This window comes from Lethenteron reissneri, chromosome 30 (assembly GCF_015708825.2).
Source record: "Lethenteron reissneri isolate LAM-NWPU_2019-01 chromosome 30, ASM1570882v1, whole genome shotgun sequence".
NCBI classification, from domain to species: domain Eukaryota; kingdom Metazoa; phylum Chordata; class Hyperoartia; order Petromyzontiformes; family Petromyzontidae; genus Lethenteron; species Lethenteron reissneri.
This window is the reverse complement of record NC_083808.1, coordinates 14686211-14926248: the sequence shown is the minus strand read 5'-3', so window position 1 is coordinate 14926248 and position 240038 is coordinate 14686211. Positions and strand designations below refer to the sequence as shown.

At 45.9% G+C, this 240038-nt stretch overlaps 1 protein-coding gene across 1 annotated transcript; it reads right to left on the bottom strand.

Moving 5' to 3' along the window:
* Positions 1-11722: 11722 nt before the first annotated feature.
* On the bottom strand, positions 11723-229173 carry LOC133349569 (complement C3). The gene is made up of 42 exons (XM_061563138.1): positions 229094-229173; positions 228110-228293; positions 205543-205729; positions 203633-203709; positions 196622-196722; positions 187133-187215; positions 186449-186536; positions 184907-185003; positions 172929-173049; positions 171404-171519; positions 157328-157492; positions 143276-143461; positions 141044-141238; positions 138295-138447; positions 136091-136220; positions 129503-129571; positions 128777-128974; positions 115885-115987; positions 113981-114063; positions 113081-113220; positions 106621-106699; positions 105990-106123; positions 104311-104359; positions 96579-96665; positions 94004-94207; positions 80578-80653; positions 77892-78051; positions 72626-72721; positions 69470-69647; positions 59135-59316; positions 56720-56878; positions 56126-56185; positions 51519-51609; positions 47346-47454; positions 46626-46728; positions 35420-35494; positions 33617-33722; positions 26784-26873; positions 20375-20464; positions 17726-17809; positions 15938-16076; positions 11723-13059 (listed from the first exon to the last, which is right to left on the bottom strand). The coding sequence occupies exons 1-42, from the start codon at positions 229162-229164 to the stop codon at positions 12918-12920; spliced, it is 5040 nt and encodes a 1679-aa protein (XP_061419122.1). The 5' UTR covers positions 229165-229173; the 3' UTR covers positions 11723-12917.
* Between the last annotated feature and the right edge of the window lie 10865 nt (positions 229174-240038).

Here is a 240038-nt window from a genome sequence, read left to right as displayed (position 1 = left end):
TGAAGTTGAAAAGATCCCCCAAATAACCAGGTCCAGATATATAAATACACGGTTTAGAGAATACTACCAATCCCTCCACAATTCTGAATCCCCCCGGAAGAGGACATTGATGCTTTCATGACAAAATCTCCCTCCCTAAATTGAGTATACACTTTATCACAGACATGAGCAAGCCAGTTGCCCCTCGAAAATGCCATGATGTCTTGGCCACATCGCTGGAAGGATACCAACAGAATTCTATAAAAAAAAACGTAGAGCCCTCCTTACTACCCAACTAAAATATGCAGCCCTGAGCACAGCCCGCCTCCCCTGTCCTGTGAACAAACCAAGGATATCGGTTCTCCATAAACCAGGTGCCCCTGAAGATGCCCTGGGTAGCCCATATCCCTCCTAAATACAGACCATAAAATGATATCCAAAATCTTGGCGATGAAACTTGATAAAGTCCTGAAGATTATAGGTGAGGCCCATACAGGGTTCTTCAAATGTATGGACTCAGCAGAGAATGTCAGAACACTGATCAATACGGTGGGAATAGCCACAGAAGAAAACTTCACAGCATATGCCCTTACACTGGATGGGGAAAAAGCGTTTGACAATGGAATGGGCTTTTTTAATTTAAGGTAATAGAAACATTTGGCTTCCCCTCCCAATGTGTCGATATGTTTAGACTCTTCTTGGTTCTTTCGGTAAAGTCACGTAGAAGGGAAATAATAAAATGATAAAAATAAAACATAATAAAATACAATTCTCACGACGTTTCGGCCACAACGCAAGCAGCCGTCCTCAGGTGAAGAACAGGTCTGTCAGAAAGACAGCGTCTGAATGGGCACCACCAGGCTTGGCAGCGTATATTTAAGCTGGGTTAGAGGGGGAAGGGGTGCCTTGACAAAGGAATTTACATATCAACAGAGGAATTTAGCATATTTATGGGAAATGCAGATATGGGATTATTCACTACTTGTGGAATGCGTAGGAGGTGGGGGGGGGTCTCAAAGTAATATTATACCCGTGCATTATGTAGGATTAGCAGCAACAAAGGGAGAAAGTGGGGTTAGCAGTAATAAAGGGAAGGAATTTTAATAGGAGCTGCAGCAGCGATACCACCAAGTAAAAAACTAAATGTAAACTACATCAATATTATCAATATACTAAATATACTCTCCAATAAGCTGAGCTACTAACAGTTTATTTGGTATAGCCCTGTGAGCCATTCGGCTCTTGAATCGGGTGCAACCGCAACAAACAAAAAACAAAAACATGAACAAGAAAACATCTTACAGTGACTATGTGACTAAGTATAACCAGAAAAACCAAGAAAAGACAGCAAAATATTGCAGAAAAAGCACCGTACACCAACACTGTGTGCAAACGTACACCAACGCTGTGTGAAATATGAGTTGGTTATAGAGTTGATATAGACTGCTACGAACGGGAAATATCCGGCGTTGCCCGGGGCAAAAATATATTTAAAAACTTTAAAACATAACATATACAAATGAAAAGAAAACTCATTAATTAAAGCACGCCAAGAATCGATTCTTTGAATCGCGCAAAGGAATCGAAGGTTGTAGATTCCTTTAGAGTCGCCCTATTCCCGTTTAATATACTGCGTGTCGCCAAGTTTGCTTAACATTTCCAACAGACACACACATTCACACATTTAGCTTTTACATTTAACATACAAAACGTCAGCATGTATTGCTGTCATCATAGGCAAAAATATATACACCCTCACCACTCTCCCTCGCCACTCTCCCTCACCACTCTCCCTCACCACTCTCCCTCACCACTATCCCTCACCACTCACCTACACCAATCACCCTCACCACTCACCATCACCACTCACGCTCACCACTCACACTCACCCTCAACACTCACCCACAACACTCACCACTCACCATCACGCTCACTACTCACCCTCACACTTACCACCACCACTCACACTTACCCTCACTCACCCTCACCCCTCACTACTCACCACTCACCCTCAACACTCACCCTCACCACTCACCCTCACTACTCACTAATCACCCTCACCACTCACCCTCACCACTCACGCTCACCACCATCCTCACTACTCACCCTCACCACTCACCGCTCTATCTCATACACGATTCCGAATCTAAACGCGATTCCGAATCTACTCACTCTCACCACTCACCCCTCTCCCTCACCACTCACCCTCACCACTCACCCCTCTCCCTCACCACTCACCCTCACCACTCACCCCTCTCCCTTACCACTCACCCTCACCACTCACCCCTCTCCCTCACCACTCACTCACCACTCACCCTCACCGCTCACCCTCACCATCCTCACTACTCACCCTCACCCCTCACCGCTCTCTCATACGCGATTCCGAATCTAGACGCGATTCCGAATCCAAACGCGATTCCGAATCCAGACGCGATTCCGAATCCAAACGCGATTCCGAATCCAAACGCGATTCCGAATCTAATTACGATTCCGAATCTAAACGCGATTCCGAATCTAATCGTGTGAGGGATTTGCGAATTCATTGTCAGCGGCCCGGATCGTTTCCTGAAATGGAATTTGCTGAATCGAGACGCGCCCCCCGTCCCCACCCTGATCATGGAAGTGTAATGCGGGCGTAAACGGCCTCACGGATATGACGTAACGGGGGGAGGAGTTAGGTCACGTGGGGGAGAAGGGAAAGCTCTTAAGGGCGGGAACCGGAAGAGACGGGAGGAGAGTGTAAGAATAAAGACGGGAGGAGGCCACGCAGGGCAGAGAATGGAGAGTGGTGTGATCGCCACAGGACGGGACTCGGCACCGTTGGCCAGCGGTGTCCGGGCACGGGGGAGACGGAGAGCAGCGGTGGGGCTGCAGAGAGAGCAGCTGAGAGACTGCATAAAGGCGGAGAGGCTGAGAGGAAAGCCAGCAGCGGAGCTGCATCGGGAGCGGGAAGAAAAGGCTACGTGAGCGACGGCAGCTGCCAAGCTGCCAAGCGGGAGGTGGAGAAGGCTCTGAGCGAGGGCCGTGTGGGGCAAAGTTGTAAGAACCCAAATAAAGGACAACGGAGACAGACACAGTGAAAGAGTCCTTTATTACAGAAGGAACGAACCGTCGAAATGATTCGTCACACAGCGGCCCGAACGCGTGTCAGCTGACTCAGGCGGGTTACCCAAAATCCTCCAGACGATCGGGAAGCACACGCAACACAACATACACACGCGATTATACACACGTAACTCAACATACACACACGATTATACACACGCAACTCAACATACACACACGCAACTCAACATACACACACGATTATACACACGCAACTCAACATACACACACGATTATACACACGCAACTCAACATACACACGATTATACACACGCAACTCAACATACACACACGATTATGCACACGCAACTCAACATATACACACGATTATACACACGTAACTCAACATACACACACGATTATACACACGCAACACAACATACATACACCATTATACACACGCAACTCAACATACACACGCGATTATACACACGCAGCTCAACATACACACACGATTATACGCACGCAACACAACATACACACGATTATACACACGTAACACAACATACACACGCGATTATACACACGTAACTCAACATACACACACGATTATACACATGTTGAGTAGCTTGCGACGACTCACTCAGAGACGGAGATGATGTTAAGGGCTTTCGCCGTTTATTAAAGGGATTCCCAGGGGTTAGGAGTCCCTGGCTAGTTCCCACTGGGTCCCAACACAGCCGGCTGCCCTGTGCTGTCTCCTCTGCGCCAGCCGTGGGATCATCCAATATGGCCGACCGAGGAGCACAGCCACGTCCAGCCCTGGCGCTGTGCTATTTCCCCTGTCCCTACCCTCTTGACCCTGGCTCCCCGTTTTACCTTCTCTCGACCCTTGACTCCAGCTACGACCCCGCTTACGTCACGGGGTCCCCCTTTTAACCTCCAGGAGCTGTGTCGTCATGTGCACTGTCCAGCGCGCGTGACCCCACGTCCCGTGACGTCATCGCACTGGACAGCGCACACGACGCCACTACTCTCCTCTACTCCTCTACATCACACCCCCCCCCCCCCCCGTGAAAAAAAACAGCCGACCCGGTTGCAATCACCCCGCAAGCGGGGCCCCACACCAGACCGAAGACCGAACAATCAAGAGTGCGTGTGCCTGAAGGTAAAACTGGCTGCTAGACAACTCAACTTTAGGGTAGCACGGCCCCTCAAGCAGAACAACAACCATAACAAAACAAAACAAATAGAGCCCGAAGGCCTCATCCGCTGGATAGCGCCGAACGGGCGCCAGGGGCTGGGCCCGCTGAACGGCCACCAGGTCCGTCACCGGAGCCGCATCCCCCTCGAGCGGGTATGCGCCGCCGGCCCGCTCCCCCGTGCGGCGTCCGCCACCTTTGCAGGTGGCCCGTCAGCGGGCAACAGGCCCACCGCCGTGGCCTCCGGTGACCGGGGGGTCTCTGTCGGCCTCACTCGGGAGGGGCCTGGGGGCGCACACACACAGGCCGGACGTCACCTCCGTCAACGAGACCCGGCCGGTCGCTCCGGAATTGGGGGTGGATCCCCCAGGGTAGATGGAACATAACGTTTAAGCCGGGACGGGTGCACTATCCACTGCCGGAGACCGAACCGAATCCGGACGCATTGTGGCCGGCGGACCTCCACAACCTCCATGGGGCCCTGCCAAGGGCGATGCAATTTGGCCGATGTGCCAACGGGGACCTGGGGACAATGCAGCCATGCTTTTTGGCCCGCTACCCACGGGAGGCCAGCTGCCTGGTGTTTGGGCAGCCGCTCATGAGCCACCTGCCGGCTGGCGGAATTCTCGGCAGCGGCCTGTCGCGCCTCGCGCAGCCAGTCAAGCACGACCTTCAAAGGGGCCGGCACCGCCGACCCCTTCCTGGAGGAGCAAGAGGTAACACATCTGCAGCTTGATTTTAAAATTAGCCGCCTACATTTTAAACAAATACCACACGCAACCGCTGCAGATGTTCCCGGAACATGCGACCGAAGACAATCACGTCATCCAAATAGATCAGACATAACTCCCATTGGAGCCCTGACAATACCAACTCCATAAGTGCTGGAACGTGGCTGGAGCTGAGAGAAGCCCCATTGGAAGCACGTTAAATTGAAATAGCCCTTGCGGTGTCCGGAATTCGGTCTTAGGTTTAGAACTTTCATCCAGCGGAAACTGCCAAAACCCTGACAATAGACCCAGGGTGGAGAAAAACCGCGTCCCCGACAGGGCATAAAACGAATCATCCATTCGTGGGGGCAGATATGTGTCTGCCACGGAGAATTGATTAAATTTTTGAAAATCCACACAAAAACGCAAACTCCTGTCCCTTTTAATGGGAGCACGACGGACTGGTGGATGGGGAGTTTATATCGGCAGCCAACATCTCGTCGACCACCTGACGAACGTAGTCCTCCTCCTTCAGACTAAACCGAATTGAGTACTGACGAATGGGAGCGGCGCTACCCATATTAATATGGTGATGCATCAGGGACGTGCGGCCTACATCGAATTTACCATTTACTAAATACATCTGAAAATTCCCGAAGCAATGCCAGCAACTCACCCCTCTGTTCCCACGACAAATCGGGATTACCCACACACAATGAGTCATACCACACTGCTTCCTGTTCAACAGCGGCCACGAACCGAGTGGTTACATCATCCGTTTCTCCACAACATGCCGCCGTCGCGTGGATCAACACCATACCCGCCTATATGACCGCGGTACACAGCCAAGCATTTAATACATGCAGGAAGGGCTCCTGATCTCCCCTCACTATCGTCTGGGCCCCTATCAAAGTGAGACCACGAACCGCTCTGTTCGAAGGGGTTAAAAGAACCCCACCCCCAGTGATTTCCTGGCCGAGCCGCTTCCACAGCCTCAAGGATACGAGCATCTGTGCACCCGGGGGAACCCTAACAGTTTCACGTACCAGGGCCTGAACCACAGCGTTAGCCATACACAACCCAGTAGGGGACTCCAAAAATCTCAACCGAGGCCTCAACGGTAACTCAACACAACCCTAGTCAATCAAAATCTGGAGGGGCATTTTCTTAAAAAAATCGGTCCCCAATAAACACGGCACCGCCAATGAACTTGAAACTAACACTGGGCCCGTGCGTTTGCACCCAACACTGACTGCTATGGAGATGCATGAGGTGGCTGTGTCGGCTGGGTGAGTGTATCACCACCTGCCTTTGGGTCAAGAGGAGTGGAGGCCTGCGGGGTGCAGGACGGTGAAGCCGGGAAAAACTATCCCAAATCAGCACGGCCGCCCCTGGATAATGTGCGTGAAAACTGGAAAGGTGGCATGTCTACAAATTAAAGACAGACCAACCATATTGAATCGCCTCAGGTGAATAGTCGCGATTGCTCTCGCTCTTCCTCCCCCCTCCCCCATGTGTACAGACACTCCTGACTATTGTATGTAGGGAGTGTAGGCATATATATTCCTACCAAATAAAAATACATTTTGGGGGGGAGGAGGGGTTGGGGAGTGAATATTTTTTTCTATTCAGGCCATCTGAATGCCTCATAATTTGGTTGATGGACAAACAGACAAATGGACACACGGAACGCCGGGATTTTATAAACACGTTCCTTCGGAGTGGGCAGGTAGGAACTTGGTTCGACAGCGCGGCGTTCGGGGGGGGGGGGGGGGCAGTTGGATGAGTGGGCATGTTGACCCTTCCCCCCCACCCTCCCCGACACCGTCAACCAATCGCGGCGTAGCTTGGTGTTCGGTGGGGAGGTGCATGGGTGGGCGGAATTCCGGATATGCACGACAGACAGACAGACACATAATCCTTGGTGGGCAGTGTGGAACCTGTTGTTCCTACCTGTATAACACTCTAGGTAACTAAGACTCACACACACATACACTCACTCTCACACTCTGAGACGCACACACACACTCACTCTCACACTCTCAGACACACACACACTCACTCTCACAGCTCACACTCTCAGACTCACACACACACTCACTCTCACACTCTCCGACACACACTCTCACACTCTCAGACTCACACACACTCACATCTCACACTCTCAGACACATACACTCACATCTCACACTGTCAGACTCACGCACACACATTCACTCTCACACTCTCAGACTCACACTCTCTCTCACACTCTCAGACTCACACACACACTCACTCTCACACTCTCAGACACACATACACTCACTCTTACACTCTGAGACTCACACACACACTCACTCTCACACTCTCAGACTCACACACACACTCACCTTCACACTCTCAGACTCTCACACACACTCTCAGACTCGCACTAACACTCTCAGACACACACACTCACTCTCACATTCTCAGACTCACACACACACACTCTCTCACACTCTCAGACTCACACACACACACTCACTCTCAGACTCACACACACTCACTCTCACACTCTCAGACACACACACTCACTCTCAGACTCACACACACTCACATCTCACACTCTCAGACTCACACACACTCACTCTCACACTCAGACACACACACTCACTCTCACACTCTCAGACTCACACACACATACACTCACTCTCACACTCTCAGACTCACACACACACACTCACTCTCACACACACACATGCACTCAATCTAACACTCTCAGACTCACACACACATACTCTCAGACTCGCACTCACACTCTCAGACACACACACTCACTCTCACACTCTCAGACTCTCAGACTCACACACACATACACTCACTCTCACAATCTCACACACACACACTCTCAGACTCGCACTCACACTCTCAGACACACACACTCACTCGCACACTCTCAGACTCACACACACACACTCACTCTCACACTCTCAGAGTCACACACACACTCACTCTCACACACACATACACACTCTCACACTGTCAGACTCACACACACACACTCACTCTCAGACTCACACACACTCACTCTCACACTCTCAGACACACACACTCACTCTCAGACTCACACACACTCACATCTCACACTCTCAGACTCACACACACTCACTCTCACACTCTCAGACTCACACACACATACACTCACTCTCACACTGTCAGACTCACACACACACTCAGCGCGGCGTTTGGAGGGGGGGCAGTGGGATGAGTGGGCGTGTTTACCTTTCCCCCACCCTCCCCAACATCCTCAACCCCCTTAACTATCGGCCCCTCCCCCTTGCTTAGGCACCTCCCCTTACCACCCTCTCTCAGGCCCCTCCGCTGACCCCCCTCCCTCAGGCCCCTCCCCTGACCCCCCCCCCCATATCTTTAGGCCCCTCCCCTGACCCCCTTCCCTTAGGCCCCTCCCCTCTCCATACCCGGCAGTAGGTCTCCACCAATCAAAGAGCTGTTTGTATTATATATGTATTTATGCACGACAGATAGACAGACAAAAAATCCCTGGTGGGCAGTGTGGAACATTGTTCCTACCTGTATAAGAGCTGGGCTGAGTTGGCCCGCTCAATTGTGATGGACACCTTAATGGAATGTGGTCTTCCACCTGTTTCGAACACAATAGCCCAGCTTGCTGCACACCTTTATCATTTTCAAATACCCCGTGCACATGATTATATCCTCCCCACTTCCCGGAACCTGCTTTTCCCCAACACTCTTTCCCTTTTCGGGTGGACCACACCCTCAATATTGTATTTTCCCTTTGGAATTATTTGTGTCATATGACATCATGCAACAGCTTCATCTGCACTATCTATATCACTAACAATAGTAAATTAGTGGTTGTGCCAATACTTTTTGCTACTAAATGCCTATAAGACCGAAGCCATATTCATCGGTTCCCATCCGCATTTTTCTAAAATTAGTTCGTCTCGTTTGTGAATTGATGGTCACAATGTCAGTCTCACATGGGAGGTCAGAAACCTTGGTGTTCAGTTTGACCAGTCATTACAATTTGAGGCACATATATCAAAGGTGGTTAAAATTCCCTTTTTCCACCAAAGATATTGCCAGAATGCATCGCTTCCTGTCACCTGCTGACTTGGAAAGCCTGGTTCATGCATTTGTTATCCCGACTCGACTAATGCAGCGCCTTTATTGGCTGGGATTTCGAGAAAAGTATTGGGCTGACTCCAGCTTGTTCAGAATGCAGCTACTCGAGTGCTCACACATACACCATTCTGTGAGCACAGTACACCAGCCCCCTTAACTCTTAATTGGCTACCAATCAAATTCTGAGTGGATTTTAAGATAACGCTATTAACCTAATATGCTTTATATATTAAGTCACGGTCCTTAAGATCTTCTGATGTCCAACTGCTCAACATTCCAAGGTCTAGGTTGCACTCTTTTGGTGATCGGACGTTTGTTAACGTGGCATCCAAACTATAGAACGCTTTGTCAGTTGAAATCAGGAAATCAGAATCGGTAGATATGTAGTGGCTTAGTACTGGCTGCTGGCAGGAAAGGGGATCTGCGGCGTATGGCAGCCCTGACGTCAGCAGCCTAGGATATACACGAGAGGGCGTTCGAGGGGAAAGGTCACAGAAGTGGCCCACCAGGAACCCGTTATTAGGTTCCAGAAAGGGGGTGTGGCCGGGAGCGTGGGGGACCTCGGGGCTGTTGTTGGAGTGGGATCCCCGTCGTGTTGCTGAAGTCCTTCGTCACCGTTCTTCTCGTCGTCTTCACCATTTCGGGGCACCGCCAATCAGGCAGTCTACCAACTGTCCTGAGTAGTGTCGTTTACAATAGATAGACTAGTTCAATTATTGAGTGTTAACCCTGATGGTGCTTTTTAATAAGGAAATGCCTCCAAGTGTTATCGTCTCCGAGTTAGTCACTATAGATATATTTATGCCTGCTTTGAAAACCCATAAATTTAAACTGGCCTTCCCTCTTTAGTTTGGTCAGTTGTCCTGGTTTTGTTGTTTTTGTTTCCTGCTTTTCATGCATTGTGCATTGGGATCCTAGGATGAAATGCGTATTATAGTTTAAATTAGTATAATTAAAATAAGGAGTGTTTCACTGAGTGCATTCCTCGTTTAAAATTGTGCCTAATTATTTGCACAATATTTAAAAACAACGCGAATGTGTTACATTACATTTTTGAGGATATATTCACTAATTGGCAGCATAAATGTGAACCAACACATTATGCGACAACTTATTGCGGGGGCGGGATGTTCTTGGTGGCCACCCCCTGCACTTGGTGGCCAGACCAGAAGAACGAGACATAGTGGGTACGGGATACATTCACAACACATACTATCAGCAGTCCACGCGTAGGGAGATTTTCAACGGACCACGAGCTTTCCTCTCTTATCCTTTATATACTCTAACAATCTACCATTATTGAACTGTCTTTCATCTCTTAACAACTCCCGCATATTCCAACTTGAGTTGCCCAGCCAATCCAATGTCCACCAGTTGAATAGACAGACCATTGATCATTAGTGGCTGTTCTGCCTGACCAATCAGGATTGTCCTGGAACAGCAATCAGCTAATGGGTAACTTACAGCGGCCAATTCAAATGGCTATACCACTGTTTTACGAATAGTAATGACATATTTCAATAACGGAACACCTTTGGCCTTTAAAAAATTCCTAATTATACAACACACGGTACTTAGGGGCACTCTCACGGAAAGGTGTAAAAGTAGGGGGGCGACACGTGGGAAGGGGGGCTATTGTCGGGCCTCACTGCTCAGGGAAGGGTTCGTCCAGGGACAGGGGCCCCGATAGGAGCTCCTGATCCCTGGATCGGGAACCGCCACGCGGTGGAGGTGAGAGGGTGGGAGAGTGGGGGAGAGAATGAATTTATGACAATGGCGAGTGGAGGTCAGTGAGGCGGGGAGTGAAAGTCACTGATGGGGTGGTCAGGAGGGGGGATGGAAGGGGAAAGAGGGGGAGGTCACAAGGAGGGGGCCCAGAACTCCAGGCCCTGAGCCCCGCGCTCCGGTCCCCCGGGACCCTCTCCCTGACCCCCAAGTCGTGGTTGGGCTGCCACGGCAGCCCAATCCTCGTCCTGGCATCCCACGGTGCAGGGTGGTACTGACGCCCCACCCCCCTTACTGAGAAGGAAGGGGGGATCTCATCCATCATCGCTGCTCATGTCTGCCGCCACGTGTTAAACACAAGGTGGTCGACGTCTGGTTGAGGGGGTTGGGGAATGAGCGTGGCAGATGTCATTACCGGGTCCGGGTAAAGGGGAGGGGAAATAACGCTCAGATCTAGGTCAGGGCCAGTCCACAGGGGGGGAGAGGAGGGGGTCGGAGGGGGGGGCATGTCATGGTCGTATCTGTGGGAATGGGAGAGGGGGTGATGGTCAGGCTCGGCTCTTGCTTCCCAGGTGCTAGGGTTTAGTGTCTTGTAGATCGTTTCCGTTGGTTTTGGGTGGGGAGGTTCATTTATCTGAACCTTCCTCCATATCTTCAAGGTTTGGGGATAAAAAAATCAAAACTTTTGATGGGTAAGAAGTGGAATACCTGGTTTAAAAGGAGCCCGATCGTTGAGATGGGGAAGGAGCGGTCGGCTTCGAGTTGTTCACTCAGCCATCACGTCACTGGAAGTCCAGAGCTACTGTATGTACTTTAAAATCTAGATTGAAAACTAATTTATTTAGAACTACTTTTTGTGTTTAGTTTGGTTGGCAATATATATGCATATCATCAGTGCGTGTGAATATCTCATGAAAACGCTGAAGCGCATTACAGTATATGGCAATATATTTTTTAATCAAAACAGTAAAGTCAGAATTTTAATAGAATACTAACGATTGTATGACTATACTAGTTTAGGTGAGACCTTACAGGTGATGGCAAATATATGCGGAGGATAAAATTAATTTCAAACTCGTAATTATTGTCAATATATTGAACATTACCTGTTTACACGTAAAATGCAGTGTGTGCTTAAAGTCAGCAAGGGTTAGAATTATTGCAGAAGACTACATTTTTCAAATATTCGCAGGACACTATTGGCAAGGACTAATCTAGGTACCACAATGCATGCTTGTAGATTCTGTGTATTGGTACATCTCTAAGTGATTTAATAACAGGTCCCTGTGGGGTGGGCTGGTAGGAACGAATAACCAAAGAATATAAACATAATGTATTATTACACTTATTTAGCCAGGAAAGCCTCACCGAGTGTAAAGGTTTTTGTAGGGTCCTGCCAAGTGTTTGCAGTAGGGGGAGATGTTGCTACACCTAATCGGACGATACGAAGGGAGAGTTTGAGGCCTAGTTCTAGGCTTTAGGCCTAGCTGTAGGCTTTAGGCTGCTGTGAGTTAAATTTTAATTTAAATGTTTAAATTAAAAGCTATCTCAGGGAATTATAAGGGAATGTTACACTTGTTTAGCCAGGAAAGCATCTAAAGGTTTTTGTAGGGTCCTGCCAAGTGTTTGCAGTAGGGGGCGATGTTGCTACACGGACGGACGATATAATCTATTGTAGGCTGGTTCACTTCGTTCCTACCAGTAAAATAACAACTTATTTGGTCATGCTGCTCCTTTGGCAGTGGTGTACATGAAAAATAGCAAAATAACATATTTGTCAATCACACTATGGCCTTCAAAGGGAAAACATATATATAATAAGTAACATTACGGGAAAATTGAGGTTGTGGGAATAATTATTTATCTTCCTGGTGATAATAACGATAATAATTGGAGCAATAAACGCATGTATATGTGATTATTTGATCTGTTTGACTGTCAGGTGGTGGAGTGCCTTAAAGACACACATTGAAAGATCATTACAAGGCCTAAACCAAAATCAATTATGAATCATATAATATTGGATAAAAAAACCTGTGTGCTAAGTTATATTGTGTTTTCTACTTTGTGAAGACAGCTAAATGCACACGGTAAAATGCGTTGTTGCAGTCAATGGCTGCCCCCCCCCCCTTTAAGAAGAACAGCCTTGGATCTGCATGCTAAACTCATATTCGCGTTTGATGGCGCAAAATGTCTGCACGTTTGGTTGGTTACACTTTTCATCCACGGGCCATTGCTCCACCCACGAACTTGCGTCCAACACGTACTGAAACCTACACATGCAAAAACACAATGGGTTAATGGAACTCCAAACACAGGTACACGTGTGTAAATGCTGATGTCCCCGTGTGTACTACCTGCTATGACATGGTTCGGAAACATCATGGTCATTTTGCAGTAATATTCTGTTCACTTAATAGGCTGACTTGAATATTATCAAAACTGTGTGCAATCTTGGTATCCTCATGGGCTCAGAGCTATATTTATCTCATCATATTTCTCATATTTTAAAAACTGCTTCCAACCACCTATATAGTATTTCTCAGATTAGCAACTCGCCAACTCAAGACACTGCTCAAACCTTAATTCATGCTTTGTAACTTCCAGATTTTATTTTTGCAATGTTTTCCTACTTGGTCCTTCCAACTCTATCATTCAACAAACTGAACTCGTACAAAATACTGCTCTTAATTTTTTGTTTAAATGGCACCTCTCATTTCTCTGGATACCTTATCTAGACTCCTTCGCTCATCTAGTCGAGTTGCTAGTCACAACAAAGATCAGGTGCACGAGTATTGTTCGGCATGCCTTCTCGTTTGCAGTTACATCTGTGTGGAATGCACTCCCACTGCACATACGTCATCAGATTAGCTCCTTTTCACACTCAATGCATGTAAGTTGAACTTCTTTTGCACCTTATGTAGCGAACCGTGCTAATCGGAGGTGCGAGGGACAGACAACAAACTAAACACAAAAAGCAGATCACATGACTTCAATTTTTCTTTTCGATTTAAAGCTTTCGTGACTGCAGGGATTCATCTTCTTGGTTCTTTCGGTAAAGTTATGGGAAAAATATGCTAAATTCCTATTGATATGCAAATTCCTTTGTCAAGGCGCCCTCCTCCTCTAACCCAGCTTAAATAAACGCTGCCAAGCTTGGTGGTGTTCATTCAGATGCTGTCTTTCCGACAGCCCTGTTCTTCACCTGAGGACGGCTGCTTGCATTGTGGCCGAAACGTCATGAGAATTGTATTTTATTATGTTTTATTTTTATCATTTTATTATTTCCCTTCTACGTGACTTTACCGAAAGAACCAAGAAGACGTTCTTGTTTACTGTAGTTTATAACGGATATGTGCGAGGATTTGATGATGTTCAGTGATTTAGGTGACTCTTTGCATCTGTAGTGCCATAAGAGGGGCCACTGTGCCAGCCCAAGAGGGGAGGGGCTGCTGGGGGCTCTGGGATCCTAGACAGATAAGCCTCAGCGCCAGGCGCTAGGATCCCAGGCAACCCAGACGCTTAAGCCCCTTGGCGCCACCAATGGGGGGGCTATCTGTGGGATATCTGGGGGCGCACACAACCCTACCCCTCGTTGGGGACGAGGCATAAAAGGGCAGCTCCCTGGCCAATCGGGGCCAGTCGCAGCTCAAGACCCAAGACCCGCCAGCCAGCCAGCTTAGGACCCTGGACCCCCTCGTCCCGCTTGTCCTTGTAAGGGCCGGGACGCTGTGAGGGCCAGTGGTGGGACTCTGGGACTCCTGGCTCTACATCCTTGTAAGGGCGAGTTCCGAGGAAGCCAGAGTCCAGACCCGCACCATGGCTGGGTCGGGTCAGATAGCCTCCCCTAGGGTAATTGTAGCCGGAGGACCCCAGAGCGTAGCCAAAGTAGTGTATCTAGGCTGTGTACCTAGGCTGTGTACCTAGGCTGTAACAGAGTATCAGGACTGTTGGAGTGTTGTATTGTAATAAAGAAGTTACCTCTACAAGTGTCTCCGGAACCCATTACACATCCATTACACAGTAAGCAATCCAATTATTACAATTTGCATGAATAAAGCATCGTCCAATGTATGCTTCAAATTGTACTTAGAGGGAAAGAAGAATGCATGGATTAGAGAACAGATAGAGGTAAATTAAATCATCCAAACTCTTAAAAGTAAGTCAGCTTGGGAAGCACACATGACTAGAAGGCTCGAGGCATTAAAAACCATAATTGTCGAAAATAAACTGGAATATAGTTGATTGATAATACATTTTGAGTTAGACCACTGCTGCAGCAATGCATGTGTGGTTTGCATTTAAAAAAATGCTGCGGTTGCAGACTTCAGGATTAAATTTTCTATTCATCTAATGCGCCTTGGCACTACAGTCGACCAATATATGTCGTTTGTAACCATATGCAATGACTAGATTAGTCACATTCGACCACTATTAAGTCGTGACATAGCCAACACGTTGGCGTGTAGCATAATATCGACAAGGCTCGAATTTTGCAACTTACTACTCTGTGGGACATCTGGAAAAACATTTACCAAACTGCAGTGTATACAAAACTCTCTGGCACATGTCGTGACGAGTATTGAAAGATTCGACCATGTCCGTTCAGTGCTCGCCAAGCTGCATTGGCTTTCAGTTGCTGAACGAATATGTTATAAGGTCACACAAAGTGCTTGCTGTAAATTAACCACAATACCTTGCTAATTTCATCAATCAGCACAAACAATAACGCAAATATTGGTCAGCCCCGCAGCGGCTTTTGGCTGGCAATCGAACAAAAATGGTTACTGCATCGCAAACTTTCAGATGCACTTCTGTGGCTGTCAGGAGTACCTTTCCTTCTGATATTAATTTTAAATCGATATTTAGAAATCATTTATTGAATGCTGTGTGTAATTTGAATTGAAACATTTTTGGAAAATATTTTGAAAGTGGCAAATTTGTACCATGACACCAGCAAACAAAGTCCTACTCATTTCACATTAAGTCACAGAATATTTAATATCCCCTGTGAAGCAGACAATACATAGTATGTATGGTTAATGCACCCACAGTAATAGCCAGGGCAGCCTAATGAATTCAAAACATGACCCATTGGAACAAGCGGCAGATACAATACTGCTGGGCTGTGCCACCGCCCCCATCACTCACCTATCATTCCTGTCCTTCGTCTCTCCCTTGCGTCCCATCAGGAGGTACTGTCGCGGTGTTTCCATGCCAAGACGTCCATCACATGAGCGGGTCACGATGAATAGGCGTGTCGCTTTAGGTTGAATAGCCTGATCTTGGCCTTTGTGATGAAAGTTTGGAGAGGCACACACACATTCATATAACCCTGAGATAGCCAACGTATGCAATTGTGTATTAAAAAAAAACTGTTTCTAAAGCAGCATTTTGTGATCATAAAACAACACCATGCATTTAATATGCCAAGTATTATTGTTTCTGCTCACAACCATCCTGGATTATGTCCTGAGGATGCTTGGGACAGTTTACAGTCTTCTTCTTCTTTGATATGGCTGATATAGATGGAGAGCAACAACTACAAATTCACATTCAGATGGTCAAGCCAGATAACCGCATCAAGAGTAGCAGAGTATCACTGTGATGTCTTCTTCATGTTTGTGGATCGGGCATTTCATAGTTATATGTTGTATGGTCTGTTCTGAATGACCACAGTCGCACACTGGAAATTTATTAATTTTCCATATGTGCGTCAGGTATTCGCATCTGCCATGGTGTGTGCAGATGCAAATTACGGTGGACCATGAGCTTTGTGGAAGATCAAACCCAGGGATCTTCTGCATTGGGTCTTTCACAAGGTGTGTGTTCGTGAGTTCTTTGAACTCCATTCAGCTCTCCAGGCTTCATCGGGGCTGAATTCGCATTGTTTAAGATTCAGCACATGTGTCCACAATTGCTTGGACCAAGTTGACCCTTGTTTTGGTATTGGGAACTACCTTTTTCAGGTGGTTCTGTAAGGTTAGCGTATGGTCCACCTTAACTCTGAGATAGGTTGGAGTGGGGTCGTGTCGCAGTAGGTCACTTTCAGAGTGTGCTTGCTGCTCCTATTGTCAAAATGAAATGCAGTAACTGTTGTTTCATGGGGATTTGACTTGAGCCTCCAATTGCAGAAATATTCCCCCATGGTGTTTAGCTGTTGCTTCAGAGTAGATTCAATGTCGTTGAAAGTGGCTCCTTGCGTTGCCAGGGGAAGGTCATCCGCATATATAAATTTGCATGACCTGGTTGGCGGCATGTCGTTAGTGTAGACATTGAAGAGAGTTTGCGTGAGTACTGAAACCTTGAGGCAATCCATTGTTGAAGAAATGGGTAAGCACCCATATAGGCACGCAGTCGCCTATTGCTCAGCATCTTCCATATCAGGTGTATTGTTTAGAGCTTCAACATCAGCCATTAATCCAGACTATGTTGTAGGCTGATGACAAATCCACATGGCTGTGGATTTCGTCTCGAATCAGGCCTAAATTTTCGTTGCAAGGGACAAATCTTGGTCACAAGAGAAGCGTCCAGGCCAGAATCCCACTTCTTCTTCAGGGATCACTGACTAGGCAAAATGGGCTGATTCTCCGGAGGATGATGCGTTCCAGGAGTTTATCAGTCATGCGCAGGATTGATATTGGCCTATAGCTTCCCTGGTCGTTGGTTGGCTTTCCCGGTTTGGGTATTGCAATGACTATCGCCTTCCACCATGCTTTTGTCTAATTAAGTGAAACGTCACGTTTAATTGATGATAAAGTTGGTTGTGAAAATTATTTCACGAACTGCTTCGCTGAAACAACAATTTGTGTGTTAAAGGCAATGTAATTAGTATGGAGGGTCTTAACGACACAATATTGGCTGGATCATTACATAGCCTAACCCAAATATCGATTATGGATCATATTTAATGCGAAAAAAATGCCTGTTCCCACTTACCACTTTTTATTACAGTTTGAATGTTGACGGTGTAGTATACAAAACTTCCAACTTCAGTGCGGTTATCAACAATCCCCACATATGCTGCAAGTACAGAGGTCAACGTGGAAAGTAAGAACATGATACTTATTTCCATCCTTTAACACAGAAGAAATGCCAATATCACTTGCTTCCTTGTTTCATTTGGTGAACTGCTTAAATATGTAAATGTAATTTCGACACAAATTGTATCATAGGTTTTCAATTATAATTTTGTATTACTCCAATGTAGCAGTTTACAAATGATAACTTAGAAAGCAGCAGATAAATGAAGAATGTTTGAGTGAAGTCTACACAACGTAATGATTTTAAGATATTAATGGCAGCAACATTCTGCAGCAGTAGCATGTATGTACCTTGTCGCTGAGGATTGCTGTGCAAATCTGGTAGGCCACCCTAGATAATACTGCGTATATATTAACCATATAATACTATGCATATTCTGCTTCACAGTGGATGTTAAAGATCATCTGATGTCTTTCAAAGAAGAGTGAACCATTTTGTGCGGCCATCATGGCTAAAATTTGAAAAATTACCTGCAAATAACTACTGCGAAAAATGATCGTCACCCCCTTACTGCAAAAATGACTCAGTGAGGTTTTCCTGGGTAAGTATAAAAAAAAACCTCAACCAAATTTTTATTTTTCCAGGTAAAACCTACTGAGCTATATAACTCTTTTCAGAAGCGACTTGGCCACAAATGATATCTCAATGAAATGGATGTCGAAATGTATATCAGCCAAATACTCTAAACACATCTTTATAAATGTAGAAGGAAAAAACTGGATGACCTGGAGAGTAATCCACGTGATCAGAGAACACGCAAACTCCAAATATACAGGTGTCAGGGTCGGGATCGAATCTATGAGGTAGTTAACATCTTGCAACTCTGGCGTCCCATTTGTAATAAACAATAAAATGAATACACTGAAACACTTTCCAGAAATCATATAAGAAATGTTCTATTAATGTTATAATGTAGTGTAGCACCTTATATAACTGCCATAATTATATCTGCTGTTTATGGACTGGTGGATGAAGGCCTCCCCATGCCTATGCCATCCGTCATGGCCCACTAGTGGCTCACTTGTGTCACACAGCAAGAAAAGCCGAGAGTTAATTCCCATTTCGAACGCCATTCTTTGTGGAGTTATTTTGGTCTCCCCCTGTTCTGCGTGGATTTCCTCCAGATTCTTTAGTTTCCTCCAATAGCTTAAAACATCTGCACTGTTATTAATGTTGGCCAAACATACCAATGCAAACAAATTACCTGCAAATTACTCAAATAGGACTACACGCACAACAACAATATTTCCCCCAACTTTAAAAACTTGGCAGGACCATCCTAAATCGTATTGAAAATCGGTGAAGCTTACCTGGGCAAACAAGTAGAGCAATACTAATACAACATATTGCCAATTGCAAGAATATAGTAGAATAATAACTAAATCTGACACCAATCTTGTGCAATGGCTATCATCCCATCTAACAATATGTCTTGTCCAAGCCACACACATTCCTCACAGTGAATTGGACATCTTTGATTTTTGTTTGTTCCCTGATCCACTGGTCCTCGTTCTGCATCTCAGTTTAATGACGAGCATGCATTTCTTTATTTCTTCTTTGCACACTTTTCATATTCTATTCAATTTAGCCAGGGTCTGTGTTTCTAATCCCTGTTGTAGCTGGTATTATGCACTGATTTAAAAATTTCTTCTTCAGTTGCATCGCCTTCATATTCTTCATTACCGAGTTCAGCTTTTCTACAATGATTCCTCTCCTGCTCTTTTGCGCTTATTTACATATTTACTTATGAAATTTGATCCCAAATTTTCAATAATTTCCTGTAATCCATAACTGTGTATTTTATGAAAAAACGTGTAACCAACCATTGCAAGCAATTATCAGACCCATTCACACATTGTGTACACAAAAATCAAATACCTCAAATTACATAATAGTTCCTCAGTCATTCCTCAAAAACAAAACCTCATTTGAATATTTGCAGACTTCTAAGCCTCCTATCGTACACATAGAAACTGTTCGCGAAAATCACAAAAATATAAATTACATACATGTTTTAGGCAAAACATGCACAGATAAATTTTCTAGAATAAAAAATTGCTCCATTAAGTCATGAACATAAATAAGATGGCCCTTTATGGTTTGCTAACTCTGTTTACTTCAACGTTTAATTTTTTTTTGTGCTTCCAAGGCACAATATTGCAAATTATCATTCAAAATATTCTGCCATCCCTCTGCTTTCAAACATTAAATGTTGGCATGCTATATATATATTTTTTATATCATAACGCAGTGTTTATGATTATTACCAGTGAGCTTAAACAATCATAATTGGAGCATTAAAATTGGAGCATTAGACTCATTGCTTTCTGTATCGGGTGGTGGAGGGTTTTAACAACACAAATTTGGTCAGATCATTAGATTGCCTAACCCAAAAATCGATGATGAATCATATTAGCTCCGAAAAGATACATGTTGAATCAATGATGATTGCCGAGTTGTTTTTGGTCCAAGGCAAAAATGTCAAACTGAGACCTAGGTCCTGTTGTAAACGTGTGTGCTAGTATCAGTGACACAAAGCGTTACCATAGTCGATTCCTGCAACACAGGCCGCTTCTTGTCTGTGTAGGACAGTGATTGACGTATCGAACTTTGGTTTCTTGGCCGGGCAACTCACTGACAAACACAAATAAAATATATTATTGCATTGCAACAACACATGAATAGAGAAATTAGATTTATCAATCAAACCATCAACACACATCATGATTTCCAAAAGTTCAATGTCAGCTTTTGCATTTTTTTTTATAACCAGTTGCCACAATTGTCAGCACACTGGATGTGCAATCCAGAGGGCGTTGGTTCGATTTCTGATTCCAGCATGGCAGTTGAAACAGCAGTAGTTTATTTCACCCCCATCTTAATTCCTACCACGCAGTATGAATGAGTTCACCACAATGAGTCGATCGGCAAGTCACGTGTTGTGGGGTAAAGTGTTAGGTACGACCACCTCTTACAACACGTCTGGTTAACATAAACGTATCGGAAAAATACCCTCTGGAGTTTACTCTTGTGGAGGCCCTTGTGCCAGCAGTGGCACAAGCAAACAATTGCAGGACTTTACCGATACCATTACCTTTTCACAAAAAAACGTTAACAAAGCAATTCTAGGTTTCGCATAGTAAGGTTTGAAGCTCAGTGTTTCAACTGTTTCGTACAGCTCAGTACCTATGTGTTCTTACGGTATAGTGTACATATGCATATTATATATTTGTAACAAAAACAGCATTGCATTATCAGTAGTGCTTGCAACTCTGTAAAATAGCACACGTTTTATATGAAAAATACCCTGTAAATATAATATAACGTGTAAAAAGCTGGTGTGAAAGATTTGTTTTGGTGAGACTTGTTTTACGTGTGGTGTAGCAACGGCAACTGCGGTGGACGAATGGTACACACGCCGAATGGAAACAATAAAAATAATAAAATAAAACAATAAAATAATTGTCACGACGTTTCGGCTACAACGCAAGCAGCCGTCTTCAGGTGAAAAATGAGACACTACCAAGCTAGGAGCTTATATATAAGCTGGGTTGGAGGTGGAAGAGCGCCTTAACAAAAAGAATGTGCATATCAAGAGGAATTTAGCATATTTATGGGAAATGCGTAGGAGGTGGGCGGGGGGGGGGGGGGTTCAAAGTCATATTATGCCCATGCATTATGCAGGATTAGCAGCATCAAAGGGAGGGGGTAGGGGGTAGCATTAACAAAGGGAGGGAATGTTAATAGTATGTAGAAGCAACGAAACATGTCAATGGTAGAGCGGTGGTAGGAGACCCGCGGCGGAGCAAATAATCCATTCCCTGTGGAGAACACAAGATACACAGTCAATGCCAGTGAGTGGACTGCAGTCTGAAAGTCACCGTAAATGTGAACAACAATCAGTTAAGATCCGAAATGGTTTATTACGTCCTTCCAATGATTGCTGAGCCAGAATCCATCTTCTCGGTTGAAATTGTCTCTGTGTTTGTATATGTGGATCGCCTCATGAACGAATCTCTCATGGTAGCCAGATGGCTTGCAGAGAACCTCTGCCTTAGAGAAGTCAATGTCATGTGAGCCCACTGAATTGTAACAGTGATCTGCTACTGCTGAGTTGTTTGTCCTACCGTGTTTCAAGTCTGCTTTATGTTCACGGATGCGGTCCGAGACATGTCGCTTGGTTTCTCCAATGTAACTGCTACCACAGAGGCAACTCAATTTGTAGACGCCAGGGTACATCTTTTACAGACGGGACCAGATCACGGATTTTATGTACTGTGTTGAATCGGACCTGGATCTTGTGTTTTATCAGGATTTTGGAGATCTTTTTTGTGACCCCAGCAATGTAGGGTAAGGTGATGGTCTTGAAAGGCTCCTCAAATGGATCCTTCTTGATGGTTGGAGTGATGGCTTTGCGGATTGTGTAGTCGGAGTAACCATTAGCCTTAAGAGCTTGGCGTACGTGTTTGAGTTCACTGGCAATGTGTTCCTGGTCGGAGATGCATTGGGCTCTATGGTATAGAGTCTTGATGAGGGAATTCTTCTGGGATGGATGGTGGTGGGACTCCGGTTTTAGGTAAGCATCCGTATGAGTGGCTTTCCTGTAGACAGAGTGGCTCATTGAACCATCAGGTCTTCTTTTAATTAGGACATCCAAAAAGGGTAGCTTGCCATCTTTTTCGTCTTCCATGGTGAATCTGATGGCTGGGTGTATAGAATTGATGTGGTCGAGAAATTGGTCTAGAGCAGGCCGGCCATGTGGCCAGATGACAAAAGTGTCATCTACGTACCTCTTCCATAAGGTCGGGCGTAGAGTGGCAGTCTGGATGGCGTCAGTCTCAAATTTCTCCATGAAAACGTTGTCTACAACCGGAGATAGGGGGGAGCCCATTGGGGTGCCCTCAGTCTGTTTGTAGAAAGTTCCATTCCAGGTGAAGTATGTATTAGTTAAGCAGTGTCTCACCAGTGGGGGTACCCCAGTATTCAGTCCTTGATGAACCAAGTCTTCAATGATTGCGATGGTGTCAGGTACAGGAACTTTGGTGAATAAGAAAACCACATCAAAACTGACAAGCAGGTCGTCTGGGGACAGGGAAATCCCCTTGATTGTCGATACCAGGTCAGTAGAGTTTAGTACCGCAGAGGTGGTTTTTCCAGTGAAAGGCAGTAGGATTTCAGACAAAAAACGAGCCAGTTTGTAGGTTGGGGAGTTGATAGTAGAGACAATGGGACGAAGAGGTATCTTCTTTATGTATCTTTGGCAAGCCGTATAATCTTGGTGGCCTAGCTGCAGAAGGTTTCAACGAGAACTGTTTGGTTTGATCAATTAATGCGGTTGAATCAGAAATGATTTTGTTGGTTTTGGTGACGAGGCTTTTGGTGGGGTCTCTTTTTATTTTTGTATAGCTGCCATCGTTGAGTAGTTCTTGAATTTTGTTGTTGTATTCTATTTTGTCCATGATGACAGTGGCATTGCCTTTGTCGGCTGAGAGGATGATAATGTCATCCCTCTTTTTTAATTGAGTTAATTCAAAACGCTCATCTTTGCTGATGTTGCTAGCTGGCATCTTAGCGTTTTTGAGCGTTGCAGAGATTTCAGATCTTGCTACGTCTGCAGCGATGTGACTCAGGCCCTTGAGAGCCACATCTACTCGGGCAATTATATTATTAACTGGTATGTGTCTAGGTGTGACTGCAAAGTTTAGTCCTTTAGCTAAAACAGACTATCAGAAGGAGAACTGTTACTGCGGTTAATTACGACTTTGTTAACGTCTAGCTTTTTAATGTGTGGGTCCGGTCTCCTGTTTGAGAGGCGGTTGAATTTGGAAATCAAGTTGTCCTTACATTTGGTCGACATAGCGGCAGCTGAAGAGGCAGTCATTTTGTCTACATGTTCCCAATCCGATGTGGAAATTGTTGCACTCAAAGATAAGTGTGATTTGTAGAGTGTCTTGTCTAACTGATCTAGATCAGTGCGCGTAATTCTGATTTTCTCTGAGATAAGAGCGAAGCTCGTTCTAGACAAAATTCGTTTAGCATTAGAAGAAGTTACAGCAGCAGATGTTAGTGTGAATACAATTGATATTACCTTAGAGTCGCGGCATCTCTTCAGAAAGGTGAGAGACTCGATTAGTTGAGCCTTCTTATCTCGGAGCTTGTTGAAGGATCTTAAAGTTTTGTAGAATCCCACCCCGTAGTGGCGGTTAAATTTCGATTTAAAGCTTTCTTCTTGGTTCTTTTGTTCATGAGGCGATCCACATATACAAACACAGAGACAATTTCAACCGAGAAGATGGATTCTGGCTCAGCAATCATTGGAAGGACGTAATTAACCATTTCGGATCTTAACTGATTGTTGTTCACATTTACTGTGACTTTCAGACCGCAGTCCACTCACTGGCATTGACTGTGTATCTTGTGTTCTCCACAGGGAATGGATTATTTGCTCCGCTGCGGGTCTCCGTCCACCGCTCTCCCATTGACATGTTTCGTTGCTTCTACATACTATTAACATTCCCTCCCTTTGTTAATGCTATCCCCTACCCCCTCCCTTTGATGGTGCTAATCCTGCATAATGCATGGGCATAATATGACTTTGAAACCCCCCCGCCCACCTCCTATGCATTTCCCATAAATATGCTAAATTCCTCTTGATATGCAAATTATTTTGTCAAGGCGCTCTTCTTCCACCTCCAACCCAGCTTATATATACAGTGATACCTCGGTTCACGAACTTAATTCGTAAACTGACTCTGGTCGCGAACCGAATTGGTCGTGAACCGAGGCACATTTTCCCATAGGGTTCAATGTAAATCCGGTTAATCCGTTCTGACCTTTTTTTTTGGTTTTTGAAGCACAAAAATATGAAACAAATTACAATACACATTAGTACTGTACAGTATAGTAATGTATAAAGAGAGAACACTAACCTTGCTTGAGATGACTTCAGTAAGCACTCAAATGGGTGAATTGTACAATACAGTAAGTACAGTATTGTACAGTACAGTAGTACAGTACAGTACTGTATGTGCTAAAAAGCACACCAAAAAGCAAAAAGTCACTGAAAGTGTCTTCACAGTACTCACAGTACTTCTTTCTGTGTCTCTTCTTCTCTCCACGATATTCCTACAGGAAGTCACGACCATGTGACAGCCTGGAAATAGCATTAAAATGGCCGCGGCTCCTGTTCGTGAACTGAAGCGGAGTTCGTGAACCGGAGCATATTTTTATGAACTTTTCTGTTCGTGAACTGAGTTGTTCGTGAACAGAAACGTTCGTCAACCGAGGTATCACTGTACGCTCCAAGCTTGGCAGTGTTTCATTCTTCATCTGAAGACGGCTGCTTGCGTTGTAGCCGAAACGTCGTGAGAATTATTTTATTATGTTTTATTTTATTATTTTTATTGTTTCCATTCTAAGTGACTTTACCGAAAGAACCAAGAAGATGAATCCCTGCAGTCACGAAAGCCTTAAATCGAAATTTAAGTACACACGCCGTTGAGCACTTACGTGGGTGTGTCAGCAGGGCGGAGGAACTAGGGCAATTGTCACTGAGACCCTGTCTGGAAGACCCTGAAACCCGCTAGTGGGTTCGAGAAGGTAGGATAAAAGCAGCGGAGAGCAAGAAGTGGCCTCATCTCGTCGTCACTGTCGTCTTCGCCGCCTTCATCGCTGCCATCTTCGCTAGACAATTGCGCGGCCAGAGAGTTGTTGACTGTCTCGGTCGCCACCGTCAAAAACCCGCATGGTTGTGTCTAGGCAAGGCTATACAACTTGTGAGAAGCGAGGGCGAACCTGTGAATCAAAAATTCTGTCTCCCGCTCTGTGTAGTGTCTGTTGACACTACACATGTATCCGTGCTTATAGAAGGACTTGTACAACTAAACACTGGAGGTGGCACAGAGCCTACGTTTTTTTTTTCCATATTGATCTAGACTGTCTCCTATTAACTCTCTTTCCCACCTCTTCTCCATTAAACCTACTGGGCGACTTTAACCTTCATCTAACATCAGCATCCATCTCTGCTACTCTACTGTCTCTTACTGGCTCCTTCCACCTAAAGCATATCTCCACTCCCCTACTCATTGCTCAGGTAGCACACTTTATCTCATCTTAATTTCGGGTTGGTCAGCCTCCAATCCTTAAGTTGATCCTCGCCCTCCATCTGATCACCTTATTCTGCCTTACCTATCCCGGCAACATCAGCTCCATTCCCAGCCCCTGTATCTCTATCTATTCCGTCACCTCCCTCACTGAATGTCGTCGGCTTGCACTTTAATGCACCCTGAAAAGGGCGCTATATAAATCCGAAAAAGAATGAAATAGACTATTTTAGCTCAAGAGTCTGAGTATGTATTTCTGAAGATGATATAATAACATTTGCATGTGAAAGGTGTTGTGATTTAAATAATTGTTAAGGTCTAGACACAATGATGAATACAAAATGTATTGCTGGTAAGGCTAATACATAATGATCTGGCCAAATTTGAATCTTAAGGCTGACCACCTGACATAGCCACATACATTAAATTGGCACGTTTCAAAGCATATAATATACAAACTATTATTGCTTTCAGCTCACCAATAAGTTAAATAACCTCATAACCAATTTATCAGCAATACACTTAAGGACAAGATACATAATTAAGATCCAAAATGACATCCTGAAGTCAGAATGACTTGTTGGATTTTATTCTGACTTTGTATATAATTTCAACTTACCAGTGAGCTAAAACAATAATTGGCACGTCGGTAAACGCTTGTACATGTGCCAATGTAATTTGTTTGGTTACATCGTGTGGTGGAGGGTGTTACAATACTAATTTTTGCCAGATCGTTACATAGTAGCCCAACCAAAAAAAAAATGACGAGACGTAACAATGGCTTAGAAAATGAAAGTATTAAGTTAATAATAATATATGTAGCAAACAACAACAAAGCAGAGAATACTCACCCTCCACACACTGGCAGAGATCATTTTGACAAAGCGGAGACAGCTCAACATATCCCCCAGGTAAGTTGTAAAACCTGGTGCATTTGTCCTCTGAAAATGAAATTAACAATAGCCAATGGAAATTGGCAGTTATAGAGGTTTACATCATCAGCAAGGTAATTGTAGCCAGTGCACAATTGGTCTGTTCACAACTCATCTCTAAGTGCAGATTTGTGAGCCCTCATCAAATTGTCTGAGAGATATTTGCACGACTGAGTGATTGTTGGAACACATCAACTCGTGAGCTTCATAGTATACCTTGTCTATGACTATGTGTGCCCACAAGGCTCTTAGGCCTTGAGTACAATAATCAACTTTGACCAATGCTCACGAAGTCTAAAGTCAAAATAATTTTCTGCTAAAATAAGAATTGAGACAGTGCTCATCTGTTTACAACCCTGAGAAAGTAGAGGACATTTCCCATTCATTCATAAGATCAGGCCAATGTGTTCTGATGTCATGTTCCCAATTTGAAAAATTACTCACAAACTATTCAATTGGAATATTCACCATAATTGCTCCCTCCTGTGAATACTTGGCAGGGTCATCATGAAAATTACTAATGAGACTCAGCAAGGTATTCAATAAACGCGATAATATGTGGGCAGGTTCTTAATTTGACAAACACTGTTGGCTTCCCCACGAAGTGGTACCTAATTATTGACCCTGAAAGAATGATGGGCTAGGTCAACCATCCACCTTCCAATTGTGTACCACTCAGTCTGCCACTGACCCACCAGGCTGGGTCAATGCTAAAGGCTTGAAGCAACAATGCTCATTCACTCATCTTGGACTTATTTGACAATAACTATAATTTATTTGATAATAACTAGATTATTATGTTTAGCTTTTTAGAGAAGCAGACTTAATGCAAGACAAGTGAAATGTTTACTTTCAAATTAGGCATCTCTCATGACAAATAACATATATCACTTCAATATGTTTTTATTATGGTTGCTTTATATTTCATATACAATTTGAACGATTGATTTGATAATTATGAGGCCATACATTTCCTTAAAGGTTTGGATTCAATAATACATCCCCTGTTGTTACAAGCAGAGGTAATAAAAACCACCACCTTTCTTAACACTTTGATATAGCAATATTTATAACTGCCCTTCTTCAGGACAGAGCAGTAGAAGATACACAGTAACCCCTTCATTTTTCGATTTAAAGCTTTCGTGACTGCAGGGATTCATCTTCTTGGTTCTTTCGGTAAAGTCACGTAGAAGGGAAGTAATAAAATAATAAAAATAAAACATAATAAAACAATTCTCACGACGTTTCGGCCACAACGCAAGCAGCCGTCCTCAGGTGAAGAATGAGACAATGCCAAGCTAGGAGCTTATATATAAGCTGCGTTGGAGGTGGAAGAAAGAGCGCCTTAACAAAAGAATGTGCATATGAAGAGGAATTTAGCATATACATGGAAAATGCGTAGGAGGTGGGCGGGGGGGTTTCAAAGTCATATTATGCCCATGCATTATGCAGGATCAACAGCACCAAGGGGGGGTGCAGGGATTAGCAGTAACAAAGGAAAGGAATGTTAATGATATGTAGCTGCAGTTACTCAACAACCACGTAGAAAACTAAAGTATAAACTACATAAAAAAACTAAAGTATAAATTGCATAGCACCATCAGTATACTTACTATACTCTACACTAAGCTGAGTTACTAACAGCAAGTAATACATTACAATTCTACGTCGTAAAAATTATATAATATGCTTCCATCTAAACTTTATTCTATTGTATCACACGAGCATATACCGTACTATATACTGCCAACATTAAATTATATACTGTATTGCTGTAAACCAACCTATACCTTATACATTTAATATAACACTATGTATTATTCTACCCACCCTAATGTGTGTCGAAATGGTTTATTACGTCCTTCCAATGATTGCTAAGCCAGAATCCATCTTCTCGGTTAAAATTGTCTCTGTGTTTGTATATGTGGATCGCCTCATGAACGAATCTCTCATGATAGCCAGATGGCTTGCAGAGAACCTCTGTCTTGGAGAAGTCAATATCATGATATTGACTTCTCCAAGACAGAGGTTCTCTGCAAGCCTCATGAACGAATCTCTCATGATAGCCAGATGGCTATTGCCTTCTCCAAGACAGAGGTTATCTGCAAGCCATCTGGCTATCATGAGAGATTCGTTCATGAGGCGATCCACATATACAAACACAGAGACAATTTTAACCGAGAAGATGGATTCTGGCTTAGCAATCATTGGAAGGACGTAATAAACCATTTCGACACACATTAGGGTGGGTAGAATAATACATAGTGTTATATTAAATGTATAAGGTATAGGTTGGTTTACAGCAATACAGTATATAATTTAATGTTGGCAGTATATAGTACGGTATATGCTCGTGTGATACAATAGAATAAAGTTTAGATGGAAGCATATTATATAATTTTTACGACGTAGAATTGTAATGTATTACTTGCTGTTAGTAACTCAGCTTAGTGTAGAGTATAGTAAGTATACTGATGGTGCTATGCAATTTATACTTTAGTTTTTTATGTAGTTTATACTTTAGTTTTCTACGTGGTTGTTGAGTAACTGCAGCTACATATCATTAACATTCCTTTCCTTTGTTACTGCTAATCCCTGCACCCCCCCTTGGTGCTGTTGATCCTGCATAATGCATGGGCATAATATGACTTTGAAACCCCCCCGCCCACCTCCTACGCATTTTCCATGTATATGCTAAATTCCTCTTCATATGCACATTCTTTTGTTAAGGCGCTCTTTCTTCCACCTCCAACGCAGCTTATATATAAGCTCCTAGCTTGGCATTGTCTCATTCTTCACCTGAGGACGGCTGCTTGCGTTGTGGCCGAAACGTCGTGAGAATTGTTTTATTATGTTTTATTTTTATTATTTTATTACTTCCCTTCTACGTGACTTTACCGAAAGAACCAAGAAGATTAACCCCTTCATATTTGTGGGGGATATGCCTTCCTGGAGAATAGCGTGATTAAATCTGCGAATATTAATACTTAGAGCTGATGAATAAAATAGGGTTAGGGGGCATATAAACTTTATGCATATAATCAATGGATACATACATTGTATAGCAGTGTTATTTAACTTATCTTTAATATTGATGAAAATAAACATATTAAGTGGAAATATAAATCAATAAATATTATATCAATAAGTTCCCAAAGAATGCAAAGGACAGCACTCTTTAGTAAACTTTGCAGCGGACAAAGACAGACTGAGAGGGGGAGCGTCTTTCGTGCTCTCACTGTCCACGCCGCCCCCATGCACTACTACATCTTGTCGGGTAGTCACGAGATATTTCCGCGAATGTTAAAAATACAACCCCGTGAATTTCAAATAGCGCTACAATATAATAGTCTTGAATACGCAAAACCGTGATTATAAAACCTGCAAATCTTAAGATTTACTGTATATTGACTTCTATTTGGATAAATTACAAAACAGTATTTCCAGTGTAGTGTAAATGGTGCAAATATTAAAGAGTAGGCACGTATTAGAGGTATGTGGATCTAAACTAATTAACATTTAACATGCTAAGTAAATAAGCAGACAATATGTTTAATTCCCCATATTTGTCCCTCCAAATGAAAAACTGCAATTTTTAAACAAGCATTCAAACATAAACAACAATCTCAATGGAACCCCTTTTGCCAGTATCAAGATGATGAAGAAGAGGTTCATATACACAGGAGACGTTATTTTTTACGTATAATTATTAGTTTGCTAATTTACAAGGAAAGCTTCAATGAGTCTCAAAATGTTTTCCAGCCAGGTACTGCAAAGTTTTTATAGTCAAGGGTGATGATGCTGTGTATCCCCAATTGAACGATTTGTCGGTAATATTTCAGCATTTGGATATTTTGCCAATACCAGTTACATTGGACGTGTTTTTTTGCTAATGGAGGAAACCGGAGAATCCAAAGGAAACCCATGTAAAACAGAGGGAGAACATACAAACTCTACACACGAAAGTCGCCTTTCAGACGGGAATGGAACCCACCCAGTAAACATGCAACGTTGGGCCAACGCTCTTCAATGTTTATACTAGTGTAGTGAGTTCAACTGAGTCGTAGACGTACTCTTGGAGGCAACACATTTATTTAACACCAACACACGGGGTAACTGCCCCTTAACAGAATAACAACCTATGGTGGTGACCACCAAGCTAACCATGCTAATTACAATATAACTAGCTACTACGGACCGGGAACACAGCTCGGGTCCAGATCCACATGTTGAAGACTCGGTAGAACATAGACAGAGACGAAGGTTTCTTCAGGATGAACAACAATGCCGGTCCCTCTGGTGGACCAGGCTTATATTCTCTCCGGCGTGGCTGGCTCTGCCTTTGGCCACGACCACCTTCCAGAATCCTCGAAGCAGGATCTGGACCTGGACCACGTGACCACCCCTAGACCCCACTTGGGGCCCCTTTGTAGACTTAACTGGTCACGTGTCCTCTCGAGTCAACCAGAGTACCATGGCCTTTAGTAACCTCATTCCTACGGCCTGCAACTCCCACACCCTATCCTGTAGGGCTGACACTGCACGCCAAGCGTGGTGCCACCTAGTGCTATCAACCAGCGCTCACTGAGCTCCTCTAGGGCCAGTACTACACCCATATCATAGCGGTGTCCGCAATGTCATTACATCGCACGCCGTGCCTCTCTCGGGCCGGCACTGTACAGTGACATCCCGCGATGTCCCTACACTAGTGACATGTCGCCAACCAGGTCATGCAAATGAATATATGTGGATTACCGTGCCTTGGCAATGCAAGCAACCACTTTCAACGACATAGAATCTACTCTGAAGCAACACCTAAACACCATGAGGGAATATGTCTGGAAATGGAGGCTCAAGCCAAATCTCTGCAAACAACAGTCACTGCATTTCATCTTGATAATAGGAGCGCAAAGCACACTCTGAAAATGACATTCTGGGGAAACACTGTCCGACTCAACCCCACTCCAACTTACAGTAGAACCTCTGGTCACGACCATAATTCGTTCCATAACTTTGGTCGCAACCGGATTTGGTCGTGACTCGAACCTAATTTCCCCATTGGATTGTATGTAAATACGATTAATCCATTCCAGACTCCTACGAACTGTATATAAATATTGTTTTTTAAAGATTTTTAAGCACAAAAATAGTTAATTATGCCATAGAATTCACAGTGTAATAGTAAACTAAATGTAAAAACATTGAATAACACTGAGAAAACCTTGAACAACAGAGAAAACTAACATTGCCGCGTCAAGGTTTAGAATCGTTCAACAAGATGATTGTTTCGTCTGCTACATCAGTCGGTCGATTCTGAGAGAGAGAATATTCGTATGAGCAATTCATGTTTCTATTGAAAGTAAGTTAACAGTAATATTTGGGTACAGTATTGTTTTTGGAAGCATCACTGTAATATCGTATGAACGTTTACTTCACCGCATCATCGTATGAATGATGCGAGAAGAGATTAACGGGTTCTTATGTTAGCGATTTACGTACTCAGCGCTTTCGCTCTCTAAATTACAGCTTGAATGAGGTGGGAGGGGTATGACTACACTCACAAAATTAATATCTTACTAGGAATTTTATATAACAAAAGTTATATATATAACTGCTACGCTTTGTGTTGTTTGTTGTAAACAAACATGAAATTTGGCGCTTTAAAAAAAAATGGCGCGGAAGGGGAAATCGGCCGCGGCCGTGTTTGATCGTCACCCGAATTTGTGTTCGTGACCAGATTAAAAAATTTTGTGAATTTTTTGGTCGTAACCCGATTTGGTCGTGGTCAGAAGCGTTCGTGACCAGAGGTCCTACTGTATCTTCAAGTGAAGCTGGACCATACGCTAACCTTCTATGACCATCTGAAAAAGGTAGCCGCCAATGCCAAAACAAGGGTCAATCTGGTCCAGAAACTGGCAAGCACAAGCTGGAAAGCATCAGGACCAGTGCTACGGACTTCAACAATGGAACATTGTATACTCTGTTGCCAAACATTGTGCACCAGTATGAACCAGAAGAAGTCGCACTCGAATTGTTAATGTCCAACGCAACACAGCAAAGTGGTGTGTCATGGGAATCCTCAAGTCGACCCCAATCCCTTGGCTGCCTGTGCTGTCACACATCTTTCCACCCCCGCCCCCATCAGCCACAATGCTGCAATCCTCTTAAAAGTTCTGCGAATCCAGGAAAATAGTCATCAACATCCATCATCATTGCTTCAAGTCGCACAAGCCATTTTGGAACCATACGTTTAACCTTCAGACTTGGAGTTCAACCGCAATGAAGCTTGGAGAGCTGAACAGAGTTAAAAATAATTCACAAATACCTGGGTTTGATCGTCCACAAAGCTAATGGTCAACTCTACACCGCATCCACATAAACGACAGCAGATGATGATACCTAATGCACAAATGTCAAACTAAAAACTCTCCAGTGTACAACTGTGGTTATCCAGAATAGACCATCCAATATATTACGATACAATGCCCAATTCACAAATATGAAGGAGACACCAGTGATACACTCCACTGCTGCTGAAGTGGTTGTTTGGCTTGACAACCGAAATGTGAAATTGTAGTTGTTGCTCTGCATCTATATCAGCCATACGAAAGAAGAATATTTCACCAATGTTGGCATGTGGTTGGAACTGTTGGCCCAATGTTTACTAAGCACACCCTTCATTCTGGCTGTTTCCAATGCACCAGCCTGCCGTCCAATTTGGGGAGTAACCTTGAGCATGTTGGTGTACTTACGCGGGCTGTAGTAGTCATAAACAGAAGCAGTTACGGGTTGTATCATATCCGATCTCAGCATTTGCTTGATCTTGAAAGCAAAGCAATAATCCTCTGTGCTGGGAACCTGCAACAAAGCAATTGCACACACTACTAATGCATGATACAATGCAAACTTACCTTAATAATTGTTTAATTGTTCAGTACATTTGGTATTGGCGCTATTGTAATAATGCAGAGCTTTCACAAAGGAAGGCACTGTGTTTTGTAGTCATCTGCAGTAGCTTGTAATGTATAATCTCAATTGAGTAATTCGAGGGAATTTCGAATTTTTCAAATTTGGACCATAACGCATGTACACAATGGTCTACTTGTTTGGAATGATGTTAGATGATCTTTAGTCTATTTTACAATTAATAAACCCATAGTAATAACTAGGGCGGCCTGCCAGATTCAAACCGCAAAACCTCTGCAACAAGCGGCGAACTTGCTACCATGATGCCGCCTCTGCCAATTCTTAATGGAATGCCACATACAAATGGCAATTTGAGGAAGCAAAGACAATTTAATTTTGAAATGCTAAGATAAAAACTTTCTCCAGGTAATCTGGTTTACTTCCACATGGATAATCACTCATCAATTTCCTGAAAACATCTCAATATATAGAGGACTGCAGAGCTTATGCCATTGTTGGTGTCGACTCATTGCCTGGCTGCGAATCAACGTCTAACTGAATAACTGCTGGTTCCCCTCTTCAGTCGTGGCTCGTAGCAACAATCAGGGCCTCATTTGTAGCCACGGCTCAGCTCTGGCTTGTGCAATAGTACGATTTGCTGTGGCATTTTATAGCTCTGTACACAAAATATAAGTGACTAACATTTGCACCTCCGGTTAGCACAGTTGGCTACGTACGGTGTGAACAAAGTTCAACATGCATAAATACATAACATTTGAAACTTATATTTCAAACCATTTTAAGGGGCATCCCCAGAGTCATCTTGTGTGTGGCATAAGGTGAATCAGCACTTGTCCTGTAAGCAGGTATTTGTCTGCCAGAAGGCAGCGATGACTGCCATGTGCAATCCTCATTGGGTGATTTGTGGACAAGTTTCAAATTTGGACCATGACACCAGAACACAATAACCTACTCTTGCGAATGATGTCCCGGGACCTTTAACATCTACTCTGAAACAAATGGCACACGTTTCACAATAAACATGCATCGCATTGATAACGAGCACGGCCTATCGAATTCAATCCACGAACTACTATTGCTGTACCATTTCACCACTCCAACAAGCTTTAAGCTCATGCCAGCCAGTTCAGAACACAAGACATTAACCAATATTGAGCAAAGGCCTTACCTTTACAAATCATTCATAAATATGTAGGGACGTAAATGGCGTCCCTGGGTGTGACTATTGTGAGGAGACGCGCTCCCTTACCTGCACTTGCCTGCCGATGGAGACTCGAGGGGCCTGTCACGTTGGCTCGGGTGCCATCGGGAGAGTCAGGGGAAGTGACGTGGCAAGAGGCGGGGTGGGGCCACGCTCGCGGAAGGGAAAGGGTAGAGGCGGGGCCTTGGGACAGTGTGAGAGAGTGAGTGTGGGGCTCGGATGGTGCATGGTTACGCCGGTGGAAGCGGGAGCCGAGAGTGTTGAGGCTCCGAGCATGAAGAATCCTCCCTCTCGTTGGGGTGTAGACTAGCCTTGTTGTAGCTGTTACCGTTAAGTGAATAGTGTGGTGCCTCCTATCCCAGTGTGTGCCTCGTCAGACACGCATTACAAATACAATAGGTAAACACTTAAATGAACAATGGCTTACCTTATCCAAATATATAATGAGCACTGAGTCTGTGATCTCATAATTACTGATGTACTTGTCTACGGATTCCTTCAGCTGTAAATGTAAGCGAGCAGAGCACATGGAAACATGTGAGACCAGTAGAGAATTGACAATCATTGCACATTTAGCTTTATACCGACGGGGTGACTAAACATTGCATGAAACTTCACATGTAGAGCATTTTGGATAATACATTCAATAAAATGTAATTCCGGATAACACATGGACTGTCAACTCAGGCCTCTTTCTGAAGGGCGTTTGTAAGTTCTCTCCCCCTGTTTTTCATGGGTTTCCTCCAAATTCTCCAGTTGCCTCCCATATCTAAGCAAAATGTCATGTTGATTTGAAGCTTTCGTGACTGCAGGAATCCATACTCGTATGTATAAAATGAAATAACATAAATCACGACGTTTTGGGTGCAACACAAGCGTCCATCATCAGGTGGGAAAGCATGGTCTGCTGCTGAGGCAGACTGTTTTAAAAGGTTTAAAATGGGTGTAGCCCAAGGGTCATAAAGAAGTGGCTGGGGCTAGTGATGTTAATGTGAGAAATTAGCATGTAACTGTAAGATAGGAGGAGAGCGGCCACCTGGACGAGGGCACGGAAGTGGCCATGTGTGAATGTGAGAGATTAGCATAAAATAATAGCTGACAGGCAGGTAGGATGGAAACATCACAGTCAGTTAAGACATTACCTGGTTAATAACGTCCTTCCAATGATTGCTCAGTTTGTACCCATCCTCTCGGTTGAAGTTGTATCTGTGTTTATATATCTGGATGGCTTCATGAACAAATCTCTGAAGGTAGCCAGTAGGTTTGCAGAGTAAAAATCTATTTCGCGTGAGCACACAGCGTTAAAACAATGATCGGCAACAGCAGAGGTATTGGTCCTACCGTGTTTCAGATCTGCCTTGTGTTCACAAACACGGTCCGAGACATGTCGTTTCGTGTCCCCAATGTAGCTGCTGACACAACCACAACTCAGTTTGTAGACACCAGCGTATTGCATGTCAGGAATCACATCCTTCACAGATGGGATTAAATTACCGATATTGTGTACTGTGTTGAAACGAACCTGGAACCTGTGTTTGTTTAAGATTTTGGAAATCTTTTTGGTAACGCCTGCTATGTATGGCAAAGTGATGGTTTTAGTTCAATCCTCAGAAGGTTGTCTCCCCATGGCTGGGGAGGCAGCTTTGCGGATTGTACGGTCCGAGTATCCGTTCTTCCTGAGGGATTGGTGTAAGTGGGAGCAGCGGCACGGGGCGCAGCCATCGTCTTCCGAATTTGAAAAAATTCAGCGCAGGAGGGGACTGGAGTGCTTTCGCTTGGCGCTTCGAGTCCGCTTTTCGCTCCCTCCGATGGACGGAGGGGAAGGCGTTGGAGGCCTTGCCTACGTTCCTCGACGATGTTTCTCTCTCGGTATTCCGCTCGATAATTTGCTTAGTTTCGTTTATCCAGAGTTATCAATCAGGATAACACGATTATCATAGATTCATTTACCGATTATCCTAGTGTGTGTTATAATATTTTAGGTCTCCATTTTCATATCTCATCGCAGGTAACAGCTCTTATGAATAAGACAGTTTTGCATGGACTTGGAAGGAACACTCGATATGATTCTGTGATAATTTTATTCTAACAAGCATGTGACATTCTATCATGCAGGTCAAACATGCGTCAATAATTCATGAATAACCAAACACTTATGCATTTGCGATATCATGCATTCGATTAATATGAATAACTAAAATTCTTATGCAATTACGAGACTATGCATTTGACTAAAATGAATGAATAAACACTTATGCATTTAACGAACTGAATGACTAAAAATCCTCCTAACAACCAGACATCTCATTAGTTCGTTTTTTTTTCGATCACAATCGGCGACTGGCCGAGTTTGAAACAAGCATGACACACTTCATTTTGCGGTAATAAAAAGCACTTATTGTATCCCAAAGGCGAAAGTGTATGTATATACTGGTGGGTGAGGGCGTGTTGGGGAGAGCTAATCTGGCTCTGTTTTAATTAATTCTTCGGCGAGACTCTTTGACAAAGGAACTGGTTTGACAAGATTTTCTCTGTTTCCTTGAGTCTGTATGTGGGGAGCGATACGACCTCTCTGCTGTCTGTGCGAGCGGCAGCTGAGACTTTCTCCGCTGTGATGTGAGCGGCGGCGCTCGTTCAGAAGACTTTGACTCTTTTTCTCCACGGCGGGATGACGAGTCGGTTTTGGTTGATGCTGGTCGATCCGGGTGTCGCTCGTTGGCGCACGGTGGCGCACGGTGGCGCAAGGTGGCGCACGGTGGCGCACGGTGGCGCACGGTGGCGCTCGTTCAGCGATCTCCACCTTTCCTGCGGGTTGTTCGCTGGTCGTCACTCTGACGAGGAGCGATGCTTCGTTCGTGGCAGGGTGGACGTTGGCGTCTTTGTTGGCTTCACTCGCAGCTCTGCGACTCAGGGTAGCGATTCTTCTCAGGTGGTGCAGACCTCGGCTTGTAGCTACGCGTCGCTACTCCGCGAACCTCGTCATTCTGGATGACGAAAACTTCTTCGTTGTCGGCGTTGAGATGAGAGGGGGCCCGTGGCCCGGACGATGTGGTGGAGCCGAAGCCCTGGCGACGAGATGGGGCTCAGAGCCCTGGCGATCTGCTGGTGGGGCCCGTGGCCCGGATGAGATGGGGCTCGTGGCCCGGACGATCTGCTTTGTATGGATTTTCCTTCGGTTTATATCTGGAAATTCCACTCAGTTTCCCGAGTTGTTCAAAGTCTGTCATAAAACATTCCTGTGGGTGTGAACCATCTGCGTTCGTGTGTGTGTGTGTGTGCGTGTCCGTCCGTGTGTTTCGCGTGCGTGTTTGTCCGTGTGTTTATTAGCTTTGAAGACACATCTGTGTGTTGTTCTGGAAGGGGGGGGGGGTGGGGGCCTCGTGACGGCGCCACCTAAGTTATTCATTAGCCAGACCGATGGTTCGCGTCGAGTTATATATAAAAAAAAAATATTCGAATCCATGTTTTTGTTACTGAATAATATTTGTCGCGAAAACCTTTCGCGTTAAGTGAGCTTAATTATTCCCTCCCTCGCTCGGGGATCATATCTTTTGTCTCACACAGCTTAAGTTGTTTTGGTTTGGAAGTTGAAATGCGATTTATTTCCATTATGCCCAAGTTATGCTGAAACCGTGTTCACGATGTTTCATCGTGACCCGATCTCTCATGGAAATGTTATTTCCTTGCGTGTGCAATTTTTGCTGTCCGTGTTGTGGGAAGACAAAGACGGTTGTTTCCACGGTGGAAGCACCCGGCGCATGCTTTTATTTATTTATCTTCGAAGACGTGTTAATTTCCTTTGAGCCATTGCCCCCTTTATGGGTGTCATTTCCTAGCTTTGTGCCTGCGTGTGGAGATCCTCTCGGAAAGACAAAGACGGCCGTGTTGCTCGCTTCCCATGGGTTGTTGTGTTTGGTTAATTTTGAGAGCCTTCTCCGCCCTTGATTCCTCTTCTACTTTAATTCCGTACTTATTATTTGACTTCTTGTGATTATTTAATCTGATATCCCGGCTTATCTTTGTTCAGAATATAATTATCTCTTCCTCCGTGGTGCCTGGTTTGAGGTTTTTTTAACAAAAGGATGTCCTGCTGACCCCCCCGCCTGCCATTCCCCCCTCCCTTGTTCCTCTTGTGTGAAATTCGGGGAGTTTATGACCTTGATTACCCTCTTTCATGCCGTCTTTCCTTTGAATTGAGGTATGCGCGCATCTGTGGAAGTGTGGGGGCGTGTTCGTTCCACGTTGCCCCGTGTCTATTAAAAAAACAATATTATATATGATGGCAGAATAATTCTTAAAAAAAATAATATTAAAAAAAAAGAAAAAGGGGGTACATACACAACATCATGCATCTTCGACCGCGTATGATTCGTATGTCCGAGGTTCCAATGGAGCCGCCGGCGGTTCGCCTTGTGCGGTTACCCAATGGAGAAAGTTGGCACGTCGTGTGATAGCGGCCGCGACGGGGTCTTCTACGGTGCCGGGCTCTATTCAAGAGGTGGACGTGCGGATATTGGTGGATACGGGTGCGGAGGCCACTATCATCTCCGATGTCATATTCCACCTCCTTTCCATCCCCACTTTTTGCGCGTGCGGCCGGCTTTCGATGCGTGTATTGCTGCTAACGGGGGTAGTATGGGCATTGTGGGTCAGGTCGAAGCGCATGTTTCAATTGGGAATGTGGCGGCTTCGGGAATGGTCTTGATTTCCAGGTCATTGGCAGTGCCTTGTTTGTTGGGTACCGATTTTCTCTGTCAAATGTCGGTTAAGATACTCGTGGATCAGGGTTGCATTGAGCTTTCTGCAGGACGCAAGATTTTTTTTTTGCCGTCTCCGTTGACTCATTCCACGCCGGACGTTCCGGTGCAGGCGCTTGCCGATGTCTCGGTGGAAATTCCTCCGGGCTCACAAATGCTCGTCCCGTTGCGGTATCGTAAACAATTTCGCGGGATAGACACGGCGGCGGGCGTGCTGCTGTCCCCGTCTAACACCGCTACCAAGGCTCTTGCGCTGGTTGGGGCCCAGACGATCGTTCGGCCGGGTCAACCCCTATTTTTGCAGGTTTTGAACGGGGGGTCGGAAGGCGTGCTGTTTGCTGCCGGCACGGTCCTGGCTCATGCCACTACCACGTTTACAGTCCACGATGAGGATCGGCAAGCAAGGGTTGGCGACGGCGGTTGAGCTTCGGGGAACGTCCGACGATCGCTGGATCGCCGAGTTGTGTCAGGAAAATTCGTCTGATTACTCCGATGTTTTCAGCAAAAGCGATTTCGACCTGGGGCGCACTTCGCTGTTGTCTCATCACATTGATACTGTGGGGGCGAGCCCTATACGGATGAATCCACACCGGCTGAGTCCCTCGGAGAAGGACCATGTGCACGGCGCGGTGGATGACATGCTAGCCGCTGACATTATCTCCCCATCAAATAGCCCATGGGGTGCTCCTGTTGTCCTCATAAAGAAAAAGGATGGCAGCCTCCGCTTCTGCGTTGAGTACCCTCTGCCACGAATGGATGACTCCCTCGATGCCTTGTCTGGGTTTTGGCAACTTCCCCTCGACGAGTCGTCGAGGGAAAAGATGGCGTTTTGTACGCCTCAGGGGCTGTTCCAAATTAACTATCTTCATGTGGGAATGAATGCCGTTCCCGCCATGTTCCAGTGGTTGATGGAACGGGTGTTGACCGGGTTACAATGGGAAGCGTGCCGATATACTTAGACGATGTCATTGTGTTCAGTCGTACGTTCGAGGAACACCTTCGGAGATTGAGGCAGGATGCGTTCCGCGAATCTCAAGTTCAAACCTAAAAAGTGCCACCTCTTGCAATGCTCCATGCGCTATTTGGGACATATTGTCAGCTTGGACAGTGTAGCCACGGACCCGGACAAGACATCGTGTGTCCGGGACTGGCCGACCCCCACCTTAGTGGGGGAGGTACGTTGGTTTGTCGGGTTCGCGTCCTACTACCGTCGATTCGTACCTAATTTCACCACTATCGCTAGACCGCTGCACCTCCTCAAGGCGAAAAATCAGAGGTTCAAGTGGGGACCAGAGGAGGAGAAGGCGTTCTGCGACCTTCGCAATCGACTGGTGACCGCGCCGGCGCTCGATTACCCTGATTTCTCATTGCCCTTTATTCTGGACATGGACACCAGTGATACGGGCATTGGCACCGTCCTGTCCCAGTGTAAAAATGGCGTCGAGCGCGTGATGGCGTATGGGAGCCGCGTTCTCTCGTCGGCAGAAACCCGCTATTGTGTAACTCATTGGGAATTATTGGCGATTGTTCATTTCGTTCGCCAATATCGGCCGTACCTATACAGCAGGAAATTCCTGGTGCGCACAGACCATGCCACCTTGCAATATTCCTTGAATATTGAACAGCCCTCTGGCCAGCTGTCGCGGTGGTTGGAGACGCTGCAGGAATTCTCGTTTGACATACAGTACCGTAAAGGTTCTCGTCATGGTAACGCGGACGCGCTCTCCTGCTTACCGCTAGGATCTTCTTGCGTGTGCGCCTCGGGCACTAATCTGTGCACGCGCCCCCCTCAGCCCCTTCGGCCGGTCATGTCCGCGATGGTGGATCCCACGGACCCGACCTGTCCGGAGCCGGCTGATGGGGTGTTGAACTTGCCGCGTTCGGTGTGGGTCCGTGAGCAACTGTTGGACGAATCACTGACTTCGTTGCGAAGTCAGGCGGGTAAGCCGCAGGTGTACTCATCTGCAGACACTTTTCCATGAGCGGCCCTCCGGGACGGGTTGCTAATGTGGAGGGATGATTTGCTGGGCCGTTGGCGCCTTGTGGTTCCACTTCGTTATGAATTGATTCGGGTACTGCACGCCGAGAAGTTGTTACATCTTGGCGTGCAGAAAACCTTGCTCACGTTACAGCGATACTATTTTTGGCATGGCATGACGGCTGGCGTCGCCAAGGACATCCAGGCCTGCTCCGAGTGCGCTCGCCGGAAGCCACCGAAACGGCGTTGAGTTCCTCCCTTGCAATCGATCCAGGTAATGCGCATTAACGAGCTGGTGGCTCTAGACATCCTTGGGCCCTTTCCCCCATCCGCCCGGGGTAACAAATTTCTGTTGGTAGGTGTGGAATATTTCTCGCGGTGGCCGATGGCTTGGCCCTTGCCCGATCAGTCGGCGTCGTCCATCACGGAGGCATTTTTATACGGGTACGTGATGGACAAGGTGGCGCCCGAACGGCTGCTTACGGACCAAGGCCGCAACTTCTCCTCTAAGTTGTTGCGTAATTTGTGTGACGCATTGGGCACCAGGAAAATATGTACTTCGCCCTACCACCCGCAAATGGATGGGATGGTGGAGCAGTTGAACCGTACCCTGTCGGCTATGCTCTGCCATACGGTTAGCTCAAAGCAGTCCGATTGGGATCTGCAAATCCCTGGGATGCTCTCCGCCTACCGGATGGCACAGCACGCATCCACTGGGTACTCACCTTTTTTTCTCATGTATGGGCGTGAGAACGTGCCGCCTGTTGATGTACAGCTGGGTGCGTGCGCTAAGGAGCCCGCGCAGACTCTCCCCGAATACATTTGCGACACGGTTCGACGTGTCACGGAGGCGTGGTATGTGGCACGGATAGCCACATCTAAAACCCAGGCCCGTAACGAGCGGTGTGCTCAGCGCTTCCAATGCGCTTTGCCATGGGCTGTGGGGGACTGGGCCTGGCTCCATTGCCCACAGGTGCCAGTGGGGACCTCTCCTAAGCTGCACAGACTTTGGCAAGGTCCTGTGGAATTGATTGAGGTTCCTAGTCCCCAGTGTGCACGCATCCGGGCGGGGTCGCGCCGTTGGTATGTCCACACTTCTCGGTTGAAGGCCTTCTTTGCCCCTCGCATCGGTCCGTCATCCCCAAAAGTTGCCTTGCTGGTGTCTGATGTGTGTGGCGTGCTGCACCCCATGACCGTGTACAACCCCCGAAGGGGCCTGTTTTGCCTCCCAAAGACTCGGCGGGCCTGAGCCAACCGGACGCAGGTCATCCTGCACCGGCCGGGCCTTCACCAGCGGCGAGGGATGTCGATCCCGCTGCTCTTCCAACCACGCCTGGATTGCAGTCAGGGAAGCCCCCTGTTCATGCAAGGGATGGTCCGGCGTCGCGTATCAGATCAAAGTCTCTTCCCTTCCGTTGATTGTTACTGCTCCTTGTTGTTATGCATTACTCTTATTCCAATTGTCCGTTACTGCGTTACTACAGTATGTCTTTCGCATTATGGTCTTGTCCTGAATCAGCCAGGATGGCTAGTCTTTTACACCGGGGGGGGGGGGGGTGATGTAATGCAAGCATATGCTGGGGAGTTGGGGTGACGTGGGAAGAGGATATAAGGGGGACCCGGGAGGGGCTCGGGGTAAATTGGTGGAAGCTGGAAACTGGACCACGTCGGGAGTCTCCGCGAGCCATCGGCCACGTGGCGACGCGGAGACGGCTCCCAGCGCGCCATCTGCCAGCGGTGCATGGGAGCAGAAAAACGAGAGAGCGGCACGAGAGCTAGACGTCAGCTCCCGCGACGTGCCGCGGAATGACCGGGAGAGCGGAACGTGAGCTGTCCAGATAACGAAGAAATAAAAAGATGGAGACACAGTCGCTTGTTGTCGACCTGTTTTATTACACATGCAATACCCTGGTGTCTACATACTGAGTTGTGGTTGTGGCAGCAGTTACATTGGGGAAACGAAATGTCTCGGACCGCGTTCGTGAACACAGGGCAGATCTGAAACACGGTAGGCCCAATACCTCTGCCATTGCCAAACATTGTTTTAATGCTGTGGGCTCACACGAAATAGATTTTTCCAAGACGGAGGTACTCTGCAAACCTACCGGCTACCTTCAGAGATTTGTTCATGAAGCCATCTAGATATATAAACATAGACACAACTTCAACCGAGAGGATGGGTACAAATTGAGCAATCAATGGAAGGACCTTATTAACCAGGTAAAGTCTTAACTGACTGTGATGTTTACATCCTACCTGCCTATGTCAGCTGTTATTTTATGCTAATCTCTCACATCAACATAGCCACTTCCGTACCCTCGTCGAAGAGGCCGCTCTCCTCCTCTTCTACAGTTATATGCTAATTTCTCACATTAACATCATGCTAATCTCTCACATTAACATAGCCACTTCCCTGCCCTCGTCCAGGAGGTCGCTCTCCTGCTATCTTACAGTTAAATGCTAATTTCTCACATTAATATCACTAGCCCCGGCCACTTCTTTATGACCCTTGGGCTACACCCATTTCAAACCTTTCAAAACAGTCTGCCTCAGCAGCAGACAATGCATTCCCACCTGATGACGGACGCTTATGTTGCACCTGAAACGTTGTGATGTTTTTTTTTTCATTTTATACCTACGTGAATTTACCGAAAGAACCAAAGAGTATAGATATGTACCGAGCATTGACCAAACATTCTAATGGTAAAAAAATTACCTGCAAGTTACTCAATTTGGATTATGCACGATAACATTACCCCCGATCTCAAAACCTTGGCAAGACCCCCTTCCAGAGTCTTGAGGCTTAATGAGGTGTTTCTGAGTAAATAAGCATCATAATAAAATTAACCAATTTCCATTCTGTATCTCCACATAAAAATGACATATCTTTTAGTCTGAATTAACGGAATTAACTTCCCAAATGTATGTCATGAAATCCTCCACCACCCAACATAGCCAAGCAACTACATCATCATGTGTACAAGTGTTTAACGAATCAATTATTCTTTTTTCAGCTCATCAGTAAGTTGAAGAGCAATTATCACAGCTAAAATTGTACCTACGATAACTCTAAATCTGGCTATGAGAAATGGTTTTCAACTTACTAATGAGCTGAAGCAATCGCAATTGGAAAGTTAAACGCTTGTAAAATAGCAGTTTCATTTGTTTGACTGTCTTGGGTGGTAGAGGGTTTTAACAACACACATTTTAGGCAAATATTTACATGGCCTCACCCAAAAATTATTATGCATCATGATAATTGAGGCAAAAACCATGTTATATTTTAGTCTGAGAGCCATTATTTGCGCAGTGATGGTCCATGTCGAGACAGGGCACGTGCTATGCTAAGACATCTGGTAAACGAGCAGTACCTGTTTAGAGGAGAGATATATGCAGTGCGCGTGCTGTTAAGCGGGTGCAACTGAGGTCGAACAGATGTGTGCGCTGCAACATGAGCTTTGCACTGACAAACTGCCAGTAATTAAGGGGAGAAGCGGGTGCAACCGAGGTCGAACAGGTGGGTACGCTGTGGCCAGAGGTTGGCGTTGGAGAGACGGGAGATAGGGGGTGATGATAAGGAATTAATGGGGCAACAGGCGCTGGGTTGGCGGCGGCTTGAGGGGGAGCACGTGAGGACTCGGAATGAGGAGGGATATATAAGGGGAGTGTGCGTAAGGGGAGTGTGCGTAAGCAGAGAGGAAGTTGCTTGGGAACCAAGAGTGAAGAAATCTCGCCGCTGCCACTCAAGCTGTCAACAGGACCTCAACCCTCATACCGTCGCCGGGCGGGTGTTGGCTGAACCCCCCACCCGGGACAGACGGGTGAGTGGGTATGAAGGAACATCGGTGAGGGCAGCCATGGAGATGCAGAGTCGCTGAGTGTGGAGCTGCTGTGTGCGGAGTCGCTGAGTGACTTGTCACAACGTGTCGGTGTGAGTCATTTAACAAGACACTACAGTTGGTTAGCATGCCTGACTGCTGATTATCTCCAGAAGGACGAACCTGGTCCATATTATTTTGCTTTTGTTTATACTTTTATCGTGTCTATATGCAGCCACGGGCTCTACAGAATCACGGACATATTTTCTTTATAAACAGACAGTCGTATGCACAGGAAAAAAAGACAGCTGGACAGGGAGTCGACTACAAGAATGGCTGTGGAAAGGGAGTATATATAGGAAATATATACAAAGCGATGTTAATTATCTTAATTTGCGCTGCTTTACCCAGAAAACTTCAAGAATGTCAATACTTTTTTCAGGAGGGGTCTGCCAAATGTTTACAGTAGGGGCCATTGATGTAACATATCATTCCAATCACATAATTTTCAGGTAATTTATCAGCATTGGGATATTTGTCCAATAGCAGTTTTAGCTATGGGGGCAAACCAGAGAACTCTGAGGAAACTTATGCAGAATAGGGGGAGAACATACAAACTCCACAAACTCACACCATTCTCGCACAGCTTTACATAAATTTTCTCGCACAGCTTTACATACATTTTATGCACATTCACACTTTACAGCACATCGGTAGAACATAAAAACTGCACGTAGAAGCCACCCAAGTAGGGAATCAAACCCAGGGCCTTCATTGCTATGAGGCACAAGTGTTACCGCTACACCACCCTGCTGACCCAAACATTATGCCAATTATAATTATGCTTTTAAAAGGATAGAGAACTGAAATGTTGGCCATATATAGTTCAGACAATATTTAACTAGGCCTCCAAAGGTTTGTATCTGTCCATGCTAAAGGATGCTGCATCCAAACATGATATTAGGTATCCTATATTTCTGCATGTCTGATAATCATGCCTTATTAACATTACAAATGCCATTGTATGTCCACTCTAATTCACAATAACAGCTTTCTCAGTATGGTATGTGTTTGTCTTACCTGGATGAGGTCATTTTTATCTGGAATAAATCCAGTTAACATGTTCACTTCTATAATTGTCATTCCAGATTCACTTGAAAGGTCCTCTTTTCGTGGCTTATATCTGCATCACAAAACAAACACATAAAGCAACTGCAAAATTATCTTCAAAATGACTAAACCTATCACTAATTAATAAATTATGCATAGTCTATCTTATGTTATATTTATAGAGCACCTTAGCTCAAGAAGCTTTACATAGTTTAAAAGCGGTAACAGAGGAATGAGTGACTACAACAAAGGGCACATAGAGGTCACGAAATGGTAGGGGAGGGATGGGAAGGAGTGGAGAGGTGAGGAAGGGAATGGGCAACAGGCACACCCAGTGGCAGCTATCCCTGTGTCAGACAAGGTGACTCAGCATCTGACCTGCAAGCGGGAATTAGTCTGTTAGAAGTTTGATGATGATTGCTGTGTGCAAAACAAATTGAGTAATCTGCAAGTAATTTCGCAATTTTTACCATGATGTACTGGCACACAATGGCCTACTCGTTTTCAATGACGTAATGGGTTCTTGAGATTTAACGCGCCTTGAAATTTTATGCATGGCGTTATATCTGTAATTTGTATGTGATGTTGGTGGGCAGCTGAAGGTACACAAAATGATAGAATGGGTTCATTATGAATTATTTATTCAAGAAATGAGCACAGGATACACAGAGTGCTACTGCTGAGACACACCTGGTACACATGTTCATTCGGTACACTGCTTCAACGCCTCCTTCGTCACCAATATCTCTCCTCCGCCGCCTCTTTCCATCAAACCAACCCAAGCGTCCTTGTGGGCTCTCTGTGCACAACAAACATTGGGCATTCACGTAATAATTGAGTACATTTGGTATTTGTGTATAGTTTGTTGTCCTTCCCCTGCACCACTAATTAGCAAGGTTGGCTACAGTACGAAATATGTTCAACATATATACATATCACGAAGGCGCAGTTTGCAGTAGTTTTACAGTAGAGGGAGATTTTGCCATGTGTCCTCCCAATTGAGTTATATGTACCGCAATGGTTCGAATTTGGCAAATGTGGAACATGAAACTGGCACACAATGGCCTTCTCTTTTAGAACAATATCACAGGATATTTAATGCCAATTGTGAAGAAGACAGCACGTATGTTTTGGTTGATTCACATAAAGTATTAACCAAAGTGGTCAGCCAGAATTTTAAATGCTAACATTATGAGGCAATGTTGATGCCAGTCAGTTGTGGCCAGGTCTCTCAAAACAACTTCTGTGAAGCTTCACCACCACACGTAGGCTCACCAAGATGTTATTTGGCTAGGGATTTCCTGGCTACTTTAGACTGTTTCAATTTAACTCAGTATGTTAAGTCCGCCACCCATATTCACAATTATATTTTGGACTTGGTGTGCATTCGAGAACTATCTTTAGCCAACCGTTCCATTGTTGACCCTAGTGTGTCCGATCATTCATGGTGTAATTTGACCTTTTGTTTCCTTCACTTACTCCAAATTTAAAGCAAGATTATATTAGTCCCAAATCAATCACTTCAGACATGCTTTTTTCAGCAATCATGTCTCCACTTTCCGATTTAAATCATACTTCCTTGAAGTTAACAGTTGCAGTCTATTACGCTAATTATATCGTATACAAGAAACCATGGCTCCCTTTAAATTCTGCTGGATCTCAACAGTTAAACCCTCACCCTGGAACACAGCTGAGTTATGTACACTGAAGTTTGCATGGCCTCATTTGCACTACTGTGGCTTTTCTTAAATGTTAAATATATGAACATGTGAGCATTGGCCTGGTGTTGATATTCTCATGCAGTTTATGGTTATACCAGTAGCTTATAGGAATGGGAAAGCCAGGAGGTGTGATGTTTGGGTCTCAAATTACGCATTTATTCTGGATGGCTACGTTGTTCCACTATGTTCTCCAGCGTTATTCCAGATCCAGATGAGATTCTAGGATGTGACAGCACGATCCCAAAAGGGGGATTCGGACTTGAGTTGGTGGCAAAGTAGAGGAATCACTCGCCAACCACAGACTTGCCAACCGCGGTTTCATGTATACATAGTTTATTATTTATATACTAATTTAAGTGATTTTCTTTTTTCTTCCGATTCCGGGAAAGGGTTAATATTGCCCTTTATCATGGTCCCCGGAGTGTGCATGAGTGGTGAAGGTGAAAGTCTTTTGTCTGTGGCCTGCAGGAAGAGGGTGGGCTCAGCCCCTCCTCATTCTAACCAGCCTTTCCCCTATCATCTCATTGTCATCATCGTAATTATTAAAGGTATGTAGAGTTAATGTAATGTTTATTTATGTTTTATGATGTTATTGTGTAATTTACTGTATTTTATTCGGTGTTTAGTGAATAAACAGGCAACTAAATTAGTTAATCTATGACGAGTCTGACCGCAGCTGCGGTTCCCCTAACCCCGTATTTCTCATAGGCCCAGTACTTTACCAACCGCGGATTTGCCTAACGTAGCATTTTCCAGGAACCTAACCACCGCGGTTGGCGAGGGATTGCTGTACAATGTTGAGGTCTAGGTCGATTACGTAGGTTGTCGTTGGCAAGAAAATGTGTAAACTCCTTTAGTTTTCATGTCTATGTGCATGTTTGATGGCAGAAGATTCGTCAGAACAAAGAGGGAATTTGTTCCAGTTATTATTCGCATTGCGTTATGTAATTGTGCATCCAGTAGTTTTATGTATGAGCTTTAGGATTGGCTGGAGCACAAAACTCTGCCACTAAGTGGATTAGTGATATGGAGGCAGTTCGCAAGTTTATGTTTTATGTGGGGCTTGAAGGTCAGGCTACTGTGAATTATAACCTCAAGATATCTTGGAGTGGGGTGATAGCAAACCGGACTACCACAGAAGGACACATCATGACTATTCAGGTGGAAAGCACTTATGGTGGCTTTGAAAAGGTCTGGTCCGAGTATCCAGTGATGGAAATATACATTTAATTAAGTTAGAGCAGCCATTCGTTTTTTGGTAATATTCGAAAGATGTGTGTCCTGTGCAGCAAAGGTTATGTTATATGCATATATGAATTTGCAACATGATGTACCTGGCAGGTCACTTATCTTCAGTAAGTCCTCACTTAACGTTGCTTCACACAAAGGGTAGTTTCGTTATAACGGCTTCAGTATTTTATTGAACAAACTCACTTAATGTCCTTTTACGCTTCACTATAACATCATCAAGAATGGACTATGGGGAGTACTGTACGTACTGTATGTAAAATGTGTTATGGTTCAACAAAAAAGAGAAGCATTGTCAAACTCATAAATAAAAAGACATTGTATATTTACACATAATACTGTAATACATTCCTATGGGAATATGGTTTCGTATAAAGTAGTTTTGTTTAACATCGAAATTTTCAAGAATGCATTCGCGATATTAAACGAGGACTTCTTGTACATGGTACATAGTGACAGTGCCAGTGTAGAGGTGTTACGGGAGGGCGAAGAAACACACCAGGGGTGGTTATGCCCGCATGCGGAAGGATGCTTACATCCACGTCCGCATCGTTTAGCCTAGGGCAGCGGTCGGGAACCTATGGCTCGCGAGCCAAACATGGCTCTTCCAGTGACGGCATATGGCTCCCAGACAATTTAGAGTTGAAAAAAAAATCAGTTTGGAACTGATTTTAAAATACTTGCGATATTACTTAATAATACTGTGTCATTTTAAAGTAAACAGAAATTAGTTTTGAAGATAAATTTCATGGGTCACGCCTGCATGAAGCTCAACCTCACCACGTATGAACATCAGCAAAACCATGCAGCACCAGAAGTCACATTAAAAGTAAAACATCTTTAATTTATTATACGTTAAAAATACTATATGGCTCTCAATGAAATATATTTAGAAATATTTGGCTTTTATGGCTCTCCCAGTCAAAAAGGTTCCCGACCCCTGGCCGAGGGGGCTGAAACGGCGCTGTGATCCCCCACGGCCCCACCCCTCGGGGGGGGGGGGGGAGTTGCTATATAAGGCGGTGAGCCGGTGGGCTCGGGGTTCAGTGTATAGCTTAAGCCAGTGAAGAAGGAAGACCGGCTAGATAGGCCCTGGGACTCCCCTGGATCGCTGTCCTTCTAAGGACCGACCAGGGCAAGCCAGTGGCGTGGCCCCGAGAGCCCAGAGCCGATGCTCTTGTAAGAGCCGGTCTGGTGACTAAGGGTGCTGTGATCCTAGCTTGGCTAGAGCTGGGTCAGCTAGCCTCTCCTAGCTCTCGAGTGGAGGACCTGGGAGTAGGCTAGCCGGGATAGAGATAGTGGGGTCTCCCTGTTAGACGGGTGAAGGGGCCGATACCCCTTCGAGTGTTGTATACCTTGGCCTGTATTGAGTGAAACGGTTAATAAATAAGTGTGCCTCCGACTACGTCGTCCAAGTCCCATTGAACCTACTACACCAGTACTGAGCCTTTAGGGATGTCATTATTCATAATCCTCTTGCGCCTGTGTTCCACAGCAAGGTATACAGTGAAAGTATGGTTGCTAAGCATCACGTTGATTAGATGTACAGTAGAACGGCATTTGATGATGTTGGCCAACTTCAGCAGCAGGTCATGATGGTTCTTTCGGTAAAGTCACGTAGAAGGGAAATAATACAATAATAGAAATAAAACATGATCAAATACAATTCTCACGACGTTTCGGCCACAACGCCAGCAGCCATCCTCAGGTGAAGAACAGCCCTGTGGCCGAAACTTCGTGAAAATTGTATTTGATCATGTTTTATTGTTATCATTTTATTATTTCCCTTCTACCTGACTTTACCGAAAGAACCAAGAAGATGAATCCCTGCAGTCACGAAAGCTTTAAATCGAAAGATCCCAGATTACCCATCTAAATCAAGGAGAAAATTCACCTCCGTCATCCGCTTCGGTCATCGTGACTTTCAAATCAAATGTGGAGCAGGATTTGCTTGAGGGAGCCACCTTGTTGAATACACTCATAATCTATGGAATAACAAACACACACAGACACACATTAAAACTAGGGTTGTTTAATGGTAATTGGGAAACCGGTAGTAGTGATTTCAGAACCATTTGCCCATTTCAAAAGTCAGCAACTGGTAACCAGTTGAATTTAACAACGAATGCACCAAATGAACTTGCACCATCGTTTCAACGGCAGTGCCGGAATATTGACTTGAATCAGCGACCTCTAGATTACACATCCAGTGTGCTAATTATTACACCACTTTGCCAGCTCCCTACATTTCTCAGTTAGCAATGTAAATACGATGTTGCGTTTGCTTATGGAGACATTTCTACGCGTGAGAAACCAGTCACTGCTTTTTTCACGCAGTTACCAGCAATGAAAAATAAAACCCCAGTAAAGAGTGTCGCACCTTGGAAATGCAGATCCCACATTACCCAAGCATTGATCACAACACCTCTCCCAACACGCATGCAATCCACTTGGTGTTCATGCAAGCATGCAACACTACTAGAAACACACATTAGGAGTAAAATAATAGTTAGCATAAAGAAAACACATAGCTGAAGGGATGAGGAGTAAGAAAGCTTAACGTAAGCTTTTGAGACCAATATTATTCATGTTTTTTGGGTTAGCAAAAAATCACATATCCTGTGCACCCACATCCAGCCGATAGCCAATTAGTGATGTTTGTCACATGAACAGAACATGCCAATTGTTTTATATTTCAGCAGCATCGGTTGTGTGTTAGAGTAATCCCATAACATGCATAATTAAGTACGACGTTTCACTGGTGATTACAACCAGCATGATCAGGTGATTGCTATAAATGTGAAGCTGCCTTCCTGTTTTCAGTCTTTAATAGGGGAAGGTGATGTACTCACTGTGCACCTACAAGTGAGGAGGACCCAGGGGGGTTAAAGTATTCATATCAATTTTAGTAGATCATGTTCTTATGACATTATACACGTTAGACATGACATTAGTCACAGTTAACCAAATATACTCAGGTGATAGGTTATTCGAGTGGTCGACAGTATTGCATTCATGGTGATTGTGTTAAGTGCAGGGAACATGGTGTTAGCTAGGTGCAGAGTGCTGTGTGCATGGCAAATGGTGTGTCATGTAGAAACATACTAAATGGTTCGTGGTGTTATAATATAGCTGTGTCAATTTCAGTCGGAGTACATTAACGAGTGTTGCGATTGTACTTAATTATACACTTCCAAGCAGCATTCAGTCTTTTTCTATGAAAATTGTTGAAATTCTCTGTATTCCTCTCAATTGAAATTTCATAGTCTTGGTCAATACAATTTAAGCTAGTTTTTCATGAACTATAAATGTTTTCTAAATAAATTGAATGGCTAGGTTGGCAGACATGTGTTCTAGAACTGCTAACAATTGTGTTTGTGAGTATTTAATGTTTATTTGGTTTTCTTGTGCCAATCTCTCGTCCTGTCTGACCAACATAGCATTTATCACAGGAGCAAGTAATCTGATAAACACCTTTTGTTGATAGCTTCGGCAGTTTATCTTCAGTACCAGATAACGTTTTTTTGGATTATTGTGTACTGTGCCAAATCTCACTCGGATTTTTTTGTTTTTACAAAATTCTATCTAGTTTATCAGTTACTCCCGGAATATATGGTTATTTGTTTTAATAGCATTGTCATCATTTGTACTATTTTATTTGTTTTCGGCACTCAATGCTCTGTTAATTGGTGAGATTTGTAATCATATAATAGTGCTTCTTTGACATGTTTAATCGTCCTCCTCAGACGTTCATCATCGAACACTTTTTGCCTGATGTATGAAGCATCTTTCTGAGAGAAGATTTCTGTATGGAATGGTGTGATTATGCATTCAGCTAGGCGTAAGTGTGCATTTTCTATCGATAAAAGCCGTGTTATTTTTCCATGTGGGCCGTGTCCAAACAGAATATCGAGGAATAGGAGGAATTGCTACACCTCCACTTCCATGATAAACGGAATGGCTGTGTAAAACACGGGTCGTAACGTCTGCGCGATCGTGACGTCATCGCATAGTGATGACGAGGCCAACCAACACTGCTGCGCCACCAGTAATCCATGATCTTGAAGAGCTCATGAGTGATCTTTTGTAGAGCCGTTTCAGTGCTGTGGAACTTCCGGTACGCCAACTTCAACAGATTTAATCTGCCCATCGCAATGACGTGGGGAAGTAACTGCTTCAGACAAAGGTGCTTTATGACCTATGCAAGGGTTTGCAGGGTTTGCTATGGCTCAAGCTGCCCTCAGGAGTGGTGTTTTTGCACCATTTTGAATCGGTGACATCTTATTTGGCAGCAATGCGATGAACATTGTCACATTTGCCAACGACGTTGGCGCCAGGGTCTCGAGTTTTGAATTGGTTCCAGGATGATCAAACTCAGATGGAAGATCGGGAAAATGCGTTGCCTTCAAGTTGAAAACTGCCAATTTGGTCAGCACTATTGTCGAAAGTACTGTGCATAGACCGGGTTGACTAATTGATCGGTGGTTGGAGTACAGCAAACCCTTCACGACGTGCAACAGAGCATGGGGGTCGCAAGCAGATTCATTGACACAGAGCATAGAATGATTTGCGAGACTCAATAATGAGTCGGTTGGCAGATCTGCAGGCAGTCTCAAAACCGGTTTTCTTCCAAACACGCTCCAGCCTCGTCCGTGTCTGCTTCGCACTTTCAATTGTCAGGAGATTTTTGGTAGTTTGCCGGTGGCCATTTAAGTAAGGATGGATGATATCCAGTTGTGGCCCTTTGGCCCAAGATATTTAAGCAAGTTTTGGAGGACTCCATTGACGCCTGGAGCTTTGCCTGGCTTTATAATGATTACGATTGATGACATGTAGACATGCATTAAAAAGATACTAAAAACTTTAACTAACTATGAATGATCTTAACTTTGGAGCTTTCGTGACTGCAGGAATTATTCTTTGGTTCTTTCGGTAAAGTCACGTATAAAGAAAAAAAAATAATAAATTAAATAATAACATACGACGTTTCGATTGCAACACAAGCAATCATCATCAGGTATAATGAAATAGCGACATAAAATCTAACCAGAAAAAATTATAGACAGACATATAAGCAGACAGATATCACCAAGATACACACAGCGGGCAACACAGGTACAGGGAGGGGTGATCGTCTCTGTGGGGTGGCCTTAAATAGACAGAGGGGGGCGGAGGCAGCGAGAGGGAGGGGTTAGAGACAAAATTTACATGTCAACGAGTGCAACAAAAAGGAGTGAGCAGGCTTAGGGGGAGAAAGAGACACACTAAAATTAAATAACCTAGCAAAGTATCGAAATGTTATGTAAAACGACACAGAAAGTCGGTCAACACACAATTAACGCATAGCCTGGTCGATTACGTATTTCAAACATTGCTAAGTTAGAATTTAAGTGTGAAAATTTCAAAGAAAGACAAAACATAAAAACAAGAGGAACGGAGACAAAGCAGAACCTAAGAACGACAAAAAACGAGTGTAGACAGAAAAAATTACACTAAATAAACAGGCAGAGAGAGAGAATAAAAACCCAGAGAGAGAGAAAAAAGGTAAACTTGGAACTTCCCCGTAGAAGTGGTTCAATCTTAACTTTGGAGCTTTCGTGACTGCAGGAATTATTCTTTGGTTCTTTCGGTAAAGTCACGTATAAAGAAAAAATAATAAATTAAATAATAACATACGACGTTTCGATTGCAACACAAGCAATCATCATCAGGTATAATGAAATAGCGACATAAAATCTTGGTGATATCTGTCTGCTTATATGTCTGTCTATAATTTTTTCTGGTTAGATTTTATGTCGCTATTTCATTATACCTGATGATGATTGCTTGTGTTGCAATCGAAACGTCGTATGTTATTATTTAATTTATTATTATTTTTTCTTTATACGTGACTTTACCGAAAGAACCAAAGAATAACTATGAATGATGACAGCATTTTAATCTTCCACAGAAGTATCATTGTGAGCAGAGTGCAGTTCGAGTACCTGTAGAGTACTTCTTTACGATACGTACTGTATAGGAATCTCGCAGCCAAACCCGCGAGTGGTCGAGCCAGAGGGGCCTGATGAATGAAGTCTACCTCAATAAATATTGTGCAAATAGTCAAATTCGCAATGGAAAACCCACGATGGCAAGGTTTTGGTGTATTGTATCCATTCAGACTTTTAGTATCTGACAAAAATTGTACCTGATGTATGAGCATTTTCATGAGAGGATTTTTGTTCTGGGTGATGGTGCAAGTGTGCATTGAGATAAGCATCAGTATGCACTATCTTTCCTATTTGTTCAAGTGAAAAATTGTATTAACTGGCTTTGTCGGTTGGAGGATGGTTTACAACACACATTTTACTTCCGCGATGTAACCCAAAAATAAATTATGAATCATATTGGTCGCGATAGCCTACATGTTAAATTATTATGGGCTTGCTGCAGTCAGTCAAAGTGTATATGCATGCGTATACAAATGTAACACATTTATTAGAGGTTATGAGCAAGTCTTACCGAAAGGGTAAACGTGCCTCTCCCCGAAGCCTTTATAGTGATGTTTCCTCCAGGTGGAATCTGTACACAACGCAAACGGTTCCATTTCTAGGTTATTTAATCAGTCATCAGCCCCACCTGTGTGTAAAGGGTGCAGGAAGGCTAATTTCTAAATATTGGCCAATTTGTATGAATATAATAGATTTAAATGGCAATGCCTTTCATGATAATTTAGTACATTTGTTGTAAGCGTCATTGTTATAGTGTAAGGATATCACATAATGATTTTGTTTGCCAGTCTGCAGTAGTTTCACAGTAGAGGTGATGTTGCTGTGTCTAATCCCAGTTGAGTCATTTTCAGGTCATTTCTCAGTATTGGGATGTTTGGCCAATGCCCCAAACATTGTAAGGTTTTGTGCTTCGTTTTAGTTTTGGGAGGAAATCGGAGAATCTGCAAGAACTAATACAGAACAGGGGGGAGAACATACAACCTGCACATTCAAGTCACCCAAGTCGGAATATAATCTAGGCACTTTTAGCTGTATGGCAAGAGTGATACCACTGCATCATCCTACTTCCAAATTTTCAATGAAAAACATTAACTCTTGCGCCTACCTTATGAGGTTCTTGCACAAACCGAGTTTCTTCAGTAATTTTCATTTTCTTCTCAAAATTGTTTTTTGGAGATGTTATTTCCAGCTGCACATCAATCAGTTCTTTACTGGAAGAATCCATCTTGTATTGAGCCATTGCTTGCAAGGCCAAAATAGTGTCCTGCATTCACAGCACACCACATTACTCAATAATAATCAAGATTGTGCAATAGTTCGAGTTCATTAATAGGCAGAGGTGTGGACTCGAGTCATGTGACTTGGACTCGAGTCAGACTCGAGTCATGAATTTGATGACTTCAGACTCGACTTGGACTTGCATAACAATGACTTTGTCCCACCTCTGAGGTGTGACTCGAGTCATGTGACTTGGACTCGAGTCAGACTCGAGTCATGAATTTGATGACTTCAGACTCGACTTGGACTTGCATAACAATGACTTTGTCCCACCTCTGTTAATAGGTAACGATTATTACAAAAACATTTTTGATAGAGCCCACTCCCTTAAGCCCGGGCATCTCAGAGGACTTGCCACACAATAAGCGACTGTCATCACATCTTATCTCAAAATATTTTATTGGTCACCCCCAGTGGCAGCTGGCCCCTATTTGGCACAAGGTGAAATGTCACTAAGAGTAATCCAATTTGAGAAATTTGCAGGTAATTTTCCCAATTGGACCGTGATAAGAGAATATAATGATCTGGTATTTCAATTAATGTTGGGGGATCTTTAACATCCACTGTAAAGCAGATGTCATGTAGTCGTGGTTAATAATCAACGGTGGCTTGCTAGAATTGAAACACAAACCTCTGCTACAAACGGTGAACGCGTTACCACTGGGCTATGTCACCACCCCAATAATGCACATTCCTGCTGAGGAATGTGCATTACAAATTCGTTATTTTATTGTGCTTGTGCACCTCTACTAACGTACTCTTTTAACCATTGTTATATGCTTGGCGTTGCATAGAATATAGGTGATGATGACTACCACCACTATTACTGTATGGGAACACATCGTAGGTGAATTAACATCTGTATAAAGACGTTCCTTGGAGACGTTAATTTTTGTAGAAATAGAGCTTTATTTATAACTGAACGTATTTACAGTTCCGAGTGTAACAACCACCTTACAAATAATCTCGTTGATCTCGAACAGTCGGCCTGATGTCATCCACTTCTTGTCATTGATTAGTTCCCAAGCAAGCGCCCCGACCGTCAGTGACGCTCCCTTTTTACATCTCTCTCCCCGCCCTCAATTAACTACCACCTTAGTCTCCTGCTACAGTTCCTTCCTCTCTGGATGTTAGACATCCGGCCACCTGTGTTAACGTGTTTTATTATATAAATTAATAATTAGCATTTATTTGTAAGGTGCCTTCCACTAATGTCTCAAGGTGCCCTGTGTAGTTCCCTACATCTGTAATTGTGTTCAGAGCTGGTAGCAGCTGCTCTTTTTGATGATGATATTGATGTGCGCTTTTCGCAGTCACTGATGATAATGCCGACAATCGTGGTTACAGTAACGATCATCATACCCTTAGCAGCATTCTCAGCATGATTTCATCATTAGAGTGCAAAATTGTGGGACATTCCATTTGCAATCATCAGTTCCAACATCAGCAACATTCACATCATCAACAGTATAATTGATAGTGGATGTAGGTTAGGCCATGTGATCAGATTTTGGTTTCAAAAGCTTTCACCACCACACACAGTCAAATAACTGAAGCATTTAATGCACCAATTATCATGTTGTAAACTGTTGAAGAGCAATTTTCTAAATCAAATGTAGAAATTGGATATGCGAGGTCAAGGGCAGAATGCAGGATGCTGAATTCTAGCCTGAAGATGCTTGTGAGCTGAAGCCATACTAATTGGCACGTTAAACGCTTGTACGTGCATCAATCCAATGGTTGGCTATGTCAAATGGTGGAGGGTCTTACAACACAAATTTTGCTCGATCATTAGGTTTTCCAACCCATAAAAATTACGAAATTATGTTGGTCGGAAAATCTTCCTACTCTCTCTGCTGTGGACCAATACCCAAAATGCCAACTGATTACAGGGATAAAAATGTGTGACTTAATGGTTTAGTTCGTAAATCTCGAGTACGTTATGGCAAGGTACACGTTACATTAATTGGGATTGGGTATTAATCAGTTGAGTACATTATAGTGAAATTATATAAAGTGGGAGGGCGTAAATCGGGGCATTACTGTATATATGTTAATTGTATAATGCAACGTTCATGACAAATGTGGCGAGTCTTTTAATTGGGTTTATTTAACTTATTAATGCATGTAAGTTTAACTTATTTCGCACCATACATAGCCAACCATGCTAATGGGAGGTGCGGGGGAAGGACAACAACAATCGCTGGAAGTGCCAGTTTATTTATTATGAATTTGTACACACCTGTGTGGATTGGAAGCCGCCCCCGTAGTTTCGCTGCTCGGTAAGCCAGTCAACAATTTCTCGAGCGCTCTCATAGTCCTTCTTGCGCAGATACGTCAGTAGCCCATACGCGGTGGCCTCCACTGAGATAGCAGACATCCGAAGCACATGACTTGTTTCCTCCGCCTTCCAATACCGATGGCCTTAAACATGTGGTACAGATACATCCACAAATGAGTGCCTCTTCACTCGTATGTTGTGTTGCAGAGATAGGTAACTGATTTTTAGAACAGTAACATTGATGTGTAGTGAGCGACTTCTGAGACATAACGTGTAGAGGGATTCTTATTTATTTCTCACACTTCAGGCACAATCACTGGGTGACATATATATATACACTAGCGGGAAGTACCCGGCATTGCCCGGGCGAAAAAGACAGACAACCTTCATTTCAAAGTTAGTACCAGGTCAGAGCGTAGTTTCAAATCCACCATCGTCAGAATTTCTGCAACAATATAGAGGATAGCGATCGTGTCCTGCCTGAGTAAATTTTAAGAAGTTTCTGGGATACTTATTGGTACACTTGGGGTCTTGCATGCATGGGGAATTTGGATTGAAATCCCCACATGGGCCATGGACCATTTGCTTGCAGACGACATCAAACAGGGCAGGGTCGTGATTCGGGTTAGGTAGCTCGGCACTAATGAAAGTGTCAATATCACTGGCATTATTTTATCCCACATCCCTAGCAATATGTGAGCATGAGGAAGACCACGTTTTTGCCACTCAATGGTGTGCAAGTGACAAATTGTCTTCACAAAGACGCCGCCTTCCTTTCTCGTGAAAAGCCTCATGAGTGCATCAACTTTGAGTTTAAACACCCTTGCAATGATGTCATGTCTATCGGTTGGTTTTTGGTTTTGATAAAGCTCAACCTGGATCTCCGTCTATTTAGGATTGCAAATAAAGGTGATAAAGAGACCTGGCCTGCCATATTGCGTGATATACGTCATGGAATCCTGAGTCCTCTCATGCATGTATCTTGATCCACCAGTGAATAATGAAGGCAAAATAACAAATCTACCCAAATTCAGAGCATTTGCATCTCAGTCAGCATTGATAGCATCCCTGAGATGAATGCACTGTTCTACACGCAGGCGTTTTTGATTGAGTTGAATGCCGAGAAGGCGTTCACTCTCAATTTTGGCATACTCATCGACAACATACTGGTAAAAGAGGTTGGCGCACCTCACTATGTGGTTTCCTCCTTCTCTGTGCATGATCATGAAGGAATAGAAGTCCTTAGAGAAGACAGTTTTGTGAGGATGCCTTTGTCCTGTTGCTTTGATAATTTGTGGAATCTGGACGTGGTACCCATCTTGCCCATTCCACAAAATACGAGACATTGTAGGGCATCATATGCTCTCTTTGTCTCAGGAATGCGTTTGACGGTGTTGTCTTGGTATTGAAGCACAATGTCTCTCCTACCATGTTCCTCACCCACCATAAGAACAGCAACCTCACCACAAGTAGGGGCATTGTACCTCAGTGCATGCTCCCGCTTGGGACTTTGGATGCACTGATGACAACCTGATAATCATTGGAGGTGACTTGTTGTGCTGCATGTTTGAAACTTGAAATCAATAAATTGTGTTGTTTGAGCATCCCTTCGAGAGAGAGGACAATTTGTAGTCGGGCACCAGAAACATTGTTGCATCGCTGGTTGCCTTGCTGACTCTCATCTCCCATGAAGAATAACTCAATGAACTTGGGCTCTTCACCGGTCAGTGACTGCATGGATCCGATTTGATGATAAACTTGGCCCTGAACCTTAAATGTGGGCATAAAGTCTGGCTACACTATCTCCTTTGTCGCACCAAAATAAGTCATTTGAAAGCAGCAATTGTACTTTCTGTTGGTCAGAAAGTGTTTAGACTCAGGAGTATGGACAGATAGCAATGATCTAAGTGGCTCAGGGGGCATCTGCACAAGAGGAAGTTTTACTTTTCCATGACTGCAGCACATTCCCTTGCATTTGTCTTTCCACTTTTTAGCGCTGCAATCTGTGCAAGTAATAGACATGCAGCCTATTATGGCCATAGATTGATAATCGATATCTGGTTGGTAAATAAAAGCAGCTATGTTCCAGTTGGGGTTATTTGCTCTTGTTCTAGATGCAGCAGCATGACGGACTTGTCTTTGGCGTGCCATTTGATGATGTTATAGTTCCTCTGCCTATGCTGTTGCAGTGACTGTGCGGTCCCTTGCCTGTCGAGATGCATGATGTTCAGGGTTTTCTACAACCCGTGCTGCTTGGAGTAAGGTCACTTTACCAGAGCGGCGGAAGATGGTAATGCAGGAAGTACGCCATCAGGAGGAGGCTGCAAGGTGGGTCAAGGCAGTCTCTCTTGCCAAACAGGGACAGTGGACTCGATGGGACAGTGTGGAGAAGAGGAAGATCAGCTGGAAGGATCTGTGGGCCATGGAAGCGAGGCGGTTGAGCTTTTCCATCAGAGCAACATATGACGTCCTTCCAACACCAGTTAATCTTCACCAATGGTATGGTGAAGATCCGGACTGTGCCCTCTGTTCCATGCCAGCCAACCTCAGGCACATTCTCACAGGGTGTAAAACAAGTCTCACCCAAGGACGCTACACTTGGCGTCACAACCAAGTCCTTAAAAACCTTGCGTCCGCCCTGGAGGACAAGCGAGCTGCCACCAACTCCCTACCACCCCCAGCAGCATCACACCCCTTACGGACGACCTTTGTCCGCGAAGGGGCTAAACCACCGAAGAGTGGCTCTACACCATTAAAGCGAAACCAGCTGCGCTTGGCCCGCGACTGGAAAATGCTAGCTGACATTGGCCGGCAACTTGTGTTTCCTCCAGAGATCGCAACCACCACCCTAACACCTGACATGGTGCTCTGGTCCCGTTCGCTCAAGAAGGTCTTCATCATTGAGCTCACAGTACCCTGGGAGGACTCAGTAGATGAGGCTTATGAGCGAAAACATCTGCGCTATGCCGATCTAGCTGCCGAAGCACGGCATCATGGCTGGAACACAGAAGTCCGACCAGTGGAGGTGGGCTGCAGAGGTTTTGTGACAACATCTACAACCAGACTGCTTAGAGACCTGGGAATTAAGGGCCAGAGCCAGCGTTCGGCAATCAGAGCTGTATCGGAGGTGGCAGAAGGCAGCAGTCAGTGGCTCTGGATGAAGAGGAAAGACCCCAGCTGGGCCCCAAAGTGAGAGGGCCAGGAGGTATGCAGTCAACAATGCTTGACTCAGGGAGGAGGACGCCCCTGCCATGCATAGTCCCAACAAGGCAACTCCTATGACTAATTGGGAATGGGACGCAAGCGTAGGATTGATCACCCTGTCGCTGGCCGCCTTTGGGGAGGGTGTATAGTATGAAAGGCCGAAACACCCTAGGAACCAAAGGTTCACTACTGACGATGCGCTCCCCAAATTTCACCAGGCTCACTGTTCATGAACTTTTGGAAGTGCTTGCACAAAGGATAGTACCATCTCATCCTGTGTTTTTTGGAATCTGCGGTCCCTGGCTTGTCGAGATGCACGATGGTCAGGCGTTTCTTCAAGGCATGCTGCTGCAGTGACTGTGCGGTCCCTGGCATGTCGAGATGCACGCGCTGTTCAGGAATTTCTTCAGCCCGTGCTGCTGCAGTGCATGTGCGGTTGTGGCTTGTCGAGATGAACGTTGTTGAGAGTTGTAGGAATAAACACAAAAGAAAGTGAAAGATATGTCGTTTGTGGGTGGCAAGTGTTATTTTGTAAATGCTATTGCCTTACAAGAAGCAAAAAGGCAAGATTTCTCCCCAAACGTATAGTTAGTGTGCGAAACAGTGGTAGATACGAGAGGGTAGGTCTTGGCACTGTTAGAAGGTGTATCTTCTTCTTCTTATGTTACGCTGTGTGGAAGCTACCTGGTCTCTTGCTTCCAATGAAGGTCTTCTCGGCCACAGTCATTCCCTCCATTCTCTACGCTTGCGAAACGTGCACCCCCCTAAAGGAACATCTACGCCGGTTAGAAACATTTAGGCTGGCCTGCAAACGATCCATCCTGGGTTTAAGCATATATGTGTGTGTGTGCGTCTAAGTTGATGTGTTTCTACGTGTGTGGGTCAATGTCTGTGTGTAAGTACATGTGTGTGTCTGCCTTTTTCACCCGAGCAACGCCCGGTACTTACCGCTAGTCTTCTTTTCTTCTTATATATAAACTAGCGGTAAGTACCCGGGCGTTGCCCGGGCGAAAAAGGCAGACACACAAATGGACTTACACACAGACATGGACCTACACACATAGAAACACATGGACTTACACGCACACACACACACATGGACCCACACACACAGACATCGACTTTAGACACATGTAGTTACACAAATCTACTCAAACACACAGAGTTACACACACATATCGACTCACACATACATACATAGACTGATGAACAATAACAACCGCCATTCGCCACTAAGTGTGCACTTGAGGTCACATAAAGTGTCGAACGCCTGCTGGCAGGAGGTCACGGGGTAGACCCAGATGGCACAGGTCGACTGACTGAGACGACTGGCTGATGCACCACCTGTGCCCCCTACTGTGCCAACTTTCTGTGCTTTAGCCACCCGGCGCTCTGCTCATTGTTGTGAGCGTCGCTCCTCCACCCTCCGTTATTGTTGGAGGGCAACTGCCTCCAACTGCCCAGTAGCGTCCTTCACGAGCCTCCTCCACAGAGGCCGATCTTGACACCGCTGGTACCAGTCATCGGCAAGTCCACTCAGCTCCACGTCCTCCTGTACCACATCACTCCATCTCTTCTCTAGCCCGTGCCACGCCCGTTTAGCCCCCTCGATCCGGCCGAACAAAAACTGTTTAGGCATGCGGTGGCTGGGCATGCGGGCTACATGACCCAGCCAACGCAGCCTTGCCTGCCGGAGGAGCTCACCGATGGGACTTTGCCCAGATCTTTCAAGGATTTGTGAGCTCCTCACACAATCCAGCCTGGTTAAACCCAGGATGGATCGTAGGCAGGCCAGCCTAAATGTTTCCAACCGGCGAAGATGCTCCATTAGGGGGGTCGACGTTTTGCAAGCGTAGAGAAGGGAGGAATGACTGTGGCGGAAAAGAGCTGAAGCTTCGTGCGGAGCGACAGACCAGGTAGCTTCCACACAGTGTCACGCAACCGATGAAAAGATATTGCCGCTCGACTGATTTGGAGTGAGACCTGAGCTGTTAAACTGGAGATGGTCATAAGCACACTGCCCAGGTATGGGAAACTCTCCACTCTCTCCACTACTGCCCCATCACTGATTGGGAGTTGTGGGGGTGGAGTGTCCGATGGTACAAAATACCCAGGCAAGTGCTTAGTTTTGGTGGGGCTGATGGTAAGGCCCCACCTCTTAGTGGCACGCTCCAGTCTCAACAGCAGCATCTCCAACTCCTCCTCTGAATGAGCAGCTATTACCAAATCATCAGCATACATAACGTGGTTGACCAATAGGGAGCCATCCCTTGATCGCACCCGGGCATCGATCAGCCTCCCATTATATCTGTAGCAAATGGAAATTCCCCCGGTACAGCTATTGAACGCTTCACAAATTACGTGGTCAAAATAGATGTTAAATAATGTGGGAGCCAGAGGACATCCCTGTCGTACCCCAAGGTGTACAGGGAAAGGCTCTGACTCCTGGCCACGCAGTTTTACCCGGGCCCGTTCATCATCATGAAGGTCCTTAATGATCGTGAGCAGAGGGTCAGGGACTCCGAAAGCACGAAGAACAACCCAGAGCCCAGGCCTACTGATAGTAGCATAGGCCTTGACCAGGTCAATAAAGCAGAGATGTAGGTCTTGTTGGAATTCCCTCCATCTCTGCTGTAGCAGACGGACAGAAAATATGGCATCTGTGCAGGAACGACCTTTCCTGAAACCGCATTGGGGCTCCGCAAGCCTCTCCTTAGCGTGCCTAGCAAGGCGATGTTGAATAATCCTTTCCAGGACCTTTCCCGGCACACTGAGGGGTGAGATGCCCCTGTGGTTTTTACAGTCTGTGCGGTCCCCCTTCTTAAAGTGGGGGACCACCAGGGCATCCTTCCAATCCTGCGGAACCCATCCAGTGGTCCAGACCGTTGTTATGATGTCATATAGGGCAGTCTGTGCACAAACGCCACCCTCCCTCAGCATTTCGCTTGGGAGATCATCTCTGCCCTGTGCCTTTCCTGGTCTCAGACTCCGGATTGCCTTCAGTACTTCTTCAACAGATGGCACCTCAGCCAGCCACTCACAGGGGGTGACTTCTTCCAATATTTGAGGCACCGCAGCCTCAGCAGGGTTATCCCCACTTTGTGCCATGATATTTTCCTGGCTGAGGGATTTCCCCTACCCCAGGATGTCACAGAAATGCTCAGCAAATCTGCAAACCTGTTCCTGGGGGTCGGAGATTGAATCACAGTTTTTCCCCTAATGATTGTAATAGGTGTGGCGCTCCAGGTTACTTTTGTGATGGAGTTAAATAGTGATTGGTGATCGCGGGCCACTGAGGCAGACTCCATCTCCTCAGCAACCCATGACCACCAACCATCCTTGCAGCGTCTTACGGCTCTCCGAACCTCCGAGCGAAGGCTGCGGTCAGCCTCCTCATTCTCTGACGTGGGATGCTGTAGCCGATGAGAGTGGGCCTGTCGCTTTTTCTCAACTATCCTGAACACCTCCTCTGTCAGCCAGGGTTTCTGGGGAGGTCTGGACCGCGTACCCAAAGCAGCCATTGCAGCTGCATGAGTCACAGTCCTAAACCTCGCTCATTTACCCTCGACATCAGGAGGATTGGGGGACGATGCCAACCCCAGCTGCAAGCGATGATGAAATTCTCGCTTGCAACTTTCATCATATAACTGATACCAGGCCACTTTAGGTTGGAATGGGGTCCTGGGTGTACACCCACCACCGGAGTGGAAGAATGGCAGGCGCATCTTACAGATGACTAGTCGATGGTCAGAGGGCAGATCAGCTCCACAGTAGGTCCTGGTGTCAAGGACATGGGCTCGCATCCGCTGGTCCGTCACTATGTAGTCCAGCAGATGTTCTTGCTTGGACCCGGCATGCATCCATGATGTTGTGTGGATGCGCCGATGCCGGAAGAGCATGTTGGTAATTACAAGCCCATGGGCTGCACAAAATCTAGCAGCCTCCTACCGTTGTCCCGAGTGGCCAGTTTAGCCAGCACCTGTGATAGGAGGTCATAGAAAGCATCTGACTCATCGGCTTTTCCTGCATCCCTCCATGGATGTTCGTCTTCGGTGGGGGCATAAGTAACCACGACCACCACTGCTCGCCTCCGGTTGATGGAAAGGCGAGCCCAAAGTATCTTGGGGCTTACAGCTTCCCACACCTCACCGCCACGCTCCCACGCCCCCTTCATTATTTTGTTCAGAAGAAGAGCCACACCCTGTTGTTTGGCAGTCTCCTGCCCCGAGTAGAGGACTGTCCCCCCCTCATGGTGGCAGGAGCCAGAACCGGTCCACCAGACCTCCTGAATGCCACAGAGATCCAGGCGGTACCGGTCCAGCTCCCGGCAAAGGAATGGCAGCATCTCCTCCGCAGTGAGCATTCCAACATTCCACGTGGCCATCTGTAGTGGCTTTTCGTTGTTTCTGGAAGAACCCCGAGGGTGAAGATTAAATCTCCTGGCTCCACCAATTGGGGTTTGGCCAGGAGACGTCATAGACGCCTGTACCCCCGGGGCCTCTGGCACAAGCTTATTAGTTACACATTTATGTTTAAGTCGTGGTTTTGTGGTAATGAATTGAAGGTGGAGGGATTATCAGCCCCTCGCACCCGTCCAGAGCCCCCGTTTAGCCATTGTGGTGGTCACAGACGCCATGAGGGGAGAGGCCAATGGGCATTGGCCCTCCCCCCACAGCACTGTCCACGACAGAGTTGCCCGTCCGGCACCGCGAAGAGGTAGGGGGTTGTTTTGCCGCCCTGAAACACACACATCGACTCACACACACACACACAGATCGACGTGCAGAGCAATCCTCGATGATGGCACAGCTATCAGCATCGCAGTACTACGTATCAGTACATTGCGGGACGTGAGCAATCGAAACAATATAAATGCATAGAAGAAAAAAATCTGAAATAAGTGTACATGAAATAGCAGTACGCACAGGTAAGTAGAGAAGCAGGCTACAGTCTAGATTATAGACTGCCAGTACACTGACTCAATGACATAAGCATTGCTACAGTGGATATAAAAAGCTGGCAATACAGGTGTAGGACTTGAGATAACACGCGTCACGCGTTTGGTTGTGATACGAACATGCAGCGAACAGTGGGGGCAACTGGGGACACGGATAGTGGGGCGCGCGATACAGTTGTTGTTGCGCCAATTAAGGGGTGAGGTAATTAAGGGACGCTGCAGTTGTTGGGGGTAACTGAGGACGCTGGCGGGTGATTGGTCGAGAAGGTGAGTGGTTGATGACTGGCGCCGGGGTGTCCCCGATAACAGGATCACGTGAGGCTGGGGGCCTGGGGGCCAGTAGCGAAGTGTGGGATGACATAATTAATTGGGGCTGATTGGTTCGGGGATAAAGGCAGTGAGCGTATGGAGATACGGGAGTCATTGTTAGGGTTGGAGTCGCAGTTGGAGTTAGCGTTGGAGTTGGTGCCTGGGACAAGAGTGTATAGTACAGGGTAGCAGTGGACAAGAGTGTAGCAGTGGACAAGAGTGTATAGTATAGGGTAGCAGTGGACAAGAGTGTATAGTATAGGGTAGCAGTGGACAAGAGTGCATAGAATAAGGTAGCGGTGGACAAGAGCGTATGGTATGAGATAGCAGTGGACCAAGAGAATACAGTATACGGTAGCAGTGGAGAGAGAGTACGGACGGAGTAGCAAGGACGGAGCGAGTAGAGCATAGGAAGCAGCGGAGTAACGGACCTTGGTGGAGAGAGAGAGAGCGAGCGAAGCAGCGGAGCGAGCGAACGGAGGAAAATCGAGTGGGGCTGATGGAGAATTGTGCATAGAAGAGTATGAAGGAACATTGAGCGATGCTGTCGGAGATGTGAACTATATGCAAAATAAAAGGAATGAGAAAGACAAAGAAGTTGTCGCGTCAGTAAGAGTCCTACACAGGCAGCAGCTGAAAAAGCAGGATACAGTTGACATGAAAGGCTGGCAGTACAGTGAGCTCGACCGAACGCACATGACTTGGCACGGTCGCCCCCCCCCCCACCCAATTGGCATGAGTTGGTACGGCTGATGTCACGCAATAAATAAATGAATAGAGCCTTTTAATAGAATGTAAGTGCTGTAATAATATTAATATCTAAGAACTTTATAATAGTAACTGCACGCATCGTGTTGGGGGGAGGGGGGCGAAGAGGACGTCACACTGTGAAGAAATAGCCGCAGCGTTACGTGTCTATTGATTGCATGTTAAACGCGTAAAAGAAAATGTCCCCCCATGAGGTCGACCGAACGAGCATCACTTGTCAGGGTCCCCCCCCCCACGCAATTGTCGTGAGTTGGTACGGTCGATGTCGCGCCATAAATAAATATATCGGAATCACACTCAATCGCTAATTTAACTAATTTAAAGGAGACGGACGTGAAAAAAAATAGCCTAGGGCGTGCTGCCTGGCAATTTTTTGTCTACGTAAAGCCTACCGTCCAAGAGCCAAATTCCTCGCAAGGGCGCGCGTGGAGACTTTTATATATAAGAAAAAAGAAAGAAAGAAGATGGCTATGCATAGCTGACCCATCTACACAGCCCCATCGTCGGCGTCTAACCATATAGCTGGCTGACTAATATAGCGATGATGACGATGGGAGCCGTGCAGAGGTTCGGCCACGTGGCCAGACGATGAAGAGAGAGATGATGGCGAAAACAATGACAGCAGCCTTCTAGAACCTTTGAGCAGGTTCCCGGAGCTTCCAGATGAACCCCGCCTTTTACCTTCAAACCAGTTCAGCCCCCCTTCTAGTTTATTATATACAGCACCCATACTCGTGATTACCCCTCCTGGTCAACAGATTAAGATGTATGGGTTATTTAGCTATAAAATGAAATTTAGTCAGTCTAATGCATGAATTCATAATTTAATAATTATCTCATACATGTAGTATCCACCCCATTCCTGTAGAGCAAAGCTATCACAGTTTGTAGTAGTTTCACAGTTGGGAGGTGATTTTGTGGTGTAATCCCAAATTAGTGATTTGTGGTGTAATTAATAACCATAGTGGCCTGTGGAATTCAAACTGTGAACCTCTGAAATAAGTGGCATACACACAAAGCATAAATCCATTTATACTTTAGCAAATAAGAGCACCAACCCTTTGATTCAAAAGTGGTTCTGTTTTCCAGTTTCTTCCAGCTGCTGTGGGCTGCTTCAGACTCTGGGTCTTGAAGAGCCAAAGCGTACGCTGTTATGGCGATCGTGTACATACGCTTGAGGTCGGACACTTTGCTCGCCAGGAATTGTACCGCTCTGTTCATGCTCTGCTTGTAGTTCTGAGCATCCAGACACAAACATTACGCGTTACACAACAAATACTGTTTTGTGCATAATATTGCATCATCATAATCATCAGCCATAATTAATCCACTGGTGGATGAATTCCTCCCCAAGACTCCATTAAACCCCCACGATCCTGTAATGTAACAATCCATTTATCACCTGCACACAAACTGCTTTCATCGCTCCATATCTTTGTGGACGTGCTTTCAAATGCATCAATTTAATGGCTTCCACTCCGTTAATATTTTTGGCCATCATCCATCATCTCTTCTAGCCAAGAAGTGTCCGGCCCAAGCCCACTCTTAATAGGTTTGATGATGTTATGAACCTGCATATCTTATTGAATCCACGTGTTCTATATCTGTCCCTCATTGTAATTCCAAGCATGGATCTCATCATTCTTTTTGCGCACTTTCAAGTTTTTGTTCTGTATTTTTCATTACGGACTGCATTGATGCAGAAACATTGGCATCTCCTTATTACTGTGTAATTTCATTAAAAACAATGTCACGGAATGGATGAATTAAAAGTACATTATTTCATTTCATAATGTTACTTTCCTTAATGTTCTATTTCTCAGTCAGCCCACAAGCTTCAATCTTTACAAAACGTTGCTTTGTTCAGTCATGTATAGAGTTCCCGTGTTGCTAATGAGTGTGAGCTGCTACAGCAGTGTAACTGTTAGCACACAAGACTTCCAATCAAGAGGTCGAGTCCACATTCTGGCACGGCAGTTTAAAACAAAAGACTTCCAATCAAGAGGTCGAGTCCACATTCTGGCACGGCAGCTTAAAACAATGGGACAAGTTACTCAAATCCCCCTGCTACCACTGTCTACCCAACAGCGTAGGTTACACCATTGGCAGGTTGAAAAGGGCAGAGAAAAGTGTGGTTATGCCCACCTCTTTAAAGAGACCTGATCAGCAGTGGCATGAGCAGGCAATTGCAGGGCTGCACCTTTAACTTTAACCTAATTGATGGAAGTGCACCTTACTACTGTCCCATCTTGGCTGCTAGCCCATCTTGGTGGTCCAACATTGCCTAATCCATATGGTCCAATTATATAATCTGCCCTACTCGCTCCAACTTTTTCATTGAAGTCTCCTATCTCCATTCTTACCACCTGAAATTTGCACTGTTCTTTAGCCTTATCTATCTCCTTATATAATGCCTCATCGAAACGTCGTGATGTATATATATTTTTCTACCTACAAGACTTTACCGAAAGAACCAAAGAATATGGATTCCTGCAGTCACGAAGCTTCAAATCAAAATTACCTCAAGTTTGAGGGTTCAGCTGTAGGGGCATACTGTATGATACTTGAATAATGTAGATGTCAAATGGCTCTCATATCTGCAACATAGTTTATCAGAGAGCTTGTTGCAGCATTCCTACTCTGCTAACACGTGTAATTCCTCCTGAATACATTGAAAACGTTTCCATCAATTATAAAATGTCCACTAACTTTACATGTAACTTCACTCGGTCCTAAAAATAATTATACTAAGTCTTGTCATTCTCGCTTTGCAATTTCCAGTTTTCTTTTGGTAAAGAGTTCTTACATTCCAAGTTACTGCACTTTTGTTTTTGTTGTTGTGGATAGTCGCAGGATTACAAGTCGAGTGTCACGTGCCACTCATGACGGTTTGTAGTGGACAAGGTGTCATCGCCCTGTGAAACCCCCATCTACGCCGTTGTGAACAATAATATTTCTAGTATGAAGTCTTCTGGTTCTGGACATGACTCCATTGGTAAATACAGCAGTGGTTTGTCCTCACCTTCTGCTGGTATATTTATAGGGTTTACTCTCCTAGCCTTTGGTTCACAACCTATTCCACAAGGCAGCAGGGAAAGGGGGAGAGGTGGGCGACGCAGTCCAATTGAAGTCAATGTTAAAATATCGACGCAGTTGAGTAGACATCACGATTGAGATGCCAATGTAATTGAGACGGTATAGCTGTTTAGATGATTACTATGTTTAAACCAAGTTCATTTGAGATGGTAACGCTATTGATCAGGAATCATGGTTGAGATGAACCGGTGGTTCGTTTGAGATTATAATTTAGCTGAAATGTGGCAACCGCTAGCTTGGGAACGCAGCACTTTTGGAACACGACACGCATGACACTCACGCTTGTGCTCCACGGCTGTGATGTTGACAGTGTTTTCCATCACCACCTTCATAACATCTTCCTCCCCATCATCACAATGCTCACCGCGGCCATACGTGCCCTCACGATGTCGATGCTAGCACATCGGTTCCAGATTCCCATGTGATCCCCAGGGCTAGCCATGACTGGGGTTAGTGACAGTCATTGAATTTACCCATTGGACTCTGTAGATTACCATAAGGTTGCTACCACAAGACGCAGGCAGGTGGCGAATGTCGACAATCAACATCTAAACACTATTCTGTAGGCACCATGCTGATCACATGAGGCACAGCATGAACCTGATTAATTAACTAATATAGTGCATTTTGTATTCATGCCATTCGTATAACACAAGGCCATCATGCTGGTGCTGCTATGTTGCACAGGCACAGTCTGCAGTAGTTTCACAGCAATGGGCCATTTAGGTACTTGGCAGGTAACTTTTTAAATTTGACGATGGCATACAATCGTCTATTTGTTTCAAATTACTTGGATCTTTAACGTCCAATGAAAAGTAGACGGCGTGCAGAATTGTATGATTAATACAGCCGAAGTAATCAGGCTGACCAGATTCAAACTGTAAACCTCTGCAATAAGTGGCAAACATGCTACAGTTGGGCTTGGCGGTCATGGGAGTGGCACTCAATCAACATTTTACAAGTTCAATTCCTAATGCAGGGTTGACTTAGTTCTTTATCTCTCTGGTGTAGTTAGATCAGCAGTTGTCCTATTGAGAGACTCGCCACCACGCTAGGAATGAGGAATGTAATGCTGTATTGCTGAAGTGTGATACTGCATATTTGCCGGCATTTAATACCGGAACAGAGACTCCACAATATTCTTGTGCTTGTTGAATTCCGATGAGAATAAATGCTGTCATAGACACGTGGCCTTCCGTCCCACCCACTCCACCCTGAAAAGATAAATGCATATCAATCAATACTAATTAATTTAGAACACAAATTAATGTATATGCCACCATGCAAGAACATGTATATTATTTAGTTTGCCTACTCGAGTATGCATTCACAGGATTATTTTTTTCAGGAGGGTCCTGCCAAGTTTTTTCAACAGAGGGTGATGTTGCAATCTGTAGTCCTAATTGAGTCATTTACATATAGTTTTTCACTATTGGGATGTTTGGCCAATACAAGTTCAACTGTATGATTTATTACGTTTCTTACTACGGGAGCAAACTGGAGCACGTGGATGAAACCCATGTATAACATAGGGAAAATATAAAAACTCCACACAGAAAAGCTACTAAGTAGGGAATTTAACCCAGGACAATCTTTCTGAGATGTTAGCATTATGTTACCCTCCCACCAATATAAAGCCCAATTTTCACCTTTCAGGATTCACCCTTGATAGAAACCCACCATTAATAATATTTATTCTGCATGATATAAGGATATGGATACTCAAGGAGAGCCAATGAAGAATTGTAGTTTGTGGGTTTCCTCTGAAGCTCAATTATTCCAGAAACAAGGATTTGTACCTTGGCAAAAATTTGTTTCTCTAGTCCATTCCGCTGGTTACTGGTCCAGTGTTATTTATAATATTTAGAAATTCCTTTTGGGCCACCTGTAAATGCTGCAGATACGACTTTTAGGGTGGTCACTGTTCCTCGCCTTCTAACAATAAGCCTCAATACTCATTAGCAAAGCTACTCATGGTAGAGGGAGACACAAATAATGTGACACCATCTTTCCACGAATACATGCGTAGACTTTTGGAGAATAGGTGAGGAGATGTCTGAGACTGAACAGAACATAAACAGTGGAGACTCTTCAACATAAAAATCTAAGACCACTGAAAAGAAGATAAGGAGAGATGTCACTCATATCTTAATTGAAAAGATGATCCCCTATAATCTTCCACTGATCATAGGGAGTAGCCAATGGTGAGGACGGATGAGAAGCCGGTCGCAATTGTCATGGACAAGAGAAGCAAGTTTTTACCAAGGTACAACATCTTATTTTCTCTACTGTTATGTCACAGGTCATCAGTACAGTGTTATTCATAATATTCAGCAATATCACCAAAGCAGGTAATGGGAGGAGGGGCAGGCCACTTCTTAGAAGGAAATATCTCTAGTCTGTTATGCATTCCTTACAAATACATTCCATGGATGCCCTGGCCATGATGTGGCCACCACTCTGTTGGAATGGACCTTCTTGGCCAGTGTGTAGCAGTACCTAATGCACTTCTTTAGCCATACTTAAATTTGGATCTTTGAAGCCACGTTTCCCCTGATCATGTTACCATATAGGATGAACAGCTGTTGCAAGTTTTGCCAGCCCCAAATTCGGTGCAATCAGCAGCGCTGATCCCCATTCACTCCTTACCTTGGCCAACACCCTTGGCAGGGTGGACCAAGGAGGGAATGCGTAGAGACATGCCTCAGTCTTGGAGATGGATAATGGTCACGGTCTTTAGACAGAAAAAACAGGTGCAAAACCAGGGTAACTGTTGATTGGCCTCCAATATGAAGAGGCTCATGGTAAACGATCCGAACCAACATTGGACCTGCTCGGAGACCTCAGGGCATAGAGCCCATTCCTAGAGATTGAGCCACCCTCGACTTAATGCATCCACAACCACGTTGTCTGCCCCTGCCAGATGAGAAGCCATTAATATGAGGCATTACGACTCTGTCCAGCACAGGAGGTCCTAAGCCTCTGTCACGAGAGAGCGAAATTTAGTGATTCATCATCACCAATGTTGTTATGTTGTCACATAGATTGAGATTCTGCTTCTAGTGGACCCTGGTCTGAAAGTGATGAAGTGCTAGTTCAACTGCCATGAGCTCCAGGAGATTGATGCTTCTCTCCATGCACTTTGTCCACCTGCCCTGAACACGGGAATGCCCTCAAGGTATGCATTTTGAACTTCACACCGTACGTAGCCAATTGTGCTAATCGGACCTGCAAGTGTGCTCCCCAACCCCACACACTCAAGATAACAAGGTTTTGGTGGAAGATCACTTAACGGAAACCCATTCTACAGATTCCCTCAATTAGTCCCACAGGGGAGGATATCAGCTGCTTGTTGGGTCAAATCAACCCACTAATCGAAACTGCCATGAATTGGGTTCCGTTGATGCAGGAGAGCCCGCATATGTGGCCTCATGTGCAGTCTCACCCAGGATACCATGTCGGTCGTAGAAGCCATGTGCCCCAGAGAGACTGGCTTGTAGCTCTCGAGCCTGCTGGCTGGTAAGCACATTTTGTCCAGAAGGCACATATGACCCTAGTCCGTCTAGATGTCAGCACAGAGGTGGTAGAGTCACTGAGTTTGTTGAAAAACACACTTGGCAGGTTCACCACCCAACCCTGGTCCAAAAGCTGCTGAAGGACTGCATACATTTCCTGCTGAAGATTGGAACACCATGATGCTTTGATGAGGTCGTATAAATAAGGGGTGAATATGAATACCCCTCTCCCTTACCAGCACCAAGGCCACAAGAATCATGGTGAACACCCTTGGAGCCAAAGTCAGGCTGAATGGCAGTGCCCGGTATGCATCGTGTTGCCCAATGGTGTAAAACTGCAGGTAATGCAGGTCCACTGATGTCATCCATTGCACCCATTGCAGAGAGCTTCGGATGGAACACAATGAGTCCAACTTGAAGTGTACCTTGTGGAAGATATGTCTTCATCCACATGTTTGTCCCACTCATGAGGGGTCCGCTGTCCTTGCCAACCTTCTCCATGCTGCCCTGTCCTGCACCATCTCTCTTTCCGCTCCTCGGGGCCACCATGAGTGATCTCAGCACATCGGCCCCACCTCTTTTTCTGCCTTCCTCTTGATCTATTTCCTTCCACTTGCATCACTTGCATCTTCTGACCATCATTTTCCTGTTGTCTCTCCACATGACCGAACCACACCACCCTTTTCTCTCTCATCTTCTCTGTGATTTCTATCACCTTGAGTCTTCCTCTTACTTCCCCATTACTCACTCTGTCCTTCCTTGTTAAACCCAACATCCACCGCAACATTTTCATCTCTGACAGCCATAGCTTGGTCCTCCGTTTTTCTTGTGCCCCAGCACTCGGCCCCATACAACAACACTGGTCTCACAACCGTCTTGTACACTTTTCCATTCAACCAAAGTTGTTGTAGACATTTAGCTTTCTTAAATCCAGGATTTCTCTTATGCTCCCCGAAGCTTTTTCTCAACATAAACACATCTGGAGTAACACCACTGATTGTTGGTTGGTAACCACGTATTCAATGACTTGGACGTTTAGAAGTCAGGACACTTCATGGGAGAGCACCTGAGTAAACTCTGTATCTTCTTGCAGACACGAAGTTTGGAATCCACTAAAATACAATAACTCCTGAAAGCCCTGCTTTTATTCTTGCACCACGACCCTGAACCCATTCGTCCATTATGCGTGCCCATGCCTGCTTAAATGTGGCCATACAGCTCCCTATACACATAGGATACGTGAGAGACCAGCCTTTTTCATTGGCACCGTCAGTGCTGCTAACACTTGTCTACCAAAGCGGCTGCGTTAGATTGATGCTGTGGCTATTCCTGCCTCCCTTCTTCCTTGTCTCTTTCCTCTTATCCTTTCTCACCTTGCATCCATTTTTAACTCGACTCTCAAAAGGTATCTTCCCCTCCACCTTCACATCTGCCATAATTGTCTTTATCGTAAAAAAAACGTACTTTGACCCCAACATTCCTAACAGTTCATCCCATTTATCTTATGCCTTCCTTTTACAAATTCTGGAATGCATTGATCATAACCGGCTCTCACTCCACATTTCTTTACATTCCCTCTATCCCCAATTGCTCTCTTCATTCCACCAAAACAGCCTGTCTCGATGTCCAAAACCATCTTGTAAACTCCTTTCATGCCAGTCTTTCTTCCATTGTTTAAGACACTGTTGATCACCCCACTTTTCTTTCAAAATGTCTCTAACTTCGGAAACTCTGTCACCCACCTCTCTTTGCTCAAGTATTATCTTTCTTCTCACACATCCTCAGTCTCCTACAATCACTCTGTATCCCCTCCCTCCCCTATCAAGGTCGGTATTCCATAGGGATCGGCTTTGGGTCCTTAAAAAAAGGTGTCAGTTTTTTTGCCAGATAAAAGGGTAAAAAACTATTATCATATTTTTTATTGGCAAATGAGGTACCAATGGTGGTTTTATAACTCTCAAGCGCCTTGAGTGAAGGCACTATCAATATAAATTATATTGGATTTCGGCATTTCCTTTCCTTTGCTTCTGATGAAGCGGGACCTGAAGGACAATTTGGAGGTGGCCTTCCCGCTATAACAACAGGGAATGACATCTGGAGGCCCAATTGGGATGAAAGGGCTTAAGAGACTTAAGCCCTTGCCAGTTCTTTCGGTAAAGTCACGTAGAAGGGAAGTATTACAATAATAAAAATAAAACATAATAAATCAATTCTCACGACGTTTCGGCCACAACGCAAGCAGCCGTCCTCAGGTGAAAACCAGGTCTGTCGAGGCGGCTGCTTGCGTTGTGGCCTAAACGTCGTGAGAATTGTTTCATTATGTTTTATTTTTATTATTTTATTACTTCCCTTCTACGTGACTTTACCGAAAGAACCAAGAAGATGAATCCCTGCAGTCACGAAAGCTTTAAATCGAAATTTATTCATTACATTCAGCAATTCTCTTCTGGCAATGGCACACATTGCAAATAAAGCTTTTGAGCCATCATTACACTTCCTCACCCTCTAACCATAAGCCTCACTCTTCTCTCTGCACCTCGGGATGGGAAGGGACATGCTGGACATTACCTCGCAGGCAGTGGCTGTTGCTGTAATGAACCGAATGGTGATCTGGCAGAAAGAAACCAAGCTTACCACTTGAACGAATTAAGGTGGACAAAGGCAAGATGACGGAGTCTCTTAAGCCCTTTACCGAAAGAACCAAGAAGGTAATGAATAAATTTAGACCAGTGGCCAGTTAGGATGGAAGTATAGAAACTGCACAATGTTTTTTTTACCTCCACAACGTTGATTAAATCCATGAAACTGGGTTACAAAAGCTTTTGTTTATACACACAATTGTTACATTGATTTATAACACAGTATACACCTGCATCTCACGATGGATGACAGGACCATCTTCTCGGTAGGAGCCATCGCTGTTCTGTCGGTTTTTAATGATCCATTCCACTGGCCCGCACAGCTCCTGGTTATCCACGATGATGACACGCTTGGCCAGCGAGTACACCTTCACCACAAACGCTGTCAACCTGAATAATTTAAAAACAGCAGAATTATGACAATGGTAATAACTATGATTTAGTAATTTTAGTATGCTCGACATTCTCATAGTGCAAGGCTATCACAGACACAGTTTGCAGTAGTTTCACAGTAGAGGACGATGTTTCTATGTGTAATCCAAAGACAAAACATAAAAACAAGAGGAACGGAGACACGCAGACAGAGCAGAACTTTGGAATTTTCACACTTAAATTCTAACTTAGCAATCTTTGAAATACGTAATCGACCAGGCTATGCGTTAATTGTGTGTTGACCGACTCTCTGTGTTGTATTACATAATATTTCGATATTTTGCTAGGTTATTTAATTTAGTGTGTTCTTCCTCCCTCTCTCCTAATGTTCAAGCCTGCGTACTTTACTACGCGTTCTTCGTACTCATTGACATGTACATTTTTTCTCTAACCCCTCCCTCTCTCTGCCTCCGCCCCCCTCTGTCTATTTAAGGCCACCCCACACAGACGATCTCCCTCTCTGTACCTGTGTTACTCTCTCTATGTATCTTGGTGATATCTGTCTGCTTATATGTCTGTCTATAGTTTTCTGGTTAGATTTTTTGTTGCTATTTCATTTATACCTGATGATGATTGCTTGTGTTGCAATCGAAACGTCGTATGCTATTATTTAATTTATTATTTTATCTTTATACGTGACTTTACCGAAAGAACCAAAGAACGATACCATTGGGCATTATCACTGCCTCCAACGTTAGTGAGCGGGGATGGTTCATGTACGGGTTCTCTTTAAGAATTTTGAGAAAGCATTTACTCATAATGCTGCATAAGCTGTTGTTAATGATACCATTTTTTATATTTAGGATATGTACTTGTGCATAATGTAAAGTGTTACGGGAGTTATCATAAAATATTAATAGTACTTAACAATAAGCCACAGGATATCTCGATTAACAGATTCATTACATTGATTGAGCAATCTGCTAAAATGGAAGGAACTATGAAGCCATTTAACACCTATGTATTTTCCAGCAAATGTTTTGATTCGTAGTCTATTTATTGGTTTGAATACGTAATAATTTGACCAAATTTGAGTCGTTAAGAATCTTTCAACATCCAACACCAAAATAAACTAAATTGGCACATGTACAAGTGTTTAACGTGCCAAGTATAATTGATTAACCTCACTGAGTCAGACAAAGAAAAATTCTCACAACCAAATTTAGACATGACATTTGATTTTAAACTGCATGAATCATCAGGACAATAATTTTTATTCAGCTTGTCAATTGACTAAACAATAATACGTGACTTGTACATGTAACAAGAATATTTGTTTGGCTGTGTCAGGTGGCGGAGGGGTCTTAATGACACACATTTGGTCAGATCATTACTTGGGTTAAATGAACAATGTGTTATGAATCTTCAGTTATTGTTTGATTGATTTACCATTCATTTAGGTTCGTAAGGTTTCAGTTCCCTTCTCAAAATGTCTACTACAATCGTCTAATAATAAGTGTAGCATATATGTTACCCTTTTCTGGCCTTAAACCAAAGGGCCATTCTATTCCCACCATATTCCTTAACATTTCCTCTAGTGTCATAAAAAAAAAACATATTTCAATAGATGTCCTAACAGATTACTTCCTCCATAGTAGTTTCTTCTAGGTCACTGCATCACCCTCCTGCTTGTAGGTCAGCATGAATACGCTTCTCTCCCAGCCTTCACGGATCTTATTTCTGAACGCTGCTCAACAGGTTCCAAACCCTGACAACTCCTTACTCTCCACTTCCGTTAGTCATCTCTGCTGCGAGTCCTTATGGGCCACAGGCTTTTTATCAATTACGTTGTTCGTGTCGTTACTCAAACTTGCAATTTGTTGATATCGAATGCCATTGTTCCTTTGTTTCAATTTTGGCTACTGTATATTGTCTCTCCCCTTCTGATTTTCCAAAAAAATCATAGAATTCTTACAGTTTATGCAATTAACAGCAACAGAGAATCAGCAAAAGCGTGGCAGATGTGGAATAAGTGATTAGGCATCATCGACGGCAAGCATTTTATGTGACTGATACGTGAGTTAAATCGATAGACATACAGAGCAGCAGCAAATGTAGCAGATACAAATTGGGGAATCTATCATTAGCTGGTGCGACCATATGCTGCACTTCATCACAATGCGAACTATAACCTTTATTTCTTCCTTATTAAAAAACCCAGTAATTATTTTAACGGTAACAGATTCACTATTGGCCCAGATCAAGTATTATAATCATATTTGATGTCAACATTTAACCGATTTAAAATAAAAATTTCAAGTCAACTTTCTTAACTAACATTTATGTTACATTAACTTATCTCAATTAAATTAGACAGAAACAGGAAGAGCAGAGAGTAGGCATGCTAAGGAGATAATAACCAATGGCAATGTGTGCCATTGGTTATTTAACTAACTGGTTGATCTGCATTGTATATGCCGCTTTTTAGCATGGTAGCATGGTGGCATGGTAGCATGGTAGCTTGGTGGTGTAGAAGCAGCTTACCAGGTGCTACTTGGACGTTTAATAAAAGCTGCATATGAATGGTCAGCCTTCCTGTAGGAAAGCTCCCGACTATAACCTTTAAAGTAAAACATAAACAAAACACACAGATAATAATTAGGACATATGCAATGTAGAGAAATTGAAGCAAAAGCCTACCCTTTAGCCGGAATAGATGGCTTGGGTAAACCTGTGGTGACGCGCACGGAAAATGGGGGGCATGTGGAGGCATCCTCTTGCAATCCTCCCTTGCCAGAGAACCCAAAAAGCAGTATTTTAGTGATATGTTTGATAATCACATTTACCAAATGTAAAGCCCTATCATCATGATCACGATCTGTGGGCAGATAGCCCGTAGGTGCCTACTGCACATTTTGTAATTTGTTTCCACTTTCCTCTGTCTTTAGTCCACAGGCCCAGACCAAAAAAATAACTTATCGGTACCACCTGAGGTGGCAAAGTCTAGTAATGATTTTTGTAATCCTCCATGTGTGTGAGACATATTCTGATATGATAACCTTTGTGGAGTTGCAGCTTAGTTGTGGTTACCATGACTTTTATATTCTTAGGTTTTTTCGGTAAAGTCACGTAGGTAAAACATCAAAATTAATACAAATAAATAAAATAAAACAAAAATCACGACGTTTCGGAGGCAACACAAGTCTCCGTCATCAGGTGGGACCGTCACAGCCGGATTAGCTGCATCAAGTGAGGCAATGATTCAAGATGTAATCCCTTAAAAAGCAAGTTGAGGGGGAGGAGAGGGGGGGCTAATCAGAATGTGGTAGCCAATGAATGGAACGTGCCGTCTTTGAGCCCCGCCCCCCCTCCCTCCCGATCCCGGTCGGGGCCGCTCTGCCCTTGGCCCCGCCCGCCTTCACGAGCATTCTCATTCCCTCTCGATCCTTCTCAAGAGCTCTCCCTGGACACGTGATCACCCACTAGCCCCCCCCACCTGGGGCCCCTTGTGAGGACACTCCGGATCACGTGTCTACGGTGTCAACCAGAGTGCCATGGCCAGGGTAACCCTGCCCCTGGGCTGATGCTCACCCACTCCCCCCTCGTGGGAGCCCCCACCACACGCTGTGCGTGGTGCCCGCACTATTCCAGTATTCACCAAGCCCCGCTAGGGCTGGTATTACACACAGCCACCCACACGGTGCTGTCCACGATGTAGGAACATCAAACGGCATGGCCCTTCTGGGCCGGCACCATACAGTGACATCCCCTATGTCACTACACGTGTAATCCTATATATATAGTTAGTGATGGGTATATGTAAAGAAGGTTACATTATTGTTATCAAGCTCTGTGTGTACTTAAATGGTGTTAACAAGGGTAACCAAGTCCAAAATCACCACACTGTGCATCAATGTATACTGCTACTACCACAGTAAGACCATCAGAATCACCACTCTGTGTCACTCAAACTACTCGTCCATCTCGTCATCTGACTCCCCGAATTCAAATTCAGGTCCTGGATTATCCTGCAGTTTTTGGTTACTGCAGGTCTGTAATCTGCACATGTCTGGGCATGTCAGTCCATTAGACAGGCACGTGCAGCTTGGAATTTTGCATGAACGTACATACTTGCATGCTAGCAGTTCCAAGACCACATCTGGTGCGGATGGGGAGTGCATCCAGTAAATGGCCAGCTTGCCATCATCGTCTGTCCATCCATACTCATTAGGGCTTGGCACCACAGGGTTAGCCTGCAGACAGCAATGCCATATTGCTGCCTTATAGTTTGCTCGTTGAACATGCACGAAGAGACAGTCTCTACATGGTGGCAGCTGGCTGAACTCGACTTCTCCCCTTTTTGTGCAGAAGAGCTGGTAGCACAGTTCGTTCACCTCACCAGTGCTGCTATTAACAACATACATGCGACAGGTGAACTGCTCAATTTCTGGAACAGCTCATCACTCACATTCCATGACTGCTGCAGTCGACTAAACGTCTCTTGGCAGGAAGTGTCCTTTCTCACCATCTTCAAGGCATTCAGCTTCCCTCGACCGGCAAATGCACTGACAGTGTCACAGCCTGTGAAGGCATGTAAGCCAATTAGGGTGTCACAGATGCTGTCTCTAAGTGACATTGCCAGTTTGCTGATATCGACAAACTATGTGCGGTTATGTGTCCCACACTTCTGGTAGATGGGACAGGTGATGTTATTCTGGAAGCCAAGACACCTTGCCATGCGGCATCTCTCTGTATCGTGGGATTTTCCACTCTTCCACCACAAACTCGCCGAGACTTGTCTTGTTGGATGGACGGCACAGGAATTTTCTCCACTGCTGGATGTGGTGTCCCCCTGCAAGGTTATTTTACTGGAGAGTGGTGTTTGACCCAGGTCGTTCACCATCTTTGATCGAAGTCTGTCGGTAGACATCAAAAACAACATCAATACTCTCACTCTGTGCCCCCTCGTGGAGGATCTGGGTCAAGGTTGACTCTGCCACCTGTGCAAAGGTTTCGTTGTTGACATTCATTTTTTGGACCAGGCTCATCCCATCAATGATGGAAGTAGATGGGGTTGGGATGTCTTATGCAGGAGACGTTCTTTTCAAGCTCTCTGGCAAGTGCAGCCTTGTTTGTTTTTCGTTGGGACCCATCAGCATTTGCCAGTGCCCGTGGCAATGGGCCCAGTGGGTGGGCAAGGACATCCTCGATATTCACCTTCCTGCTTTCAGCCACTAGGATCATGTGGCTAAACAGGTTTATATCTGCCTTCAGAACCACATCCTGTGCTTTCTTTCCACGTGCTGTTTTTTGTGCTGATATTGGAGAATGTCTTCAGACTCATCTTGCGCACTATCAGAGTAGTGAGAGCTTGGGGTAAGCATTTACACTATGAGACCTCCTTTACCAGTAGCAAAATATAGTAGTAGGTTAATCAACTTCAAGGATAGTGCTTATCATTATCAGAGTTGTTTCTTTTTGTTTGCATTTTGACTGCTTGTGTTGTGGTAATTGCAAACATGATGCCTTGTTTCGATTTAAAGCTTTCGTGACTGCAGGGATTCATCTTCTTGGTTCTTTCGGTAAAGTCACGTAGAAGGGAAGTAATAAAATAATGAAAATAAAACACAATAAAATAATTCTCACGACGTTTCGGCCACAACGCAAGCAGCCGTCCTCAGGTGAAAACCAGGTCCGTCGAGGCGACAGAGTCTGAATGAAATAGCACACAAGCTTGGAGCATATATATATATAAGCTGGGCGCCTTGAGAAAGGAATTTGCATATCAAGAGGAATTTAGCATATTTATGGGAAATGCAGGAATGTGATTAGTACTACATATGCATGTGCATTATGCAGGATTAACAGCATCAAAGGGAGCTGCAGTTGCTGCTGCTGCTGCAGTTGCTGCTGCTGCTGCAGTTGCTGCTGCTGCTGCAGTTGCTGCTGCAGTTGCTGCTGCAGTTTCTGCTGTTGCTGCAGTTGCTGCTGCAGTTGCTGCTGCTGCTGCAGTTGCTGCTGCTGCTGCAGTTGCTGCTGCTGCTGCAGTTGCTGCCTTATCCATTTTAATATAACACTATGTATTATTCTACCCACCCTAATGTGTATCACACTGCTATATATTTACTATACAATTACGACACCATACATTACTCTGCACACTGCACCAAGCATACAAATGCCACACTATCTGCCACTATACACTGTACCATTGACCGTCGTGTCAATGGGTGAGTGGTGGGGGAAACTTGCAGCGGAGTAAAGAATCCATTCCCTGCAGAGAATACAATGCCAGTGAGTGGAACGCGGTCTGAAAGTCACCGTAAACGTGAACACAATCAGTTAAGATCCGAAATGGTTTATTACGTCCTTCCAATGATTGCTAAGCCAGAATCCATCTTCTCGGTTGAAATTGTCTTTGTGTTTGTATATGTGGATCAGCAAAGATGAGCGTTTTGAATTAGCTCAATTAAAAAAGAGGGATGACATTGTCATCCTCTCAGCCGACAAAGGCAATGCCACTGTCATCATGAACAAAACAGAATACAACAACAAAATCCAAGAATTACTCAATGATGGCAGCTATACAATAAGTATAACCCGTAAAAACAAAGTTTTTCACTATAAATCCTTTATATGCGTGGCGGCTAGAGTCCTCTCATCCTCTGGCTTGAGATGGCTGCCACCTATGGGTCAGATGATTGTTTTCCCTAAACAGTGTAACATTTTTTTTCACGAACATTAGTTGTCTCGCACAACGAGTCTGTGTGGAAAATGTCAGCTCGATTGGATCACGGGAAGTGGGTTAAAAAACGACCGAAAGATTTGCACGGTCGTAAGCAAGCAAGCACGCAAGCAAGCAAGCACGCGAACTTAATGTAAAGGATTTAAAAATATATTCGCCTGTGGAGGACGCGGGGATCGATCCCGCGACCTTTGGCATGGGAAGCGAGGGCGCTACCAACTGCGCTACTCCACCACGGCCTGTGGAGGGGTTACGCTCTGGGCTCTTACACTCTGACGTTCAGCCAAAGCCATGAATGCGTTCTATTTGAATATATGTTAAATATTTTTTTTTGCCTAAAAAGTGTAAAATTTTGGGAATTTTTTTTCACGAACAATAATTGTCTAGCACAACGAGTCTGTGTGGAAAATGTCAGCTCGATTGGATCACGGGAAGTGGGTTAAAAAACGACCGAAAGATTTGCACGGTCCTAAGCAAGCAAGCACGCAAGCAAGCGAACTTAATATAAAGGATTTAAAAATAAAAGAGACCCCACCAACAGCCTCGTCTCTAAAACCAAGCAAATAATTTCGGATTCAACCGCATTAATTGATCAGACCAAACAGTTCTCATTGAAACCTTCTGCAGCCAGGCCACCAAGATTATATGGCTTGCCAAAGATACATAAAGAAGATAACCTCTTCGTCCCATTGTCTCTACTATCAACCCCCCCACCTATAAACTGGCTCGTTTTTTGTCTGAAATTCTACGGCCTTTCACTAGAAAAACCACCTCTACGGTACTAAACTCTACTGACCTAGTATCGACAATCAAGGGGATTGCCCTGTCCCCAGACGACCTGCTTGTCAGTTTTGATGTGGTTTCCTTATTCACCAAAGTTCCTGTACCTGACACCATCGCAATCATTGAAGACTTGGTTCATCAAGGACTGAATGCTGGGGTACCCCCTCTGGTGAGACACTGCTTAACCAATACATACTTCACCTGGAATGGAACTTTCTACAAGCAAACTGAGGGCACCCCAATGGGCTCCCCCCTATCTCCGGTTGTAGCCAACATCTTCATGGAGAAATTTGAGACTGACGCCATCCAGACTGCCACTCTACGCTCGACCTTATGGAAGAGGTACGTAGATTACACTTTTGTCATCTGGCCACATGGCCGGCCTGCTCTAGACCAATTTCTCGACCACATCAATTCCATACACCCAGCCATCAGATTCACCATGGAAGTCGAAAAAAATGGCAAGCTACCCTTTTTGGATTTCCTAATTAAAAGAAGACCTGATGGTTCAATGAGCCACTCTGTCTACAGGAAAGCCACCCATACGGATGCTTACCTAAAACCAGATTCCCACCACCATCCATCCCAGTAGAATTCCCTCATCAAGACTCTATACCATAGAGCCCAATGCATTTCCGACCAGGAACACATTGCCAGTGAACTCAAACACGTACACCAAGCTCTTAAGGCTAATGGTTACTCCGACTACACAATCCGCAAGGCCATCACTCCAACCATCAAGAAGGATCCTGTTGAGGAGCCTTTCAAGACCATCACCTTACCCTACATTGCTGGGGTCACAAAAAAGATCTCCAAAATCCTGATTAAACACAAGATCCAGGTCCGATTCAACACAGTACATAAAATCCGTGATCTCGTCCCATCTGTAAGAGATGTGGTTCCAGACATACAGTACCCTGGCGTCTACAACTAAGTTTCCTCTGTGGTAGCAGTTACATTGGAGAAACCAAACGACATGTCTCGGACTGCATCCGTGAACATAAAGCAGACCTTAAACACGGTAGGACAAACACCTCAGCCGTGACAGATCACTGTTACAATTCAGTGGGCTCACATGACATTGACTTCTCCAAGACAGAGGTTCTCTGCAAGCCATCTGGCTATCATGAGAGATTCGTTCATGAGGCGATCCACATATACAAACACAGAGACAATTTCAACTGAGAAGATGAATTCTGGCTTAGCAATCATTAGAAGGACGTAATAAACCATTTCGGATCTTAACTGATTGTGTTCACGTTTACGGTGACTTTCAGACCGCGTTCCACTCACTGGCATTGTATTCTCCGCAGGGAATGGATTCTTTACACCGCTGCAAGTTTCCTTTCACTACTCACCCATTGACACGACGGTCAATGGTACAGTGTATAGTGGCAGATAGTGTGGCATTTGTATGCTTGGTGCAGTGTGCAGAATAATGTATGGTGTCGTAATTGTATAGTAAATATATAGCAGTGTGATACACATTAGGGTGGGTAGAATAATACATAGTGTTATATTAAAATGGATAAGGCAGCAACTGCAGCAGCAGCAGCAACTGCAGCAGCAGCAGCAACTGCAGCAGCAGCAACTGCAGCAGCAGCAACTGCAGCAGCAGCAGCAACTGCAGCAGCAGCAGCAGCAACTGCAGCAGCAGCAGCAACTGCAGCAGCAGCAGCAACTGCAGCAGCAGCAGCAACTGCAGCAGCAGCAGCAACTGCAGCAGCAGCAGCAACTGCAGCAGCAGCAGCAACTGCAGCTCCCTTTGATGCTGTTAATCCTGCATAATGCACATGCATATGTAGTACTAATCACATTCCTGCATTTCCCATAAATATGCTAAATTCCTCTTGATATGCAAATGCCTTTGTCAAGGCGTCCAGCTTATATATATGCTCCAAGCTCGTGTGCTGTTTCATTCAGACTCTGTCGCCTCGACGGACCTGGTTTTCACCTGAGAGTTAGACTTGTGTTTTCCCTCTTATTGCCGTGACAGCAAAGTAAATAGCCATATATGACTAAGCTAGACACCTGCTCCAGAGAATACGCTTTTCAATCATATGCAATTCAACTAGGATATTTCTTAAAATGCGAAGACAAATTGCAATTAAATATGCTTAAAAACGGTAATTTAAGGCTTCGTTTAGTTGGCGAAGTTTGTATAAATCGTAAAAACTATTTATATTTTATGAATAGTTAGTTTTATGATTTTAATCATTAATTGTCTGCATGTTATCAAAGTTTACAATTTTTCGAAGCAAAATATAAAAAAATATAAAAATTGACAAACTGAACAAATTAATCATTTTTGCCTGTAGTCCCTGGCCTTAACTAATAATCTTAACATGTACATTAACAATACATTGATGTTAAAGTTATCACTTTAGATATCTTTCCTGAACAGAAATAATACAGAACCACCAGTACTTGCCTCACCTGCCAGTAAATGATCGTGAGCAAATAAGCTGCTAGAAACAGAAGGAAAACGGATAGCGCCAATCTATTCCAGACTTAACTAAGTCACTGAAATTGAAGAACAAGCGTGAATAAATGCAAGAATATGTATGAAATACATGCCTTGGGGACAAACATCAATGTTGTAAATTATGTATTGTCTTAAATAAGAGCAGAGGTGTTGGAATGTTTTCTTTGTAATGTCCGGGCAAAGAGGCGTGATTGCGCGAGATGCAAAAACAGGTTTCTTTCGGGAAAAAATAAACAGCTGCTCATTTGGAAAGGTTATCGTGTATTATTTTACTTCTTTTGGTGTAACATATATAAGGAGCGAAACAGTTTAACATGTATAAGGAATAAAACAGTTAGACTTCTCCACAAATCTGACTGTCGCCTGGTGAAGCTAGTTGTAATTACTGGCAAAACGTCGTACTTAGATTGTAAATGTTGTGACTTGGCTCTCCAACACACCGGTGTACTGTACTAGTGACGAATTGGCATGTTCTGTTAACGTGACAACCCTTACTAGTTGACTGTGTTGGGCGGTGGCGGGTTTTAACGACACATTTATATATTTACGCAATCTAACCCAAAAAACCTCTTATGGATGATATTGGTCATGAAAGCCTACGTTTTAAACTGGTTTACAACTGTTTCATAGACTTTTATATATTTATGCGATCTAACCTAAAAAAACTCTATTATAGTTGTAAACCAGTCTATTTTTTCTCTCCACTTTCTCTGCTATAAGCTTTAACAATAAAATGTACTGTACCGTGTTCCCATCTTTCCTAAACCCTACTTGCTCATCTGCTAAATAATAGTCAGTGTGCACTTTGAATTGATGTACTAGTATTATCTATAGTACCTTCCCCATATGGTTAATTAGTGTGATGGTTCTGTAATTTTTACAATCGGTGAGATCTTCTTTGTTGGGTAGTGTCACAAGTTTGGATTTTGTCCACTCCTGTGGTATTATCCCTTCTCTCCATACTTGCTTGCATCATTCATGTATTTATTTTGTAAGTTCCTTCCCTCCAGCTTTTATAATTTCTCCGCTTATACCATCCACCACTGGAATTTAGTTTTTCTTCAGATGTTTTATTACCTTTTCGAATAATTCGTACAATATATTATGATTTTCATCATCCCTTAGTGGTGGGGATATCTTTTCTAGTTCATCCAGTCGACCATATCCCTATACAAATCACTGCTATACTCAGTCCATCTCTTTTTTGTCCCTTCTTTGTCCATCAAGATCTTGCTGTCTTCGCTTTTTAATCACGGGTTGCATTGGTTCCACTTCATATTTGGGGTTTTTGACTAGTTTTTACACCTTGCTAGTCTTGTATTCTCCGGCATAGTATTCAATGTCGCTCCAAAAATTATCCTTTCTTTATGATGTCCTTACCTCATTGCATAACGTTTTGTACTTAGTCGGCATCTCATCCGATTCCTTTATCTTTAGCCTTATTTTTCAAATTTTCTGTGCATATTCCAAGTTTTTCTCAGGTAGCCATTCTTTTGGGGTTTACTTCTCAGTGTATTGTTGATTCTGTTGCTTTTCCATAAAATATTTTAATGCTAATACCTTGATGTCCATGCTAAGGTGTTTCATTTCCCCCCCCCTGATTCTACTCGCTATTTCTTCTTCATATTCCCTCCTCATCTCCTCGTTAGCTAGTGCCTCTATGTTCCTTTTTCCATATTGCGTTCTGAATATACGTTTTAGTTTTAGTCGTCGGTTGCACAGTACCAAGATTCGGTCCGATGATAAATTGGCTCCTTGGAATGTTGTTCAAAGTTGAACTGTTTTCCAGCATCTGCCAATCATTACCAGCTTAATCATATTTGTATGTTTTCTATTTGGTACCCTCCATGTCCATTTTCTGCAGTATTTTTGTTTGAACTTATATTATCATATGTTTTGAAGCAAATTTTAGAGTTTCTCACTTCTTTCATCTCTTTCTCCGTATATATACATTTGCACGAAGTGTTCTCATCTAGTGTTATCCTTCCCAAATTTTGCATTCCAGTCTCCCACAGTTATCTTAATATCTTTCCTAGATAGTTCCTTTAACATGCTTTCCAGCGTTTCGTAAAACTATTCAATATCCTCGTCTGTATTATCTGATGTTGGTGCATATATTTGGATGACACATATTTTGTGGTTTTCCATTAAATCTCGCAACAATTACCCGTAAAATAACCTGTATGTATCAGAGTAATGATGCTTTGGTTTTTGCACTCAACAAGAACCTTACCCCTCCGGTGTGAAATTTTTCATACCTTGACCAGATCACTTAATCCCCAATTATCTCCCCCATCCCTGACCCTCTAATATCTGCCAGTCCTAGAATGTCGTACCTGTATCTTTTTCCATTTCCTTCCTTAGCTCTAACTTGTCTTGTTGTCCATGGTGTTTTCACATTCCATGTCCCTACTGTAATCTCCTCAGTCACCATTCTCAACCTTTTCGTTGTTTTGGAATTTGCTGCTTGGTTTCCTGATTGTGTCCTAGCTGCTGATTTCTGGTTGCTAATTTTTCGACACAATCCCGGTTTCTCGATTGGGGATGTGGATCTTGTTGATTCGGGCTACGTCTGAGCTGGTATCCTTTATTATTTTATTACTTCCCTTCTACGTGACTTTACCGAAAGATTTTGATTTAAAGCTTTCGTGACTGCAGGGATTCATCTTCTTGGTTCTTTCGGTAAAGTCACGTAGAAGGGAAGTAATAAAATAATAAAAATAAAACATAATAAAACAATTCTCACGACGTTTCGGCCACAACGCAAGCAGCCGTCCTCAGGTGAAAAACAGGTCCGTCGAGGCGACAGAGTCTGAATGACTCTGTCTGAATGACTCTGTCGCCTCGACGGACCTGGTTTTCACCTGAGGACGGCTGCTTGCGTTGTGGCCGAAACGTCGTGAGAATTGTTTTATTATGTTTTATTTTTATTATTTTATTACTTCCCTTCTACGTGACTTTACCGAAAGAACCAAGAAGATGAATCCCTGCAGTCACGAAAGCTTTAAATCGAAATTCGCTTGCTTGCTTGCGTGCTTGCTTGCTTACGACCGTGCAAATCTTTCGGTCGTTTTTTAACCCACTTCCCGTGATCCAATGGAGCTGACATTTTGCACACAGACTCGTTGTGCGAGACAATTAATTTTCGTGAAAATTTTTTTTCAAAATTTTACACTTTTTATGAATTTTTTAAATATTTAATTACCAATTGCTTAATGGTGGCAGGCAATCATCTGACCCATAGGTGGCAGCCATCTCAAGCCAGAGGACGAGAGGACTCTAGCCGCCACGCATATAAAGGATTTAGAGTGAAAAACTTTGTTTTTACGGGTTAATTTTTCACTTGCCCAAAGGCAATCATGATCTTTGTAGTAACCTTCAACATCGTCATCAGTCAACGTTAAAAAAATACATATAACTGGTATAGCTCAGAAGTATTCCAATGGGGAAAAATTTACTCTATATCATCAACATGGGACCTCCATATCGCTCAGCTTTAATTTAAGAAAAATCATTACAAGACTACACGTACCAACAACTCCACCTACTGCGAAAACTTGGCATGACCCTTTTGGAAGAGTTATGACTTGAGTCTTTCCTGGTTCAGCAAGCAGAATGCCACGTGCCATGCAAAGCATGCTGGAAGGACCACGTTTTTACTCACAATAGCACATGTTACTGTTTGATGTGTTTTCATCATTTACAGAAAGTCTTAGAATTGGGTCAATTTATTTTATTTGCTCACGATACACAGAAGCTATCATTCAGTCACTATCATCACTCCTCCGGGCATGCTCCAATAATTGCCAGCAGATGGCATCCTCGGCCAGATCATTTTCACGCATTTGTAACCACGAATTCTGCGAGATTTGTCGCGTTAAGAAGCCTGGGACCCAAATCCATAATCCTGTACAAAGTCGTTGAGCCGACTACCAGCCACCAACCCAGTATAAAGAAGAAACACGATGTTTTTTATGTAGTTTATATTTAGTTTTCTACGTGGCTGTTGAGTAACTGCAGCTACATATCATTAACATTCCTTTCCTTTGTTACTGCTACTCCCTGCACCCCCTTGGTGCTGCTGATCCTGCATAATGCATGGGCATAATATGACTTTGAAACCCCCCCCCCCACCTCCTACGCATTTCCCATGAATATGCTAAATTCCTCTTGATGTGCACATTCTTTTTGTTAAGGCGCTCTTCTTCCACCTCCAACGCAGCTTATATATAAGCTCCTAGCTTGGCAGTGTCTCATTCTTCACCTGAAGACGGCTGCTTGCGTTGAGGCACTATTTTACTTTACCGGGTGTTAACATCCCCAGCGTTTAACAGTACTCTCTTTATTGTAAGCCAACGCTGGTATAAACATGGGCATTTTTGTTCTCTTCTATCATGTGCACCAACAGGTGCTTGTGCACAGGCATGTCCACGTACACGTGCACCCCGTGCTCTCTTTTAGCCCCCCTCCCTTCCAATACGTTATCATGTGCACCAACAGGGACTTGCGCACAAACACGTCCACGTCGACGCCTACGAGCACCTCGTGCTCTCTTTTAGCCCCCCTCCCGATACGTTCCATTCATTGGCTACCACACTCTGATAAGCTCACCCCCCCTCTCCTCCCCCTTAACTTGTATTTAAGAGATTGCATCTTGAATCCCTGCCTCACTTGATGCAGCAAATCTGGCTGTGAGAGTCCCACCTGATGACGGAGACTTGTGTTGCCTCCGAAACGTCGTGATTTCATTTTTTTATTTTTTATTAATTTTAATTTCATTTTTTACCTACGTGACTTTGCCGAAAGAACTAAGAGTATGAATCCTTGCAGTCACGAAAGCTTCAAATCTAGAAACAATGGTATAGTCTCCAATAGGGCTAATTTAAGATAGACCCATAGTAGGAAGTAAAAATTGTTAAAATCTGCCATCCAAAAATAGTCAATTAGAAGCAATTTATAAACGGCCAATTAGCGACCATTTTTTAAACAGCAAATGGGTGTCTCTCCCACCCTACACAATAACATAGCTATTTTTATCCATCACGTGCTCAGTGTTGGGCCAATGATAACTTCCACGTATTCACTAACGGCCAGAGCTCCTGTGTTCCAACTTGCGCAATTCTTATCAATAGGAGACTCTGTGTGAAACAGCCAATGGATAAACTGCTGGCTAAGCCTCCCACATGTAAATCACTAAACCAATGGCAAACTCCATTATATTTAGGATTAATATAGCACCCTTTCCAGGGCGATTTACAATATACATTCAAGCCAACGGTAATTTCTGATAATCTATAAATGACCAACCACCATGTCTCGGCTTCTGCGATGACCCCAACGGCATTCCTTAATTTAAAGGTAGTTTTCCAGCATCCTTACAGTTGTACAGTATTAAAGCATTTACTTACTTTAAACATATATTGGGTAACATTTTACTTTAGTTACACGAAGATATGTGTACTGACTTAATTAGATAGTTATAAAATACCTGGTAATACAGTCACCAGTATTATTGTTAACAATGATAAATGTTTTCCGATAAACTTATGTAAACATTGCACTTTTTCCCCAGGAAATACTGAGTCTAAACTCTTTTGTCAGGAGGGTCTGGCCAAGTCTTTGCAGAAGCAGGCGATGTTGCTGTGTGTGTCATTGCAGTTATATTATTTGCCAGAATTTCGATGTCTGATCAATACCGGTTACAGTCGGTGTTTTGTTTTGCTTTGGGAGGAAACTGGTGAACCCGAAGGAAAGTCACGTAGAACATGTAAAAAATAACGCCACACAAAGAGGCGCCTGAGTTTGGAATTGAACCCAGGGATTTTTACTGTGAGGCACGAGTATTACCACTGCACCACTCTTCTGCCCTTGATGAGATGAAATAATGCAAAAGCGAGGTGTCTGGGCTGCACACTTGCTGCTGAACTATAAGTCATCCATCCTTGGAGGCCACTCACCTTGTTTGAGGAACGCTATTGCCTCTTCTCTCCGATGGAGGCCAATTTTCTCCCACTCCTGTACTGAGTCCAAGTAAATTAGTGTCAGTGTAGTTGGAGCCATTTTAATCATGTTCTGCTCACCACATCCTGTTGGAATCTGAATCAGATTTGATATAGACTTTGCATCGAGGCAGTTTACCATAGTCTCTGCCAATTCATCTCCTGAAAAGTAGAAGAAAAATAACCCACAGTTATTCAAGTTACTTCAGCCAGTGTACACCAACATAAATTTTACAATTCAGGCAAAGTTGCTTGGTAGGCCAGTCCAGAACAACCTGGCTACAGTCATTAGGTAAACACCCAGTCAATTGCTGATGGAAATCATCTTAAGATCTCTCTCCTGGCTGCCAGTGCACCAAATATATGTAGCATGTTCATTTGAGACCGGAATTTCTAGGGCTGGAGCTCTAGAATTGGCTCTACTGGAAACATCATTAGCTTCTCCGGAAGGGCCCCGAGTACTAACGAGTGTCACGACCTGAACACTCATGCCTGGCTACCTGCTCTATAAATTTACTGGAAGTCCTGACAGCAAAATAATCCATCGCAAATTGCGCTTTCAACGTTGCAGCGCTAGTCAGCTGGAACTTACTCTGTTGTGGCTTCCACCACTTACCGAGCAATCAACATCTGTTCTGATATATTCTTCCACTCTAAATTGCGTCCAGTGTGTTAACAAAACCACTATGACCGTTCCCTTCGTTTCTCAGGTAAGAAGGTAAGCAGGCTGTGTTTATAGCTCTGAACATGTCTAAACATGTGGCAATCTGGTAATCAGTCTTTTACGGGGTTTTTCCATTTGGTTACCGGTAATGCACAAATATAATTGGAACAGCTCTAATAACAAGACACTTGAAGGGATCTTGGATGAGGTTCTCAATGTTACTTTCCACAGGCCTTCTCTAACACGGGCTGATGCACTGCTCTACAAGAGGAACATTATTTATCTCAATACTGCTGGTAGCACCATTGGAATTAACATTCGGAGAAACAACATTTCAGAAAACATCTTCAGTTTATAGCAACCTAATACTGGTAATAACTTCCTGGTTACACCAGCCCACAGGGGATTCTTCTGTCCGTCCGTCGTGCATTCAAAAATGGGAGGGGTGGGGCTGGGTGGAGAGGGGAGGGTGGGGAGGGGCTGGGTGGGGAGGAAAGGGCTGGGTGGGGAGGGGGTGGGTGGGGAGGGTGAGGAGGGGCTGCGTGGGGAGGGTGGGGCTGGGTGGGCAGGGGAGGGTGGGGAGGGGCTGGGTGGGGAGGGTGAGGAGGGGCTGCGTGGGGAGGGTGGGGCTGGGTGGGGGGTGGGAGGGGTGGGGCTGGGTGGGGAGGGGCTGGTCACCCCGTGGCGCCCTTATAAAACTCAACGTTTAACCAACTCACAGCGGCTTGGGCCCGCCCTGTACAATCGGGCATATTTGCGGAATACACCACGCCGCCGTTGACCCTGGCCATTGACTGAGCAACCCAACGTTACTACCAGCTCCCTCCGCAGGAATGTGTTTTTTGTACTGCCTCCAATGAATGCTCTTGGGGCTGCCCATGAGGGCAGTGACATGGTTCAGTGGCACTGGCGGAACCAGGGGGGGGGGGGGTGGTACGTGCCCTCCCTAATGATCCGATTTAAATCCATAATTTCGATCGGATCATTGGGGTTTATTAGTAATAAATCGGTATTTTGCGACCCCCACAGCCACTGTGTAGCATATTATTACGTGCCAAGGACTCTATGAGATGATAGGACAAGAGTCCATAATTGGCATTAAGTAACGGCAAAGCATTTATAAGTGACTCACATAATTGTGCGCAGTTGCATATGCAGTACACGACTTCGCTGAAGGCATACCTTCAGCGAGCGCGATGCCGATCACACACGGTTCGAAATCGACCCTCAATCGATGGCTGCGCCATTGCGGCACATGCGTCGAATAAAAAGCAAAGGACAAGTCATTACTTACTAACAACTCCTATCATTTTTAATTGCTGGAAGGGTTGACCCCTACCTGAAAACCCTGGCTCAGCCATTGTTCAGTGACAGTGCGTTCGTCGCTTGTTGTAGAAATTTGTGGTTCGAAAATGGCAGTCCGACCTGGTTAAAATTACAGGTGTATTACCTGTATCCTTTGTCCACTTCACAGTAAACGTTAAGATTATCTGACATTCAAAACAAGTAGGCCATTATGTGCCAGTATCATTGTGAAAATTTGCCAAATTATAAAAATGACGTTGAAAATTACTCTTTTTAGATTACACAGCAGCATCGCCACCTACTGTGAAAGTATTGCAAGGTGTGCTTGTGAAAAATTGCACCTTTATAATAGCCATGCGCCATAAAAATGGCACAGATACCAAATGTTGTAAATTATGTTGATTTATTTTAGCAAACCACACCTAGAAACAACATTTCATGAGCTGCAGCAGAGAGAGTTTTGGCGTTATGGAAAGTGTGCATGGGAGAATGTTCTATGTGGGTAGTATCCTTCACTGCAACACTCATGATGTGTGGATTTGTATCGTGTCCCTTTCTACTCACCTTTAACACTAATGAATGTTAAAACATCCGAGTTGGGCACGACGTCCGGACTGATTTCATTTTTTATAAAGAATGTCTCTCGCTCTTCTGCAAATTACAGATCACAGTGTGAAAAGCAATCCTCACAAACACCGGACAGGTTGAGGTTGCAAATATTTTCACTCATGCAATAATCTCTCTCGAAAATGACTGAATCGAAATATGAACCTCTAACCTTTTGATATACCTTATCTGTACCTATGGCGTGGTCTTCCAAAATACCTTCCTTTTTATAGTTGACCAACATGCCCTGGTAGCCATGTTTATTAAGAAGGAATAAAGCCTCTTGGTTCAACCAATTAATTGCCCAGCTCATCCGCTTCAGAAACCGAACTTGTAAACTCTCTAACCAAACAGATTTGGACTTAAACTGGACAAACTACAGAGTCCTGAGGAACCACTGCACCTTGCCAGCCCAAATAGTGTAATTTTTAGCATACCCTCTTAAATTCAAAAGATGATCCCAAACTTTTCTGGAAATTCAAAAAGAACCTAAATGCAAACCAATAACCCATATATTTCACCTTTCCATTCTAGAGGCATCCATCCCTCCTCAATGGAAAACTGCTCTTGTGTGCTGCTCATCATAAAAGTGGCACTACAGACGGCCCTAACAATTTCCACTATCTAAATCCTCTCCCTCTTGCATTAAGTTATTTGAGAAAATCTTAAGTAAATTACATCCCAGAATATGCCCTCTTCCATCCGAAGCAATCTGGCTTTTGAGAAAAATAGTACAACCCGTGCAGTACTCAATACTCTTGACTTTAGCCCCAACAATTTTTCATATTGTCATAATTGCCTCATCCTATTCCTTGACTAGTTATACAGTCTTTGACACTGGATCTCGGTATAATTTTAAAAAGGCTTAAATGCCGACATTTTTCGGGTTGTGCAATCAAATGGATTTACAACTACTTATCTGCCCTCCTGTGGGCTACCCATCCGCATGATGAAGGGTAAGGGGTGGGTGTGATGCCAGTATGGCAGGGAGAGGGATGGTCTCAGACAGACTGGACCTTGGCGATGGACACTAGCTATTGGGGCGTGGAATGTAACATCACTAGGGGGGAAAGAGCCAGAGCTGGTGGAGGAGGTGGAAAGATACCGACTCGATATAGTTAGTCTCATCTCCAGACACAGCATTGGCACTGGAACCAAACTTTTTGATCGGGGGTGGTCTCTCTCCTATTTTGGAGTAACCCCTGGTGAGAGGTCCCGGGCTGGTGTGGGGATACTTACATGCCCCTGGCTGGGTGCTGTTCAGCTAAAGTTTGTCACAGTGGATGAGAAAGTCACCTCAATGAGACTTCGGGTCTCAGAAGTATTTGGCCTTCTTGGAAATGGTGGGTTCAGTGCTCGACAGAGTGCCGCATACCGACTCCATAGACTTACTGGGCGACTTCAATGCTTATGTGGGAAACGATGGGGATACCCGGAGAGGCGTGATTGGGAAGAATGCCCCCCCCCCGTGATCTCAACACAAACGGTCAGATGTTATTGGAATTCTGTGCTAGTTACGGAATGTCAAGAATAAACACCATGATCGAACACAAGGATGCTAATAATAATAGTAATGGCCGCAACTCAGAGGCATGGAGCCAAGCTCAGAGTCGCTCGAAAGCATGGTTATAGAGGTGAGTTTTTATAGGTAGGAACAACAGGTTCCACACTGCCTACCAGGGATTATTTGTCTGGTCTGTCGTGCATATTTGTCTGTCGTGCACGAATGCGCTGTCCAACCAAGTTTCTACTTGCCCACTCCGAAGGAGGTGAGTTTTTAAGTGTCTCTTGAAGGAGGCGATTGAGGTGATGCTGCGAATGTGCAGAGAGATAGCATTCCAGACTGTTAGGGCTGCCACCGAGAAGCGGCGCATAGACATGACCATCCTGGATCTTGGTATCAAGAGGAGGCCGTGAGTCGCACTTCGCAGGCATCTGCCGTGTGCTGAGATGCAAGTCGTCAATAATGAAGAAATGTACGGCGGGCAGGCAGATGTAAAGGCATGGTGGCAGAGGCAGGTGATCTTGTATATGACCCTGCTGGTGATGGGTAGCCAGTTGAGGGCACGGAGACAGGCAAGTGAGTCGAGACGGGGATGAGTGTGGCCAATGACGACGCGTGCTAGGTTGTTTTGTAGTCTTTGAAGTTTTTGTAGGTTGCCAGTGGAGGTCCGGACTAGAACGGAGTTGCAATAGTCAAGGCAAGACCAACTATGCAACATGCCAATGTGTTGCAATTTCAGTGGAGATGAGAAGACGTAGGTGTCTGAGAGCCTTCAGGTGAAAGATACATGAACTGATGATTTGATTGGTTTGACGGTCGAAGGATAAAGTTGAATCTAGGATTACACTGAGGTATCGGTAAACCTGATGCTGTGACCAAAGATGTGTATGTGTGTTGGGAGTGCTGATGAGTTGAGGCGTTGCTTGGCGCCTAACATGATGGCCAATTACTTTTTCGGTTTAAGGTGTTAGGCTGTGTGCAATGAACCACTGTTGCAAGGCGGTGGTAAATTCCGAGAGCCTCTCGAATCCAGATGCATTGCTAGAATCGATGGCGGTGAATAGAATAGTATCTTCCTGCGAATGAGTGGTGCTTAACACCGAAGCTTGTGATGAGGTGTAGGCTGTGAAGAGCAGAGGACCTAGGACAGAGCCCTGGGGAACCCCGCATAATGCTTTTGATTTAGGCGATGTGGACGTGCCCACCCTGACTGAAGATTGCCGGTCAGAAAGGTACGAAACTATCCACTTGAGTGCTGAGCCACATATACCGAAGTCGGATTTCAAGGGGGGAAGTAAGGAGCGAGTGGTTGATGGTGTTGAAGGCTGACGAAATGTCCAGACTTACAAGTGCAACAATGGAGCCGGAATCAATAATCGTTAAAATGTCATCGAGCACTCTAGTGAGTGCTGTTTCTGTGGAGTAGTTTTGATGGTAAGCTGTTTGGAAGCAGCAGTAGTTTGCAGAGGAGATGATGTGTGGTTTTAGCTGGGCGAACGCGAGTCGTTCAAGGAGTTTAGAGAGGTTCGAGAGATTAGTGATGGGACGATAACTAGATGGGTCATCTAGGTCGAGACTTGGTTTCTTTAACAAGGGAGAAACCAAGCTAGATTTGAAGTTAGACGGAAAACACCCCATAGAGAATGAGGCATTTGCGATGTTCCTGATCATGATGGTGAGTTCCGGAGCACATTGCTTGAACAAGGAACCTGGGAGCTCGTCGAGTGGAGATGACTTCAATTGAAATGATTGAATTAAAGATAAAACGTCTTTTGTAGACACCGGCTTGAGCATAGTTAAAAAGATGTCTGGGTGAATGCTTACGATGTGTGGGTAGACGTGCAGGAGTTTGCGATGGTGATCAGCTTCTTGGTGAAGTAAGTATTAAAAGAGGTGGCAAGTTTCAGTGAGGCCAGGGGGTCGCTAAGGTGAGGGACCATGGTGCTACCAGGATGTAGAAGATCTTTGAGGGTTTTCCATAGAAGGCGCAGTTTTCCGGTTGCTGTTTTGATGCGTTCTTCAATGTAGGAGGAATGTGAGGCAAGAATAAGTTTGTTAGTTTTCCTGCAGGCAACTCTGTAGGCAAGTCGATCAGCAGGGAGACCACTGCGGGATGCTATACTTTCAAGGCGCCTCCTGGTTCGCTTAGCAATGATGGCGTCTCATGAAAGCCAGTGAGTGTCATGGGAAGACTGCCTAGCGGTTCGTGATTTTAATGGAGCCAGTATGTCCAGCGCCGCCCTCATGTCAGCTTCTATTTGGAGAGCGCAGACGGTTGAATCCGATGATTGTGATAACATTGAAGGCGAATTTGCGAGGAGGTGGTGTAAAGCAGAAAACTCGATATCCTTGAAATTACGGCAGTTTGCGGGTGAATTTTATGGTGATTGGCTTGGGAATTTGGAGGGAAAAAAGTATGAGGCGGTGGTCGAAGTAACCAGTTTGGAAAACTCCCAGTGCAATGATGCGTCGATGCTGGTCAGGTTCCAGAACCAGGTAGAGCATGCTCTCAACATTGTTTGAGGAAGCTCTGGTGGGGCCTGAGTTTGTGATGACCAGGTTATGGCAGGCCATGGTTAACTCAAGGTGACTATTGATGGAGGTTGGGGTATTGCCGGGGCAATTAAAGTCAACTGTTAGCACGAGCCTGTGAGATGGGTTAGGAATGAGGTAAAGGAATTCCGAAAGCTCGTTTAAGAAGGTATTGATGCTGCCATCAAAAGGGGGATAGATGGAAATGATGGAAAAGCACTCGTTGTTAGTAGTGAGGGATACGGACTGGACCTCGAAGGTGGCGGGAGCCATCGGTAGATAGTGCTCTTTAATTTTCAAGTGTGCATTGTAAACGACCATTAAGCCACCACCCCGCTGGTTAGTTGCACGAGGTTTATGAAGAACCTTGTATCCCAGGGGGACAACTTTCTGAGAGAAGGCTGGCGGGGAGTCTTGCCTGCACCAGGTCTCAGTAATGAGCAAAAGGTCAATGTGGTGGTTCGATATGGTATCGTGAATCAGGGCTGATTTGTTGGTAATGGAGCGTGAGTTGAGTAGGCGGATGTGTGAAGGTGGATGTGAAGATCCGTAGAGGCGAGGCGTGGAGGGATTAGAGGAGATGGCTGGTTGAAGGTTGACCTGTGAACGGTGGCCCCTACCCCCTCTGCAGCCACGGTGCCGATGCAGTCTCTGACGTTGACCTCAAAGAAGCCCGAGGCCAGACAGCGTCCTCAGGAGCGTGGTTTCCAGGTGCAGGTGATGAAGAGATGGTGCATGTCGAAGCCCTATTATATCAGCCCATGCTGTACCGATGGTGGTGATGAGGGGGCCGGAATTTGGGTGGACTCTAATCAGCGGCTCTGCTGCCCAGAGCAGCAACTCGAGGTAGCGTTGTCCAAGCTCCGCGCTATCAACAAGTAATTCCCCGTACGTTACGGATACGTACACGCCCGTGTAAACACTCGTTGAGCACGTACACAGGCATACAGAACCACACAGGTGGGGCATACAATTGAGCAGCCATGGTGTTGAACAATGGATGAAGCACGTCGAGCTCCCACTTGCATAAGTGTACTTGGTACCAGAGCACCTTGGGCCGGAGGTCAATGATTGACTTTATAGTTGTATCATCAGACCTAAGGCCGTATGTTCTGGACACTTGGGTGAAGAGAGGAGCAGAGCTGTCAACTGCTCACAATATGGTTTTAAGTTGTATCCGACAAGTGGTGCACCAACCAGATAGATGTGGAAGGCCGAAACGAATAGTGCTGGTTTTCTCGGAACGTCTGGCTGAACACCCTAAATGCAGAAATATTTCCACTTCCAACACCGGGAAAACTTATCCTGCACTCCAGGGGAGGTCGTGGACGATGTTTGTGAACTTGATGGTAGATGCAGCTGCGAAAAGCTGTGACCTGAAGGCAACCCTAGGAACCGCTAGTGGACACCAGTGGTGAGGGAAGATGTCAGGTTTAAAGAGGCGTTCTGAGCTATGCTCAGAAATAGTTCTCCCGACTCAATTGAGAGGTACAGGCTTTCCAAGAGGGCGGCAGCTGCAGTAGTCGCTGAAGCAAAAGCCCAGGTGTGGAAAGAGTTTGGAGAAGCCATGGACAGGGACTATCAGGCAGCCTCAAAGATGTTCAAAGATGATCAAAAATGTTTAAGGATGTCGACGAGACATGGCCCAGGCTGTTTTCAGTAAGCGTGGCGTAACATTGACTGACCTCAACTATGGAGATAGTTGACATGTGCTAGGGACACTTTGAGGAGCTCATCAACCTGGTGGACATGCCCTCTTTTCAGGAGGCAGCCCTAGTCGGATGCATCATGGTTGCTGAAGTCGCTGCGATGATCGAGGTCCTTTGAAGCAGCAAAGCTGTGGGGTAGACGAGATTCGCCCAGAGTTGTTGAAAGCACTGGACAGTGTAGGCATGTCGTGGTTAACATGCCTCTTCAATGTTGCATGGAAGGTGGGTACAGTACCTCTGGACTGCAAACTGGGGTTGTGGTTCACATTTTTTTTAAAAGTGGACCAGAGGGTGTGCTCCAACTAGAGAGGAATCACACTCCTCAGCATCCCAGGTAAAGCCTATGCCAGAGTGCTGGAAAGGAGGTTTCGCCCGGTGGTCGAGCCTCAGATTCAGGAGGAACAATGTGGATTCCGTCATGGTCGTGGAACAATGGACCAGCTCTTTTCCCTCTCACAGATATTTGAGGGGTCATGGGAATATGCTTATCCAGTCTACCTCTGTTTTGTAGACTTGGAGAAGGCATATGACCATGTTCCGTGCAATGTCGTGGGAGGTGATGCAGGAGTATGATGTACTGAGGCCGCTTTTGAGTGAGAGCTGTGTCCGTATTATTGGTGTTAAATAAAAGTCGTTCACTGTGGGTGTTGGACTCCGCCAAGGGTGGGACTTGTCTTCACTCCTTTTTGTGATTTTCATGGACAGGATATCAAGGCGCAGCAGAGATATGCAGAAAGGTGGCATCACTGCTTTTTGCAGATGACGTCGATTTACAGGGCGATCTACATTCCAACCCTCACCTATGATCATGAGATTTGTGTAATGACCGAGAGAATGAGAGGGTTGCCGGGCTCACTCTCCATGATCAGGTGAGGAGCTCGGTAATCCCGAAGAGCCTCAAAGTTGAGCCCCTGCTCCTACGGATCGAGAGGAGCCAGTTGAGGTGGTTCGGGCTCCTTGTAAGGATGCCTCATCATAGACTCTACTGGGCATGTCCCACTGGATGAAGACCCCGAGGCCTGCCCAAGACACACAGGTGGGACTATGTGGTTCAGCTGGCCTGGGAACGCCTGGGGATTCTCCAGGAAGAGCTAGAGTCTGTTACCAGGGAAAGGAAGATCTGTTTTCTGTCCCCCGCATATCTGGATAGATCATCACTGAGCTGTCTTCAATCTACACTTCCTCTTAAACAAAGCCACCGATTTCCTAAGTACCACTTCGTTCCTCTAACTCTGTCCCATATCCCTGAGAAGTGCCTCCTTATAAAAAAAATGCATCTGCTAAAACTTCGGTAGATTTTCGGAATACCCTTGTCGGTCATCAACAGCTTTGTTCCCTCCCTTCTCTTACCCTCTTCATTTCCCTAATAGACCAAAACAAAGACCATACTTTGAAACTGTGCCTAACTTTTTTTCAGGCACCTCTGGTTCCCACATGTTTTCACTGTTTTTTATTGCATGTTTCGTCTAAGGCTATTAAATACCTCGCTTGTTACTTGTGTAATATTCTTTAAAGACCCTGTTTTCGTTCTCTGCAATATTTATGTTTTTTGTCTTTGTTTTGTCACTGCCGTGCTCATGCACCACGGATCTCCTTTGTAAAAACCCCAACTGTGAAACGACTGCAGACTGTGCCTGTAAAACACAGCACTTCATAATGGCCCTGCGCTATAAGAATGAGGCGTATATCAAATGTACGAAATTACTGTTATGAATCATTCCTGCAGAGAACATGAATAAATGTGACTCATGTTCTAGCAGTGTTAGGAGGACTGCACTTGTCTTTAAAATGTTTAAGCATTAATAGAAAAACAAATCCTGTAACACATTTTGGGATACTCTTCATGTATTTTAATTTACAATAATTTTAAACATCTACTTTGACAAACGTATATGGCATACAGTGTTATCTCATATTAAGTGTAAATGTCGTGATCTATACTTACCAACGTGAACACTCCTTGATTCAGACCGGATATCTCTTACACCTTCCGGCTAAAAAGAATACAAATTAGAAAAAAATAACATTCATTTCTGGTGAAATGTAAGTGTAATTAATCTTATTATTTTTTTGTTTTGCTTGTTTACCCAGGAAACCCTGAGGAGTCTCAATACTCTTTTTTCAGAAAGGTCCTGCCAAATGTTCCTAAGCAAGGGTCGTTTTTCTGCTGTGTGCACTCCTATTTGAGTAACCTGCAGATATTTTTTCAGTTACAGTGTATGTTTTTTTGCAGCTAAGGGAAGACACAGGAGAAGCCCAGGAAATCCATGCAAAACAGGGGAAGGACATGCAAACTTTGCACAGAGAGGTGCCATTCAGAAACTTAAGCGTAAACCCTTTCTGCTGAACCACAAGTGTTACCAATGCGCCACCCCTGCCCATCGAAATGCTCAGTCAATAGGCGGAAGAGGGCATGCATAACGCAGGTCGTGCCTGTGTAATTGGCTCAGCTGCTGCTGTGTAAAGGGACTGCTGAAGCCAAATTTTCAACAGGAAGGCAGGAAGCTGTGGCTGCATGTTGCCTGTCCAACTAATTCCCACAAACTACAGTACTGTAAATTTACTGCAAGCTACCACAAACTATTGCAAATTTACCGCAAACTACCACAAATGTGTTGAGGTGTAGAACCACGTGGACTCAGAGTTCCTTGTAAGGGCTTACGCCGGTTTATTAACACTGTTAATAATCACTCTAACTCACACCTTCCCTTGGACCTCGGCTCTACTCTTGCCCCTAGCCTTGGCTATTCCCTTGGGCTCTCTCTCACTCGAGTCGGGACGGGGGTTCAGCCATCACCGCCCGACCGAGTGAGAGCAGCACCCCTCTTCTCCCTAGCCGGCTCTCACGAACTTTCTCGAGCCTTACCCTCGGTTACCTCGACAGCTCTCCCACTCGTCGAGCCCGGAAGGGGGTTCAGCCAACTCCATCCGGTCACGAGCGGGAGAGACTTGGCCTCAGCCGCTACACAGCCCGGGCTCCCACAATCACGTCACGGGGTCCCCCTTAAGTACCCCTCTACAATCCCGTCACATGACGTCATCCCACTACCCCATGATTTCACCAGGCTACTCCTCAACAAATATGTCACAAACTACTGCAAAGTTGGCTACAAAGAACGACAAAGGGCCCTCATGATCCACAGCCCACCCCCAAAGCCATCCTCCCTCGTTCAACCTTTCTTATCCCTCCCCACCTTTGCACTCCCCACGGTCCCCCATGCTATACCTTTCCACCCGCGATCTGCTAATAAACTTGCTGTGGTGCACCCACGGAGGTTGGAAGGAAGGAGATTAGAGGCAGTGGTTCATAAAGTTGCACCATTGTTTCATCTGCCACGCCGGGAGATTGAACCAAACCGGCAACCTCGGAATTGCAAGTCTGGTGTTGTCACCATTACAGAGCTGTGGCAGCTCTCTTCCTGTTTCACTTAAACTAGCAGTGCCCACATCCATTGGTAATGACCTGTATTCCTTCTGTAATATGTCTTCTGTCAGTATGTCACCGTCTAATAACTCTGTAACGAGTGTTATGCTGTTCAGCGGATTGCAAGAGTGTGATCCACACAGAGTTAGAGAAATGTTCACTGATATATTTGAGGAAGTAATTTGTGTTGTGTGAATTACCGCCACACGCAGAATTTTTTGGACACCGTCACCAAAAGTGCGGCCATACACACGGGATCGAATAGATATATGATGCTCTCCGATCTTCAATGGCACAATGGGAAATGACACCACCATAGCACCCTTTCCCTTCACTGTGATACAACAAAAACACAGCAAACACAACGTGGGTGCCAATACGCACAGATACATAACACTGGGCAGAGGCCTGGCCCAGTGGTAGCATGTTCACTGCTTTCGGAAATCAGATTATGAATCAATAGATTTCTCGGTTACTCCATGTAACGAATTGACCAAATTTGTGTCCATAATACAGGTTATACGTAATCTAACCCAAAAACCCTCTATTATGGATGATATTGGTCGCGAAAGCCTACGTGTTGAATCAATTTGTGTCGTAAAGACCCTCCACCAGCAAACACAGCCAAACAAATTAAATTGCCAAGTGAACAACTGTTTAGTAATGTGCCAATTGTTATTGTTTAAGCTCAAACTGGTAAGTTGAAGAACAATTATCAGAACCACCTTTAGGAATTAAAACATCAATGTATTTATTTTAAAACTTGACCATGTGTAACGCTAACGAACATGTGTAGAAGCCAATGTCACAAATAAATACATGTCCACACACCTGTGGATTTCTGACTGGGCTTTGCTCCAGATTTTGATGTGCTGCAAATTGACTCAACAATATCCATTTCTGTCAAAATCTATTGGCACAAGAAATAGAGAAATTATTTAACAGATCATACCATGAAGAAACACAAATACGTTGATTAAAACATGGTACACACTTTGCGCAAATAAGCACATCAGTTTGAAAGCAAAGCACATGCATCCACATTGAACTGGGTAAGTCTATCTTATATTAATAACAAATAAGACATTACAGCACAAAAACAAACACGACACAGCACGAGCCTCTCGGCAGGAACCTGACAGTACAGGAAAATATAATTAATCCACTTGTTTACTCAGTAAAGCCTGTCTGAGTCTCAATACTCATTCCGTAAGGTCCTACAAAGTTTTGGCAATATGGATGGTTTCTATGTGACATCCTGATTGAGTATTTTATGATTTTAACAAGTAAAACCGTAAAAACAAAGTTTTTCACTCTAAATCCTTTATATGCGTGGCGGCTAGAGTCCTCTCGTCCTCTGGCTTGAGATGGCTGCAATCTATGGGTCAGATGATTGTCTGCCAGTATTAAGCAATTGGTAATGAAATATTTAATTTGTTTTCCCTAAACAGTGTAAAATTTTGTAAAAAATTTTTCACGAAAATTAATTGTCACACACAACGAGTCTGTGTGGAAAATGTCAGCTCGATCGGATCACGGGAAGTGGGTTAAAAAACGAGCGATAGATTTGCACGGTCCTAAGCAAGCAAGCGAACTTAATATAAAGGATTTAAAATATATTCGCCTGTGGAGGACGCGGGGATCGATCCCGCGACCTTTGGCATGGGAAGCGAGGGCGCTACCAACTGCGCTACTCCGCCACAGCCTGTGGAGGAGTTACGCTCTGGGCTCCTATACTGTGACGTTCAGCCAAAGCCATGAATGAGTTCTATTTGAATAAATGTTAAATACATTTTTTTGCCTAAAAAGTGTAAAATTTTTGAATTTTTTTCACGAACATTAATTGTCTGTCACAACGAGTCTGTGTGGAAAATGTCAGCTCGATTGGATCACGGGAAGTAGGTTAAAAAACGACCGAAAGATTTGCACGGTCGTAAACAAGCAAGCAAGCACGCAAGCAAGCACGCAAGCAAGGACGCAAGCAAGCAAGCGAACTTAATATAAAGGATTTTAAAAAGTCGAAAATGTAGGATATTGTGTGTGACTTCCGGTGATGTCATGGCCAAGCGAGGAGTACTTGAACGAACCTCTTGACCTCTACTATAGTAAACAACCCTACAAGTCCAGCATACCACCTCATTTACTCATCAACCGTGATTTTTATCCTTTTTCGTTGTCTTAGAAGCCTCGCAGGGGTTTGTTTTTACAAAAATAATTCTGCCTTTTGGGGCATTATGTTAACACAGCTGCTTGAATTGTGGCCGAAACGTCGTGAGAATTTTATCTTATTATGTTAATTTTTATTATTTTATTATTTCCCTTCTACGTGACTTTACCGAAAGAACCAATAATATAAAGCCTATTACCTTTAATTTGGCTGCAAAATTAGAGATCAGAACAAGATGTGGGCCCCGCACATATGTTGCAACACTTGTGCAACAAATCTTCGCCAGTGGTTGAACAGCAAAAGGAAATATATGCCTTTTGCAGTGTCAATGATTTGGAGAGAGCCAACAGATCATATCAGCAATTGTTACTTCTGCATGGCGCCTCCAGTTGGGAAAGGTGTGTCAAAGAAGAAAAAGTGGACTGCATTATCCAAACATTCCATGAGCTATACACCCAGTACCCCACAGAGAAGGATTGCCGGTTCCTGATGCAAACGAATCAGTCTCACTTGAGTCAGACAATGGAAGAGAAAGAGGATTAAACTTCTGGTCCTGAACCATCAAGGTTACATGACCCAGAGTTTCTCCCATCCTCCTCATCTGAACCACACCTCATAACACAAGGGGAACTGAAATACCTTGTCAGGGATTTGTAACTACCCAGACTGCAGGAGTGGAATCTCCTGGCAGGTGATTTTAGGCTTTCCATGTTCAGTGACCGTCAAAATAATCTTGTCCCATTCTTCTTCATAGAAGGTGATCTTGTAGCCCGCGACAACATCGATAGTGTGATGGCAGCCCTAAACATCGTTCATGATCTAGATGAGTGGAGACTGTTCATTGCTTCATCGAAGATGAGTCTTAAAGCTGTTTTGTTGCATAATGGCAATGTTTTGCCATCAATTCCAGTTGGTCATGCAGTCCATATCAATCAAACCTATGACAACATGAAACAATTTGCAGGTGCATAAACTATGACCAACATCAGTGGCAGCTTTGTGTCGATTTGAAGATTGTTGCTCTCTTGCTTGATCGGCAGACTGGATACACAAAGTACTGCTGTTTTCTCTGCGAATGGGATAGTCGCGCGAGAGATTCCCACTACATCAAGATAGATTGACCACTCTGGCAGTCATTGGAGCCTAGGAGGAAAAGTGTTCAGCATCCAGCACTTGTTTAATGAAGGAAGATTTTGTTACCACCCTTACACAACAAGCTGGGTCTGATGAAGAACTTTGTCAAAGCTATAAACAAAACACAAGCAGCTTTCAAGTATCTCCGTGGAAAATTTTCAATGTTAAGTGAAGCTAAGATAAAGGAAAATGTATTTGTTAGTCGTCAGATTCGTGAACTTCTTAGAGATGATGGATTTGACAGTGAACTGCGTGGCAAGGAAAAGACGGCATGGAAAGCCTTCCAGTTAGTGGCAACAAATTTTCACGGAAAAAACAAGGTAGACAACTACAGGGAGTTGGTAGAAAACCTCAAGTTATACAAAAGCCTTGGTTGCAACATGTAACTAAATATACAATTTTTGCACTCTCATCGAGATTTTTTTCCCACCGAACTGCAGAGCAGTGAGCGACGAGTATGGCAAGCGATTTCACCAGGACATTGCAACAATTGAAAAATGCTATCAGCGCAAATGGAGCCCATCAATGCTTGTAGACTATTGCTGGACAATGACAAGAGATGCTCCATTTAATGATACAAGAGACATGCCAAGAAGCACCGAGTAGACACTGAATAAGGACTAAACTATGTACATCATAGTTTTGCCTTTTGTTTCATAATACATTTTATTTATATAACCCTTTTGCTCATTTTTTAAGTATTACATGAACAGGACAGGTGACATGTTATTATGTAAAGCAACCATAAACACATGCAAAGACCTAGGTTTACAATTATGAGTAAAACTCTACTGTCTACACAATATACGTAGACGTAAAATATAAAAACATAATATCTTTGGAACAGTAGACAATCGGTTGTATTAATTGTCATATTATAATTCAGCACAATAATAAACAACACATTTAATCTCTGAAGCAGATGACATCTAAAAATTGTAGACCAGTGTAATTGGACGCCAAGGGACGGGAGTGTCAACTCAATACCTTCCGGAGAGAATTGAGGACAACTCTTACCAGGGAGCCCTTATCTATGTTCTGAAACATCTACCGAAATCACTACGAATCCCGGAATCTTTGGACACACAGCCTGTTACGCTGCAGTGGATTGTTAAAGGCTACCGGGTTGGAAAGAGAGCCAGAAGAAATTTGGAGACCAACAACTCGAGACCTCGCTCCCTGCTGATCCTGTTCACGACCCACCACGGCGCCACTGAGGCATTGAAGGGAGCGAGGATAGCAAGAGGGAACGGCACGTCACTTGAGAGTAATCGTGTCTTTATCATGCCCTAATTAACCTTATTCTGCCTCTGCACAGGGACTTGGTGGGGAGAGCTGGGATATGCTCTCAGCTGCTCTACCCAGCGAAGCTGTGACTCCACGTCAGAGGGAGAAGGCTTGACTTCCTGACACGGGGCGAGGTGATGGGAAACAAGGAGGTGCAGGAGATTCTGCAGGGCCCGAAAGGGAATGGAGGGAAACCTGAGCTGGTGATCAGGCGGCAGAAGCCCATTAGCATGAGGCACAGAATAGGCTTGGTCTGCGTCTGCATTGACGGCACCCAGACGGCGTGTCTCCTTTAAACGTTTTTTCTTTTATATTTGCCTTTTCTCCTCTCTTGGATAAAGTTCCCGATTTTCGGCAAAGCCCAGATGGGATTTATTAGGAACAGATATTCGGCTGACAATATTAGGACTCTGATCAATCTGGTGGAGATCACCTCGATGGACAACATGATCACCTATGCCCTTACTCTGGATGGGAAAAATACATTCCATAGGGTTGAATGAGCCTTTCTGTTCTGGGCAATGGACAAGTTCAGCGACTCGCCCCCATTTATTGACATGTGTAGACTCTATGATTCTGTATTTGTAAACGGTTTAGCATCTCCCAACTTTGGCCTGAGTAGGGGTACAAGGCAAGGCTGCCCTCTTTATCCACTAACTTTAACTTTGACCATGGAGCCATTTGCAGACAGCATCAGGATGAGTTAGCAGATCTCGGGAGTATGGTACAGCACAGTAGAAAAGAAACTTAACCTGGCATTCTGGCCTTAGCCTTAGTGAAGGAATACAGAGGTGTTTCAGGATACAAATTAATTGTTACTAAATTGGAGTTGATGCGCATATCAATGTGTCCCCCAAGCCCCCAGAGGTATTGGTGCCCTTCAAGTGGTCGCTAGCTCACATAAAGTACCTCGGCGTTGATTACTTCCTCCTGGGTGCTGCTTTTCCCCCCTTGCTCCAGGAGATTGGATCTTCCCTGTCCACGTGGGCAGATTTCCACATCTCGCTTTACAATAGGATGCATCTAATTAAGATTCTGATTCTACTTAAACTCCTTTTTTACCTGCGGATGGTTCCTCCCAGCATTCCAATACCTTTGTCAAAGCACTACATTCCCAAATCTCATCTTTTATCTGGAATCGCAAACTTGTGCTGCAAAGGAAGGCAGCTTGGATCTCCTTGATTTTCTGAAATATCATAGGGCAATAGCTCTGCAAAGCATAACACGCTGGCTCGACCCTACAAAAGCCAAGACTGGTAAATGGTCGGAAGAGGAATCTGTAAGCCCATGCTCCTTTCTGGCTTTTCCCTAGCTTTGGCAAGAGACAGGCCTAAGGGGATTAAGCCGGTGTGGGCAGTCATCGTGATGCTGGGGATATGTCGAGATAGGTGCATCTCTTTTCAGGTTCCTCTCCATAGAAGATCCCCACTGTGGGAAAACCAAACCCTGAAAGTGGGGGGTAAAGAGATTACGTGGGCTATTTTGGAAGAATTCAGAAGAGTTGGAGATCTCCTGTCCAGGGAGGGTAGTGTGTTAACTTTTAATCAGTTGCAGGGCAAGTACAATATTATACATTTCCAGATTAGAGACGCCATCACAAAAGCCCCAGGCAAGAACCTAAATGATTCGTTGCACCCAATCAAATATTGGTTGGATATACCAAAAACTAAATATAGGCTAGCAGAGCCTTATTGTCTAAAGGATGGTTAGAGTGCACTTACCAGACCAATTACTAGGAAACTTTGTAGCATGCTAATGCCTTACGTTATTCCCCAACAACACAAGTGGACCCAAATCTGGCAACCTAAAATTGACCCAAGAGCATTACCGATGAGGCGTATCCAGTTTAAATGTATGCATGATGCTTACATGACCAACGAGAAAAGAGCAAAATTCGTGGTCCAATCGTATTTCCACACCTTGTGGCTATGCTCAGACACAATTAAACTTTACTGGGACATTATGAACGTGTTCAATAAGATCTGTGGCACCAATATCTCCTCTTCAGTCAAAACCACTCTGTGGGGCCTGAAACCTGGCGCTCTGTCGAAACATCAGCATGCCTTATTACAAATCATCAACGTTACGGCTAGGAAGGCAATTTTTTCCAATTTGAAAGAATATTAACTCCGCTCATGGATACAATTGCATACCACTTAAGTGACACGCTTAAAACCAGAGAGTGGGAGTTTAAAGCAGATGGTTGCCATTTTTACGGAGCCTAAATGAGGCACATGCAGGGGCAAGGTTTGGTGGAGGGGATGGGTGTTCTCGTGGGACTGACCCCCCCCCCCTTTCTGGAAACTGGCAGGAGCATATTATAGCTCAGAGGAACGTAAGTTTACAAGCTCACAGGTCACGTGTAAATTATTTAACTTGTGGTGTTTTGCAGCACGCCTTTCCCTTTTCCCACCCAGCGTCTCCACACCCACTCTCTTTCACCCCCTTCTTCCCTTTTATGTCTGTTATCTTCTCACCCCCAGAAAACTTTAACTTCTCTGGTAAAGGCTCCCCACTTAGGTGGGACAGTGAGCCTGATCTCCCCCTTTTCACCAAACCCTGCTGCATCGATCTTGGGCTTTTGCTGGCGGGATTTATGTTTCCCCGTTCTTGTACTGTGATTTGTGCTTCGTACCGGGCTCGCATTAAGTGGAAATACATTAAAATATATATATATATTGTGTATGTGTGGGTAGTGCTGACCGTTAAGGATTCTTCCATGTAGTTATACAGAATGACCCGTATTTCCGTTTGCTCGCCTCGTTTCACCGAGTAGGGCAAGTGAAGTTTGATGAAGAAATCTTTGGTAGAAACCAGTAATAATGGGTCCGCCAGACACACTCCTACAAAACACAGAAGCACCCACAGTACAGATAACCCCGAAACAAGCTGTCAGAAATATGTTTGAGTGTTATACCATGCCCATTAAAATAAGTATTTGTGGTTGATTGAGCGCCCTTTATGTGGAGTGTTTTTAAGTGCTTTACATTCACCTCTGAGCCTTAAACCTCAAACTTTTACAAGGGAAGTTATCCCTGTGTGGCATTAGTCTGCTAGTAGAGGGAGATTATTTCCACTTGCAATCCCAATTGAGTAAGTTGCAGTGTAATTTGTTGTACTCAATAAATGTGAACCGTGATGCCAACACACAATGGTCTACTCATTTTATAATGTGGTTACGGGATCTCAACGTCCTTAGTGAAGCAAACAGCATGTAATGCATGATTAAATCACCCCTGGCCTGCCAGATTGGGACCACAAACCACTACATGTGGTAAATGCGCTACCGCTAGGCCATGTCAATGAGCCACATGCGTCGCCATGCCCAATATCTTTCCACATCAGGACTGCACCCCCAACCATGCCATGGTTATGCCCATCCGCCTGCTACAGTTCATCAGTCGAGACAGCAACCACTCATGGAGAGCAAATCCAGCACTAGGGAAAAAGTCTGTCAGAAAATGAAAGGCTAATGCCACGGGTCTGCTAAGGCTTAGCTCTAGCTCAAATGAGCTGGCTCAAAGCCATACTTAACTTGAACTGCTCATGTGGCTCAATTTGTCACAAAATAATATGAATTAATACACAAAGGAATAAACGTACCTCGAGTTTTAGAGATGCTTACGGCCTGCATGTTCCACGTAGTTATGGTATCTGGTAATTGTAATCTAATCTGAGGATGTCTTCTAAAGAGAAAACACACAATTTCATTGAATAAGTTATTTCCACAGTCTGTATAACGTCTTGATTACAGAGGTAATTTGGGTCATTTTATATTCGAAAATTGGATTCATTCAGCACTCATTAAGATGGTGTTCAAGTTATTTGATTCACATTTTAATTTTGAGTAAGGCCAAATAATGATCTGGCCAAATTGTGTCGTTAAGACCCTCCAATAACCGCGTCACCTGAGACAGCCTCTTAAATATATATATATATCATATCTTCACAGGAACCAATACAATTTAAACTGAACATTATCCACAACAAATGAATGCTTTCTCGTTTCATTCCAATTCAACTGAGTAAATATTTTCTATTATATGTGTAGTGAGTCCAACTGAGTCGCAGACGTTATTCTTCAGAGATAACACATTTATTACATAACAAGTATATACAATTTCGATTTAAAGCTTTCGTGACTGCAGGGATTCATCTTCTTGGTAACCAAGAAGAAGTATATACAAAAGGGGTAATTGCCCCTTTGCCAGATACAGCCTAGGGTGGTGACCAACCAGCTAACTACACTACCATACAGCAGTTATGGCTACGACAGACCGGACCTCCACTCGGGTCCCGGGCCACGTGTTGGTGCTCTTCAGACGTAGAACGTGGAGCTTCCAATTTGCAGAACCAAGCGACCCCGGTCCCTCCCAGGGACCCAACTTATATCCTCCCAGGTCAGGGCCGGCTCCACCCTCAGCCCCGCCCACCTTCGCGAGTGTTCCAGCTCTCTCTCAATCCCTATCGAGAGCTATCCACTGACACGTGATCACCCTCCAGCCCCCCCCCCCCACTTGAGGGCCTCTCTATGGCCACTTGGGATCACGTGCCTACGGGGTCAACCAGAGTGCCATGTCCCGGTGCAACGCTGTCCCTGAGATGACACTCTCCCGCTTCCTCCTGTTGGAGCCCACACTGCACGCCATGCGTGGTGCCCTCGCTATCCCAGTGCTCACCAAGCCCTGCTAAGGCTGGCACTACACCCACCTACGGGGTGTACGTGATGACAGTGCATCACACACCGTGCTCTGCTAGAGCCGGTCTCTCTTAGCAACACACACGATGCTGTCCGCGACGTAAGTACATCGCATGCCATGGCCCTCCAGGGCCGGCACCACACAGTGACATCCCCAATGACACTACATGTGTTGTGTGGTGACGATGGACGTGAAGAAATAACTTCTTGTAAGGGCTTACTGCAGTTTATTATGACAGGGAAGGTACACTTACACCAGAGGTAGGTGTCTGCTACAGTGGGCCCTTCGTGTGGACCCCAGGCTCTACTCTTATCTCTAGCCTTGGCCCTTGGGTTCCCTCACTCGAGTCGGGACAGGGCTTCAGCTAACACCGCCTGACCGAGGAGAGCAACCCCTCTAACTCTTAGCCGGCTCTCACAGATTCTTCGAGCCCTGCCCTAGGCTATCTCTCCGGCTTTCCCACTCGTCGAACCTAGACGGGGGTTCAGCTAACACTGTCCGGTCACGAGCGGAAAAGACCTCCTTCAGCCGCTCTCGGTCCCGGCTCCCACAATGACCCCGCTTTTGTTATGAGGTCCCCCTTAAGTCCCCCTGGGCGGCTCCTCCTCCTTTCTCAGACCTGCCCTCGTTCTTCTCGATATCTCCTTATGGTGCTCATGAAATGACGTCATTACACCTCATGGCGCTCATGACGTCACGTCATCACACCTCATGGCGCTCATGACGTCACGTCATACAATACTCCTCTACATATGTATTACTCATTGTAACTCCTCGACCTACGTTTTGAGGCAAGGCGAGCCTTACCCGCTTGCAGGAATTTTGTATTTATTCCATCCCCAGCTTTGAGGAAAGTATGACCTCATATTAACTTCATCTTCATTCATCAAGTCCAATTCCATAAAATCATCTGAAAGTAAAAGCAAGTAATGTCATCGTCTTTACACATTGAAAGTACAATAAGACGGACAAATGTTAAGTCAAATGTACCAACCATGATGGTCAAATTTATGAAACAAACAGAGACACATCATTCTCTCTTTCAAACATGCATTGAAAATTGGCCAAACTATGTTTCGGGCAAAATACTAACTTTAATGATAAAAAGCCTAACGTCACATAATTAAATTCCACTTGAACAGGGAAAAAGAGTTGAAATTAACATCTATATGTTGAAAATATTCCAATGCCATGCCTGTAATTACTACTATTTTATTTTATCAGGCAAGGTCCATATACAGTGAGGGAAAAAAGTTTTTGATCCCCTGCTGATTTTGTACGTTTGCCCACTGACAAAGAAATTATCAGTCTATAACTTTAATGGTAGGTTTATTTGAACAGTGAGAGACAGAAAAACAACAACAAAATCCAGAAAAACGCATGTCAAAAATGTTATAAATTGATTTGCATTTTAATGAGGGAAATACGTGTTTGACCCCCTCTCAATCAGAAAGATTTCTGGCTCCCAGGTGTCTTTTATACAGGTAACGAGCTGACATTAGGAGCACACTCTTAAAGGCAGTGCTCCTAATCTCAGCTTGTTACCTGTATAAAAGACACCTGTTCACAGAAAAAATCAATCAATCAGATTCCAAACTCTCCACCATGGCCAAGACCAAAGAGCTCTCCAAGGATGTCAGGGACAAGATTGTAGACCTACACAAGGCTGGAATGGGCTACAAGACCATCGCCAAGCAGCTTGGTGAGAAGGTGAAAACAGTTGGTGTGATTATTCGCAAATGGAAGAAACACAAAAGAACGTCAATCTCTCTCGGCCTGGGGCTCCATGTAAGATCTCACCTCGTGGAGTTGCAATGATCATGATAACGGTGAGGAATCAGCCCAGAACTACACGGGAGGATATTGTCAATGATCTCAAGACGTACGTGTGGTGAGTGTGTGTACGCGAGGTGAGTGTGTGTACGCGTGGTGAGTGTGTACACACACGTGGCTAAAGAGCGCCGCGGCTCAAGTGCGCCGGGCTAAGCGCGGGCACCACCACCACAACAACACCAACCACAACCACCCACACCACCATAACAACAACCACAACCACCCACACTAACAACAACCACCCACACCACGTCGAGGCCTACGTGGAGGGAGCTCGTCAATGGAAGCAGAACAATGAAGCTGATGGGCCAAACATCTCGCCTCTCCACGTCCACATCACGGCGTGTGCGGCAGCGTGTGCGTTGTGCTGCATGGGTGTGGGCTGTGCGTGAGAGTGGGTGAGGGTGAGCTGCGTGTGAGTGAGCTGTGTGTGTGTTTTAATTTAGTGTTTAAATATGTCAATTCTCCTGCTGTGTATCTTACTGCTGTCCCTTCCGGCCATATCTAGTGCCACACTCAACTCTACAAACGGCTACCCGCGTTACTTCGCGTCAATACTTATTGCTAAATTTGCCACTACACCTGCTAATGAAACAACTTAAGAAAACACTTCTACACTCCATCATTGTATCCTTTTAAACCCTATCTTTGTCCCATTACTTCACCAGCACTCTTTCCATACTTCATTCTGCTCTTAAAAATAATACCATCTGCGAGCTGCTGCTATTCGTCCAAGGTTCGTCGCTCTTCATCCTTTCACAGAAAATACCTGTGCAAACTATTAATTCTACTTTTCTTATTTATGGGTGGTATTGAGCTTCATCCTGGCCCAAATGTAAAGAACTCGTATAATTCTTTAGATTTTTCTGGCAGAAAAGGTGTTGGTGTTCTACATGTCAACATCAGAGGGCTTATGATTAAATTAAGTCAACTAAAACTAGAAGTGGCAAATCTTGACCCAGACATTTTTTGCCTAACAGAAACATTTCTCACTCCTGCCGTCAATGACTTGCAGATTACGATTTACAACTACAACCTTTTTCGGCTTGACCGAGGATCTAAATGAGGTGGAATTGCCATCTATGTTTGTAATACTATTGCATGTTCACCAGCTCACTCCTTGTTTAAAAAATGTTGCTTTGAAGGTCTGGCTCTCAGAATAACTCTCCCTAAAAAAAAACAGATATTGGTAGTGTGCTCCTATAGACCGCCTAGTGGGAAAGATGTTGAAGCTGCATCTGCACTGAGAGAGCTTCTTGGGGGCCTCTCTAAAGGTGAAATAGTTTTAGTGGGTGATCTAAATTGAAATTGGCTAAACCCGCCGGCCGTGGCTACATATTTTGCAGATGAATTTAACCTGTTTCAATTAATAAATGTCCCCACAAGACCCAACCTAAAAAATCCGGGACAGTCATCTCTGCTTGACGTCCTATTGACAAATGCCCCTCACAATTTCGCACTGACTGGTGTTCTGGGTAATAACCTTAGTGATCACTCCTTCATTTTTGGGGTGAGATCATCAGCCAGACCCAAAGCCCCCCCTAAATTGGTTGAGAAGCACTCCATGAGACACTTCAGCACTCAGGAATTTACTAATGATGTGCTTCACTCGGATATTGACAAGGTCTGTGATATTCCAAACCTGACTACGGCTTGGGAGACTTTCAGGTACACGTTTCTCCAAATTCTTAACAAACATGCTCCGTTGGTTAAATTTAAAACTAAAGGCAAACGTCCACCATGGTTTGATCCTTTGATTACAAAGCTCATGAAAACTAAGGACAAGGCTTGGGCATGTGCTCAGAAAAGTAATTTGGTCAATGACTGGCTAGAATACAGGATTTTAAGGAATAGATGCGTAAAAAAAAATACGGCATGCAAAAAATGACTACTTTTCTTCCACTCTCCTTGAATCACATGGAAATTCTAGGATTTTCTGGAAAACAATCAAATGTATCGAAAAGGCATCCAAAACAGATAATCTGCCCGTTGAGCTTAACCGAAATGGGGAATATTTTTCAGATCCCCAAAAAAGTAGTTGACAATTTTAACTTTAATTTTTCTGAAGCTGGTACCGTATTTGATAATGCATTGGGAGTCACCCCTGCTGATGAAAATTCCTACACCCCTATCCAAACATTAAGCGAATTTAGTTTTCAGCCAATCCACGAAAGTAATGTTCTGAAACAACTGTCCTACCTCAAAGGGTCCTCCTCTACCAGAGCAGATAGTTTTCCCGTCTTTGCTCTACTAACTGTTGGTCACCTAATATACAAACCTATAGCCCATATTTTCAACCTGTCTATCAAAGAAGCATCAGTTCCTCTAGAATGGAAACATTCCTATGTTCGTCCACTTCACAAAGGGGGCCCTAAAGATGATCCAAATAACTACCGACCTATCTCAATTTTGTCCCCGTTGATGATTTTTTTGTAAAAAATTATTGAACTACCAAATTATCAGTTTCCTGTCCGCCAACAATCTATTACATCTAAAACAATCTGGGTTCCGAAAAAAATTACAGCACGACATCTGCTGCATTAGATTATCTGAATCACATTTACAGTAGCCTTGATAATAAGCAGTACTGCGCCTGTCTATTTCTTGACTTGTCCAAAGCTTTTGATACAGTAGACCACAACATCCTGCTTAGAAAAATAAGTTGCCTCGGTTTTTCCGAAAACACAGTAAAATGGTAAAAAAATTACCTCTTTTCTCGCACCCAAACTGTATTCACAGATGGATGGTGGTCAAACAGTGTTAAGATAACAAAAGGGGTTCCACAGGGTTCCATTCTCGGCCCCCTCTTGTTCTCTCTTTATGTAAATGACTTGGGCACTGAACTGGATTATTCCAGGGTAAATCTTTTTTTGCAGATGACACGGTACTGATTACTGCTGGCCGCTCTCCGGATGACGTGATTGCTAAGCTCCAGAGTGATTTCAACAAACTACAACATCAGCTAGTTGCTCTTAAACTAGTCCTAAATCCTGCCAAAACCAAGGTGCTATGCTTCTCACCAGGACTAAAGCGGGAAGTTATTTTTCCCCAATTACATTCCTTAAATAATGATCAAATAGAGCAAGTCAAGATCTATAAGTATCTTGGGGTCATCCTGGATTCAAAACTGAATTTTGAAGATCACATTGATTATATTGGGAAAAAGACAAAAAATTAAATTGGTTTTCTATATCGACACTAGCACTGCTTCCTCCCCTATGTTCCGTTTGGAATTGATAAAAGCTACCATACTGCCTCTACTTGATTACTGTGACATCGTGTATAAATCAGCCCCAAGTACTGTACTGAAGAAGCTTGACTCAATGTATCACTCGGCCTTAAGATTTGCATTGAACTGCCCATATAGGACTCACCACTGTGATCTCTACATTGGGTCAAACTTAACATCTCTGAATGTTCGATGGCTTGTGCACCAGATCTTATTTATTCATGATGATTACCTACTGGATCTCCTCTCTGTTTCAAATAACAAATTTGACCTAAGGTCTACACTCATTTACCAGCTTCATATTCCCTATTGCCGTACATCTACTGGAGGAAGGGCCTTTGCTATTGATGCCCCCAGGGTCTGGAATGCTGTTGCCAATAAATTGAAACTTGAGTCACTACCTATGAGATCTTCACTCAAAACTGCTCTAGAGAAGTTATACACCCCTAGCTGCCAGTGCTATTCAGTGGCCTAAAATAAAATGTTTCGCTCCGGATGATCGCTACAAAGTATGACCTGTGGTTTAATTTAGTGTGATGATCTTAAAGGTGCATTGAAAAATTCTAATACCACGATTGATGCTCTTGCTGTTGTGGAGTGACCCATGCAGCAGGCTATGGCTGCAGGGTTGTGGTAGTAAATGTTGTTTATGCCATTTATTGTGGAAATTCCGTCAGTTCCTATTGTAACGGGTTCCGGAGACACTTGTAGAGGTAACTTCTTTATTATAATCTAACAGCACTCCAACAGTCCTGATACTCTGTTACAGCCTAGGTACACAGCCTAGGTACACAGCCTAGGTACACAGCCTAGGTACACAGCCTAGGTAGACAGCCTAGGTACACAGCCTAGATACACTACTCTGGCTACACTCTGGAACTCGCCCTCACAAGGACGTAGAGCCAGGAGTTCCAGAGTCCCACCACTGGCCCTTACAGCGTCCCAGGGTCCTCACATGGCTGGTCTTAGGTCTTGGGTCTTGAGCTACAACTGGCCCTGATCGTCCAGGGAGCTCCCCTTTTATACCTAGTCCCCAACGAGGGGTGGGGCCGTGTGCGCCCCCAGATATCCCACAGAGCACACACAGCCCGCCCCCCCCGTTGGTGGCGCCAAGGGGCTTAAGCGTCTGGGCCGCCCGGGAACCCAGCGCCTGGCGCCAAGAGGCTTAAGCGTCTGGGCCGCCTGGGAACCCAGCGCCCGGCGCCAAGGGGCCCAAGCGCCTGGGCCGCCCAGGGTCCCAGAGCCACCCAGCAGCCCCTCCCATGTCACTACATTACCCTCCTCTATGTAGCCTCCAGCCGTCCCGGCTGTCAATAATTAGAAAGTTTAAATTAACGAAAGGGAGAGAGAGAAAAAAATACGCGAGCCTCAACAGGAAAAGAAAAGAGAACAATAAAGCAACCATAAATACCATAACCAACCTGTACAACTGTACACTATATACAAGCATCAATCAACAAAAAGGTGAAGCAATGACACGTGAACAAACGACCCGCGGCACACCTAACCCTCCTCGGGATCCGCATAAAAAACGGGGAATTAACAACAACAAATATACAGATTCCGACGCGTTGGATGCACAACCACCGCATGGATGGCAGGGTTCCACACCACCCTGCCAGCCTCCCATCCGTCAGGTGGAGAGAAGGCGAAGACCAACATGTCTAGCATCCCTCTACACACACTAATCCGGACATCTGTCTACGTCCCAGGTCGAGAAGTCGTACTTCAGGGCCGACCCATGTACTGGGCAAAGAAGTCGCACTTTAGGGCTGCTCCAGTATCTACATTTTAAAATATATATATAAAATTGACATGACACAAACAAAATAAATCTGCCTGCTCCTGTCCAGAAATGGCGGCCGCACGCCCGAACTGCATCTCCAAGGCATCCCGTGCTTGCGTCCCAGCAGCCCTCACTGAGGACCACCACCGACATTACATGTCACTCGTTAGCACCCCCCGCCTTTCCGATGTGGCATCTCCATCCTAAAACCGCGCACGTCGGCCATATCGATTGGGAGAATTTCCATGTTACCACCTCACCGCCTTTCCGACGCGGCGTCACAACCAGTAGCACGCATCGGCCATATCGGGGGAATTTTAACCCAGTCTCTCTCCAAGACTCGCATCGCAGCATATAACTGTACTGACCGAGCTGAGACCCAGGCTCTCTCCAAGACTTGCATCGCAGCATATAGCTGTACCGACCGAGCTGAGACCCAGTCTCTCTCCAAGACTCGCATCGTAGCATATAGCTGTACCAACCGAGCTGAGACCCAGTCTCTCTCCAAGACTCGCATCGCAGCATATAGCTGTACCGACCGAGCTGAGACGACCCATCGTTCACTCACTGCACAACATGCACCCTAACAACTGAGGGATACAGTCCCAACGTAACGGGACAACTACACCTGAACACTACGAATCTCCAGCCCACTGTTTCAACGCGCCTCGGAGTGTTTCAATCTCCGGGCCGTCAGGGCGAGCCTACAGCTCCAGACGCACCACGGAGGGTCTCAACCTCCGGGCCGTCAGGTCAAGCCGTCAGCCATTGCATGATGGGACCACACTCTCCGAGCCATGTGAGCGCACAGCCCACTAGACTAGACATGCCACGGAGTGTTTCAATCTCCGGGCTGTCAGGTCAAGCCGTCAGCCATAGCATGACGGGACCACACTTTCCGAGCCATGTGAGCGCACAGCCCACTAGGCTAGACATGCCACGGGGTGTCTCTATCTCCGGGCTGTCAGGTCAAGCCGTCAGCCATAGCATGACGGGACCACAACTCTCGTGTTAGACATGCAACACCCACTGGGCCATCCTGGTCAGGATCTGCACCCCAAGATATTTGAGAGCCAGCACGACAATTCCAAATCCTTGGCAGCATGTCACCATCTCAAGATAAATGCCCCATACAGTCTATACATTGTTAACAATGACAGCACAAGCTATACATTAACAATCACGAACAAAGCTCAATACAAACCATACATTGTTAACAATCACAAGCAAAGTTTCGCACACACATTGACAACACTCACGAGCGAAGCTCCACACAGTTTACCCAACAACAATCACGACTCCCCGACGACAACGAAGAAAATGTCAACAAAAATCATTAATCCGGAGTGCGTAAATGGACGAAGTGTCAGGGGCCTGGTCTCCCGACCTCCAATCTTTGGCCAGAGCAAAGGCGACGACCAGCGTGTTGATCGATGTGCCGGCCCCAGCGCTGGTTACAGTAAGAATGGCGCCCTCACTGTCCGGTCGCAGCGCTGGTGACACGGTATGCTAGGTTGAAGCCAGCAGCGCTGATGATGCGGCGTTGTTTGGTTGGACCACGCTGGGCCCGGAAGTGACGTTGCTCCCAGCGGTCATTGCTCCCCCGGCGGAAGTGACGACACACCCGGAAGCATCCCCCACATTTGTGGCGGGAATGCCGGTGGTGGGAATGGTGGTTGCGGGCTCGGGCGAGCGCTGCGCCTCTTCTCTCCCTCCCGCTATCGCATGTGAGCACCGCATCTGGCCCAGGAGGGAGGCGGTGACGCAGAGCAGCTGTGTGAGGTGAAGCAGCGCCTCCTCCATCCCTGCTCCCGACGCTGGAGAGGGGACGGTCGGCGGAGCAGACAGCTGCTCAGCCGGCGGTGCGGCGTCGTTGTCGGCCGGCGGTGCAGCGTCGCTGTTGGCCGGCGGTGCGGCGTTGTTGTCGGCCGGCGGTGCAGCGTCGCTGTCGGCCGGCGGTGCGGCATCATTGTCGGCCGGCAGTGCGGCGTTGTTGTTGGCCAGCGGTGCGGCGTCGCTGTCGGCCGGCGGTGCGGCGTCGTTGTCGGCCAGCGTTGGCCGCCCCATCGCTGCTTGCTCCTCGACATCGCCTTCAGGACTGAAGGCTTACTTCTTGTCTCCATGACCACTTCTGACTCCAAATGTAACGGGTTCCGGAGACACTTGTAGAGGTAACTTCTTTATTACAATCCAACAGCACTCCAACAGTCTTGATACTCTGTTACAGCCTAGGTGCACAGCATAGGTACACAGCTTAGGTACACAGCCTAGGTACACAGCCTAAGTACACAGCCTAGGTACACAGCCTAGGTACACAGCCTAGATACACTACTCTGGCTACGCTCTGGAACTCGCCCTCACAAGGACGTAGAGCCAGGAGTTCCAGAGTCCCACCACTGGCCCTCACAGCGTCCCAGGGTCCCCACATGGCTGGTCTTGGGTCTTGGGTCTTGAGCTACAACTGGCCCTGATCGTCCAGGGAGCTCCAAGCGCCTGGGCCGCCCAGGGTCCTAGAGCCCCCCAGCAGCTCCTCCCCTCCCATGTCACTACACTATGATCACTGTTTCATTGCTTTCATGGCTTTATTTTGGTGATTTCGAAAAGTGTATTGGTTTAGCCATGTTTGTTTGTTGTAGTACAGTTAGACTGATGGCCTTAATCTAAGTTGTCTTGTGGTTGTTGTTGGTTGTTTGACTTGCATCCCACTGGGATTTTTGCACACAGCGTTGGTGTACGGTGTTTTTTCTGCAATATTTTGCTGTCTTTTCTTGGATTTTCTGTTTGTACTCAGTCACATATTCACTTTAAGATGTTTTTTGTTCATGTTTTTGTTTTTTGTTTGTTGCGGTTTCACCCGATTCAAGAGCCGAATGGCTCACAGGGCTATACCTAATAAATGAACTTGAACTTGAAGGCAGCTGGGACCATAGTCACCAAGAAAACAGTTGGTAACACACTACGCCGTGAAGGACTGAAATCCTGCAGCACCCGCAAGGTCCCCCTGCTCAAGAAAGCACATATACATGCCCGTCTGAAGTTTGCCAATGAACATCTGAATGATTCAGAGGACAACTGGGTGAAAGTGTTGTGGTCAGATGAGACCAAAATGGAGCTCTTTGGCATCAACTAAACTCGCCGTGTTTGGAGGAGGAGGAATGCTGCCTATGACCCCAAGAACACCGTCCCCACCGTCAAACATGGAGGTGGAAACATTATGCTTTGGGGGTGTTTTTCTGCTAAGGGTACAGGACAACTTCACTGCATCAAAGGGACGATGGACGGGGCCATGTATCGTCAAATCTTGGGCGAGAACCTCCTTCCCTCAGCCAGGGCATTGAAAATGGGTCGTGGGTGGGTATTCCAGCATGAGAATGACCCAAAACACACGGCCTAGCCAGTCTCCAGACCTTAATCCCATAGAAAATCTATGGAGGGAGCTGAAGGTTCGAGTTGCCAAACGTCAGCCTCAAAACCTTAATGACTTGGAGAAGATCTGCAAAGAGGAGTGGGACAAAATCCCTCCCGAGATGTGTGTGTAGTAGAGTTACCCACTCGATGTTCACAAACTGTGAGAGCAAATCGTTAACAAGGTTTTCCCGCTCAAACTAACGGTCAGAGTCTCACAAGCTGTGAGAGCTGACCGTAAACAAGGTTTTCCCGCGCGACCAAACGGTCAGGGTCAGATAGGGTGAATTGGGATCGAAAAGCAGATTGGGAACTACCAATCACAGGGTTCCACAAGGTGGCCGGGGATTGGACAACCCGGCCACGAACAAGTATAAAGCTAGAGCGCTCAGAGCTCTCGGGGAGTTCGACGACACGAAGACCCAAGACGGCGGAAGAAGCCTAGGACCCTGGACCAAGCCCTCCAGCCCTTATAAGGGCTAGGGTTCAGAGTAACCAGTGGTCGGGGAGACATCTCCCTAGGTCCAGTCAGAGGACACTGAAGGAGCGGGGTATGAAGTAGCCTGTAGGGCGTGGGGGCTTGTACGTTCTGAGTGTAACGGGTGAGGGGTCCGTATACCCCTCAGTGCATAGGGACTGTGTTCACAAGACGAATAAAAGTGTGTGCTACAAAGACGTCGAAGAGTCCGTCTGTACAACACTACATTGGCGTCAGAAGATGGAAACAAGACGAACGAACCGCACGCGAAGTCCCGATGTAGTTTATACTTTAGTTGTTTACGTGGTGGTTTTAGTTACTGCAGCTACATACTATTAACACTCCTTCCCTTTATTAATACTACCCCTATCCCCTCCCTTTGATGCTGCTAATCCTGCATAATGCACGGGCATAAGTAGTACTATTCAAATACCTGCATTTCCCATATCCCCTCCCTTTGATGTTGCTAATCCTGCATAATGCACGGGCATAAGTAGTACTAATCATATACCTGCATTTCCCATATCCCTTCCCTTTGATACTGCTAATTCTGCATAATGCACGGGCATGAGTAGTAGTAATCACATACCTGCATTTCCCATAAATATGCTAAATGCCTCTTCATATGCATATTCTTTTGTCAAGGCGCCCTTTTCCCCCCTTCCAACCCAGCTTATATATATGCTCCAAGCACGTGTGCTGTTTCATTCAGACGCTGTCGTCTCGACAGACCTGGTTTTCACCTGAGGACGGCTGCTTGCGTTGTGGCCGAAACGTCGTGAGAATTGTTTTATTATGTTTTATTTTTATTAATTTATTACTTCCCTTCTACGTGACTTTACCGAAAGAACCAAGAAGAAGAATTAACCAAGTTAAACTTAAGCTGCCGTGCAGTTTACCGCTAGACAGCTAGTTTAGATTAAATTTTATAAACATATCCATACTCCCAGTCTGTTACCCCACATTACCACACGTTGTTTTTAGCCTGCATATTTCAGTTTGAACTCTATGCGTTACTAATTTACCCGGCAGCATAACAAAAGGCGGCTTATCTACTTCCACCATCTACAATACAAATCCTCAGTTTGAACTCCAATCGTTGCTCGGGGTACACAACGGTACCTCCAGCCCATACCCCGCCCCCATATTCACCATGCTCCCCCTCCCCCCATCACCCTGCGACTATATAATTACTCGTCACAGCCACCTCTGAAACACACTGAAGCGGTGTGCTTTCGCTAAGTTGTCCCCACCTGAAGAAGGACGCTTGTGTTGCGCCCGAAACGTCGTGTGTTTTTATATATTTATTTATTTACTTTACCTACGTGACTTTACCGAAAAAACCAAAGAGTATGAATCCAAATATACAGGCATCAGGGTCTGAATCGAACCCACTACCTCCTATATATCAGTCGAGGTATTTAACATCTTGCCACCATGGCACGTAGCAACACCTCAGTGAGTCTCAAGGAGGGTCCTGCCAAGTTTTCGTAGTTGGGGGCAATGTTGCTGCTTTGTGTAAACAAAATGAGTAATTTGCGGGTAACCTTTCAGCATTCGGATGTTTTGGCCAATAGCAGTTACAATGTATGTGTTTTTAGTTATGGGAGGAAATCGGAGAACTGGGAGAAACCCATGCAGACCAGGGTGAAAACACACAAACTCCACTTTCACTCTGCACAACACGGTGAGAACATAAAAAACTCCACGCACTCACTTTCACTCTGCAGAGCACGGGGAGAACATAAAATTACACGCACTTAATTTCACTCTGTAGACCAGGGGGAGAACATACAAACTCCAACGCACTCACTTTCACTCTGCTGAATAGGGTGAAAACATCAAACTCCACACATTTTTACTCTGCACAACAAGCGGGAGAACATACAAACTCCATTCACACACTTTCAGTTTGCAGAACAGGGGGAAAATATATAAACTTAAAACAATGACACTGATTCTGCAGAACCACTGCCAACACAACAGAATCTCCAGATAATTCGTTTTGCTTTATCTGTGTTCTCGGTTTACATGCGTTACACCACAATGCAGATCATTGAGAGTTGACTGTTAACAAGTATAACCCGTAAAAACAAAGTTTTTCACTCTAAATCCTTTATATGCGTGGCGGCTAGAGTCCTCTCGTCCTCTGGCTTGAGATGGCTGCCACCTATGGGTCAGATGATTGCATTGCACCATTAAGCAATTGGTAATTAAATATAATATTTTTGTCCTAAAAAGTGTAAAAAAAAATTAAAAAAATTTCACGAACATTAATTGGCAAGCAAACTTAATATAAAGGATTTAAAAATAATAAACTTCAAGATTATATTTGAAAAAATATGAGAGAACAAGTTTCTACCTCACTGCACTTGACTTGATGGAATTCATGGCAAAGCAGTCAGGGTGACTAATGATGCAACACCCACTGTGCACCCACCGACTCACTCCAACCACTCGCTCACCGGTGGTCAGTCGCCTCCTTATCACTCTTCGATCACTGCTACCATGGTGGATGTTCCCATTAACTTCACTCATTTATTCCTCCACCTATGTTGAGGACTCGGTCTACCAGACTGACCGTTTTCAATCATCCACACTGTGTTCAACCACTACACTGCAGATCACAACAACACGGTCATCCGGCCACTCACTCACCACACTTCAGGTCACAACACTTATCTTTATGCTTCTTTTCTCGCACTTCTCCATTTTGGAATTCCTTCAAATCTTTTTTTTTTTTAATTAGTTATAATCTTGCCCAATGCGAAAAAGAAACATGTTTGTGAACTATTTTCTATTACAACTTTGGTAGTGAATTTTAGGGGCTAGCTGTTTAAGGTTTTTGCCATTTGGACCTGGGCTCAACAAACTTTGTTTTAAGTGCTCATAGAGTACACTAGTGTTCTTGAAACTGTCACTAAATGTGCAATGGAAGCCGGCGTGTTTTGGCATGCGTGAATCTTACTCCGCCTCAAAACGGTCTTGGCACCAAGGCTTTCGGATTTCCTGTACTCTTCTGCTTTCTTGCAACACTGAAGAAAGGCATCAACACATTCCTTTGGGCCTGTGACACGCTTCAGACGTTCTTCACATCCCTGGCCAGTGGGGCTCATCTTCAAACCATCCACGCAGCATTTGCGAAATTCTTGAGTGTATTTTTCCGCTAGAAAAATGTAAAGTTACAATTACAAGCACAGCCCTGGAACTGCATACTGATATTCGCTGTTGGAAAGGCCTCAACTTGACAGAGCTCTAGAGAGACTCTCAAGCGGATATATTGGCCTACTCTTCCACACTAACCAGGCGTGTTTAAATATTATCACACATTGATATATTACTCGTGAACATTTGAAAAGTATTTTGTAAGAATCCTGAAATTTGTTTGGCATGCTGACTTGCACTGCTTGGCAGTATAATGTCTGGACGTGGGCATGGTCATAAAGTGTTTGGGATCAAACAATAACATTACTCACATTCATATACATTACTCACGATTATCCACATATATACAGAATCGTATATTGAAAATGCCACATTACACTGCATTATTATATATGACTATTATGTTTTATTACCCAGGAGTACCAGCCACGACACCTAATTTTAAATATGGTATTCTCCCCACCCCCCCCCCCCCCCTTGCTGCGAAGTCATTAAAATGGTTGTCCTGGTGAAACAATTCATCTCATACCTTCCCTCCTGATCTGCAACATTGAGAGCTGTCTTGGTTTTCGTGAGGGCACTTTTGGACACCCGATTTCTGCAAAGAAGCATTTCAATGGGAATGTAATTATACAGTAAAACACAGTCATCGTGTAATATCGTGACATTCCACATTTGTTAATTACAACCTAAATGTTTTTTTCCTGAAAACATTGTTAATGTTCACATTATGAAGCTACATTTCAAACCTTGGGAACTGCAAAGAGTGTGGTTACTTCTCATCCTAATCGGTGCTGTACAAGTTTCATCTATGCCAGGGGTCGGGAACCTTTTTGACTGGGAGAGCCATAAAAGCCAAATATTTCTAAATATCTTTCATTGAGAGCCATATAGTATTTTTAACGTATAATAAACTAAATACGTCTTACTTTTAATGCGACTTCTGGTCACGGGACCCGTGACCCGTGAAATTTATCTTCAAAACTAATTTCTGTTTACTTTAAAATGACACAGTATTATTAAGCAATATCACAAGTATTTTAAAATCAGTTCCAAACTGATTTTATTTAAAAATTTTAATTTTAATTTTTTTATTTTTTTCAACTCAAAATTGTCTGGGAGCCATATGCCATCACCGGAAGAGCCATATATGGCTCGCGAGCCATAGGTTCCCGACCGCTGATCTATGCAATACACAACGGCCTTTGCTATTGTCTGTAACACAAATGCAGATGCTCCTCAGCTTGTACTTGCCAGTTTCTGGACCAGTTTCTGAAAATAACCCTGCATGGACTCGATGTAATGGAAGGTGGCTGCTTGTGCTGCCAGGGTAAGGTCATCCATACATGCAAATTTGCACTACTTTGTCACTCGTGCAGACATTGCAGAGCACTGGCGTGAATACTGAGCCTTGTGGCAGTGTGTTGACTGTCACACAAATCGTGGGCTTATGTTAGCTGTTAAGGAATTTTAGGAGTATTTTGCAGGATGCATACAGCACGATTTCATTTTGATCTTTGGAAACAATGGTAATGTCCGGGTTATAGTCGTATTTCTAGTGAGCGCAGTTAGACAGTTGCTCACTGTTTGGTATCGAAGGCCTGTTGCAGATCTACCGCAGTAGTCCAGTCTTTTGGGGTCTTCTCTATCAGGTTAATTTGCTCTATAGCTCCACAGAGTGTGATGGCTGTTAAAGTCACCAATGTATAGATCCTGAATGTTGAATTGGAGGACCTATCTGAAAGTGTCTTTGACCCTGGAAAAGAGGGCCGTTCTGGTGTCTTGAGTTGTTGTTGCTCTGGAAACTGGGAGATCGTTGATCAATGTTTGGCCACTGGGTTGATGGAATGAGTCATGATTTCTCACTTAACAGAGTGGGCCGAGTGAAGGCTGCCATCTTCCACCCCAATGAGCTTACTCAACTCCCGTTATTCTTCATGGCATGTCCACACATTCACATGGGACGACTCCACTTTTAAAGGGTAGGATTAAACCATCAGCATGCACAACGGGCCAATCAATTCAGCATCGCAGCACAGGTCGCCAGCACAGTGGTGAGCAGATGGCTCAGCCATTGGCATTACCAATCAATAATTTCCTGACCCACTGTAATAAAAAGGTGTCAGTTTTGTTGACAGATAAAAGGGTAAAAAACAATTATCATCTGAAGACGGCTGCTTGCGTTGTAGCCGAAACGTCGTGAGAATTATTTGATTTTATTATGTTTTATTTTTATTATTTTATTACTTCCCTTCTACGTGACTTTACCGAAAGAACCAAGAAGAACAATTATCATATTTTGCTACTGGCAAAGGAGGTTCCAATGGTGTAAATGCTTATCCGAGTTCTCATACTCTGATGGTGTATTGTCTTTGAGTTTTGCGCCTTTTGGCGTCATCTAGTCCAACACTATGTGAGACTAGGCTCTAATAAAAGCTGTCTCGGGTGTGGACCAATCAATTTCAAGGACAGTGCATACATTATCAGAGTTGTGTTTTTTGTTTGCATTCCGACCGCAGGTATTGTGGTCAATGTAAACATGACTCCTTGTTAAAAAAGGTGTCAGTTTTGTTGCCAGATAAAAGGGTAAAAAAACAATGAAGTATTTTTGTTGTTCGACGTGATTCATTAATAGAGAAAATGGAAAGGACCTTCAATTTGTGGTGCAGTGGTAAGGTAGAAGGCTAGCCACCTTCATGGCCATGTTTTGAAATAAATTAAAGTTTAAAGTGCTACCAGTAACTCTAAATTTGGGGCCAGTAGACAGGTTTCAGAATAAAGAGAATAAGGTTTGAGAAAAAAAAGATTCATCCTATGTAACGTGAAGTTGCTTGAGGAATCTGTATTAGCTGACTACGAACCCACAAAGAACATCCCAGACGATGTTAAACCAATTATCGACAAGGGGGAGGACAAGCCTCAACAAACATTCAATGCTGTATTGGAAGAGGATGTCTAATAAAATGTTCATATCTAAAAACAAGAAAACAGCTCCGGAATTTGAGACTGCCAAAGAGCGAACAACTCTTATTTTTTGTACAAATGCATCGGGGACTTCATGATGATACCAATGATGGTGTTAATTCTAGATTTGAAGCTTTCGTGACTGCAAGGATTCATACTCTTAGGTTTTTTCGGTAAAGTCATGTAGGTAAAATTTTTTTTAAATAAAAGTAAAATAAAAAATCACGATGTTTCGGAGGCAACACATGCTTTTCCGTCTTCAGGTGGAACCGTCACAGCACGCTTGCTGTATCAAGTAAAAGAGAAATTCCAAGAGACCCGGCCTTGTATATATATACTGATTGAGGGGGGAGGAGCCAGGGTAGGCCCCTGGATAGGAGTTTTTTTATTATGATAAGGTTGGTGCGGCTGAAGCTGCTGATAGTCTACATACCAAAGGACTGAGCCTTTGTTATGTAGACTGTTTGAGAGGGGGAGGTGCCAGAGTTGTTAAGGTGTGGCTACTGCTAATGGACCTACTTATTGGAGTTACTCCAAAATTAAAAGCGATCCTACTAACAGCCTAACGACAAAAACTAACAAGATCATCACCAGTTCGACTTCCCTAATCGAAACAACCAAACGTCCCTCTCTAAAACCATCGGCGGCAAGACCTCCCAGACTTTATGGTCTTCCCAAGATCCATAAAGAAGGCACCCCGCTATGACCCATCATGTCGACGATCAACTCTCCTACCTACAAACTAGCCCGTTTTCTATCAGATACTCTGCTTCCCTTCACAGGCAAGACCTCTTCGGCAGTACTCAACTCCACCCAATTAGTCTCTATGGTCAAGGACATGGTACTATCTCCTGATGATATCCTCGTCAGTTTTGATGTAGTATCTCTGTTTACCAAAGTCCCAGTGCCTGACACCCTAACAATAATTGAGGACTTGATCCAACATGGATTGAATTCGGATGTATCTGTGCTGGTTAGGCATTGCCTCACCAACACTTATTTTACCTGGAATGGCACCTTCTACAAACAGAATGAGGGTACCCCTATGGGCTCCCCCTTGTCACCAGTGATAGCCAACATGTTCATGGAAAAGTTTGAATCAGACGCCATCCAGACATCCACCCTGCATCCTTCCCTGTGGAAGAGGTATGTGGATGACACTTTCGTCATTTGGCCACATGGCCTCCCAGCATTGAACCACTTCTTGGACCACATCAATTCCAGACACCCATCCATCAGATTCACCATGGAAGTGGAGAAAGATGGCAAACTGCCATTCTTAGATATTCTGTTTGAGAGGAGACCTGACGGATCCTTGGGACATTCTGTCTACAGGAAAGCCACCCACACAGATTCCTACTTGAAACCGGATTCCCACCACCACCCGTCTCAAAAGAATATCTCATCAAAACGCTATACCACAGAGCTCATGGCATTTCTGACCAACACCACCTGGCCAGTGAATTAAGACATGTACATCGGGCCCTCAGGATGAACGGATACTCTGACCGCACCATCCGCCAAGCTGTTTCTCCCACCATACAGAAACAGCCACTTGAAACTCTGATCAAAACTATCACGTTGCCATACATAGCAGGCGTGACCAAAAAGATCTCCAAAATTCTAAACAAATATAAGATCCAAATCCGATTCAGTACAGTACATAAAATCCGTGATCTAATTCCATCTGTGAAATATGTCATTCCTGACTTACAATACCCTGGAGTCTACAAAGTGAGTTGCAGCTGTGGTGATTGTTACATTGGAGAAACGAAACTTCATATCTCTGATCGTGTCCGTGAGCACAAGTCAGATCTGAAACACGGCAAAACTAATTCTTCTGCCATTGCCGATCATTGCTACAAGGCTGTGGGCTCTCATGAGATTGTCTTTTCCGAGACCAAGGTACTCTGCAAACCTCCTGGCTACCATCAAAGGTTTGTGCACGAAGCCATCCAGATATACAAACACAGACATAATTTCAACCGTGATGATGGGTGCAAACTGAGTAATCATTGGAACGATGTTATTAACCATGCAAAAAATATGTAACTACACATATTCGGACCATCTTATTGACAGGCAACTTTTCTTTAGTTACCGTACAGTTTACTGATAGACAGCCAGTTTTGTTTCATAATGTTTAGCTTCTTTTTCACACGCTGGTTTCCTGCTTTAAGTTTTACCCACCCAGCAACATAGCAAGAGGCTGTTTCTTCCTGACCTGCTTTTTTGCTTCTACCATCTACATAACAAAGGCTCAGTCCCATTAGCAGTAGCAGTAGCCGCACCTTAACAACTCTGGCACCTCCCCTTCTCAACCAGTCTACATAACAAAGGCTCAGTCCCATTAGCAGCAGCCACACCTTAACAACTCTGGCACCTCCCCCTCTCAAGCAATCTACATAACAAAGGCTCAGTCCTTTGTTATGTAGACTAGCAGCAGCCTCAGCCGCACCAACCTTATCATGATAAAAAAAAACTCCTATCCAGGGGCCTACCCTGGCTCCTCTCCCCTCAACCAGTATATATACAAGGCCGGGTCTCTTGGAATGTCTCTTTTACTTGATACAGCAAGCGTGCTGTGACGGTTCCACCTGAAGACGGAAGCTTGTGTTGCCTCCGAAACGTCGTGATTTTTAATTTTACTTTTATTAATTTTTATTTATTTATTACCTACGTGACTTTACCAGAAAAAACCTAAGAGTACAATGATGGTGTATTGGTCTTTGAACCCCCAAGCACTGAAGGGCAAAAATAAGCAGCATATTTCAGTCACTTGGAGAGCTAATCGGTAGACTGATTGAACAGCTGCTTCGTTCACGTGGTTGAAAAGTACTGAAGAAATCAATATTTATCTTTCAATATTATTTTTGTCATTGATAATTATGCACCAGGACGTCCCCAGTGCATACAATTTGCTCAACCAAATGTGAATGTGGCTATTTTGCCTCCCAACACAACGACTCTCTTGCAGACAATTGACCAAGGGGTTGTAGCCACGTTCAAGTTATATTTCACACGCAGAACATTCCAGGACATAATTGATACATTAGAAAGGGATCCTTCTGCCACTGTTGGTGATTGTTGGAAGGATTATAACACAATCAAATGCATCACTCACATCAATGAGTCAATAGATGCTATCAAAGGTTCGAATCTTTACTCGCTCTGGGGGAAATTGCTGCTGGAGATCGTCAAACACTTCCATGGTTTCCCAAACGTCCCTGGTGAAGTTATAAAGATCATCACTTTGGCTAGAAATATTGAGCTCAGGGAGAAAGATCTGGAAGACCTGATATAATCAGCTGAATAACCATCCGGTGAGAGTGAAGAGGATGAAAAGCCACTTCTTCGGTGTCAGATGATAATAAAGGCATTATCCGAGTGCTTTTTGTGATTTGAATAAGCAATAGATACAGTAAATAACCTTTCATGAAGATAGGCATACAATTTAAGAGAGATGTGAAAGTTGTATTACACCTCTAGAGAGCAATTTATAGAAGTTTCCAATTGATAGCTAAACAAACGTCCATCGCCACGTATTTTTCAAAGGCAGACCCCACCATAAGAAGCACGCGACCTCAGTCAGCCCCACCACCAACACCATCGTCGCAATGCTCAACCTCACCTACAGTAATGCCTATCAGCTCTCGAGCCAATTCTTCCTCTGATCCTCCATCAAAACACTCTCCTGAATGCTCCCAGGGGTCTCAACTGACCCTGATGATGACCTTGGAGAGAGGGTCTCTCAACACTGTGAACCCCCTTCAACAGACCCCCGCCAACATGTTCACCATCGTCATTTATCATCAGTAAATAAAATCAGCTTCACTTGTATTTAATTCTATGTCCTCATATATTTTATTTTATTTACGTGTGGTGTGTGTGTGTTTTACAAATTTTACGTGATACCAAGGGAATAAAATAACTTAGAATTAGTTAAACAAAGAGAGAGGAGGTGATAATTGCGGACCCATGAATGCAAGCCTATTTTTTCCACGAGGTCTATTTTTTGTCGAACCCACCTTTGCCCAAAACGGCATTTTCCAGAAACGTGGCCTCTGCGTTCGGTGAGGTTTTCCTGTGCACCAAATGCTAAAATAAAAGAAGTAAACTCGTTGTGATAATGTTTAGTTTTACGAAGACCCACCGGATCGATCAGTAGTGTTAAGGCCCTTGCTGGTGATCAGAGCCAAGCCTGCGTCCGAGAAGACGCCCTGTGCTCCCGCGCCACCCTCTGCTGTGCAGCCTGTATCGAAGGTCTCCATTGCCTTCCACACCTTCACATCCACATCAGAAACAAAAATCCCCAACATAGTGTTTAACAAACTGTTGAGGCAAGTTTTGTTGGCTAGAGCCTATGAAGGCTGGTATGGTACACAATTGGGTGGTGCGTTGCCAGCACCATGCCCGGCTGCCTTCGTCCCTTTAGTGGCGATGTTTCACATACCACACCAGGTACTCATTTGAAACTGGGTCAACTGAGGGGAAACCTAGGGCTGATTCAGATAATCATCACTGGTGTTGACCGTTAGTGGAAATCAAATTCAGGTCGCCGAGTTAATAATGCCGTGCACTAACCACTGCGCCACCACTCCCCCAAGATCCACACCACCGCAATTACATTTTTTATTATAATGCTTTTTTACCCAGGAAGACCTCACTGAATCTCAAGACTCGTTTCAGGAATGTCCTGCCAAGTATTTGCAGTATGGGAATAATGTTGCTATGTTTAATCCAAATTGACCAATTTGTGAAGATATTTTCTGCATTGAAATGTTGTGGCCAATACCAGTTACATTGTATGTTTTTGCTTAAGTGAATAATCCAAACAATCCAGAGGAAACCCATGCAGAACAGGGACATAACATACAAACTCCACACAGATAAGCAACTGAGTCGGGAATTAAACCCAGGATTTCTTGCTATGCAAGCATTCTCACTGTACTCTTTGGTTCTTTCGGGAAAGTCAAGTAGGTATAAAATAAAATAAATCACGACGTTTCGGGCGAAACACAAGCGTCCATCATCACAAGCGTCCATCATCATCGTGATGATGGACGCTTGTGTTGTGCCCGAAACGTCGTGATGTATTTTTTTATACCTACGTGACTTAACCGAAAAAACCAAAGAGTATGGATTCCTGCAGTCACGAAAGCTTCCAATCAAGATCATTATCACTGTGTCACCCTGCCACCTACACTTGACCCCAATCGCTGTGATAATTATATCAACAAATAGAATGTCATCATCGTCACTAGTGCATATGGTATTTGTGCAATTCTTATAGCGTGAAACTATCATGAAACCGGTTTCACAGACATAATCTGAAGCCATTTCGTGGTCTGGGGTGATGTTGCTGTGTGTAATCCCAATTTCAGGTGTTATTCTTTGAATTTGACAAATTTGAACACGTGGCTTGAGCAAAGTTGTTTAATAATTTCAAATGATGTCAAGGGATCTTAACATTCCTGGCAAAGCAGATAACACGTAGTATTTTTTTTATAGGTAATACACACCACAGTATTGACCAAGGCAGCAAGCTGGGTTCGAATTGCAAATTTCTGCTGAGCCATGTCACCACCCCAACACACAACATTTGTTTCCACCCCCTACAATAACGGACTGTCGAGTATTGTAGCTATGTGCACAAGATGCCATATGGAGACAGAGGAAACAGAGCTCGTAATAGGCTATAACTGGGAATTGGCTGAGGGATCGTGGCCATTTTTACTTTCAACAACCCAGCTACAGGTTGAAAGAACATTTTAATGCCGGAGCAACACATTGTATATGGGTTAGAGTTATGGTTCCAGAAAATGAATGGTTAAACCCGGTTTCTAGTTCCAGTTCAACTATCACACCTCCATAGTCATAAATAACTCTGTCATGGAACAATTCAGACATTAAATATATGCTCAACGGCATAATCCAGTTTTCCATCGCGGTTAAAGAAAACTATTTTCTCCGTGGACTTGATCACTTTCATGCCTTGCAAAATTTGTATCTTCTCTTATGTCTGCCAAATACTCAAGAGCAATGGTTAGAAATACTGGATATCACCGCGGGTGCGTTATTAATTACATGCATGCTGTCTGCTTCACAGCAGGCTTTAAACATCCCATCACTTCAATCTAAATGAGTAGGCCATTGTTTGCTGGTCTCATGGGACAAATGTGTAGAATTACCCACAAAATACTCAATTTGGATTACATATAACCACATCTCCCACTATTGACAGACTATATCCGTCTGTAAACACTGCCCCCCTCCCTTCAGCATAGTCACGTGGTGTAAGAATGGAACGAACACCAAATGTACGAATGGCAGTGCCATGCAAATGTGAATACACACCCTGTCTTGTGTAAGTCGGTGTTTACGGTTGACAGCGTAGACGGCTTGATCGACAGCGAGCAGACCTACTCTGGCATCAGGTTCCCCAATCAAATCCAAAGTTAGCATGGCCTTTGGTTCCAATGTGGGGCGGCCTTTTAATGAAAGAGACACCTGAGGATGGAAAATATCAAACTCGTTAGGAACAAATGTTCATGACATGAAATTTGTCGAATATGATACGACCAGGAAAATAGTGTATGGTACAGCTGCCATCAAGTTCATGGAAACAGCAGCATTGTAGTCATCTGCCATGGTCAATCCACTGCTGGATAAAGGCCTCGCCAAACCACCACGAGCTCTCACGATCCTGTAACGCAACAATCCACAGCACCAGGACGTGAACTATAGCATTACACTCTGTTGCGATATGTATTGCCGTTTAATAATTGTATTATTATGTGCAATCATACTCTTTTTATAAGCGCACAACTTTATATATCTGTGATGAACTCTGCACTTTCTGTCGTTATCATGCACTGCAAACCTTCGCGCCCCCTGCATTAACGACGGAGGCGCAGGGACAGACGTTCGATTACGTTGGAAACGATCTGCAGACGGCAGTCTTCTCCTACAGCCAGCTCTATGTCGCCTTATCTCGATCCCACAATCCCAAATAGGTGAAAGTCCGCATCGAACCGAACCCCCCCAGCAAGGCCATCTACTTAACGACGAGAGAAAATTCACACAAAATGTCGTTATCAATGAAGTCTTCCAGATGTAACATGATACAAGCTTTTAATGAAGAGATAAAATTATCTAATTCAAAACATAATACGATTCAAAGATGTTTCATTTTAAAAATACAAAATAGAGCATCGGCTGCTTGCGTGAATGCATCGTTCGTGTGCAATTTTTTTCGTGACTTTCCTGGCCGAAGGCCGTAAATGCTTGTGAGGGGCGCCGTAGGTGCCCCAAAAAACACCTAGTATGATATAGTAAAATGATTGTGCTGGCTTTTTTCTGCATTACTGGCAGGCTGGCTTACAGGTGCACTGCAGTGATGTCACAGTGCACATTTGGGTGATGACATCACCCGCGTTACACCTCCAATTCCTACCCACCCTCCAAATGCACGGAGTACGCTCTCGTATCAGGAGGGAAGGTCACACGGACAAGAGTTATATTTATTTCATCATTATTATCGTTGTTATGATGCTTATTTATCCAGCATCTAAATATAACCACGGTTGAAGATGATGTCGAGAAGGACATGAATATTTACTTCATATAGAGATATTCAGGCATGACATGTGGGGTTCGGAAACACGCTGTCAAGAACGACAACATGGAACAAAACTGAAAAGTGTGCAGAGGCACGAAGAGATGCACATTCGGCATCACATTGAGGCAAAGAAAGAGAAAGACACGGATTAAAGAACATATGCAGATTAATGCCTATTGATATAATGAAATGTATATTCACCATCCAAAAGATGTAGATGTAATAATTATACACACGGCTGTATACACGTGAGAAGTGTACTGCAACTACAACGAGGTGCTGCGTTTTATAAACAGTTTAAGTACTCAAATAGAAAATTTCAGGCATATGCTTTATAATTGGTTACTTTTGGGTCAGGTTGTATGATTAAAATTAGTGTCGTAAACCCTCCTTCACACGATAGCCAATGAATACAATTGTCACATGAAAAAAACGTGCCGATTAATTCCTGCTTCAGCACATGGGTGTGCTGGAGAGTAATCTCACAACGTAATATTGCAGGGGATATGTTGATAGATGCCCCACGACAATAATCGGGAGACATGACAGAGAAGAATGTTTAATCAATCTTTGAAGGGTATCTCTAAAAAAAATTAATCAGATTTTATTGCATTACCGGTAACTGCCTCTATCCACCCAAACGTTTAAATGGGTACACCACAGTTATGCTCTGACTGGCAGGTAACACGTGGTGGAATATAGAGTAAGTACACCACCTCTTAATACTTAAGTTTCACTGCAAACGATTACCAGTTTGTGACTCTCATTACTAAAATTGTTATTCCAGTGTAGGGGTTATCGTTTAACCAACCCCATCAATACTAAACATGATTTCCTTCTCTATGGGAACCTCATTTGCCAGTAAAAATATGATAATTGGTTCTTTACCCTTCTATCTGGCAACAAAACTGACACCTTTTTACAAGGAGTCATGTTTGCATAGACCACAATACCTGCAGTCATAATACAAACAAAAGAACATAACTCTGATAGTGCGCCTTTTGGCGTCATCTGGTCCAACCCATATGAGACTAAGGAAAGCTGTCTCGGGTGTGGACCAATCAACTTCAAGGACAGTGCACATTATCAGAGTTATGTTCTTTTGTTTGTATTATGACTGCAGGTATTGTGGTCTATGCTAACATGACTCCTTGTAAAAGGTGTCAGTTTTGTTGCCAGATAGAAGGGTAAAGAACCAATTATCATGATTTCCTTCTGTTTAACAAGTTTTTTTCCTCAATAATTTCAGTAAAAAATTTTTCTTGGAAATTGGCCTTAAACAGATGTATGTTTCAAAAATCTGTTTGTAGTTCACTATCATACACAAGAATAATCACAAAATCGTCATGTGCACAGCAAAGCCACTTGGAACTGCATCCTGTGCAAATTACACTCCCTTCACATGAAAACACAGCATGTGCATATACCCACATGATAATATCATGCTGCTTCCGAGTGATGCACACGCTTCCTTTATACACATACCTGGCTTTTGCACAATTCGGTGACTTCCACTGTTACAGAGTCCGCTACAATTTCGCCGCCTGGCAGGATATAGTAGGCCAAGAAACGGAAGCGAGGAGCCATGTCGGGTGTGATGGGTATTCTCACGTTGGAGGGCCCTCCTCCAGACTCTTTGGTCTTGCGGTTAGTTTTCACAATCACGCCTCGTGTCAGCACCTGCAATTGATTGCACGCTGCATTAAAGGGACAAGCGAAAATATCTGTTCTTCGAAATTACTCAAATGGGATTACACACAACAGCAATAATCAACCCTACTGCCAGTCTAATACCCGCTTGCAGGCTAGGTGCTGAGTCAGTGTGCCACAAATAGACTGATAGAGGTGCTCTTTCAAATGTGTCGAAATGAGATGTGATGCAAGTCGCTAATCGTGTATGAAACGATCTGATATGCCTGGTAGTAAAAGAGGGTGGCTATCAAAAACATCTCTCAAAAATGTGTCTATGCTACATTTTATCCATAACTGTGAAGTTAAACTGTTGCCTTGGGAATGTAATTGCATCATCTCATCCCCGTGGCGGGTGGCAGCTTATGCAGTTGGGCCATAACGGCACCTTCTGACACGAGCATCATACAGAGCATCTTGCTGGCATACACCAGGAGCTGAAGATACATGCTGAGAAGGATTCATGTTTCCTTAAGGACATTAGAACAGTGTAACTGGTGATGGACCATGTGTTACAATTTGCTAACTTGCATTCCTCTTGCCACATGGCAGGGTATAATGATATCTTAGGTACGTTTGTCATTCTTATGGCACAGGGTGGTCACTAAGGAAGACACTGTGTTACATTGATGGATATAGTCTACGATATGGAGCGATATGGCTGTGTGTAATGCCAATTGAGTAATTTAGTCTTTTTTTTTATTTGGACCATGACGCCAGCACACAATGGCGTACTCATGTCTAATGACAGCAGGATGTCTTTAACAACCGCTTTGAAACAGGCAGTGTGAATTTAAAGTGAATACACCTGCAGTAATAACCAGGGTAGCTGCCGGATGCTAACTGCAAACCACTAATGTCATAAATATCACTATTTGATTTAGAATGTTTCACATTTTGAGACAGTGAAATGGCCCAGCGGCATTGCATTTGTAGTGGCGGTACGCGCTGACAAAGGGGCGGCGTGTGTGTGAGCGCGCCGGGCGTGGCTACATCAAGAGTGGTGGTGTTAACACGCGCCGACAGTGATGGATCACGGGGCGGCGCGGGGTGCGTGGTTGTGCGCGCTGACACAATGTGGGAAATAGGATCGTAGGCAGCACGCAGTGATTGGTCAACTGGGGTGGGTGCTCTCAGCGACGTCCGCATGGAGGACTATAAAGGAGGACGCGCGGGAGCACTCGGGGAGTTGATAACCAGTTGAAGATCGAAGACGGAGCTGAAGAGATAGGGCCCTGAGACCCCTGGTCCCGCGGTCCTTGTAAGGGCCGGGACGCTGTGTGGCTCGGAGGCGAGGCTGTGGGACCCGTGGTCTGACGTCCATGTGGGACGAGGCTGTGGGACCCAGAGTCGAGACGGACACCCCAGCCGGGTGGGTTCCGAGAGCTACGGGGCGTAAGAGCCCGTGAGGGTGTAGCCAGGGGAACCCCGTGGGTTAGGCTGTACTTAGCCACCCGTCTAACGATAAGTTGGTGTTAATAAAAGGTGTGCAACCCGTGAAGTCGTCTCCCGCCAAGTTCATACATTACACATTCACTGCTTTCTGGTTTTTAAAAGCAGTGTATTAAGCATCAAAATACTACGCGCCATTTGCTACACAGTGGACGTTAAAGAGCCCATGACTTCATTTGGAACAAGTTGGCCTTTCCATGCCGGTGCCACATTCAAGAAATTACTCGCAAATACCTAATTTGGATTACACATAGCAACATCGCTCCTTTCTGTGAAACACATGCAGACTGTGAAACATAGCATTGCCTTCCTTTGTGATTTCATCTATTGCGTTTCTTACCAAGAGTTATTTTAGAAGGGTTTTGCCAGGTTTTAACAAGAGAGGGGAATGCTGCTGCTGTGTGTAATCCTAATTGAGTCATTTGTAAGTATTTTTTCTGTATTGGGGTATTTGGCCAATATTGTATGTTTTTGAATGGATAAAATTGTGCAATTGCCAAATTTAGTAGATTATTAATTGTTTTCTTACTGGAAGTCAGAAATCTGAATAAAATGCCACACCAATACTATACGTACCATGTATGTAAAGTGTGTTACAGCATTGAGCTGTGTGGTTTTGGCAGTCAGAAACACGTTCAGGGTTTCGCCCAATCGCATGATTCGTGTCACATCAATGTGCATATAGCTTGCAGATGCATATTTCTGAGCTGTGTACACCAGCTCTCCCTGCTCATTCGATGGATGTCGTTCGTCCGTTCTCACCTACACACAAACAACCAGATCGACAGATACGTTTCATCATGACACACAAATTCAAGTATTTTGCACGTAGGTTCTCGCAGCCGATGTTATGATTCGTACTATTTTTTGGGATAGGTCACGTTAGGGCTAGTACAAGGGTGAGCCCTCGACCCCAAATTTCCCTTTTGCCTCCCACCGATGTTCACGCTCCTTAGTGGTGTATCGCTGTTATTGTTACCAGCCCCACAACGGCTTTGCTACATCCCCTGCCCAAATCCGAGAGTAGCCAGAGCTAGACCTCAACAAAAAAACAATAATGAATTACACAAATTAAGTGTCCATTCAATTTTACAACCTCACAACTGGTATGGAATAAGAGTGCTGTTATGTGGTTAAGTTTGTATTGTCCGCAAGAGGGGGGGGGGTCACTTGTCACATGACAGCAGAACAGTGTAACGTTCTATTGCTATGAATGCAGGGGGCATTGTCCGCTCTTGTAAACTCATGGCCTTGCGTAGGATTGACCACTTGGAACAGTGGCATAAATCGGGATAGGAGATAGTTACATAACAGCAATACCTCACTTGATTGGTGGGAGAGGGCACGTGTTATGCAGGTTGTGCATATGTAATTGGCTTTGCTGGCCGTATAAAAACGGACTGTAAAAGCCAGAGATTCGACAGAAAGGCAGAATGTTGTGACTGCATTGTTGCAGGTACTAATACCGTTGCTGCTGCTGTTGGAAGTGGTGCTTAATGAGGACTCTAGGTTTCATGATGCTGCTATTGCGAACATGCACACCGAACCCTGTTTTGGAGTTCACCTGGCAGCACTATAAGTGCCCGTTTACATGGTTCTTTTGCTTAATGCCATTATGTGGGTTAAATATTTAAAGTCTATAAAACAGTGTGTATTTGTTTTATTCAAGGTTTATCCCAATGACAATGGTCCTGCTTCTGTTTAAAGTCTTAGTAGTGGAGGTAGCACATTTAAGAAAGGGCCTAAATATTGATGCAAGAGGCAGATCATGTAACAGGCTTGCAAAATGTTATTAGGGTAAACTGATCCCACCGATTATGAAAACTGCTGTAGCCAAACCATATTTTTGGCCTGAAGCACGCAATTCAAGATGGCGGCCAAGATAGTTGTTAAATAAATACATTGTGATGAATCAGCTCCAGAGCAACTAAAGTTAAAATTTCAAAACATTTTGCGGTGTTATCCATGTAAAACATTGTAATGGTGCATGCTTTGAAAGTTTAGAAATGTCCAAAAAATACAAATGGTAACTTTTCAAAATGGGGGTTTATGAACAGATAACATTTTGAGCTCTGTGAAGCTCCCAAAATAATTTCCTTGGATGTCCCACCAATTTTAAATGAATGTTTTCCAGCTAGGATTGGTGGAGAAAAAGTTAAAGCAGTATCTTATCAGTCTGTTATGCCTGTGTGGTATGCCCAACCTCAAGATGATGCAATGCCTGACTGCATGTCTTGGCTTTCATCCTGACCCATCATGTCATTGAGGAGAAAACAAGCTGGACAAAATTCAATAAGAATGTACCCAACAACATCCCTGAAATAACTGCTTTGATATACATGCTGAAGCGATATGTCTCAATGTAACATTAATAAAAATTTAGCCATCTTGATTGTAGAGCAAGAACTGTATTTAAAAATGGAGTTGAAATGGTCCACACTAGAATTTCAGAAACACATTACACTGAAAATAGGTGGCCTCAATATATAAAGAAGTTCAACATACATATAAACTCATAATCAACGTTTTTGGGTTTAGATCGCGTTTATTTATAAATGTGTCGTAACCCTCCACCACCCGACACGGCCAATCAGTAAAAATGTGTCACGTTGACAAAGACAAATAGTTCACTGCTTTAGCCCACCGGTGTGTTGAAGCCACAACATTTACAATTTGAGTACGACGTTTCGCTGGTAATTGCATCCAGCATCATCGGGCAATTCGCCAGAATGGTGAGGCTCTGCTGTCTCCCGTTCTTATATAGAGCAGCAGCAGGGTGACGTCATCATTAACTCATCAACTCATCAGGTGCAAAGACTCAAGGGGGGAGTGATTGTAATTATATACTAGATTAGTAATCAGGCTATTGTTACGATGCGAGTTGTAGATTAGTAATCATTTGGAATGTGTTTTATTGTGATTATGCTACATTAGTAATCAGTTAGTGGTTGTTTCCCTTATAAGTAATTGTAATGTATCTTATTTAATAATACGCTTCCAGGCCGCACTAAGCCTGTAGCTGTCTGAGCGATTAAAGTTATTTCTGTTTCTCTCAATTTCAATCGATTCTCTAACTAGTCTTTGCCAGTAGTAACTAGTTTTACACAACACTTCCACGTTGTCAAAATCAATTGAGTGTCCCTGTTGGCATGCATGTTCTGCTACTGCCGACAGTTGTGTTTGTGATAGTTTAATATTTCTCTGGTGTTCTTTTAGTCTTACACTAACGTTACGCCATGTCTGTCCAATATAGCATCTGCCACATACACAGCATTTACATTTAAATATAAGCAATAGTGTGTCCATGCATGATTGGAATATAATCGATACTATAACACAACAATCGGCTGATAATGTGTTTAATCTAACAAATGCTAACCAAATTAACAAATTTTCTAGACTTTACAATAAACAAATCCCTATTAAAAACGAACAATTTAAAAACAAAACCGTAATGAACTTGACTAACACTGATTTAACCACTGACATGATTTCTGTCCTTTCTAAAGGCCTTAACTTTGCCGTTACCCCACGCACAATTCCAGTGGATGAGATAATTGCTGAGGTAGAATCAGCAGTAAGACTCCTTCCACATAATGAGGCAGAGATGACTAGACACGAGGTTGCCAAAATTATTGAGAATAGTAAAGTACCTAAAGTAAATATTAGCTCGAACGAGGCAAAAGCCTTAAGAGAGCTTCGTCTAAACAAAGATATTCAAATCCTAGCAGCTGACAAGGGCCGCACTACAGTAGTGATGTCACGAGCCGATTATGATAATAAAATTAAAGATTTATTAGAGGAAAGTACCTACATTAAAATTAAACGAGATCCAACTAATACTTTGGAACGTAAGACTACTGCAATCATTGCAAATTCATTAATCCCAAAAAATGAGCAATTCCTAATGAAGCCAAGGGCTTCAAAACCACCTAGACTGTATGGGCTACCAAAGATCCATAAAGTCGGCATCCCTTTACGACCTATAGTCAGTACAATTGGCTCTGCCACCTATAAATTAGCAAAATATGTAACTAAACAAATTCAGCCTTACATCGGTAGGACATCATCATTCATAAGAAATTCAGAACATCTTGTGAATATGATCAAAGATATTAAACTTAACCCTAATGATATTTTGGTGAGTTTTGATGTGATTTCGCTATTCACTAAGGTTCCAGTGAGCGAGTCGCTTAAATTACTTGATACACTGGTAAAGAATACAGGTTTACCAAAAGATATTCCGAAACTCGCAGACCATTGTTTAAATAACACTTACTTCTTATGGAGAGGCGAATTCTTTAAACAAAGGGAGGGAGCAGCAATGGGCTCTCCTTTATCTCCTGCTATAGCAAATTTGTACATGGAAAACTTTGAAACCAGAGCACTTGCCTCGAGCACATTAAAACCATCCTTTTGGTTTAGATATGTGGATGACACTTTGGTTGTCTGGCCACATGGTAAAGATACACTTAACGATTTTCTAAATCATCTCAATGCACAAAACCCGGCCATTCAGTTCACCATGGAAATGGAGGTGAATAACACACTCCCGTTCCTGGATATTTTACTTGGGCATGGCCCAAACGGTAAAATAACACACAGCGTTTACAGAAAGCCAACGCACACTGATGCCTATCTGAATGCAGATTCGCATCATCACCCAGCTCAGAAATCCTCTCTTATCAAGACGCTCATACATCGGGCTAAAACAGTGTCAGATGGTGAAAGTCTAGTGAGAGAGATTAAACATGTTAAAGAAGCACTAAGACAGAATGGCTACAATAATGCTCAAATTAACAGAGCATTAAAAGCCAAATCACGATCGCAAAGCAACACTGCTGAAAGCGATCAGATTATTAAAACAATAAAAATACCATTTATCTCAGGAGTAACTGATAAATTAGCCCGTGTTTTGCAAAAGCATAACATTACAGTAAGATTTGGTACAGTACACAACATTCAACAACTAGTAACGTGCACTAAAGACGAATTACCTAAATTATCAACAGAAGGTGTATATCGGATTAATTGTGTATGTGGCAGATGCTATATTGGACAGACAGGGCGTAACGTTAGTGTAAGACTAAAAGAACACCAGAGAAATATTAAACTATCACAAACACAACTGTCGGCAGTAGCAGAACATGCATGCCAACAGGGACACTCAATTGATTTTGACAACGTGGAAGTGTTGTGTAAAACTAGTTACTACTGGCAAAGACTAGTTAGAGAATCGATTGAAATTGAGAGAAACAGAAATAACTTTAATCGCTCAGACAGCTACAGGCTTAGTGCGGCCTGGAAGCGTATTATTAAATAAGATACATTACAATTACTTATAAGGGAAACAACCACTAACTGATTACTAATGTAGCATAATCACAATAAAACACATTCCAAATGATTACTAATCTACAACTCGCATCGTAACAATAGCCTGATTACTAATCTAGTATATAATTACAATCACTCCCCCCTTGAGTCTTTGCACCTGATGAGTTGATGAGTTAATGATGACGTCACCCTGCTGCTGCTCTATATAAGAACGGGAGACAGCAGAGCCTCACCATTCTGGCGAATTGCCCGATGATGCTGGATGCAATTACCAGCGAAACGTCGTACTCAAATTGTAAATGTTGTGGCTTCAACACACCGGTGGGCTAAAGCAGTGAACTATTTGTCTTTGTCAACGTGACACATTTTTACTGATTGGCCGTGTCGGGTGGTGGAGGGTTACGACACATTTATAAATAAACGCGATCTAAACCCAAAAACGTTGATTATGAATAACATTGGTCGCGAAAGCCTACGTGTTATACATATAAACTAACGGATGACAATCGGTTGGCTCTTGGCAGGATGTGGTCTGGCTGAAACTTGGGTTGAAAGTAGTATTGGCTGAAGGCTCAGTGGCTCAGGTCGTAGAAGGAAAAGTATATACCGACAGTGACTTTTCAGGCACTGTAACATATCCTGGATCCCACCTCTCCTCACATTGGTCAGCAAGACTATGATATCGTGAACTATCAAACAATGACTTCTGAAAACAATGCGGTATTGTTCCCTTGCTTCCTACAGGCATTGTTCTTTTTTATTTATAATTTATTTTGCGCCCTTTCCAGCACTAAATATGTGAGTTTTGAACATTGCGTCTTAAAAGAATGTGAACTTTGCATTATGGTGGAGATACATGGAGATTATTTCTACACTGATCATGTTCACGTGGATAATTCATGATGGCCAGTGGGATCTCTATGTCTATGCTTTTTCAAAGTTTGGTGCCTGACATTGTCAGGTAGGACCACACAAACTATTTTAAGTCAGCTACATTTTTATTTTCAAAGTCAAGACAGCAAACATTACTATATAATATACCATTAAGTTTGTGGAGGAACAACTTGTATTGAAAGAAGATGAAAAGCCTGCAGTGAGTTGGACTGTTGGTGATATCACCGGTCTAAAGGCTGCATCAGTCCAGTGATCATCAAACTCATGTTCTTGAAACAAGAGAGTGCGTACATCACCCCATACACAGTCTTCAGGATTGAAGCGGTAAGTATGGAACAGCAAATAAAGTAACGTTTTACAGTAGTATATATATTATTTTTGTCTATTTGTATGTTTATTAATGCCAATTTTACATCGTAAAAAAATTTGAAATCGCAAAAAGAACATATACATATCACCTAAAAACATTATGGGAACCTCATTTGCCAGTAAAAATATGATAATTGGTTTTTTACCCTTCTATCTGGCAACAAAACTGACACCTTTTTACAAGGAGTCATGTTTGCATAGACCGCAATACCTGCAATTATAATACAAACAAAAGAACATAACTCTGATAATGTGCACTGTCCTTGAAGTTGATTGGTCCACACCCGAGACAACTTTCCTTAGAGCCTAGTCTCACATGGGTTGGACCAGATGACGCCAAAAGGCGCACAACTCAAAGACAATGCACCATCAGAGTATGAGAGCTCGGGGCAAGCATCTACACTATGGGAACCTCATTTGCCAGTAAAAATATGATAATTGGTTTTTTACCCTTCTATCTGGCAACAAAATGCTTGGCCCGAGCTCTCATACTCTGATGGTGCATTGTCTTTGAGTTGTGCGCCTTTTGGCGTCATCTGGTCCAACCCATGTGGAGACTAGGCTCTAAGGAAAGCTGTCTCGGGTGTGGACCAATCAACTTCAAGGACAGTGCACATTATCAGAGTTATGTTCTTTTGTTTGTATTATGACTGCAGGTATTGCGGTCTATGCAAACATGACTCCTTGTAAAAAGGTGTCAGTTTTGTTGCCAGATAGAAGGGTAAAAAAACAATTATCATATTTTTACTGGCAAATGAGGTTCCCATAGTGTAGATGCTTGCCCCTAGCTCTCATACTCTGATGGTGCATTGTCTTTGAGTTGTGCGCCTTTTGGCGTCATCTGATCCAACCCATGTGAGACTAGGCTCTAAGGAAAGCTGTCTCGGGTGTGGACCAATCAACTTCAAGGATAGTGCACATTATCAGAGTTATGTTCTTTTGTTTGTATTATGACTGCAGGTATTGTGGTCTATGCAAACATGACTCCTTGCAAAAAGGTGTCAGTTTTATTGCCAGATAGAAGGGTAAAAAACCAATTATCACCTAAAAACATGTTATACAATAATGTGCAAAAAACAAGCTATTTTAATTAATAATGTGATGATCTGGCCTTTTTGAAAATCCGGTAACCCCTTAAGCTGTGGGATAATCGATTATCTACTGTATATAAATACGCCACTTCAGCAGGTGCCAGATCAATCCACATAAGGTCTACCAACTCAGAATAACAGACTTGGAGAAAATGGGAGGCCCTCGAGACAAACCTGGTCCAACGACATAGCTGAGATCTGCCTAGTGGGGGTATCACTGTGTAGAGGTGTAATTGCGCATGGCTACGAATGTTGAGGTGTGATTATGCATGGCCACGGATGGCCAACAAACACAAGGGGCGAGGTTACGGCCGTACACAAGGGTGGCGCTAGCACCGACGTCCGCATGTGTATCCCCCACGGGCCCCCCCTCGGGGGCGAGTCCTATAAAAGGTGATGAGCTCGAGGGCTCGAGGTCGGGACTCAGCTTTAACCAGAGAAGACGGAAGACCAGCTAGTGTAGGCCCCAGAGCTCCCCTGGCTCGCCGTCCTTATAAGGGCCGACCAGGGCAAGCCGGTGGCGTGGCCCCGAGAGCCCAGACGAAGCTGGTCTGGTGACTCAGGGAGCCGGGATCCCAGCTTAACCAAGCTGGGACAGATAGCCTCCCCTAGTCCCGTAGTGGAGGAATTGGTATAGGTTAGAGGGGTTAGCTGTCGAGAATCCCTGTAGCCAAGTGACCTGTACAACTGTGTTGGTGTAATAAATAAGTGTGCCTCCGATCCTGTCGTCAAGCCTCCATATATATACTTACTACATCTGGGGTCAGAAGTAAACGTCCAACGATGGACACACGAGGGACGACACGTACCAGGGAGTCGGAGATGGAAGACGCCGCGGCCGATTCTCCACCAGTGATGGCCGGGGTTGAATCGGAGCAGCCGGGGCCGAGTACGCCCGTGCCGCTACGACAGGAGGAGGGGGATGCGTCGGCCGAGGGACTCCGGCTGGCCCACTCCTGCCTGGCGGACCTGCTCTACGCCGCGGCCGCCGCGTTGGAGGAGATCACGCGGCTGGGGGCTGGAGGAGCAGCGCGGGTCGACGACGGCAGCCGGCGCGGGGCGACGTTTCCCGCCACCCCGACGCGGCTCGCGGTCAAATTTCCCGCCATCTCTACAGTACGAGCGGAGGGCGGGGCCGGCCCGCGTCACGTGTCTGCTGAGCGCCAAGCACAAGCCGTGACATCATCAACGCCGGCCGGCGCGTCAACATCAGAGCGACCGGCGATGCCATGTGCACGGCCCGCCCACACTGTATCATCGGCGGGGAGCGACGGAGAGCGTTCTGCGGCCACGGACGCCGCCTTACAACAGCGTCTGCCGCCTCTTAAAGAATTTGTCGGCGCTGACGGAGACTGGGGCGGCTTCAAGAGGCGGTTCATCGCTCATCAAGAGATGGCGAACTGGTCGGACGCCGAGGCTCTACGCGCGCTGCCAGCGATGCTGGACAACGACGCCCTGGCTACCCTCACCTCGGCGCCGAGGGAAAAGCGCGCCACTCTACACCTGGCGTTGCAGCTGCTGTCAGCCGTCTATGGGCCGCCTTCGGACTGCAGGCAGCTGTTCCACGATCGGAGTCGGGGCGCCAACGAGTCACCCCTGGCCTTCCGGACGGCTCTCCTGGCTCTGGCAAAGGCTGCTTTCCCAAGGATGGACGAGGAAGGAGTGGATGCCATGGTGGCTGAGAAGCTGCTGCTACTCGCTGACGAGCTGGACGTCAACGTCCTGGCTCAGGACGACGCGGAGATGTCGTCCCTGCTGGTCGCGCGCCACATCCACGGGGGCTTGCGGTCCCTGCGTCGGAAGGCGGCAAAGGGGGCGGCCGGCCATGCCATGGCGACCACCGCCCTCCCATCGGAGGAGGTCTGCGGGGTGGAGCGGCGAGGGGAATGGAGATCGGCGGCACCGCAGGCTCGGAATGGACCGAGCCGCCAGGAGCAGCCCAGGTCATCTGGGGCGCTCACACGCTGCTACAACTGTGGCCTGCAAGGCCACGTTGCGTCTGGATGCCGGGCTCCCCGTCAGCGCGGGGCAACACCTCGTCAGGACGCCACGCCGTCTCCTCCCAAGCTCCAGCAGAGAAATACGGCGAGTCGCGGCACCTCACACGTTTGGCCCACGCACACATCCGACACACACTCACGCGCTCAACTAAACAGGGCTCCAAATTCCCCGTCCGTCGCGCGCGATTGTTCGGTAATGCGGCGAGCGCTCCAACCGGGTCAGTGGTCGGAGCTCGCCCATCGTGTCGTTGCTGCGTCGGCGGGATCATCTGTCGTGGTCGGTCACATTGATGGGGTAGAGGTGCGGATTTTAATTGACACAGGGGCATCGGCGACCATTATATCTGATTTAATTTATAACATCCTTCCCGTTCAAAGTCGTCCCTTGCTCCCTGTTGACGTGCCGTGCTATGCCGCTAACGGAGGCTCTCTGGGCATTATTGGCCAAATCCGCGCCACTATCTGCATTGGGGACATTAAATTATCCGGCCCTGTTTTGGTTTCCTCCTCACTCGCGGTTCCGTGCCTGTTGGGGACGGATTTTCTGGCCAAAATGCCCATCCGTATCCTTATTGACCAAGGGTGCATTGAGCTCCCATCGGGCCGACGCGTTACATTTCTGTCTTCCCCCACCACGGAGCGTCGGGCGTTTGCCACCGTGCAGGCGCTCGTCACAAAAACTGTGCGCGTGCCTCCGGGGGCTCAGATGCTCGTCCCTCTTAGGTTGCGTCGGTCGTTTGATGCAGGGGTTGCGGATCGGGGGGTCTTGTTGGGTCCATCTCGGGCCGGGGTCAATGGACCCGATTTGCTCGCGGCTCAGACTATGGTGAGAGGGGATGGGGACCCCTTCATTGCAGTCCTTAATGTGGGATCGCGAACGGCCGTGGTTCCTCAAGGGACCGTGCTTGCACACGCAACGCCGGTGCCCTATGAGGAACCACTCGTGGGTCAGGTATCCACCGATCCTCCGTCGCGACCGCATTCGGACTCTGATGACGGATGGCTGGATGCGCTTTGCGCGGGTTCAGTGGACCTGTCTGACTCGCAGCGCGCGCAGCTGCGAGTTCTCCTGAGCGAATTTGCTGACGTTTTTAGTCAACACAAATTTGATATTGGTTGTACAAAATTGCTGCGGCACCATATTGACACGGGTGACAGCGCGCCGATCCGCCAAAATCCCTTTCGGTTGAGTCCCGCCGAAAAGGATCATGTCAAATCGGCTGTTGATGACATGCTAGCCGCCGATATCATTTCCCCTTCCACCAGCCCGTGGGGCGCGCCGATCGTTTTGGTGAAAAAACACGACGGCTCACTGAGATTTTGTGTTGACTTTCGGCGTCTCAACAAAATCTCTGTGGCAGATGCGTACCCGCTTCCTCGGATGGATGAGTCGCTCGACGCCTTGGCCGGTGCGCGATTCTTTTCCACCCTTGATTTGCTATCTGGATTCTGGCAGCTTCCTCTGGATGACGAATCGAAACCTAAGACTGCTTTTCGTACACCGCAGGGCCTCTTCCAATTTAACCGTTTGCCGATGGGTTTACATTCTGCGCCGGCAACTTTTCAGCGGTTAATGGAATTGGTCTTGGCAGGTTTGCAATGGGATTCGTGTTTGATTTACTTAGACGATGTCATCGTCTTTAGCAAATCCTTCGAGGAACACCTCCAGAGGTTGCGTGCTGTTTTTCTCAAAATGCGGGCTGCCAATTTGAAATTTAAACCACAGAAGTGCCATTTACTCCGCGAATCGGTGCGATATTTGGGTCACATTGTTGGGCGCTCGGGGATATCCACTGATCCCGCCAAAACGGAATGCGTCAGCTCCTGGCCGACTCCCACCTCTGTGGGAGAGGTCAGGAGTTTCATTGGGTTCGCGTCGTATTATCGGCGATTTGTGGCTGACTTCGCTACGATTGCGAAACCATTGCATGCCTTGACGTCCAAGGGAGTCAGGTTTCATTGGGGGCCGGAGGAGGAGGCTGCTTTTCGCGCCCTCAGAAATGCTTTGGTGGGAGCTCCGCCGTTGAATTACCCGGATTTTTCACAACCCTTCTTGCTCGATACTGACGCAAGTAACACGGGCATCGGGGGTGTGCTGTCCCAGCTCATCGGGGGCGTAGAGCATGTGGTGGCTTACGGTAGTCGGGTACTGTCTCCAGCCGAACAGCGGTACTGCGTTACCCGTCGGGAATTATTGGCCATTGTTTATTTCATTCAGCAGTACCGCCCGTATCTGTACGGTCGGCGGTTCACCGTCCGTACAGATCATGCGGCCCTACAGTACGCCCTGCGGGTTCAACAACCATCGGGCCAGTTGTCTCGATGGTTGGAGATCCTCCAAGACTATGACTTTGTCACCACATATCGTAAGGGTGTCCGCCACACGAACGCTGACGCCCTGTCACGATTGCCACCCACTTCGGAGTGCGCGTGCCTGTTGGGTTCGGGGCGTTGTAGGCCCCCGAACGTCACCACCGATTCGGTCCTCGTGGCCGCTACCGATGCACCTTCGGCTTCGGGTCCTATCGAGCAAGAAGGGAGGGATTCGTTGCTGGGGTTGCCGGTCGCGGAATGGGGACGCCTCCAAATGGAGGACACCTCCCTCCTCGCTTTGCGCCGTCGCGTCGGGGGGGCTGGTCAGGGGGTGGAAAACGTTGACTCGTGGGGGTTGTTCCAGGGTCTTTTGATGCACTGGGATGGAAAAACCCGGCGCCAGCGGCTTGTGGTGCCTGCTGCTTTAAGGGGTAAGGTGGTATGGGCTGTTCATGAGCGGCTTCTGCACTTGGGGGTTCACAAGACCTTTGCCACGCTCCAGCTGGATTTCTTCTGGCCGGGCATGGAAAAGGACGTGGGGGATCTCTTGGGGTCATGCACGCAATGCGCGCAGAGGAAGCCGCCTGCGAGGGGGTCCAACCCTCCGCTGCAGTCCATAAAAGTTTCCCGGGTTAACGAGCTCGTCGCTCTGGACATACTTGGGCCATTTCCCGCTACGCCCAGGGGCAATAGGTATTTACTAACGGGGGTTGAATACTTCACGAGATGGCCTATGGCCTGGCCCCTGGCGAACCAGTCGGCAGCAGCCATCGCGGAGGCCTTTGTCCAGGGCTATGTCCTCGACAAAGGTGCTCCGGAACGGCTGCTTACTGACCAGGGTAGGAATTTTTCTGGTAAACTCCTACGTGAGGTGTGCGACCTCTTGGGTACGGAGAAGGTTCGGACCTCTCCGTATCACCCACAAACTGACGGGATGGTGGAACGGCTGCATCGGACCATCACGTCCATGCTGTCCCAGCAGGTGTCGGTATCCCAGACGGATTGGGACCTCCGCATAGCCGGTGTGTTGCAGGCCTACAGAATGGCTCCTCATGCGGCCACCGGATTTTCCCCTTTCTTTTTAATGTATGGGCGCGAAGTTAACCCCCCTGTGGCGACCCAGCTGAAGCTCTCGGCGCTCCCGGCGAAGTCTAATTTGTCCGAACACATTAAATTTAACATCGCTAAATTGTCTGAGGCGCGGGAAGCGGCCGTGCAAAATTCTGAACTCCGCCAGAAGGCGAACGAGAGGCTTCGGTTGGGGCGGGTGCAGGTGGTCAAATGGGAACCAGGGGACAGGGCGTGGTTGCACTGTCCTCAGGTGCCGCTGGCAACCTCGTCGAAATTGGTACGGCCGTGGCGGGGGCCAGTGGAGGTCGTGCAGGTTTTGCGGCCGCAATGTGTTCGCGTCAAATGGGGGAGGCGCCGGTGGTATGTGCACCCCTCAAGGTTAAAACCATTTGTCGCGCCGCCCCGTGGTTCACACACACACACGCATGGCCAAACGTGTGAGGGTGTCGCCGACTCCCCGTCGTCGCTGCACTCGCCTAACCTGACGCCAACTGTTCCGTCCCCAGGTGAAACAGGAGTGACGGGTCCACACCCACCAACCCCTCCCGGAGGGGTCGGGGGTCACTCGGCAGCGACGCCTGACTCTCTTGCACCCGGACCGTCAACAACCGTCACTGAGCGTGCCAGGACGGGCCCTTGTGACGGGCCCGCCGCGCGGACGCGCGCCAAAACGCGCAGACTATTGTGAGGTCGGCCGTTGGGGGGCCTTGCGGACAATGGGAGGGGTGGCGTCCGGAGTGTGTGTATATATGTTGGTTTTGGGGTATTTATTCGGGGGGGGTGCGTCGGGTTATTTTTTTTCTCTCTCTCTCTCTCTCTCTTCCTGTTGTTGTTCTTGTTAAGGTTCTCTTGTTCTTGTTAAAAATTACGCGAGGCACACACACGGGGTTTTTGTGAGGGATGCACCTTTATTCTGATTTTTTTTGCAGCCAGGGACGGCTGCGAGCTGTACAGGGGGGGGTGATGTAGAGGTGTAATTGCGCATGGCTACGAATGTTGAGGTGTGATTATGCATGGCCACGGATGGCCAACAAACACAAGGGGCGAGGTTACGGCCGTACACAAGGGTGGCGCTAGCACCGACGTCCGCATGTGTATCCCCCACGGGCCCCCCCTCGGGGGCGAGTCCTATAAAAGGTGATGAGCTCGAGGGCTCGAGGTCGGGACTCAGCTTTAACCAGAGAAGACGGAAGACCAGCTAGTGTAGGCCCCAGAGCTCCCCTGGCTCGCCGTCCTTATAAGGGCCGACCAGGGCAAGCCGGTGGCGTGGCCCCGAGAGCCCAGACGAAGCTGGTCTGGTGACTCAGGGAGCCGGGATCCCAGCTTAACCAAGCTGGGACAGATAGCCTCCCCTAGTCCCGTAGTGGAGGAATTGGTATAGGTTAGAGGGGTTAGCTGTCGAGAATCCCTGTAGCCAAGTGACCTGTACAACTGTGTTGGTGTAATAAATAAGTGTGCCTCCGATCCTGTCGTCAAGCCTCCATATATATACTTACTACAACTGTATGTACCTGCTGAAACTACCTTTTTACACCCATAACAATGAAACTCACCGTGACTGTCAGTTGGTTAACATTTGGTGGTGTCACAGTGAATGAGGTCAACCCGTTGGAGTCTGTGCGCATCTTCTGAGGATTAATGGTGGCTGAACCTACTTGCACTTTAGCAACAACGTCCACCTCTTTCGAGGGTGAACCATCAGCATTCCGAACCTCCACCTGTGTATGGGAAGCAGAAAATTATTGAGGGGTACAACATCATTATCAGCCTGCTGGACGCAGGCCTCCACAAACCCCCGCCACCTCTCACGATTATACGATGCAAACATCAATCTAGCAATTCCGATCTTCCCACTCATCCCCTCGTGCACCTCTGTTTCTAAACCCCAACCTGACCCTTCCAGAATGTCCTAGAGCCGACTTGAACTTACCCTCCCCCTATTCCGCACGTGACTCGCTTGCCCTCACCATCTCCTGGACATAAACGAAGCTCAAACTAAGGGTCGGACAAATCCGAGCATGCTCTTAGGAGTAAAATTGGTCAAATTATTACACAGCCTAACCTTAAGGATCTATTATGAACCCGCACATATATTTTTAAAGCTTAGACTTGTTTTTATATATTTTTTTATCCAAAGATATGTTTATTATCCAAAGATACTTCGGTTTTCCATTCACACAGCAGCAACGTAGAGTGAGGGAAAAAGTATTTGATCCCCTGCTGATTTTGTACGTTTGCCCACTGACAAAGAAATGATTAGTCTATAATTTTAATGGTAGGTTTACTTGAACCGTGAGAGACAGAATAACACCAAAAAAATCCAGAAAAACGCATGTCAAAAATGTTATAAATTGATTAGCATTTTAATGAGGGAAATAAGTATTTGACCCCTCTGCAAAACATGACTTAGTACTTGGTGGCAAAACCCTTGTTGGCAATCACAGAGGTCAGACGTTTCTTATAGTTGGCCACCAGGTTTGCACACATCTCAGGAGGGATTATGTCCCACTCCTCTTTGCAGATCTTCTCCAAGTCATTAAGGTTTCGAGGCTTACGTTTGGAAACTCGAACCTTCAGCTCCCTCCACAGATTTTCTATGGGATTAAGGTCTGGAGACTGGCTAGGCCACTCCAGGACCTTAATGTGCTTCTTCTTGAGCCACTCCTTTGTTGCCTTGGCCGTGTGTTATGGGTCATTGTCATGCTGGAATACCCATCCACGACCCATTTTCAATGCCCTGGCTGAGGGAAGAAGGTTCTCACCGAAGATTTGACGGTACATGGCCCCGTCCATCGTCCCTTTGATGCGGTGAAGTTGTCCTGTCCCCTTAGCAGAAAAACACCCCCAAAGCATAATGTTTCCACCTCCATGTTTGACGGTGGGGATGGTGTTAATTCTAGACTTGAAGCGTTCGTGACTGCAAGGAATCATATTCTTAGGTGTTTTCGGTAAAGTCACGTAGGTAAAACATCAAAATTAATAAAATAATAAAATAAAAATAAAGATCACGACGTTTCGGAGGCAACACAAGTCTCCGTCATCAGGTGGGACAGTCACAGCCAGATCAGCTGCATCAAGTGAGGCAATGATTCAAGATGTAATCCCTTAGAAGCGAGTTAAGATCCAAGTCCGATTCAGTACAGTGCATAAAATCCGTGATCTGATTCCATCTGTGAAGGATGCTGTTCCTGATTTACAGTATCCTGGAGTCTACAAATTGAGTTGCATTTGTGGTGATTGCTACATTGGAGAAACGAAACGTCATGTTGCTGACCGTGTCCGCGAGCACAAGTCAGATCTGAAACACGGCAGAACTGATTCTTCGGCCATTGCCGATCATTGCTACAACTTAGTGGGCTCTCATGAAATTGTCTTTTCCGAGACCAAGGTTCTCTGCAAACCTCCTGGCTACCATCTAAGGTTTGTACACGAAGCCATACAAATATACAAACACAGACATAATTTCAACCGTGATGATGGGTACAAACTTAGTAATCATTGGAAAGATGTTATTAACCACGCAAAAAAGACTTAATTACACTTTTTTGACCATCTTATCTGACAGGCACTAGTTTACTTTACTTTACCGAGTGTTAACATCCCCAGTGTTTAACAGTAATCTCTTCATTGTTCAGCCAGCATTGGTATAAACATACGCATTTTCTTTCTTTTCTCATGTGTATCAGACCTCCCCCCTCCCCCATCTCTATCCAATGCGTTGGCGTGGGCAGCAGTGTGTCGCTTGCGCACAATAGCTTCCACGCCGTCGCCCTTCTCTCCCGATACTTTCCATTCATTGGCTACCACATTCTGATGAGCCCCTCCCCCTCTCCTCCCCCCTCAACTCGCTTCTAAGGGATTACATCTTGAATCATTGCCTCACTTGATGCAGCTGATCTGGCTGTGACTGTCCCACCTGATGACGGAGACTTGTGTTGCCTCCGAAACGTCGTGATCTTTATTTTTATTTTATTATTTTATTAATTTTGATGTTTTACCTAGGGGATGGTGTTCTTGGGGTCATAGGCAGCATTCCTCCTCCTCCAAACACGGCGAGTTGAGTTGATGCCAAAGAGCTCCATTTTGGTCTCATCTGACCACAACACTTTCACCCAGTTGTCCTCTGAATCATTCAGATGTTCATTGACAAACTTCAGACGGACATGTATATGCGCTTTCTTGAGCAGGGGGACCTTGCGGGCGCTGCAGGATTTCAGTCCTTCACGGCGTAGTGTGTTACCAACTGGTTTCTTGGTGACTATGGTCCCAGCTGCCTTGAGATCATTGACAAGATCCTCCCGTGTAGTTCTGGGCTGATTTCTCACCGTTCTCATGATCATTGCAACTCCACGAGGTGAGATCTTGCATGGAACCCCAGGCCGAGGGAGATTGTGTTTCTTCCATTTGCCAATAATCGCACCAACTGTTGTCACCTTCTCACCAAGCTGCTTGGCGATGGTCTTGTAGCCCATTCCAGCCTTGTGTAGGTCTACAATCTTGTCCCTGACATCCTTGGAGAGCTCTTTGGTCTTGGCCATGGTGGAGAGTTTGGAATCTGATGTATTGATTGATTGCTTCTGTGAACAGGTGTCTTTTATACAGGTAACAAGCTGAGATTAGGAGCACTCCCTTTAAGAGTGTGCTCCTAATCTCAACTCGTTACCTGTATAAAATACACTTGGAAGCCAGAAATCTTTCTTATTGAGAGGGGGTCAAATACTTATTTCCCTCACTAAAATGCAAATCAATTTATAACATTTTTGACAAGCGTTTTTCTGGATTTTGTTGTTGTTATTCTGTTTGTCACTGTTCAAATAAACCTCCCATTAAAATTATAGACTGATCATTTCTTTGTCAGTGGGCAAACGTACAAAATCAGCAGGGGATCAAATACTTTTTTCCTGCACTGTATATAGGAAATAATGCACAATGCGGCAACTTAAATATTTGGAGTGTGCATGTTCTTCCCATGATCACGTGGGTTTTTTCTCTGGGTCCTCCAGGTTTGCCCCTCCACATTTAAAAAACATGCATTGAGATTTAGATTATTTTTCTGTTATAAATTTCCACCTCATAAGTCACTTTGTTGAGCTATCATTTGTGGCCAGGTCGCTTCTGAAAAATAATAGGTCAGTGGGCTTTTCCTGGTAGGATGGGGTTGTCTTTGTTTTATTTCTATGTTTTTTGGTGATTTGTTTGCCTTTACTGTACTTTGCACTTGTTTTTGTATTGTTTGTTATTGTACTGTTCTTACCCGCCCCTACTAGACGTCTGTGAAATAGCTTTATAGCTCATCAGATTCCTCATTCAGTATAAATCTATATTCTGATCATGAACATATAACAGGGGGATTCTTGTGTAAATTATTTTCCTCAATTGCTTGCATTTGTGTAATGAGCAAGCGCCACCTGGGGGCAACTGGTAGCCAATCCGAAGCGGGGATCCCATCTGGCCCAAAGGTAATGGGCGGAGTTCCAGAGAATATATGGGAACCGTCCAGAGGGTTCCACGAGGGGGCGTGGCTGAGGGTGGAGCTTTCTCCACCGAGAGGGATATAAGGGGATGCAGGAGAGGAATCTAGGTTGGTGTGGGAAGCCTCGGGTCAAGAATGCATCACCGCTCAACCTCTCCTCGCCGGCGACCATGTGGCGAACTCGCAACGAAGCAGACTCTTCTCCCGGCACGCCGCCAGCCAGCGGCAGGATCGGAAAGAGAGGGGGGCATGCTCGACGGTGGATAGAGAATGGCTCGTCAACGGAGTAGAGAGAGAGAGAGAGAAGGAAATTACTCGGAGAGAGAGTGCGGTGTCGTGCAGAGATTCTATAAATAAAGAAAAGACGCCAGTCAACAGTTGTTGTGGAAGGTGCTTCTTCAGCTGGTGTTGCTCGTTGCCTATGTTGTCGGGGTGCCCGTAGGAGGTATTGCTGAGGGGTGACATGCAGAGGCTCGGGTCTGGAGCCTCAGAGGGTCCCCCTGCGGAAACGACGGCCGCCGTTGTGGGCGCTGGGGAGGCGTCCGCCATTACGCATGCTATGGAGACCCCGCGGCAGGATGCCGCCATCTTGGGCGGCATGGCTGGGGCGCGGTCGGAGCCCCGCCATTTCGGGGAAGCAGCGTGGTGAGCTAACTGCGGGGGCTGCTGCTCCTGCTGGACGAAATGGGGCCGAGCGCACCCGACGGCTTACGCACGTCAAGGAATTTGTCGCTGCTGGCGGCGATTGGAGCACCTTCACTTGGAGATTTCAGGTGGCGTTCCGGTCTGTGCAGTGGTCGGAGGAGGAGGCGTTGGTCGCTTTGCCGACCGTCTTGGATGACGACGCTCTCGCGGTGTTCAGGTCGATTCTCTCTGAGAAGAAGATGTTACAAAGCGTGTTTGCCGATATGGCTGGGGTCTACGAACCACCTTCCGACACTCGACGAAAGTTTATGCTTACCGAAGTGCCCTGATGGTGCTGACTGTGGCCGCCTACTCCGATGTTAAGCAAGAGGCCCTTGATGCATTGGTCATGGAACGCATGTTGGCTTTGGCGAGGGACATGGAGGTGGTTTTACCCACTTGTGGGCACGATGTGGAGACTTCCCGGTGGGCCACCAGGTGTCTTCATGCACATGAGAGCCTGCAGCGGTGGTCTCAGATGGTTGCGTGGACGGGCGACCCGAGTCAGGACGGGGAGCCCAACGGTTGGTCGCCGACTAAAGTGGTGGATATTCTTCCAGAGGACGGGGCTTCTGAGGGTGATCTCGCCGCTGCGGTGCCTCTTTGAGATCGGAGGCGGGATGACCCTTCACGGTGCCAAAGGTTCAGCAGTCCACATCAGCGTGAGGACAGGGGTGCTTGGTGGCCACCCATGACCTGCTTCAGGTGTGGCCAGTTGGGCCACTTCACGAGGAATTGCCGGGGTCGCCCTCATTCGTCGACTCCGCCTGCTGCTCCGGCTCCTGCTGCTACTCCGACGGATCAACATTGTCCCTCACAGGCGAGTCGGTACACGTCGGACATCCCAGCCAAATTCACCACCTCAGACATCTCATAACACGGGGCACAGTTGTTCACATCGCGATTCGGGGTTGAGGTTCTGCGTTCGGGGCCTGGTTGGCCTGTTTCGGTGACCCAATGGAAAAAATTGGCACGTCGCGTGGTCGCAGTGGCTGCGGGATCCTCGGCGGTGCCTGGATCCATTCAGGGCGTAGATGGTTGCGTCTTAGTGGACACGGGGGCTTCCGCTACAATCATTTTTGACGTGATCTTTCAGTTACTATTGATTCCTGTCTCGCATGTTCATCCGGCCTTTGACGCTTGTGTTGCTGTTAATGGGGGTAGCATGGGCATCATACGGTCTGGTGGATGCTCACATTGTGATCGGGGATGTCATCGCGTCGGGGCCGGTTCTGATTTCCAGGCCGTACCATGCTTGTTGGGTACTGATTTCCTTGGGAGGATGCCTGTAAAAATCATAGTGGATCAGGGCTGTTTGTAAATGCCCTTGGGTCGTAAATAGTTTTTTCTACCATCGCCGCTGGGACGTTCACCTCGGTGCGCCATTGTGCAGGTACTGGTCGATGTCACAGTTGAGATTCCGCCGGGTTCCCAAATGTTGGTGCTGCTGCGTTATCATGAAAGGTGTGGGTGCGATAATTCGGCAGCTGTCGGCGTGCAGACAATCATTCGTTCCGAACAGGCCCCATTTCTGCAGGTTCTTAACGGGGGTCCAGATGAGGTTGTGTTTGGCTCATGCCACCACCGCCTTAATGGAATGCGATTGAGGTTGAGCTGCGTCGATTTGTAGGGGCGACTCATTCTTCCCCTGGTTCGGACGATAGATGGATTGTGGAGTTATGTCGGGAAAATTCAACATTGTCTTCCGAACAACGGAATAAGTTGCGTGCGCTTTTGCGTGATTTTTGGACGTCTGCAGAAAAAACGATTTCGATTTGGGACGCATGTCCCTTTTGTCTCACCACATTAATAAGGGTGAGGCCAGCCCTATTCGTCAAAATTCGCACCGATTGAGCACAGGGGAGAAGAAACGCGTGCAGTGCACTGTCAGTGACATGTTGTTCGTCATCTAATATTCCTTGGGGCGCGCCGGCTGTGCTTGTTAAAAATAAAGACGGGAACCTCAGATTTTGCGTCGATTTTCACAAATTGAATAAAGTTTCGGTGGCCGAAGCGTATCCGCTCTCACGTACGGATGACTCCCTTGATGCATTGTCCTGGGTGCGGTATTTCTCCACTCTCGATTTGTCTTCCGGATTTTGGTAACTACCCCTGGATGACTAATCGAAGCCAACAAACGCCTTACGCATGCCTCGGGGACTCTTTCAGTTTAATTGCCTTCCAATGGGCTTGAATTCGGCTCTAGCTACCTTCCAACGGTTGATGGAGCTTGTGTTGACTGGCTTGCAGTGGGACACGTGCCTTATTTATTTAGATGATGTGATTGTGTTTAGTCGTATACCTCATATGTCTGTGCTCCGTTTTTCAGAGGATGTCTTTTGCTAACCTGAAATTTAAACCGAAAAAATGTAATTTACTGCAAAATTCGGTATGTTATTTGGGTAATGTGGTTAGTTTCAACAGAATCGTCACGGATCCGACGAAAACTGCTTGTGTTCGTGACTGGCCTACCCCGACGTGTATTGGTGATGTACGCAGTTTTGTTGGCTTCGCCGTCATATTTCCGGCGGTTTGTGCCGAATTTTGCTATGGTCGCTAAGCCCTTGCACGCGCTGACTGCCAAATATCTAAGATTCAAATGGGGTCCTGATGAGGAAGCGGTGTTTGTGGCACTTCGCGCTCGCTTGTCCAATGCGCCTACGCTCCAATATCATGATTTTTCATTGCCGTTTATCCTCGACTCCGATGCCAGCGATACGGGCTTTGGCACCATCTTATCTGAATCGAAAAAATAGTGTGAAAAAGGTGGTCACGTACGGCAGCCATGTCCTGTCCCCTGCGGAAAGTCGTTATTGCGTCACTAGGAGGGAACTTTTGGCAATTGTTCATTTTGTGCGACAGTACAGGCCTTACCTTTATGGCAGGAAATTCATTGTCTGCACTGATAATGCGGATCTCCAATACTCATTGAAGGTTGATCAGCCAGCCGGCCAGCTGTCTCGTTGGCTCGAGATATTACAGGAGTTTTTGTTCGATGTTATTTATCGTAAGGGTTCCCGGCATTGCAACGCGGATGCGCTGTCATGACTGCCGCATGTGACTCGGGATGAGTAGTTGCTCGCCTGTCGCATCGCGACCGAGAACCGTCATGTCCGCGGTGAACGATTCGCCCTTGCATAGTGAGGATGTGCTAGCCGACAACGTATTGCAGCTACCGCGCTCCATCTGAGTGCGCAAGCAGCTGCTGGATGACTCCTTAGGGACTTTGCCAAGTCAGGCAGAACATGTGCATGAGTTTTCTGTGTCAGTGGAAGGAGGTCGATTGGCTTTTCATGATGGCATTTTGATGTGGAGGGATGATATAGTGGACCGATGGCGGATTGTGGTTCCCGTTGCTTTCCATGACGGCTTGGTTCGCGTGTTGCATGGTGAAAAGTTGTTGCACCTTGATGATCAGAAATCCTTGCTGACGTTGCAACGGGATTATTATTGGACCGGTATGACGGCCGATGTCTCTAAACTTATTCGTTCCTGCCATGAGTGCATTCGGCGGAAACCACCGTGCCTGAGGTGCCTTCCACCGCTGCAATCTATTTTGGTCATGCGCATCAATTATTTGGTGGCACTCGACGTCCCGGGCCCCTTTCCGATCACTCCCAGGGGAACAAATACCTTTTGGTGAGAGTGGAATATTTCTCTTGGTGGCCGATGGCTTGGCCTTTGCCTGACCAATTGGCGACCTCCTTCGCTGATGCATTTTTAAATGGCTATGTTATGGACAAGGGTGCTCCGGAACAACTGCTTATGGACCAAGGTCGAAATTTCTCTTCTAAATTGCTACGCAACGTTTGTGACGCTTTTGGCACAAAGAAAATCAGGATGTCGTTGTACCACCCTCAGACTGATGGGATGATCGAGCATCTGAATCGAACCTTGACTGTCATGCTCTGCCAGACTGTGAATGCCAAACATTCCGATTGGGATTTACACGTGCCGAGCATACTCGCAGCTTATAAGATGGCTCGCACGCTTCCAGAGGATTTTCACCATTTTTCCTTATGTACGGAAGTGAAAACGTGCCGCCTATTGATACACAATTAGGAACGTCTGTTAGGGGTGCGATAGTTAAGGGGGGGCTGCAGGTGGCCGGGGGTAATTGAGGACGCAGCCCGGTGATTGGACGAGAGGTATTGGCGTCTGGAATTGGCGCTGCTGTGTCTACAACAACAACACCACGTGGCACTGGGGGCTGGGGGCGAGTGGCGAAGCGGGGGAGGACCCAATTAATTAAGGGGAATTGGTTCAGGGATAAAGGCGGAGAGCGTGGAGCGAAACGGGAGTTGGTGCCTGGGACCAGTGACGAACGGATGGAGAGACGGAGCAGCGGGTAGAGTGAGTATAGCATAGGGTAGCAATGGATAGAAAGAGTGCAGTATAAGGTAGCAGTGGACAGAGAGAATACAGTGTACGGTAGCAGTGGACAGAGAGGATACAGTATAGAGTAGCAATGGATGGAGCGAGTACAGCGTAGGATAGCAGCAAAGTAACGGACCTTGGTAGAGAGAGCAGAGAGGAGGATCGCTGGAGGAGCAGAAGGAGAGCGAGCGAAGCCAGCGGAGCGAGCGAACGGAGGGACATAGAGTGATGTTGATGGGGAGTTGTGAGTTGAAGTGTACGGAGGGACATTGAGTGATGTCGATGGAGATGTGGAACTATATGAGTTAATAAAGAACCAAGAAAGACAAAGAAGCTGTCGCGTCAGTACGAGTCCTACATATGTATATAAATATGCCTTTGTTGCCAAAAAGAGGGTGCACACATTCAACAATAGGGGGAATTAATATTTTGTATTAATATTTGTTCCCGTGGGAATTAATATTATCTGCTTCTGGCATGTGCAAATATGTGCTGGAAGTGTGGTAATCTTAACTTTCTGAATAATGGGGCACCACCACCCACGGGGCATCAACTTTATTGTGGTATTGTCAAATTGGTGATGGGTGACTTCCTGAATTGGGCTGTCAACTGAAAAGGCGTGATCTCTGACTAGCTCTTGGTCCAGCTGACCCAAGCTGGTAGCAACTTGTCCATGGGTCCTGTACTCAGGGAAACGAGCTCCACCCCCCCCCCCGTCCCCACCCCACCTTGGAGTCAGTCTTTGGTTAGACAAAGCCGAAGGCGGTAAAGGTACCCCTGACGACAACCATCAGCCACCATCCCTCAGCCACACATGCGCAAGTTGGGTATATAGACATACAGAAACAGCGACACACACTTAGAAACGGAGATACACACAGAGACACGGAGACACACGCAGACAAAGCAATACGGAGACACACAAAGAGACAGAGGCACTCACACGGACACGGAGACAGACAAAATACACGCATGCATTTGGCCACATTCTTGTTACGTTTTGGGCAGTGCCACTTGATTTATTTGTTCTTAACAAGATAATGATGAGTACGGGATTGTCAATCATCTCTCAGCTGCACTACATTCTCACCCAACCGGGCCCAGAGTGATACGTTGGTTCGTTGTGCCATGAAGATCGAGCAAGTTTGATTTACACAGCAGAGCAGTGCTTGCTCTGTAAATCAAGGCGTTATCAGCCACTGCATGCGTGCTTACATGTGAGAGGAATCCACTCTTAATCCTATGTGTTAGAAATCATTTAATAAAAGTAGTTAGCTATTTTAATGGTACGAATTTGATAATGTATTGATACTAGATTTGAAGCTTTCGTGACTGCAAGGATTCATACTCTTAGTTCTTTCGGTAAAGTCACGTAGGTAAAAAATGAAAATAAAATTAATAAAAATAAAACAATAAAATCACGACGTTTCTGAGGCAACACAAGTCTCCGTCAAATTGGTAATGGGTGACCATCGCAGCCAGATTTGCTGCATCAAGATGATGCAGCAAATCTGGCTGTGACGGTCCCACCTGATGACGGAGATTTGTGTTGCCTCCGAAACGTCGTGATTTTATTGTTTTATTTTTATTAGTTTTTATTTCATTTTTCACCTACGTGACTTTACCGAAAGAACTAAGAGTATGAATGTATTGATACTTAATTATTCATTGTTAATTTATAAATCATTAATAATAAAATTTAATAATAGTTAGTGTACAATTAAGTATTTGTAATTCAGGGATCATTTATTATAATTCATTGTAAAGTATTGTTAGTAACGTGGTGGTAATTCATAATAAATCCATAGGACTGTGTGTCTTGAGAGACAATTATTTTGCACCTTACGAGGTCAGTTGTAGGTTTTGCAGCGCCTAGAATGACTTAGTAGGCCAATCCTTGAGTGGCAATCCTTGCCACAGTAATTGCAAGTGAATGCGGTGGCAGCTCCAGAGGTGTTTGTTGCTTTTTCTGTACGTCACTCCCTCTTGGTCTGCGAAGCACTGTCTTTTCTCCTCGCCTCTCCTGAGGCCTGTTTTCACAGCCTGCTGCCAGCTGAGTCGGTCGCTGGCAGTTTTCTCCCAGTCATTTGGGTTGATGTCGCAGCTCTTGATGTCCCGTTAACAGACATCTTTGAAGCACAGGACTGGGCGACCAGTGACCTGTGTGCCTGATGCCAGCTCGCCGTACAAGACATCTTTGGGTATTTTGCTACCCTGCATGCGGCGCATGTGACCAAGCCATTTCAGGCGCCTATGACTGAGTAGAAAGTACATGCTGGGAATGTTGGCCAAGTTGAGGACTGAGGTGTTGGGAATGCGATCTTGCCATCTGATACCGAGGATGCGCCTGAGACATCAGAGGTGGAATGTGTTTAGTCGATGTTCTTGATGGGCGTATGTTGTCCAGGACTCAGACCTATAGAGGAGGGTGCTAAGGATGCAGGCCCGATACACCTGTACTTTGGTGTTGAGTGTAAGAGATTTGTTCTCCCACACTCTTTTGGTCAACCTGAACATAGCTGTGGACGCCTTCCCAATGCGCTTGTCAATCTCTGTGACAAGGGACAAATTGCAGGTGATGGTGGAACCCAAGTAGGTGAAGTCCTGAACGAATTCCAGGGTGTAGCTGCAAATGTTCATGGAAGGGGTGTCTCTGACATCCTGGCCCATGACATTGGTCTTTTTCAGACTGATTGTCAGGCCAAAGATGTTGCATGCATTGTCAAGGTGGCCGATGAGTGTCTGCAGACCTTGTTCTGTGTGAGCTGTCAGCGCGGCATAATCAGCAAATAGAAGTTCTCTGATGATGACTTTGCGGACTTTGGTTTTGGATCTGAGACGGCCAAGATTGAAGATTTTGCCATCAGATCTTGTATGGAGAAAAACTCCCTCTTCTGCTGTCCCAAAGGCATGTGTGAGCATAAGTGAGAAAAAGATTTCAAACAGTGTTGGGGCAAGCATGCACCCCTGCTTTACACCGCTGAGTATGGGAAATTCCTCTGAGGTGGTGCCGCTCTGCTGTATTGTTCCTTTTATTTGTCATGGAAAGAGGAGATGACTGCCAGCAGCTTCGGTGGGCAGATGATCACTTTGAGGAGTTTGAAGAGGCCTCCCCTACTGATGAGGTCAAAGGCTTTTGTAAGATCAATGAATGCCAAGTACAGGGGCATTCTCTGTTCTCGACATTTCTCCTGTAGCTGACATACGGAGAAGAGCATGTTAATTGTGGACCTTCCTGCTCTGAAGCCACACTGAGCCTCAGGATACGTCCTCTCAGCTAGTATCTGTAACCTGCTGAGGACCACACGGGCAAAGGTTTTCCCCATGATGCTCAGCAGGGAGATGCCACAGTAGTTATTGCAGTCCCCACAGTCACCCTTGTTTTTTATATAGGGTGATCATGTTGGAGTCTCTCATGTCTTGAGAAATTGCTCCTTCTTCCCAGCACTGGCAGATACGTTAATGGAGTTTTGTGAGGACGGCAGGTTTCACACATTTCAGTACCTCAGGTGTGATGCCGTCCTGTCCCGGGGACTTGCCACTGGCTAGTGAGTTGATGGCGTTGTCCAGTTCCTTCAAGGTTGGAACATTGTCCAGTTCGTGTATGATTGATAAGCGCTTTACAGCAGCAAGGGCAGCTTCTGACACACCGTTGTCTCGTGAGTAGAGCTCTGAGTAGTGTTCTACCCACCTGGCCATTTGTTCTTGTTTATCAGTGATGATGGCCCCTGTGCTGGATTTAAGGGGGACAGTCTTCTGATGTTTTGATCAAAGGCTGTCTTGATGCCTTCATACATGGCACGGATATTGCCAGTGTCAGAGGCGAATTGGATCCTACTGCTGAGTTTTACCCAGTAGTAGTTGGCACAGCGTCTGGCGGTCGTTTAAGCTGCACTGTGGGCAGCTTTCAAAGTCCTTAATGATCCTGTACTTGGGACTTGCTTGTACTTCAGGAGCGCCATGCGCTTAGCTTGGAGGATGGGTTCCAATATAGCCATTTGTTCCTCAAACCATGTTTTACACAAATTTGAAATGAGCTTATAACCCGTGACTGCTGCCATCCGTGTTTCTTGGCCAAGATTAGGTGGCTGAGGAGTGTCCTATCCCCATTTTTGCACCTCTTGTTGGCGCAAAGCCCGGGCAGGTTATTCTGGAAATCCTGGGTTGCCCATGCATCAGGATCCCCACCTCGGCCTTGCTGGTGATGTCCAAAGGAGTGCGTAGCATGACGTTTGGTACCACTTTGGCTACAGGGGCTGCCGGGAATGTGCCGCAGGGTGTCACAAAACTGCCTGAAGGGCCCCACTCCTGATTTTCTGTCGGGGTTTACTCCCTTATCCATTGACTCTCCCGAGACACTCACAAGGCAGTGAGAAAACTGTGTAACCCTGGGAGGGGCCCTTGCCAGGTACTGACAGCCGGGCCAGCTGTGCCTGGGACTCACGTAAGGCAGGGTCGTCACGCCCTGAGGTAGTTTATCACAAACTACCCGCTACCTCATAATGAATAATACATTGGTAATTCAAAATCAATAACTAATTGGTAATTCATAATTATTGCTTCATTTGCAATGCATAATTGGAAATTCATGGGTAATTTGGTTGATGTATAATTGATCGGTGAGTTGATTGTGATAATGGATATTGATTTTGCAATGCATATGGGAGATATGGTTTGCTAAAAAATATCAGTTATTGTAAGGAGATGAGAGAGAGCACAAGGCTCTTTCTGATCAATAAATTCGCAGGCACTTATAATCTGGGACGTTGCTAGTGGCTCCACTGTAGCGGTTGTGTCCATGGGTATCGCGTGGAACCCTGATCTCTGTTGTGCATACAAACAAAAGTACCACCAGAGTCACATCGCTAGCTCACATATCTCTCTTTGCAAGATGCAGTGACGAATGGAGAAGAACACAACGCTAAGTACCATCATTTCAAGGTTCTGAGTTCTTTCACCAAACCTATTGTTTCAGTGAGATCACGGCCAGGAAGTGAAACAGTGCCCCTGGTTACATGTGTCAGTAGAGAAACCCCATATGTACTACACTCATTATATCGCTCTTGCTACAGCCTGTGTGTGTGCTACATCGTACCTGTATGAAGTACGGCAATTCGGGCTTGAAATATCGTGATGTCTTCGTTGCGGTGATCTGATAGCGAGATTCCACAATTTTGATTCCAACAAGTTCGGCTTCTTCGGTCTCTGCAGCTAAAGTTGAAGACATATGTAATTACTGCTTCTGCATTCAGATTAACTATGGAATGGACAGATAAACTCAAAACATGGTGACATGGCCCAGAGCTAACACGTTCGCCGCTTTTTGAAAAGGCTGCGGTCCAATCCGGCAGGCCTCCCTGGTTATTACTTCAGTATGCATGAACTATAAAAAAAATACTATGTTTCACAGTGAATGTGAAAGATCCCCTGACTTCATTTAAAATGAGTTGGCCATTGTGTGCTAATATCATTGTCCAAATTAAAAAAATTACTCACAAATTCCTGAATTGGGATGACATTAGGCAATCATCTCTCCCTACTGCCAGACTAATGCCTGCTTGCAGGTACAGTCACCGTGTGCGCACAGGGACAACTGCTCTTACAAATATTTGAGGCTAGATGTGATGTAAGTTGCTTATTGCACGTAGAGCACCCTGAGATAGCCCAGGGTAAAGGGTGCTCTACCACAAACAAGTAAATGGCATTGGTGACTGACTTGGTCAACCAGATCCAAGCAAGTATCTATACGGATCTGGATCCCAATACAATAACAAGAGAAATCGAGAACATGGAAATTGCCCCTAAATGTTAACCCTGATAATTGTGTCACAATAAATGTAGAAGCTCTGTCAAATAAACTAGACTTGTGGAATCAAATCGGTTGATACTGGTTCAGAGTTTGCTTACTTGAACACATGCTTTTGAATAAACAAGTCTAGAAGGACTATTGGCCACTAGGTTAATGATATATAATATGCAATACATTAAATGCACATATACATGTCAACACAAAGTGGTGTTATTTGGGCACATTTTTTTTTCATTATTATGCATGTTTACCCAAGAACATTTCAATGCATCTCAACTCATTTTCAGGAGGGTCCTGCCAAGTCTTTTCAGTCAGGGTCGTTGCTATTACGTGTAATCCCAATTGAGTGATTTGAAAGTACCTTTCAGCATTTGAACAGTGTGTTTTTTTAGCTATGGAAGAGGATCACGGGGAACCTGGAGGAAACGTATTCATAACAGGGGTAGAATATAGAATGCCTACACAAGGGTGGCGTCAGGAATAGAACCTGAACCCGAGACCTTCTTGTTGTGAGGCAAGAGTGACCAATGCACCACCCTCCCACCCAATGAGGGATTTCAAGTTGGTGACAATTCATAGCAGTAATATAACACAATTGTTACAAATGAAAGTTAACTCGTAAGAAAACCACTGACGATTTACCACAAATTTCTACAAATTTTACCAACCTTGGAAGATAAAAGGACTGTCTTGAGCCATGACTAGAATTTGTATTTACACACTTCTGATGGCAGCCCATGCACTCAAACTACTGCTACTCAATCAAATATTATTTTTACAATGATGACAATAACAACAGTATTGTACGCACCTTGAGATGATAGTACAGTTGTTTTTATTGTGAGGCTGAAAGCCAAGAGATCCTTCGCATTTGGGAACAACTTAAGAAGTTTCTCCTTTTTCAGAATGCTAAGTCCCTCTCCTGCAACAAGCTGAGGACAAGAACCACACATTAGAGCTGATTAGTATTTAATCATTATACTATATTCTTGCACATGGAAATATGAACCGTATGGCGGGACCCCATAAGCCCACGGCTCTCGCATACACATTCTATTATAATGTAAACAAAAATCCATACTCTTTGGGTTTTTCGATACCCCCCCCCCGCCTCACGTCCTCTATCTGTTCTTACACCACCTTCCCACTTCTAGCCCCCCCCCCCCAGCCTCACGTCCTCTTCCCCGAGCGCTCACGCGGCCCCTCCCCCTACCCTACCCCCCTCTCTCTCTCCCCCCTTGCCTACTCCCCCCTCTCTTACCTAAATAAACTCTTGTCAAGGCAGCTCTCACGCCGACTTCAGCATTTTCTTGCCGTGATTGTCCCACCTGATGAAGATCGCTTGTGTTGCGATCGAAACGTCGTGATTTGTTTTATTTTATTTTATTTCTACCTACGTTACTTTACAGAAAGAACCAAAGAGTATGTAAACAAAAACTTTGCTCTTTTTCACCAATGGTTTTGAAGGATGGTGGAAAGTGTTGTCTTGTTAAACTATGCCTTTTAAACTGAAAACTACTTTCCTGCAGTACCTCTATTTAAATACACTCTATCACTAATCGTGTTTCTCAGTGTGGATTTGTGACCGCACTTTGTAAACAGTACATAAAATAGTACGCGTTTTCAATGCGCTGTTCATATTGTAACAAGTATTTATACCAATGTTACTCGACAGAGTAGTCGGTCGCCGCTCCTCTTATCCGCATTGATATGGGGACTATGGCTTAACCGAAAAAAAACCTATCTGCACAGATGCATACGAACAAGAGAAGTATTATCAAACATGAGGAATTAACGGTGCAACGCATCTCATCTATTAAATATCTGCAGGTAATAGGATTGTCATCGATTGATCCTGGCTACAGACATTGTAGGTCACAAATAATAATGAAGGTAAGAGAGCAGTTCCACTGTAATATGCATACCGTTATGACAAATAAAGGACTTAAGTCGAGCATGGGGTGCATTTGCTTGTTCAGCTCTTCTGCGCATTCGTTCTCACTCCCCTTGGACGACATGACAACAGAATGATCCACACCAGGTGGGTCGCGGCGATTATGTGCGTGGTGGGATGAAGTCGCTAAAATATCTACATTATTTACGATTTTTACTTGCGTTTATTCGGACCCCCGAGGTCTCGCCATAAGGTTCATATGTTAAGGAGCTGAATGATAATTTTTGAGGTCTGAAAGCCACGAGAGGGCTTCAGGAGAGAGTTTGCGTAGTTTAGCTATTCCTTCTTTGAAGGAGCACAGATGACAGTGGTTTACTACATGGTCCGTAGTTTGGATTGCATGGCCACAGTCGCAACATTGTGACTTGTGTCTTTAATTTTAAATTAATCAATTGAGATGTGTGCATCGGCCTGTTGATGGTTACACCGGTAACTTCGAGGAATGCCAAAACCAGGTGTTTATATCTTCTTGGTTCTTTCGGTAAAGTCACGTAGAAGGGAAGTAATAAAATAATAAAAATAAAACATAATAAAACAATTCTCACGACGTTTCGGCCACAACGCAAGCAGCCGTCCTCAGGTGAAAACCAGGTCCGTCGAGGCGACAGAGTCTGAATGAAACAGCACACGAGCTTGGAGCATATATATAAGCTGGGCGCATTGACAAAGGAATTTGCATATTAAAAGGAATTTAGCATATTTATGGGAAATGCAGGAATGTGATTAGTACTGCATATGCATGTGCATTATGCAGGATTAACAGCATCAAAGGGAGCTGCAGTTACTGCTGCTGCTGCAATTGCTGCTGCCGCAGCCACCGCTGCTGCAGCAGTTGCTGCTGCTGCAGTTTCTGCTGCTGCTGCAGTTGCTGCTGCTGCTGCAGTTGCTGCTGCTGCTGCACTTGCTGCTGCTGCTGCACTTGCTGCTGCTGCTGCAGTTGCAGTTGCTGCCTTATCCATTTTAATATAACACTATGTATTATTTACGACACCATACATTAGTAATGTATGGTGTCGTAATTGTACAGTAAACATATAGCAGTATGATACACATTAGGGTGGGTAGAATAATACATAGTGTTATATGTTATATTAAAATGGATAAGGCAGCAACTGCAGCAGCAGCAGCAGCAAGTGCAGCAGCAGCAGCAAGTGCAGCAGCAGCAGCAACTGCAGCAGCAGCAACTGCAGCAGCAGCAGAAACTGCAGCAGCAGCAACTGCTGCAGCAGCGGTGGCTGCGGCAGCAGCAATTGCAGCAGCAGCAGTAACTGCAGCTCCCTTTGATGCTGTTAATCCTGCATAATGCACATGCATATGCAGTACTAATCACATTCCTGCATTTCCCATAAATATGCTAAATTCCTTTTAATATGCAAATTCATTTGTCAATGCGCTCAGCTTATATATATGCTCCAAGCTCGTGTGCTGTTTCATTCAGACTCTGTCGCCTCGACGGACCTGGTTTTCACCTGAGGACGGCTGCTTGCGTTGTGGCCGAAACGTCGTGAGAATTGTTTTATTATGTTTTATTTTTATTATTTTATTACTTCCCTTCTACGTGACTTTACCGAAAGAACCAAGAAGATGAATCCCTGCAGTCACGAAAGCTTTAAATCAGGTGTTTATACTGAACATCCACATTGTTCCACTCTTCACCAGCGTTCATTCGTGATCTAACTAAGATTCTAGAATGGTGATAGCGTGAAAACCAAAAGGGGGATCCGGACTTGAGTCGGCAGTAAAGAAGATTTTTGAGGTCTTGGTTGATGGCAATAAAATTTGTAACGTCCCTTGCAGTTTTCATGTCTCTGTTAGTTTGAGTGTTATAATACGAATTGTATCTAGCAGTTTTGTGTATGCGCTCCTGCACCAGGTTGGCACATGATACTCTGCAATTAGTATTTAATAATAATAATAACAATAATAATGCTGCTTTTTCATAGAGCACCCTTCATTCCAGAGAAGTCTCAGAACACTTTACATGTGTAGTGACATAGAATGGGTCACTACGGTGTATAGCGCTGGTTACTGGTAGAGAGCAGGATCGTATGTGTAATAGCCTAGTCTACCAGCAGGGCAGGTGAAGTGTGCACTGGAGCGAGTAGCGCCGGTTGCTGGCAGTGAAGGGCATTTGAGGATACAGCGGCCGGTTTGCCAGTAGGGCACGTGATAGGCACGGATGTAGGGTAAAGGTGACAGAGGGGACACGTGGGGCAGAAACCAGAACCTTCTGGTAGGTTCCAGAAGGGGACGTGGCCGAGGGCGGTGCTCGGCCCCGCTGGGGAGGGAGGCCACGACGCTGGATCGAGGCTGCTGTGGTTTAGGAATGGAACTCGTCGTCTTCACAAGTCTTTGTCCCCGTCTTCACCTCCTCGTCGGTGTTGGTTCAAGCAGTGTGCCAGTTGTCCTGACCCGTAAATACTTATCCCCTATACTGTGGAAAGTGTAGAATATACGTGTATGCCTCCTACTATTAGTGTCTCTGAAGTGACTCACTACACATGTGAAGATGATTTACATCATGTATCATGTCAAACATTTAAAGGGCACTCCTAACGACAAATATCTATTTGCCCATGATCAGACATGAGTGTGTTATAAGGGGGTGGTGTTGCAGCATATTTCTCAATTGAGTAATTTGTTGGGAATTTTCAAAGTTGGCAAATTTGGACCATGACTCCAGCACACATACTCTTTGGTTCTTTCGGTAAAGTCGCGTAGGTATAAAATCCGATAAAAGTAAAGTAAACGTTTTATACAATTTTTGTTTTTAATAATCAAAAATAAATTAAATCACGACGTTTTGGAAGCAACACCAAGCTTCGTCATCAGGTGGGAAAACCACAGCAAGAAATAAAATTACTGTAGTGGACAAGAGCCGTTTGTAACAAGATATTATATACGGCAAGAGGGGGGGGGGGGGAGGAGCCAGGGAGGAGAAACAAGGGATGGGCGAGGGGTGAGGGTGATGGTGGGAGGAGTGAAGGTACAACATTTCCAATGAGTGGACTGTGAGACTAACACGCTGGTACGACCCAGTACCTGAGCTGGGCAATGAGCGGGCCTGGGAGGGGGGAGTAGCGCACTGCAGATGTAATGCGAGCGTAAATGGGAAGGCCGGATGTGACGATCCGAGAGGGAGGAGCCAGGGTCACGTGGGGGAGAGGTTATAGGAGGGAGCCCGGAAGAGATCTGGGGATTTGAGGGAGTGAAGAGGCGAGACCACGTTGGGTGGCCGCCGTGCCATCAGCCGCGAGGCTGATAGGGCTTGGCACACCGCCAGCTAGCGGTGTGCGGAGAGAGAGCGGAGTGTGCGGGGCGCACAGGGCGTGCGAGGTTGCACGGGGCTAGCAGAGTGGCTAGCGGGACTGTGCGGGTTGCACGGGGCTAGCGGAGGGCTAGCGGAGCGTGCGAGGTTGCACGGGCAGCAGAGTGGCTGCAGAGTGTGCGGGAGCACACGGAGCAGCGGGGTGGCTGCAGAGTGCGCGGGGCGCGAGGAGAGACGACGCTGGGCCGAGGAGGAGGCCAGCAGGGTGCGGAGGAGAAGAACATCAATTAAGGACAGACGGAGACCAACATCGTGTGAAGGAGTCCTTTATTACATTGGAGTCAGAAGTGGACTTTTTCAAGGCTAAATAACATCGAGGAAGAGGGCCGAGAACTTGAAAAAGCGTAACCCACTTGTTACGTCTTCCGACGACGAATAAACGGCCGCCGGCGCACGTCCTCCAGCGGCCACGTGGCGGTCCAACTTGAATCGCTGCGGGCCGTTCTGCTGGATTTTGTCACCCTGGTGGCGCCGGTGACGAGGCCGGATCGGCCACGCTGCGGGCCTGAAAGCGATGAGCCTTCGATTGGGGCTGAGCCGTCCGCCATTGGGGCCTGGCCCACGCTTCCCGCCCTCTCCAACACGCGGCAGGGCGCCGCCATCTTGGGTGTGGTCGGGGAGGAACGGCGGGAAGCCGCCATCTTGTCGTCGCCGTGGCGGGAAGCCGCCGCCATCTTCAACATCACGGCGGAGAGGCGGCCGCGCACTGCCATCTTGAAGGCGCTGCGTGGTGTGCAGCCTGCTGCTGAGCTGCTGGTTTGCGGGGAGGAGCCGCAAGGAGAGGACGCCGACGCTGCTGCTGCTGGGGCGGGAGCTCTCCCATCTTGGCTCGTGTGCGAGACACCGGAGCAGTCAAGGGAGGATGCCGCGCTCACCGTTCGAGTTCTGCGAGGCGTCTCAAGTTACCACCCTGCCGTCCTCTGCTCGCTGCAGCCCGGGCGAGTCATAACGATATGCACCCGGCCCTAACACACAATTTCACCCATCTAGCGTGTGCTGGGGGGGCGATTGTTGTCATGTCTTGAGCGTGCGGAGCGCGGTTTGGGCTGTGTGTGCGTGTGTGTGTTGACGATGGACGCGCTATCTGCTTGTTTGCTCAGTGTCAAATAGTGTGTGTGCGTTGCGGCATGGAGTTGTTATCTTGATGGCGAAGTTAATTATTAATTCGGTTGCATCGTGTATCCCGTGCTGTACCATCCCATTGGGTTGCCGTGTGCGACGTGGTTAATTGAAAAAAAAAATGTTGGGTGTTGTTGCTGCATGGTACGACTGAGTTAATGGTTTGTCTGCCTGCAGCTCTGCTTGCTATTATGCATAAATGTACGCTTGTGATCGCGATATGATGACTGCATGTGCTGTATACACTGTTCTGTACGGATACGGAGGGCGGTGCATTGGTTGACCATTGGGTTCGGGATTGTTATTAATTGTTCGTACCTGTTCAGAAATTGGTAAAAATTCGGGGGGGACCCAAAAATTTGGTCGTATGGGTGTTCATGCACACGAGATTGCGTGTGTGTTAAAGCAAATTGCGAGTGTTGAGAGATGGGGCCGTAAATTGCCGCCAAGTGGCGTCGCTCATTCTGTTGATTGCATGCGGCCAGGGGTTGCATTGCGAGTTGGTGTGTGTAAGCAATGTGTCTTGGTCAAATATAGGTAAAAAATTCCCCCGATACGACTGCTGTACGCAGCGAGCTGCGGCTGTGCGTCCTATCGTTGGCGGGTTGTTAAAACGTGACGGGGGATGTGTGTTGTGACCCCCAGCAAAGGGCAGCTGGGGTACACGCACGGGGAAAACTGGCGACGTGTTCGCACGTTGGCCCGCCATTTTCAGCGCGCGCGGGAAATTGCGGGGATGCGCTTGGCGCAAGGGGGCCGCCATTTTGTGTGCGCGCCAGATTATCGCGGGGATGCGCTTGCCGCAGGGGGCCGCCATTTTTAGCGCGGGAAAAGAACTTCGGTGGGGCGCTTCGCGCGGGTCGCCACCATTTTCAGTATACACGTCGAGCAGCGGGGATGTGGTTATGGATAGCATCCCTTGACTCTCGTGTTGCGCTCTAACTTGTGTGCGTGCATTGCGTGTTGTGCGCAATGCTGGCGTGTTGGCGCCCATCGGGGTAACAGGAGCGTAGTGGCACGTGGCTGACTAAGGGGGGCGTGTCATTGCACCAGCATTTTGGGACGGAGATGCTGGCTGGGTTCTATTCTGGGGCAAATATTTCATCAGTATATGCCTGCCATTGTTGAGTGGGTGATGCACGAGTTGTGGTCACATCGGCCTATGGCCGATGGCTGACCTGACAGCCCGGAGGCGAGACACTCCGTGGTATGTCTCAAACTAATGGGCCATGGGCTCATATGGCTCGGGGAGTCGTGGTTCAGTTGTGCGGTGGCAGACTGAACCTGGTGTGCCGGGGGATCATGGGATTCAGGAGTAGAGGTTCCGATACGTGGTAGCGAACGGGGTGACCTGGCTAGCATGGGGCGGGGATTCCCCTTGCGGGTCCTCCAGCGGGAAGGGCCGCGGACTTGTTCCGCTCTGGGCTAGGGCGTTATTGAATGTGTAAGGGCACATTGCCCGTGGGGAGGTTGATGGGGTCTGGCCTTGCCGAGGGATGAATCTTCCCTTGGCTATAAAGCGTCAGACTATAAGATGCTGGTGTGTGTCTATCGCTGATGGGATAGTAAGGGAGGAGCATGGCTGAGTTGTTGCTCGTCCCCGAAATTGCACTAGTCGAATGTATGGTCAGTGGTTGTTGCTGTGGTTGGACGACCACGGTGAGGGTGAAGGCGGGTTAAATGTTACCGCTGGGGAGCGTGGCTCTCTCCACGCGAGGGTGTGCGGCTGGGGGCTTTGTTGAGAGTGACAGTGGGTACATGCTGTGTACGTGATATGTCTATGCTGGTCCTCAAGGGAGGACTGCTGGTGGGCAAGAGCAGGAATTTTTTGTTGTTGTCACGTGTAAATAATATTGTTGTTAAAATGTAAATACTGGGGCATCCATCGCGTCTATTTTGGGTATTTATTGGGGTTTTCCTTAAGCGGGCCGGATTTACATCATCTCCACTACCCTGGGGCCGGGTGGTTGTCGTGCACGACATGCGGATGTGCGTTGTTGTGCTGTGCCTCAGGGGGTTGGATTCTCCTTCTCATCACAGATCTTCGGCGCCTGCCACACTGGGTGTTACCGGATGTGGACTTGAAGGAGGAATTGAGCGCCCGTTCATCACTCCGGCTCTACCAGTTGCTCTCTGACGTTGGACTTGAGCCGAGCGGATGGAACAGCAACACGAACACGCTCTAAGACACCGCATTCCTGGGTTATGCGCGTCGGCCGTTCTTGCGTGTCGGTTGCCGTTGTTGTGCATTGTTCCATTCTTAATTCTTGTTGCTTGTTGCGCGGAGGACGGGCCGGTGTTCTGTACCGGATCCTGATCCCTCCTTTCGTTACTTGTGTTGTTGTTATAATCTCCGTTGTGTCTGGGGTGATTCCTGATTGTGATGCCTTCGCTCGCATTATTTCGTCCTGTTTTAGCCGAGGACGGCTGGATTTTTTCTTTAGGGGGGGGGTCATGTAATGCGAGCATAAATAGGAAGGCCGGATGTGACGATCCGAGAGGGAGGAGCCAGGGTCACGTGGGGGAGAGGTTATAGGAGGGAGCCCGGAAGAGATCTGGGGAGTCGAGGGAGTGAAGAGGCGAGACCACGTTGGGTGGCCGCCGTGCCATCAGCCATGAGGCTGATAGGGCTTGGCACACCGCCAGCTAGCGGTGTGCGGAGAGAGAGCGGAGTGTGCGGGGCGCACAGGGCGTGCGAGATTGCACGGGGCTAGCAGAGTGGCTAGCGGGACCGTGCAAGTAGCACGGGGCTAGCGGAGGGCTAGCAGAGGGTGCGAGGTTGCACGGGGCTAGCGGAGGGCTAGCAGAGGGTGCGAGGTTGCACGGGGCTAGCGGAGGGCTAGCAGAGGGTGCGAGGTTGCACGGGGCTAGCGGAGTGGCTAGCGGGACCGTGCGGGTTGCACGGGGCTAGCGGAGCGTGCGAGGTTGCACGGGCAGCAGAGTGGCTGCAGAGTGTGCGGGAGCACACGGAGCAGCGGGGTGGCTGCAGAGTGCGCGGGGCGCGAGGAGAGACGACGCTGGGCCGAGGAGGAGGCCAGCAGGGTGCGGAGGAGAAGAACATCAATAAAGGACAGACGGATACCAACATCGTGTAAAGGAGTCCTTTATTACACAGAAAATGCGAGTGTGTAAGCAAGCTATAAGAGCAATTAAGATTTTACCTGGTTAATAACATCATTCCAGTGATTGCTTAATTTGAATTCATTCGTTCGATTTAAAGCTTTCGTGACTGCAGGGATGCATCTTCTTGGTTCTTTCGGTAAAGTCACGTAGAAGGGAAGTAATACAATAATAAAAATAAAACATAATAAAATAAAATAATTCTCACGACGTTTCGACCACAACGCAAGCAGCCGTCTTCAGGTGAAGAATGAGACACTGCCAAGCCAGGAGCTTATATATAAGCTGCGTTGGAGGTGGAAGAAGAGCGCCTTAACAAAAGAATGTGCATATGAAGAGGAATTTAGCATATTCATGGAAAATGCGTAGGAGGTGGGCGGGGGGGTTTCAAAGTCATATTATGCCCATGCATTATGCAGGATCAGCAGCACCAAGGAGGGGTGCAGGGATTAGCAGTAACAAAGGAAAGGAATGTTAATGATATGTAGCTGCAGTTACTCAACAACCACGTAGAAAACTAAAGTATAAACTACATAAAAAACTAAAGTATAAATTGCATAGCACCATCAGTATACTTACTATACTCTACAATAAGCTGAGTTACTAACAGCAAGTAATACATTACAATTCTACGTCGTAAAAATTATATAATATGCTTCCATCTAAACTTTATTCTATTGTATCACACGAGCATATACCGTACTATATACTGCCAACATTAAATTATATACTGTATTGCTGTAAACCAACCTATACCTTATACATTTAATATAACACTATGTATTATTCTACCCACCCTAATGTGTGTCGAAATGGTTTATTACGTCCTTCCAATGATTGCTAAGCCAGAATCCATCTTCTCGGTTAAAATTGTCTCTGTGTTTGTATATGTGGATCGCCTCATGAACGAATCTCTCATGATAGCCAGATGGCTTGCAGAGAACCTCTGTCTTGGAGAAGTCAATATCATGTGAGCCCACTGAGTTGTAACAGTGATCTGCCACGGCTGAGGTGTTTGTCCTACCGTGTTTCAGGTCAGCTTTATGTTCACGGATGCGGTCCGAGACATGTCGTTTGGTTTCCCCAATGTAACTGCTACCACAGAGGCAACTTAGTTTGTAGACGCCAGGGTACTGTATGTCTGGAACCACATCTTTTACAGACGGTACCAGATCACGGATTTTATGTACTGTGTTGAATCGGACCTGGATCTTGTGTTTAATCAGGATTTTGGAGATCTTTTTTGTGACCCCAGCAATGTAGGGTAAGGTGATGGTCTTGAAAGGCTCCTCAACAGGATCCTTCTTGATGGTTGGAGTGATGGCTTTGCGGATTGTGTAGTCGGAGTAACCATTAGCCTTAAGAGCTTGGCGTACGTGTTTGAGTTCACTGGCAATGTGTTCATGGTCGGAGATGCATTGGGCTCTATGATATAGAGTCTTGATGAGGGAATTCTTCTGGGATGGATGGTGGTGGGAATCCGGTTTTAGGTAAGAATCCGTATGGGTGGCTTTCCTGTAGACAGAGTGGCTCATTGAACCATCAGGTCTCCTTTTGATTAGGACATCCAAAAAGGGTAGCTTGCCATCTTTTTCGACTTCCATGGTGAATCTGATGGCTGGGTGTATGGAATTGATGTGGTCGAGAAATTGGTCTAAGACAGAGGTTCTCTGCAAGCCATCTGGCTATCATGAGAGATTCGTTCATGAGGCGATCCACATATACAAACACAGAGACAATTTTAACCGAGAAGATGGATTCTGGCTTAGCAATCATTGTAAGGACGTAATAAACCATTTCGACACACATTAGGGTGGGTAGAATAATACATAGTGTTATATTAAATGTATAAGGTATAGGTTGGTTTACAGCAATACAGTATATAATTTAATGTTGGCAGTATATAGTACGGTATATGCTCGTATGATGCAATAGAATAAAGTTTAGATGGAAGCATATTATATAATTTTTACGACGTAGAATTGTAATGTATTACTTGCTGTTAGTAACTCAGCTTATTGTAGAGTATAGTAAGTATACTGATGGTGCTATGCAATTTATACTTTAGTTTTTTATGTAGTTTATACTTTAGTTTTCTACGTGGTTGTTGAGTAACTGCAGCTACATATCATTAACATTCCTTTCCTTTGTTACTGCTAATCCCTGCACCCCCCCCTTGGTGCTGCTGATCCTGCATAATGCATGGGCATAACATGACTTTGAAACCCCCCCGCCCACCTCCTACGCATTTGCCATGAATATGCTAAATTCCTCTTCATATGCACATTCTTTTGTTAAGGCGCTCTTCTTCCACCTCCAACGCAGCTTATATATAAGCTCCTAGCTTGGCAGTGTCTCATTCTTCACCTGAAGACGGCTGCTTGCGTTGTGGCCGAAACGTCGTGAGAATTATTTTATTTTATTATGTTTTATTTTTATTATTTTATTACTTCCCTTCTACGTGACTTTACCGAAAGAACCAAGAAGTTGAATTCATTCTCTCGGTTGAAGTTATGTCTATGTTTGTATATCTGGAATGCTTCATGAACAAACAATGGCCTATTCATGTTTTAATTGAGTTATGGAATCTTTAACATCCACTCAAGCAGTGTGTATTTTACGGTTAATACACCTGTGATATTAACCAGGGCAGCTGGCTGGATGTCGACTATGGACCTCTGCAACATGTGGCAAACACGGTATCGCTAGACCATTTATCTGTACCATGTGCTCCAATCAAGCTTTTGAAGGTAAAATATGCAACTGCTAATTAACTTGTATCATGTGACTCAGTCTTGTATGCAGTGAACAAATGTCACTCCGTGCCTGTCAACTTCTTCACTATTGTGCCAAAAATGTTTTGCATGTATGTGATGTGTTAGGAGTGGCCCAGCAGTAACCATGCTCATCGCTTGCCTCGAAAGTTTGTAGTTCGAAGCCGGCAGGCTTCCCTGGTTATTACTGTTGGTGTATTAACCGCACAAATATGCACGGTCTGCTTCATAGTGCTTATTAAAGTTACCCTGACGTAATAAAAAAAATTAGGCCATTGTGGGCGGTGTGATGGTACAAATTTGCAAAAGTAAAAAAATTACTGACAAATTACTGAAATGGGATTACACATTGCAACATCACCCCCTACAGTTAAACTACTAAAGCTTGTGTCTGAGAAACAGTGCCTTCGTGATGTCCTTGTGCTATAATATTGGCGTGAATACAAAATGTTATTACAGGAAACACGTACATTAATTCAGAACACGCTGCTTACCGTGGTAGAACTGGAATCAACCAGTTTTGGTACATCTCCGTTTTCAAGAAAATATCGTACATATGCTGTACCAGACACGAGTTCCTGATTAAAGTAACTGTAACAATAAAGACAAAAAGTTATGCACATTTACGGCAGCAGGGTGACGCAATGGTAAGACTCGTGCCTCACAGCAGGAAGGGCAGGGTTCATATTCTTTGGGTTTTCAGTAAAGTCATGTAGATGGTTCAAAGAAAATAACAAAAAGACTTAGACGTTTCGATCACAACACAAGTGATCGTTATCAGGAGGAAAGAGGAGGAAAGTTGCCGAATGCTGACTGTAAAAAAAAATGTTTCTTGCTGTGGTTTTCCCACCTGATGATGATTTCTTGTGTTGCAATCGAAACGTCACGATTCATTTTACTTTATACCTACGTGATTTTACCAAAAGAACCAAAGAGTATGGATTCCTGCAGTCACGAAAACTTAAAATCTAGATTGAACCTGCTTCCATTTCTCCCTTATACCCATCCCTTCTCCCTTGCATATCCTACTACTACTCCTTGTCCCCGACCCCCCAGCTACAACCAAGCCTACCCCTATCATTACCCCAACCCCTATCACTACCCCAACCCCTATCACTACCCAAACCCCTGTTACAAGCCCAACATCTGTCCCTACCCTTACCCAAAACCCCTCCTTAACCACTCCCACCTGTCCTCGTTAATGTTACCATAGCTATAACACCACTTTTAATAACCTCACTTTATTTTAACAAATTATTAAATATACAATTTTATATTTTTTGTAAAGCACCTTGGACCAAGACACTACATATATCATAAGATGATATACTGGTCCTATGTTGCTTTACTTATATGACATTTTACTGGTGAGTTGAGTGGAGTTGTCACGAATATGTGTATATATGTGTTATTTGGGCCTTTAAGTTGTTTTATACCAGACAATGCAATACAGGTTCAGTGAATCGGGCTTTGATGGAAAGTCAGAGTAAACAATAAAAAAAATGAATAGTATATTTTCATCCACACCCATCTTCTTATTCGCACTCAACTGTTTCACATGTACAGTCTGCAGTAATTTCACAGTCGAGGGTGTTGTTGCTTTGTGTAATTGAAAGTCAATAACCTAAGGGTACATTTCCAAATATTGACCGTGAGGCCTGCACACACTTGCCTACTCATTTCCAATGACTTCACACGGTCTGTCACGTCCACTGTGAAGCAGATGGCGTCTAGTAGTCTACAGTTAATATTCCCACAGTATTAACCAGGTTGTTCTGCTGAATTAGAACTATGAACATTGGCAGGAAGGTGGCAATGCGCTACCAATGGGCCACGTTACTGTCCTCTTGGTATCTTTCAGCAGGATAGTGACAGGTGGTGTTTGCTGTTTTAATGTTTAGCCAATTTTCCACTGATTATAAGCATGAAAGTTGGTACTATTAACATATTCGTTATGGGCATTAGCATGTGGTGTAATATATATATATATCTATCACCTCAACTTATATAGATGAGAAGATATTACATTGCCTTACTTGGCAGTGATGTCCACAACAAACTCTTCATCGTTGATGTGAAACACTCTTTGCTTGGGATTAATCTTCACCTCAAAGGTCGGCAAGACTGGGGAAATATTCATGTGCAACTAAGCTTGTGTGTGTTTAATACGCATATAAAACATCTTACTTTTTACGAATTACATAAAAAATATTTGAAAACCGTACACATCAAATTACAGCATATACAATACATTTAGTTTTAAAGACACCGTATTGGCATTATATTTTAACATATCTACATTGTTCCATGAAACATTCTTGATACAATTATGTGTTTTTTAAACAGCTCCCTTCAGGTCCAGACATCACAGAGCGCATCACACCCTAATAACCAATTTACATCACAAGTCATCTCAAACATTTTTAAAGGGGCACCCCCAGTGGCAGCTGTCCTTGTAGGTACAAGGTATCTTAGCACCTGGTCTTGAAGCAGGCATTAGTCTGTCAGTGAAGGGCAATATTGCGTTGTGTTTTCAAATGGAATAATTTGCAAGTAATATTTCACCATTGAGATGCTATGGTCAATCCCAGTTACATTGCATGGGTTTTTTAGTTAAGGGACGAAATAGGAGAATTTGGACGAACCTTGAAGAATGTGGGCAGAACACAATGTAGTGACAAATGCTATGATTGAATATGAAGATTTGAATGTTTACATACTGTATTCCCGGACATCAAACTCAGCAGATGAGTTGATATTGGGTGCTCCACTCATTCGGGCAAAAATCTTCCAAGTGCCATGTCTGTGGATAACAATACCGTGAGCATCATTATTGCTGGGGTTGTTAAAATTTATTTTATGTATTACCGAAAAGTGCATAAAAAAACTGTGAAAAAACAGTGTGAACCGGGTACATGCATGTCTCTAGAAACGAACACAACATGAATACGTTTTTAACTGACAAATGACAGCAGCTCCATCAGGAGTGTAATCGTTTGATCACATGCCATCCAGAAGTCGACGCCGCAGTTGCAACAATGAAACAGGTTTATCAACTACCCCACCACCCCACCACCTCTTTCCACCCAGTAGCATAGTAAGTCAATAAAAAGCAGGTCACTGTGGGGTAAAGTGTGGGTAACCTCTTCCAACACGCCTGATATGTATAAGAGTACAATACAGAAAATGCCCTCTAGAGCAGTGCTTCACAACCGGCGTGTCGCGGTGAAGTCTCATATGTCCATGGTATGTTTAAATTGATCAACAGACAATGAAATACAATAATTAACACAAAGACACACATATATTAACATAACATAATTAAATAGACACACAGCCATTGCAATTAAACAATAAACCAGGCACAGTTAAATTAAACAGACATAGAGAGTTAAATTTAATTATGAACACACATATAGAGACAGAGATCAACATAAAAAAGATAGACAGACACATAGACATTGAAATGAACACACAAGACACACAAAAATCCAAATAAAACCATACAATAGAGGGACAAACAGTTGGCCATAACAACAATGACCAATTCTGCTCTTGCATATGGGAATATTTCAAGAGCTGAATGACGATGTTGGGATCTGCTAGCGACAAGTGGGCTTCAGGAGAGAGTTTGTGTAGTTTGCAAACCTTCCATTGAGGGGCGCAGACTACAATTTCAAATCAAACACAGACAGACACATGCTTGATACGTAAAACACACAACTCCACAATTTTAGCGAATTGGCTGCGACTAGGCCTGGGGAACATACCGTTATCAAGGGAAGAACCATAGACGCAACTGTGGAAATATCATATTTTCATGACGCAGCAAACCCACCCATAGCGGCATATCACTGCTGGATAAAGGACTCACAGTATGTTTTTGGTTCGATGTTCCACTCAGATCGAGCAAGTTCAAAAGTGTGCTGTGAAATCAAAAGAGTTGTGAAGCACTTCTGTCGAGCTTTCTATTGCCCTGGCCCTTTCACCAGCAATAAAGTGAGCACATAGTTGTAGAGGTGCCCCTTTACATTTTCTTTACATTGAGGCCTGCCACGGTGTAGTTCATACATTTAGTGCATTCATTACTCACATCCCACTCGTTCCTGACTTTCGGAATGGTAAACGATTCTGAACACACTGTTGGGTGTAAGAGCCAGGGATGCAATTGAATGTGTAACCTCTGTGTAGTGGTGATACGCGCTGACAGTGGGGATCGTGGGGCAGCGCGTGGTGATTGGCTGTGTGCCGGTGACGCGCGCTGACGGTGAGGGATCACAGGGCAGCGCGGGGTCATGGGTTATGTGGTGGTGATTGGCTGTGTGTTGGTGACGCGCGCTGACAGGGAGTGATCGTGTGGCAGCGCGGGGCGATTGGTTGTGTAGTGGTAACACGCGCTGGGAAAACGGATCGTAGGAACAGCGCGCCGTGATTGGTCGACTAGTGGGTGCTCACATCGCGGTCCGCAAGAGGGCTATATAAGGCGGTGCGCGCGGGCGCTCGGGGAGTTGGTGACCAGCGAAGACTGAAGACGGCTGAAGAAGAGATAGGGCCCTGCGGCACCTAGTCCCGCTGTCCTTATAAGGGCTGGGGCTCTGTGTGACCCAGAGGCGGGACCCTGGGACCCGGGGCCGAACGTCCGTGTGAGGGCCGGCTCTCGGGACCCAGAGGTTGTGACCCACGCCCAAGCTGGGGTGGGTCTGTAGGCTCCACGGACGTTACGGGGCTGGAGTGTAGTGTGAGCATGCAGTGTGAGCATGCAGCGTGAGCCAGTCACTACACGTGTCAGTGGAGTGTGTAGTGGGAGAGGTAGTGACCACACGTGTCAGTGAAGTGTGTGTAGTGTGAGGAATAGTGACAGCACGTTGTATCGTGACAAGTCAAGGTTTAATAAAAAGTGTGCTACCCGTCAAGAGGTTTCCTGCCGTCATTCCGATACTTCATCTGTATTGCAAGTTCAGTGCGCTCACCATTATGCCACGGTGGCAGCTCCCTTCATCTCTCAGCTAAAAAGGAAAATATGTTGCGTTTAATGTCACGGCACGTGACATTATATGTCATAACAGTGCTTTTGTAACAGTATGGCCCAAACTGTATGGAAGAAAAAGGTGATTAAGGATTATTCAGGAAGATGTACTATATTTTACACAGTTTATTCTCTAGAGCTGGGATATTGTAAACTGTCAAAATAATTCAAATATTATTACTGACTAAAGTGTTTGTTTGTTCGTTGCTCAAGCCGCTTGTCCTGGTGAGGGTCACGGCGGCAGCATGTTGAGTAGGACGTTCCAGACCTCCCTTTTCAGGCATTCCCAGGTCAGCTGAGCGACATAGTCCCACCATCATGTCCTGGGCTGGCTCCAGGGTCTTCGCCCAGTGGGACGTGCCCGATAGAATTCCAGGGGGAGTCTACTGGGCGAAACCTTACCAGGTGTCCGAACCACCTCAACTGGCTCCTCTCGACGCAGAGGAGCAGCGGCTCGACTCTGAGGCTCTCCGGATTACCGAGCTCCTCACCCTAACACGGAGAGTGATCCCGGCAACCATGTGGAGAAACATAATCTTGGCCCCTTGTACCCACGACCTTTCGGTCATTACCCAAAACTCATGACCATAGGTGAGGGTGGGAACTAGATTGACCTGTAAACCGAGAGCTTTGTTCGAGAACTCAGCTCTCACTTCACTACCACGGTTCAGCACCCGCATCACTGCTACATTGCACCGATCTGCCGGCCGATCTCCCGCTTCCACTTACCATCACTCGAGAAAGAGACCAAGGTATTTAAACTCCTCCACTAAGGGTAGCTATTCCACGTTCACCAGGAGAGCACACTCCACCATCTCCCGGGAGTGAACCATGATTTCAGATTGGAGGTGCTGATCCTCATCCCAGCCGCTTCACACTTGGCATCAAACCATTCAAGTGATCACAGATTGACGAGGCAAAGAGGACGTCATCTGCAAAAAGCAGTGGCGCACCTCCTTGACCCGTATTGGATACTCTCCATACCTCAGCTGCACCTTGATATCCTATCGATGAAATTCACATACAGGAGTGGAGACAAGACGCACCCTTGGCGGAGTCCAACACCCACAGTGACCGATTTAGATTTAACACCAAGAATACGGACACAGCTCTCACTCCGGGAATAGAGGGACCGGATAGCACACACAAGCGGCATCGGTAAATCATTATCCCACAGCACCTCCAACAAGACATTCCAGGGAACATGGTCATATGCCTTCTCCACGTCTACAAAACAGAGGGAGATTGGAGGAGCATACTCCCATGACTCCTCACATAGCTGTGAGAGGGAAAAAATATGGTCTATTGTTCCATGACCCTGACGGAATGCAGATTGTTCCTCCTGAATTTGAGGCTCGACCACTGGACGCAGCCTCATCTCCAGCACTATGGCATAGGCTTTACCTGGGATGCTGAGGAGTGTGATCACCATTCTTAAAAATGGGGATCACGACCCCAGTTTGCCAATCCAGAGGTACTGTATCCGCCTTTCATGCAACATTGAAGGGGCGTGTTAACCACGAGCCTCCTACATTGTCCAGCGCTTTCAAAAACTCTGAGCGAGTCTCGTCCACCCCAGCAGCTTTGACGCTATGAAAGACCTCGACCGTCACAGCGACTTCAGCAGCCATGATGGATCAGAAACCCCCCAGTTGTTTCCAGAGCTGCCTCCTGAGAGGAGGGCGTGTCTACTCGGTTGAGGAGTTCCTCAAAGTGCTCCTTCCACCTCTTAACTATTTCCTTAGTTGTGTTCAATGTTATGCCACCCTTACTGAAAACAGTCCGAGCCATGTCCCGTCAACCCCTCCTAAGGATGGATGGTTTTCCAGAACATATTTTAGGCATGCTGGTAGTCCCTCTCCATGCCTTCTCTAAACTCTTCCCATGCCTGGGCTTTCGCTTCAGTGACTGCTACTGCTGCTGTCCTCTTGACAAGCCGGTACCTCTCAATTGAATAGGTAGACCTTTTTCCAAGAATATCTCGGAAAGCCTCCATCATCTTGACAGCTTCCCTCACCACTGGTGTCCTAGGGTTGCTGCCATGACAGGCAATACATGTATCCTTCAGACCACAGCTTTTTCAGCTGCATTGTGACAATCGTGGTTCTAAACATCATCCACTCGGACTAAATGTCCATGACCTCCCCTGGTGTATAGAAGTTTTTTTCTGGAAGTTTACATTTTTCTGCACTGGGTTATCCACCAGACGTTCCCAGAAAACCCGCACTGTCCAGAACATATGGCCTTAGGTCCTATGATATAAATGTAATGACAATAGAGCCTGCATGCTGTGTGAGGGGACTAGCGGCCACGGGAGGTAATTACAGGGAGGTCAGCCTACAGTACGAATGCACTAGTGGCCACTGGAACAAATGACAGGGGTATCAGTTGTGAGTGTGAAGGGACTGGTAGCCACGAGAATGTTCGAGAAGGGAGCATGGTCAGGTGACAGAAGAGGACAGTAGAGTCTGCTGGTAGAAGGAGCGTCCAGAGTCAGCAAGAAAGATCGAGAAGGGGGACGTGGCCTCGTGTTGAAATATGAGGGAGATGCACGGGAGATGCACGGGAGACTCGGGGCTGTTGCAGTGGGATCTCCGCCTGATGTCATGTGAACGTGTCTTCATTAAAGTGCTATCTCAAGAGAAGTGTGTCAAGTCGTCATTACAAATGGTGTCAGAAGTGGGATGTCATCATGCCACAACACGGTTGTAAGGAGAACTCACCGACAAAGACTGGTGGGGATACCCCCCTGCAGCAAGCCCCATGCAGCAGGGACCTGGTGAACAACCTCACTGGTGAAGAGGGAGTGGCGGCGGTAACAAGGAGAGAGGAGGCCGACCGACAGAAACAAATAAACGCAAAGGTTATGGTGGAAGTCCCCACGGTAGAAGCCACTCAATCGATGGACACCATTTTGAAAGTTGGCCAAATGGCAACTGAGGCGGCTGCAACTCCAATGGCGTGGGAAACAGCGATTAACCAGCCGCAGCGGATGACACCTGTAAAGTAATTTGTAGCAGCGGGAGGCGACTGGGGCGCCTTCACCCAAAGGTTCGAGGCAGCGTATCAAGCCATTGGATGGTCGCAGGAGGAAGCACTGTGAGCCCTGCCTACCGCCCTTGACGACGATGCCCTCCCGGTGTTCCGAACTGTGCCGGAGGAGCGAAGGGCTTCGCTACGAAAGGCGGCTGTTTTCGATCCCCCATTAAATACATGGAGGAAGTTGCTGCAACAAAAGCAGAGAGAGGCTGAGATGCCCATCACTTATCGCAGCGCATTGATGGTACTGGGCCAGATAGTGTACCCACGGCTGGACGAGACGGTGCTGGATTTTCTGGCAATGGAGAAAATGCTGGCACTGGTACAGGAGATGGGAGTCGTGCTACCAATTGTGGAGGAGGTGCAGACTTTCCTGTGGGTGGCCCGATGCCTGCAGGCGCATGAGGGGATGAATAAGGGGATGAACCATCGGCCTCGTGTGGTGGCATGGTCAGGTGATCCGATGTCGGGTGAGGCTAACAGTCCGATCAGCAGGGAGTGCGGGGCCGCCAATAGAAGAGGATCCGGAGCTGGGGGAATAGGTGATGGCAGCAGTACATGAGAGGGCTCGACACCGGGGGGAGACTTCGCGACGGCCTCAAGGTTGGGGACCAAGGAAGGAGGTGACCACGCTGCAGCGGGGGCCCACCATGGCCTGCTTCAGGTGTGGTCCGCTGGGGCACATCGCACGGGGAGGTCGGAGCGGCGCCTGGACAGCATCGTTGGCGGCATCTGTCTTCTCACTGCGGGCCACTCCATAATGATGGCAGGCAGGTCGCAACACTAGACACCCGGCCCAAAACATCACCTCACACATCTAGGCGGTTGCGTCCCCCGGGCTCCATTATCACCTTGTATCCTGTATTGGTTGTGTCGGTTGCGTCAGTCGCGTTGGTTGTGTCGGTTGCGTTGGTCGCGGGTGAGCAATGGGGTTCGAAAGATTATAGGGATTGAGGTGACAGGGCCTGCTGTCATTTCAGAAAGGCGAGCCTGTGGGATACTAACTGTTTGAATAGAATGCCCTCAGAAATTGATGGATCGGAAGTGTGAAGTGATGCCGCCAGGGCAGCAGTTATTTTTTCTCTTGGATCCTGTTGGAAGGGAGGTGGGTGGAATGTCGTAATTCGGGCCTTGGTGAGGGAATCGGTATAGATTCCGCCGGCCATGCAGAGGTTGGTTCCCTTGCAGTAGCACAAGAGGTTGCATTCGCCCGACCCAGATGCGGCGGTTCTCCTGACGCCGTCCAACAGTGTGGCCCGCGAGCTTGTGCTAGCGAGTGCGTAGACGATCCTAGGAGCAGGCCTAGAGCCGTTCCTGCAGGTGTTAAGTGTGGGTGGAGGAACAGCTGTGGTTCTAGCAGGTACCGTGTTGGCTCATGTGAGTCCACGTGTTGCGAGGTGGTGGCACCAGATATCGTGGAAGCGATGGAGAGAGCCTGCCTTTTAGGAGGTGATGGCGATAGCCATCGATGAAGTGATGGGTAGAGAAAGCCAGATCAGATGAAACGTGGACAGCCCTTGTAATGAGAATCCTGGTTTGCCTCAGGCACAACGGGGCAAATTTAAGTATTTTTTCTTGAAAATTCAGGTATTTTCAGTGAGAGCAAGTGTGACATCGGTTGTACTTCTCTATTGCTGCACCATATTGATACGGGAGACAGCCTCTTTACCAGAGCTCGTGTCAAATGTGTCCGGAAGAGAAGGAATATGCAAATAGGCAGTGGCTGGTGCATGCCGAGTACGCGTGTGGACAATTTGTTGGACGTGTTGTCGAGTGCTGGTTTGACCCCAATTACTATTTAACTGGGTGCGTCTTCGAGAAAATAAATGCAGGATGCAACCGTGGCGCAGCAGGTTACGTCCAGGTGAATGACATATTGTGGCTGCGTTATCTGCAGATACTGCTACAGACATCGCCAAAGTAGCACTGCCATGGTGGGGATCGGTCGAGATTGTGGAAGTGATTCGGGTTTGGTTCGTGCAAATATAGATGGGGCATCGCCGTTGGTTTGTCCCCCCATCGCGTTTCAAACCATACGTCTATCCCCGCCCAGTCATCTCATCTCCAAGTTCTGTGCGGCCAGGGTCTGGTGTGTCCGACGTGCCAGGGTAGTCATCCGGGATGGTTGTGAAACCCGAGGAGATGTGTTATGCCGCCCACAGAATGTGACCCTCTGATTCTCAGAGGCCCACAAGACTCCACCACATGCGATTGACCGGCGTCAAGGACCCGGTTGAAAGCTTTATGGCTGTGATAGTGGCTCTCAAAGCCACAAGGTAGACTGTCAACTCCCAAGGCCAAGCGTTTTTTTTTGTGTACCCCGGTGCGGTTGCTGTCATTCGCGTGGAGTGGCTTGCACCACTCACTCGTCATGTTGTGTTGTTGGTGGCTTATGTGGCCAAGTGACGAGTTCTTTTCCATGCGGATATCGGTTGTCATTCTGCCATAATTGGTGCATTTTTGTTTTTTAAGTCTTGGTATTAGCCTGGATGGTTATATTTTTAAGAAGGGGTGATGGGGGGGGGGTGATATAATTAAAATAGAGCCTGCATGCGGTGTGAGGGGGCTAGTGGCCACGGGAGGTAATGAAAGGGGTATCAGTTGTGAGCGCGAAGAGACTGGTGGCTACGAGAATATCAGAGAAGGGAGCATGGTCAGGTGACGGAAGAGGACGGTAGAGTCTGCCGGTAGAGTCTGCCGGTAGAGTCTGCCGGTAGAGCGAGTGACCAAAGTCAGTGAGAATGATCGAGAAGGGGGGCGTGGCCTCGTATTGATATATAAGGGAGATGCGTGGGAGACTCGGGGCTGTTGCAGTGGGATCTCTGCCTAACGTCAAGGGAACGTGTCTTCAATAAAGTGCCATCTCAAGAACAGTGTGTCAAGTCGTCATTAGTGACATCGCTAATGTCACTGCATGGTGCCGGCCTGAGAGGGCCATGGCACGCGATGCACTGTCATCGCATACACACTGTGAGCGGGTGTAGTACCAGCCCTACCGATGCTTCGTGAGCGCTGGATAGCGCAGGCACTACGCATAGCATGTGGTGGGGGGTCCCACGAGGGTGAGTGGGAGAGTGTCAGCCCAAGGGCAGGGTTGCCCCAGGCCATGGCACTCTAGTTGACCCTGCAGACACGTGATCTAGAGTGTCTATAGAGAGGCCCCCAGATGGGGGGACTAGGGGGTGATCACGTGTCCAGGGAGAGCTCTCGAGGGGGATCGAGAGGGAGCTAGAAGGCTCCAAAGGGCGGAAGGAGCCAAAGGTGGAGCGGCCTCGATCGTAGGGGGATATAAGGCAGGTCCCTGAGAGGGACCGGGGTCGCTGCATTCTAAAAGCTGAAGCTCCACGTCCACCAGCTGAAGCCTACATCTCAAGCTTGAAGCTCTACGTCTTCGGGGCAAACACGTGATTGCAGACCCGAGTAGGGGCCTGACCCTTCGTAGCAGTAACTCCCTGTATAAAATAGTTAGCTGGGTGGTCACCACCCTAGGCTGTATGTGGTGAAGGAGCAGTTACCCCTTGTGTTACGTGTTACAAATAAATGTGTTGCCTCTAAAAGGAACAACGTCTGCGACTCAGTTGGACTCACTACACAACTATAAAGTCAATCATTGACCTTCGGCCCAAGGTGCTCTGGTACCAAGTACACTTACGAGCATCTTTGTGTTCTAACATGATGTTTGTTATTAACATTCCGTCACTCGCGCACAATTCCAATGACACCTCACTGTTCGGGTTCAGATCAGGGCCATTCCTCCCAATCACGCCTCTCCAGGTATCTCCATCGTTTCCCACATGAATATTTAAGTCGCCCAGTAAGGCTATGGAGTCAGTAGACACACTATCGAGCACTGCACCCACCATTTCTAAGAAGGCCGAATACTCTGAACTCCTGTTTGGTGCATAAGCATAGACAACCGTCAAAATTTTCCTTTCTGAGACCCAAAGTCTTATTGAGCTGACTCTCTCATCTACTGGGACAAACTCAAGCTGAACAGTATCCAGCCGAAGGCTTGTGCAATACTCCAGGCGATATAGCTCTTTTAGGGTAATTGTGACACACAAACCCCACCACCACAATACGATGGTGGTGGGCTATTATATCCTTTTACACGAAACATGTCATTATTTGGGTGTGAGCTTACTTGGAAATAGCAGGGATTGTGAATGATGTTCCATCCACTATTCCCTCATCGGTGGCCTTGATGGTTTTTATTTGTCTCTCTACAATCACTCCATCTGCATTCTGTAAGAGATCACACGATTTAATAATGCATACATTTGGTATTTGCACCATTCAGATAACACAAGGCTATCATGCAGGTGCTATGTTCTACTTTGTTGCAGTTCATGCTAAAAGGTAATAGAGCAATGGTCTGAAGAATCAATGTGGTCATTCACAAAAAATAGATAAATATGAAAGTTGTTGTATACCTGCCTTTCTAAAAACTCTTATTAAGAGTGATATTGCTTATTTTTAATGTAACAGTTTTTCTTATTTATATATATATGGGTTTAGCAGAGACGGATACCTGTGAACTCCTGCCTTGAAACAACAAAAGGCAATTTATCCTTATGTTTTGAGTCGCTTGCAGAGTCAAGGACTGCGAGAAGTTGTACTGTAACTAAGCTATAAGAGTTGTGAGAAGGTAAGAGATGTGCGAATACATTTTCATATAATACTGTGATTAGCCAATAGTTGTGATAAGCTAAGAGGTGTGTGAACACATTTAATGAGTTTTGGAGAGTGAGTTTTGGAGAGTGAGTGAGGAGCAGCGACGAGCAGCTCGCAGCAGGAGCCCTCCTGGGAGAAGGGGGGGGCACCAAGGGTGGTCGCGCAAAACAAGCTGGTCCTCACAAGACCGGCAGCGCAGTGGCTCACGACTACCCAACGAGCATGCTGACTCGGAAGACGAGCACCCTCCAGCAAAGGTCGAGCTCGAGACACAATAAAGCGTGTCTGGTACCAAGGGGGGTGACGCGCTGCTGCCCAGCGGACGAGCTGCGAGCGCTATCTGGCGACGTGACCATCACACACACCAACGCAAACGGAGCCGGACCCATCCGATCCCTGCCAGCATGGGCACCGCCGCCATTGTGAGCTGCATGCCGACTCAACAACCACTCAAGCGGTGGACAGAGCCTGACAGTGCAGCCGAGAACAAATGCCGTGTGTTCGAGACACACCCGCCGACCCAACGCCCCCTGCTGGGGACCTGAGGTATTTTCGGTACGAGGATAAACGCTGCACTACGGCGTGACGCCATCTGGACCCCAGAACCACAGTTAGCAGATATAGTACGTGGACAACTCAAACCGTACTGCCCGCTATAATCATTGGTCCTTGTGGTGACTGCCCTCCAACACACACACAATGCGCATAACGGTACCAATAAGTTTGTTCCAAGAGGTTATTTTTTTGTTTCACAAAGAGTTGTCATTCCAAAGTGCTGTGTTAACTATTAGCTGATCGTGGAGAAGCATTGTTCTGTCCCTCGAGTTGCATGAATACGGTTGTTTAGAAATATTTTAGTCGTTTATTTTCTTTTCATTACATAATCTTATCAATTAATTCATTTGATGTCACACTACATATTTATAAGCATCTCTGTTATGAATCTTCACACTCGCATTAATCCTATTGTTTTTAGAGATTTATTTTAATTGCAAAATCATACCAAGGAATTAATTTATGCCCACTAAACATTTATAAGCATCTATGTTACGAATCTACACACTCGCATGCACACTATTGTCTTGGGATATTTCTTTAATTGCCAAATCATACCAATTAATCCATAGATGTCCACTAAACATTTATAAGCATCTATCTTACGAATCTACACACTCGCATGGATATTATTGTTTTGAGATATTTATTTTTATCACAAAGTCTTACCAATAAATTAATTGATGCCCCTTTTTGTCATTGGGCACATGTTTCTTTAGCACGGTTCCGTATGTCATTTTTAAGTACTTTCCTATCGTCGTGTATTGTCACATTACTATGAGTCAGCCTATGGTTCTATTGCTCAGTTTAACAATGTAACCATTGAGGTTTAATTGGATGGATCGATGAGTAGGATATTTGCAAGTGTACTGTTGTGGCAATTTCGATTATAAGTGTGTTCACATATTAGAGTGTTTTTAGATATTAAAGTTACTTAACACAGAAGAGTCTGAGTGGTTCCTTCATAAGTTCATGCATAATGATCTTAATTATAAGAACTGTATCCTGCGGTGAGATCTGAATCCTGAGACCGGAAATAATTATACTAAAATCATAACCAGTAAATGTTTAACCGAGAATCATAATCAATAAAAGTTAAAAAGAGAATCATTGCATTATCACGATAGGTAATACACCCTTAGACAACGAAGCTAGGCATCACACACACCGTTACACACACACACGATATGCCCCTAGACAATGAAGCCGAGCATCACATCACACACACACATCAATCACAAATAACCACATACACAGAATACACCCCTAAACAAAGAAGCCGAGCCAATAATAATAAACGCATTACTACACGCACACCTATTGATCATAATGCAAATGTACACACACATTAATAATACTCCTATACACATGTAGTGACATAGCGCTGACTGTTGGACAGCAGCAGGAACTGAAGGTGGGCACTTAGCGCACACGCCGCTGATCATATACGCGGGTGTGCCGGCATGGCGGAGGAACTGGGGCAAGGGTAATAGACCTCGTGTAGAATCCTCTGGAACCCTCTAGAGGGTTCAAGAAAGGAGGTGTGGCTAGGGCGAAGCCAAGCCATGCTGAGGGGAATATATGTAGCGGAGAGCAAGAGCTCTGGGCTGCTGGTTCTGGGATTGGACTCGTCTCGTCATCGCTGTCGTCGTAGCCCTCGTCTCATCACTGCTGCTTTTGCCCGATCATTGCGCGGCCGGACAGTAGTTGGTTGTCCCGTTCAATGCCGTCGGTGCAACATGCCACCCACAAGCACAGATGACACTACATTTGGTGTCAGAAGTGGAGTTTAAAAACCCACCAGTAGTGTCATTGGGACATCGGGACGAGGACAGCGAGATGGTCGACGCTCCGACAGCCCCGGGATCTGGGAACCTGGTTATATAAAACCCGAGGCTGCTGGGCATCAAGTGCATCAGCAGCTATGCAAAAGAGGTAGGAGCGGCTGCGCGTCGACCGACAGAGAGCTGCTGGGCATCGACGGCGTGAGCGGCTACTCAAAAGTGGCAGGTCTCGGCAGAGAGAGAAGCAGCACGTTGACAAAAAAGAGCAGCTGAGCGGCGATGGCTAAAGTGCTACACCAGGTGGCGGGAGTGGGAGAGCATCGATGGAGAGACTGCACGTCGACTAAAAGAGAGCAGTTGCGAGTCGTCGGAAAGACAGAGACTGCACGTCGACGGAGAGGGTGGCTGAGATTTCCCATGGTCAAGCGCCGACCAGGGAGCATGGCAGGAAACTGCCATGTGGAGAGGGGCGCGGGCCGGCATGAGGCGCAGACCCCAGGGGACGGCGCAAAGGACAGCGGGAAAAATGGAGCGGGAGCTGCCATCGGAGCGGGAGCAGGGGACTCCGGACGGGAGACCAGGCACATGGTGGGCGCCATTTTATCATCGGAGGCTGTGGGGGCTGGCGAGGAGATTGAGGGTTGCCCTGCCCTCTGCTGTGTGTGGTTGGTCGGGCCACACTGCTGCGGACTGTCAGGGTGACGATTGATATCGGTGGAGTTACCCGTGCTCATTGGGAAGCCAGCACAGTCAACTTAAGCCCTGTCGGACCAGGTCTCTGAGGCCTACCGAGACCGCCAAGTGCGAGGCCTCAGGGACTGGACTCGAAGGGCGATGCCGAGCAACGAGGTGTCACGCCCTTTGAGCCAAGGACTCTGTCTCCATCATCTCTTAGCCCTCCAGGTTCACCAGGTGAGCATGGTTACAAAGGGAAAGGGGGATGTCCTTCCACATGGAAAGTGACTTCGTGATTTCCTGTAAAAAGAGTTGTCATTTTCTCTGGATTAGAGTAAGGATCGAATAGAGTATTTCGACACCTACGTAATTGATCTGGGATAGACATAATCTGAATGATAATTGTTTTTTTACCCTTCTATCTGGCAACAAAACTGACACCTTTTTTACAAGGAGTCATGTTTGCATAGACCACAATACCTGCAGCCATAATGCAAACAAAAAACATAACTCTGATAATATATGCACTGTCCTTGAAGTTGATTGGTCCACACCCGAAACAGCTTTCCTTAGAGCCTAGTCTCACATGGGTCGGACCAGATGACGCCAAATGACGCCAAAAGGCCAAAAGGCGTCATCTGGTCCAACCCATGTGAGACTAGGCTCTGAGGAAATCTGTCTCGGGTGTGGACCAATCAACTTCAAGGACAGTGCATATATTATCACAGTTATGTTTTTTGTTTGCATTATGGCTGCAGGTATTGTGGTCTATGCAAACATGACTCCTTGTAAAAAAAGGTGTCAGTTTTGTTGTCAGATAGAAGGGTAAAAAACCAATTATCATATTTTTTACTGGCAAATGAGGTTCCAATGGTATAATCTGAATGGCAAAAGTTAATCAGGAGGTTTGTTCAAGATTGGGTAGAGAGGCATCAGCTTCAACTTTGCTGAGTCCAGTTTATAGCCCGAGGCTTCTCCGTATTCCGTGATCAAAGATAGAAGAGTGTGAATAGAGGTCAAGGGCCCCACTATAGTTTGCACGATGTCATCTACATGAAGATTGAATTTATTTTCACTTGTCCCTTTGCGTACTCCAACCACATTTCGGCTAGATTTTTGCTTGTGGTTCAATTGACAAAAGGCGGTTTGAGACGAGGCTCAAAAGAAAGCTGTCTGTGTGGACCAATCAGTTTCAAGGAAAATGCATATATTATCAGAGTATGTTTTTTTGTTTGCATTCTGACCACAAGCATTGTGGTTAATGTAGACGTGATTCCTTGTAAAAGGTTTCAGTTTTTTTTTACATCTTAACACCTGTTTTGTTGCCAGATAAAAGGGGAAAGCCTATTATCAATGAATAGGGGGTTTGATCGTTGAGGATCCTATCTAACTCGAGCTAAGCAGAATTGCTCTCCCACATGGTGTATTGAGATTATGTAGCCTTGCAAGACTATTTCCTCTCGTGCATGTTACTTGGCTATAACTTTGTTTAAGCCTGCAAGTTAAATTTTCAATTAATCAGAAAGCTTTGAAGGCATCCTATATCGTCAAGGGGCGTGTGGGGAGTTCGACTCTGATTTGACCACAATACACTCTTCTGTTTCCTTCCTGATATCTTTAGTGATCTGTTTTTCACGAGTAACCTCTTGTGCGGGTACCAAAAATTCTGCATCTGGAAAGCATTCTTATTCCTTGAATGTGGGTGTAATCTTGTTCCGAGGGGTTCAGGGCTCTGCATGGGTCTACTAGTTGGAGCTGGGACATCATTTCTTGGCGAAGATTCCTCTGTTGTGTGGAGGGGTTCGACCTGAGAAGGTGCGAGTAGGGTCCAGGACCAGGTTCCAATCTCTACCGATGATCATCTCCCTGGTTCTCTTCTCTATTAGCGACACAATTCCAGAGAACGGTCTTGAATTAATGGAAGCCATGTTGTGTACGATTAATAACGCTACTTCTTTGCCTATTAATTTGCCCAAGAAAAATACGTATTTTTCTTGGGCAAAAACTACGACGTTTCGATCCCAACACAAGCGGTCGTCATCTGATGATGACCGCTTGTGTTGCAATCTAAACGTCATAGTTTTTTGTTATTTTGTTATTTTCTTTGAACCTATCTACGTGACTTTACCGAAAGACCAATAGAATATTAATTCATGCAGTCACAAAAGCTTTAAGTCAAGATTCATCCTTGCACTGCATAGCCTGCCCCAGGGTCATGAAGTCCCATTATCCCCCTGCAAATGTGTGGATCTTAAAATTGGCATGGTACAGCAAATCCCGATGCAGGGTGAGTAACAGGCTTCTTCTCTTCAAGTTGGCCGGTGTAAGGTCTGGGGCATTGTAGACTCGATTTCCCTAGATTAGGATGCCCTTTCCATTTGTCCACCTCGTCAGCAGCCCTTTGTCTATTAGAGAAGAGGATTATCAAAGAGCGAGCTCTCGGGTTATTGGTCTCCATGAGCCATGCAGCCATCCTTCTTGCCAATTATGTCCGGATATAAAATCATGTTTGGAAAGATGTACAGGGGGTCTGGAGTTTCAGGGTCCAAAAGGGTAATGGGGGGATGCTTCTGGATGAAGAAGAGGGCACCATATGGAGTACTGCCTTGAATGTTCTCGAAGAGGCCATTGGTCTTCAGTTGGCTCTCCCTGTTCTTGGCCTGCAGCTTGTTATATGCTTCCTCCAGCTGCCAGAGCTTCCCCTTGTTTCCAGTTCAGATCGCTCCACAATGGATTGAAGGGGCATTGTGGTTGCCTCTTTGCTTCTCCACTCTCTTGCCGATTGCCCCCAGCTTGTCGTTAAAGTACACCAGGAAGGATGGCGTTTACTTCAGCTTTCTTCCGGATTTGGTCGATTTTTAACTGCAGTTCCTGAAGAAGATGCAGGACCTCTTTGGTGAGTTCCTCAGCTCTGACTTTGTGTACAGAGGCGAGTGTAGAGGTCGCTTTTTCTTTCTTGCCCGGAGCTCTGTCTACCATTATATACGTGGAGAAGCTGAGTTTGCAGTCACTCATAGTATTGGGCCTTATATCTCATCGAGGGCCCGAAGTAGATGAAGCAGAACAAGTAGGAGGCAGGGCAGGGGGGTTTAATGAACCTAGAATTAGCCTCAAAATTCAAGGTTGAAGTAAGAGATGAGGAAAAGAATACAACTTAAAAATAGGTAATTTAGTTCATAAATAATTTATGAATATGTAGATAGGACTGTCGAGGTCTCTCTGAGTGCTGCTCACTCAGGCATGAGGTCATGTGTACAAGCATTTGATATGATAATTATATTGTTTCAGCTGGTACGGTGAAGAACAATTCTCAAAACCAAATCTAGCAGCAATTAAATGTGTCATGTGAAACTATCTCAAGCTTTGTCAGGAAAATACAGGTCAGAATGGTCACTGATGCTCAAAAGAATTGAAGGCTGAGACAAGGCCCTACATTTATTGAAAACTACAAAAAGAGAAATACATACCACAATATCCACCGTCATCGACTGTGAACCAGGGATTGGTGACATCTTCTGATTCATTGGAAACATCCGATACTTGACTGTAAAACACACGTACACAAAAACATCTTCACCACTGATTTATAGTTGATGTTTGGTTTAGACGACGTGATGTCATTACACCCTCCCACAAATTGTCACTTATATAATAATTTTAACATGCCAATTATTATTGTTTCAGATCACCAGTAAGTTGTACAATTTTCACAGGCACATTTAGAAAATGGATTCAAGGTTTCGGTTGGAACTATGCAATTCATTTTCAGAATACAATAAATTATGTTAGAATAATAACTGAGCTGAAACACCCATACGCATCGCATTTAGTTGCCACTCAGTAGTTATTCTTACCAACCGGTTATCTTATATCTAGTGACGTGTCCTACCTAAGCTCACTTTTTAAAAGTCAAAATTAGATCAATAACCTATATGGGTTCTCTAATCAATGTATTCCTCTATATTTCAAGCATGGGACATATGGCCTGTTTTTGGATTGCACGGGATCTGAATTGTCCACTGTGAAGCAGACAAGCAAGTACTTATGGGCAATAAGCCCACAGCAGGAAAAAGGAGTCCACTCGACTGTTTCGGTGTCTTCAAGTCGCACATTGGCGAATCAAGCCAGCATGTCGAATAAAATATATTCTTGTCACAGCAGCGAAGGTTATTCTCATGCAGCGAGAGAGAGAGAGGAACGCATGGCTGTGTCACCAGTGCCGTCAATGTAGCCGGCACGGGATCAGTGAGTAAACTTATTTGATACAAATTGTTTCAAGATCTCACTTTGCAAAATATGCATGAAGCCAAGGCCGTAAAGAAGCGAATGATGAAAACACATCGATAGTTATGACTAAGCTCTATAAAGCCACTCTTAAGTGAATGCTTATGTACCTGCACCTCCTTTGTGCATGGTTTCGTTGCATTTTGTTGTAAAAAGTGTGCTTCAGAGTATCGACTTGCAGCACTGATTCGTATTCTAATATTATCCTCCAATTCAATCTTTAGATTAAACACATCTGCAATTTGATCAATTTGGAAAGTGATGTAGTCTTTCATGAATCCTTAAATAATAATAATTAACCAGACCTGCTTACACTATACACCCACAGTTTCAATCAGGGTAGCAACTGGATTCAAACCATGAACCTCTGCATCAAGCAGCCAATGCTTCTGCTCAGTCAAGTCACCACCTCAGGGTATTTGATCTACTTTGTCAAGCTGACCAGACGTGTTGGAAGAGATGGGCTTACCCACGCTTCGCCCCACCACATGCGACCTGTGGATTGACTAACTCGTGTTTTACCCATTTACACTGCTGGGTTCACGGAGGTGGGCTAGGGGGTTTTGAGAAACTTGCCCCATTGTTTGAACTGCTTTAGAAACGTGCTATGTCCATTGCTCTAGCCATTCCTATCGGTGCAGAAAACCAGTAACCATTCATACTTTTTTCATATGGTTACCAGTTATTCAAAACTAATTATTTTAAGAACCGCAGTATGGCATCGTGAGTTGTGCCTATTTTGAGATCACATGACAACAAATGGTGTTTGGTATGCTAATAAACGCGATAAGGTGGAAACAAGAAACAGTTCCCTCCTTATCAATATTTAATTTCCACTACCATGGTGACAGTTCCAACTCAATGATTCCTCCACCCACCTTGAGGACTTGGTCAACCAGACTGACCATTTTATTTCCTCCGATGTTCAACCACCACACTGCACGTCACAGTAACACCTTCACTCACCTACTCACTCATATATTTACCCATTAACTTATTCACCAACTCACTCACCAAATCACATAATTACCCACTCACTCAATCACTCACCTACTCATTGACTCAGGATTTTAACAAACCTAGTACACAGTACCTTTCTCATCTGGTGTGTAGATAGGCTTGTCAGTCTGGACAACAACATGCCCTGATCGATATGAGAGCAGCGCATGGGCCGTGATCTCCTTGTTAAAGGACTTTGACTCCACCTTGGCCACCAGCCGGACATGATGCTTTGTTGATGCAGAATTTGTTTTATCTGGGTTCTCAATGTCAAAGCCGAGCTGTAATAAAAAAAGCATATTCATCACCCCCACATCACATTCACTACAGGCAGAAGAATATACAGCACACTGCTTGCAATGGAAACATGGACCGAATATCACAAAACTCTGGTATATAAAGCAAAAAAATATATAATACACAAAACTCAATACAATTCAACTTGGTAGACTTTCATGCCTTATATTTTTATTAATAATTATTTAATGGGTTTATGTTGACGGCATGCCCAAATGAACAGTTCTCAGAGATACCTCAAACCGTCTGCTTATCAATTTTTTTAAATTCAAATTATCGAGTTTAAGTTGTACTATATTTCCTTAATAAAGGTTTTCTTGGGTTAGAGCGTATTTGGATTCCAAGAACACAGGATGAGATGTTACTATCCTTTGTGCAAGCACTTCCAAGAGTTCATGAACAGTGAGCCTGGCGAAATTTGGGGAGCGCATCCCATTCCCAATTAGTCATAGGAGTTGCCTTGTTGTAGATAGCCAACATCCCATGGGACTATGCATGGCAGGGGCGTCCTCCTCCCTGAGTCAAGCATTGTTGACCGCATACCTCCTGGCCCTCTCACTTCGGGGCCCAGCTGGGGTCTTTCCTCTTCATCCAGAGCCACTGACTGCTGCCTTCTGCCGCCTCCGATACAGCTCTGATTGCCGAACGCTGGCTCTGGCCCTTAATTCCCAGGTCTCTAAGCAGTCTGGTTGTAGATGTTGCCACAAAACCTCTGCAGCCCACCTCCACTGGTCGGACTTCTGTGTTCCAGCCATGATGCCGTGCTGGATCGGCATAGCGCAGATGTTTTCGCTCATAAGCCTCATCTACTGAGTCCTCCCAGGGTACTGTGAGCTCAATGATGAAGACCTTCTTGAGCGAACGGGACCAGAGCACAATGTCAGGTCTTAGGGTGGTGGTTGCGATCTCCGGAGGAAACACAAGTTGCCGGCCAATGTCAGCTAGCATTTTCCAGTCGCGGGCCAAGCACAGCTGGTCTCGCTCTAATGGTGTAGAGCCGCTCTTCGGTGGTTTAGCCCCTTCGCAGACTAAGGTCGTCCGTAAGGGGTGTGATGCTGCTGGGGTGGTAGGGAGTTGGTGGCAGCTCGCTTGTCCTCCAGGGCGGACGCAAGGTTTTTAAGGACTTGGTTGTGACGCCAAGTGTAGCGTCCTTGGGTGAGGCTTGTTTTACACCCTGTGAGAATGAGCCTGAGGTTGGCTGGCATGGAACAGAGGGCACAGTCCGGATCTTCACCATACCATTGGTGAAGATTAACTGGTGTTGGAAGGACGTCATATGTTGCTCTGATGGAAAAGCTCAACCGCCTCGCTTCCATGGCCCACAGATCCTTCCAGCTGATCTTCCTCTTCTCCACACTGTCCCATCGAGTCCACTGTCCCTGTTTGGCAAGAGAGACTGCCTTGGCCCACCTTGCAGCCTCCTCCTGATGGCGTACTTCCTGCACTAAATGTGCCATTAAACCCGTTGCCACCTGGCATAGCCAGTAAAATTTGTCACGTAAACAAAACATGCCAATTAGTTACTAATTCAGCACACCGGTGTGTTGGAGAGTAAACCCACAACATTTACAATTCAAGTACGACGTTTTGCTGGTAATTATAACCAGCTTCATCAGGCGTCATCTAAAATTGTGGATAAATCCTCCTGTTTCAGTCTCAAATAGACCGAAACGGTAAAATAAAGCGAGATTAAACATGTTAAAGAAGCGCTGGAATTAAATAGTTACAATGATACACAAATCAACAGGACACTGAATGCCAAAACCAAATAAAATAGCATAATTGTTGAAACTGATCAAGCAATTAAAATATCATACATTGCGGGATTAACTGATATACTAGCCAGATTTTTGGAAAAGCAAACTATCCGAGTAAGATTTGGAATGGTTTCTAAAATACAAAACTAATATCTGGTACCAAAGATGTATTACCGAAGTTATTAACAGAAGGTATGTACCGGATTAACTGCATGTGTTGTAAATGTTATGTTGGGCAAACAGGACGAATGATCAGCACGAGACTAGAAAAACATCAGAAATATTAAATTCTCCCAAATACAACTGTCAGCAGTTGCAGAACACTCGTACTAACAATTATAATCAATTGATGTTGATGTTGATGTTTTGTGCAAAACTCATTACCACTGGCCAAGACAAATTAGAGAATGTATTGAAATTGAGAGAAATAAAAAACATTTTAACTGTTCTGATAGTTACAGTCTTAGTGCGGCTTGGAAGCATATTATCAAGTAATACACTGTTTAATTGCATGCCGATACAGGTCACCGATCGTCGATGGTGATTTACTGTCAGCAGCCAATAACGAGTATTGCGATTTTTGTACAAAAAAACTACAGAATATACATTATGCATGTACATTATCTATGTTGATTAACTGTGACTAACCTCACCGAGAATAGATATCCATTGTAATATCTATGAATACGTTAACCCCCCTCGGGTCTTCGCAACTGATTGGCTCACAAATGATGGCATCACATTTAATCCCTCTATTTAAGACATAAACATGGACATTTCTCCACAATTCTGTCTGTTGGCTCGTTGTAATTACTGGCGAAATGTTATACTCGAATTGTAATTTGTGTGGGTTTATTCTCAAACACACCAGTGTGCTAAACTAGTCATTATTGTATATATGCCTGCACCAATTTTTTTAAATATCTTGTCTATTTTGAATGTCACAGTTCCTGGTAAACATATGTGTTCCCTGCATTCTGAAAGTCTGGAAAACCAGGTGACAAAGCGAAAACAGCACTAGAATGTGAAGTGGCGAAACAGAATGGAAGAGACATTGATCAGATTGGCATGATGAGAATAACTAAAGCTCAGGCGAGCTTTGAAGCCGTAGTATATTTTGTTTCCCAGGAATAAATTTAACTCATGTAGCATATATGCCATAGAGGAATAACTCTTGCATGGGCAAGAAGTGACCCAGGGAAATTTTGAGAGAGACACTTCCGCAAACGTGGACCCATAAACACGCTGCCTACCCGAGGGCAAATACAGGGCAAAGAGACAAGAATGTCCCTTGCTGCTTCACTCTCTGATAAACAAACCCTGGTGCCTGGAACGTTGAAACGTTCAAGTGACAACCACTCCATATGAATATTCCTAAACATCATGGTATTCAATGTTAACTTTAGGGATAGGATATATGTATTGTTAAATGACAATACAACACATAGGCAGAAGGTGTTGAATATGACTATTTGCATGCTTATTAACATACGCTTATCGATACACAAGTGCCATGAGGTTTGGGTTAAGAATATAATCTCATAAAAAACGTATGGAAGTTTTGTATTGAGGTATTGAACCTAATGATCATTCAGAAAATATACATAATACGAATTATGTCAATTCTCCAAGACCAAAATAATATGTATGCTCGGGGTATAACTAGAACCTGCCCGACCGCCTGTGTCGTGCCAGTGGCTAGAATTGCATGCTGTGGCAAGAATTTATTTTAAGGATGAGTCGACCTAAAGGAAGGTAACCAAGGTTGATTCACAATAAACATGGCTATAGACACACACCATATCTAGGCGCAATTAAGTGGGTTTGTGCTTACACAATGACCTCCGGAGGAAGTATGATAGGAGTTATGACATCAGGCACCAGAATGTCGGCGGAGGCAGAAGCTGGGATGAACTAACGCTGACCCGATGGATGCACCACGTGTACAAAGATGGGTGGAACGTGGGGCCTTAATGTGCCTTTTGTAATTAATCACATAAGCTATAAATCCTATCTAAACAGCAGACAAAATCCATCGTGACTGACAATAATGTTGGGTTCCTACTAAGGCAGACTTAAGTGTCATTGGAATTTTCTCTTACGTTTTTTTCTAAGTCACATGCGGAGCCAAGGACTGCACCTGTAGTGTTGTGTTAAGTTACGGAGTAGCAGAAAATTGTTCATGAGAGCGCTCATAGTGGCGAGGTTGTCAAACAGAAATACCTTGGACTTTTGTCTGGTTAGGGAACAGAGCATGGACGAATGTCAAAGCAGAGCCTTTATTTAGTTTGAAAATTTATTTTGGCCTTCGAAAAACGTACATGCAAATAACTACAGTAAATATAAAAACGTACATGCAAATAACTACAGTAACTATCTTGATTTGAAGCTTTCGTGACTGCAGGAATACATATAGTCTTTGGTTCTTTCGATAAAGTCACGTAGGTATAAAATAAAATAAATCACGATGTTTCAGGCGCAACACGCTTGTGAGCAGAGACAGACGTGCAGGCTGCTGCACTGCGTAAGACCTCCGGAAGGGAGCCATAACTGATGCTCGCACACCAAGCTACTCTCCAGGCTGTTGATTACAGACTGGAAACATGCCGGGGCAAGTGCCTGCGACGTGTAGCCGCTCTGCTGATGAGCTGCAAGTACTGGGCAAGCGGGGCCACAGAGCACTCCAGCTGCAGATCAAGCCTGGCGTGCAGACCACCTCCCAGCGAGTGGCACAGCAGCCAACGGCAAACTGGCAGCATACTAACTCGAGAGTCATGAGCACACTCCAGCTGTGGACCAAGCCTGACTAGCGGACAGCCGTGAGTGGACAGCGATCTGCGTATTCGCAGCATACTCCAGCAGCGGATCGAGTCTACTAATCAACGCTCCCTGGTGAGACAGATGTATTTTCGGGTACAGAGAAGATAGAAGATGGACACCGACTCCTACACGCACCCATCACTTGACCACACAGCTTACATTTGGTGACGACACCGCATACAAAGATCACACGTGAACAAACTCACACCACACTATACATCATGACTGGTGGACCTTGCCATGATTGCCACCCTGACACACATCAACGTCGTGCATATCGGTATCGGTATGAATACTAGAATTCGGAGATTTTTTGCTGTTTTTCTTTTAATCACATTACCTTGCAAATTCGATCGTTGATGTTTTTCTGACATTTGATAAGGTTATTTTGATGAACACCTATGCTTAACATGAATACTGTTGTTGGTGGGTTAGCATGTAAGTTTTCGCTTATCACATGATCGTGAGATCCGATCATTGATGCTTTCTAACCATTTGATACGCATTTTATGAAGACACATTCTGTAGGAATATTGCCATTTTGAGGGTCTGCCTATTGTTTTCTTAATCACGTGATCGTGAATATTAGCCATTGTTTTGTTATCATTCAATCCGGATTGATGAGGATGTATATTTTCATGGGTACTGTCGTTTCTATTATTCCTGATAAGTGTTTGGATATTAGAGTAAGTTGATATTGACGTTGCTTACATCAAACAGGTTTCTGAGTGCTGATGGACCTGGAGGCAGAAACTTGTGTTCCCAGCTTAACGCACTGCTTCCTGTCAGACAGGAAGTCTGTGATCCACCTGCAGGTGTAGTCTGGCACGTTCAGCAGGGAGAGCTTGTCCTGAAGCAGGGCAGGGATGATGGTGTTAAAAGCCGAGCTGCAGTCTACAAACAGGATCCTGGCGTAGGATGCTGTGGAGTCCAGATGCTGTAGGGTGAAGTGGAGGGCCATGTTAACTGCGTCATCCACAGACCTGTTGGCTCTGTAGGCAAACTGAAGGGGGCCCAGGAGAGGGTCTGTGATGGCTTTGAGGTGTGCCAGCAATCATTGGAAGGATGTTATTAACCAAGTAAAATCTTAATTACTTTACATCTTGATTTCACATCCACGTTTCCAGTTTTCTTCAGCTCATTCCCGAGCTCTGGCATTGTTTCACATTAGCAGCATTAATCTGCTCTTGCGAAACGCTGGTACTCCCCACCCCACACCCCCACCCTCTCCATCTCTCCTCCCTGGCTCCTCTCCCCCCCCCCCCTCTCATCTTATATAATCTCTTGTCATATGCAACTCTTTTTCCCACTACAGCAAGTTTGTTGCTGCTGTGGTGTTCCCACCTGATGACGGACGCTTGTGTTGCTTCCGAAACGTCGTGATTTATTTTGTATTTTATTTTATACCTACGTGACTTTACCGAAAGAACCAGAGAGTAAGGACTATTCATATAATACTGTAAAAATCTAAGATGTGTACGAAGTTAAGTGTAGATTTGAGTCACAGACCAAAATGTATTTACGTGCACGAAAATATTGTCCAAGCTATAGGCTGAAAAAGTTGATGGTCGAGCCAGTGACTGATATTTTATTAGTTTTGGAGAGACCGAGAGAGTAAGCGAGACAAATGCAGAAATTACGACATTTTAGACGCCCCCTCTCCCTCCGCCCCCCCCCCCCCCTTCGTTTTTTTGTGTCTACATATCAGAATCAGAATATTTATTTATACTGGAGGAATCCAATGACCTATGAAGCTCTTTTTCACATTTGTCCAGTAGAGGCAGGTCAGAACGTTATAACAAAAAAGAATACAACAACACGATAAGAGTGCAAATGATAGGCAAGGTAAACAAAACTACTTAAAAACATATTCTTTGGTTATTTCGGTAAAGTCACGTAGATAGAAAAATAATAATAAGAAAGAAAGTGAATAAAAATTATAAAAAAATAAAATATATACAAATAAAACGAAACAATTATTTTTATCTTACCAAGGCCTAGGAAGCCATAGCTTATTTTTCAGAAGCGACTTGGCTACAAACGATAGCTAAACAAAGTGGATTATTACGCAGAAATCCATAACAGCAAAACAAATGAGGACCTGTAGAAAATATCCACGCGATCACAGGGAGAACATGCAAACTCCAAATATACAGGTGTCAGGGCTGCGATCGAACTCTGCAAACCAGGTGAAGAATATAACATCATACCACAATGGTGGCCCTTAAATTACTCAGTAAAGTATATAAGTTAAAATTGCATTAGTACCCACATCTTCATGGCATATAGGAAACTCTCCAGAATATATTTTTTCTGGTCTTCAAACCCCTCATATAGCAAATCACCAGAAAATAAAAAATAATACATTTGCAACTGTTTGACCATACCCTGGTGCTTGCCCAATTAATTCTTAATCCTGAAGAAGGGATGCATATCGTTTGGTCCCTGGACACGAGGCTACTCGATGAAAAGTATGTCAAAGAGATCACAAAGGAAATTGAAGAATTCATGACGGGTCCATCCCCCAATGTCCAATCCTGATCATATGGGATAGCCTTAAAGCCTTCTTGAGGCTCATTAATTGAAAAAGGATTCGAGACTCAGCTCTCTCGACTCTTCAAAGGTTATACAATCTCGAAGCATTGAGGAAAATCAACTCTACCAAATTGGAGATGGATACGATTCTTCACGACCAAACCTCCCCTTTTACAGAAAATATCATGGTTAAGTTCAGATAGAACTGCACTGACAGCCTGCATCCAATATTAAATGGGTCGCCCTTCTCACAAATGTCAAGGAAATAAATGCCCAGATTAGATGCTTTTACGAGGGCCTATACACGTCGCACTCCCCTACAAGTGAAAAAGACCCTTACCTCCGCAAATTCTTCCTTCCCAGACTGACCTCCCCACAGGTATGAGAGATAGAAAGGCCCTTTATTATGCAGGAGTTGAACGATGCATTGGCATCGTTCTAGGCTCAAAAAAGTTCCCCATCGCGCTTTGCAAAGGCGGTTGGGGGGCTCCGATTTTTTTTACCACATACTGGCAACCATTACCGTATTTTCCCGCATATAACCCGCGGGGTATACCACTTTTTACAAACAAAACAAGACGCTGCGGGGTATATGGAGGTGCGGGCTATCCCAAAAATATTTGACACGTGTGACATGTCATAATTCGTTAATATTTTTTCATGGTATGCAACACTTACCTTTGACTAAAGCAATGCTGACCTAGTCTGCTTGGAGTATTCTGTTTCAGAGCTGGGTGATGCTTTGGCTGTGCCTTTGGGGTTTTGCTCCACTGTCGTCGCCCCCCCCCCCCCCCCGTGTTCGTGGTAGTAAAAGTTGGTCAAGCCATGGTCGTCGGGTTGTTGTATAACGGTGTTGGTTGTTGTGTTGTTGCGAGGGTTATTTGGGTTGGTATAGTGGCTTGTGATGCATGCACTCCTGGAGAAGTAGTAGTAAGCCTGTTGCCCTATGACAATGTAAGATTTGTGTAGAGATTGCATTCTAAGGAAACTCTCTACATTTAGAAAATATATAGGCAGTGGTCTTGGTTATATTCCACACAGTGATTTTGGGTGTCGTGTGAAATGAGGGCACCACCAAAATTTAAATAACAGTGCTAGCTCGGGTTGTGGGTATAAACCGAAACCCGCTAAAGCATGTCCCAAAAAGGATACTATTACTCTGCCACCCAACATTTGGGTGGCTGAGTTAAATCACCACGTGACACCTTTATTTGATTGGTGCGGTCAGGTAGCAGAGTTTAGCACTGATGCTGCGAATTACCACAAACTTACACAAAGTACCACAAAGGGGCTCCCTCATCAACAAACGCCAATTGCCAGGAAATGGTGGTGACTTCACGACTATTGTGCCAGGCTAGGTGCACCCTAAAGCCACGAAGCACCGAAGGCTCATCGACAGGAAGTCACGGGACAGACCGTGCTATGGATTAATTGAGACGACTGCTCCCTACTGTGCCAACTCGCTGCTTGTTTAGCCATCCAGCGTTCTGCTAATTGTTGAGCATCGCTCCTCCGCCCACTATCGTAATAATGCACCGACATGCAAATATTCGGTATGCAAAGTCTCAGCATAACGAACTTTGGAATGATTACCATTATATTAGTTGAGGGAAAATTTGGTAAAATAATAAAACGCGTTCCTTGAGTGGGCAGGTAGGAACTTGATTGGACAGCGCATTCGTGCACGACAGCCAGACAACTAATCCCTGGTGGGCAGTGTGGAAGCTGTTACTACTACCTGTATAAGTGTAGTGTGTAGGTTAAACGTTGAGTGTTATAAGGGCACCACGGGGTGACCGGACCCACCCTCGCCCTCCTCACCCTCCCCACCCCCAACTGAATCCCCTTAAGGCTGGGAATGTTGAAGGAAACACGAGGCAAAAAGATCCGCTTTTTGTTTTCAATGCTTTCATTTTATGAATGGAGCCACCCTCCCCCAGTTCCATTTTGTGAATGAAACATCGCACGTCTCCTCATTGGCCCGAGTCGTGGCGGTGCCCCCCCACCACTAACCCCCCCCTCTACCAACCCCAACCCACCGCTCCCATTGGTCGGTGCCCCCGAGTCAATGGGAGAGCTCTGGTGGGGCGGGGCCATGCACGACAGACAGACAAATAATCCCTGGTGGGCAGTGTGAAACTGTTCCTACCTGTAACACGTTCCTTCGGAATGGGCAGGTAGGAACTTGGTTGGACAGCGCGGCGTTCAGGGGGGGCGGGGCAGTTGGATGAGTGGGCATGTTTACCCTTCCTCCCCGACATCGTCAACCAATCGCGGCGTAGCTCGGTGTTCGGTGGGGAGGTGCATGGGTGGGCGGAATTCCGTGTATGCACGACAGACAGACAAATAATCCCTGGTGGGCAGTGTGACTCACACACACATACACTCACTCTCAGACTCTCAGACTCACACACACTCACACGCTCAGACACACACACTCTCAGACTCGCACACACACTCACACTATTAGACACACACACTCACACTATTAGATACAGACTCTTAGACTCACATACACATACACTCACTCTCACATTTTCAGACTCACACACTCTCACACTTTCAGTCTCACACACTCACACTCTCAGACACACACACTCACTCTCACACTCTCAGACTCTCAGACACACACATACACTCACACTCTCAGACTCGCACACACATACACTCACACTCTCAGACTCGCACACACTCACACTCTCAGACACACACACACTCACTCTCACTCTCAGCCTCACACACACTCACTCTCACACTTTTAGACTCGCACACACATACTCACACTCTCAGACCCTCACACACACTCACACACACATACACTAACGCTCACACTCTCAGACTCACACACTCACACTTTCAGTCTCACCCTCTCACACTCTCAGACTCACACACACTCACTATCACACTCTCAGACTCACACACTCACTCTCACACACTCACATACGCACACTCAGCGCGGCGTTCAGGGGGGGGGGCAGTTGGATGAGTGGGCATGTTTACCTTCCCCCCCACCCTTCCCGACATCGTCAACCAATCGCAGCGTTGCTCGGTGTTCGGTGGTGGGGTTTGCATGAGTGGGCGTGTTTACACCCCACCTCTACCAATGGCGGCCCCGCTCGGCATTTGAGGGGGGGGGGGGAAGTTGGATGATTGGGCGTGTTTACCTTCCCCCCCACCCTCCGCGACATCCTCAACCAATCGTGGCCCTGCTCGGTGGTCGGTGGGGGGGTGCATGGGTGGGCTGCATTCCGATGCACGATAGACAAATAATCCCTGGTGGGCAGTGTGGAACCTGTTCCTACCTGTATAAAAGATAACTTGACTTGAGGTAGCCAGGCAGCCAGCCAGGTAGCATGCCCCCTTAACTATCGGCCCCTCCCCCTTGCTTAGGCCCCTCCCCTTATTCCCTCCCATAGGCCCCTCCCCTAACTCCCCCCCCCCATATCCTTAGGCCCCTCCCCTGACCCCCCCCCCCCCCACCTCAGGCCCCTCTCTTGACTCCCCCCTTCCTGAGGCCCCTCCCCTGACCCTCCTCCTTAGGCACCTCCCCTCTCCGTACCTGGCAGTCGGTCTCCACCAATCAAAGAGCTGTTTAAATTATATATATATATTTATGCACGACAGACAGTCAGACAGACAAATAATCCCTGGTGGGTAGTGTGGAACATTGTTCCTGCCTGTATAACCCGACTTTATGAACAGTTAAACATTCCATATCCAGCGCTATATAAATAAGAATAAATTATAAGATATTTTTCTTGAGCGTTGCACATCGCGATGGGTCATTAAAATGTTTATTTACATTCATCTTGGCCAACCGGCGTACGGCAACGGACGATGTTAAAGAGCTATGGTGTTTGGTGGGCAATGCAACATGACTGCACTGACGATTCCACTGTGTGAATATATTTTACAGTACCCTTTATTTAATTTATGTCGGTGTGTAATTTTAATACTGTACAGTATAAAATATATTACATTTAATGTAAAATGTATTTGTTTATGATAGGATTGGTAAGTTATGCAGTGTTTATTACTAGAAGGAAGTGCCTGGCATTTCCCGGGGGAAATGTATATTAAAACGTCTTCTCTTAAACATAACATATAGATGTGAAGTACCGGTGAAGACGCTTGACGCCGAGGTTGAGGCACACGTATATTTATTCACAATACGACAGTGGGCATATACACACTCGAGGGGGTATCGGCCCCCTCACCCGTATAACTCGGGATACACCCCTAGCTAACTCTGTCCTAGCCCCGAATCCTCCACTAATGGGCTAGGGGAGGCTAACTGGCCCGACACTGGTAAGTCGGGCCCGGTACCCGGAGTTCCAGACCAGCTCTTACAAGAGCACCGGCTCTGGCTTTCGGGACCACGCCGCTGGCTCAGTCCTGTCCGGCCCTGAAAAGGACATCGAACCAGGGGAGTCCAGGGCTCTATTTAAGACGTCTTCAGTCTTCTTCCCTTAGCTTAAACATAACTGCCGAGCCCTTTGAAACATCCCCTTTTATACCCAACCCCTCCCTGAGGGGTGGGGCCCCGGGGGATCATAACGTTCGAACCAGCCCCCCCCAGGGTGTCTGGCTCGGACGTCGTAGAGAGCACTTGCTCGTGCACTTACGTAGCCCCGCCCACTGTGTTTGTTTTCCATAGGCTGCCATGCATAACGGGCCCTCTTTTTAACACCCCTACATCACCCCCCCCCCCGCATAGCTTGCAGCTGTCCCGGCTGCCAACATACAAAAATGACAATAAAAGTGCATTTACCCCTTGACCGCGCGTGTGCCTCACTATTTTTCAACAATAACAAGAACAGCAACAAGAACACAACAAAATGCAACAGCAAGAAGAGAAAACAACCCGACGCACCCCCCCTTGAATAAATACGAATTCCGTAAAAAAAACAACCTATATACAATTTGCAGGGAACCCACCATACACACAACACCAGGTGAACCCAACGTATGTACATTTCAATGGGCAGGGAACACACCACCCACACAATACACGATGAACACAACCTATGTACACATCTTCCGGCCTCATAACAGTCTGCGCATTTTTGCGCGCGTCCTTGCAGCGGGCCCCTCACACGGGGTAACCCCGGGTGGCGGACCGTAAGGTGGCAATTGTCCGTCCCGGAGTGAGACCTCATCCGATGCCGCGCGACCGTCGGTATCCCCAGGAGGGGTGGTCGGGCGTGAGCCCGTCAGTCCTGATGCACCTGGAGGTGGCACGGCCGGCAAGGCATTAGGTGAGAACGACGGAGACGGACCCAGTGAGTCGGTCGACCCCCCACACGTTTGGCCACGCATGTGTGAAGTGGGTTTGTGTACCGCAACGAGGGGTTTTAACCTAGAGGGGTGCACGAACCATCGCCGCTTCCCCCATTTAATGCGCACGCACTGTGGTCGCAAAACTTCGACCACCTCCACAGGGCCCCGCCACGGCCGCGCCAGCTTAGGGGAGGTAGCCAGGGGCACTTGGGGACAGTGCAACCATGCCTTGTCCCCCGGCTTCCACTGTATCACGTGCGCCCGACCCAGCCTGAGGCGCTCATTCGCTTTTTGACGGAGGTCCGAGTTTAGCATAGCAGCATCCCGCGCCTCTGTTAATTTGGCCAGATTAAATTTGACGTGGTCAGCCAATTTAGTTTTCCCTTGCGGGTCGGGGATCTGCAGCTGGGCGCGAACAGGCGGGTCGGGTTCGCGACCGTACATGAGGTAAAAGGGGGAAAATCCCGTAGCTGCATGGGGTGCCATCCGGTATGCCGCCAAGACCCCTTGAATATGCAGGTCCCAGTCAGTCTGCGAGTCCGAGACCTGCTGTGACATCATTGACGTAATGGTGCGATGCAGGCGCTCGACCATTCCGTCAGTTTGCGGGTGATACGGGGAGGTACGAATTTTCTTCGTGCCTAAGAGGTCACAGACTTGTTTGAGTAATTTACCGGAAAAATTTCTGCCCTGGTCGGTCAGCAGCCGCTCCGGAGCACCTTTGTCCAGGACGTATCCCTGAACAAAGGCCTCCACGATGGCTGCTACCGACTGGTTGGCAAGGGGCCAGGCCATAGGCCAACGCGTAAAATACTCGACACCTGTCAACAAATACCTATTGCCCCTGGGGGTGGCGGGAAATGGGCCCAAAATGTCCAGCGCGACAAGCTCATTTATTCTGGATACTTTGATCGATTGCAAGGGCGGGTTAGACTCCCGCGCCGGCGGTTTCCGTTGCGCACACCGAGGGCATGATCCCAATAGATCTCCAACATCCCTCGTCATACCAGGCCAAAAAAAATCAAGTTGTAGCAGTGCAAGAGTCTTTTGGGTCCCCAGGTGTAATAGGCGCTCATGCGCGGCCCACACCACCTTGCCTCGCAACTCAGAAGGGACCACCAGCCGATGTCGCTGGGATTTGCCGTCCCAATGCATCAGCAGACCTTGCACCATTTCCCATGCATCCGAATCACCCTTCACCCGCCCAGCACCCCCGACGCGACGACGCCACCCGAGGAGGGAGGTATCCTCCATTTGGAGGCGCCCCCATTCAGTGACGGGCAACCCCAACAGGGAATCTCTTCCCTGTTGTTCGATCGAATTAGTAACCAATGGTTCGTCGTCGTCGGTGGCTGCTAAGATCGGAACCGATGCGTCCCCTGAAGGCCTGCAACGTCCCGACCCCAGGAGGCATGCACATTCGGAGGTGGTTGGCATGCACGACAGAGCGTCCGCATTCATATGGCGAACGCCCTTACGGTAGGTGGTTTCAAAATCAAAGTCCTGGAGAACCTCCAACCATCGAGACAACTGTCCCGATGGTTGTTGAACTCGCAGGGCATACTGTAGTGCCGCATGATCTGTGCGGACGGTGAAATGCCGACCGTACAGATATGGGCGATACTGTTGGATGAAATAGACAATTGCCAACAGTTCCCTACGGGTGACACAATATCTTTGCTCCGCAGGAGACAACACCCGACTACCGTACGCGACCACCCGTTCCACGCCATCAACCACCTGGGAAAGCACACCCCCAATACCCGTGTTGCTCGCATCGGTGTCGAGCAAAAAGGGCTTAGAAAAATCTGGGTAAATCAAGGGAGGGGCTTTTACCAGGGCGTCCCGAAGGGAGCAGAAAGCAGCCTCCTCCTCTTGACCCCAGTGGAACCGAACCCCTTTAGATGTTAAAGCGTGCAGGGGTTTTGCAATTGTCGCAAAATCAGCGACGAACCGTCGGTAATACGACGCGAACCCAATGAAACTCCTGACCTCTCCCACCGAGGTGGGAGTCGGCCAGGAGCTGACACACTGTGTTTTGGCGGGATCGGTAGCAATACCTGAGCGTCCCACGATGTGCCCCAAATAACGCACCGAATCGCGCAACAAATGGCATTTTTGGGGCTTGAATTTCAAATTAGCAGCCCGCATCTTTAGGAAAACCGCCCGCAACCTCTGGAGATGTTCGTCAAAAGTTTTACTAAAGACGATAACGTCATCCAAATAAATGAGGCACGACTCCCATTGCAATCTAGCCAAAACCAATTCCATCAAACGCTGGAAAGTTGCCGGCGCTGAGTGTAAGCCCATCGGCAACCGGTTGAATTGGAACAGGCCATGCGGTGTACGGAAAGCAGTTTTAGGCTTTGAATCATCGTCCAGAGGAAGCTGCCAGAATCCTGAAAGTAAATCCAGTGTAGAAAAGAATCGCGCTCCCGCCAAGGCGTCCAGCGATTCATCCATCCGAGGGAGCGGGTATGCGTCGGCAACCGAAATTTTGTTAAGACGCCGGAAATCAACGCAAAACCGCAACGAACCGTCCTGCTTTTTAACCAGGACGATCGGCGCTCCCCAAGGGCTGGTGGAAGGAGAAATGATGTCGGCGGCCAACATGTCATCAACAGCCGATTTGACATGGTCCTTTTCGGCGGGACTCAACCGAAACGGATTTTGGCGAATTGGCGCGCTGTCACCCGTGTCAATATGGTGACGCAGCAGGTGAGTATAACCCAAATCGTATTTATTCCGACTAAAAACGTCGGAAAATTCCCGCAGTAGTGTTTTAAGTTGTTGATGCTCTGAATCTGACAGGTCCGTTGATCCCGCACAAAGCGCCTCGAGCCACCCTTCATCGCTGTCCGAATGCGGTCGCGGCGCAGGGACAACGCTGACGTGATTTGCGACGGGTTCCTCACATGGCACCGGCGTTGCGTGAGCAAGCACGGTCCCCTGTGGGACCACCACCGTCTGCGAGCCCACATTGAGGACCGCGATGAAGGGTTCACCGTCCCCTCTTACTATGGTCTGGGCCGGAAGTAAATGAGGTCCACTAACCCCGGCCCTAGACGGCCCCAGCAGAACCCCTTGGGCCCCAACACCCTTAGCGAAGGGCCGCCGAAGTTTCAAGGGAATCAACATTTGCGCCCCCGGAGGGACGCGCACCGTTCTCTCTACGAATGCCGGCACCGTCGCGAACGCCGTCTGAGTCGTAACAGGCGATGGCAGAAACGCCATGCGTCTGCCCGACGGGAGCTCAATACATCCCTGGTCGATCAATATCCTAATCGGCATTTTGGCCAGGAAGTCCGTCCCCAGCAGGCACGGAACCGCCAGCGAGGAGGAAACAAAAATCGGCCCAGACAATTTTCCCCAATACAAATTTGGGCACGAATTTGTCCGATGATGCCAAGTGAGCCCCCGTTAGCCGCATAGAATGGTACGTTAACAGGCATCAAAGGACGACTCCGGACAGGGAGAATATTGTAAATCAACTCCGAAATAATGGTCGCCGATGCTCCCGTATCGACCAGGATGCGCACTTCAACCCCGTCGATGTGCCCCACAACGGCCGACGACCCCGACGATGCGGCTACCATACGATCGGCCAGCACGGACCACTGGCCGGGTTCGATATGAGTACCCGGGGTGGTGCGTGATGGTGCGATGGTGCGTGATATCGGCCCCCCTCTCGTTGCGGTGTTTGAGTGCGTGACGGGTGTGTGCGTGGGCCAAACATGTGGGGTGCCGCGACTCGCCGGGTTATGATGGTGGAGCTTGTGATGAGGCCCGTCGTCCCGTTGAGGTGTCGTCCCGCGCTGTCGAGGAGCGCGGCACCCCGAGGCGACGTGGCCCCGGACGCCGCAGTTGAAACACCGCGGGAGCGCCGTTGGAGGAGACGGACGGTTGAAACGGCCCGGCCCGTCCCGGCCCGACCGTGCTCCTGTCGCCTATTGCGGTCGGTGGTCGACGGCGTAGAGCTCCTCCGTCGGAATGGTGGCTGCAGCCACCGCACGCCCCGCCGATGCCCTGCTGGCTTTCCGCCGCAGTGACAGGAGGTTGGCGTGGAGGAGCCGCGCCGCCTGGAGCGATGTCATCTCCTCGTCCTCCCGGGCGACGACCGCGATGTCAAGGTCGTCTGCCAGGAGGAGGATCTTCTCCGTGACCATCGCGTCCACGCCGTCGTCGTCCATACGAGGGAAGGCCGACTTAGCCATCGCCAGGAGGCTCGTCCGATATGCTAGGGGCGACTCCTTCTCACCCCGCTTGCGGTCGTAAAATTGCTGTCGGCATTCAGCCGATGGTCCATAGACCCCGCCCAGCAGCTGTAGTTCCATCGGTAACGTAGACCGCTTCTCTCTCGGCGCCGATGTGAGGGCGGCGAGCGCATCGCCGTCGAGGAGCGCCGGCAGCGCGCAGAGAGCCTCCTCATCGGACCATTTTGCCATCTCCTGATGGGCGAGGAAACGTCGGCGAAAACCGGCCCAGTCCCCCTCCGCGCCGATGAACTCCTTCAGCGGGGGCAGTCTCTGATGAAGCGCAGCGGTCGTTGTGGACTCCCGCAGGCTGATGTCACCACCACTCGGCTGTGCGTCGGTGCGAACGGCCGATGGGATCGCCTGTCGCGCTTGTGATGACGTTGCAGCTTCAGCGACGGCGATGTCGGAGCGGATGTCTAGGCTGGCCACGCCCCGAACAGCTGTAGCGTCGATGGCGGGAATTTCAAATTCGGACTGCTCCGAAATGGCGGGAAGGCGCCCTGGTCGTTGGCTCGCCTCGCCCCGTGTTGGATCACCGGCCCCTAGTCGCGTGATGGTCTCCAGCGTGGCGGCAGCGGCATACAGCAGCTCCGCCAGCCTCCCGTGAGCCAGCCGTAACGCGTCTGGCTGCGGCCCCTCTTCATTTCGATGCCCCGGTAAGGAGGCGTCAGGCCCCGGCTGCACCATGTCTTGTGGAGCCGTCTCGGGCTCGACGATCTCGGCAGTGTCTTCCTCCTGCGGTACTTTGGCCCGCGCTGTTTTCCGCGTGTCCATGTTCGAATTACTTCTGACACTAGTTGAAGTACCGGTGAAGACGCTTGACGCCGAGGTTGAGGCACACGTATATTTATTCACAATACGACAGTGGGCATATACACACTCGAGGGGGTATCGGCCCCCTCACCCGTATAACTCGGGATACACCCCTAGCTAATTCTGTCCTAGCCCCGAATCCTCCACTAATGGGCTAGGGGAGGCTAACTGGCCCGACACTGGTAAGTCGGGCCCGGTACCCGGAGTTCCAGACCAGCTCTTACAAGAGCACCGGCTCTGGCTTTCGGGACCACGCCGCTGGCTCAGTCCTGTCCGGCCCTAAAAAGGACATCGAACCAGGGGAGTCCAGGGCTCTATTTAAGACGTCTTCAGTCTTCTTCCCTTAGCTTAAACATAACTGCCGAGCCCTTTGAAACATCCCCTTTTATACCCAACCCCTCCCTGAGGGGTGGGGCCCCGGGGGATCATAACGTTCGAACCAGCCCCCCCCCAGGGTGTCTGGCTCGGACGTCGTAGAGAGCACTTGCTCGTGCACTTACGTAGCCCCGCCCACTGTGTTTGTTTTCCATAGGCTGCCATGCATAACGGGCCCTCTTTTTAACACCCCTACAGATGCACAAATACTAAGCTATTGTGAAAGCCACCACCCATCCCCCGGCCGCCCTACAGTAGTAGTAGTATCTACCGACTCTATAGTAGTATCCACTTACTATAGTAGGATCTGCTGACTCTATAGCAGTATCTACTGACTGTAGTGGACTCTACTGACTGTACAGTATCTAATGACTATAGTAGTACCTATTGACTAATATCTACTAACTCCATAGTAGTATCTGCTGACTATAGTATCTGCTGGCTAGCAGTATCAACTGACTCTATAGTCGTATCTACCGACTATGTAGGAGTATATACTGACTAGTATTATTTACTGAACCTAATAGTATCTACTGACTGTAGTAGTAATAACTGACAGTAGTAGCAACTGACTGAATAGTAGTATCTAATGACTGTAGCATTATTTACTGACCAATGTATCTACAGTACTGACTGTAGTATTATATACTGACTCTATGGTAGTATCCACCAACTCTATGGTAGTAAATACTGACTCTATAGTAGTATCTACTGAATCTATAGTAGTATCTACAGACTCTGCAGCCGTATATACGGACGAAAGTGGCATCTACTGACTGTAGTAGTATCTACCGACTCTATAATAGTAGCTACTGACTCTATAGTAGTGTGGTGGCATAACATGCGGGTTTGCAACTAGGGGCTGCATTTGAGGGCGAACAGGTGCAAGCGGTAGGACATGAAGTGGCCGCCAGAAAGGCGCCAGCAATTAGGCGGAGAATCAATAATTAATCGGGTGCATTTGGGGACTGGCAGGTGCAAGCGTGGGAACACTGCGTAGATACCAGAGAGGCGGGAGATGGAGATGATATGAGAGAACACGTGCCGGAGGTGCTGCTGAGGTGTCGGCTTAATGGGGGGGTAACTGAGGCCCCTTAATGAGGGGGGGATATAAGGGTGTGTGTGGCGCAACACGGGGCAGTTGGTTGGAGCTGATGGAACAAAGAGCCTGGGACCTCGCCCGCCACACTCGTTCTCTCCAGCGGTGTTGGCTGATGGGCGCAAGGATGAGTGAGAGGTGTGAGAGGAGTGACAGGCTAGCGGAGTGATTAATTGACAGGTTAGCTGGGTATAGTGACAGGTTAGCGGAGTATAGAGAGGGAGTTCGGAGCAAGGGTACGTTGTTAGTTCCATATGGGATGCGAAGTAAAGTGACACAGGAGAAGTTATTTTTTGGTTTATATAGAATGAAATTACATAAAATAATAATAACATACGACGTTTCGATTGCAACACAAGCAACCATCATCAGGTACAAATGAACGAGAAAACAAACATAGTAAACTTGGAAATAATGCAATACAACACAGTCGGCCAACACCAGTTAATACCCCAGCTGGTTGATTGCGTTCCTCCAAAGATTACTAAATTTGAGAGACAAGAGACATTAGCATGTCAATGAGAGATTTGGAGCTTTCGTGACTGCAGGAAATACTACAACATGAGGAGAGGACACAAAGAAAGCGAAAAAACACTTAATCAAATAAACTTTATTTTGCACCTGATGATGATTGCTTGTGTTGCAATCGAAACGTCGTATGCTATTACTTCATTTTCTTTCTGCATGACTTTACCGAAAGAACCAGATAGTAATTCCTGCAGTCACGAAAGCTCCAAATCAAGTTTGAATACATTGTTAATTTAACTACTTTAAACTTGACGGAGGCGAAATACGAATAGTGCTTTTTCATCCCGGGGCATATCGCGTGGTATCTGGGTACTTTTATATGTAAACCCCACCATTTGTCAGTTAAGTGTCACAAGGTACCCATGCAGACAGGCACAGGCAGACAAAGTGACTTTTATAGGTAAGATAAAAGCCCGACGTTCCATTTTTCCGTTTGTGCGTCAATTAAGTTACGAGAGCCTTTCAGATGGTTAGAATCAAAAAGTTATAAAAAAAAAAGTGACCCGCCCCCCTTCCCAGGTGTGCGGGTAAAAAGTTGATCCAACAGTTTTGCAAAAAATTTCGACCCACCCCCAAAATGTTTTTTTTTCTCCCCCCCCCCCCCCAATTTTTTTATTTTTTTATTTTTGTATTTTGTAGGAATGTATACATACACACCCTACATACAATAAAGTCAGTAATATGTGCACACATTGGGGATGGGGGGGGGAGAAGAGGACATCATTGGAGGGGTTGGTGATGCGAAGCAAGAACTAGAATAAGGCAGCCATAGGCTGCCGAAATTCTTGTATGAAATGGTAAGTTATGAAGGCTGGGAACGTATCCTCATAACACTAATGTTATATTAACACGTAGGCTTTCGCGTCCAATGTCATCAATAATACAGGTTTGTGTTAGATCGCGTAAATATATAAAAAAGGACCCTGCGGGGTGGGCTGGTAGGAACGAACAATTGAATGGCTATAATAAAACGAAATGGCAAAAAACGGCCGCCAATAAGTGGATGCCCCGTGGCCCCGACCTCCACTCGCGTAACCCCGCCCCGGCCACCTGTGGCCCCGCCCCATCTCGGTGTCCCCGCCCCCAGCTCGTTGCTCTGCCACTTACCGCCGTAACCCCGCCCCAACCCCGCGTAGCCCCGCCCTCCACCTCGTGCCCACGCCCCCTGCCGCCGTTGCCGCGCCCAGCCCCGCGTAGCCCCGCCCACTGCTGCTGTAGCCCCGCCCAATACACCCCTAGCGGGGGAGAGATTCCCAGGCCTGGCTCTAGGCTGGAGAGCCGCCGACGAGGGGGGGTTAGGGAGTTGTTTTTAATGTAAAAGCTTTCAATTTAAATGTTTCTATTAAAAAACATCAGTGAATGTAACATTGTTAAACATTAACTCCCTTTCACACACGCAGGGGAACGATACAAAGGGAGAGTTAGAGGCCTAGTTCTAGGCTTTAGGCCTAGCTATAGGCTTTAGGCCGCTGTGAGTTAAATTTTAATTTACAAGTTTTAATTAAAAGCTATCTCAGGGAATTATAAGGGAATGTTACACTTGTTTAGCCAGGAAAGCCTCATTAATTGAAATGTTTTAATTAAAAGCTATCTGAGGGAATTATAAGGGAATGTTACACTTGTTTAGCCAGGAAAGCGTCACTGAGTCTAAAGGTTTTTTGTAGGGTCATGCCAAGTGTTTGCAGTAGGGGGTGATGTTGCTGGATGGACAGACGGACAGACGATATAATCTATTGTAGGCTGGTCCACTTCGTTCCTACCAGTATTAGTTGTTAAACCTGCAGCCACCCGACACAGCCATGGATCGTAGGCAAGCCACCCTGTTTGTTTCAAACCTGTGCAGATGTTCCTTCAAAGGGGTACACGGTTCGTAAGCATAGAAAAGGGAGGGGATAACTGTTCGACAAGACTCAGAGCTTTGTATGAAGCAATAGGGCCAGGTAGCTTCCACACAGCAGAATTTCGCAGTCGATGAAAATAAACCCGAGCTGGTCATGAGCACACGGTCCAGGTAAGAGAGCTTCTTCACAACTGCCCACCACTAACAAAGTGGAGGGTAGTAGTAGGTTTTTACCCTTTTAAACTGGTACAAAACTGACACCTTTATTCAAGGCATCATGTTTGCAACAACCACAACACAAGTAGTCAAAAAAGCAAACAAAAAGAAGCAACTATGATAATGATAATAATATGCACTGATTGGTCCACATCCGAGACGGCTTTCTTTCGAGCCTAGTCCCCATTGGTGTTGGACCAGATGACACCAGAATGCGTACAACTCAAACACAGTGCAATATCAGAGTATTGAGAGCTCGGGGTAAGCATTTACACTATGATATCTCTTTTGTGCATGGGTTTCCTCTCGGTGCTCCAGTTTCGTGCCATAGCTTAACACATGCACTGCAATGGGTGTTGGTTAAACATCCCAATGTGGCTTTCCTGGGTAAATAATGACTGTTTTCGTATTGTGTATGGCACTGTTGAGGAGCTACATGCTTTTTACACCTTCTTTAATAGTGTACTTAAAGAAATAGGTTGGTTTGTTAAGAAGCCTGTTTTTCAACCTGTTATTTATGTTGGGGATTGGCTAGCTAGATTATGCTACTGTTCGTTTGTGTTATTGCTTTTTGTGTTCTGCCTTTGTTTCTTAAACATGATTCACACAGATGTTTTTGACAATTCTTTTTTTATTGGTAAACTATTATATTCTATTGCGCTTGTCAATATGTTCATAAGTTAAATGCCAATGTCGAAGCCTGCTACTCATGAGGGGGCTTCGGGAGAGTGAGAGAGAGTGCAGTTTTACTTTTGACGGAGTGCAGTCTGTAGTGGTGTCCAATATGATCCTGAGTTTGGGTTTGTCATTGACTATTATTGTTGATTTTAAAGCAATTGCTTTACCTTCAGGGTGGCGATGGCTGGGTCCAGCTGAGTCAGAGTGATTGTTTGGGTGGCGAGCTGCTTTTTAGTCAAGAACTCTTCCGCCCTGACCACCACGCTCACGTCTTCCGTGAGGCCGCGTGCGTCCACAAGCACATTGACGTCGCTCCCAATGAGAATCACACTCGGGACTGAGAGGAGAACCCTGGATGCAAATACGTGAAGGGACAGCAACATCATCCATATCTATTATATATTTGAGTGTGCATGTTCTCCCCGTGGTCGTGTGGATTTTTTTTCCAGGTCCTCCGGTTTTTCTCTCCAGAATCATGAGACTCACTAAGGGTATCTTGGATAAACGTAAAAATACGTTGGCTCAAATGCCAGACGCTTTATAAGAGTTGTATATTACAGTGTGTATATTGTATCTGTGTATGTATGTCGTTTCTATGTACCTAAAATATGTCGTTAACTCAAGTTCCTAGCCTTCTAGAATCTATCTATTTGATCAGGTGGATTATCAATGGTAATCATTTGTTTAAATAAAATTCCGGGGCGTCTCAGCGTTTTACACGCAAGAAGTGACTTGCATAACATCTCAAACATTCAAAAGTGCGCCTAAGTGCACACGATGACTTCGCACCTGGCCTACAATCGGGCTTTAGTCTGCTAGTAGGAGGTGATAATTTTTACTTCATGCGAAATGCTAATTGTGTAATTTGCAGTGACATTTTTCGAATTTGGCAAATTGACACCATATTGACAGCACACAGTGGCCGACTCACTTCAAATACTGTAATGTCAATGGAATATTAACGTCCAATGTGAGTGAAGCCGACAGTGCATATTTCTTAAGATTATTTCACACTGCCGTATTAATCAGGTTGGTTTTTCCCAATTCGAACCAGAAACATCTATGATAGGGGCTTAATTCGACATTGCTGGGCCATATCACCTATGTCGTGCTTAATATAACACACATTGTACACGTGCAGTATTACTTACATAGGGTCTTGGGTCACACTTGTTCCCACAGACATCAGCAACAGCAGTAAACCCAGTGCATGGGCAGCCATGGTTTGTAAATGAAGTCTGTACGTGTGTGTAATAATGCTCCACATATATATGCCACGCAAGAATGCACTCGTATGTGGGCACTTGTGTACATGATTTGCTTTATCTGTTTGCATGAGTGAATCATTGGAAAAAAAATAAACATAACTTTACTCTTATCGCTTGGGAATGCAAGGTTTGTTTTCGGGAAATACATTGAGCAATACCAGATTTGTGGCTTCCACTGCTAATTTCTATTACAACTAAAAACGTACGTATAAAATGTAAGCAGTAAAAGTGGATACAAATGAAATGAAGTGATAAATGTGCCCATATTAACTGATCATCATTGGGGAGCAATGGATCGATGTTTACATCGTACTTCAGATTGGTACACCCGCCCCCACCCCCCAAGGAACTAATGCTCAAACCAGCAGTGACCGAATTCTGCAAACTCCAACTCTGAGACCCAGTCTCACTAAAGACAAAGATCCCCCCTATAGCCTTAACAGACTGTTGGGGCAAGTGCTGTTGGCGAGCACCTATTCAGGCCAGATCGACACTCGAGGGGGTGGGTGGACAGCACCATGTCCGGCTGCCTTTGTCTCCCTAGTGGTGATGTTTTAAACACCACACCAGGTACAACCTCGAGGAGGCACAGGGCAAGTTCAGATATTCGTTACCGACTTTAGCTGTGAGCTGGAATCGTACTCGGGCCACCAGGTTCGTAGCACAATGTGCTAACTGATATACTACTGCTCTCCGGTCTCACCACGATCTATACATCTGATGTCATGCAACCCTCCAATTGTCATACCATTGGGCCGACACTCTTAAGTTCTACAACTTAACGCCGAGGCTTTGTCAGCGTCCAACGTGCAGAATGGAGTGCTCATTGGCCGAATTTCCGGTTCAACGTACTCGAGTTCCGCACCCATTGTGCTACGATCTGCTGTGGAAATGCTGACCCCGATCCAACCGTCTTCATCACTTGTTGCAATGCCTCGCACCTGGTTGTGGTGCAGATCTGGTCAGTACGTCTTCCACCCTACCTCCACACGGTTACGGAAGAGTGCCTTCATCGCCATACTGCTGCTAATTTTGGGTATCCTGCCAAATCCTGGATTGATCAATGCACGCTCCATCGACACGATGGTGCTGATCCAGGATCTGATTAATGATTGTTCACTCAATATATTGGCCGTTCCGGAAACATAGGTATGACACGCCGAACGTAATTAAGCATGAGGCTGCACCTAACGCATACCCTATTTGAGATCTGCACCATTGAGGAAAGCCTGGCAACGACAGCCCTCATGGTGGTGGGTTCGCACTGATTCACCGTGAAAATTATGAACAGTATGCAGGGGGATTACGCTCGCTCTCATTTATTGACCACCATCTTCACCACTGTCAGAATTATTTTGAGAATTTTCCAGTCTGCCAAACTGTGGGTCACTTGGCTTTCACTACATGATCTGTGGTGACCTAAACTGTTCAAGATCGACTGGTTCTTGTAGTAAAATCAATAGTAATCTTTCCAAGATTATCTATAGTCACAGTTTAACCCAGAAAGTCAGTGGCAGAACATGTTGATCGAGAAATGTCCTGGATCATATCTTTCCATCCACCAATTCTGTAACTGTGACCGTTGTTATAAAAGTGAATATTTCAGATCACAGCCTCATGACATGCAATGTGGTATTACCGATTATTCTCCCACCAATCACTGTATCATACAGAGAATGGAAATGACTGGACCACGTTGTTTTCCCATCAGAAAATTCAGTCATTGGCGTGTCTAAATTATGCGTTGACGGTCTATACATTTGCAGCTCAATGAGAAAATGACATCACTGCTGAATATTGATGAACTCATGCCCATCCGAGCAAGCACAAAGAGAATGGGGAAACATGCAGTAATTGGCTGTCACCAGAGACGATCCCAGCAAAGCAGACCCAGAGGAGGCTGAAGCGTCTTTGAAAGAAACTGGTTTCAACACTTACACTGAGAACTCCTTTACCAGTGGCAATATATAGCAGTAGGTTTTTACCCTTTAAACTGGTACAAAACTGACACCTTTATACAAGGCATCATGTTTGCAATAACCACAACACAAGTAGTCAAAATGCAAACAAAAAGAAACAACTCTGATAATTATAATAATATGCACTGTCCATGAAGTTGATTGGTCCACACCCAAGACAGCTTTCCTTAGAGCCTATTCTCCATTAAAGGGTAAAAAGAGGGGCCCCTGTAGAGGACCGCGGGGCTGTCGTGTGGAGTTGGATCTCATCGTGCTGCTGTCGTCTCCGTCTTCACATCTCGGTGTCGCCATTCAGGCAGTCTACCAGCTGTCCTGACTGGGAACCATAAAAATGGGTTAGGGAGCAAAGGGAGAGCCAAACGCCAGGTAGGGGCGGGGCATCGGTTGAAAATTGAAAGGTCGGCGCCCCGATTGGCCAGGCAGGGAATGGAACGTGACCCTGGATGTTTTTTAGTTTGGAGGGGATAAAGGGAGGGAGGGGAAAAACGTTAGTGAGTTCTCATCCAGTCGGCCAGCTACCCAGTCGGACTCCCAGCCGCTCGGAGCGTCCGAGAGATGTTGGCGAGTGCAGCTACAACTCGGCCCAGGCAGGGATCGTGAGACACTGAGTACATCTGCGAGGTGAGAAGTAGCGTAAGTGTCCACCTAAGGATTGAATAGGAATAGATTAGGCGCTGCTCGCTGATAATTTTTGCTCCGAGAAACGCAGAGTTTTTCATCAGGCGCACCATTAATAAACTTTAGCACAAAGCACTGACGCCGCGTGGTTTCGGTGGGTGTGGGAGGGTGTCGGCGTGGTGCGTAATTCGACCTGCGCCAAACAAGGCTAAATTGAAAATTTCAGACTCCATGCGCTTTACTCTTCAGAGTTATTCTGAAGCACGAGAGGCTTCTAGATAAAAATTCCCATTCGCGGCAATTGGCAACTGAGCGGCTGAGGAGTGTCTGTCTTTCCGCACTTGAGTGGGCTCCAGGTGACAGAGCCTGGCTGCACTATCCACAGATACCAGTGGGTACCTCACCCACATTTTTTAAACCATGGAGGGGGCCGGTTGATGTGGTTCGGGTCGTTCAGCCCCAGTGTTCAAATTTGGTGGAGTCGGCAGAGTTGGTTCGTAAATCCCTCGCGCCTCAAGCCCTTCATCACACTGCATGAATTCATCCCATCTCCACTACACAGGGGCCGAGTGTCAGATGTGTCCGGCGAGCTGAGGTGTGTACCCGCTGAGGTTGGTGCTCAGGGGAGTCATGTGATCCCGTCCTCAGGTGCCTCACATTTAACATCTCTCAAGCCGCCACCTACGCCGTCTCCACGAGAGGATCGATGGGACATTTACAGATTCCCCCCGAGATCCCCAGGGAGAGAACGACCACGTCCCCTGTTGGCCCAATCAAAGACACTTCGGTTTTCGTGATCCCCATACAAACACGCTCCCACACCGTCAGTTGGTTGTCGCACTCGGCAGGCCATGTTAGTTATTGGCTGAACCTGGCCTTCATGGTGTTTGCGGGTGTTGTTACACGGTGAGGGTGGGAGATGCTGGTGCTGGAGGGGATCCCGAGGTTCACGTGTTACTGCATTTTCTTTTTTTATCTTTCTCTCTCTTCCTTTGTTTAGCCTATTGTTCTTCTGTACTTTCGTCCTCTTTCCCCGTTAGTTACTATATCTTCTTTTAACCTATATAATTCATTTTTTGTCTGTCTGTCTGTCCGTCCATCCGTCTGTGTACGCTCGCTTCCGGGGGATTTAGCTCTCGGACCATGGGGTTCGCCGAGATTAAATTTTGCAGGTGGGCACGCCCCCGGCCCAACGGTAAACATTTCCGATTTTTCGTCTCTAAACTTGAAATCGGACCGATTATCGATTTAGTGCAATTTATCTTTATTTATTTATTTACTATTGCCGACCGGCACGTAACGAAGCATGCCGTTGCGCATGCGCGAAGGCGGTTGCCCCTGGCAATGGGCGGTTGGCACCTGGCAACGGGCAGCAACACCGTCGCTGCGGGGTGGACGCCATTTTTAATTCCTGTTAAAGATATGCGCACGCATTAACACGCGACGCTGAGGTAAATTCATCAAAGTTTCACGTCCTCTTCACTCCCCCCCCCACCCCAATGTGTGCAATTACTATTATAGGGTCGGTAGATAATAAAATTATAGCGATTAGACAGTATTATTGTAGCGTGGGGGGGGGGGGGTAACGGCCACCAACCCAGCCTCGGCTGGGTGGGCAATCTAGGCGAAGCCGAAGGCTCTGCACGGTACTATGCCTCGACACCCCACACGTCTCAGGCGACGACTTTGTGGTATAAACTCGATATACCCAGCGTTGCCCGGGGGGAAAATACATTTAAAATCTTCTGAAAACTTTAAAACATAATATACCAATGAAAATACAACTGTGTAATTAAAAATGTAAAACCGACCACGCCAAGAATCGATTCTCTGAATTGCGCAAAGGAATCGAAGGTTGTAGATTCATTTAGAATCGCCCTGTTCCCGTTTAATATAAGTTGGTTATAGAGTTGATATAAACTGCTACGAATGGGAAATATCCGGCGTTGACCGTGGCAAAAATATAATTAAAAACTACTGAAAACTTTAAAACATAACATATCAATGAAAATAAAACTCTGTAATTAAAAATGTAGCCCAAGCGCGAAAAGAAGCGATTTTTTGCAATCGTTGCGAAGGAATCGAGGGTTGGAGATTACTTTAGAATCTCCCTATTCCCTTTTTTTAACAAACTGCGTGTCGCCAACAGACACACACATTCACACATTTAGCTTTTACATTTAACATACAAAACGTCAGCATGTACTGCTGTCATCATAGGCAAAAATATATACACCCTCACCACTCCTTCACCACTCTCCGTCACTCACCCTCACCACTCACCATCACCACTCACTATCACTCACCACTCACCATCACTCACACTCACCCTCACCACTCACTCTCCCTCACAACTATCTCACCACTCACCCTCACCACTCACCCTTCTCCCTCAACACTCACGCTCACCCTCACCAATCATCCTCGCCCTCGCCACCATCACTCACGCTCGCCACCACCACTCACCCTCAACACTCACCCACTCACCACCACTCACCCTCACCACTCACCATTCACCCTCACCATTCACCCTCACCATTCACCCTCACCACTCACCTTCTCCACTCACCCTCACCACTCACCCTCACCACTCACCCTGACCACTCACCACATACCCTCACCACTCACCACTCTTCCTCACTACTCACCCTCACTACTCACCCTCACCACTCACCGCTCTCCCTCACCACTCACCCTCACCGCTCACCACTCACCCTCCCCACTCACCATCACTGTGGTGGTGGTACCTGCTATCATGACAGTAGTACAAGCTGACGTTTTGTATGTGTAATGTCAAAAGCTAAATTAGTGAATGTGTGTCTGTAAGAAATGTTAAGCATACTTGGCGACACGTAAGCAAGTTTTTTTTTTAAACGGGAATAGGGTGAGGGTGAGTGGTTAGGGTGAGTGGTGAGCATGAGTGGTGAGTGGTGAGCGTGACGGGTGAGTGGTGAGGGGTGAGTGGTGAGGGTGAGTGGTGAGGGTGAGTGGTGAGGGTGAGTGGTGGTTGAGTAGTGATTAGTGAGGGGTGAGTGGTGGTGGTGAGTGGTGATTGGTGAGGGTGTTATTGATGAGGGTGAGGGTGAGTGGTGAGGGTGAGTGATGAGGGTGAGTGGCGGTTGTGAGTGGTGAGTGGTGATTGGTGAGGGTGTGATTGGTGAGGATGAGTGGTGATTGGTGAGGGTGTGATTGGTGAGGATGAGGGGTGAGTGGTGAGGGTGAGTGGTGAGCCTGAGTGGTGAGGGTAAGTGGTGATTGGTTAGGGTGTGATTGGTGAGGGTGAGTGGTGATTGGTGAGGGTGTGATTGGTGAGGGTGAGTGGTGAGTGGTGAGGGTGAGTGGCGGTTGTGAGTGGCGGTTGTGAGTGGTGATTAGTGAGTGGTCAGAGTGAGTGGTGAGGGTGAGTGGTGAGGGTGAGTGGTGAGGGTGAGTGGTGAGCGTGAATGGTGAGTGGTAAGGGTGAGCGGTGAGGGTCAGCGGTGAGCGTGAGTGGTGTATACTTGGCGACACGTAAGCAAGTTTTTTTTTTAAACGGGAAAAGGGTAAGTGGTGGTGGTGAGGGTGAGTGGTGAGTGGTTAGGGTGAGTGGTGAGGGAGAGTGGTGAGGGTAAGTGGTGAGTGTGGTGAGTGGTGAGGGTGAGTGGCGGTTGTGAGTGATGATTAGTGAGGGGTGAGTGGTGAGGGTGAGCGTGAGTGGTGAGTGGTGAGGGTGAGTGGTGAGCAGTCAGGGTGAGTGGTGATTGGTGAGGGTGTGATTGATGAGGGTGAGTGGTGGGGGTGAGTGGTTGTTGTGAGGGTGAGTGGTGAGGGTGAGTGGTGAGGGTGAGTGGTGAGTGGTGAGGGTGAGTGGTGAGGGTGAGTGGTGAGGGTGAGTGGCGGTTGTGAGTGGTGAGGGTGAGTGGCGGTTGTGAGTGGTGATTAGTGAGTGGTGAGGGTGAGTGGTAATGGTGAGTGGTGAGGGTGAGTGGTGATTGGTGAGGGTGAGTGGCGGTTGTGAGTGGTGATTAGTGAGTGGTGAGGGTGAGTGGTAATAGTGAGTGGTGAGCGTGAGTGGTGAGTGGTGAGGGTGTGATTGGTGAGGATGAGTGGTGAGTAGTGAAGGTGAGTGGTGAGGGTGAGTGAGTGGTGAGGGTGAGTGGCGGTTGTGAGTGGTGATTAGTGAGGGTGAGTAGTGAGTGGTGAGCGTGAGTGGTGAGTGAGCGTGACTGGTGAGTGGTGAGGGTGAGTGGCGGTTGTGAGTGATGATTAATGATGGGTGAGTGGTGAGGGTGAGCGTGAGTGGTGAGGGTGAGTGGTGATTGGTGAGGGTGTGATTGATGAGGGTGAGTGGTGAGTGGTGAGGGTGAGTGGTTGTTGTGAGGGTGAGTGGTCAGGGTGAGTGGTGAGTGGGTGAGTGGTGAGGGTGAGTGGCGGTTGTGAGTGGTGATTACTGATTAGTGAGTGGTGAGGGTGAGTGGTAATAGTGAGTGGTGAGCGTGAGTGGTGAGTGGTGAGGGTGAGCGGTGAGCGTGAGTGGTGATTGGTTAGGGTGTGATTGGTGAGGATGAGTGGTGAGGGTGAGTGGTGAGGGTGAGTTAGTGGTGAGGGTGAGCGGCGGTTGTGAGTGGTGATTAGTGAGGGATGAATGGTGAGGGTGAGCGTGAGTGGGGAGTGGTGAAGGTGAGCAGTGAGGGTGAGTGGTGATTGGTGAGGGTATGATTGGTGAGGATGGGTGGTGAGTGGTAAGGGTGATTGGTTGTTGTGAGGGTGAGTGGTTGTTGTGAGGGTGAGGGGTGAGGGTGAGTAGTGAGGGTGAGTGGCGGTTGTGAGTGGTGATGCGTGAGTGGTGAGTGGTGAGCGTGAGCGGTGAGGGTGAGCGGTGAGGGTGAGCGGTGAGGGTGAGCGGTGAGGGTGAGTGGTGATTTGGTGAGGATGAATTGTGAGGGTGAGTGGTGAGGGAGATTGGTGAGTGGTGAGGATGAGTGGTGAGGGTGAGCTGTGAGTGGTGAATGGTGAGGGTGAGTGGTGAGTATAGTCAATATGCACTGCTGTAATCATAGCAGGTACAATCACCACAGTACGTACTGCTCTCATCAGAGCAGGTACCACCACACTCGGTATGTACTGCTGTAATCATAGCAGGTACCACCACAGCAGTATGCACTGCTGCAATCATAGTATGTTCCACCACAGTCAGTATGTACTGCTGTAATCATAGCAGGTACCACCACAGTCAGTATGCACTGCTGTAATCATAGCAGGTACCACCACAGTATACACTGCTGTACTGTAATCATAGCAGGTTCCACCACAATATGCACTGCTGTAATAATAGCAGGTTCCACCACAATATGCACTGCTGTAATCATAGCAGGTACCACCACAATATGCACTGCTGTAATCATAGCAGGTACCACCACAATATGCACTGCTGTAATCATAGCAGGTTCCACCACAATATGCACTGCTGTAATCATAGCAGGTTCCACCACAATATGCACTGCTGTAATCATAGCAGGTACCACCACAATATGCACTGCTTTAATCATAGCAGGTACCACCACAATATGCACTACTGTAATCATAGCAGGTACCTCCACAATATGCACTACTGTAATCATAGCAGGTACCACCACAATATGCACTGGTGTAGTCATAGCAGGTACCACCACAATATGCACTGCTGTATTCATAGCAGGTACCACCACAATATGCACTACTGTAATCATAGCAAGTACCACCACAATATGCACTACTGTAATCATAGCAGGTACCACCACAATATGCACTACTGTAATCATAACAGGTACCACCAGTCACTATGCACTGCTATAATCATAGCAGGTACCACCAGTCACTATGCACTGCTGTAGTGATAGCAGGTACCACCTCAGTCAGTATACACTGCTGTAGTGATAGTAGATACTGCTATCGAGTTGGTAGATACTGCTATATAGAGTTAGTAGATACTAAAACAGTCAGTATATACCACTACAGTCAGTATATACCACTACAGTCAGTCAATACTGCTACGGTCAGTATATACTACTATACAGTCAGTATATACTGCTATGGTAAGTAGCTACTAGAGTCAGTAGATACTGCTATAGATTTAGTAGTTACTACTATAGTCAGTGGATACAAGTAGAGTCAGCAGATACTATACAGTTAGTCGTTACGACTATATAGTCGGTAGATACAACTGTAGGCCCAGTAAATACTACTATGGTCAGTAGTTACTAAAGCCACTAAATACTACTACACAGTCAGTAGCTACTACTGGCTCAGTAGATACTACGGTACAGTCAGTAGATACTACTACCGAGCCAATAGATACTACTTACTCTGTTGTATGTAAGGTGTGTAGGTATATATACCTACGAGGGGTAAATATATATTTTTGAGGGGGGTCCACAATTTTCGGAAACCTTTTACATCAACTATTTACCCCACACTTTCTACAACTTTTTGGACTTGTGCAAGCCTCTCATATATTTGTTGGTATAGAAATGTACAAACGGCCCACCAAGCTTTCACAATACCTTAGTATATGTGTATATATATGTAAGGTTTTTAAGAAATATATTTTCACCCGGGCAACGCCGGGTACTTCCGCTAGTCTTGTATATAAAAGTCTCCGCGCACGCGGGCTTGCGGGGGATTTGGCTCTCAGACGGTGGGTTTTAAATGCAAAAAAATTTGCCATCCGGCACACCCTAAGCCCCGCAGTGGGAATAGGCTATTCCGTTTTCACGTCCGTAAACTTTAAAGTCGTTTAATTAACGATTTTGTGGCATTCTTATTTTAATTATGTACTTATTGCGCAACATCTACCATACCAACTCACGACAATTGCCTGGGGGGGGCGGACCCTGCCAAGTGATGCGCGTTCGGTCGAGCTCACGGGAGACATTTTATTTTACGCGTTTAACATGAAATAAATATACACATCACCCTGCGGATTTTTCTTCACAGTCTCATGTCCTCTTCGCCCCCCCCCAACACGATGCGTGCAGTTACTGCTATAAAGTTCTTAGATATTAATATTAAAGCGCTTACATAGTATTATTATGGCTCGGGCAGGGGGATGGTGGGGGGTAGCGGCCCAGCCCGCAGCCTGGCAATGTCTCACCTCCTCCGGCTTGCCAATCTAGGCGAGGCCGCGGGCTCTGCGCAGGACGAGGCGTCACCACGCCAATATAAAGTACAATTTTATTGAATCTTTCGCTAATAACTCAGGTTTATTGTTTACTATTATTAACAAATAAGTTTACAAATGTTACTAACATTATGTTTGTGCAGAAAACAACTCTGCTTCATTGTTTACTATAATCAAACTAATACGTTGCCTAATATTACAATCATAATGTTTGTGTGCAGAAAACTACATTTTCATTCTTAGGTTGCTAAATATTTCCCTTTTCGTGTGCCTTTTTACGACGCTGCGACGGTGTACTGCCATTCTGTGCTGTCGACTGCTGATTCATTAACGTCAGTGCACTGCCACTATTATCTACACTGTTAATTTTGCTTTTACCCATTATGAGTGAATGCCAGTCTATAATCTGTTGCCTGCTTCTTTACCTCACTAAGTGTACTGCCAGCCTTTCATGTCGACTGTATCCTGCTTTTTCAGCTGCTGCCTGTATTGTCAGCTTTTTATCGCCACTGTAGCAATGCTTATGTCATTCAGTCGGCGTACTGCCAGTCTATAATCTATACTATAGCCTGCTTCTCAACGTACCTGTGCGTACTGCTGCTATTTAATATACACTTATTTCAGATTATTTCTACTATGCATTTCTATTGTTTCGATTGCTCACGTCCTGCAATTTACTGATACGTAGTACTGCGATGCTGATAGCTGTGCCATCATCGGAGATTGCTGTGCACGTCGATGTGTGTGTGAGAGTCGATGTGTGTGTTTCAGTCCATATATGTGTGCGTGTTAGTCGATGTGTGTGCATGGCTCCATGTCAGTGTGTAAGTCAATGTGCGTTTGTGTGTCTATGTGTGTCAGTCAGTGTGTGTGTGTGTGTCAGTCCATATGTGTGTGTGTTAGTCTACATGTGTGTATAAGTCCATACATGTGTATGGACTTATACCTGGTCAAGGCCTATGATACCATCAGTAGGCCTAGCCTCTGGGTTGTTCTTCGTGCTTTCGGAGTCCCTGACCCTCTGCTCACGATCCTTAAGGACCTTCATGATGGTGAGCGGCCCCGTGTCAAACTACGTGGCCGTGAGTCAGAG

Coding starts and splice junctions, on each gene's coding strand:
- LOC133349569 (XM_061563138.1), bottom strand. CDS start 229,164: ATGGCTGCCCATGCACTGGGTTTACTGCTGTTGCTGATGTCTGTGGGA. Junction 228,294..229,093: donor AGTGTGACCCAAGACCCTAT/GTAAGTAATACT, acceptor ATTTGCATCCAG/GGTTCTCCTCTCAGTCCCGA. Junction 187,216..196,621: donor ACAATCCCTGCTATTTCCAA/GTAAGCTCACAC, acceptor TGTTATCCACAG/ACATGGCACTTGGAAGATTT.